Below are 255,096 nucleotides of genomic sequence, written 5' to 3'. Positions count from 1 at the left end.
ATGACTACTACCTCCCCTAAAAAGCAAAGCTTGTCCAAGGGGGAGATAGAGAAAACAAAACACATCATACAGTTCGTCGTGGTAACCCGGAGCGACCCGGCTCAATAGTAACCGAAACTCTAAAAAATTGAACTTTGATACCAATAGTTACATCAAAAGAATCGCATTTTAATGCTGATTTTAAATATATAAGTTTCATCAAGATCAGTTATACCCATCAAAAGTTACGATCCTGAGAAAATTTGCCTCATTTTAGAAAATAGGGAAAAACACCCCCTAAAACTCATACAATCTTAACGAAAATCCCACAATCAGATTCAGCGTATCAGAGAACCTCATTGTAGAAGTTTCAAGCTCCTATCTACAAAAATGTGGAATTTCGCATTTTTTGCCAGTAGACAGATCACGAATGCGTGCTTATTTATTTGTTTTTTTGTTTGTTTTTTGTTGTTTTTTTCCCAGGGATGATCGTATCGACTGAGTGGTCCTAGAATAATAAAAGAGGGCTAATTCTAACGGAAATTAAAAGTTCTAGTGCCCTTTTTAAGTGACCAAAAACTACATATAGTAATGGTTACTGGGAAGTGTACAGACGTTTTCACGGGATTTTTTGGTTTAGGGGGAGAGTTGAGGGGGGGGGGTTACGTGGGAGGATATATCCATGAAGAAACTTCCCATGGGAGAAGAGAATTTCAATGAAGGGGGTGCAGGATTTTCTAGCATTATTTGAAAAAACAATTGAAAAATAAATATGAAAAGTTTTTTCTACTGGAAGTAAGGAGCAGCATTAAAACAAAACGAACACAAATTTTTACGTATATGTGGGATTTACCTCCTCGTTATACCTCACTCTTTACGCTAAAGTATTTTTAGTAATTTCAACTATTTATTCTACGGCCTTTGTGATTCAGAGGTCATTCTTAAGGAATTGGGACAAAATCTAAGCTTTAGTGTAAAGAGCTAGGTATCGACGAGGGATGAACCCCCTCATATACGCAATAAAAACACACGAATATAGAAGTTCGTTACGTAAGTTAATTCGTAAGCTACGGATATTTTTTACCAATGAAAACGTTTGTAAAAAATTAAAAGTTCTAGTTGGTTTTTTAAGTAATCAAAAACTTGGAGGGCAACTAGGCCTCCTCCCTTGCTTCTTTTTTCTCAAAATCTTCCGATTAATTGCAATTAATTAATATGCAAATTTCGTTTTAATTATTTAGGTGCGGAGAGCCAAGATCAAAACATGCATAATTCAAAACATCCAGAAACTAAATAAAAAAATAAGTGTTTTAAATGAAAGTAAGGAGCAACATTAAAACTTAAAACGAAGAGAAATTACTCCGTATGTGAAAGGGGCTTTTCCTCCTCAACGCCCCACTCTTTACGCTAAAGTTTCTTAGTGTTTTAAAAATTAAAGTTAAGAGAAAGAGTCAAACTTTAGCGTAAATAGCGAGGCGTTGAGGAGGAAATCCCCTTTCATATACGGAGTACTTTCTGTTCGTTTTAAGTTTTAATGTTAATCCTTACTTTCATTGAAAAAAACTTGTTTTTATTATTTAATATAATAAAAGAACACAAGTCAACCGACACCACTAACACCACCACACTCAACTATAAATATAAAAAAAAACTTTATTACTTCACTTTTCCTTTGGGAACTACCATATCATCATAACCCCCATAATAAATAAAATAAATGAGTGAATCAAAGCTCTTAATCTACAACAAGCAGCTCTTTAATGGCTTTTCGAATACAAAGGATTCTCCAATACACCTTATATTACTCGTCAAACTATTCCATTTTCGTGTACCTCTATTTAAAACAGAAAAACATGGACGGGAAGAAATGCCTCTAGGTACACTTAAATCAACACTACCTCTTGTACCGCGTGAATGAACAAAAGACCTAACGCACAATAAATCACTAAAACAGCGTGGTTGAATATCCTGCAGCAATCCAAAAATAACCCACAATACATAAAAGCCACGGAGGCCCACAGCTGACGAAATTTTCAAGGTTGTATAATATTCCCAAACAGACTGACGAAGAGGAATCCCTGCTAAAAGCCTAATTACGTAATTTTGTAGAACTTTTATTGGTTTAAGGATAGATGGAAAAGTGGAAAGCCAAATACTTGAACAATTAAGTATATACGGGTGTCTAAGAGAAGAGTAAAGATGGCGGAGGACAGATATAAGAAAAAAATGTTGGAGTTTCTTCATTATACCTAAATCTCTTGCCAGAATTTTACTAGTTAAAGTTACATGCTGCTTAAAAGATAAGGTTTCATCAATTACAATCCCATATTAGTTAAAAGAAACAATCCGTCTTATAACTTCATTAACCGTATCTAGTTCCTTCATCCATCGGTAAAAATCCGGCGATCGTGAGAAAATGACAAAATCAGACTTGCTTATGAACCAAAATTGGATGAAGATTTATTAGCTTGAAAAGGAAAAGAATATATGGTGAAATCTTTGGTAAATTACAGACACAGGATGGACTGTGCCTTTCTTCAGCAGGGATTGTTATATCTGTAACTATCATATGTCCAAAGGAAGGACTTAGTATTGTTTAGTTCTGATGTAAATAACAAGACCAGCATCCTACGTCCAGTTTTTTGACGTTCTTACTTAATACATACAAAGTACATGAAAAGTTCTTCATTAATACATAGCCGCTAATTATAAGATAACTCTACAGTTAATTATTCCCCTGAGACCTCTATTGAATGTACTGGGAAAACAGTCTTAATAACTTTGAAAAGCTCTCTTCAAAAGTAGCAAATTTGGAAATAATACAGTTTCAATCGGTACCCTATTATGAAGAAAGTTACTTTAATAGTTTTGAGTGCCAAGCTCAAACTATAAATTGCCATAAATTGTTGTTTGATCAGTAATTTTTGTAGGGCTTGACCAACAAAAGATGAAAGCTGAGCAACATTTGGCTAGAATAAAACCTAGTGATAGGAATTCGAAGGCAATTCCTGTTTCATTAAAAGTAGTTACAGATTTTATAAGTTTTGAAGGAAATAGTTTACGGAAAATTTTTTGAGAATTCTTGGGGGTCTCTTGCTTAGGCTTTGATATTATTTTTGGTTGGGATATACTCCAAGTAATAGGCACGATTGATTTCCGGACCAACACATTGACTTTCCTGGGTTGTGAAAATGATATGTCGATTAGTCCATCTTTTTCTGGTAGCGTAGTGATGCATAAGAGAATAGTTTTTAGACCCATTCTCAATTAACGCAGCGGAAGTTCTTTTTAGGTAGAAGGAAAGGTTACCTTTACCTGATGGAATGACGGTCGTTACAAAACCTGCTGATAAAAGTTCAGGGTTTTGTTTGTTGTTGCTTTGCTTATGAAATATAAAAGCATTTTTTCAGTCAATGCATATGATATAGGTAACAATAGTTTTATGGAGTTTAAAGTAGATATTGACAAAAGTTTACCATCACATAAACCAAAGTCCTTTAATTTGCCACTGAAAATAAAGGAAGTTCTGCAGCAGTATATTTATGCGGTGACAAACGTAGGTATTATGAAAACTAGCAGAAGTGATTATTGTTGCCTTATATTCCTTATTGCAAAATCTCAGGAGAAAATACCTTCTAAGCATGAGTGGAGTTTGGAAAATCAAATGGTTATGTATGATAGTCGGGAGATTAATAGTCTAGCTAGGGACAGTGCCTGCCCTATTGGAAGGATCTAGGATGTACTGAACCACCTTAGCCCAAAGAGAAATTTTAGCATTATCGATTTAAAACAGGCCTTTTTCAATGTATCATTGGCAGAAGAAAGCCAACAATATTATTCGTTTAGCGGACCGCATAGTGTGTAATATGTGTATCAAAAGCTGCCTCAAGGCAGTAACGTGAGTCCTAAGGCGTTATGTCAATGGGTTTCAGTTTTATTTCAGTCGCTGGAAGTGAGTATCCTGGGGATTTAGAAAAGATTTTCCCAGATCGTTGGAGTGTGATGTGAAGAAAGTTATAAAGAAATGTGAGTTTTGAAGAGAATTGTGAGCTGCTTGGTTTTTCTGTTTCTTCTCGGGGTATTTCACAACTGGCTAATAAACTCGACAGTATCCAAAAGATAAACAGACCTCGTACTGTTAGTGAATTGCGTAGCTTCATTAGATTGGTCAAGAGGTACAAACTATTTTTATTGAATCTATTTGATTTAGTTTACCCTCTAAATAAGCTTTTGAGGAAAGTAATTTCGTTTGAATGGGGCCCTGATTAGGAAGAGAGTTTTTTTAAGTTAAAAAAAGAGTTGAGTAATCCTTTGACAATATTTTTGTCGTTCCCAGACTATTCAAAAGTGACTTATATTGCAGTTGAGACACATTTTGTCGCTTGTGGAGCATTGATCATGCAAAAGATTGACATGGGTCAAATTAGGAAACTTCAAAAGATTCGCCAGTCTTGGTACAAGAACTGTCGGGGATGTCTGTAAGAAGGACAATAAACGGCCCTCTCATAAAACCTACAAAGGATTCAAAAACTTTCTTACGGTTGAATCCTGTTTTTCAGAAGGTAATTGGTATGATTAAAAAAATAATATTTTCACTAATCTAACGACGAAGAACAAAGCAGCATTATAGCTTCCATAAACGTCTGGGTAAGAAACTTTTGGTAGGTAAAAATAGTTTAGAGTAACCAATAAAGACAAGTCAATTAACGAGAACAACTAGAAAATCAAACACCATAAAGGTAAAGCTTTATAATTCTAAAGCTTTTTGCCTTCCCTAGGTTTATTTACCCAAACACTGAAAGTTAAAATTTTGATGAAGTGGCTGAGTTAGAAAGTCTAGCTCTGGCAACAAAGGTATCTGTCCTAATGGTTTCTGAAATTTATCAACAAAACCCGGAACTCCTGAAAATAGGTAGTTTTGATGAACTTATAAAAAATGCGACCTGATGACCACCCACTGGGGAAAGAAAGGTGGTGGAGTTCTTATTTATGCCCATGAAATCATAAGAGCAGCTAGACTTGATCGAAATAATGTGGGTCATTCTAAGACCACGACGTCTCTCCCGGAAATTCACTGGTATTGCTCTCTGCGTGTATTATCACTCACCGGGTCAGACAAGTGAATATCGCCAAACATTCGTAGAAAAGCTGCAACTCGGTTCGGATTTTGTTTGGGGCAAATACCCATCATGCGGAATTTTCATGATGGGCAATGCCAATGAGTTAAAGCTTAATCATCTGGACGCATGAATCGGCCTGAAGCAGCTCGTCAATTTTCCCACAACCAAAAGCGGTACGTCTCTTGGCCGAATTTCCGCAAATATACGCGAATTTTAAAACAAACCTACGACCGGGGCTCCGATTAGAGGAAGTTATCACTTTTCTCTTTAACTTAACCCCGCCAATTCCATTAAGACGATTAGACCGATAGTTACAACTTGTAACTATCAGTCGACCAATCACAGATGAGGGACTTCTGACTTTTGGCCAGTGGTTAAGCTGCGAGAAATGGGAAAAATTTCAAGATACTAAAAGTAGTAATGACAAAACTACTATTTTGCAAGAAACTTTGCTTCAAAATTACACGGCCTGTTTTCCTGAGACGTCAGATCGACCATAAATTACACAAAAAGAAGTTATGAAAATGGTAATGGAAAAAAATGGATTTCCTGTCATGGTAATACCCAACAAGCCAACAGTTTGAAAAAAAAAAAACTAAGAAAAGTCACTCGAAAACACGCGAACAAATATTTAGAACGTGAAGTTAGTCATATGAACACGTCCAAACCAAACCAGTGGTAGAACCGAATCAAAAGGATGACAGGCAATTTTGAAAAAGGAGTCGATTTTGGCATTGATGAAGAAAACGTCGTAACAGCCAACTCCTTTAATAAACATCTGGGTAACATTGTGCAATCCCTCCTGCCTTTGCTGAGCGAGGAAGTACCCAACCCTTCTGCTAAGTCTTTTGATTTCCCTTTAATATCAGAGTCCCAGGTAGTTTTTTAAATTAAAAAGGCTTCAAAGAACAAGCATTACTCCAGTAAATATTCCCGTCCATCTCATCGAAGCATTTCCAGATTATCTTAGTGGCCCCTAATACTCCTTTTTAATCGGGTGACAAAACAGGTGAGCATCCATCAATTTGAAAAATGGGTTCATCACACCAATACCAAAAAAGATGCGCCCAATGATTTTCTGAGTGTCCGACCGATCACCATGACACCCATTTTTAGCAAATTGCATAAAAGTTTTTTTGCAGCATGGCTGAAAGACCGTATTCTGGAGAAAATTGATCGGAGGTAGTTGGAAAATATGGTGAACACGTCTACATCTCATTACTTAGTAAGTATAATTGACGGTATTTTACAAAAAATCAATGAACCAGATTCTTGAATTAATCTTATTGCAATAGACCTAAGAGAAACTTTTGATCTAATTTGCCACAATATTCTTGTAAAAAAAAACCTTCTTTGACTAGGTGTGCACTCATTCCTTGTGGGTTTAATTGCTACTTTTCTTTCTGGTAGATATCAACGGACAAAATGTAAGTCCACCTACTCCGACCCACTGCCCATTTTTTGTAGACTTCTCAAAGGTACCCTCTTCGGACCATTTTTTTTTTCTTGTCATGATAAATGATTTGGCAACAACACTGGATGACCTCTGTAAGTACATCGACGATCTGTCACTCATGAATATTGTCGAAAAAACCTCCCAAGCAGAGAAGGCTTACTAATGAATGATATATGTCAAGAGGCAAAGGTGGAAAAAATGACTGTCAACTTTGACAAATCTGTTATTTTAGTCATTTCTGTTTGAAAATCTACGCCAGTTCTTAACCCGCTTATTCCCAGCACCAGTCACGTGACCGAAATCAAACTGCTTGGTGTTCATATTACCTCGGATCTGAAGTTAAATAAACATGTTGATGGTATCTTAAAAAAGCCAATTTGGCCATCAGGTCTCTGAAGTTGTTGGCTCTTCATGGAATCCCTTCACCACACCTACTACGCATCTATTTCTCTTTTATTAATTCCACACGTTAGTACTGTTGCCCTGTATGGTATTTCGGACTGACTAAGGATCTGTCGGACCGGGTTGAGAGGGTGCAATACCGTGTCCTCCTAGTAATCTCAAAAGCCCCAAAAGTACCATACAATATCCCTTCTTAATCAGTTTCAACTTCAAACCCATAGCTCCTATCGTTTAAAACTCGCACTATACTTTGATAATAAAATCCTGTCCAACCCTAGACACCGAATTATCCTCCCGCCCCAACATCAATCGGCAAGGGTAAGGCCAATCAGGTCCGTTGCAGAGCCTGTACCTGAGCTTCAACCTGTGACCCACCATTTCACCCAGGAGCAAACCACTCCAATTCCCAAAAAAAAAGCACTCAATAATGGCTAAAATCTCTTATCTATTTAAATTCTTTATTTTACACCTAGTGTGCAAACCACTCGGCGAGGATGGCGTTAAAAAGAAAACTTAAGAGCTAAAACGTTGATCAGGCAAGAAGCATTCTATTATATATTTTAGAGATTCAGACAGGCCAGAAACCATTTCAAAACAAGATAATTTTTTTATTCTCTTTTTGAAAGAACCAAGGGAACTCCTACCTCTCATTTCAAGCGGTAGGTATTGTAAGCCTTAGTGCAGACAATGTCAGGCGAAAAACCCGAACTGACTGTTGGCGTATGTCGAATATGGATCTGTAAAAAAGTCTTGTACTTGGAACGTGCTCTTCGGCTACCACACTGAATAGATTCCTAAAAGGCAGTGAAAGTAAGCAGGAGAGGAATTTGAAAGTAAAAACCAAGCTCAGTTCTTCGCCATTTCTAATGGCAAGTTGAACAAGACAAGGAATGATACAATTTTATATGTTGTCTTTTTCAGCATTACCAGTAAGCTCAAGGACCTCAGCAGTGAAACAATCCATCACTGCTTGCAAGGTTAGATGAATCACTGCTTAAGATGAGCTTGAGATGCTTGAGATGAATCCATCACTGCTTAAGATGAGTTAAATGCGCTTTAAATAATTTCGTCTTAGTTCATTTTTAAACACCATAGATAACTCATAAATTCTTTAGATTACTTGTAAACACTTTTGACCGGTTATAAATGCTGTAGATTATTCATAAGCGCGTTTGGCCACTTGTAGAATCAATACATCACTTATTTGATCACTTGAAAACGGTTGATAGCTTATATAACACTTATAAATGCTTTAGACCGATTATAAGCACCATTGATCAGTTTTAAACGTATTAGATCACTTATCAACACTTTAGATAACTTATAAACGCTTAAAGGTAACTTATAAGTGCTTTTCATGACTTGCAAAACTTTAGACCCCTTATAGAGGCTTTTGATCCCTTAAAAAGGTTTTGTATAGCTTATAAACGCTCTAGTTTTCTTATAAAGGCTTTGAACACCTATACGTAGTCTACAGAATCTCTATGAACGCTCTATATCACTTACAAACTCTTTAAAACACACATAAATACTAAGGAACGTCTAAAGCATGATATCACTTATAAGCACTTTGGTTTACGCAACTGATCACAATTGATCTCTTATAAATATTTCAAGTCTCTTATAAATACTTCATATAATAAATAAAAAAAGTTTTTTTAAATGAAAGTAAGGAGCGACATTAAAACTTAAAACGAACAGAAGTTACTCCGTATATGAAAGGGGCTTTTCCTCCTCAACGCCCCGCTCTTTACGCTAAAGTTTGACTCTTTCTCTTAACTTTACTTTTTAAAACAGTAAAAAACTTTAGCGTAAAGAGCGGGGTGTTGAGGAGGAAAAGCCCCTTTCATATACGGAGTAACTTCTGTTCAATTTAAGTTTTAATGTCGCTCCTTACTTTCATTTAAAAAAACTTGTTTTTTTTTGTTTAATTTCTGGACGTTTTTGAATTAATGCATGTTTTGATCTTTTTTTATTAAACTTTTTTGATCTTTTTTTATTAAACTTTTTTTAATTAAAACAAAATTTACATATTATTATTTTTTGGTTAATGGCTTTTTCATATTTTTAATCGGAAGATTTTGAGAAAAAAGGAGCGAGGGAGGAGGTCTAGTTTCCCTCCAATTTTTTGATTACTTAAAAAGGCAACTATAACTTTTGATTTTTTACGAACGTTTTCATAAGTAAAAAATGTACGTAACTTACGAATTAGCTTACGTAAGGAACTTCTGTGTTCGTATGTTTTTATTGCGTATATGAGGGGGCTCACCCCTCGTCGATACCTCGCTCTTTACACTAAAGCTTAAATTTTGTCCCAATTCCTTAAGAATGACCCCTGAATCACAAAGGCCGTAGAATAAGTAGTTGTAATTAATAAAAATACTTCAGCGTAAAGAGCGAGGTATTACGAGGAGGTAAACCCCTCATATGCGTCATATTGTCTGTTCGTTTTCAGTTTTAATGCTGGTCCTCACTTTCAGTAGAAAAAAGCCTTTCATATTTATTTTTTCATTGTTTTTTTTAAATAAGGCTAGAAAATCCTGCGCCCCCTCCATTGAAAGTCTCTTCCCCCATGAGAAGCTCCTCCATGGAAAGATCCTCCCATTTAACCCCTCCCCTCAACTTCCCCCCAGAAACCACCCCCAAAAAAACCCTGAAAACGTTTGTACGCTTCCCAGTAACCATTACTATATGTAAACACAGGTCAAAGTTTGTAACTTGCAACCCCTCCCAAGGGGACTGCAGGCGAGTAAGTCGTCCATAAATACATAGTTATTAGGTTTTTCGACTATGGTGAATAAAATGGCTATCTCAGAATTTTGATCCGGTGACTTTGGGGAAAACATGAGCGTGGGAGGGGGCCTAGATGCCGTCCAATTTTTTGGGTCACTTAAAAAAGGCACTAGAACTTTTAATTTCCGTTAGAATGAGCCCTTTTGCGACATTCTAGGACCACTGAGTCGATACGATCACCCCTGGAAAAAAAACAAACAAATAAACAAGCATCCGTAATTTGTCTTCTGGCAAAAATGCGGAATTCCACATTTGTGTATATAGGGGCTTGAAACTTCTACAATAGGGTTCTCTGATACGTTGAATCTGATGGTGTGATTTTCGTTAAGATTATATGACTTTTAGGGGGTGTTTTCCCCTATTTTCTAAAATGAGGCAAAATTTCTCAGGCTCGTAACTTTTGATGGTTAAGACTAATCTTGATGAAACTTATATATTTAAAATAAGCATTAAAATACGGTTCTAATAGTATCAAAATTCCATTTTTAGAGTTTTGGTTACTATTGAGCCGGGTCGCTCCTTACTACAGTTCGTTACCACGAACTGCTTGACTTGTAAGCACTTTAGATCACTTTTAAACGCTACAGAACACTTTTTAATGCTTTTGATTAGTTATAAATTTTTAAATCACGAACTTTAAATCTTACTTGTACCATCTATTACATAGATCTTACTTTAGATCCTTTATAAACTATTTAAATCACTTACTAATGCTTTTGGTAGCGTAAAACGCATTAGATTGCGTTTAAACTCTTCAAACTATTTCAACGCTTTAAATCACTTATAATCGCTTTAGATCATTTATAAATGATTTAGGTCATTTATAAACGCCGAAAAATACTTTAAACACTTAGCTCTCTTGTAAACGCTTTTGAAGAATTTTAAATGCTTTAGAACGATTAAAAGCACTTTTGATCATTTTTTGATCACTTTTGAACGTTTTTGATCACTAATGGACACATTATATCATTCAAAATCACTCGCAAATGCTTTTGATCGCTTAAGAAGGCTTTGGATTATTTAAAAACATTCTAGTCAATTAAAAACGCTTTATAATTACTTCTAAACGCTTTAGATCGTATACAAGCACTTTAAATTTCGTATAAACTGCTTCACATCTCACTTTTTCCAAATACGTAGGTTATTCTAAAGCATTTGTAAATGATATAAAGCGTTAGATCTCTTATATACACTTCATATCACCTTTAAACACTTAGGATCGCTTATAAGCAATATAGAGCACACGTTAATGCTTTAGAATAGTTGTAAATTTTCTTTATTTTCTTTTTTTTTCACTTTTTTTCTTCTTCATTCTCCCCTTGGGAAATATTCACTGGGCATCTAGGAAATATTTTTGAAATGCAGTTTTTCTCAAAGCCCCTCCGATATTTTTACGTCTTGTATCTAATTATGTTTTTATTTTTCGCACGTTTGAGCGACAAGTAAATTGAACTGGACTTCTAATTTAGTGGCACTAAACCACTTTTTACTGCAACACTAATTCTAAGAAGCAATTTAGTTGCTATCAAGAGAAATTACTTTAGGGATCGTATTTGAGAACTATGGAGGAATTATTATAGTACACTTTGGTATTTCTATCAATTTTAATTAAACTTCTGTTTTAAAAATAAATACAGAATGTCACTTTCTCTCTCATTTTAGCATTGAGGAGGGAGACCCTCCCCCCTCATATGCGTAATAATTTCTTTTCGTCTTAAGTTTTAATGTTACTCCTTACGTTCAGTAGAAAAAACTTGGTTTTTTAAACACAATAGTATATTGCATATTGTCATTTGTGTTGTGTGACAATTATTTAATTCGTCACTGTGGATTAATTAATTAAACTATATAGCTATTTTTTTATGTTTGGTTGGAATTCTAAGGCCTTGAATTGAAGGAGATATTGCCAGTTTAGGGGGTCGTTTTCAGACTCAAATTGACCCTTTGGAAAATAAAGTAATACTTTTTATGCCCGCTGTTGGTTTTTTCCCTTACCCAATTAGGTGTAGGAAGAGAGTTTTTAGAAGAGTGGTTAAATGTATATTGAAGGCTCCGCTCCCTTCTCATCCTCCCTTCTCATCCCCAATAATGTCTTGTTCAAAATTTTGATCTCATGCCTTTTGGGAGAAGGCAGCTAAGCGAGAGGAGCTGTTGCCCTCCAATCAAATTTGACTATTAAAAGTTGCACTGGAACTTCCAATTTTAAATTGGACGAACCCCATCCAAAGTTTCTAAGATAATAATAAGCCATATTAAGGCGCTGCCAAAAATAACCCCTGTTCTCACTCACAGAAAGGTTTGAAATAGGATGTTTTCTTCATGAAAATTTGTTTGTCGTATCTTGACCACAGAAGAATATCTCCTTCTTATAATTAATTTAGAATAGCAAAGCTTTTTTGGAGGAAATAAAGAGCGAAGTTGAAACATAAACGAACTAAAATTATTGTTTCACAGCCTATCAAGCACACTTTTTACAGTATGAAAAAAAACATTTTAGGATTGTTGCTTTATTTTTTTTCGTTCAATTTGGTGTCACTTCTGCATAATGAGCTCAGTCTAATGACTGTCTATCGTTTTGGTTCTGGAAAGGACATTTCATGATTATTTTGTAGACATCGAAGCTGTCTTGATAGTAGTAGGATTATCGACTAGCTTATATTAATAACCAGCACTCTGGAGTTTGTATTATAGTTTTTTATTTGTTCCTTATTTCGAGTATTACTAAAGCGCGTTTTTTATAATTTAAAATTGCATGTTACTCACTATTGGTATTATAGCTGGTGAAACCAAGATGTTATCTGACAAATCATTCCATTATTGTGTTGCGGAGCAGTTGTGTTGCGGAGCAACACTACTGCTTTCGTAGTTTTTTGTTTTTTTTTCACCGTGATCAGCGACCTGTAGCTCCGAAGTGGTAAGAGTTAAAAATTTGAGATTTTTCAGAGGGAAGGGAAACGTGAAACAGAGTAAAAAAGTTCCAGAGAAGTTCCTAAAATTTCTAAGAGTTTTCCATAAAAAAAAAATACAACCGTTTTTTTCTTACAAACTCTGCGTTCGATGTTTGGCGTCAAGTTAAGACGACCCTAGCTTCGGAAATAAACTTGTTAGAAATACAGTTATGCTGAACTCATGTAGAACTTTCATTTGTCTCTTTGAGAACCGGAGCACAAAATTCCATAGCTCTTACAGATTTCCCGGAAATAATTCCAGAAAAGTCCATCTCGTTCCGATTTTTTTTTGAATTTTCTCAAATTTTCGATTTTGATGTTTCTTATATTTTTATCGAGTAGTGCTATGAAAAGTATGCAAGAAGAAGTGAAGTGTTCTATATACCAAGTTGCTTCGTTCTCTAAGAAATAATTTCCGAAGTTTCGACGTTCTAGAGGTAACTTCTGTTCTGGACCAGCTAGAATTTTTTTTTCCAACGCGGTTCGACAGGTCTCGATCTCCTAACAACTGGAGCTTACAATAGTTTCTCCGAAATAAAATTCCTTCTTTGGGTTTTTCTATTTGGAAGTTTTGTCATGCCCTCGGGGCAATTTAAATTTTTTGGTGAATTTGGTTTGTTTTATATTTTCCTAGCTTAGACCATCAAAAGTTAAGCAGAAAACTACAAGACGTTATTTCCGTATCTCTTTCAGATTTCCCAGAAATAATTCCCGAAATGTGCGTCTCAAAACATAATACTTCGAATTGGCGTCAAGTTAAGACGGCCCTAGTTTCGGAAGTAAACGTTTTAGAGATAAAATAATTATGAACTCATATAGAACTTTTATTGATGTTTTCGAGAACTGAAGCATGAAATTCCGTAGCTCTTACAGATTTCCCGAAAATAATTCCGGAAAAGTGAATCTCGTTCCGATTTTTTGAAATTTTCTTAAATTTTCGATTTTGATGTGTATTTTATTTTTATCGAGTAGTGCTATGAAAGTTATGCAAGAAGAAGTGAAGTGTTCTTTATACCAAGTTGCTTCGTTCTCTTAGAAATAATTTCCGAAGTTTCGACGTTCTAGAGGTAACTTCGGTTCTGGGCCAGCTAGAATTTTTTTCCCAACATGGTTCGACAGATCTCGATCCCATAAGACTGGAACTTGCAATAGTTTTCCGGATATAAAACTCCTTCTGTAGGTTTTCTATTTAGAAGTGTTGTCATGTCCTCGGAGCAATTTCCAATTTTTGCCAATTTTTGTTTGTTTTATATTTTCCTAGCTTAGTCCATCAGAAGTTAAGCAGAAAACTTTATTTTGTTTTTCCGTATCTCTTTCAGATTTCCCGGAAATAATTCCCGAAATGTGTGTCTCGAAACATAAAACTTCGAATTGGCGTCAAGTTAAGTCTGGTTTATCTTGAAATTGTAATTATCCATCCTATAAATATTCAGAATTGTCAACTTTGTTATTGTGTTATTCTCGTTTATTTCTGGACCAGCTAAACATTTTACCAAACTCAGTTTAGTAGGAGCTCGAAATAAAACCATATCAAAGATGCTTCAAGATAACAATCGAAGCCGTATTAGAAAAATGTCCTCTGAAGGACATAATGGAGACTGTTGCTCCGCAACTGTGTCCCGTAGGGCACAGTTGCACGTGTTGCTCCGCAACTGTGCCCTAAGGAACAGGGCACAGTTGCTGCAACACTTCCCGTTGCACAGGCAACGGAGGTCTAATTCTTGTATGCTTTTCAATGACTCACCTGTTATTAAATAAAATTATTTTTATTCTTAAGTTATCAAGATAAATTTAACTCTATATTGAAACTTACTGATGTCACAGTGAATCAGTGTTGAATGGCAATTTTTCCTCATTAGGTTTTTTACAAAACACGTTTTTCAACTTTTGGTTACTATGAGTCGTGATTCACTCTTTACTAGGTTGCAGCTACTGCTGTCATCATGATTATTTGATACTCAGTAACAGTCAAAATGGCTTGAACCGCATTTTTAGTTTTTTTGTTCTCGTCTAAAATTTACACGGAAGATACAATATTTTCGACTACTTCAACGCTATTGCGTTGTTCACGATCTTGACTGGTGTTTCGTTAGTAGAGCCTACATAGACACCAGTTGCGCAAACATTTTTCAAAAGGATCACATAGCTATTGTCGCGACATCGACGACAGAGCCAAGATCTTTCTGCGCTAATTGGCAGAATAGAGCCAACCCTGGAACAGAGCCAAGATCTTTCCGTGCTGATTGGCTGTGGGAGCGCCGGAGGTTAATGCCTAGTCTAAAGATGTGTGTTGAAATTCTTCTGTGAGCAAGATACGACCCCACGCAACTGGTGTCTATGTAGTCTGTGTTCGTCAGTATGAGTTGCAATTTGTCTGTCTCCACTTAAATACGTTCTGAGGCCATACTGGCTATCCATGATGTATGAAAACAAGAGAGGATATAATAAATGAAGAGAAAAAAATCATATAGGTGAAAAAACGAGGATTTTGTCAGCAAGTAGAAAAAAAGATGAAAATCAAGCAAATATTTTGACAAGGACCTCCGCCAAGTCATTCTCAGCGCTAAAAAAAAAAAAAAATATTAGAAAGAGGAAAAAATCAAAACAACAACAAGAACTAACCTTCTTAAGTGAACTCTACGAGAGAAGAAAAAACAATGAATCAAAAGACAAAACCAACTTGAGATCAATGAAAGAGAAGTTACCAATTGGATTGAATAAATATTCTTTACCTTGCAACAGATTTTGCCTGTCTACAATTTCGGTTTTCATTAGATATGCGGACAGGCTGTCTCAAATTAAACTGGGTGAAAATATTGATAGAGTCTTTTAATATTAAATTGTTATAAATTGGGCTTAAGGAAATATCTCCTGTGTCTCTATTTATAGCCAATTTCTATTTATACGTATTTTTTTTTATCTCAATTTTCTCTTCAAAATATTGCAATAGGCCAATTACGGTAGATATTAAAGTTGCCTCTTCGAAAAGAACTAAATGGCCAGGATTTTCGTATATATGCTCGGCCAGAGCTGAATCAAAGTTATTTCCAAATCTCAGGGACTTATCTATTGAAATTTTGTGTTCATGCAATCGTTCCCCTAGTTGTTAATGGGTCCTGCCAATGAAAAATTTTCCACATGAACACGGGACTCTGCAGACACCATTACCTAGCTTAGGGTACGTTTCATCCTTTCCTGAGTTGAAAAAGTGTTCAACTTTTTGTTTAGTTTCGAAAGAAACAGAGAGATTATGTTTTTCTTAAAGTTTTTAAAGAAATCGAATTATTTCTCCTTCTTTATGTTACAATTTACACTTAGGCATACAATTTGAAGGCCCTTTTAGCCAGATAATGGGTTTCAAAATTCCTAAACATATTTTAAAAGACCATAGACTCAAAAGATATGTCCCTAGTAATAAAATATCTAATTTAAAATCTTTATTACATCAGACTTTATCTGTTCCAGATTTTCTTCAAATTTTAAATATCTCACAAAGGTCTTTCCGACACGCTTTCAATTTAGCGAAAACTCGTTTATCAAAAAAATTTCGTAACTCGAATTTCAACATTTTCAATAAACACGGATTTTCCTTCCTAGATTTTGTCCTGGCCCTCCTTTGGAAAACCTATCCTCCAAGGTCTTCACGCCCAAGGATCTAATAATTCTATGAAAAGGACCTATATTTGCAATGGATCGAACACACGTAAATATATCAGAAATTATTACGAGTGTGGAGTCCGGTATTTTTAGCTCTTGTGGTGAAGTTGAAAATCCAGACCTACTAAGAAGAGAAATAGTAAAGAGTATTCTTGATAATAAGCAGTCATGTTCGCTTTCAGCTCAATCAAAGAAAGAAATCAAAATCCTCCGAAATTTGAAAAAAAGATAAAAATACAGTAATTACAAGAACAGACAAAGGAAACACAGTTGTGATTATGGATTCTGCAGAGTATCAAAATAAAATAAATACCCTTTTATTGGATAAAAATACTTACAAAGAAATAAAAACTGATCCCATAGTTAAATACACGCATCAGCTGAGGAAATAATTAGAAATTTCAAAAGACAATAGACTAATCACCCTTAAATGTACAGAAAATTTTGCCACAAAGGTTGTTCAGCCCCAAAATTTTATGATCTACCCAAAATCCATAGGAAGGATACTCCGTTACGTCCTATTGCAGCATGTTATAGTTCTCGAGCTACAGGTGTAGGAAGGCTCTTAGCTACAATTTTCAAGCCTCTTCTAACAACACAGAAATCTTATGTAAAGAATTCCATATATCATGTTGAGAAGCTGAAAAATCAAAGTATAACAGAAAAACTATCTTATCTAGTTTTGATGCAGTTTCCATGTACACTTCATGCGATGTCCATAAATGTAAACAGGCCTTACAAAGAAAATTAGAGGAAAATTCTGCTTGGTCAGATTATAAAACCTTGACACAATTGACACAATAATGACGCTTGTACATCTTTGCAACAAGTTCTCTATGTATTTTATGTATCGAGGAAAATCTTCCCTCAGGTCAAGGGCCTACCCGTGGGCACTGTTTTGTCTCCTTTTTTGGCAAATTTTTGCATGGATTTCATAGAACAATCTTTTTTGAGTAGTTTCCCCTTAAAACACTCTCTCTGGTTTCGCTTCGTTGATGACATTCTTGCTGTAATTTTTTTTGATTCAAATCTTCAATTCACAATAAAACTGGAAGATTAAGGAAAGCTCCCTTTCTTGGATGTTTTAATTCTAAAAAATACTCCTAGCCTTGAATTTTCTGTATACAGAAAGCCGACCCATAGTGATTGGTATTTACATTTCTCGCCAAATCACCATCCTCGTGTAAAAAGAGGGGTAGTAATTTATTTAGTCGACAGGGCTCTAAAAATATGTTCAGTTGATCATGTAAAATCCCAGTTAGATTATATTAAAGATATTCTGTTCTGCAATAGCTACCCAATCAATATCATTGAAAACATAATGGATAGACGATTAAAAAAGGTAAAACAGGAAAATAGGGAGCCCACCCCCTCTGATTCAGGTACACTGGCAATTGAGAACAAAACCTTCACTACATTACCATCTGTCTCGAAACTCAGCGAAAAACTAGGAAAAATTAAAAAAAAACATAATCTCTGTTTCTTTCAAAACTGAACAAAAAGTTGAACACTTTTTCAACTCGGGAAAGGATAAAACGGATCCTGTACTAGGTAAAGGTGTCTACAGAGCCCCGTGTTCATGTGGAAAGTTTTACAATAGCAGGGCCCATTAACAACTAGGGGAACGATTGCATGAACACAAAATTTCAATAGATAAGTCCCTGAGACTTGAAATATAAATGACAACTTTGATTCAGCTCTGGCCCAGCATATATACGAAAATCCTGACCATTTAGTTTGTTTTTTTTTGAAGAGGCAACTTTAATATATACCGTAAATGGCCTACCGCAATCTTTTAAAGAGGCAATTAAGATAAAAAAAAACATTTAAACAGAAATTTGGCTATAAATAGAGACACGGGAGATATTTTCTTAAGCCCAATTTATAACAATTTAATATTAAAAGACTAATATTAAATTAATATTAAATATCAATATTTTTGCCCAGTCTAATTTGAGAAAGCCTGTCCGCATATCTAATGAAAACCGAAATTGTAGACAGGCAAAATCTGTTGCAAGGCAAAGAATATTTATTCAATCCAATTGGTAACTTCTCTTTCATTGATCTCAAGTTGGTTTTTGTTGTTTGATTCATTGTCTCCTCCTCTCATAGAGTTCACTTAAGAAGGATATATTTTGTTGTTGTTTTTGATTTTTGTTTTTTCCTCTGTCTTAAATTTTTTTTTGAGCACTGAGGACGACTTGGCTGAGGTCCTTGTCGAAATATTTGCTTGATCTTGATTTTCAAATTTTGCTACTGGCTGACGAAATCCTCGTTTTTTCACCTATTTGATTTTTCTCTCTTCATTTATTATTTCCTCTCTTGTTTTCATCTATCTCCAGTAACTTCTAACATTAATAAGCCGTTATCTTCGACCCCCCAAATCCTAACAACTTCTGCTTCAACTGCTCATGAAGTAAATCAGGCCCCAGTGTTCTAGTGCAGGGGTCTCCAAACTTTTCAATGTAAGGGCCATATTATATATTTCCCATATTTATACGGGCCGAAGGGATAAAAAATAAGAAAAAAAAATCAGTGCCAATAATTTAATTTCCTCAAATATTAGAGTATAAACATAAAAAAACATTAAAACATATCATGTTGGAAAAAATCAGGGTAAACTAAATAGACTCCTGCCTTTAGTTTTATGCAATAAAATTAGTGTGACGAATGATATTGTCGTTTTGACTTTAAAATTTCATTAAAATCAGGTTATAGATTAGATGAACCAATTGTAAGAATAGACTTAAATGATCATCAGACAAATTTGCTCAATAGTTAGAATTCACATACTTCATTTTGGAAAATGTTTGTTCACGCATGTATGTTGTACCAAAAATGGACACAAAACTACAAGCAAACTTTATCAAATTTGGAAACTGATCTGGCTGCAGACATTTATAAAACTCAATCAGATTTCCTTCTCTACACTTATCTTTCAGCCTGTCATCTGCTAGGACATCAATAATTTCCATTTGAAATAGAGTTGGAAGATTTTCAGCATTACAGTCAAATGGAAAATGAAAGAGCCTGATTACTTCTTTTGGCATCAAGGTCAGCAAATCGCTCCTGAAACTGCTTTTTCAAATCTGAATTTATTTTATTTGCAAATAAAGAAGGAAATTCAACTTTATTTTTTGTATGAAATTTTTCACAACATGGAAAATGAGCAAAAATCTTAACTTTTACCTGGCTTTCAAGTAGCACAAGTTTTGCTCTGAATGCCTTGACATGAACAAAGTAGTCACTGATCAAATTTGTTTTGCTTTGCAGTTTCAGATTCAAGTGATTAATATGACCTGTCATATCTGTAAAAAATACCAATTTCCAAATCCATTCACAAACTGATAATAATTTCTGAAGTTTATTTTTCTCTGTGAGAAATAAATCAATTTGCGATCTGAGCTCCAAGAGATGCAGCAAAACCTTTCCACAACTAAGCCATCTAACTGCTGTATAATAAGGCAAGTCAACAAACTCCGAATCAATTTCTTTCCAGAAATCATGGAGCTGGCGATGGTTGAGTGCATGAGATCTAATGAAATTAACCAGAGAAACAACTGGTTTCATGACACAAGACATATCAACATATTTTAGGCACAATGCTTGTTGATGGATAAGGCAATGCAGAAAAATCGGTTTTGAGAATCCTCCAACCTCGCAAGCAGTTGTAATTTGCCCATCCAAACCCCGTTTTGTCCCAGACATATTCTTTTCTCCATCAATTGTCACACACTGCACTTGTTTCCATTCCAGGTTATATTCTGTTATAGTTTTACTTACTTCATTGAAAAAGTCTTTTCCAGTTGTTTTGCTGTACATGCTGTGAAGTGATGCTGATTCTTGGGTCACATTAAATTCACTATCAACACCACGAATGAATGCTAAAGGCTGAGAGGTATAACACACATCAGTTTATTCATCCAAAGCAAGAGAATACCAGCAAAAGTATTTTTGTTTTTTCCTTTACTTGCAGAATTATGTCGCCTCCTAAATCTTCAATTCTACGAGCAACAGTATTTGACTCAAGACTTATCATTTTGAAGAGGTTTACTTTTCCTGGACATACCTCTCTTGCTGCTTCCACTTTACACTGTTTTATGATATTACCATCAGTGAAAGGTTTTCCTTTTTTTGCCAATACACAGGCAACTTTGTAACTGGCTCTAGTTGAAGTTTCATTTTCAGATTTTTTCTTACTGAAAACAGCTTGTTGAGAATGCCGACTGTGCTGAAATGATTCAAACTTTTTAGTCCGTTCTGCTCATGTGATGTGAGAAAAACTTGAGCCACGTTTGGATTCATAGTGCCGACAAATATTGTATTCCTTCAGAACAGCAACACTGTCTCTACATATAAGGCATAAAGAGCCTTTATCATTTGCTTTCACAAAAAAGTGCTTTATTTTCCATTCGTCATTGAACTGACGACACTCACTGTTTTTTCACTTTTCTTTTCTTTGTATTTTCTCTATCTGAAAACATAAGGGAAAAATAAATAAAATATATTCTATAGGAAAAACAGCTTGTATGTGGTATTAAAAAGCAAACGAATCCTCCATGGCGAATGGTTCGTTGTGAAGACCGCCATTCTGATTACATGTGAATGCCCAACCGTGCCGCGGAGCTCCATTCCGCTCGGCTCTGCTTGTAGTGCGAAAGCGCCCTAACCACACACCACGCAGCCGATGACAACACTTCATCAGCGATCAAACCCTATCAACACCTCAGTTCACTCACCCCACGCTCTATCTCACATTACCGCACAGAATACAACGAAGCCCCACTCGCCCTCCGCCCCTTCAATATACAGTTATACACAACTGATTGGTTGTAATTCACAACACATACCTACCAGTACTAGTATCTATGATTCACACAATCGAGAGAGGGAAACTGACTCTGGCTAAGCCACCTGAGCGCCAGTCAACAGCCCCAGCTTTGAATAATTATGCGATGCCAGTCGTACGATAATTTTTTTTTTCAAGCCCAGCAAACGGGGATTTGTTTGGCGGACCGGATGAAATTATTGGGCGGGCTGAATGTGGCCTGAGGGCCATAGTTTGGAGACCCCTGTTCTAGTGGAATACTTTTTATGTTTCATTTTTGCTCATTTCGACATTTTTGTCCCAAAAGGTTCTAGAGCTTGGTAAAAAAAAAAGAAAAAAATCAGCGCTAGGCCAACGCAAAAATCCATTAAATCGTGGTCTAAAATTCTGAAAATTATCATAAGCTAACTATTCAGAAATAAAAAATTTGGAATGAAAAGGGACATGAAAAAAAATTGGTGAGAGAAAAAAAAGAGAGGAAAGTAGTTAGGTCCTAAAGTGTTAGAAGAATAACCTGTTGGAAGACAAAAGGGTCCTGTTTCAGATTTTGAGTGCTTTTTATGGCACTTGGTGTTTACCAAGTGATATATAGCGATGGTAATTTATGTCCGTCTGTCTGTCTGTCGGCGTGTCTGTCTGTCGGTTCTGGTTTTGCTAGTTCGGGCGCTTCTAGATAATCTAGGACGATGAAAGTTGGCTGGCGTATCGGGGACCAGACCAGATCAAATTAGAAATAGTCTCATCCTCGATTCGACCTTCTTGGGGGGGAGGGAGCGAGCAAACGAGATAAACGAGAATAATTTTATATGCTAATAAAGCAAATGATTGTTCTTCGTAGCTGTGGCTTGATGTTCTATGGGTATGATTCTCGCTTAGGGTGTGAGAGATCTCAGATTTGAATCCTGGAGCACCCCAATTTTTACATGAAGAAGATCCGAAACTAGATACGTGATCAGTATAGCGATCGCTGAAAGTTGGCAGGCGCATCAGGGACCGGACCAGATAAATTAGAAATAGTAGCTTCCCTGATTCTATGTAAGGGTGATCATCTGGGGTGGGTAGGAGTGGAAGGACGGTTAATTCGGAAAAAATAGTAAAAACTAATTATTTTTAACTTACGAACGGGTTATCAGATCTTAATGAAATGTGATATTTAGAAGGACCTCGTGTCTCAAAGCTCTAATTTAAATCCTGACCGGATCTGGTGACATTGGGTGGAGTTGGAGAAGGAAACCGGAAATCTTGGAAAACGCTTAGAGTTGAGAGATCGGGATGGAACCTGATGGGACAAACGTTACAATACCGAACAAGAAGAGACTACAGAAACACTGTATTTGCAAGTTTATCTTTGTAATAGTTTACAATAAACAAAGAACAGAAAAATCGATAACTCTAGTACCGAGTCTAATTTTAGGTTCCAACCTCATCACAAGTGCCATATGAGCTCTTGGCTCTTGTTTTAAGAAGTACTAGAAAAACAATGGATATTCAAGCTATGATCAAGCGTGAAAGGTTTTTTAGGAAAATTTTCCAGTTTAGTTTGTTTTGAAAGTTCGTTAATTGCTTTTCCATGAATTTTATTTTGTTGTTACTATGTAGAATTTTTCATAACGTAATAAGCTTATGCAACATATAGTTAATTGTAGAGCTTAAAGGTGCTTTCCACGTTGATATCGTAACTAACGATGAATGATTTTCTCCAGTGATATCTGTTTCGCGTCGAAAAATTCTTAGAATTATACCCCCCCCCCCCTTTAGAACATTTCCGTTCCGCCTTTATAATACTACTATTTTGTGATTTTTGTTGGCGGTTCAATTAAAAATGAGCCGAATAACAAGTCTTAGCCGAATAGAAAGTGGACATAATTCTGTGTAAAGAATATTGTAATCAATACACCTGGAACGTGTAAGAATATATTTTCTCATAGATTTTTCCAGAGTACTTTCTAGTTCAAAAGCTTTTATTTATTAAGTTTGATTAGCTTTTTGACCGCAAAAGTCCTTCAGTTGGACTTTTGTCATATTAGCACATTGTTAACAAAAGTTTCAGCTTTCAAACTACGTACCAAAATGGGACGTTCCACATCCATACTATAATCAGTTGTTCTTAAACGCAGTAAAACATTATGTAAAATTCTCATTTTGATTACACTGTTTCATTCCGCTTATGGACTAATGATTAAGCAAAAACGGAGTAAATCTCAACATAGAACTGAATCCTGAATTAAATTATGCTCCAGAATGTTTTATCAAGTTTCACACGAAAACTGACCTCCTTGCAGAAAACTCTACGTCTGCACAAAATGACTCATAGGAAAATTCTCCCCTACTTAGCCCCTCTCCCATGGAAAATGCCCTCGTTTCATAATAACGATCGTATTTTTGAATTTTAAAGTATTCGAAAATTCCCCCCTGTGGACGACTTTCCTCCTGAAAATTCCCTCTGGGGGAAATTTGCCCCTACCTGGACAATGTCTCTTCATAGGGGAATCAATTCCGTAAATTGAAAATCACGATCGTACACCGAATCGATAAACACAAACATCGGTGTTTGTCAAAAATCTTTTCCGCAAAAGAGGTAATCCAAGGCTGAGTAAATTTGTTTTTGACCGTAAATTTGTTCAATCTACCTTAATTTTTGTTAATTACATGTGCAAAAAGTCGAAAAGACGTGCAGATCAAATTCATTTTAACATGGAAAATCTCCACCATTTGAATTTCTCCCTCCCCCCGAAAAATTTGCCTCGACCCTCCAACAATTCATCCCACACAATTTTCCTTGGGAAAAATTCCCCCTTTGTAAAAAGAAAATGATGGTGTTTTTTAAATTTGACAAGTATTAGGTTGAATACCAAGTTGACGACACAGTGGAAGTGCGTTATATGACAAAGTTCATAATTAACCAACCTGTTAATTGAATATTCAGAAAATTTGAACAATATGACCGGAAGAGACCGCCAATTACTCCTGATGAGTTGGTTCTGATTTCAGCCAGTGCGAAACGTATTAAGAAGGCCTTCGGGGGGAGGGGGGTTACAGGGCCAGATTTTATGTCTAAAACCTTTGCAATGGTGTGCTCAACCTCTTGTCAAAAGATGTCAAAAGAATGTCAAAAGACATTAATTAGTTCTACTCACTGATTGTACATTAATTAGTTTTGTTTTGTGATTTATATTTTGCTTTTAGATTTTTGGGAATCCATACGACAAGGGATCTCTGAATAGTCTTTTCTTGGTCTTACGAAAAGCAGGCAAGTGTTCTTTTTCTCTCTTTCATACTAATTGTTTCTAAAAAGTGGCAAGGAGGAGGCAGCAGGCAAATATTTTTTCGCCTTCATTCTTTTACTATTTCTGTTTTTTCTAAAATTCCTATTTGTTTCCTCCCTTGATTTTATTCCATTTCGTGTATTTGCAATAAAACAACATAGTATTTCAATCTAGTCAAAATTAGAAAACAATTATAATAAAAACGGAAAAAAGAAGAAGAAAAGACAGTGAAAGAAAACAACACAAAAATAGCTTAGCCATCTTCAAAGGGCTCATGGATTGACGCTACTTAAATAAGTCTTTTGTGAGGGTGCAGAGAATCAAAAACATTGTGAAGCATAGCGGCAGGCATCTTAGCAAGCTAACTTACTAATGAAGTAGTTGAATTTTGTCTCAGAATTGCCGATTATTCCCCTCCCTCCCTCCATTGAAATTTTTGAAACTAAAATCGGTTATATCGTATATCTTCTACATGGAAAAAAACATTTGGCTACAGTCCTTGCAAAATAACAAAAGAATACACGGTGAAAACTTCTAATCTTCGGAAACGGACAAAAACAAATCAGAAAAGATATTACGCAACCATGGGTGGGAGATATCTGGCCAAAAAGAAAGAGAATCAGAGTTTGCCTAAAGGGGATCAAAATTACGGACCAAATTTCAACAAGCCTGATATGAATCCAGAGGAATTTGAAATCGCAAAGGCTGATTATGTTGCAAAAATATGAATCTGGATGGAGACAAACTGCAGGAGATCTACGTAAACACAAAGGGGCAAAATGATAACTGGATATTTGAGAGGAGCCAAAGGATTACTGCCACTTATTTTCATAGAATAGCTTCTCGCAAAAAAATACTCCAACCGCACCAATAGTCAAGAATATCCGAATTAATTCTAATTTCAAATCTATTCCAATGCTTAGGGGAATTCAACTGGAGGCTATTGCACTGACGGCGTACGAGCAGAGAGAGGGAGTATCATTAATAAAAGGAGATCAAATGAGACTACTCATTCATCCAAATATCCAGTTTCTTGGAGTTTCTCTTGATGGTCGCTTAGAAAACGGCACACCAGTTGAAGTGAAGACTGTCCATAATATTCCCAGAGGAATGACCATAAGGGAAGTGGCATCCCAAAAAGGATTGGTAAAGAACTTTTTCCTATGGTCACACAATTCAAAATTGGAGTTAAAGAAAAATCACAAATACTATGCTCAAATTCAAGGTCAGCTAGAAATCACCAATCAAGAAGAATGTCACTTGGTGGTATATCACCATGAGCATGATGTGAAAATTTTAACTATTCCGAGATCAAAAGAGTAGTGTTTGTCCATATTACCAAAGCTTCAGGAGTTTTGGAGCTATTGTTTACTTCCGGAGATACTAGACTCGCGATTGATTAGGAACATGCCACTTAGAGAGCCTGCCTTAGTCCGGGCTGCAGCAAATCGCGGAATGAAACGGACTTTGGAGCCAGAAGACAGTGGATGTGAGAAAATTACTTGGTCCGACACTGAAAGTGAATATTGAAAGTGGATTTTCCATTGACATGTGAAGAGCATTGACATGCGAATAGTATAGAGATTGTTTAGGGGTCATAATGTATTAGTAGCAGTATTGTTAACCTTAACCTATTAGGGTTGTTTGAATAGTAGACTATTATAGGTTAACTATTAGTGTTGGTGAATAGCATATAAATATTAGTAAGTAAATTCTATTTGAGAAATTTCAGCATTCTGTCGAAGTCCAAACCATGTTGATAAATAAACTCTAATTACGTTGAGATTTAGTTGCTACTTTAGGCACTTCCAGGTAAGCTAGGACAGCTAAATTTGGCAGGCGTATCATGGAGCGGACCAGATTAAATTGGAAATAGTCATTTTCCCGATTTGACCATCTGGGGGGTGATGGGGGCCAGCTAATTCGGAAAACTAATATTTTTTCAGGGGTCGGTAATATTTCAGAAAAATTTCGGTTAATAGAAAAATTAAATAATTTTAACTTACGAACGGGTGACGGGATCTTAACGAAATTCGATGCTTGAAATAATGTTGCGTCTCAGAGTTTTTATTTCAAATCCCAACTGGATCCGGTGACATTGGGGGAATTGAGGGGGTAACCTAAAATCTTGGAAAACGCTTAGAGTCGAGGGATCAGGATGAAACCTGATGGGAAAAGTAAGCACAAGTCCTAGATACGCGCTTGACATAACCAGAACGGATCTGCTCTCTTTGGGGGAGTTGGGGGGGGGGGGGGGTTAAATCTGAAAAAATAGAAAAAATGAGGCATTTTTAACTTAGGAAAGAGTCATCAGACACCAATGAAATTTGATGTTTGGAAGGATATCGTGTCTCATAGCTCTTATTTTAAATTCTGACCGGATCTGGTGACATTGGGGGGAAGATGGGAGGGGGAACCTAAAATCATAGAAAACGCTTAGAGTGGAAGGATCGGGATGAAACTTGGTGGTAAAAATAATCATAAATCCTAGATATGAGATTGACATAACTGGAACGGATCTAATCTCTTCGGGGGAGTTGGGAGAAGGATGGTTAATTCTGAAAAATTAAAAAATAAGGTATTTTCAACTGACGAAGGAGAGATTGGACCTTATAGAAATTTGATATTTGGAAGGATATCACGTCTCAGAGCTCTTATTTTAAATACCGACCGGATCCGGTGAAGAGGAAGTTGGGGGGGGGACCTAAAATCTTGGAAAATGCTTAGAGTACAGGGGTCGGAATAAAACTTGGTGGTAAAAATAAGTACAAGTCCAAGAAACGTGATTGACATAACCGGAACAGATTTGCTCTCTTTGGGGGAGTTGGGGAGGGAGGGTTAATTCTAAAAAATAGAAATTAGGTATTTTAACTTATGAAAGAGTGATCGTACCTTTATGAAATTTCATATTTAGAAGGACCTCGAAACTCAGACCTCTCATTTTAAATCCCTACCAGATTCAGTGTCATTAGCGGGGGGGGGCACCGGCATTACTGGTACGAATCCGTTCTCTTTGAGGGAGCTAGAAGTTGTTAATGTGGAAAATTTAGTAAAATTGAGGTGTTTTTAACTTAAGAATGGGTGCGCAGACCTTAATAAAATTATATAATCAGAAGAAACTCAGGTCTCAGAGCTCTTCTTTCAAATCCCGACCAGATCTTTTGACATTGGGACGGAATTGGAGGGAGAAACTGGAAATCTTGGCAAACGCTTATAAACGGCGTAGATACGTAATTGACGTAACCGGACTGGATCCGTTTTCTTTGGGGGAGTTAGGTGGTGTGGTTCAGTGCTTTGGTGAGTTTAGTGCTTCTGGACGTGCTAGGACGATAAAAATTGGTAGGCATGTCAGGGAGCTTCACTAATTGACTTGTTACAGTTTTTTTCCCCGATTTGACCATCTGGAGGGCTGAAGGGAGAGGAAAAATTTGAAAAATTGAGGTATTTTTAACTTACGAGTGGGTGATCGGATCTTAATGAATTTTGATATTTAGAAGTACCTTGTATCTCAAAGCTCTTATTTTAAATCCCGACCAGCATTAAGCCTCTGATTTTCCTTGTAAAGCAATCTATTGATTCTTAGAATTTTGCTAGAGCTCATATCATATGAGCTCTTGGCTCTTCTTGACCTTGTCACAAGTGCCATATGTATGAATAGTATATAAATATAAGTAGTTTCAAAAATTTATTAAATACCCCTAAGGGGTTTCCTTCCTCCCTTGCCTGTATTTATGACCCCAGGGCAAGGGTGCCTAATGTTTATTATGTACCTTCAGGAACATATCACTTTAAATTACATTAATTTAATAAGTATATGCATTACTCCGTAAAGCAAAGTATATGATTACCCCGGTTCCAAACCGGGGTAATCAGTCATTTTTGAACGAGCCTATAAATCATCAACTATATGAGATGATGGGGAAAAACCAAAATATTCTCAGATACGGCACTATTAGGAATAAAATGAGATCCCGTGGAACTAAAATGGACGAATATCCTACAACTTTAGATTTAAAAAAATATTGTTCGTATGTTATATAGGCCTACAATCAGCGTTTCTTTACTTTTAAGAGCCAATAATGTCTAAAATAATGTGTTTTAAAGAATAACGTTCTTTTTAAAAATAATATTCATACATTTTATAGGCCTACAATCGATGTTTCTTTACTTTTAAAGGCCAATAATGTTTAAAATAATGTGTTTTTAAGAATAATGTTCTTTTCAAAAATTATGTTCATACATTTTATAGGCCTACAATCAGTGTTTCTTTACTTTTAAAGGCCAATAATGTTTAAAATAATGTGTTTTTAAGAATAATGTTCATACATTTTATAGGTCTACAATCGGTGTTTCTTTACTTTGAAAGGCCAATAATGTTTAAAATGATGTGTTTTTAAGAATAATATTCTTTTTAAAAATAATGTTCATACTTTTTATAGGCCTACAATTGGTGTTTCTTTACTTTTAAAGCCAAACTGTTATCTGCTTTGTAACCTAACAAATTCCAATTCGTATGGTGTTAAAATGATATTGCCTCAAGGTGTTGTTGCCAATTATACATGTTTTCAACTTGTTTTTAAATCTGATCTTAATGCTAAGGAGATGTCAACATTCTTAATGATATTCTGGCAAACCCCTCAAGGAGTGCTTAAGCCAATGAGAAAGGAGGAAATCTTGAATACTAAGAATTATTGCTAAAAATCATCTGTTATAACTACAAACTTAAGAATCTTTGGGATTATTTGTTGGTATAAGATCTACAAAATGACACAAAAATCAAGGCTATATGATTAGTAAAACCCTTTTAAACAGTAAAGGAAGAATATCTTAAATGGCAAATTTTAAAGGAAACTGATGATAATAAAAAAAAAATTCACGGCTAAAAATTTTGAAATCTTGTGGCAAATCTAGAGGCTACTTTACAATTCTCCACGTCTTCTAAAAGTAATTTTATTGCTACTTTTAAAAATTAGAGGTGTCCCCACTAATTAATTTCTTATGAAGCTCTAAAGAAAAAAAATGCAAATTTGTTCGGCCTATTCATGTTAAAGCTTTCAATGAAGCCACAGTAATTTTTTCATCAAAGAATCTGCTCGTGTCTGTTGTTAATACGCATTTCACTGCTATAGGAAAATATCATTGGCTTCAAACCTCGGAGATCCACCTTAAGCATACTTTTTTTGATAGCATGGAAATTATCAGCATAGAAAAAATGTAGATGGAGGGGTTTTCCTTTTTGTAATAGTAATCGAAATGCGAATTTTGCTAATGGAGATTGATAATTGTCTGTCGTGAAGATAAAATTTTTCTAGTTGTTTTAGAAAATGGATTAAATTAAATGGATTAAATGGAGTCCTAAAACGGACACCCTCAACCTGAAAAAATTCTATCGGTGATTCTTCTATCTTATTCTATGTATTTTATTCTTTTTGTCATATTTTTCTATTCTTATTCTTTTCTTCTATCTTGTTGTCCAGACGTTTCGAAATTTCAGTTTTCTCTTAAGCTGTGTTATATTTATCTCTTTTTACTCACGGAATTCGCTGATAAATCCAGCTTTGGATGGGGAATGTAGCTTTGGCCGAATCTTAGACGCTGAAGAAAACTTCCCTTTTACTAATAACTGTTCCCAACGTTAGGCGGAAAAATCAGAGACGTTTTTTTCAATTTTTACGGTATCCTGTAAACTTATACTTTGGTCATAATATATTTTGAGCTGTCATTGCTAAATTAGTCTGCACATTTTTCTAAGAGGGGGTTGGGGGGCTCATTATTCCGGCAAATTCTGGTTTCTGGATAAATCTTTTGATCAGTGAAAATTTTGGCCATTAGCAATTACAAGGGCAATAGTTTATAATGCGCATTGCAAGGATCGAAGAAAATGAGGGAAAAAAGTATAAAAAGTATGCGAAAAACGGAAAAGTATTTTTAAGTTTTTCAGTTCTATTTTAAAACTTGTATTTTACAAAAAAAAAATCTTTTTACAATACACTTACATATATTTACAATTACCACTAACTTGTATTACAACAACTTTCAGTTGCCATATCAAAATGCATTTTTTTTATCTTGATTGAATTTTTACGGAGGAAGAGCGTTGTCAACTTTAACTGATTAGTTTTTCTAATTCATCTATACATTCCAACGTGGCAAAATTGACAAAAATGGGGTACTGTCCTAAAAACTTCATAATTTTGAAACAGCCAAAAGAAAAATCTTCAAAAATTGTATTTTTCAGGTATTCAATAAACCTTAAGAAATTTCCAAGGAGCAAAACTGTTTGCATTAGCCTACAATGTCCTTCGTACTTTGAAATTCCTAAATCCTGATCCTATTTCAGAAAGTGGTATTCTGTCCTATATCCATCTGTATTTCCTCCGTTTGGCAACGGAGTCAATTGGGAAATAAATTCAGTTCGACATTACTGCTAGTTATTTAGTTTTTTAGAGTCCTTCATTGAAAATCATTTACCTAGGTGAGTTTTTTTTTTTAATTGTCCTTTTTTTAATTGGACATTGCCACAAAATTGTGTCGATCAGGATATGGCGGTTCACTAGTATGTTTTTCCGATAATATATGCCTGGATTGCTTTATTGAAAGCTGGAGGTGAAAGCTCGAGATATATATTAGAACACCAGAATGATTATAATTCCTTTTCTGAAGCGTATAAAGTAACACAGCGTTTTGAAGCTATTGAAAACATATTTGTTAAAACATATCTAATATATATTTATATATATATATATATATTTATATATATATATATATATATATATATATATATATATATATATATATATATATATATACATATATATATATATAAATTAAGATCGCACAAAATAATTGAGCCACAAAATTGTATCGATCAGGATATGGCAGGTTAGTTTGACTCTTTGTCACAACTCTACTTTTTGAAACAATAAACAACTTTAGCGTAAAGAGTGAGTCGTTGAGTAGGGGACAATCCCTTTCGTATACGGAACAATTTCTGTTCTTTTTAAGTTTTAATATCACTCCTTACTTGCAGTTGAAGAAACTTGTTTTTAATATAATTTCTGAACATTTTTGAACTAATGCATGTTTTGATTTTGCCTCTCTACACATGAATAATCGAAACGAAGATTGTGAATTAATTTTTTTTTGCTAAATAGCTTCATCATAGTTTTCTTTGGACGATTTTGATCATGCAAAGGGGTGGAGGAGGAGGCCTAGTTGACCTCCAGTTTTTGGCTGCTTAAAAATACCACTAAAATTTTTATTTTTTCGCAAACTTTTTTGTTAGTAATAAATATGCGTAACTTACGAATTAAATTACGTAATGAACTTATATGTTTGTGCATTTTATTACGTATTTGAGAGTGTTTGCCTCCTTGTCAATACCTCGCTCTTTACACTCAAGGAATTTTGTCCCAATTCTTTAAGAATGACCCCTGAATCACAAAGACCGTAGAATAAATAGTTGAAATAACTAAAAAATACTTTAGCGTAAAGAGCAAAGAATTTTTGAGGAGACAAACCCCCCAATGTAGGTAATATTTTTTTGTTCGTTTTGAGTTTTAATGCTGCTCATTACTTCAAGTTAAAAAAAGATTATTTTTATTTTCTCATTGTTATATTTAATCATGCCAGAATATCCTGCGTCCCCTTCATGGAAATTCTCTTCCCTCATAATATATTCCGCCGTGGAAAGATCTTACTAAAAGCAAATACTTTTTCAATTTATTTGTAAATAACCCCAGGAGCTCAGCCGCCCGAATGCTCCCTGGAACAAATTTCAACACATTAGGCCCCGAAAATCTTGTAGGGAAGCCTGCCTTGGTTCCGCTTCTGTGCGGGACAACAAAATCGCGAGCGTGACACGTTTCATAATTATGCAAAGACCTTATGAGTTCCTGCTAAAAATAACTCCTATACTGCTTGATCTTTCAAATATTTAGCATTATCTAGATGAATGGATTACCTTGTTTAGCTACTTTATGTATTTTATTGTTAGGTATGGCTAACCTTGTTTAGCATAAATATGTTTCTTGGCTATTTATCACTAGGCTTTTTTCTAAAAAAGGTTCTTTTTTTCATCTTCATTTGTCTCCTGCCAACAAAAAGTTTTCTATTAATATTATGGGAAGTTTCTATAATTTCGTATAATCCATGTTCTCTGTCTATTTTTGTGCTTTTCTGTTTATTGCAATGGCTATACCATTATTCTAAAAACATTATAAGAAAAGATAGTCTCAAGGTTTTGTGGCTATTAAATGATTTCATATTCGTTATTCATAAAGTAACCAGTATATTAAAAAACGTTGAATGTTTTAGAAAGGGTGCGTATAAATTTTATGGCTTATGGTTTACCTTCCTTTTAAAAGTAACAAATTAACTTTGCAGATGAACTAAAACTTTACTAAGTCGTCCCCAAATATTCAGGCTCTTAGCGATTTCTTAAGAATTTTTATTTTTTATATTGTTTTAGAATTCCTTTAGAAAATGGATTCACTTCATAGAATCTTTCTGGCATTGTAAAAAAATAAAAAAATAAATGATTTTCATATTCTTGAAAGGTTTACTAATTTGTATGCTGATTGAAGGGTTTCGTTTGTTTTGCATCTTTCTGTCCTGAAAAGTAGCCTGCTGGCAAGGACTAGATTTTCTGAAAATCAGCAAAGACGAAAAACTTTATGCTGATCAGTGCATAATAGGTTGGTAAGAGTGGCAGATTTGATAAAAGACTCAAGAGAAAATTGCATTAAAAAATTTAAATAACCATGGGAAACCGAAAAACTTTTAAAGTCTTCGAACTCGAATGAATTAGACAGGTTGGGAGGTCAGATGTAATCAGATGGTTTAGTATTAAAATTAAACAGTATAACTATACCCTTATAGTGAATTCACTATACCCTTAGAGATGACATAACTCACATAGCTGCTAAGGCAAGGACTGTAAGCCATGCAATTTTTATCACTTTTACAAATAAGATTTGATATAGGGATCCTGGGTCTTCAAAAAGGGTAATGTTTTTTATGGAAAAACTTTTAAGGTTTCTGAGGGAGGTGTCAAATTAAATCACAATAGATTTGGTGATGAAGAATGTCAGAATGACTTCGGGCAACAAATTGAAACTTTCAGGGAATGTCTTAGAGCAGTTGCTGCATTTCTGCATCTCAGCATTACCAAGGCATCTTTAAATGGATTAAAATTGAACAGAATGACCATCGTAAGAAACCCAGCCATTACTGAAGCACTTTCAGTGAACAAAACCCTCAAAGACTATGATTACCGCCATCCTGAATCAGAGACAATATGTTGAGAAAGACTTTTTAATCAAGTTTCAATACAACCTTAACAATCAATTATGTGACCCTGGGAATGGAAAATAAACCTATCCATTGTCAATACGAAAAAATTACATTCGAACAGTTTTATATGGAAAATATGAACTATGAAATTATATACAAATTCCCAGAAACAATGTACCCAAGAATACACCCAAGAATATGCCAAACCTATAAACAATTAACCCGTCCAAACACAAACCCAGTGAATGTCTACGCATCGTAGAAAAGAACAGAATAAAGATATTAGCACAAACTTTAAAGCATTAATACAAACCTTATCCCTTAACAATAAATATCTTTGTTTTTTAAGTGAGATAGAATTAGAATAATAAACGCGGAGTCGACCTCCGCGAAAAGAAATTAAGAAAATCCCCAGAGAATTACCTGAATTGAAATTTACACTTTCTACTTTATTTATAAATACTATATGCTTAGCTATAAATGTGAGCTAGCTTCTTAAAAAGCTATTTTCCAGAAACAGTGTTTGGTGCTTCAATTTGTTTTTTGGTTGGTTTTATAAAGAGGTGGAAAGTTTTTAGTATCGTTTGTGGGTTATTTAAGATAGCTTGTCCTGAGCTTATTCTATTTATTTAAGTTTTTATTTTATTAGTTTATCATGTATATATTTAAATTATTGTTTGTTTTACTTATTGGACTTAGTCTGAGACTTAGTTTTTGACAGAATCTTTAGCAATTAGAAAAGTCTGAAACCTGGTCTAAGACGGAATCCAGGTTGTAATGTCTCTATCAGAGGCATCATATAAAATAGTGTGTGTGTGTGGGGGGGGGGTGTAATTTCTCAATATTTTCAGCCAACCAGTGAAACAAAGTTTAAGCGGTAAAATTTAGGCGCAAACCATCGCTATTTTACTGCCTCAATTTTTTAACAAATAAATGCAATGATAGCAAAAAATGACACAAAATAAACGAAAGAAGATTAGTTCCAACCGGTAAAATTATCAAGCAACCTGTATGACACAATTTTCAAATTCGTCAGCTTAAATTATCGCCCGAATAAAGTCCATTCCGCTTCCCTTTCCCAAAGATTTTGGCTTGTGATACCCCTGGTCTCCATTTAACAGATTGAAAAAAAAACTTTTTCAATCTTTAAATTTAATTTCATGAGAAACTCGTCCTCAAGTTCATTATCTGTAGTTTATAGATTGGAGACTAGACACTTTTGGAGAATCGACTAAGTGGTAGATTCGCAGACCCTGCCATCTGCCAATTAAAGACTTGCCACCGTATAGACTGTCGGCGAGATATTTGAAAATTAGACATCTTGTTAATTTTCCTAAATGGTGATTTCTGGGAAAATCATGGGTTTTGGTGACAGTTTTGCTGATCAAATTTTCAGAATTGTAGCTCCCTATTTTGGACCAGTGAGTATCTTAGCTCTGTACCAATAGTGATATTTTATTTGTAGGCATACAGAAAAAACTGAGAGGGAATAGTCAATCTGGACTTAACTCAGTTAAAGATAGGAACAGTCGCACAATTAGTGATGAAGAAAGTTCTAAAGAGGGCTTCAAGTGGTTTTATGCTGTAATGAATTGTCAGTATTAGTGGCATTATCCCAGGCCTAAATCCTGTTTAATAGGCCATTAGCTTAGTTAAGGTTTATCATGGCCTGAGGTAAAAACCAGATAGGCTGTTAAAATTAGGTAGTGAACATTTAGAACAGATGTTTGATAAGGAAGCATGTTAAGAAAACATAGCAATATATGGTAAAATTCTAGTTAATTGACTTCTTGCTATCTTGGAAAGGGCTTAGGTTTGGAAAATGAAACTTTGAGGAATGGGTCTACAGGCTAAAGTATGTCCCGGGAAGGTATTTTAAAGTACCCACCTCCACTCCTCCCTCTTGAGGGCCCTGAAATTTGCCTACATGACAGGTCTATAGGCCTAACATATGCTAATTAATCATGAGTAGGCCTACTCCATTGTAAGCATGGTTTCTTTAGAAACCCCTTAAGGTGTTTCACATTTCTCAATTACTTTCTCTTCTAGTGCAATTGTGCATTTTCTAGTGTTTGTAGATGTTAGGCTACTTTTCCAACAGTTAGGATTGTTAAATTATATAGCCAAATTATACAACCTCTATTAATTTATATAGCCTATGTGACTTTCTTTGAATTGATTCAGTAATTTTGTACGTTTTCATATAGGCTAGGCCTGATATAACTAACTAATAGTTTAAAACTACATTTCTAAATAGAACTAGGCCTATCTAGTAAGAAAAAAATTGCCATTTATAGCTGATTTAGGAATGGTCATTATTGTTTCCATAAGTCTTAACTGTAAAATATTATTTTAAAAACAAGTTTGTAGGATTTTTTAAAAAGAGCTCAAAACCCTTCAAAAAAGGCATCACAGCAAAGCAAAAATTAATCATTAAAACCATCTTTGCTGAAAATCCCAAGCAAGAAACTAACAGCCCCTCCCTCTCATTTGATTAACAAGGAAAATCATATTTTTTAATTGGTAGGCTCTATTACTAATGTTTCCTCCTTTGTGTTCTTTTTTTCCTATGTTGCTAGCCAGGCACTGAAACAATATGACTCATTTAAAAGCTAATCTGCAATGTCTAATAAGTATTAACTAATTTTGTTACTTTACATCATAGTTTAAAAATCATAGACAAGGTAGTAAGTTACCTTGTAAAGATTTTGCAGTTCATATAGGCTAATTGACTTACCAATAAAGTAAACATACCACTCAATGCCTTTTTTCATGCTCTTTACAGACATAGTAATTGCTTCTATTGCAAATTCAAATTTAAGCAACCTAACTATAATTAATTTTGGCACTTAAAAAACATAGTATTATTTATTGAAAACAACCAAAAATACATAATTTAATTGAAAATTTGGTGTCATAGAAGAATAATTTTAAGAGGTTGAATTTGCAGTTAAGTGATTATTATACTTGTAAAGATCATAAAAAAGGCATCAAGTGCTAGGCCTATGTTCAAAGTTTGAGACCAATGTTTTAAGCCTACAAAGTCTGTAAGCTTTTTTTTTATACTCCATATTTTGGTTATTTTTAAGAGCTCAAATAAAGCTTAAATTTGAATTTGTCATAGAAGCAATTATTATATTTGTAAAGAACATAAAAAAAAGGCATTGAGTGGTATGTTCACTTTATTGGTAAGTCAATTATATGAACTGGTGAAATATTTACCAGTTACCTTTTGTGGTCCCACTAAGTGCTTGAAATAGAATTTACCCGAGAAGTAATTATTATATTCAGAAAATTATAAATAAAGACATGAAGTGATGGCTGTAAATCATGCTGTCTTGCAATTAAGCTAAATCCTGTGATGGCAGTAGAGAGCTATGACAATGGCTCAAATCTGCTAGTCACAATCAGCTCTATATTTCAAGGCATTGGTGGTAAGGGCTGTTACCATTTCATATGCCAATAAATTCTAATAGGACACATTTCTACTAGAGAAGTGGTTGGTCAAATGTCTATGAACTCTTCTCAAACAGCTTCAATAAGTGACCTCTGATCTTCTGCTGGGTATATTTTTGGAGATAAGAGAGATATGTCACTGGTTAATAACTTCTTAGTCAAGATCATATCTCCCTTTTGTCTTCTGTAAACTAGTGAAGGTACTTAAGTTTTCCTAATCTTACAGGATAGTAAAGAGTTTCATGGCAGGCTAAACTAGGGCTTTCTACAGCTTAAGCATGTTCTGCAGAACTCTGGAGGAAGTTTTTTTTCATTAACCTCAGTCTTTGTGATCCTTTACCAGCAACTACTCTTGTGTAGATGTGAATCTCAGTTTGTTATCTAGCCTATAATAAGCCCAAGATCTCTTTCTTCAGTGGTTGTAGGAATAGGTTGTGTGTTATTTGATTCCATATTGCATACATGACCTAGGTTAGTTTTCCCAAAATGGATAACTCTAGAAAAAGAAGGTTGTTATCCAGCTGGTTACACCTTCATTAATCTGATTAATATGTAGCTTCATTTTCAGTCTTCTGTGATTTACTTTGTCAAAGGCTTTGGCAAAGTCAAGAAGTACAACATCTACATCCACTCCTTTGCTTTGCTGTGGTAACCTAGGTTTGCATAGGGTTATCAATTTAGTAGTTTGGCTCTTCTGGTAGAGTTGCATTATCTGGGGGTTGTAAACACTGACTTAAACTGTTCACTTAGTACATTTGCTATGTTTTGAGGGTTAGTAATCAACTGACCTTAGGATTATAATTGGGCCACTGAATGTCTGTCTTGTTTTTTCTGCTATACCCATTTCCAAAATGTTTTGGGATTATCTTATCTGTTGCCAAAAATCCTTCATATTCTCAAGTTGATTTTCTTTGCTGAGGTGGTTCCTACTTTTTTTGAGCTTTTTTAGATTTTCTGGGGATACAAAGATTTTGTCAGCAGTCATGTTTTTTTTTTATTTTTTATTATTATTTTTTTTTTATTATTATTAGTTTTATGTACCTCTTGGAGATGATTGGAAGTGTCCAGCGTCTTTTTACAGACGTCACTGTTTATGTTTTTCAACTGTATATAAGTTCTCATTTTACTCTATATACTTACAGGATCTTGATCTTCTAGTAAAGACCAATTATGCACACATGATCAATACACCCAATTGGTGGCAAATCATATATTGATAAAACATCATCTATACCATCCCCTATAAATAAATCTAGGAGGGTGGTTCCTGGTATACTTAGTATCTTGAATTAGACTTAACCACCTGATACAAGTCATTATCATGTAAATACCTCAGGAGAGAATTTTCTCCATAACTTTCTGTCTCAGATTTTGGGACCCCTCCCCCATTTAATTTTTCAATTTCCTAAAATATTGGCACTGACTGGAGAGGACATTCTAAGAAGCTCTTTAAGCCATGTGTCAAAACTCAACACTGACAATAGGCTTTCTCCCACCTTGTAGTAAAGCTCTGGAATAGTCTTTCAAGTGCAGCAGTTTCAGCACCCAATGATGAAGTTATTAGATAACAAATGGAATGGTGTTCCCTGGAAGTTGATGCATTTGATGTTTCATCATTCACGTTGTTAAGTATAGAGCAATTAACAGATCAAAATATATCTTAATTTGCTCTGAAGTGCAAAATAAGGTAATGTGTGGTAAATCAAAGTCTCCTGTAACTATCATATGCTTTGACTATTTGGGTTATTGATTTTGTAATAGAAAGCAAGAAGTCATCTAGGTGAACTGGGCTGCAATAAACACATCCAAAAGTCACCTGACATGTAGATTTTTAACCATATCAGCTTGACCTATGGTTTAACATTGCAAGCCACCTTAATTTGGTCCACTTGCAAATTGTCTTTCAAATACATTATTATACCTCTTATCTTTGTCAAGGTTACTTACCTTTGGCAAGGTTGTTGAAAGCCTTGTTCCAATTTTATACAATCTGATCATCAGTTAATTTTATGGATGAGCATTCAGATTTTACTTCACAAAGAGGGTTCAGGCTCTTGTTTAGTGGTTGGACTCCTCAGGAGGAAACACTGAAAAAATCAGAAAACTGCTTCAAAAAATTGTAAAACACTTAGAATATTTCTAAAAGCAATTCAACTGCAAAGCAATTTCTAAAAGCCCTCCACTCCCTAATGTGGCATTGCATAGGCCAAACTATAAACTCTGTGAGTTTTATTGGGTGACTCTTTTCTTTTCAAATTTATTTATGAGAAAACAAGTAGCCTAACAAGCAGCAGTGAAATTCATGTTTATGTAATTTGGGCTATAAATTTGCATGTTAAGGGGGGGGGGGGAGCAAATAAAGTGATGAACTTTTTGGAATCATATAAGTAAGAATATAACTTCTAGTTAAAGGTTTAAAATCTACAAGAAGTTTATTCCAATTTTTATTTTTGAAACTGTTTAGCACTGCCTCTTTCACCTGGCTTCTTCTGTGTGTTTTACTATTTTCAATGATGTTCTTTACATGTTGATTATCAACAACATGAATAGGAAAGGATAAGTTCAGGTAATAACATGCTAAAAAAAACAATTTGGGAGTGAAACATATTTTATACAGATGCTGATAAAATAGTTTTTTTTTTATTTATTTAGAAAGCTTGTATTGCTCTTCATTCTTAATTTTTTTCTAGCATTCTATCCAAGAGCTTTGAAAAGCTGATTGAAGATGTAAAAAAAGCTTTTCTTTGAAATACAGCAAAATAATTCCTTCTGAAGCTTTAATTGGAGAATAATACTGCAAGATTACTCTAATAAACTTAAAAAATGAATAGTTAGTAAAAAAGAAAACCATCTTGTTGCTTTGTAAATTAATGTTATAGGTGATTACATATATTTTATTAGCAGATTGGACTGCAAGAGTACATAAAATTGAAAGATTAAAAAAAAAAACGACAAAAAGGACTTTCATTTTCTTTTCAAAATTAACAAGGCAAGTTTTTCTGCAGCTTTAGCTGTTGGATAGGTCTTTCTAGCCAAGTGGCTGGTATAACAGACTTGAGACCCTTTGTCTGTTAGGACAGGGGCTTGAGTCCTTGTGTTGCTGGTTATTTGGTTTGAATGGGAGTCAGTGGTGTGACTCGGTAAGCTCAGCCAGAGTTTAACCAGCTCTAGATGAGTCCCTGGAGAAATCTGAGGGAGGTAAACATGAAAGGTATTTGAAAGCATAATGACTGGCCCCAACCCCCATTGTACTCATGGTGGAAGGGCCATGAAACAGAGATCAGCACCACCAGTCTTGTTGCTTTGTAAATTTATGTTATAGATGATCGTGTATGTTTTATTAGCGAATTGGACTGCAAAAGTACATAAGAAATGAAAGATTACAAACAAAAAACGACAAGATATACTTCCATTTTTTTTTAAATTAACAAAGCAAGTTTTTCTAAAGCTTTAGCTGTTGGATAGGCCATCCTAGCCAATTGGTTGGCTTACTAGACTTGAGACTCTGTGTTTGTGAGGACAGGGGTTTGAGTCCTGGCGTTGCTGATTATTTTGTTTGAAGGGCGGTCAGTGGCATGACTGTAAGTTCAGCCAGAATTGAACCAGCTCTAGATGGGTCCCTGGAGAAATCTGAGGAAGGTAAACCTGAAGGGTGTGTGAAAGCACAATAGCTGGCCCCAACCCCCATTGTTCTTCTTGGCTGAAGGGTCATGAAACAAAGCTCAGCATCACCAGTAGGTATTGCAAAATCCAATGCCATGTTATGTACCTTTTACTGTTTTAGTTGGAGAGTTAGAATGCAAGGCTATTAAGAAAAAAAGAACTAAAGAAAAAAGGGCGAGTGGACTTAAATAAAGGGAAGAAAAAATATCTTGTTGCTTTAAGGCTATTAGAATGCAAGGCTATTAAGTAAATTAAACTGCAAAATTACTTATATAATTACCTTTTCTGTTGCTTTGTATATTAATAAAACAGATAATTTTAAAGCTTCATACTGTATTTTGGGCTGCATAGTTTCAAAAGATTGGTATACTGTAATTCCAAGATAAGAATGCATGATTAAATGCCATTCAGAAAAAAGAGGTCTACTTCAAGATTTTAAATCTCAAGAAATCAAGAAATTATACTTCAGTCCCATACCCTTAATATAGTAATTTAAGTGAATTTCGTTAAAAAAAATTGCTATATGCATAAGCAGACATGTATTTTACAAACTTTTATCTCTCAATCTAACAATATTCCTTTGTAGATGTTAGGCAGTTGATTCCAAGTCAAAATATATCTAGAAATTATTCCTTTGGTTTTGAGACTTTGTCAGTTAGTATTACCGCAACTGCTTCCCAAAAATACTGATAAGTCTGCTTCAACTGTGAAACATCATCAGAAATGGAGGGGTAAGTAATTTATTAATTTTCTTATATTATCTCTAAAAATATGAAATTAGTATTAATTTATTGTTGCAGGATGTTGAGAGATATAATGCAACATGTTTAGAGTACATTCAATTTGTTATCCAACTGTTTTTTTTTCTGTTTAGTTTTTAATTTATGTGTCTAGTCACTTACTCTCTTTTAGCAAGCAAAATTACCAGTTACAAGAAGATTGATATGCAAATTTTTCCTGTTCTAGTGTACAAATTAGAATCTCACCTACTTTCTTTTAAATTTGGGTTTATTTGCTCAGGATATTAACTTGTAATGTTGCTCATTAAGTGACAAAAAAAATAATGACATGCATGTCATTATTGCTCTGCAAGATTCTTGTTTACACATGTCAATAGTGGGTTGAGAAGAAAAGGTGGCCAGTATTTTAACATACATATTTGATGGTTGAAAAAACGTCATCGAAATTTTAACCAACTGTGTAATAATTTTATTCAGCTTTTATAATGCTTTAACTTATTTTCCTTAACTCATCAGTTTTTTGGCGCTTTTTAACTGTTTTTCATGTAAATTTGTGAGCCACTTTTTGGCCATTCCTGAATGTTCAATTGCTTCAAAATTTCATCAGTATGTGAGCTTATGATGACAGTGCAATAACATCCTCTCTCTTGTTGTCTTATCAATTACCAACAGGTGACCTTTCCCTTTTTTCCCTCTGTTTCCCTGTCTTAGATAGAGAAGAATTGGGAAACTAAAAAAACAAATGTTTGTCCTTTGGATATCCCATTTCATCCTATTAGTTCTTTCAGTGACTTGCTTTCAAAACCCTTGTCTGTCCTTTTCAATGAGATTAGCATGACTGGGCGAACTCTAATAATGTGGAAACAGGGTTTCATAACCCCTTTGAAAAAGAAAAAGCAGAATGCGTGGTTTTGAAGAGCTTCCTCCTATTTCTCTCACTTCTATATTCTCAAAACTAGATGAAGGATTCCTTGCAGATTGAATTCTACCTCTTACTGACCTGAGGCAATTCAGGAGCTTCATATCCACTTCTACCTTCCACTGCCTTGTTTCTCTTATCGATCACACAAGGAAAATCCTCGAAAAACCGAATTCCTGGCTAAATCTAATTTCTGTTGATCTTCATAAAGTATATTAGTTGAGAAACTTGTCAGGTGAAATGGTTGCCCTCTTCTTATCTAATAGATTGCAGTAGTCAAATACCAGAATCATTGTTCTAATCCTGTCTCTGTCCACAAAGGAATTCCCCAACTATCCTAGGTCCCCTCCTCTTTTCAGTTATGATTAACAGCCATATTAAGGAATTTCCTGACCAACGGAAATCTGTTAATGACCTTCAGGTTGTTCAAACTTGCTTCAGAAATTTAATAAGCAACCTTTTGAGTATCCTCACTAAAATTGGAGATGATGCCTCGGGCTTAGACATAACAGTAAACCCCTCTAAGTCCAGGATAATGCTGATATGTTTTCTAAAATTCTCACCCTATTCTCTTATTCCTATCCCTCCTGAGATTTCTGTGTTCTCCTTTAAATCACCTGGTGCCATAATTTCTCCTAATTTAAAGTGGGATATTCGTGTTAAAGATATCATCCATAGAGCTAATGTGTCTTAAGCTCCTAAATAAATTTAGCCTTCCCCCCGTTACATTTTTGTATTTATTTTCACGGGTCAAACGTGGAAAGACTTTTCAAAAATGTGATGCCACCCTAAAAACTTCATGATTTGAACAACCAAATGAAAAATACTAGTAAATCATGGCTTTCAGGTATAAATAAACCTAAGATTGGCGAAGGGGCAAAATATTTTTTTTGTTTTTATGGTTGGGTCAATATGATTGTAGAAAAATATGTGAAGTTTTTGTGTTTTTCTGCTTAAGAACTATTTTATTAGATTACACTACTAAATGTCTGAATAGTTGAGTTCACATAGTTTTGCTGTTTGTTAATTTTAGATGTATTTATAAGGGGAATTATTGAAAACTTTTGTGGGCTGATTTGCCCTCTGTAGAACTGAACAATTTATAGGGGAATATTTATAAGGGGAATTATTGAAAACTTTTGTGGGCTGACTTGCCCTCTGTAGAACTGAACAATTTATAAGGGGAATTATTGGAAACTTTTGTGGGCTGATTTGCCCTCTGGAGAACTGAACAATTTATAAGGGGAATTATTGAAAACTTTTGTGGGCTGATTTGCCCTCTGTAGAACTGAACAATTTGAAGCTGAACAATAAGTATTTGTATTTCTAATTTTACAGGGAACAATTGACAAAATTATCTGAGGAAAGTTTGACTAAGGCTCCAGAAGAAGTATTTGATATAATTTGCAAGCTTGGAGAAGGGTAAGTAGTCGTTAACTTCTAATAAAGCATGATTGCGATTTTTCCGCACATCCTGAATTTTCTAAAGAAATGAGAATTTTTTTTGTTAAACACGAAATTTTGATTTCCTCTTTGAAAAATTATGAATTTTTAGACTTATAGTTGATTGAAATACTATGCATAAATCGTCAATATGAATTTTACTTTATATGTTTAAGATTAATCTTATCTTCGGCCAAGTTAAATATTGGAAAGCAACATTTTCTCTTAAGCTATAGCTTGGAAGAAACAAGAGTCTGCTAGATTTCAGGGCTGCTGAGTTACAAGTTATGTGGAGTTATAGGTTGTAAGTTATAACCGACTCTATCTGCGACTCTAGACATTTTCAGTATACCAAATTCAGCAAAAATTCACTAAACCTCCGACTCCAAAGCCCTGTTTAAAAGTTTCATTTAACTGGATTTAAAAGTAAGTAAGTTTTATTGCACTAAAAGCCCTAGGGATATGGCAATACAAAATAAAAAGGAAATTCTCTTTTGAGTTACTGTCATTAAATAAACATAACTTAACCATCACGTAGCACAAAAAATACAATTTGCAAAATCTACTTCTGTGCTCCATTGCGAACTTAAGAAATCGTCCTAAATCAAACTTTCCATATATCTCATCTAACTCAGATTTTCCATATACTTCATTTCTCAACTCTGGCTCCAACTCTGATAATCAACAATTTTAGTTTGCCAACTCCAGTTAAGACTCCGATTCCATTCAGCAAAAATTTACCAAAACTCCGACTCCACAGCGCTGCTAGATTTACATTGCCAGAATAACGTAAAGCCCTGCAGCAACCTTTGGCCATTTTCGCCGACAAAAGTATTGTGGGAGCAAAACATTGATTTTGTTTTTTCGCCATCGTTCGAATGCTTTAGCTGTTAATTTCTCAAGGCTTTAAAATGGTGTGTTTCAAGAAGAACTCTTTTCTTAAAAAACAAAAAAAAATTATGACATGTCCGTTCAAAAAGCACAAAACAAACCGGCAACGGCTTTATTATTTTGCCCCCAACCATGAAACCCAACATATTTCATGTTGTTCCTGCTTAAATTACGGTATGTTCAAGATGAGACTTCGTTACTTTGTGCCTCAAAATATAACATCTATTCATTATTTCATATTTATTTTATTGTAGTTTCTACAATAAACCTAACCACTCTACAATAAACCTAACCACTAACTCTTACTAATAAATGCCAAACTGCTATTTCGCTGCATTTCTGATTGTTGCGTAACCATTTGCATGAAGACACAGTATCATACCCTCATTTGTATTAGACATGAATCAAAAAGTAGACCAGTAAGTACAAATACGGAACCACTCTGTTCGCAACCCGCGAACAGGAACAAACTTTACGATTCTTGCCTACCAGTTACTCTTTGTGATAGAAGGGAAGTTCCTGAAAAGCTTAAATTTAAAGCCTACTAATGCCTGGGCTGCAAAGTAACAGTCTATAATTTCCTGATTAATGACTCCTTGCCTGTAAGTACTTTCTTACCATAATTAAAGTGAATGCAGACACTTTAGTGTGGAAGCTATGTGACATTTAGAAGTAATGAATGCCTTTGAAAATGTATTGGCTCTCTCCCTTGGTTCAAAATTGTTTTTCCTGTAAGTTTCACACAGGCCAGAGGCTGAAGAAGAAAAATACGACTCTGAAACTGATTATTTTGTGTCTCGTTGACCCAGGTCCTTCTGCCATAAATTTAAGCCGATTAGTAAAACAAAGCCTCTCTACCTCAAGGGTGTACAGGCATTTTTTAAGGTAGTTCATCTCTTCTGAGAGTTGCCAGTGGTAGTTGGTCTTGGGTAATCCAATGGTCTAATTTTTACCAACGATTTTACAGACACAAAATTCTTACGGTGAAGGGGTAGGTATCTTTGACAGCCAAGTGTGTATTTGTGCATGAAATCATTTGGATTGAAAACTATTAAACCTTGTCGATTCAAACACGATTGAACATGCCTAGCTTTCCACTTAAAATGCTGAAGGATTTAGGTGTGTTGAAAACCCAACTCTCCCACTTAGGTCCTCCGATCTTATTGGTTGAAACCTTTGCATGATCCTTTTTCGAAAAAAAAAAGATGCAGCGTGCCAACCGTTTTACTAAAAAGTTGGTTATTCAAGGGGTGGGGAGAGAGGTGCTCGAGGTTCCAAGGACCTCATTCCTGCCCTCGTCAATACAAATTGGAAATCAGTGTGTAATTTAGTGTCAAGTAATTTTAACTTGTTCATTTCTCTGCTAAAAAGCTGGTGAGAGGAAGGGGCTGTCTGACCGACCAGGAGCATACTTTTTGTCTCAGATCATACAGTTTGCATATTTTCGAGCGTTTTCGTTTTCATTCTAAACAAATTGTAACAGACCTATCTCTCTAAAACAAGGTGTAACACACCTATCTTTGTACTGAAAAGTTGGAGGGGGGGGCGTGGAGTGTTTGATGGGATAGTCCTACTTTAGTCCTATCTTAAGTACTTAAGCATTGAAACGTTGCACGTCTTAAGACTGTTGGATTTTAACCTAACTTCAATTTGCAGCTGTCCACTGGGTGTTTGAATGCAGTCACCAACTAAAAGGTAGGAACCTGGCAAGAAGAAACGAAAGCTTTGTGACCAGAGCTTTGTATTTCAGGTTTCAAAAAGGGATGCAAGACTGCTTTTCTACCTTTTCTTTGACCTTCATTATCAGGATTGACTACATTTCTTTCTTTCTTTCCTTTTGTTTATTCTCGCTGATACTGTACTTTCAGCGTTTTTTTTTTCAAAGCGTTTTCGGAGTTCCTAAGAAAATTTATTGAAGATAAAGTTTCTATGGGGATTAAGACAGTCAATGCTAGAGATGATTGTGTGAAATGAATAAAAGGTTCAAAAACTAATCTGAATTGCTTTTGATAACAAACGAACAAATTCAAATAGCCCATGGCACCTCTGTAAGCTACAGAATGTAATTAGAGGCGGAAAAGGTGGAGAAAGCAAAAGACGAGCATTAGGAACAATTATAAGAAAAAGAGAGGCTTGAGAAGTAGAAAAAAGAGAAGATGTTAGCTGGTGGAAAAATTAAACTAAAAGAGCCCAAAAAGAATTTTCTTGATAAAAAGAAGTAGTGTGAACATAAAGTTTTGGAAAAGCTTGGTAAGGAGGCTAATGGGAAGCTCTACAAAGCCATTACGAATAAAGACTTCACCAACACAGACTTAGTCCAAGCTATGATAACGGCTGCCTCAAACAACTTGAAGTTTAGCGAGCAAAGGTAAAAGAAATAGTTTCTTTGCAAAAGAACGTTGGCAAGAGAAAATCCCAACTCATGCATACACCATCAAAGAAAACAAAGAATGATTATTGATCTTCAGAAATCTTACTAGTGATCACTTTTTGCAATGTTACTTGAAATTGGTCGTTTTTAAGTTTACAAGTAAAGGAAGAAAAAAGAACAACATGAAATTTCGATTGGGGATTATGGTGAAGTTTGAAGTGAACGAATTAAGTAAACTTATTTAGAGTTTTGTCAAAGCACCTTCTCTGAAGCTAAGCTAGAAGCTAATGTTCAATGTCTTCTGACGTATTAAACTTACTTTTTTCATAAGTAGAAAATGCCTTATTAAGTTAGGCTCCTTTTGTATACTTTTCATGTCAGATTCTCCAATCATAAAAGTCATTTTTTTTTTTCAAATTTCTTTTGTTTGTAGTCTTGCAGTTGATAGAGGGGATAACCAAATGTAGATAGGAAAAGGGATTGTTTATATAAAAAAAAGGCAAACTGTATCACACTTTAAGGTCCATGCTGAACGTCTGTTGTTAACGAATACATATTACTATTATTTCCGATTGGACTGAAGATATGTTTCTAGTAACTGCGAGTGTTGACCTAATATATAGTGAATCACCACCAGAGAATTTGACTACTTTCGTGGGTAGATGGTATGCTTTCTGAGTTTCGAGTTCATATGCTGACTGTAATTTGTTTTCTCAGATACTGGGTTCCGTATTCTGGAGGATAAAGGGGTTTGAAAAAAAAGAAGAAAAATTTAAAGATGTTGAAAGATTTTTCGTATTGCCCCTACTTTACTCAAATAGGCTGGGAAGTACAAAATAAATAAACACTTAGATATAGTTGTCCATGCACAACTTTTTTTTTCAGCAGTCAGGTTCTGGAAGATTTTAGGAACTTCCTTTGCTCTACCTCATAAAAATAAAAGTAATGGCAGGGAATCGGAGCCTCTGTTTTTAGTTTTTGGCAAATCTGTTTGTTCTTTTTTTTTCATTTATAAAAATCCGCTTAGAATAAAGACCATTGGCTCACAAGAAGAGGGAAAGAAAATTGGACCCTCTCTAGACGGTCAGAGTGAGGCAAAATAATGTACAAGTTTGGATCGTCCATCCTTTTTGGCCGGAAGATATCGTCCACTATTCTCTCCCCTTGCACCAATCAGTGCAAACATCCGTAACAAAGTTGATTAGTGCCGACTTAATGCAAAAACATCGTTTGGATTCGTTCCCGCCTTTTATTATCACTGATTCTTTAGATTTACACATATGCTTTCTTACAACACTTTTTTTCTTCATTGAAATTCTTATCATTGTGCCATCTTTTTTGTTTCATAGTTTCAAATGCACATAGGTCAGATTAAGAGAGGCTATGGATATTTTTTCCATGACGGGGAATCTTGATTTTTTCTGTCATTTGGCGTTTCTGAAACCAATCTCAGAGCCATCTAACTTCTCTCTGGATTTGTCTGGATCCCTCCCCATAAAATTTATATTCTGATTTGAAAGTAACGGAACAGGTGTTAAGGGGAGGGGATGTAATTTTTACCGCTTGTTCCATCTTTAAATATACCTTTTGTTGTTATTTTTTTATAGGTCGTATGGATCTGTTTATAAAGGACTTCACAAAGAATCTGGTCAGATTTTGGCCATTAAACAAGTTCCAGTTGACAGATCTGCAGGAAATAATAAAAGAGATCTCTATTATGCAGCAGTGTGACAGTCCCTACGTTGTCAAGTACTATGCTAGCTACTTCAAAAACACAGATTTATGGGTACGCTACATTCTGTCTCAAATATTTAGTAGAGTTGCTGCTGTTGGGTCTTGATTCTTGCGATTAAAGAATAATGAGAATAAGTGTTTTCAAAGGAAAGTAAAGAGCGCCATTACTTAAAATCAACCGTTATTAATCCGGCTGTGAGGGAACTGTTAGCTCCTCAACTTTGCGATACAATTTTATAGTGTTTATGAAATACTTCCTGTTCTAATTGAACGGCCCTTGTTGTTTGAATAGTCAATGTTAAAATATTAAGACAAAAATTCAAAGTGAGGCGTAATGAATGGGGATGAGTCAGCATAAATTTCTGTTCGTTTTAGTAGTGTAAATTTCTTTTCGTTTTTATAGCATACCTAGGGTTACCCCAAATCTAGGCGGACCTACCAATTCCTTAAATCAAAATTCAGCTTTTGTGCAGCAATGCTTTGGGGAAAAGAGCTAATTTGATGTAATTGCATTTCAAAATAAATTGATTTTAAGTCATTGTTTTTCCATTAAATAAATACATATTTTGTTTCAGCCAAATAATTCGTGTTTTCTATTTTTTGTTGCTTTTAAAAATTGACTACTGCTGCAGCAAGGCTGAACCACTCTCATTGCCTTCCAAAAAGTGTGTTGAGGCACCCAACACCATTCAAGAGGTTGTAGGTGTTCTGAATGCTGCAGTGATACCTAAATATTTAATCATCTATTTTGAATTTGTAGCAAAAAGAAGATGTTTAAAAATTCATCAATTTGCGGCTCTTGACTGATTTTTTGGGTAATTATTGCGGCTTTTAAAGACTTCTTTTCTTGACAAGATCTTGTGGAACCAATAAGTTTGTGGAACACCTTTTTTCAAAAACGGTAAAATTCAAGATTTATTTTCTATTATGGTATTAACAATATGTATTTTGTTAAAGGTGAAATAGAGGGTCAAAGCACTTTGTAGAAATCTATTGCCCTTTCCACCTGGAAGTTTTCCGCCTTTGAGTTTTCCTTTCACAGTTAACAATAGACTGGTCCTTCTCGTCAGCTACTGCTACTACTACTACTACTAACTCATTTTAGAACCAAGTCGCAACACAGCTACGGCCGTTCCTCCTCCATCCCATTCTATTCGAAGCCTCCTTCTTTACACCCTCCCAAGCTGTTCAAGACACGAATTGATATCTGAAAACACATAATATTATTGAAATCAGAAATGTATATATATATATATATATATATATATATATATATATATATATATATATATATATATTCAGCATAAAGTGCAAACTGTGACCAAGCTCAGGGCTGTGAGTTTTTGCTGTTGAAATATCCTTCGTTTTCTTTAGTTTATTGGATTGTTTTTCATACACGTGGTCATGAGGAAGGCGTTTTTTCTTCTTTTTTTTAAACATATTAGTTTAGCTACATGTTCATTAATTAGGGTCTATATTTGACGATTCACATGCACAGTGACTATGGTAAATACTGCTGGCTAATAGTACAGTTGACAAGAAAATCGATGATATACCTGATGATCTGTTTGATCCATTAGTTTCTTAGATACGTACTTAAAAATATAGCTTAGAAGTAGTTGAAGCAATTAATGGTTTTAAAGATGCAAATTTAATTGTATGTGTTTGATATGTCAAAGAGAATTATATAAATGAAGACTTGTTTTACAAGCCCGTTACTGGCATAACCACATCCAGTGAAATTTTCAATATAATCGACATTTTTTTTTAATGACAATGGCATATTGTAGAATAACTGCGTTGGAATTTGTACAAACAGTGCAGTCAAAATCAGGACACGACACTAGCCTTCAATGACTAATTGAAAGGGAAACAGCTGATGTCCTCGGGACATGGTGCATGTTTCACGGGGTAGCCAAATATAAACATATAACCAAATTGTAAATATAAACCGTGTATAAATATAAATTGTGTATATAATTGGAAAATTGTGTCATATAAACCAAATTGTAATTTTTCTTGATGAAAATTCATAATGAGGACCGCAAATATGCTTTGGGATAATAATTTTATTATTAAAATTACCTATTCGGTAGATTTTTTGGGAAATCAAGTGTTTCGAATACATTGATGCAAGCACCACAAATGTCATCTACTGATTCAGAAAGATAAAGCGTTCGTTAAAAATTTGAGCATTGGAAAGCGAATTTGAAAAAAAAAAATGAATTTGATATGTTTCCACGTTTAAATGTATGTGCCCAAGATAAGATAGAAGCAAAAAAAATCTATTGGAACACTTAGTATAGTTTGCTAATTGATTTTTTCGAGTTATTTTGATAATCTTGAATATAAGAAATATGCTTGGATATCGAATCCATTTATCGATGAAGAAGATGATGAATTTGAATTTAAAAGTAATGATAAAGAAAACTTGATTGAATTATCTTGCGATGCTTCTTTAATACAAAAATTTCAGAATGTGTCTCTAATTTAAATCCGACTTGATATTAAGAGTGAGAAAAAAAATGTCAAATAATGCTCTAAAAGCATTGATGTCATTCGCAACACCTTATATATGCGAAGCAGGATTTTCTGCGTTTGCTGAAATGAAATCGGAATGTCAAGTTTGTTTAGCTTTATAAAGGAGCTTCTCCTGGCTACCTCATCACTGATGCGGATATTAGATAAATTTTAAAGCTAATATGCAAGCGAGGCCATCTCATTAAGAGAAATTACCATAAAACTGTTATTTGTTTTCTCTTATTAAAATAAGGTTGTCTTAAAAGATTCTTTAGTGCTAAAATTGTTATGTTTGTATAATTTTGTAAAACGGAAGGGAGGTTCCGTATGAATAAGCATCTTTATGGGAGCTATCTGTAAAATAAAGGTTTGATAAACAATTGATAAATGAATAAATTTTAAACTAACCTCTCGTTAGCTTTTCATTATCAAACTGTTGACACATTGAAGATACCCCTTCAATTTTTAGCAAAAATTGATATTAACGTATTTATAAAATATATTTTACTTGATATTTTACATACTGCTGAACAAGCAGACTTAATTATGTGTTTACAAAATATGAATATATACTCCGAATAATTGTAAGCCTTTCTCCTACTGATAAATGCTTTTCTCTAAAAGGTTCGAAAAGTTTTATGAAGTTTGTACAAACTTATGCGAGCGACTTGCTCAAAAACCAATGGAGGTCTTTGACAGAAGAATTAGAACGTTGATACAGGAGAGTCAGCACAACAGTTTCCTGATAGGTGACGGACCAGATTTGGGTGTTGTGGGAGACAGCCGAGAGAGTGTAACTTCACAAAAGCATGCTATAGATGTCGTTAATGTTTGTGCAGGGGCGGATCCAGCCTTTCGTTCTAGGGGGGGGATTCTTACCGAAAAGAGTGGGGGTAGTGTCCTTTTTGTCGGCCACACGGCTGACTTTATTTTTCACGTTTTAAGTTTCCCTGGCTGTCTCTTGTTTAACGAAAATGTGGTTTTCATATATTACAATAATGATTACAAAACTGTACTTGATCAACTGACAACTGTTTACAAGCAAAATTCAAGCTTCCTGGCTCCACTGTTCGCAAACCTGTCAATGCTGATATCGATGTCGTGGTGCACATTAAGGAGGGCCAAACCACTGAGTTTAGTTTGCCGCATCTGTGCTCTGAGCCAGGTTTTCAGTTTGCGTAAAGTTGAGAAGCTACGCTCGGCAGATGCCACACTCACCGGAAGAGATATAAAAATATCAAGGAGTGAGCTGACATAAGGATATAGGTGCCTGTCACATTCCTTGGCAGTTTCTTCCACTGAACTAGGAAAAATACCTCCTTCTCTCTTAACTCGAAGCCATCTACTTCTCCACACATGCACCTCTGCCAAAATAAGTGTTGCCCTGGTAGACGGCACGGTTAAGCCAAGAAGTTGACCGTACATGCTAGAGATCTCTTTGACGGAAGATTGCTGCAAATCATCTGTACAATTCACAATATTTGATGGCAGCAGTACGGTTAACCGGAAAGAGTTCAGCGTGTCTCTTGAGAATCGGCTCTTTAAGTCACTTATGACTGAGTCGAGTATAGGTATAAAAACAACATGTCGATAATATTCTTCAGGCGTAGTATGAGGAGGATTATTTCGATAAACCTGTCTATGTGTAATCCTCGGAACTTCAACAGCCAATTGGATTTTATCTGACAATTCTTTTACTTGCTCGAATACTAATGCGAACTCTTCGTCACACGTTTCCTGTCGCTTTTCTAGAACATCCAAAAGATCGGAAACGTGGCCATCGGCAGCGCCCAAGTCCAAAGTCTTCTTCTGGAATAGCCGACTAAGAGGCAAGGTCAGAGCGCAAATACTGTGTAGACACTGAAGGGAAACCACAAATTCCGCACTATGTAACGCTGTGACAAGCGTCTTTGCCTTCGAAGCGGTCACTGATTCACTCCAGTGACTAATGTGTTCCAAAGCCTGGATGATTTTTGGAAGTTCGGACACAAACTGCATAAGTGACTCGTGTCGCTCGATCCACCTCGTCTCGCCGATTCCCTTGAGCTGAGCTTTTAGAACCTTATTCAAGACGTAATTTCTCTTCGCAGATGCATTAAAAAAATGCAACAACTTCTTTTATATTGCCTATGGCATTTCTGATGGCATCTCTACGGCACTTCTTGACAAAGAAAGGTTCAGGGCGTGGTTAAAGCAGGGACAACGAGACGCATTTTTAGCTTTTTTCTGAATTTCGACTACAGCACCACAGTTAATTGATACCATCATTTCACACCCATCCGTCCCGATTCCAACACAGTCGAGTAAATTCAAACCCATTTCTTTTAAAAGGCTCTGAACTAGCTGGCCAACCACTTTTCCGTTGACAGTCGGCTCTTTGTCTGGAGTGGAAGGTTCAAAGGTGGCATGATGAACGTCAACAAAACCTATGAAGTCCTCGCGTCTATGGTTATCGAAGGCATAGCAGAGAGCTAAACTAAGTTGCGATGAATGTGACACATCTGTTGTCTCATCAAAAATAATGCTGTAATACCTTGCTGACTTCACTCTTTCTAGAATGACACCTATAACTTGTTTCGCACAACAGTCTATCAACTGGTTTTGAGTTGTTTAGCTGATGTAGGTAGCATTTTTTCCCTGATGTTTTCAGTTGTTCCTTGTATTTACTGTCGCCACTTTCAGCACGATAACATAGTAGTTCTCGGAAGTTTCCTTCATTGGAAAGTGGCATGTCATCCAAGTTTAGCCTGCCATCATCCCGATGGCCCCTCAGTGGAATATTCTGCCTTCCTAGAAATATTATTGATTCCAGAATCGGCTTAAGCCTCTCTTGGTTTTCTGTTACTTGCTTCATTAGCTTTTCGTTGACGCGATTATTTACAGATTCGTGCGGAGAATGGTAGACTCTTAGAAACGACTTTCCAGCCTCTACTGCGTCATGATGGTACTGGGAAGTATCATGTACTGTCAGGTCTCCATCTTTTCCCAGTAACTTAGCAAATTTTGTGACAGGCTTTGTGACCAGCTTTTGCAGGGGGAACCTGTCTGTTTGAACCCCCCCCCCTAGCCCCAGTTACCAAAAGAGGGCAGTATTTGCAAAAATGGCCTTTCTGGGCTGCATAATGTACAAACCCGTGGAAACTCTGCAATGAGAATCGTTCAAGTACCTTTTTTCGTCTTTCTCCCGCTTTAAATGAACAGAATATGGCATTTGGCATCCAATCGGGAGTTTCCATGGCCTCTCCAGAAGCTCGTACTTTATTCGATCGTCAATGGCATGTATTGTACCGATATGGATCCCGTTATCGTTTTCCGGAAACAGGGTAGGGGGCGTTGCTGGATGATCACTCTGAACGCTAACGGGGCTAACAGAAGATTGCAAAGTTTTAGGAATGTGCCCGTGTTCGCCACTTCCAACAGAACTAATTGAAGAGCTACTTGCAGTTACAGTTACACTATCCATTTTGCGAGACTTTAAAATGACAAAGCTGTCAAGCGTCTTTTGTCCGCGTTTTTCCGACATCAATATCGTTTAAACGAACGAAAATCCTCGTGACACATACACATTCAAATTTCATTATACACTGGAACGAAATGTTAGTTTTGACACTTCAGATCCGGTTGCGTTGCGCAACCCCACCCACTTCCAATGTTTACATCGAACAGGGAGGTGAGAACTAGCTAAAATTTACCGGGTGAATTGTTGCTGTGCTGAGGTGACAAAAAATACTCGAGGCTAGCTTGATAGTGGAAAAGCTGTGGAATGAACGTAATGTAAAAAGGTTTTATAGTCTAGTTACAGTAGTTAGAACATGCGTTAATGTAGACTTCCATAAGTGCAGTCAAAAAATTACAGCCCGTCTAGGGGGGGGCGATCGCCCCCCCCTGGATCCGCCCCTGTGTTTGTGACAGTAGCCTCATCTCCAGTGTCCAGCACGGTTTAAGAGTTCTTCTATATTAAGAAGATTCTAAATAATCAGAAGTATATTCTCAAAATCTAAATTTCATGGAGGTATTTCTTGTGATGCAGAACAAATGAGGAATTTGTGCAAATGAGTATTTGCAGTTTTGTCATCAGTCTGAGAAGTATTTGTAGCTTTGTCATCAGTCTGAGAAGCATTTGTAGCTTTGTCATCAGTCTCTGGAAAGTCCTGATACTTTGTATTTATTGAGTGCTCCAGTATGTTCAAGATAAAAATGGAATGACCCCAAATAATTATGAATAAAAAAAAACAAAAAAAACAGTAAACAGCTAATTTTGTGCCTTTTTGAAGCTATTCGTAGGGCTTTACCGTTATCTACTAACCACTATAAGTAAAGTCCTTTGGATTTTTTTCATATGGATTTTTTATGAATGTTTGAGGTTTTAGGTCAGAAGAAGTTTACATGAATATTCCACTTTTCAAGATTTGCATATGATTTTCCTTCTCCAAGCAGTTTAATAATGCTATTTAATAAAATTGTTCCAACCAGCATGAATACTTCTAACATAAGATGTTTGATAAATTTGTTTGCAAGACCATAAAATCTTATTTGGTTACTAACGGCACTATTCTGGCCACGCTGTACTATTCCGACCAAAGTTAAAGGCCATTTTTCCCTGAGATCAAGTGAAAAAACATGTCCCGCTGTTTGAAAGATTAGAGCTAGAGGTCGCCAACAAAATATTGTTCTCTTTAAGCATTTGGCTATGGATTTATGGTGAGAAAATGATCAAGCTAGTAGTACGTAACTTTGCACATAATCATTTTTTTTTTGCTATCCCCCCATCCCCCTGAGACCAAAATTATAGGTACGCCCCTTCATAAAGAGTTTATTTACGTAACGAAATAGGTATTCAAACTGGGAGAGGTCCGTTATTTAAATCGATGTATGTCACATGAATACGAAGATACTGTATTACGTAATACTTTGGCGGAGATAAAGTAGGATCACAGCCAAAATGTATAAGGGTGAATGAATACATAAGAGTGAAATCTATTTCCAGAATAGGCGTGAATATAGTCCAGAAAGGGAAAAGTATGTCGAATAAGTCTCAAAGATATAAAAATGTCATTAAATGGCACATGTACCTCACTACTTATTGGCTAGATCAAATATAGTTCCAAATCTATCTTTTTTTTGGTAAATGTCATAGTCTTTTTGTTTCTTGGCTAATTCTCTTTTTTTTTACCTTTTCGTATTCTATTTAGATTGTGATGGAATACTGTGGTGCTGGATCTGTATCGGACATTATGAGGCTAAGGAAAAAAAAACCTCACAGAAAGTGAAATATCTACAATTCTTGCAGACACCTTAAGAGGCTTGGAGTACTTACACGTCAGAAGAAAGATACACAGAGATATAAAAGCTTGTAATATATCGCTGAACAATCAGGGACAGGCCAAGCTGGCTGACTTTGGTGTGGCGGGACAGTTAACGGTTTGTAATGAATTTATAATTTTAACTAATGTTTTACCTAATTTTAACTAGCGTTTCATTTGCCATCCGTAGATGTGACCGGTCTCACACCTCGAAAAGGAACAACTTGAAAATTAACTTTCACTTCCAACCACGCTTGTTGTTATCCAGCAATCTCTTCGAGTTGATTACAAGAATTTAATTTAAATATTTTAAGAAAAGAAAGGGCTAAGCCATGAAAGGGATTGTTGCACCCAGATTACCTAGTCTAATTCCAAAAATTTTGCATATTACATTAAGAGAATTTCTATTTATTGTAGTTTCAGAGTTGCTTCCAGTTTAACTTAAACCTTTCACATTTATATATCACTAAACGAACATAATCACTTTATTGGTGAGTTTCCTATTTCAATAGGCTCATAACTAGTTGCTAGAAAGACTTCGTTTCGTTTTAAAATTCAACATAACAGGCAAGCACGTGCGCCGGACTTTGTTTCGGAGGGACAGGGCTTTGGAAAAAAAAAACACCTTAAAATTCATCGGATTATATAGAGAAAAGGAGGAATATAGGAGAATCAGAAAAAATTCACAATATTTGAGGGGAGAGTGTAGACATGACAGATATGTATCATTTCACAAGTAGCTTATTTCGAATGGAAAGTTTACTGAATTTTATAGTTAATTATTTTATCGATTTTATAGTCAGTTATTATAAACCTGTTATTTAGAAGTCACCTCTTCCAAGGTATTGATTTATTATGACACAATCCAATAAACTCAACAACTTATAAATCTTGTTCTAAAGTTTTAACTGTTTTCCTTTCTTCTGAGGTAAATTTTTGTGACAATTAATCTGTGCTGACTTAATACTAGCCACTTAATATTAGCCATCTCCCTTCTCAGACTTGATTAACGACCAACCATCTGTTTGTCTTGACATTCAAATCATGTTTGACGTTCTTGCTACAACCACCCGTTCTAAAATAAATATTTTTCAATTACTTTAAGTTAATTGATTAATTTGAAAATTTAATTTTGAATAATTAAAGTAAAATTAATCTTATAGTATTAGTTTTGTAATTAATAGTGATACTTAGGTTAGATTTTAGTTACCTTATATGCTTATCGCTATGCTAAGAGGGACCATCACCCCCCCCCCCCCCCCCCACCGCACATATTTTATTTATAAAGTAATATTATGCTTTTATAAAATCCTCAAAAAATAGAGACTGTTCGAAAAATAGTTTTTAACAGCAATGTCTGTACCTAAGCTGCACAATAAAGTTAGGAAAATAATGGCCTTTTTTGCAGACTTTGAAAGTAGCACCTCTTGAAATCAGAAAAAGTCGTGAAACCGTTTGGAAGCGAGTTTCAAAGTGCTACATATCTGCACCAAAGATGGAGCATAAAATGAGAAAATTAAAACCTTTTTTTACGAACTCTGAGAGAAGCATTACTTGAAATTAGAGAAAGTCGTGAAACCGTTTAGAAACAGTTTCTAACTGCTATATATCTGCTTCACAGGTGGGGCATAAAGTTAGAAAAATAATGACTGTATTACGAACTTTGAAAGTAGCACCTTTTGAAATTAGAGAAAGTTGTGAAAATGTTTGAAAACGAATTTCCTACTGCAATATTTATTAAACAAAGGTGGAGTAAAAAATTTGAAAAATAATGGCCTATACTTTACAAACTTTAAGAGTTGCTCTTTTTAAAATTAGAGAAAGTTGTGAAAATGTTTGAAAACGAATTTCTTACTTCAGTATATATGCATCAAAGACGGGGCATAAAATTAGAAAAATAATAGTCTTTTTTTTTCGAACTTTGAGAATATCACCTCTTGAAATTGAGAAAGTTGTGAAATCGTTTGAAAACAAATTTCCTACTGCAATATTTATTAACCAAAGGTGGAGTAAAAAATTTGAAAAATAATGGCCTATACTTTACAAACTTTAAGAGTTGCTCTTTTTAAAATTAGAGAAAGTTGTGAAAATGTTTGAAAACGAATTTCTTACTTCAGTATATATGCACCAAAGGCGGGGCATAAAATTAGAAAAATAATGGTCTTTTTTTTTCGAACTTTGAGAATATCACCTCTTGAAATTGAGAAAGTTGTGAAATCGTTTGAAAACAAATTTCCTACTGCAATATTTATTAACCAAAGGTGGAGTAAAAAATTGGAAAAATAATGGCCTATACTTTACAAACTTTAAGAGTTGCTCTTTTTAAAATTAGAGAAAGTTGTGAAAATGTTTGAAAACGAATTTCTTACTTCAGTATATATGCACCAAAGGCGGGGCATAAAATTAGAAAAATAATGGTCTTTTTTTTTCGAACTTTGAGAATATCACCTCTTGAAATTGAGAAAGTTGTGAAATCGTTTGAAAACAAATTTCCTACTGCAATATTTATTAACCAAAGGTGGAGTAAAAAATTGGAAAAATAATGGCCTATACTTTACAAACTTTAAGAGTTGCTCTTTTTAAAATTAGAGAAAGTTGTGAAAGTGTTTGAAAACGAATTTCTTACTTCAGTATATATGCACCAAAGGCGGGACATAAAATCAGAAAAATAATGGTCTTTTTTTTTCGAACTTTGAGAATATCACGTCTTGAAATTGAGAAAGTTGTGGAATCGTTTGAAAACAAATTTCCTATTGCAATATTTATTAACCAAAGGTGGAGTAAAAATTTGAAAAATAATGGCCTATACTTTACAAACTTTAAGAGTTGCTCTTTTTAAAATTAGAGAAAGTTGTGAAAATGTTTGAAAACGAATTTCTTACTTCAGTATATATGCACCAAAGGCGGGGCATAAAATTAGAAAAATAATGGTCTTTTTTTTTTCGAACTTTGAGAATATCACCTCTTGAAATTGAGAAAGTTGTGAAATCGTTTGAAAACAAATTTCCTACTGCAATATTTATTAACCAAAGGTGGAGTAAAAAATTTGAAAAATAATGGCCTATACTTTACAAACTTTAAGAGTTGCTCTTTTTAAAATTAGAGAAAGTTGTGAAAGTGTTTGAAAACGAATTTCTTACTTCAGTATATATGCACCAAAGGCGGGGCATAAAATTAGAAAAATAATGGTCTTTTTTTTCGAACTTTGAGAATATCACCTCTTGAAATTGAGAAAGTTGTGAAATCGTTTGAAAACAAATTTCCTACTGCAATATTTATTAACCAAAGGTGGAGTAAAAATTTGAAAAATAATGGCCTATACTTTACAAACTTTAAGAGTTGCTCTTTTTAAAATTAGAGAAAGTTGTGAAAGTGTTTGAAAACGAATTTCTTACTTCAGTATATATGCACCAAAGGCAGGGCATAAAATCAGATAAATAATGGTCTTTTTTTTTCGAACTTTGAGAATATCACCTCTTGAAATTGAGAAAGTTGTGAAATCGTTTGAAAACAAATTTCCTACTGCAATATTTATTAACCAAAGGTGGAGTAAAAAATTGGAAAAATAATGGCCTCTACTTTACAAACTTTAAGAGTTGCTCTTTTTAAAATTAGAGAAAGTTGTGAAAATGTTTGAAAACGAATTTCTTACTTCAGTATATATGCACCAAAGGCGGGGCATAAAATTAGAAAAATAATGGTCTTTTTTTCGAACTTTGAGAATATCACCTCTTGAAATTGAGAAAGTTGTGAAACCATTTGAAAACGAATTCCTTACTGCAATTCATCTGTATCAAAGGTGGAGTATAAAATTAGAAAAAGAATGGCCCTTTTTACGAACTTTGAAGTAGCACCTCTTCAAATTAGAGTTTTATTTTGAATACCTGGAACCAGAATCGCTGTTTAGTTTTCTTTGAATAGACACTGTAAGTCTGATATATTTTGCAAATTTCTTCTGTGTCTTCCACTTTGGACAAATAACCAGATTCTTGTTAAAAAATTTTCAGTTCCTGATTTACCTTTAAAGTTGGTGATTCATTACGGAAAACTCTTAAGTACAGCTTCTGCGCGCCTATCCCCTCACCACTGTCTTATCCTTTTTTTTCGTTGATTTTGTGTGTGTATTTGTTTTTATTTTCGTGTTTTTTATATATTTATTCTTACCCCACCATATTTACTTTATGTATCGTGTGGGTGAAAATAAAATAAATAATAAATAAATTTCATCAAGTGTTTAGTATCTAGTGATAAGTTCCCCGTATACCAGAGATTTGAACATTTATATTATTTATAATTAGTTTGTATTATCTATGTTTTTTAGCTATACAGCTCATTTTTAGCATTAGAAAATGAATGTCAAGGTCGGATCCCCCAAAAGTACATATGGTAAAAATTAAAAAATCTTAAATTAGTCTTAAACTTTAAAATTTTTAAAAATTTAAAATTTTTTAAATTTAAAATTAAAAAAAATTTTAATTTTTTTTTTATTTTCAATTAAAAATTTTAAATTTTAATAATAAAAACTTAAAATTTTTAATCTTAAAATAAAAAATTCTTAAATAATTTTAAGAGCCATACAGTCTTCATAGTGAAAAAAAAAAACAAAAAACTAAAACAGGAAAGAGCTGTCCACTTAGTTGGCATTACATTTGAAATGCAGCTGATGCCAGAGATGGCATGCAGACATGCATTTGAATGAGATGGTTTTTTGAATTAAGGAAAACCAGTTTGTTAAACCGGCACTTCAACTGTAGAATAGCTGAGGGTGTATCATAATTAATAAGCGCATGCATATATCAAACAAAACAAAATTAGAATAACTCCCGGTTCAAGAAACATTCCCTTGAATTGAAACATAAGATGAAAAAAACTCAATGACTATATCCTATCAATCATGGCTTATTAGAGATACCTCCAGTCAATATGAATTTCGGCACTTTGAGGTTCTTATCCAAACTGAGTCCACTGCCGTAATAATATTACCGGCCAAAAACAGTAAACATATACTTCCTATAAAAGAACCAAAAGGAATGAGAGAACAAATACAGGTATGTCCATTTAACTAAATTAAAATCAAATTTACAAGACTCGCAAAAGATTGCAACCGTTATGCCAGGAAACAGAAAACAGGGTAAATTGGCCGGACAAAGAAAATGGAACATACAATTGATTATATTACTATCTTACTTTTGCTTATACTTAAACCAGGACCAGACATTTTTCCGACTCATCTGGCATTCGAAATTCAGATGTTGCGCCGGCATTTTATAACTAGAATATTATTAATTGTTTTTGTTACTATTTTATATAATAACTACATTATTAATGATTTTATTATTATTAATATGTTAACTATATTATTTCTGATTATATTATTATAATAATAATTTTATCACTATATTTTGTTGTTATCCAATGCATATTACATATTAAATTGCATTCCAGGAAACAATGGCCAAGCGGAACACAGTGATTGGTACACCTTTTTGGATGGCACCGGAAGTCATACAAGAAATTGGTTATGATTGTGTTGCCGACATTTGGAGTTTGGGCATAACAGCTTTGGAAATGGCAGAAGGGAAGCCCCCATATGGTGATATTCATCCTATGCGAGCTATTTTTATGATCCCGACTAAGCCTCCTCCTTCTTTCCGAGAGCCTGATCGTTGGTCTCAAGACTTTATTGATTTTGTCTCAAGGTACTAACACTTTTAGCTAATTAATAGCTTTTAATTATATGGATATTGGAAACGTGACTTCATTCAACCTAAAGTTTGTTCGCACTGTTTCTTTGCAGAATATATAGCACTACCCTAAGAGCAAAAAACGTAATATATACTCTTTTGTGAGGAACGGGGAAAATATTTTGCATCTCCCCCCAACACAATCATGAGCTTCTTTAATTCCCCCTTTAAAAAAAAGGTTTACTGAAAGTTTCAGCTCGATCCCAGGCCATGAGACAAAACAGTGTGCACCCTCTCGGAAAGATCGGTAACCAACGGTAATTTGATTGTAAAAGTACTTCCGAAGAAATCTTGATTTCAGCTACCCGTTGGTTAGGCTCATGTGATGCTTATCAATTATCCAGGTTGGAGTGGTAGCTATAAACCTAGTAAGACATAATCACGTCCCTTAATAAAAATTATAATAGGCCAGACAAGATCAAGAGACAGATCAAAACAAGAAGTGCACTATTAGAACTGCTTTTTTTTTCTCTTTCTCCTCAGATAGCTTGTAACTGGAACATCGTGCAGAGGTGTTTAAAGGCTCATTTTAAAGGAAATTCATGTGGTTAAAAATCTTTTGTAATTAACAAGGTTAATTTTGAAAATATAATCGATTTTTTTTAAAGAAAAACTGCATTTTTCTATAACCCCTGTTGTAGCTCATGTTTTTAACATAAGGAATTTGTCACGTCTGCGTGCTTTTGTAATTAAAAAAATACTTTACGTAAAATCAATATTTTTACAAAAAAAACTTTTGCCATTATAAGAAGCTTGTAGACATAGTTATATAAAATGCAGTATTTATTTTTTCGGGGGGGGGGGGGGAGTTAACAAAAAATCTGATTTGTCAACTGAAACCTGAATAACTCCGGAAAATTTTAAATAAAATAATTTCATCTAACTGCAATATGGTATTTATGGTGTTTGAGCAATAGTTTAATTTTTATGGCACTTGGTATTAACCAACTGACATATAGGAATCGCAAATTCTGTCGGTCTGTCGGTCTGTCTGTCTGTCAGTCGGTCCCGGTTTTGCTACTTTAGGCACTTCCTAGTAAGCTAGGACGATGAAATTTGGCAAGCGTATCAAGGACCGGGCCAGATTAAATTAGGAATAGTCGTTTTCCCGATTTGACCATCTGGGGGGAGTGGGGGGCCGGTTAATTCGGAAAAAATAGAGAAAATGAAGTATTATTAACTTATGAGCGGGTGATGGGGTCTTAATGAAATTTGATGTTTGGAATGATATTGTGTCTCAGAGCTCTTATTTCAAATTCCGACCGGATCTGATGACATTGGGGGGAGTTGGAGGGGGGAAACCTAAAATCTTGGAAAACACTTAGAGTGGAGGGATCGGGATGAAACTTGATGGGAAAAATAAGCACAAGTCCCAGATACATGATTGAAATAACCGGAACGGATCCGCTCTCTTTGGGGTAGCCGGGGGGGGGGGATAATTCTGAAAAATTAGAAAAAATGAGGTATTTTTAACTTACGAACGGGTGATCGGATCTCAATGAAATTTGATGTTTAGAAGGATGTCGTGTCTTAGAGCTCTTATTTTAAATACCGACTGGATCTGGTGACATTGGGGGGGGGGGGGGGGAGTTGGGAGGGGAAACCCAAAACTTGGAAAACACTTAGAGTGGTGGGATCGGGATGAAACTTGGTGAGAAAAATAAACACAAGTCCTAGATACATGATTGACATAAACGGAACGGATCCGCTCTCTTTGGGGTAGTTGGGGGGGGGGGTTATTTCTGAAAAATTAGAAAAAATGAGGTATTTTTAACTTACGAAGGAGTGATCGGATCTTCATGAAACTTCATATTTAGAAGGACCTCGTAACTCAGATCTCTTATTTTAAATTTCAACCGGATCAAGGGTAATTGGGGGGGGGGGACTGGAAATCTTAGAAAATACTTAAAACGGTGAGATCAGGATGAAACTGGATGGGAAGAATAGAAACCTGTCCAAGATACGTGATGACATAACTGGACCGGATCTGCTCTCTTTGGTGGAATCGGGGGGGGGGGGGTAATTTTGAAAATTGAGGTATTTGTAACTTACGAAAGGGTACCAGATCTTAATGAAATTTCATATTTAGAAGGATCTTGAGCTTTAGAGTTCCAATTTTAAATTCCGACCATATCCTATGACATTTGAGGGAGTTGGAGGGGGAAACCGGAATTCTTGGAAAACGTGAAAATTGGGGTATTTTTATCTTACGAATAGATGATCGGATCTTAATGAAATTTGATTTTTAGAAGGAATTCATGTCTCAGAGTTTTTATTTCAAATCCCGACCAGATCTTTTGACATTGGGGGGAGTTGGAGGGGGAAATCTTGGAAAAACACTTGGAGTGGAGGAATCGGGATGAAGCTTGGTGGATAGAATAAACAAATGTCCTTGATACGTGATTGACAGAATCGTACTGGATTCGCTCTCTTTGGGGGAGTTGGGAGGAGGGATTCAGTGATTTGGCGAGTTTAGTGCTTCTGGACGTGCTAGGACTATGAAAATTGGTAGGCGTGTCAGGGAGCTGCGCAATTGGACTTGTTAAAGTCGTTTTTCCAGACTCGACCATCTGGGGGGCTAAAGGGAGAGGAAAAATTAGAAAAAATTAGGTATTTATAACTTACGAGTGGGTGATCGGATCTTAATGAATTCTCGCCTCGTGAGCTCTTAGCTCTTGTTGTAGGAGCTTGAAACTTCTACTGCAGGGTTCTCTAATATGCTTAATCTAATGGTGTGATTTTCCTTAAGATTGTATGACTTTTAGGGGGTGTTTCCTCCTATTTTCTAAAATCAGGCAAATTTTCTCAGGCTCGTAACTTTTACGAGTAAGACTGTTCTCGATGAAACTTATATATTTAAAATCAGCATTAAAATGCGATTCTTTTGATGTAACTATTGGTATCAAAATTCCATTTTGTAGAATTTTGGTTACTAATGAGCCGGGTCGCTCCTTACTACAGTTCCTTACCGCGAACTATTTGATAAAACAAAATCATAACGCTTTTGTTCTTTTGCGGTTAGTGTAGAAATATAGTATCTAGTAGCTCTGTTCAAAATTAAACTCAGGTTTGGGAATCCAAAATGTGTTACTTGACTTTTGTTTTACCTTGCCAAACTGAGGTTTAGTCTGATTGGTTGGTCTAGTTTATTTTTTGCATGATATGTGATTCTCAACCGCTTGGAGGGGTTCTTTCCCGAATGTATCTTTTGTACATTTATTAAATTAATTATGAGTATAGAAGCATTGTCATTATAATAATGTGACCTTTTCTTGCTTCAAGAAAAACTCGAAAAAAGTTTTCGGTAGCTATTTTTCTACATATTGGTGTTTTGAAAAGGCTTTGTAATTTAGATTCATTTCAAATTTGTTTTTGTAAATTTATATAAATTACCTTATTTTTGTTAATTACATATGCAAAAAGTCGAAAAGACATGCAGATCAAATTCATTTTAACATGGAAAATCTCCACCATTTGAATTTCTCCCTCCCCCCGAAAAATTTGCCCCGACCCTCCAACAATTCATCCCACACAATTTTCCTTGGGAAAAATTCCCCCTTTGTAAAAAGAAAATGATGGTGTTTTTTAAATTTGATAAGTATTAGGTTGAATACCAAGTTGACAACACAGTGGAAGTGTGTTATATGACAAAGTTCATAATTAACCAACCTGTTAATTGAATATTCAGAAAATATGAACAATATGACCGGAAGAGACGGTCAATTACTCCTGCTGAGTTGGCTCTGATTTCAGCCAGTGCGAAACGTATTAAGAAGGCCTTGGGGGGAAGGGGGGGTTACAGGGCCAGATTTTATGTCTAAAACCTTTGCAATTGTGTGCTCAACAACTTGTCAAAAGATATCAAAAGACATTAATTAGTTTTACTCACTGATTGTACATTAATTAGTTTTGTTTTGTGATTTATATTTTGCTTTTAGATTTTCCGGAATCCATACGACCTGGGATCTCTGAATAACTGAAGTCTTTTCTTGGTCTTACGAAAAGCAGGCAAGAGTTTTTTTTCTCTCTCTCTTTCATACTAATTGTTTCTAAAAGGAGGCAAGGAGGAGGCAGCAGGCCTGTAAACTGATTAATTAGTTTTGTTTTGTGATTTATATTTTGCTTTTAGATGTCAAAAGACATTAATTAGTTTTACTCACTGGTTGTACTTAATTAGTACTGATTTGTACTGATTAATTAGTTTTGTTTTGTGATTTATATTTTGCTTTTAGATTTTCCGGAATCCATACGACATGGGATCTCTAAATAACTAAAGTCTTTTCTTGGTCTTACGAAAAACAGGCAAGTGTTTTTATCTCTCTCTCTCTCTTTCATACTAATTGTTTCTAAAAGGAGGCAAAGAGGAGGCAGCAGGCAAATATTTTTTCGCCTTCATTTTTTTTACTATTTCTGTTTTTTCTAAAATTCCTATTTGTTTCCTCCCTTGATTTTATTCCATTTCGTGTATTTGCAATAAAACAACATAGCATTTCAATCTAGTCAAAATTAGAAAACAAATATAATAAAAAAGGAAAAAAAAGAAGAAAAGACAGTGAAAGAAAACAACACAAAAATAGCTTAGCCATCTTCAAAGGGCTCATGGATTGACACTACTTAAATGAGTCTTTTGTGAGTGTGCAGAGAATCAAAAACATTGTGGAGAATAGCGGCAGGCATCTTAAGCAAGCTAACTTACTCATGAAGTAGTTGAATTTTGTCTCAGAATTGCCGATTATTCCCCTCCCCTCCCTGCCTCCATTGAAATTTTTGAATTTAAAATCGGTTACATCGTATTGAAAATTAGTACTTACTTTTTTAAGCACACTTTTTTGATAGCATGTAAATTATCAGCATAGAAAAAAATGTAGGTGGCGGGGTTTTCCTTTTTGTAATAGTAACCGAAATGCAAATTTAGCTAATGGAGATTGAAAATTGTCTGTCGTGAAGATGAAATTTGTCTAGTTGTTTTAGAAAATGGCTTAAATTAAATGGAGTCCCAAAACGGACACCCTCAGCCTGAAAAAATTCTATCGGTGGTTCTTCTATCTTATTCTATGTATTTTATTCTTTTTGTCTTATTTTTCTAATCTTATTATTTTCTTCTATCTTGTTGTCCAGACGTTTCGAAATTTCACTTTTCCCTTAAGCTGTGTTATATTTGTCTCTTTTTACTCACGGAATCCGCTGATAAATCCAGCTTTGGATGGGGAATGTAACTTTGGCCAAATCTTAGACGCCGAAGAAAACTTTCCTTTTACTAAGAACTGTTCCCCAATGATAGGCGGAAAAATCAGAGACGTTTTTTTCAGTTTTTACGGTATCCTGTAAACTTATGCTGTGGTCATAGTACATTTTGAGCTGTCATTGCTAAATTAGTCTGCATATTTTTCTAAGAGGGGGGAGGGGGGCTCATTAATCCGGCAAATTCTGGTTTCTTGATAAATCTTTTGATCAGTGAAAATTTTGGCCATTAGCAATTATAAGGGCAATAGCTTATAATGCGCATTGCAAGGATCGAAGAAAATGAGGGAAAAAAGTATAAAAACTATACGAAAAAGGGAAAAGTATTTTTAAGTTTTTCCGTTCTATTTTAGAACTTGTATTTTACAAAAAATCTTTTTACAATACACTTACATATATTTACACTTACCACTAACTTGTATTACAACAACTTTCATTTGCCATAACAAAATGCATTTTTTTTTATCTTGATTGAATTTTTAGGGAGGGAGAGCGTTGTCAACTTTAACTGATTAGTTTTTATAATTCATCTATACATTCCAACGTGGCAACATTGACAAAAATGGGGTACTGTCCTAAAAACTTCATAATTTTGAAACAGCCAAAAGAAAAATCTTCAAAAATTGCATTTTTCAGGTATTCAATAAACCTTAAGAGATTTCCAGGGAGCAAAACTGTTTGCATTAGCCTACAATGTCCTTCGTACTTTGAAATTCCTAAATCCTGATCCTATTTCGGAAAGTGGTATTCTGTCTTATATCCATCTGTATTTCCTCCGTTTGGCAACGGAGTCAATTGGGAAATAAATTCAGTTCGACATTACTGCTAGTTATTTAGTTTTTAGAGTCCTTCATTGAAAATCATTTACCTAGGTGAGTTTTTTTTTTTAATTGTCCTTTTTTTATTTTCTAATAATATTAAAATTTTATGCTTAGACAAAATCAAAAGATACCAATAGATCAACTATTGATAACAAATCGACAAATAATTTGACATTGGGGTTTTACTTTAATTATCCTAAGAGAATAAAACTAATTTGTTTCCTAAAATCGGCTATAAGAAATATTAAATACTTGGAATATTTTTCAGTCACTTTAGCTAAACAAACTCTTATAAAATAGGACAACATGATGATTTTATCAAATGTGTTTTTCATAGAAGTTCCAGGAGAAGTTTCTTTTATTGTGCTCCATCGGTTTTTTTTTTTTTTTTTTTTTTTTTTCTTTCTTTTTTTTTTTTTTTTTTATAGATTGGAAATAAAGACCCATTCATTCATTTAGCTTATCGCTTGAAAGTTTAAAATTGCTCAACTCGACAAATTAAGATGGGTAGTTGCTATACTCTTGGGTAGATTTCATTTTCAAACAATTCGTGGTAACGAACTGATGCTAAAAGATACATAAAAAAAAATAGGATTTTCATGCTGATTTTAAATATATAAGTTTTATCAAATGTAGTCTTTGTTATCAAAAGTTACGAGCCTGAGAAAATTTGCCTTATTTTGGAAAATAGGGGGAAACACCCCCTAAAAGTCATAGAATCTTAACGAAAATTACACCATCCCATTCAGCGTATCAGAGAACCCTACAGCGAAAATTTCAAGCTCCTATCTACAAAAATGCGGAATTTCATTTTTTTTGCCAGAAGACAGATCACGGGTGCGTGTTTTTTTTTTTTTTTTTTTTTTCTCCAGGGTTCATTGTATCAACCAAGTGGTCCTAGAATGTCACAAGAGGGCTCATTCTAACGGAAATGAAAAGTTCTAGTGCCCTTTTTAAGTGACCAAAAATTGGAGGGCACCTACGCCCCCTCCCACGCTCATTTTTTTCCCAAAGTCAACGGATCAAAATTTTGAGATAGCCATTTTGTTCCGCATAGTCGAAAACCATAATAACTATGCCTTTGGGGATGACTTACTTCCCCACAGTCCCTGGGGGAGGGGCTGCAAGTTACAAAGTTTTTCCAGTTTCTATGGCACTTGGTATTAACCAAGTTTTTAAATCAATCTATTGATTCATAGAATTGTGTTAGAGCTCATACCATATGATCTCTTTGCTCTTAGCTCTTCTCGCCTCGTCACAAGTGCCATATGAGCTCTTAGCTCTTCTTACATACAGCAATGGTTATTGAGAAGTGTAGAGACGTTTTCAGGGGGATTTTTGTGGTCTGGGAGTGGGGTTGAGTGGAGGGGGCTATGTCGGAGGATCTTTTTTGGAGGAATATGACATGGGGGAAGAGAAATTCAATGAAAAGGGCGTGGGATTTTCTAGCATTACTATAAAAGAAGCAATGAAAAAATAAACATGAAAAAGTTTTTTCAATTTAAACTATGGAGTAGCATTAAAGCTTAAAACGAACAGAGATTATTACATATGAGGGGTTCTAAAAATTCTTTATTATAAAGAGCGAGGTATTTAGGAGGAGATAAATATCTCGTTCTTTATGCTAAAGAATTTTTAGTAATTTCAACTATTTATTCTACGGCCATTCTGATTCAGGGGTCATTCTTATAGAATTGGGACAAAACTTAAAATTTACTGTAAAGAGCGAGGTATTAACGAGGGACTAACCCCCTCATTTACATAATAAAAATATAAGAGAATAATAGTTTGCTACGTAAGTTAGTTCTTAAGTTACGTATATTTTTTACTAATAAAAACGTTCGTTAAAAATTAAAAGTTCTAGTTGCCTTTTTAAGTAACCGAAAAATGGAAGGCAACTAGGCCTTCTTCCCCACCCCTTAATTCTCAAAATCGTCTGATCAAAACTAAGAGAAAGCCATTTAGCCAAAATAAGAATTAATATGCAGATTTTATTTTAATAATTAATGTGCGGAGAGCCAAAATCAAACATGTATTAATTCAAAAACATTCAGAAATTAAATAAAAAAACTAGTTTTTTTTTTAACTGAAAGTAAGGAGCGACATTACAACTTAAAACGAACAGAAATTACTCAGTATGTGAAATGAGTCCCCTCCGCAATCCCTCGCTCTTTACGCTAAAGTTTGACTCTTTGCCACAATTCTACGTTTTAAAACAATTAAAACTTTAACGTAAAAAGCGAGGTGTTGAGAAGGGGACAAACCATTTCACATACGGAGTAATTTCTGTTCGTTTTAAGTTTTAATGTCGCTCCTTACTTTCAGTTAAGAAAAAAGGAGTTTTTTTTTTATTTCATATATATATATATATATAGCCTCCTAGTTTCAGAGGTCGGTCTTGTTTGTTCGTCAGAGAGACAGCTCTTGTTTTCATTTGTAAAAACTTAATCTTCTTATTGATATTATAAAAATAAACAGAACTCTCAATAATAAGGAAGAGCCTTGTCCAGAAAGTCGACAAGTCGCACGAGTAACAAAGAAGAATGGCGCTTTTGAAATTTTTCCTATGGACTAAAAAAAAAATCGATTTGAAATGATAAATTTTGTCTTGTTCTCCCTTTTGAATTTCGACTCTTGACATTTATAAAGAAAATATGACAACACTTAAGGGCCGAAAATGATTTGAGGGCAACTAGGTACCCTTTCTGTGCCATTTCCCCCACCCGCTTGATATTGAACCGAAGTAGTTATTTTTTTCAAAAGTTTCAGAAAGGCATAAAACGTCAGTAAGCTTTCGTCACGCGTATCTGAGTTTGTCTTATTATAAGTGGTTGCACATTCAATACTATTCAAAAAGATTGAAAATTGGACATTAATAAACGAAAAACTTGGGAATTTAGGATAAATTAGACATTATATGCTCAAATTACTACATATTAGAAGCTACAAGCTGGTACTGGCAAGATTCCGCTGAAAGCTGTTTTGATTCGTGCATAACTGTGTTATTGATATGTGCTAAGAAACTTCATCGTTTGACTTTGGAAGTAAAGAATTGTTGCTGTTCCCATCGTCAAAGATTCCAGGATTCAGTTCCAACATCAGTCCCAGGTTCCAGTTCCAGGTTCCTGCTACAGATTCCAGTTTTAGAAAAAAAGTGAAGAAGGTCGAAGGACAATTTACGATTGTAAAGCATGCATTTTAAGTTCGCACGCGAGTAGGAAATCAGTCAGTAGTGTTTAGTGACGATTTTGCCTTGTTTTCACAGCTTTGACTTAATTAATTTCTTTTAATTATTTTTTCTTTTTAAATGAGCGTAATTCCAATTTAAGATTCTTCAGATCCTGAATTTGATAGAGATATTACTTCATCCTTTTTGAACAAAATAAATAAGTAGAGGTTTAAAGGCCCCTTTGAATTTCGATTCTTCAAGTCGGGATAATAATCCTACTTCAGTCGTAAAATTTTTGACTTCTGTGGGTAATTAAATGACGAAAGAAAATGCCACTATCAGAAGTAGTGCAAATATAGGAGATTTTTTGGGGGATAATATAACTGATACACCTAATGAGGGTAAGAGCAACAAGGATAATATAATAATAATAATAATAATTTATTTTTGACCCTCTTGAAACAGCGGAGTATAAAACAAACAATTTGAAGCTATTGAAAACGCATTAGTTAAAACATATCTAATATATATATATATATATATATATATATATATCTATATATATATATATATATATATATATATATATATATATATATATATATATATATATATATATATATATATATATATATATATATATATATATATATATATATATATACATAAAAAAATTAAGATCGCACAAAATAATTGAGCCACAAAATGAAATTGTATCGGTATGTATTGAGCCACAAAATTGTATCGATCAGGATATGGCAGGTTAGTTCGACTCTTTGTCACAACTCTACTTTTTGAAACAATAAACAACTTTAGCGTAAAGAGTGAGGCGTTGAGTATGGGACAATCCCTTTCATATACGGAACAATTTCTGTTCGTTTTAAGTTTTAATGTCACTCCTTACTTGCAGTTAAAGAAACTTGTTTTTATTTAATTTCTGAACGTTTTTTAATTAATGCATGTTTTGATTTTGCCTCACTACACATGAATAATCAAAACGAAGATTGTGACTTAATTTTTGTTTTGCTAAATAGCTTTGTCATAGTTTTGTTTGGACGATTTTGATCATGCAAAGGGGTGGAGGAGGAGGCCTAGTTGACCTCGGGTTTTAGGTTACTTAAATATACAACTAAAAAATTTTTTTTGTTCGAAACTTTTTTGTTAGTAATAAATATGCGTAACTTACGAATTAAAGTACGTAATGAACTTCCATATTTTTGCATTTTATTACGTATTTGAGGGCGCTTTCCTCCTCGTCAATACCTCGCTCTTTACACTCAAGGAATTTTGTCCCAATTCTTTAAGAATGACCCCTGAATCACAAAGACCGTAGAATAAATAGTTGAAATTACTAAAAAATACTTTAGCGTAAAGAGCAAAGAATTTTTGAGGAGACAAACCCCCTAATGTAGGTAATATTTTTTTGTTCGTTTTGAGTTTTAATGCTGCTCATTACTTCAAGTTAAAAAAAGATTATTTTTATTTTCTTTATTTCTTTTTTTCTTATTCCAGGGAATGCTCCCTGGAACAAATTTCCACACATTAGGCCCCAAAAATCTTGTAGGGAAGCCTGCCTTGGCTTCTGTGCGGGACAACAAAATCGCGAGCGTGACACGTTTCATAATGATGCAAAGACCTTATGAGTTCCTGCTAAAAATAACTCCTATACTGCTTGATCTTTGAAATATTTAGCATTATCTAGATAAATGGATTACCTTGTCTAGCTACTTTTTGTATTTCATTGTTATGTATGGCTAACCTTGTTTAGCATAAATATGTTTCTTGGCTATTTATCACTAGGTTTATTTTTTCTAAAAAAGGTTCTTTTTTTCATATTCTTTTGTCTCCTGCCAACAAAAAGTTTTCTATTAATATTATGGGAAATTTCTATAATTTCGTATAATCCAAGTTCTCTGTCTATTTTTGTGCTTTTCTGTTTATTTCAATGGCTATACCATTATTCTAAAAACATTATAAGAAAAGATAGTCTCAAGGTTTTGTGGCTATTCAATGATTTCAAATTCGTTATTCATAAAGTAACCAGTATATTAAAAAACGTTAAATGTTTTAGAACGGGTGCGTATAAATTTTATGGCTTATGGTTTATCTTCCTTTTAAAAGTAACAAATTAACTTTGCAGATGAACTGAAACTTTACAAAGTTGTCGCCAAATATTCAGGCTCTTAGCGATTTTTTAAGAATTTTTTTTTTGATTTTTTTAGAATTTCTTTAGAAAATGGATTCACTTCATAGAATCTTTCTGGCATTGTAAAAAAATAAAAAAATAAATGATTTTCATATTCTTGAAAGGTTTGCTAATTTGTATGCTGATTGAAGGGTTTCGTTTGTTTTGCATCTTTCTGTCCTGAAAAGCAGCCTGCTGGCAAGGACTAGATTTTCTGAAAATCAGCAAAGACGAAAAACTTTATGCTGATCAGTGCATAATAGGATGGTAAGAGTGGCAGATTTGATAAAAGACTCAAGAGAAAATGACATTGAAAAATTTAAATAACCATGGGAAACCGAAAAACTTTTAAAGTCTTCGAACTCGAATGAATTAGACAGTTTGGGAGGTCAGATGTAATCAGATGGTTTAGAATTAAAATTAAACAGTATAACTATACCCTTATAGTGAATTCACTATACCCTTAGAGATGACATAACTCACATAGCTGCTAAGGCAAGGACTGTAAGCCATGCAATTTTTATCACTTTTACAAATAAGATTTGATATAGGGATCCTGGGTCTTCAAAAAGGGTAATGTAATTATGGAAAAACTTTCAAGGTTTCTGAGGGAGGTGTCAAATTAAATCACAATAGATTTGGGGATGAAGAATGTCAGAATGACTTCGGGCAACAAGTTGAAACTTGTTCCGTCCAGTCCCCATTTGCTGCGAGTTCGTGTCCCAAATACTTATATCTGAGGGGCTATCTTTATTGACTCACCTTTATAAGTAAATGACAAATCATGTTGTGTGTTGGGTTTCTCACTAGGAAAAATGACAATTTTAGTTTTGAATACGCTTAGCTTTGATTTATTTGTTTCTAGGTAAGCTTCAGATAAATTCAGGAGAGTTTGAAGCTCCTTGGCTGACTTTGCCACCAAAGCCGTGTCGTCATAAGTAAACAGTAAATATTTCGCTAGTGAGACGACCGGGGCTCATCTCTGTTCAAGGTACTCTGCCAAATCATTAATGTATAAAGTGAAGAACTTCGGTGACAGTGTGCTTCCTTGACGGACTCCTTTGAAAGCTCTGAATGGCTCATATGACAGTTTGTTTTTAAGTACCAGGGACAGTGAAAATAAGCCTGATTTTTCGAACATGATCAAATGCGGAAGTGTGGAAACTTTAACCCGAAATCTTGTAAAATAGAAAAATCACAACCATTTAGCATTTTTGTAAAATTCATACTATAATACAACTTTTTTTTTTAGAAATCATGAAACAGCTAGGATATACACGATAATTTGGTTAGTTTCGTCAAAACCATAAGTCGATTTTAAAATGGAGTATCTGCTTTGTTAATAAAATTATTTTTATGGTGTAATGGACAGAGATTAAAAAAATCTATATTTTACTTGTTGCCAACAGTTCTATGAAAATTATGGACATTAAAAATATTTACTTAGAATTACTTGAACCCAATTTCTTAAAGCAAACACACAAAAACAAATACTCCTAGTATTTTCTTTTAGATTTCTTTTCTGAGTGCTTTCTAAGTTCTAGGAGATATTCTTAATTTCATTGCGGCGAAAATGGGGAAGAGGGAAAGTGAGAGAGGTCAGGGAGAGAGATTACTCTCTCTCACCTCAAGAAAAACGAGACTTTTTTCTTTTATCTTTTATATTTGTAAGGATGTATTTTTCTACCTGTTATCATAAAAATCAAAAAGATCCATCGGTTCGATGTCGCTATCAATAGGTCTGGAAGGTTTGATCATTTATTTGTAAGTATATATTGTTAATAAGCAAACTTGAAAGTACTATAACAAGTTATGGGATCTGCATTTTGTTTTATGCATGAAGATACATTATTCACTATTAAAATTAGATATTGAATTCACCTAATATAACTTTTCCTTGTTAAGAAGACACAGAATTTTCCTTGTTGGACTTCTCTACTCTCTTGTCGACGTTATCGATTTCTGTTTCAGGATTACTGATATTCTTCTCATTTTCAAGTTATATTCTCTGTAGAGGTCTCTGACAATTTTTCAAGCATCTTTTCTGCTGCAGTTGTACCATTTGAAATTCCAAAAATGTTAGTAAAGAGAGAGTCATAAAACAGTGCTGGAAGAAAATGGAATGACTATAAAAAGATACAGAAATTTAATTATAATTTTTGAAACATAAGAAATCAATGATAAATATCAAAATTAATTTTTACTTGGAATTAATCTATAGATATAAATTAATTGATAGAAAATTATTTGAGACTAAATTCTTTACCTGCGTGGGCTAGGCTCAATAAGTTGGGTGCGGTTTTAGAATTTAAGTGATACATTTTAGCAGCAATTGTGGTATTAACTTTATTAGCAAAATTATGGAAACTGCGACCAAGAATCATGGAAAGCAAGATATTAAATACTAAACCTAACCAACCACCAAAATACCAACTCTATGTATTAAATATTTAATAAAAATATACCGACAACGTAGTTTTTCCACTAAGCCTAAACTAATTGTCTCCGAATGCAGGCAGTAAACCGATTTTTCTCAGATCTTACATATCAAAATTCTTAAGTGTGTTCAACAGAAGCACCAGCTAATGTTTGGCATTTCTTGTCGTGTTTCTTTTTTTTCAGAAATTGAGATGAGACACTTATTGATAGACTAATTTTGCCAATTAAACGACTCACACTATTATTATTACGCTAGAAAGTCATAAAATAGTGTTGGAAGAAAATGAAATGACTATAAAAAGATACAGAAATTTAATTATAATTTTTGAAACATAAGAAATCAATGATAAATATTAAAATTAATTTTTACTTGGAATACTAAAAGATTGATGGAAATGGAATTCTGGAGAATTTTTCCTCTTCTTCTTCTTTTCCTTCGAGCAATTTGCAAACTTCGTAAGGGACAACAAAACATATAAATACCCCGCCAAATATTGTTAAATATTTAAAAAAAGGGCGCGGCCGACCTGTCTCCCAGTCAAATCGTTTTGAAATATTATAAACAAATTCAAGCTATATTCCAGTTAGAATACTTGGCTAAAAACAGGCACTGAAAATTTGCTTAGATTGCTTAATCTTTGACCAGGAGCTGTGATTCTCGACGTCTGGTGCAGGCCTCTTCGGTGGGACATGGCAATATTCAGGTCATGGGCAGAACATGCAACCTTTGGCTGACTATGTTTTACTATTTTAACTTGGAAAAAGATCATGACGAAATTCAATGAAAAAATTGAATGACGTCACATTTATGTGCATTAAAAGAGCAAAGAAGATTCATGATGTATTGCAATAGCACCCTGTATCGTATAAAATATTATTTATACGCACAATATTTTTCATTAGCATAAAATAGGCCAAGAGGACGACCCGCAAAAAAAAGCCAAGTTAATGGGCTTTTAAGCTTCCTTCGGGTGAATAGGCCCACATGTAGAATTTTGAATAACAAAATTTAAATAATAGGAGGGGACATTAGGATTTTAGAATTCCCCAGGTGGGGCATGGCCTAAAGTTGGTTGGAACCTATTAATCTAGAGCCATAAGTAACGAAAAATAAAGTTTAAAATATAATATATTTTCGATACTTCTAAGAAAATCTAAGAAGCCAGTGTTTATAGCCGAATGAAGTTGTGCCACTACTATTCAATTTTACAATCATACCCTCCTCCTCCATGTCTCTCCTCGAAACACAAGGTTCCAATATTTAATGTAAGCGAGCTCGTTTTATCGTGGATAAAGCCTGAAAGACAATTACATCCATTTGAACACTTTTCAGATCCTCTAAAATGAAATAGGCCTACTCTTCTCCAAGGAACGTGTGCCCTCTCCCTCTTAAAAAAAGAGGTAGATCAGTCGGTCTTTGAAAGCACAAGGACCTGCCCATTTTCAAGAACAATTTATACCACATGACACACGCCTATGCGCGGTATAGAGTCTGTTCCGCATGGTGAAAAAGTTGCCCCATCCCCCACTATTCGCATTTAAGATTAACTTTTATCTTACTGAAAGGATATGTGAAACAAATGTAATCATCTGGTCCAGAAAGTGGAAACTGCAGCTCGTGTTCCACCTTTGTAGAAACAGCAGCTCGTGATTCCAATGCATCATTGGAATCACCATGATCAAAAGTCCTGAGCCAGTAACTGTTAGCCTCCCCCCACCCCATCTTTAAAAACAATGAAAATAAATAGGAAAGACCCTCTCATATAGAGGATAACTTCTGTTCATATTAATTTTAAATGTCACTCCTTACTTTCAGTTGAAAAAAAAAACTTGTTCTTTTTTAAAACACAGTTTTTGATCATTTTTCAAATATTGCCAGGAAATCCCCGTCCCTTCTTATCACCCAGAAATCCCCTGGAAGTCCTTCCCCGCGGATATTTCCCACAAAATACACTTCCATTTATTTTTCCATAAAAAAACTATATGTGAACAATCGGCAAAGTTCATAACTAACAGTCCTTTTCTCAGAGTAATTCGTAGTCTTCAAAGGCACAGTTATTGGACCTTTCAGCTATCCTGAATTAAATGACTATCTTGAAAATCTGAGCACATGACTTTGGGAAAAAAGGGACTTATGAGAGGGTTTAGTTGTCCTCCAATCTTTTTGGTCCCTTTAAAAGGCACTAGAACTTTGGTTTCAGTTCAAATAAGCTCACTCCCATTTGGACCAGGGCCAGATAAAGGATAAATGGACCGATTGGTCCCAAACAGGCACCGTATTTGAAAGGACCCTACGTAAACAGCAAAACACAAAACAAAATTCGAAACTTAAAATGAGTTGCTTATGACGATAGTGGATGAATTATTAGTTATTCTAATAATTAAAAAATAAATTTATTTTAAGTTTGCATTGCTGGATGTGGTCTATTAATGTGTATACTATCAGTGTAGAAAACTGACACCCGTAAAAGATAATGTCAATTAACTAGACATGCACATGGCTAAAAATCGATCACCTTGACATGAATATAGGCAAGTCAAACTTTGTTATTTTTTCTAGATCTCCACAATTTTATCCTTGGATTACTGATTTGATATCAGAACGAGGAATTATCAAACGTACACGGTCCACCAAGTACCTCGGAATTAATGTTGAAGAAACCCTATCATTTAAGGACCATGTGAAGTCGATTTCTAAAACTCTATCGCGTAACCTAGGTAGGATGAGTAAATTAAAACATATTTTCCCCCCAAATATTTTACGGTTGTTATATTTTTCCCTTACTCACCTCTATATTTTGTATTGTTCATCGATATGTCTTGGTACTTTCCCCTCGTTACTTCGTCCAATCCGTGTAATCCAGAATAACGCTATCCAAGTCTTTTATGGTGTGGGGAACCGGGACTCCATGAGGTCTGTCTATAGTGAAATAAACATAATGCCTGCTGTCGTATTGGGTGATTTTTAAATATAAGTATCATATTGAGGGCCTTCCAGATTGTTTTGCAGGTATATTTTGTGAAATGTCAGATGTTCACCAACACGATACTCGGATGCAAGAAAATATTGAGGTTCCTCGACTTGTTTCTAGTAAGTCTCCTTTTTCTCTTGTTTATAGAGCTTCCGAGCTTTGGAACAAACTTGGTAATGACATTAAGGATAATGGTAATTTTAATTTTGTTTTGCTATTATATAAAATGATCATTTTCAACAAAATTGTTCTACTACTACTATACTACCACTAATTGTATTATAACCATAGTGTACTATCTGGGTTTCTGGGAAAGTTTCAAAATATAGAAGAATAAGCCCTTCAAAAACATGCAGCTGAACTAAAAATTTCTCTAACAGGTTGTAAGGTAACAGAAACTGATTTCCCCAATGTGAAAAAAAGCTGATATAGATGGTAAGATGTTCATTGAAGAAATGGAAGATTTTGAATCTATATTTCCGTCAAAATTTTTGGGAATCCTTATAATTTATTCAAATTTCATCGGATAATGATAGAGCAACGGCACTTCCAAACTCGTTTATTGCTCACCGATTATTCTTAACAATTTCAGCAAGTGTTTATTTTGGAGAGGCATTTTCCAGTCCACAACTAATATAATAATAAAAAAAACTATCCGAGATCGACAAATCAGGATAGTTTAAATAGTTTAGCAATTATGTTGATTGAAAGTGAAGACTTCAGAACACTGGACTTTCAAATAAAAATAATTAATTAATTTGTTTATTTATTTTTACGGTTCAACGTTACAAAACTGACGAAAATACTGGCCTGAAAAACTAAATAATTTTGAAATAAAAAAAAGTCTTATAAAATCCCGTTTTCGCCTCTAAATAGGCCTATTTATAGCCGAAAATAAGGGGTGGGTGGATATATATATATATATATATATATATATATATATATATATATATATATATATATATATATATATATATATATATATATATATAAATGGCAATATATCAAACTAAGATTTCCTTCACTCCCGCTAAGCTTCTTGGAATATTTTTTAAGGGGGGCCTTTGGCTATATATATATATATATATATATATATATATATATATATATATATATATATATATATATATATATATATATATATATATAAATAAGTTGTTTGTTTGTGTGTCTGTCGACTGACGTTATGTTTGTGTGTCGACTGACGAAATTAAAGGCCGGGACATTAGGACACAAATGACGACCGGGACACCGGGACGTAGGGAACATTCACAGGTGGGACACAGAGACACAACTACAATGGCGCGTAATTAATATGGCATGTAACGGCTTACGCGCGTGGGGGGGGGGCTCGGGGGGCATGAAGTGGCCCCACCAACTAGGTGTTGGGGCGGCGCGAAGTGCCACCCATACAGCTAGTATATATATATATATATATATATATATATATATATATATATATATATATATATATATATATATATATATATATATATATATATAAAAGATTCCATTTCAAACTGACACAATTCCACGGTCAATCTAACCGATTTCTTAAAATTTGAATGGCAATATATCAAACTAAGAATTCCTTCACTACCGCTAAGCTTCTTGGAATATTTTTTAAGGGGGGCCTTTGGCTACAGCAATTGATCGACCATTCAGCTACATTACAATTATTTTTGGGCCTGATTACTGAATATTTATGTTATTTTCTGCGGATGTAGTTTTTTGAAAAGAAAAGTTTTTTTGAATGTAAGAGGTGGAATGCAGGATAAACATCTTGTAGAGAAAATTTTCGTCCCTTAATAATAGCCCCCGGTTTCCATATATGCTACATGGTAACAATGCAAGCTATGTTAAGACATTATTAAATTTGCTTCTAGTATGGACACGAAAGGTGACCCACCATTCATAGTGAAGACACCCAAACTCGTTTAACCAGTGTTATAATTTGTTCGTGTCATACCGGATGCAGGAAATTGTTTGGATTAGCCTGCTGTAAACCTAATTTGGATAATATCTGGCATCTTTTGAAGCTGGGGGTCGCTCCCCTTGCGCGTAAGTCTTTGTTTAATGTTAATTAGTTACTTTTAATTTTTAACAAACGATTTTATTAGTAAAAAAATATACGTAACTTAAGAATTAACTTACGTAAAAAACTTTTAAATTCTTATATTTTTATTATGTATATGAGGGGGTTTGTCCCCTCGTTAATATCTCGCTCTTTATACTAAATCTTAAGTTTTGTCCCAATTCTTTAAGAAAGACTCTGTACACTTCCCAATAACCATTACTGTATGTAAACACTGGTCAAAGTTTGTAACTTGCTGCCCCTCCCCCAGGGAATATTGAGGGAGTAAGTCATTTCTAAACACATAGTTATTATGGTTTTCGACTATGTGGAACAAAATGGCTATCTCAAAACTTTGATCCGTTGACTTTGGGAAAAAATGAGCGTGGGAGGGGGCCTAGGTGCCCTCCAGTTTTTTTGGTCACTCAAAAAGGGCACTAGAACTTTTCATTTCCATTAGAATGAGCCCTCTTGCAACATTCTAGGACCACTTGGTCGATATGATGACCCCTGGGGAAAAAAACGAAAAAAAAACAAAACAAACTAGACCTCCGTTGCCTGTGCAACGGGAAGTGTTGCAGCAACTGTGCCCTGTTCCTTAGGGCACAGTTGCGGAGCAACACGTGCAACTGTGCCCTACGGGACACAGTTGCTATTTCCGGGAAATCTGAAAGAGATACAGAAATAACGTCTTTTCTGCTTAAGTTTTGATGATCTAAACTAGGAAAATATAAAACAAACCAAATTCACCAAAAAATTTAAATTGCCCCGAGGGCATGACAAAACTTCCAAATAGAAAAACCCAAAGAACGAATTTTATTTCGGAGAAACTATTGTAAGCTCCAGTTGTTAGGAGATCGAGACCTGTCGAACCGCGTTGGAAAAAAAATTCTAGCTGGTCCAGAACAGAAGTTACCTCTAGAACGTCGAAACTTCGGAAATTATTTCTTAGAGAACGAAGCAACTTGGTATATAGAACACTTCACTTCTTCTTGCATACTTTTCATAGCACTACTCGATAAAAATATAAGAAACATCAAAATCGAAAATTTGAGAAAATTCCGAAAAAAATTAGAACGAGATGGACTTTTCAGGAATTATTTCCGGGAAATCTGTAAGAGCTACAGAATTTTGTGCTCCGGTTCTCGAAGAGACAAATGAAAGTTCTACATGAGTTCAGCATAACTGTATTTCTAACAAGTTTATTTCCGAAGCTAGGGTCGTCTTAACTTGACGCCAAACATCGAACGCACAGTTTCTAAGAAAAAAACCGTTTATTTTTTTTTATGGAAAACTGTTAGAAATTTTAGGAACTTCTCTGGAACTTTTTTACTCTGTTTCACGTTTCCCTTCCCTCTGAAAAATCTCAAATTTTTAACTCTTACCACTTCGGAGCTACAGGTCGCTGATCACGGTGAAAAAAAAAAAAAAAAAAAAAAAACTACGAAAGCAGTAGTGTTGCTCCGCAACACAATAAACACGCACCCGTGATCTGTCTTCTGGCAAAAAATACGAAATTCCACATTTTTGTAGATAGGAGCTTGAAATTTTTGCTACAGGGTTTTTTTATATGCTGAATGCGATCGTGTGATTTTTGTTAAGATTCTACGACTTTTAGGGGGTGTTTTCCCCTATTTTCCTAAATAAGGTAAATTCTCTCAGACTCGTAACTTTTGATGACAAAGATTAAATTTGATGAAACTAATATATTTAAAATCAGCGTGGAAATCCGATTCTTTTGATGTATCTTTTAGTATCGAAATCCGACTTTTAGAGTTTCGTTTACTATTGAGCCGGGTCACTCCTTACTACAGTTCGTTACCACGAATTGTTTGACTGTATGTGTCTTGAACAGTCTTGAAAAGTACGGGTAAAATCAAATTAAATAGTTGACATATAATAATATTAGTTGTTGAATGATCATCATTTCAAAATTTTTATTTCTCTATAATTTTATTTTCACTCTCAATGCTGTAATAACTGAAAAAGAAAATATTTGTGATATAATTCGTTTTCAGTGAAGCTTCAATGACGTAGTAGGCTTTAGGGTTTTACAGTTAAGGGAGGGAGCAGTACCCACATTTTTGTTTGTAGTGAAATTATATTTGTCTTGAACAGCCTAAGAAAGATCTAATAAAAATTAAAGTGAATATTTGAGTTATAAGGATATTAATTGCTGAAAGCTCATCAGTTCAAAATTTTAGTGTCATTTTGATGTTTGTTTTTAAGTACAAAAGAAAAAATATGTAACATAATTCGTTTTCAGTAAAGCGCCAATGACAATGTAGATGTCGGACTTTTACAGTGAGAGAAGGGGGTTATACCAAAACTTTTCCTTGTAGTGATTTTTTGTTTGCACTGATTGTTCACTTAATTTCTGTTCGTTGTTGGTTTAAATATACTTCAATAGCGAAATATTTTGTTTTTGTTTTAAGCTTTATTTGTATATTCAATTTAAGCATTAACCGTTTTGAAATTTATTTTCTTCATTAATGCTAAAACGTGCTGTATGCTCTTTTGCTGACTGTTTTTTAATTGCTGTTCGTTCTTGAGTTTCATTTGCTCTTTAATCAAACTTTCATCAAAGTTTCAAAACTAGTATCAAAGTCACAATACCAAAGTAAAAAAAAATAACAAGTAAAGAAAATATCAAAGTAAACAAGGTATCAAAATAACTATAAGCAAATTGCATAGCTTACAGTCCTTGCACCGTAAACCAATGTTGCTAAGTAACTTACGAAATCCAAGTATCAAAGCAATAATAGGCAAGCTCCGTAAATCAGAGCCTTTTCCCTGGGACTGGGGGAGGAGGAATAAGAGATCACCACTCACAATAAGTGTATAGTGTTATCTTCCCGTTTGTGCGGCAAATGGGAGGATATTCAGAGGTCGGGTTTGATGCTAGGGGGTGGACGGGGATGGCTGTGCACAATCTACTATCGGTAACCATGTTCCAGAATCAAACGTGCCTTCTTTTCTGAATAAACAACCCAAAAATAGTAAACTAGATCTTTCAATTTCTAGTCATTTAGGTCCCCTCTGAAATGTATTTGATCACCTCTTCCAAAAAAATATTTCCCCATGGGTATAAGTTAAAACCCTTCCCGTGGGCTGGGGGGGGAGGTATGTTGAACCCGAGTAGTTTGTCATCTGATCTTTGGACTATTTCAAACTTCATTGCTTTTTCAAAATTTCGATCGGATTCATTTTGATGGTTTGGAGGGGGGTATACCGCCCGATCATTTTTGATGACTCTTAAAAGCTAACTAGAGCTTCCAATTTCTAATCAAATGAGCTATCTCTAGAGTATGGCATCTCTGGAAGTATGAATATCTAAAATTGTGATCTAGTGCATTTGGGTAAAAATAGGCGTGGAAGAGGGGGTGGCGGTTCCCTTCGATCACTTTCGACTGTTAACAAAGGCACTAGAACTTCCGATTTCCAACTGAATGATCCCCCTTGGAAATTTACGCGACCATGCCTAACGTACAAAGTTCCTTAGCGACAAAAATAAAACATTGAAGCCTTATAGCTCTTTACTAGCCGTGCCTCTAAAAAGTGAAAAAAGAATTTTATTTTTACCAGTAATTATCCATTAGCTGTTTTACGGCTTACAAGTAAGCCGGAAAAAGATCACAAATAAGTACATTTTGGTAATGATTCATTTGAAAACTGAAAGGTACCTTTCCGACATTCTATAATTTCTTTTTGACCCAAAAAATCTGACTCTGCTGAAAAGTAGAAGAACATCCAACTAACAAAATGGTGTAAAATATAACCTTGCTTATGTCTATACCTGTCGTAATTCTTCTAGAAAATTTAAGAGTAAAACTTGAATTTTCAACCAATTCTCATTTTCAAAGAACAAAAGGGAAACTAATGTGTTTGAACTGATAAAAAAAATGAACTAAAAACTACATTTTATTATGTAAACTATTGGTTAATTACATTAGGAATATATCGCGATACATCCATCAGAAACCTATCCACAAGAGACGAAATGGGACTAAGTGCTTCAATAACCTAAACTTGCGCGCTTTTGTTATAAATTTCTCTAAACAATTGTTTGTGTCTGATGTTTAATCTAAGTAGACACAAATTTACAGGCTTTTGAGCTTTTCATCACCCTCACCAGTCTAATTTTCGATAGAATTTCACACTACTGTTAATTACATTAACGATCAATCAGCCTTTGTTGGCACCAAAGACAACCAAAAATACTTTAGATTTTGACACAATAACACAACCACTCAGATTTATCTACCTCTTCCCAGCTGACAATGATATTAACTGGAAACGAAAATGCTTCAATTGCCCAAATTTGCTTGCTACACAGCAAATGTTGGATTAATAGTAAAAGAAACTTTTACTGCAAAATGCGCATTCTCCGCTTAAGTTCATTTTTATTACTGTTTAGGTAATTTTTTTAATATAGGAGAATTTGGCCTGAATGGTGCTCGGGACAAACTACTTTTGTGATAAAGTTATCTAAACAATTTTTCTACCTAATTTTTAATCAGAATAAAGCTAAATATTTAAATGCTTTTGAACTTTTCATCCCCTTCTCCAGTTTAATTTTTGTTAGGATATCACACTACTTTAAAATACAATAACGAACATTTATAGCCTTTACTGCAAAGAAAGACAACCAAAAATACTTAGGTTTCAAAACACTACCACAACTACTCGGATTACATCTACATCTTCCCAGACGACAATAATATTAAGGTTGGATGGACTCGCAAAGAATCTTCCTATACCTCCCATGTTAAACATTTGGAGTTTGCCTGACGTTCCTGAATTAGTGATTTGGGCGGTTTTTATGTCAATAGAAGTAAAAAAAAAATCTGGTGAATATTTTGGCATAATCAAATCTTAAAGCCGACAATTATTTTTTTTATAATTCCAAAATAATTATAAAACCTGTTTTGGGTTTGCATTCTAGATTGCTATGCTTGACATTGTTGTGTGGGGTATCAAAAAATAGAGCGAAAAATTTTCTATTCATCAATAAGAAACTTTTTTCTATAATATATACCTCCTGGCTGCAGTCCCTTCAAATACTTTACATATTTGTGTTCCGAAATCAAAATTTCCCCTCAAAAGGTTAGATTGAGCTGTAATCGGAGCATCTAAGAATGCAAAAATTACACCAAGGGGCTAACCACTCGGATTGTTCAGGAGCGATTCAGTCAAGCATTATTTAGTTCTAACCTGTTTAAACAGAGTCTGGAGAAGAAGTAAGGTGCAGATACCAAACTGCCGGTTAATGAATATATAAGAAAATTGTATTGTATGAATAATTAAGGATAAGCTGCGTCTAATCCTAGAGATAAATTGAACTAAGCACAAGGGCCGAATAAGAAGCAATGGTTTTATTTTAAAAAGATTGATCTATCGTTTTGTTTAATTAAAATAAATTCAGGACCAATTTATGTATTGTAGTATAAGTACAATTTTGCATAATCTTCGTACTGAAATAAGAATTAAAAATATATAAAACAAGCTAATTAATAACTAATGAATGAAACAAAGTAACTAATGAACGAAACAAAATGTCCCCAGAATATTTAAATTTGTTATAGCAAGACCCGAGTCTTGCTGTAGAACTACCAAAGCAAACTACAAAAGCAGTCAATGACCAGTCTCAAGTCCAAGGCCTTTCCAAGAAACAATCCAACCCCTTGGTAAATAAACCCCAATAAAAATTACCCATACTAAAGCAGTCAAATGACCAGTCTCAAGTCCAATGCCTTTCCAAGAAACAATTCAACCCCTTAGTAAGTGAAACCCGATAAAAATGGTCAAAACCCTAATAAAGTTCTTATATAGTTCTTGTTATTGACCACAGTAACTTGGGAAAAAAAAAGAAATATGCGAGGGCTCCATTTGCCAAATGTGCGGGCCCATCGTAAAAAGTTGAAATTAAATTATCGGGCTAGAGGGAGACCGCGTTTACCAAAATATATGTTAGAAGACATGACGGATGCTTCGGTTCACGACGAATCAAGTTCCGAAGGAATTGGAACAAATTCCCCTTTTGTGTTGAAAGTTATCACTTCTGGAAGAAATTTGGGGTCAGACCTTCTAAAAGGCTCACGCTGGATTGTGGATCTGCCTTACCTTTTTGAGAATTATGAAAAGCTCGTGATTCGCCACATGTAAGTTTTTTCTTTGTCTTTCATTTTACGTCATTGATTTACTGCTATCAAAATTATTAGGATGGGGAATTATTCTGGGTTGCAATTAATACAACTTGTACCTTATTAATTCTTGATAATTGTCTTTTCTGCTATAGAGAAAGAATGTTCGATAACTTTTAAAGATATTTTCATCCCAAAACAACAGAACGCTCCGACGGTATCTACTTAGGTTGGTTTAATTTCACTATTGTTGGTTTTACCAACAATTTAAAGCTTATATAGAATAATCGGCAGTTGTTTCGCTATTTCTTTAGCAATCTCATCTTCGTATTCAAGTTCTGGCTCCTCTCTTGTCATATTTCACGGGTTATCTATCACATTATTTTCAAATTACGGTTTAGACAAGACAAGATTTATTTCTACAAAACGGCTATCACAAGCCCAAAAGGGCAAAATTCACATTTTAGTGTCAATAAAAAAATTTAAAAAAATGGTGAATGCCAATCAGTAATAAAAATCAAACCAGTTTAAACTCATAAAATTGCAATCAGTAAAAAAGTCAAACCATAAAAAGTCGTAAATTAAAACCGGGAAAACAAATTTAAACAAAATGACAATTTAGTTTACCTTGCAAGAATTGTAAAGTTTGCAGTTGTAAAATAAGCATTAAAACTACAAGTTAAAAGTGGAGCGATAAGAGCGAAGGGTTAGTAATTTAAAATTTCAAATATGTGAAGGATGGACGTTCTTCTATATCTTTCAGTGGAAACTCTTATTTGGGCAAGAAGGGGGGTTTTTGTTGAATTAGAACGTGGGGCAGTGGCGAATGCAGGGGGCACCCTCCCCCTGACATAGTAGTAGATTTGTGGTTGGGACTGCTTGCTCTGGTTCTTTTAGGGACGAATTTTTTTTTAGTTGGTTTTTAATAGTCGAGTTTTTAGTAAGTTTTTAGTTATTAAGGCTGTTTCTTTTTGCAAACAAGTTTGAAACAAGGTTTCAGTTACTTTTTGCAGTCTCTATTAGATTTTTATTAATGACACATGTCCCCAAAAAGTATTTAATTAAATTTAAGTTTATCAAGGGGATCTGTCCGTATTACCACAAATGCCAACTGGGAGGCGAAAATCTTCATTCGTAAGAAGGGGAGATTTAAAATTCTGACTTAATCCGCTGCTAATAGCAACAATAAGAAAGCATTATATTTCTATTTCTTTGTTCTATTTTTCCTGCTACACCATCAAACGAACTATTACTTAATGTTTAATCAACAATTAGTTCCAAAGAATGTATGATACCAAAATATGGTACTAATTTTTTTTTTTTGACAATACAAAGTTTAAGTAACTCGCTATAGTCGCCAGAAGTGCAAATGCTAAAAATTATGCAGAAAAGATTAAATATATTATTTTTTCGTAGAGGGTGAATAACCTTTTAATTGTGTTTTATGGCGAGGTGGTTCTTATAAACTTACTTTTTTTGTATCAATATTTCTAATTGACTTTAATTTCAATAGAACTCATCAGATTTTATATTAAATTAAAGTCCATGTCCACTACCTACCCACGACTTAGAATTTGTTGCAGTTCCCTTTAAATTGCTGGTATTTCTTTGTCCAAAAGTTTATCGGAGTAACCTTTCATGTACACCCCAAAAAAAAAAAATCCTAGATCCGCCCCTGACGTGGCGGGTGGGTAAATATTCACTAGGGAAAAGAGAAGTAGTACAAGGGTTATGCACGATATTGGTGGCAAAATAATAAGGAAATTTGTACTCTCATTTCCTTAAGGGTGACTAGATTTGCTCTCCGAAGAAGGGAAATGTAAGGCCCTTTACCCTGTTTGAAAATAATTCTTAGACATGTTTTTAGAACTGCCTCTATTCTGTCCCACAATTCATTGGACATGCCAGAATGGTAAATAGAGAAACAGAAAAAAAACACAAAAAAATGTATTAATCCAAAAACGTTCAGAAATAAAATGAAAAAAAAAAACAATTTTTTTAACTGAAAATAAGGAGCGACATTAAAACTTGAAACAAGCAGAAATTACTCTGGATATTAAAAGGTTTTCTCCCTTCTCAACGCTCTGCTCCTTACGCTAAAGTTTTTTACTGTTTTAAAAAGTAAACTTGAGAAAAAGAGTCAAATTTTAGCGTAAAGAGCAAGGTGTTGAGGGAGGAAAAGCCCCTTTGATATACGGAGTAATTGCTGTTCGTTAATTTTGCTCCTTACTTTCAGTTAAAAAACTTCTTTTTATCATTTTATTTCCAACATAAAGCGAACTTACCAGTAGAGGTAATTTCGAACAGTTCGTGGTAACGAACTTAAATATGTGAGTTTCATCATCAAGTTTAGTCTTACCCATCAAAAGTTACGAGCCTGAGAAAATTTACCTTATTTTTGAAAATGGTGGAACCACCTAAAAGTCATTTAATCTTAAAGAAAGTAACACCATCAGATTCAGCGTATCACAGAACCTTATTGTACAAGTTTCAAGCTCCTATCTACAAGAATGTAGAATTTTGTATATTTTGCCAAAACACAAATCCCAGATGCGTGTTTATTTATTTAATTCTTTTTTCCAAGGCTGATTGTACCGACCCAGAGGTCTTAAAATTTTGCGAGAGGGCTCATTCAAATGGAAATAAAAAGTTCTAGCGCCCTTTCTAAGTGACCAAACAAATTGGAGGGCACCTAGGCCCCCTCCCACGCTCATTTTTCCCAAACGTCGTCCGATCAAAATCCTGATATAGCCATTTTATTCAGCATAGTTGAAAAACCTTATAACTATGTCTTTCAGGACGACTTACTCCCCCAAAGTCCCCATGGGATAAGCTGCAAGTTAAAAACTTTGACCAGTGTTTGCACAAAGTAATGATTATTGGGAAGTGTACAGACGTTTTCAGTGGGATTTTTTGGTTGGAAGGAGGGGTTAAGAAGAGGAGGTTATGTTTGGGAAACTTTCCATGGAGGAATTTGTCATAGGGAGGAAAATTTTCCATGAATGGGAGGGGGCAGGATTTTCTTGCATGATTTAAAAAAACAATAAAAAAATAAATATGAAAAAGTGTTTTCAACTGAAAGTAAGGACCAGCGCTAAATCTTAAAACGAACAAAAAATATTACACATATAAGGGGTTTATTTCCTCCTAATCTCTCACTCTTTACGCTAAAGTATTTTTTAGAAATTTCAATTATTTATTCTACGGCCTTTGTGATTCAGGGGTCATTCTTAAGGATTTAGGACAAAATTTTAGCTTTAGTGTAATGAGCGAGGTATTGACAAGTGGGCGAGCCCCCCTTATATACGTAATAGATACCTGCGAATATAGAAGTTCGTTAGATAAGCTAATTCGTAAGTTACGTATATTTTTACTAATGAAAACCATCGTAAAAAACTAAAAGCTCTAGTTGCCTTTTTAAGTAGCAAAAAATTGGAGAGCAGCTGGGCCTCCTTCCCCGCTAATTTTTCTCAAAATCGTTCGATCAAAATTATGAGAAAGCCGTTTAGCCAAAAAAATAAAAATTCAAATTTCGTTTTAATTATTCATCTGCGCAAAGCCGAAATCAAAACATGGATTAACGAAAAACGTTCAGAAATTAAATAAAAAACGAATTTTTTTAAAAGAAAGGAAGGAGTAACATTAAAACTTAAAACGAACAGAAATTACCCAGTATATGAAAGGGGCTGTTCCCTTCTCAACGCCCCGCTCTTTACGCTAAAGTTTTTACAGTATTAAACAGTAGAGTTGAGAGAAAGAGTCAAACTTTAGGGTAAAGAGTGGGGCGTTGAGGAGGAAACAGCCTCTTTCATATACGGGATAATTTCTGTTCGTTCTAAGTTTTAATGTTGCTCCTTACTTTCATTTAAAATACTTGTTTTTTTATCTAATAATTAAAAAGTACGGATAAAGGTTCTGAAAGAATGTCTGCAAAGGCTTTAAAGGATTTGAGAAATAAACTAGCTAATTTGATCCTCCTAACTCATAAAAGCATATTGGTATTTTTAATCGTACTAATGAGAACTTTGTGAATTACTCGAACAAAAATTTAAATGATAGTTGAGATGCAACTGAATTTGGGGCACGGATTTTTACTTTGAATTTGATTTTAGGGAGTCAAGTGAGACTTAATTTTTCTTGGAATTTGGTTAGTAATTTCCGTTGAAATTTGGTAAATCGACACGAGTCTGTTTAGAGGGCATTTCCTGTCATGCCCCAAAGGATTTTGTAAAGTTTTGAAATACTTGGCTTTCCTGATTGGTAGGTCCAGGACAGTTTTTGGCTCGGTTACATACATAGATAAAATTGGGTGGTATAATCTGACAATGAAATACAACAAACTTTCGGTTAGATCGTATAATTTCCACTTCTCACCCATTTCTAGCTATATTTTATATTTTATTTCATATTTTAATTACCCTACATCGCTCACTACTCTACATACTAACTATCCTTTTTGAAGCTATAGCACTTTCCTTTCTACCAAAACAATAAAATCGCTACTTTACTATTTTACTTCCTCACAACCAATTAGCATTTTATTTACAGGTGCCAAGACATCAATTTGGTTTCAAATATGATGTTTTCTAAAGATCATAGAGCTGGATTGCGCTCAAGACTCATCTTCAAGTGCGAATCATGTCATGAGGAAGCCACAATTCACACAGAAAAACCCCTTGCTCCTAGAAGGCTTAAAAAAAAAGACTCAACGAAAACCGTAGTCAAAAAACGGAAAAGGACTGATTTTGATAGTATGAATACTATCAGAAAGAAACACAAAACAGAAACAGGAACAGTAAGTGTCAACAAAGAGGTAGTGGTTGGTGCAATAAATGATGGAATGACTCACGCCCAGGTTCAAGAACTTTTCTCTACCATTGGAATAAATACCCCGTCTCAAAAAGTCTTTACGAAATTTGAGAAAGAGATTTGCTTAGAATTGGAAAAAGTTCTCTATGACTATCTTATCAAAAATGGGAAAACCGAGCGAAGGATGGCACTGGAAGCAGGTGAAAAAATTCACCCAAATGGAGCTGCAGAGACATGTGTTATAGTTGATGGAAGCTGGTGTACACGAAGTTATGGGAATAGGTATCGTGCACTCTCAGGCTGTGGAGTGGTGATAAGTTTCTATTCGAAGAAACTCTTAAATCTAGGAATTAGGAACAAATATTGCTGTACTTGCGTAAAATACAGGCATCAAGTAAATAGATCTGTTCCTGAACATACATGTTTTATGAACTGGCAGGGGCCCAGTACAGGTATGGAGTTAGATATATTAGTTGACGCATTCCGAATAGCAACATCCATGCACAATCTAAGATATACTCGATTTGTTGCCGACGGCGATTCGAGTACCGATTCTGAAATTATAGCAAAACCATATACCATATGGCAGAAATGTAGAAAAAATTGAGTGTGCTAATCATGCGTGCAAATGCTTGAAAAACAGACTATATAAGAAGCAGCATGAAAATGCCGAATGCAGAAGATTTCTTAGTGCCGCAATAATAAAGAAAATGTGTGATTTTGCCAGAAATGCAATTGTATGTGCCACCACAGAGAAGAAAAGCGTGAAGGATCTCATCAGTGCGCTGAAGTCAATTCCTCTATATTTTTTCCGTGGCGACCATAAGTTTTGTCCTACACGCTGCTCGTTCTCCGGGAAAGTTCTACAGGTCAATCCTGAAGACCCCCCTAGCAACATCTTTCTCAGCCATGTGTATTCAGCCTTTGATACGCCGACCAGAAGGGCTCGTCTACTGATAGGAAAGCACACGAGCAACCTGGCAGAATATTTTATGAGCATAGTTGCAAGGCTTATAGGTGGCAAAAACATTATAGTTAGCCAAAGTGCGCGATATACCACCCGTGTTAAAGCAGCAGGAATCTGATTTATGAAAGGTCACTCAGCTCGCCTTGAAATATTTCGAAGAACTGCAGGATCTATACCAAGTAGGCAGTTGAAAAAACTTGCACAACAGCGGGCCATGACTACTGCTCGACGTAAAAAACTGTCTTCTAGAAAGCGCCTTTTCACTAATGCTTCCACAAAACTCCCTTCAAAAGAAATCAGAGAGCCTACCGGAGCAGACAAAAACTACGGCTCGAACACAACTGCTCCGGATCTTGATTGCAGTGCGCTCGAAATTGCAAAAACAATTTTTTGACTAGTCTCCAATGTACTGCAACAGAAATCCTCAGTATCGAAAAAGCCACTAGGCTTCAGAGAAATTCTATCGATAATAGCTGGATAGAATACAGAAAAAACAGAATTACAGCTTCCGTAGCTGGTGCTGTTTGTAAAAGGCGGTTGAAGACTGTGGGTTCATTAGTTCGGCAGCTGCTGTATCCCAGAAACCGCCAAACAAAGGCAATGGAGCATGGTCAGATGTATGAGCCTGTAGCTATTGCAGCTTTTGCAAAGAAAATGGGTTGCATTGTGAACTCTGCTGGGCTTTTCATTCACAAGGAATATGGGTTTCTAGGGGCCAGTCCGGACGGGATAGCAATTTTTCCTTCGGGTGAGAAGGCTCTTTTGGAGGTGAAGTGCCCTTTGACAGCAAAAGGGCTTACATTGGAAGAGTGGATAGCGCTTAAAAAAAATACATGTCTTGAAAAGAAAGTTAATAGTGAAATAAAGCTGAAAAGAACACATGACTTCTATTACCAAATTTAAATGCAATTGGAATGTTGTGACATTGATTTTGTATACTTTGTAATATTTTTAGGAGAAGAGGAATTATATTATGAAAAGATTGGTCGTGAACGTGAATTCTGGTCTAACAAAATCCTGCCAAATCTACAAAATTTTATTTTGAGGCACAGTTACCAGAAATTGTCGACGGAAGGTTGCCAAGAAGTATGGAGATACGAGAATCGTTTATATACATCCAACTGTGCTAGGTATGGGTAGTTATCATGTGTCATTACAGTCTTATCCGAATACAAATTCAGATATACAAATACTCAAGCAACAATCGAACTTTAGGATATTTTTTGATGAACCCGTATGGATACGCTAAATGAAAAAAAACAAGTTTTTTTTAACTGAAAGTAAGGAGCGACATTAAAACTTAAACGATCAGAAATCACTTCGTATATGAAAGGGGCTGCTCCCTCCTCAACGCCCCGTTCTTTACGCTTTTTTAACTGTTTTTAACTGTTTTAAAAAGTAGAATTGAGAGAAAGAGTAAAACTTTAGCGTAAAGAGCGGGGCGTTGAGGAGGGAGTAGCCCCTTTCACATACGAAGTAATTTATATTCGTTTTAAGTTTTAATGTTGCTCCTTGCTTTCAGTTAAAAACATGTCTTTTTTTATTTAATATCTGAACGTTTTTGAACTAATGCATATTTTGATTTTGGCTCTCTACAGATGAATAATTAAAACGAAATTTCATATTTATATGGCTTTCTCATAATTTTGATAGAATCACTTTGAGAAAAAAGGAGCAGGGGAGGAGGATTAGTTGCCCTCCAATGTTTTGGTCACTTAAAAAGGCAACTAGAACTTTTAATATTTTACGAACGTTTTTGCTAGTAGAAGATCTACGTAAATTACGAGTTAGCTTATGTAACGAACTTCTGTATTCTGTTAGTGTTAAATTTTAATGCTGCTCCTTACTTTCAGTTGAAAAAACTGTTTCATATTTATTTTTGTATTGTTCTATTTTGAAATAAGGCTAGAAAATCCTGCGCTCCCTTCTTGGAAATTTTCTTCCCCATGACAAATACCTCCATGGAAAGTTCCCCCAACATAACCCCCTATTCTCAACCCCCCGCCAACCAAAAATCCTCCTGAAAATGTCTGTAGATTTCCCAATAACCATTACTATATAAACACTGATCAAAGTTTGTAACTTGTAGCCCCTTCCACGGGGATTCTGGTGGAATAAGTCGTCCCCTAAGACACAGTTATAAGGTTTTTCGACTATGCTGAATAAAATGGCTATCTCACAATTTTAATCGGATGACTGTGGGAAAATAATTAGCGTGGGAGGAGGCCTAGGTGCCCTCCAATTTTTTAGATCACTTAAAAAGGGTACTATATACTTCATTTTTTATATATAATTCACTTGTATATAACTTTATTTCCGTTGGAATGAGCCCGCTCGCAACATTCTATGCCAACTGGTTCGATATAATCACCCCTGGAAAAAAAAATCCATATTTTTGCTGATAGAAGCTTAACACTTCCACGGTAGGGTTCCCTGATAGGCTGATTCGGATGGGTGTAATTTTGGTTTTATTACTTTTATCGGGTGTTTCCCTCTATTTTCTAAAATAAGGCAATTTTTATTAGACTCGTAATTGTAGATAGGTATCTCATATATTTAAAGTCAGCATTAAAATGCGATTTTGTTCATGTAGCTATTGGTATCAAAAATCCGTTTTTTAGAGTTTTGGTTACTATTGAGCCGGGTCGCTCCTTAGTACAGTTCGTTACCACGAACTTTTTGATAACATGAAATAAATTTGTCACTTCGCTGCGAGCAATTATTTAAATTATATTTTTCTAAATAGATCTGCATGAAGTAAAAACCCGAAAATATGTACTTTTTATTTGTAATTTCCACAATTTTATACCGCGTCTCCTGGCAAATAATGTTGACCAGACCACAGGCACACACGCAGGCGAGGGATTCACCCACCTTAAATTTGTATAATGCTTAATTTTCTCAGCAAAATGTTTAATTTTCCTGTGTTTTCCTGGTATTTCTTTCGTAAGAGTTGAACCCCCCCTCCTCCAAAAAAAAATCTCGAATAACAATTTCCCTAATTTTCTCCTAGAATAATAGTTCTTTTCCAAATAAATATTCCTATTTACTTGTCGAATTACGAAGAATGAATATACATTAATCGTAATTTTCAGTGAGAAACCCCTTGAATTTAATGACGGCAGTGAAATCTGATAACCTTGAGTATTTGTGTGATTTACCGCGATTGAAAAAGAACTGAACAGGCAGTATAAATTCTGGAGGAGCGTCCGGCCTTAACTGGCAACGAGGATGCTTCAATTGCTCATTTAGAACGTTCATTTATATTACTGATAAGGTCAATTTATTGTAATATGAATGAATTTGGCCCTAATGGTGCTCGGGATAGATTTCTTTTGTAGTAATTCATATAAACAATTTTAGTTCAGCTCATTTATATTACTGATTAGGTCAATTCATTGTAATATTAAATAAAAAAAAATAGTTTTTTTAACTGAAAGTAAGGAGCGACATTAAAACTTAAAACGAACAGAAATTACTTCGTATATGAAATGGGTTATCCCCTCCGCAGTCCCACGCTCTTTACGCTAAAGTTTGACTCTTTGCCACAATTCTACTTTTTAAAACAACTAAAAACTTTAGCGTAAAGAGCGTGGGACTGCGGAGGGGATAACCCATTTCATATACGGAGTAATTTCTGTTCGTTTTAAGTTTTAATGTCGCTCCTTACTTTCAGTTAAAAAAACTAGTTTTTTTTATTTAATTTCTGGACGTTTTTGAATTAATGCATGTTTGATTTTGGCTCTCCGCACATACATTATTGAAATGAAATTAGTATATTAATTTTTTTTTGGCTAAATGGCTTTCTCTTAGTTTTGATCAGACGATTTTGAGAAATAAGGGGTGGGGAAGGAGGCCTAGCTGCCCTCCAATTTTTCGGTTACTTAAAAAGGCTACTAGAACTTTTAATATTCAACGAACGTTTTTATTAGTAAAAAATATACGTAACTTAAGAATTAACTTACGTAACAAACTTTTATATTCTTATATTTTTATTATGTGTACGAGGGGGTTTGTACCCTCGTTAATACCTCGCTCTTTACACTAAATCGTAAGTTTTGTTCCAATTCTTTAAGAATGACCCCTGAATCAAATAGGTCGTAGAATAAGTAGTTGAAATCACTAAAAATATTTTAGCATAAAGAGCGAGGTATTTATCTCCTCCTAAATACCTCGCTTTTTATGCTAAAGTACTTTTAGAACCCTTCATATGCGTAATGATCTCTGTTTGTTTTAAATTTCAATGCTATTCCTTACTTTCATTTGAAAAAAACGTTTTCATGTTTATTTTTTCATTGTTTTTTTTATAGTAATGCTAGAAAATCCTGCGCCCTTTTCATTGGATTTTTTTCCCCCATGGCATATTTCTCCAAGGAAAGATCCTCCCACATAGCCCCCTCCCTCAACCCTACCCCCAAAACCAAAAAAATCCCCCTGAAAACGTCTGTACACTTCCCAATAACCATTATTATATGTAAACACTGGTTGAAGTTTGTAACTTGCAACCCCTCCCCCAGGGACTGTGGGGGAGTAAGTCATCCCCAAAAACATAGTTATTAAGATTTTCGACTATGCCAAACAAAATGGCTATCTCAAAATTTTGATCCGTTGACTTTGGGAAAAAAATGAGCGTGGGAGGGGGCCTAGATGCCCTCCAATTTTTTTGGTCACTTAAAAAGGGAACTAGAACTTTTCATTTCCGTTAGAATGAGCCTTCTTGCGACATTCTAGGACCACTTGGTCGATACGATGACCCCTGGGGAAGAAAAAACAAAACAAAAAAACAAACAAATAAACACGCACCCGTGATTTGTCTTCTGGCAAAAAATGCAAAATTCCACATTTTTGTAGATAGGAGCTTTAAACTTCTATAGTACGGTTCTCTGATACGCTGAATCTGATGGTGTCATTTTCGTTAAGATTCTACGACTTTTAGGGGGTGTTTCCCCCTATTTTCCTAAATAAGGCAAATTTTCTCAGGCTCGTAACTTTCGATGGCTAAGACTAAACTTGATGAAACTTATATATTTAAAATCAGCATTAAAATGCAATTCTTTTGATGTAGCTATTTATATCAAAATTCAATTTTTTAGAGTTTTGGTTACTATTGAGCCGGATCGCTCCTTACTACAGTTCGTTACCACGAACTGTTTGATAAGGAATTCGGCCCTAATGGTGCTCGGGATAGATTTCTTTTGTAGCAATTTATCTACCTTATTTATAATGAAAAAGAGAACAAATTTATATACTTTAAGATTTTCATCCGTTTTGACAGCAACAAATCCGATTTTTATCAAATCTAGACCTGACTTTATCAGAGTATCAGATTTGAATTTTACAGTGCTTTAGAATCAATCTTGATCACGTGTAATTTTTATTAGTTACAAGAGTAAGATAATATATTTTAGCTTTAAATACAATTCCACAACCACAGGGTTTGCTCCGTCCCTCCATGCGTTGGCCCGGTATAGCAGTACCTCCGGGATCGGCGCACCCCTTTCGAGGGGAAACCAAAGTCCATGAACCCTAATTAAACAATGTATATTATACGTTATTCAAAATGGAAAGAGACCCTGGTGTTAGTTACTTAGTCTCTGGAATATATTGGAAATCATTTTTTTTCCAAATTAAAAAAAGAAGAAACACTATATAAAATTTACAAAAATTATTGGTGAAAAAGCCAATGGGTGGACGCAATAATTAATTTAAAGTGCCCAAGCTGGACCAAAATCCCCATGCATCCTTATCGAAAATAGTTCGTAATTATAAACTGCTGAAATTTAAATTGAACCAATATTTGATTAAATGGCTGAAGCGATTATTTTTGGCCTCAGGCGGCTTGGTTCTGCGGTGAGTTGTTGATAGTAGTAATGACTAAAGCCCCCCTATGATTGTTAGAGAGAAAATAATTGGCAAAGTCAGTAGAACGGTCACTGGGTTCTCAGAAATTAAGTTTCGACTTTCCAGTCAAATTGATAAGAGAGTGAGAAACCCCTGATTTTCTTTTCTCAAAAAGGTAAACTTGCATCTAAACCACCTAGAGGCTTGCATATGAAAATGAAATGGGGTATTCCTATTTTCAAAAATAATTCAGAGACTTGATTCACTGCTGTGAAAAAAGTTTTGTAAGGCTGCATCTGTTTAAAAAATTAGAGTTTTTGAGTGGCATTCAAAGCAACGGGATTTATGTCGATAGACATTAGTAAAATGTTAAGATTTTCAACAATTCATACTTACCCGATTCAAAAGCTGCCCTGATCATGAAAGTGGCGCACTCTGGCTGAGGCCTTTCCAATTTACTTTGGATTGGACGATCCCCTGTGATTACCCCAAATGGGGGCAACTCAACATCGTAATTTTTGGTAGTGGGGAATTGCGTTCGCGCGAATCTCTGTCCACACATTGAACAGGTTTCTTCGTTTGAGCCCGCACTACGTTGCAATTTTGTGATTTGAAAGGAAAAAGTAAGCAAATTGATAATGTTTAAACCAAGTAAATTTGATTGTTTGGCCCTCTTAAAAAAATTAATTTCCAATCTTTCGCCTTTTACTAAAGATTAACGTGGGGAGGGGCACTTGATGAGTCTTAACAAATATTTGAATGCCGAACGGAAATATCCGGTAGGGATGCTAGCGGTGCAAGAGACGCTGCGAACCAATTATAATTCGAGTTTGCATAACTGCATATTATATTAAAAGCAAGGCCTTGTGTAATATTCTTGATGGCATTAGCCTAAACTGCCCTATCATTAAATATTAGCCAAGCTTCGCATAGAGTGATGGGAGATTTCCACCTCTCTTTGCTGCAAGCTTTTCAAAAATTTGAATAATTTTATGTTTGATAATGATAAATATGTAGAATTCTCTCATTGATTTATACGAAATCGCTAAAACTAATTACTATTTACTTATCAACATACAGTAGCTGTTTTGTAAGTAACGCCAGTCGGAAAAATTCTTATGATTATTTTTTGTTATTAATAAAATATTAATTATGTGCTTAAAATTGGTCTTGAATCGTAGTTTAATTTAAAGTAAGCTAAATATGATTTTTGTTTAAAAATTGATTCCTCCGCGAGGGACTAGAGACTCACCAGAATAGAATTACAGTATAGACGATCAGTTATTCTACTTGCTGACGCGTAAATATTGCAAATGAATGCAATTTGACTAGTGCTAGTAGCAGGATAGCTATGTAAAAACAGTCTTGATTGATGGATGTATATCTGTTAATTACGAACGCAAAGTTGGTTAAACTGTGGGTTAATAATGAAACTAGATTATAAAAACCGAAAAGAAAAAACGCACCAAATTTCAATTAATCTTTCATATATATGAAGTCCCGTCAGTGATTTTTGTTTAGGATGGGAGGAGGGGTTGGGGGAAGGTACAGTAGACGTCTTCAAAACGTATCAAATTTTGTCAATGTGCATTTTTTACGACTAAGGAACAAATTTTAGAGGAGAGAAAGGGGGGAAACCATGGAGCCTCCCTCCTCTGGATACAGGCTTGAAGGGTCTAAGTATCATAGAAAGTGATGATTAAGTATCAAAATGATGATTATACACAATTATAGTCTAAAACTCCTCAAGGATTGGCGACTATTGAGGTTTTTACAGCTGAAAAAGAATCTAAAATATCTAAAGAGTAAAAGAATAAATAAACTAAAATATAAAAGATAATATAAAATATAATATAAATATAAAAGATAATAACTAAAATATAAAAGAATCTAAAATAGATAATAAATTATTCTACCTACTGACATTCGATTACATTAGATAACCTAGTCAAGCCTAAAACGAGCAAAAATTAAAAGAAGTAAGGCTGACAACCCCCAAGTCTTTTAAAGACAAGAACAAATATTGCACTTTATTAAAAAAAAACAAATAACCACGGATTGTCAACGATAACCGTGGATTCGTTGAGAAGTACTAAGGAAAGGGAAAAAGAGGAATTTGCACACCATAAATATCTTAAAAACGTATAAAAAATCAAAAATACATTTTTGTCGAAAAGAATTCCGTATGAGCTTCTGAAATTTTTATATTAATTGATATTAATAGATATACTGAAGGATTTGACTTATTATGCTTATTCTGAATGCATAAAATTCAAATTTATTGTTACCCATCAAAAGCAACGAAGCTGAGAAAATTTGCCTGATTTTTCAAAAAAGGGAGAAAACACCCATTAAAAGTCCAGGAATCTTAATGAAAATCACACCGTCAAATTCAGCGTATACGAGAGTTATCTTATACAAGTTTAAAGGTCCCATCTACAAAAAATATGGAGTTTTGTATTTTTTTTTTTTTTTGCCAGAAAGATCAAGGATGCGTGTGTATTTTTTTTTCTTTTTCGAGTCAAATTTAAAACGAGCGAAAATTACCTTGACTAGGGGTGACAACCCTCACGCCTTCTCAAGATAAGAACATAATTTGCACTTTGCCGAAAGCAAAATACATTTTATATGTCGCAAAACCTATAAAAATTCATTCATTTTGCTCACACTTTCATGTAATAAGCTTAAATCATAAGCATAATCTAAGTCCAGGAGAGTTTTTCCTCACCGTTTGATTCCGTGGTCTCCAATTGCCTTTCCTGTGCTCCTTTAGACAAAGTCCATCAAAATAATTCATATAAAGGGAGACAGAACACAACCCTGCTTAAATCCTGATTTAATACAAAACCAGCTGCTAACCTCATTTCCCATTTTAACCGCAGCAGTATTGCTATCGTACATAGCAAAAATCACTTTAATGTATTTGTCTGGTATACCCTATAAGGATAAGACCTTTGCTAAAGCTCTTCTATCAACAGAATCGAACGGTCGCTCATAGTCTATAAAACTGAGGACCAAAGGTGTTTGACAACGAAGGCACTTCTCAAATTATTAACCCAAGACTGAAGATTTGGTCGACACATCCTTTTACCTACCTACCTCTACAGCATCTCTCAGTCTAAAAAGTGTCATAATACTAAATAATTTGGTACCAACAGCGACCACACCAATGCCTCGATAATTACTACATTCACTCTTGTTACCTTTCTTATAAAATGGTTTAATTAAGGTTTTCTTAAAATCATTAGGTACTTCCCCTCTTCAAAAATCATATTCATAATTTTACGTAGTTTATTTCTAAACTCATATTTAAGAAACACATTATCACACTATCAGCACCAGGAACCTTATTATTTTTTAATCCTTTTAGTACTGTCGCTAATTCTTCCTCACAAAACAAATCTTCCTTCACATCCAAGGTATCACAAACTTTTCCATTTTCATCTATATCTTTTCCTGCAACTGTATCTCGGTTTCGCTGATTCTCAAATTTTTCCACCCATCTCTCTTTAACTCTTCCTTTATCACTAATTTTTGTCCCATTCCTATCAAACAGTTCGCGGTAACGAACTGTAGTAAGGAGCGACCCGGCTCAATAGTAACCAAAACTCTAGAAAATGGAATTTTGATACAAATAGCTACATCAAAACTACATAAAAAAACCTACATCTTAAAGACTAACTTTAAAGTTATTTTTTGATTGGTCTATGACCAAAGTCCATTCAAATGTTTTCGGCCTCAGCTCCATTGTACAGTTCAACTATCTTTGTCTTTCAGTATTATCAATGATACCAATGTACTTGCTCCTTCAAGAGCGCAGCACAAACGACTGACTTTAATCAAAGACTAACCTTTAGACTATATTCAAGGAACCGCTCTACCCCTGGGCGAACAATTTCTGCTCAGAAGCTAGTGAGTCATTTCTACGTAATCTGTGTTTCTCCTTTTTTGTTTTTGCAAAGATTGTTGGCTAGTTTGGAGCAAAGGCTCCAAAACCAGCTAAGGTTGCAAAACCTAAAGGGGATAAAAAAGCCAAGGCACCAGCAAAATACACCGAAATGATCACCAAATCCATTGCTGACCTGAAAGAACGCGGGGGATCTAGCCGTCAGGCCATTCTCAAATACATAATCGCCAATTTCCAGGTTGGCAATGATGCCTAAGTTGTGAATATGCATCTTAAGCAAGCTTTGAAGCGCTGCCTTGCAACTTTTAGACTATATTCAAGGAACCGCCCTACCCCTGGGCGAACAATTTCTGCTCAGAAGCTAACCAGTCATTTCTAGGTAATATTTGTTTCTCCTTTTTTGCTTTTGCAAAGATTGCGATTGATGTGTTGTATTGTTAAAAAAGAAAATAATACAAACAAAAAGAGTCGGAACTTTTTCAAATCAAACTTTTCTTTATTATTGGAAGTTGAAAAAAGAAATTAAGCAGAAATATTTTTAATTGTGGTATTTCCCTATAAAATAGTACTATTATTTATGTGCCTAGTTGGAATGATTTACGTTTCCTTAATGAATCTGTTAAAAAAAAAAGTTATATTGTCCTAAGCAAAAACAGGATTTAATTATATCCTTTTCTGTTGTATAATTATTATTATATTTTCCTTATGTAAATTATATTAGTTACCATTGATCAGCCTTTTCGGGAATGGATCCTTCCCTCCAACGATTTGAAGGCACCGCTCTACCCATTCAGCTATGGCGATGTATTTGTATATTTATCAATGTGAGCACTTTATTATTGAGTTTGAACCTTATGATTCAGCCGTAAAATTTAGTCCAAGATGGTGTTTTTTAGACAGCAATAGCGCTAGAATGCAAAAGTAACTATTATAGAGCGTGTTTTGGGCTCAAACAACAGCTAAATTATACTTGAAAGGGAAAAGTAGACAGTCAAAATTTGAAATTTATAGCATTATAACCTTCTGAACAGAGTTTCGAGCATTTGCTTTGATAGCCTTGAAAAGGGCTGTTTGATACTGTAGAATAGACCTATTGCACACATCACTTTTTAGCTGGTTTCTTAGCTACTGACTTTTTAGATGCCACTTTCTTGGCGGTGGGAGATTTCTTGACTGATGGCCCCTTCTTAGGTGTCGACTTCTTTGCTGCTACTGCTTTTTTGGCAACAGTGGGTTTCTTGAAAGTCTTTACAGGTTTCTTGCTACCAGCCATTGGCTTGGTAGCCTTTTTGGCTGAAGTTGACCTTTTAACTGCAGTAGGTTTGGCTGTTTTCTTGACTGAGGTCCTCTTAGCTGTGGGCTTGGCAGGCTTTCCAGCCTTGGGGTTTTCGGCCTTAATAGGCTTTGCAAGCTTGAAAGAACCAGTTACGCCAGTACCTTTGGGATTTATAACAATTCCATTTGCAAGGCAGCGCTTCAAAGCTTGCTTAAGATGCATATTCACAACTTTGGCATCATTGCCAACCTGGAAATGGGCCATTATGTATTTGAGAATGGCCTGACGGCTAGATCCCCCACGTCCTTTCAGGTCAGCAATGGATTTGGTGATCATTTCGGTGGAATTTTAGTGGTTTGCTGGTGCCTTGGCCTTTTTATCCCCTTTAGGTTTTGCAACCTTAGCTGGTTTTGGAGCCTTCGCTTTCTTTTCCTTCTTGGCTGGTGAAGCCATGCTCTGGGATTCTACAGATGTTGGTGCCACTTGAGCCTCAACTTCAGACATTTCCAATTCTTTTCTAACTTCTCTCTATCACTAGCACGACCAGTGTTGCCACATTGTCAGCGTAAAGAAAACGCCCTGGGATTTTCAAAATAAGCCCGAACAAGCCCCAAAAAATGTTATCGAAATAATCCACTTTTGAGACTTCACTTTATTGTGAGTGTGTCTGAAAGCTTGTTCCACGGAGAGTGCTACAACTGGATGCAACATTAATGCTGAATTTTCAGTCTGAAAGCTATTCTCATCGTTTTTTCTTTAAACTTCAGGAAGAGTCGTAATTTTGTTTATCTCACCTTAACATTCGCAGGGAAGAAGGATAAACCAACCCAGCAGACGGGAATACTTGATTTTTTTGCCGCTTTTAAGTTTGAAATGTAAAAGAATTACCTTAAGCTGTGTGGCAGCTTAGTATTTTGAACTCAGGGCTTTTTCTTCTGAAGCTAAGCCTTTGCATTGAAAAACTTATGGTGCGAAAGTGAAACTGTCTACTTGGAAACAAATTCGTCCAAAGAATTCTCAAACTCGAGACTTCTGAAATCAAAGAACATGTGCTCAAACGTAGAATCAAAGTTGGACGATTTAATTGTCTCCGACGTGGCTGGCTGGACGCAAAATATCTGATAACTGAATGTGCAACCAAAATGAACAAGACCAAAGGTTTCTATGGAATCCCAGAATTTAATCTGTGATCCAAACAATTGGCTCTTGTAGGTGTCCGTTCTTCACCGGACTCCTTAAAGTTGAACTGAAAAGCAAATTTTTGTATGTGTATTTTAAGTGAATACAATGCAATATCGGATTGTGTTAAGAGGAGTTTTTGGCATTTTTATTGTTTTCTCTAGCATGATGTTCAGAATATTTAAGGCCATGCTCACAGCGCTAAGTTCTACTATGTCGCGGAAACTTTGAACCTCAATACAAACTCGGCTTTTCAGTGGTCCAATCAAATGAGCTTGGTTAACACTGCTAAGTGCTTGAACGCCTATTTGTCGTAAATCGTTTTCGTCAAGGATACAACACAGTTACTAGCTGTAGAGGTACCCCAAATCTGACAGGGAATATCACTGTATGGAATTTTATTAATCGCGAATATATTCAAGTAATGTATACAACGGATATTTCGGCCCTTCTTGGCAAGGGTCCTTCCTCGTCAGGCTGTCAAACTTCATGATCAACCTTAGGGAACGATATTTTCTCTGAATAGGATCGTAATTGACGTGTCCGTTTAATTCGTTGCTTGAATATGTGTGTCCAAGTCAGCATGGGCCCAAGTCATAGCAACGAAGTAACGCATTTTCAATTGGTCTTTCAGCCCTTTTCGGTAAACAAATTTTACTATTCAGATTTAGAAACAGGATTTTTCATTGAGCGGTTTTTGTTGTTGTGTGTGTTATTTTGTACTCTCTCTATTTCTTTCCTTTGATTACTCCACTATCTTAAACCTATAGAGTGGGTCATAAATATTATTATCATACGAAAATAGTTGTGTTTTTGCAGATACCATGGTATTCGGTATACGGTCTAAAGTCGTTTCTGCAGCTACGGTGGTATCCGATACCACGGTCAAAAGGCGTTTTTGCAGTTGTCGTGGTATCTGGCCAGCTACCGCGGTAACTGATATTCAGATATCACGGTCCGACCGTGGTATCTGCTCGTGGTATCTGAAAATTCATCTAATTTTCTTCAAATTTTGTCAAATTGGTGAGAAAGAACTTCAGCACTTAGTTATGTAATTGGATATCAGTTTTTCTTTTGGGATGACTTTTGAAAAGTGCAATTTCGGCAATATAATAGTCGTTTTTGCAGTGGACCGTATATCAGATATCACGGTAACTGCAAAACGACTAACTGTAGATCCGCAGTTACCGTGGTAACAGGGGTTTCAGCGAAAACGCAAAATATGTGTGTTTACGTCATATCTACTGTGATTCGACGTCATATCTGCTTTGACAAAACTGATCAAAACTTCGTGCCTTACTTCTGCCAAATTTCTGACTTCAGCCGGATTCCCGGCGAAGGATTTATCCGGAAAGAACAAAGGGTTCTCAGCAGGCTGGCACTGGAAGAAATTAAACTAATGCAGGTTAGTTTCTTTCACCAGCAAGTCAATCCATGAAAGAAATGGACATAATAGCTAAATATTTCTCTTTTTTATAGACCAAACGTGTTACAACATAATGGCAGAAGTGATAGATATCGATCAGGAATATGAGGACGATGATAAAGTCTCGGACGATAGTGAAACCTCCAACGAAAAACCGAGGATCACAAAGAAAGGGGCAGACCAAAGATACAAGACTGAGTGGGAAAGAGAATCTGACTTTAACGAATGGTTAAGAAAAGGAAAGGTGCAGACCGGTCAAAACAGTGGATATTTAGCTCACTGTCTTTACTGCAAAAAGGATTTCGTTTGTAAAAAACAGACAGACCAAAGCTCACGAAGAAAATAAAAAAGCGTGGATAACTTCGTCTTCTAAGACCATGCCATTGAGTCTTCATTTTTCTGGTGATTCAAAAATCAAAAGAGTTGCCACAGTTGAAGCGAAGCGAGTGACATTTTTTGTTGAGCACGATCTACCCTATTCGCTTTCTGGAGACTTGCTGAAACTTGTGAAAAGTATGCCAGGTCCAGATCTTCTAAGCCAGGCCACTCTTGGTAGAACTAAAGCAACTAATAATGCTCAACAGGCGTTGGCCCCTCATTTTCATGAAAAGCTTCTTGAAAACCTGAAAACGAATCTTTTCTCCGTAGTAATTGACGAGACCACAGATTCCTCTGTAGCCAAACAACTTGCTGTTTCTGTCAGCTTTTGTGTCGAAGCAATGAATGTGCAGGTAGATTTGATGGCTCTTGTCGAATGCAGCGACAGATCAGCGTCTGGTCTATTCAACCAGCTAGTGATGGTGATGGATGATGTCAAGAAGGCGGGTGTTCCTCTACAAAGCTGGGTCGGATTCTGCTCTGACACAACGAATGCTATGGTGGGGATAAACCACTTGGTCAAAACACTTGTTGAAGGAAAATATCCCAGGGTTAAAGTTGTGGAACAGCACAGATTCCTTGCTTTGGCTCCAACACACTGGTTGTCGTTTCAAAACTGTGCACGCCGTATTCTTGAACAGTTGGATACTCTTAGGTTGTACTGGGACTCGTTGGTAATTGATGATCCCTCGCATGCTAATGATGATGTAAGACTGACACTAAACAACCCATACTCGCGGGTTATGATGTTTTTTGTCGAGTACGTGTTTGGAGAGCTGAATGAGTTCGACACCATCTTTCAGTCTGAAAAGCCCCTATTTCACCTCATGAAAACCCAGGGGGAAACACTTCTTCGGACATTAGCCATGAACTTTACGAAGCCTTCATATGTTAGAACAGTCAACCCTTTTGATATCAACCCTCATGACGAAGTGAACTATCTTCCCGACGAAAATGTCTATATCAGCTACAAAGGGTACGATTTCCTTGTGGGGCTTGAAACGAGAGAAGTTACCATTGGCCGTTTTGTAGCGGAAAGTCTCCGAATTTGTCGCTCCGCGAGAGATTTCTACGTCGAAGCTGTTCAACAAATTCTTGACCGTTTTCCATTCTCTGAAAAGATCTACGACCTGGTACACTTGCTTACCCCAAGCTCTAGTTATGAACTGAAAGCTCCCAGTCTTCGTCAGTTCTTCGACTACTACGATTCTGCGCTTTGAATGTCGGGAAAATGGTTCAGTACTTTTTCTCACTCCCTTTCTCAAACGTTATTGCCGAGCGTCTCTTCAGTTTGCTCACGGAAGTGAAAACTTATAAGCGAAACCAACTGAGTGCAATGACTCTTTCGGCAACAGTGAAAACCAATGTGGCCTTAAGCGCAATTCTAAAGGAGGGCTTGACTTGGGCAAGTCAGTAGAGCTAGAACCCGGACTAGTCAAGCGTGTACTCAAAGTGAAGACTAGTGCCTCTTCTCGTGACTGTAACGTTTTGAACCAAAGCATTGTGTATGGTCTGGCCAAAGATATTGTTTGTGACACACGTGAACAGTCCGATTCCAATTAATCTCGTCTGTTTGTCTTGTATTATTTATCTGAAATTAATCTTGTCTGTTTGTCTTGTTTTATTTTTTCTGAATGTTCCTTCTTGAAGCTTTTGATATTGATTTTCATTAAACATTAATCAAAAAAGGTTGAGATACGAGAATCTAGTTACCCATCAATAATTCTATTGGATAGGCTTGAATATCCAAGGGAAATCGCTTTTAATTTCTTCGCTATTCACTTCACATTTATGCGGTTTTCCCACCGTGGACTTTCCCTGATGTGGTACCTCTGCACTTTTACTTCTGTTGCGTGCTTTACGAAAACGATAAACGAAAAATGTGTGTTCACGGACTGAGCTGATCATGCCTACCTTCGACCGCTGAAAAGAAGGATAGACAGCACGTATTTCTCAAATTTATGACAGATCTTCACCATACTTCACTTGACACTGAATCAACATTCATATTAAACGGAGATTTTTCATCCATTCTCTCTAAAAAATACAAAACACAGCTTTTCCGAGAATTTCGGGCATGCCGCGGTTTTTATCGCAATTTGGTTCAAGGATGCCGTAGAAATGCCGCTTTTTGACAAGGCCGGCGCCGCGGAGTGCTGCCAGTCGATTGGCAACACTGATCTGTTCCTTTGTTCATTCTTTTCAAGAGAGGCAATCTATCAACATGGCTAGGACAAAACAAATTTCGAGAAAGTCAACGGGTGGAAAGGCACCTAGAAAGCGGCTTGCGACCAATGCTGCACGTAAGTCGGCTCCTGCTACTGGTGGGGTAAAAAAACCACACAGATACAAGCCCGGAACCGTAGCCGAGAGAGATTCGTCGTTATCAAAAGAAAACCGAACTTTTAATAAGGAAATTGCCCTTCCAGAGCCTTTGCACTTGTGCGAGAGATTGCCCAAGATTTCAAAACTGACTTGAGGTTCCAGAGTTCGGCTATGATGGCCCTTACAAGAAGCCAGCGAGGCGTATCTAGTTGGACATTTTGAGGATAGCAACTTGTGTGCCATTCACGCCAAGAGGGTGACCATCATGCCAAAAGATATTCAACTTGCCCGTCGTATCCGTGGCGAAAGAGCTTAAGTACCCTAATCTCTATGCAACTGCATATTAACCAACGGCCCTTTTAAGGGCCACTAGATGGTTTAAACAAACACGCGAAATTAACGTTAAACAGCCTAGTGTTCCGTGACAAAAAAGGCATGATTCAATGGCCTGTTGATACGAAACATCTATTGAAAAGGAAACACGCCAAAATGCCAATTTAGGCCAGCCTAATAAATCCAAAAATACCCAAAAAATAAATAGCTCCCAATGGGACCCAATAAGCCTATGAAAAGGTTTTTGATGGGATGTCATGAGAAAGACCTTGGCCCTGTTTTCTATTCTCTTTGACTATTCGTCGATAGTATATTACTTTCTATACAACAAGGAAATTGAGCTTTGCCTTTGAAACAGGCGACTTTCGTTGTTTTCTTTTTTCGTATTAGGGTTTAGTATTGGGTTCTTGTTTACCTGAAATTTTGCAAATCAAAGCCAGTAAGAGTAAAAACAATTGGAGAGCAGTCAAAAATAAGGTGGTAGCCCATAAGAGGACTGTTTGGGAGGGTCCGGCTGATTGGTCACAAAAAGACAGGGAAAACCCCTCTTATTTGGAGCTTGTGTATTTTGTTACAGCTTTAGTGCCTTCACTAACAGCATGCTTGGCAAGTTCTTCGGGTAGGAGCAGCCTCACAGCAGTTTGAACCTCTCTGCTAGTGATGGTGGACCAATTGTTGTAGTGAGCTAGACGGGAGGCTTCCGCAGCAATCCTTTCAAAGATATCGTTGACAAAGCTATTCATGATGCTCATTGCCTTGCTAGAAACACCAGTGTCGGGATGCACTTACGTGATAACTTCGTAAATGTAAATGGCGTAGCTTTCCTTTCTCTTTCGTTTCCTTTTCTTGTCAGTTTTACTAATGTTTTTCTGTGCCTTACCAGCTTTCTTTGCTGCTTTTCCTGAAGTTTTTGGAGCCATTGTTGATAGATTCTTTAACAAAATCCAATAATCAAATGAATAGCGTTTCCAAAACTCGACCCGTTTATATACTAACTACAGTCATGGCTGCCAAATTGACACATTTTGTGTCAAAATGACACAATTTGATGTTGCGTGACACGATGACACATTCAGACGAAATGATGACACAATCAACGAAATTGACACATTTTCAATAAAAAATGACACAATCGACAAAAATGACACATTTAAAAAAAATGAGATATTTTTCAAAAAAATTAAATATTTTTGTCATCCTAGTCTTGATTTTCAAATGGTAATAAAAGAAAAGTAAAATTTCGATTTTCTACCTTCAGAAAAGCTACAAATTAATGGAAGGGAATAGCGCTGCCTAACGGTGGCAATAGTACACAAACAGTGCAGAATACAGGACAGATGCCATCACCGTATTTAAAACTTAAACCACGCGAAAAAAAAGTCATTGGCGGTCAAAAAAAAGTCAAATACTAAATCATCAAATACTTGATTTAGTATTTGATGTAGCCAACTGGTACGTACTTAGTAGTAAAAATTCAACAGCAAGCAGTTTACCAGAGCTTTGTGCATAAGCAGCAACTCCCATTTTTAGGAGTACAGGAGGGGTATCCAACCTCGGACAGAGATGTCTTTCCTTCAGAATAATCCATTTGGCCTATAAAGGCACCAAAAAATATGACAAAAATACTAGATTGAAGCTGGTTGAATAGCTTACATATCGAGTTAATAAAAAGCTTAGCCAATAAAGCCGATTACGTATAGAGCCGATTACGATTACGACGTCATACGAAAAGTCTATTTTCAATTTGCTGTCGGAATTGATTGTCCCTAAAACTTTTATAAATGCAAACTTTTCTCGTTGGCCGCCCAGACACAAATTCATAGTGTGTAACATTAATTTAATCGAATGTTTCTATTTCTTTCATAAGGTCATAAAAAGGTCATGATCCCAAGATAATAGGATAAGGTTAAGTTTACTCCTTTTTGAACTGATTTGGAAAAGATTACATATTCAAAACTCTAAATAAAGATTTGACAATTAAATATGATACCACTTGTAGCAAAAAAATATGACACATTTTGTGACACATTATGGAATCTGAGATGACACAAAAAGCACATTTTCCGAGAAAATATGACACACTCCTTGAAAAAAATTTGGCAGCCCTGACTACAGTTCGCGCGCAATTCTTTTCTCAGAGGAACTCACTTCGCTCGCTGGAGTATAAGTTGCTTGCGCATTCAAAAACAGACATCATTTTCAATTTGTTCGTGATTAAAGAGTCTAAAAGAATTTCGTAACATAGAAACCATGTCAGGAAGAGGAAAGGGTGGAAAAGTGAAGGGAAAGGCAAAGTCCCGTTCAAACAGGGCAGGTCTCCAATTCCCAGTGGGAAGGATCCACCGTCTTCTGAGAAAGGGCAACTATGCGGAGCGAATTGGTGAAGGTGCACCCGTTTACCTTGCAGTGGTGATGGAGTATTTGGCTGCCGAGGTCCTTGAGCTTGCTGGCAATGCTGCACGAGATAACAAAAAAAAACTCGTATCATTCCTCGTCACCTTCAGCTTGCCATTAGAAACGATGAAGAACTCAACAAGCTTCTGTCGGGGGTCACCATTGCCCTAGGAGACGTTTTGCCCAATATTCAAGCAGCCCTTCTACCAAAGAAGACTGAAAAACCGGCAAAGGCTGAAATGAATCTTAATGTTTAGCTCTAGGCCCAACCCCAAATTAACCAACAGCCCTTTTAAGGGCTACAAATTAATTCAAATGCTTTATAGCATGTGACCACCTGGAAAGGACAAAGCTATGAAATCTAGGATACTGAATGTGAAAAGGAAAACTTTCCACATTTACCTACCTAGTAACAACGCGTAAGAATTTACTGGAAGCGGGGGAAACATTTTCCTTGAAAATCGTTAAATTATACCCCAACAAAATATGAATAAATATTTCAAGCTTGCCCTTTTGTTACAAGCAATAAAGTCTGTTTCTACATTGATCTCGTTACAAAGCATAGGAATTCGAGAGGAAGCTCATTTTCACCTAAGAAACCAATAGATTATACGCAAAAATCGAGGAACTGCTTTTAAAAATAACCATGAGCCAATGCAAAGAACCTCTAATTTGACTAATCTAAACTAGCCTAGGAAGCGATAGGGTAGTCAACCAAAAACCAAAAAACAATTGATAATCATATTTTGATTCTTTCTTAATATTTGTCTACTAAAAACCTTGCTTTCATGACTAAAATTAAGGCATTTTGTTTCTTTTCAGTTTGTGGATCAGCAATCATTTTGTTACAAATTCTTTCAGCCAACGGCCATACCGTGTTGAAAGTACCCAGTCTCGTCAGATCCTAGAAGTCACACAAAGTTGGGCCCGGTCAGTACTTGGATGGGTGACCGCCTGGGAACACCGGGTGTTGTTGCCATTTTTTTTTTTTATGTTTTTATTATGATTTTTTTTTTTCAAAGTAAAATAATATTCTTTAACAAATTCGTTTCCTTATTCCAACAGCACCAAGCTGATTATATTTGATATAAGAGAAAAAAGAGAGACTAAATTGGACATTTCCCTGCTTCCATCTATCGGTAATAAATAAATGCGAGTCAACTGTTTTGGCTTAGATGATAAGCCACTAAATGAAGGCGAAAATTGAACAGCCACAAAAATTGACTCACATTTATTTAAGCCAATAAATAAAGTCATAAATTGTAACCAAAGTGACATTATAAGCTCCCAAAATATTTTAGTTGACAATTCCAGCAACTAAATCAAGTTGAAAGCCACCAAGAAACAGAGAGTTTTAAATGGTTAATTTTCCTCTGCTGGAATGGGCTCTTCAGCCCTTTGGGCATCTCCTTGATCGGTCAAATATATTGGGGACTTGGAATGTCACTTTGGTCACAGTTTTTGACTTTATTTATTGGCTTATTAGCTAAGCCAAAACAACAGTTGACTCACACTCATTCCTGATTTCCAAAAAGTTGGCGTGTAATTTAGTGTATTCCATTGGGGGCACTTCACCTGTAATTTCTGATAAAAGCTCACTCAACAGTGTATTTATGTCCAAATCGTCTTCATATATTTTTGGGCTCAACTCCATTGTACAGTTCAACTATCTTTGTCTTTCAATAGTATCAATGATACCAATGTACTTGCTCCTTCAACAGCCCAACACAAACGACTGACTTTAATCAAAGACTTTTATTGTCGGAATTTGAAAAAAGAAATTAAGCAAGAATATTTATAATTGTGGTATTTCCCTATAAAATAGTACTATTATTTATGTGCCTAGTTGGAATGATTTACGCTTCCTTAATGAATCTGTTTTTTAAAAAAAAGTTATATTGTCCTAAGCAAAAACAGGATTTAATTATATCCTTTTCCTTTGTATAATTATTATTATTTTTCCGTTATGTAAATTATATTAGTTATCATTGATCAGCCTTGTCGGGAATGGATCCTTCCCTCCAACGATTTGAAGGCGCCGCTCTACCCATTCAGCTATGGCGATGTATTTGTATATTTATCAATGTGAGTACTTTATTATTGAGTTTGAACCTTACGATTCAGCCGTAAAATTTAGTCCAAAATGGTGTTTTGTAGACAGCAATAGCGCTAGAATACAAAAGTTCGGTCTATTATAGTTCGGTCACGGTCTATTATAGACCGTGTTTTGGGCTCAAACAACAGCTAAATTATACTTGAAAGGGAAAAGTAGACAGTCAAAATTTGAAATTGATAGCATTATAACTTTCTGAACAGAGTTTCGAGCATTTGCTTTGATAGCCCTGAAAAGGGCTGTTTGATACTGTGGGATAGACCTATTGCACACATTACTTTTTAGCTGGTTTCTTAGCTACTGACTTTTTAGATGCCACTTTCTTGGCGCGAGAGATTTCTTGACTGATGGCCCCTTCTTAGGTGTCGACTTCTTTGCTGCTACTGCTTTTTTGGCAACAGCGGGTTTCTTGAAAGTCTTTACAGGTTTCTTGCTACCAGCAATTGGCTTGGTAGCCTTTTTGGCTGAAGTTGACTTTTTTTTCAGACTTTCAAAATACGATTGAAGTACCGAGGACAGTGAAAATTCCATTTGATTCTTTGAATTGGTTAAGTTCTTTGAGGTAGTGACATATGACAGTAGAACGCTACCATATATTTGATAAATGACTAGAAAAATTGGAGTTTAATGTCTAGTGTAAAAGAACCCATTCTGCAGATATGCAGTTTGTGCCAAAATAAAGTAAAAAAAAAAATTTGCAAAAAGTCAATAAAAAACAAGCGACTGGTCGAGTTCCTCGACGTAAAACATTTATGACAATTTATTTAGTGTTACTGTCTTAAATACAAAGCCATTTTTTGACGCAGTATTTTTCTTTATAAAGTCATTCTATTCAAACGTTGGAAAAAATAACAAAAGAATAACAAAGGAACTTCTGATTTATGCATTGGGCTTACGTACAATGTTTTTTTGGTAATTACTGTTCGTTACAAATTTAAATTCACTTTTTGATTTTATCTTAAAAAAACTTATTGGATTTTTTCTATGTAATCAGGATATAGCTTCAACATCAGTAGAAAGTAAACAAAAATATATGGGATATAACAGCTTATGAAGATGTAGCTTTCTCTTGAAGGTGTCTTTAGCAATCAGTAGATTTTCAAAATTTGATTTTGTATGGAAAAAAAAGCGTTACCAAATCTAACTAACCAGTTTTGCTTGCTGATGCTATGTGCTTTAACGTGGCAACACTGATGAAAATGTGATTTTGCCCTAGAAACTTCATGAGTTTAAAACAACCAAAATCTGAATTCTAGAATATTACATATAAGATGGGTAAAGTTCTGGTAGAAAAAACCTTTGTTTTTCGTCGTTGCTGAAAAACCTTAAGCTTATAAACCATTTGATTAAGTGAATTTGGCCGACAATAAACCGTCGGTTATCCAATTATGGCTGAGTAAAACTTGCATTTATACAACTTGGTATGAAAACTTGACATTGGTCCAGATATAAGAAAACCAGTCATTGATAGAGACATAATTGCTAACAGGATTCATTGGAGGTGCCAAGTCTATTATTTATTTATCAAGATAATTACTCCCTTGATAAATTCCTTATAATTAATACAGAAGAATAGTTGCACTTATCTCCAATGGTCCACTATCCCCGAATTTCCCAGTTTTTTTTTAAGTTTCCCAAAAAGCATTTTATGCCCTTTGAAATCTCCCCATAATTGACGCCAAAGGAAATTAGCAAATTTTATTTCGTATTGGCGTTTATATATTTACGAACATTAATTGTTGGGTATATTTTGAAGAGCACAATTTAATTTATAGGGAATTTGGGGAAACTCCAATAAGTCAGGGTTTTTACAGTAATTCTTCTTTTTTTCCTATGAAAAAAAAAAATGATTTTCAATGTATTCAAGGACTAAGTAACTAACGGCAGGGTCTCTCTTCACTTTGAATAACATATTGTCAGTGCTTCCACTTTTCAATTTCATTTTACCCTATTTTAATATCAATTTTCCCTAAAATTCCCTGTCTTAAGGTTTGATTTCTCCCTATTTTTCTCCTTAGAAAAACGGATTATTTTCCCTTACATTTCCATATAATCTACGCGAAAAAAAAATTGCACAGCATCAAATTGTTATTTTTTTTACTTTAAATAATGATATGTGAAACATCTTTCACACTACCTAGAACACATAAAAAAGTCTAATTTAAGTCTTGAAGCCAGCAACAGCTTTCGGTATGCTGACAGTTGATGAAGTTTTATGTTCAGTTTTCAACCAGTAATTGATTCGAATGAGTGAGACTAGTGTGACATACTTGATACTATTTCGGATGTCTGTTTTGACTAACTTCAGGAGATTAAACAAATGCTCAGCTGCCACATTGCTGAAAGGTGAAGAGAACATCAGTGGTATGCACTTCCGCAATTCCGGGTACTGGATTTCGCCACTGCGAGTGTTCAGACTATATATCTTCATCCAGTACTGTTAAACTGACAGGTCTTGAACTTGGGCTGCTTCCAGGTGAAGCTCAGTGACATCAGTCATTGCCTGTGACCTCTGTTCTAAGTTTGTTTTCTAGAGGCAACACTTTTCTCTTAGGATAGGAAATCTCGCAAATAGTGGCCTCAGAGATTTTGGCTTCAAATGTCTTGCATTCCTTGGTTCAATCAAAGCCAAAAAATACATTGAATTGGTTGCAGCTATTCCCACATATGTTTGGTCTAAAGGCAGGTACTCACTTGAAAGGTAAAGATCCATTTTGGTAAACAAACCAACGCTGCGAATACAGTCCAGTTTCATGACATTAGACTCAATATCATTCACATGTTTGCTGACAGTTGCTTTTAGGGAGGGAAGAAGTGGAAGCTCAGATTGGAAAACTTCTAAATTCGTTGGAAAGGCCAAGAGAGTAGTCCATGAATTCAAGGTATGGCTTTGTCAACTTGCTTTGTAATGTTGACAAGACAAGTTCATTGGTTGCAGTTGTGTCGCCAAACCTGGTTTCTGTAAAATACTGAGTTAGAACAGCCTGGCGCTCAATAAGCCTCTTTATGCAGGCCAGAAGGGACAACCAACGGATCTGTCCGGGTATAAAAATTGAGAGCGCTTTGCATTGAAAAAACTTCTGAAATTCAGCATACTGCATCCTCTCGCCTTGAAGCGCCTCTGGAAAAGTGGGCAGATATTTGGTGCCAAGCCTTCTAGTGTCTTAGGAAGTGACAAGCATGCATATGATGAACATAAGTGAATAAGATGGCATGAGCATTTCACATTCATAACATGGGGTTCCATGTTTTCAATAGCGTTGAAGCAGATCTATTGGCTCCAAACATGTTGTAAGTAATATCCGCACAAAATCCAACCAAAATTTTGTGAGAGAATCGAGTTCTTTCTCAATGACTTGTTTGAAGCTGGCAGTCAGACCCTCAGCTGATCTATCACTTCACTTAACCATGTCCAATACTTTGACATGAAGTTTTAGATCTTTCTCACTAAAAGATAACACTCTGATAGCTAGTCGCTTGTCAACAGTACAATCAGTGGTCGTATCAATTATCACAGAGAAGAAGTAGCTTTGAGGAACTCAACTAACTGGTTGTATTACCAAAAGAAAAATCTGTCGCAAAATCTTTGCAGCTTTCTGATTACCGAGAGTGACTCGTGCTAGAACCTGGTCTTTAGGAAATAATTTTCTTAAGAGGGACCAAGCTGTCTGCAAGACCTAATGGCAGATTATGTTTTGCCAAAAAATATACAGTTTCAATTCAATAGCTGTTCAATTTCTTTGGAATTATTGCATAGTCAAAAGTTTTTCAATGCTGCCACTACCAACCTTCGTCTCAATTTCATTGCTTGGTTTTATATGCTTGGTCAGAGCATGCCTGGTCATCTCTGATTTCCCACAATATTCATATTTCAAACAGAACCCACAGTATGGTACATAAGTATTTTATTTGACTTATTTGACACTCTTTTATATATCCAGTTTTTAAACATTGGGAACTGAAGCCACTTGTCAGCTAACTTTGGTCGAATTCTTTCTTTTGGGAATTCCTAAAATCCTTATTTTACCCCAGATTTCCCTGAAAATCCTTACTTTACCCCAGATTTTCCTTTGTACCTAAATTCAAAATAAGTTTAGCTAAAAGAAATGATTTCTCCCTAAAATAGGGAAATCTCCCTAGAAGTGGCAGCCCTGCATATTGTACCCACTATTAACTAGGGTTCATGGAGTTTGGTTTCCCCTCGAAAGGGGTGCGCAAATCCCGGAAGTGCTGCAATACCGGGCCAAGGCTAAAGGTCTGCGCGAAGCTGGAAAATGGGAGTCCTCCAGGATCAAACAAAAGGGAGCGGATCTATGGTTAGAAGTAAGTCACCTGAACTCTGATAAGTGGATAAAATACGATGACCAACATGAAGCTTAATAGTTATTATTGAACTCCAGTGAAGATTATAATGATTATTTAAAATGTCTATTATTCCTTTTAAGTGACAACAGTTGAAAGTTCTTCTTTTTTCTTTTCTTTTTTTTTTTTGATGGGGTTTTGTCAAGATAAGTGATGATTTTTGCTGTTAGTATGGGTTATATTTTAATTTGTAGGGAGATATGTATGTGTATGTGTATATGTGGGTATATATATATATATATGTTTATGTATATGTATATGTATATATATATATATTTGTTTCTTTTTTTTCTTGTCGTCATCATGGTTTGTTTAAAATTTAAATACGATCTAGCCGTAATAATCATGGTCCTTTTTTTTGTCTTTTGTTGTCTTCTTTTTCTTTTTCTTTCATTATTTTCGAGTTCTCACTGGTTCAGTTGTTTTTGCTACTTTAAGACTCAGACGGTATGCATTTTGCGAAAGTTTCTGCTAGTTCGGATCATAATTCTGATTTTGCACATTGGATGATAGTTGCATTGGGGATAGACTGAGATACCTTGAATCTAACCCTTTTGATTTTTCCATATTCCAGAGCCATGATAAATTTTCAGGAAATAAGATAAATGACGGTGGGCTAATTAACTTTCCAAATTGTAAATATAAATTACCTTCCGAAGTTTCTGATCTTCCCAGTACCGGTGTTGTGAGAACAGGATTTTTAAATTGTAGGGGTTTTTTTAGTTCACAGGATGATCTTATTGATGTAGTTCATAAATTATCTTATCATGTCGTTGGATTCTGTGAGACTTTTCTTACAGACCTGACTCCTCAGGTTGTTTTTCCTGGATATCAATTTATTTTTAAAAACCGATTGACTAGGCGCCAAGGTGGTTTAGCAGTAATAGTTAAAGAAGGTATCTCTTTTCGACGCATTGCAAATCTGGAAGGTTCTCATGAGGAAATGCTTTTTGAAGTAATGGTGACTGAAATTAGTCTTGGAAAAAAAGATGTTTTTTTTTGCGTAGTATACCGACCGCCTTCTTCTCCAGTCAAATCTTTCCTCTCTAAACTCCATGATTTTTTGCATCAACCCCATTTTCAAAATAAAGATGTAATCCTTTCCGGAGATTTCAATATTGACCTTCTAGAAACTTCAAATGAATCTTCTGTTGAGTTATTGTCTTCTTGCTTTTCTGCGTGTCTGCTTCCTACTTGCCTGATACCTACAAGAATTTCACCTAGTTCTGCTTCTCTCATTGATAATATTTTTACATCTTTACCTATTCAAGCAAATTTTGCAGTTTTAAGTGATATATCGGATCATTTCCTGCTGGTTTCAGATTTAGCTTTTACTTATAAAATACCACAGGTAAGTAAGGAACGTCAAGGACGGTTAATAAATAAAATAACATTAAAGCACCTGAATGAAAGCCTTGGACTATTGGATTGGCAGGAGGTAATATCCACGGAGGATACAGATATGGCAACTGATAATTTTCTAAGAAATTTCAATTGCTGCCTTGATTCTAGTTGCCCATTTGTTACAATTAAAAGTTGCAGAGAAAAATTTCCTATAAGGCCATGGATAACGTCTGGAATTTTGATATCAGTTAAGAGAAAAAAATCAGTTATTTAAAAAGCAGTTAAAGAATCCAACTGATTATAATATTAAAAATTTTAGAATTTTCAAAAATAAATTAACCACAATGATACGTTTGTCGAAACAATTGTATTATAAAAAGTCTTTCGAAGAAGCTCAAAATTCTCCTCGCAAAACGTGGTCTTTAATTAATTATTTTATAAAAAAAGAAAGTAAGTCTAATTTTCCTGAAGTTATTAGTTTAGAAGATGGTTCGACTACTAATAAATCGGAGAAAGTGGCTGATATTTTGAATACTCATTTTGCTAAAATAGGAGAGAAAATTGTTTCATCAGTAATGAACCAGTTTGATTCACGTAGTAATAAACATTTTTCTTCATACCTTCCGTCTCCTCAAAGTAATTCAATTTTTCTCGGGCCTATTTCTCATTCTGAAATAACAAAAATAGTGTGTGATCTAAATCCAGGTAATTCAGCGGGAATTGACGGGTCTAGTTCTAAAATTGTTAAAGAAATACTGTCTGCAATAATATTACCATTACAGCATATAATTAATCTTTCATTTAAAACTGGAGTTTTTCCATCTGCTTTTAAAGAAGTGCGGATAGTTCCGCTTCACAAAGGTGACTCTCCTGAAAATCCATCAAATTACCGCCCTATTTCTATTTTGTCAGCATTTTCTAAAATACTTGAGAAGGCAATTTATAAGAGGTTTTATGACTTTCTTAAATCGTCTAATTTCTTCACAAATTTCCAGTTTGGTTTCCGGTCTGGACACAACACTGAACATGCTACCGTTGCTCTCATCCAATATATTCATGAATGCTTAGATAGAGGTGAAATTCCAGCAACAATATATTTAGATTTTAAAAAAGCATTCGATACAATATCCCATTGTATTCTTTTTAGTAAATTGGATAATTGTGGTGTGCGTGGACCGGCGTTGGATCTAGTTAAATCTTATCTTGATATGAGAAAGCAACGATTAGATGGAGGCAATTTTCTCTCTTCACCTGTACATCAGTCTTCGAAGGTTGGGGTACCTCAGGGCTCTGTCCTAGGTCCTCTACTTTTTTTAATTTATATAAATGATTTTCACCGCGCTTTTACATCCCCGTGTCTCAACACACATTTTGCTGATGATACGGCAGTTTCAATTTCTGAAAAGAATGACGAGGAGTTGGAGACAAAACTGAATACTGCATTTTCTAATGTTCTTGATTGGTGTTCTTCAAATTTTATTGCTTTGAATGTATCAAAAACAAATTTCATAATTTACGGCAGAAAGTCAAATATCTGCCCTCGTATTACCCGAGTTACTTCTTCAAAGTATCTATTATCAATATCTCGGGTGAAAATGACAAAGTACCTTGGACTTGTGATTGACGAAAGCTTATCTTTTAAAACACACATTCAAAATTTACGATTAAAGATTTCAAGGTATGTTGGCTTAATGCGAAGGTTAAAGCTTAGTTTGCCCTACTCTGCTTTACGAAGTATTTATTTTGCTCTAATTCAGACTAATATTAATTATTGTTCTCTAGTATTTTTATCTACATTCAAAAGCCATATTAAACCAATACAGATTTTACAAAATAAAGCCCTAAGAATCCTTAAACTTTTTATTCCATCACCTATTGAACTTCCAAATAAGTCTTCTACTGCATCTTTATATACTTATCTAGATATACTTCCAGTCACTCAACAATTTGCTTTTGGAGCAATTCTTTTCAAAATCAATTATGACATTAAGAAATTACCGCCATATTACCTCCATCAAAGTTTGTTCTCCCAATCACAAGATTTACATAATTATAACACTCGACAAAAAAAGGATATCTACATTGACAAATATAATACTGAGAGATCTAAATTCGCTCCGTTTTTGTCAATAGCTCGGTGCTGGGATGCTCACAAGGCTCTTATTGATAATTTTTCCTCTATCCATTTAATAAAAAGGAAACTTAAATTTCATTTAGTTCAGGATTATTTTTAATTAATTAAGTATCTTTTTAGTAAGGCAAAGTTTTTGTATGGTTCGTTGCTCTGGGTGATTATGGGCCTCTCAGCTATCTTCCAGTATTAATTTATATTTAATAATATTACTTTCTTAATTTTTTCAACAGTATTGAATGATCCTGAGCTAGCTGCTACTTTCATACTATTGTTGTGTTATTGTATCTTTGCCGTCATGTTTATCTTTGTATTGTAGTGTGTTATTATTTTATTCTTTGTCTAGGCCTAGTTTTTCGAGCTTGTCTCCCCATGGGCCTATGTCATATATATATATATATATACATGTATGTGCGATTATTAAATAAATGAACTTGAACACGTGAAGGGAGCGGAGCAACCCCGACATCCCTCTTATTTCCAAAAATCAGTTTAATATTCTAAGCCCTATATATGAGCCGCATCAGATATTAAGCTGAAAAGAACAGATACTACACTTTGATCTTAGCCAAAAGGCCGAGAAGCGATAATTTAACAAGGATTGTTAAAAGACTTATAAGAATACGAGTAACAAAGTTTGTCACAAAATTTATTTCGGATCCAATTCTCAAATAACATTCAATTACCTTATCACTTTGTTTTTAGATTTTTGTAAACAGTACGAAACATTTCCCATCATATCAAAGTTTATCTCCAAATTTTAATGGTAAACGGAAAATTTTCCAATCAAGACTTGGACAAAATTGTCGCTCAAAAAGCCAAAATCAGAAAAGTTAACACCTTAAATCAGAGATAATATTCTCTTGGCCCTTTAGCTGACAATGATCGAAACCAGCATTGATGAATAACGTTAATTCACGGCAATTAAGGGGGTGGGGGACAGAGAAGAGTTTTTTTCGAGATTCAGAGAGAACAATTCTCTTGTTTTTTTTTTTACTTTCTTTTACAAAAATACCCCAACAAACACCCTCATTTGCAATAAAAATTGTCAATCCACCAGTCAACACCACTGGTATTGATCTAAAGCGCCAATTCATGGAAACTAGGGGACAAGGCTGGACCCATTGAGCTAATTCCCGATATTTTTGTCCGACTCGTTAAAACGTAGCGCAATGCATTTAAACAAGTTTCCGATGGTTTTTTTTTTGTATTCCTTGCTCAAAATACATTTGTAAACACACAGCCCAAGGGGAAGGGGAGAGGGGGCAAAATCCAGGATTCTCCAGATTCCAGGCAGGGGAATCTCGTTGTCTTTTCATTTTTTTTAAACAAAAATACAAAGAAAAAAACAAGCCCTTTTTCAATGATAATACCACGAAGAGATTTTTTTGAATCTAAGAGGAAGAATGCAGGAAAAACATCTTGTAGAGAAAATTTCTTTCCCTGAATTAAAACAACTGGTTTTCCATATATACTACATGGTAACAATGCAAGTTTTATTAAGACATTATTAAATTTGCTTCAAATATGGAAACAAAAGCTGAATTTTCAATCACCTAAGAAAGATACACAGACACGAAACAGTGAGACTTTATCAAATAAATGATTGCTTACTTTATTGTATAAGTATTTGTCCTTTTCATTTGTCATTTACTTGAGTAATTATATAATTCCATCTTCTTACTAACCATGTAGCCCAGAAGACTGTCTTGAAGAATAGATGGCCTTCAAGTAGAATTCCAGTTTTATAGGAAAATTTGATCAAAGCTTATTAAACAACTCTAAGGTTCGAAACCATAGAAAAGTAGGGTCGTAATTTGTTATGGAGCTGGAAGGTGCAACTGCCCCTCCCAAACCTCATTCTCCTACCCCCTTCTGAAATTTAGTTTCTTCCAAAATTGAGTCTAAACTAATATAAACCTATAAATTTAAGGATCTACAGAGACACATCTCTTTTTTTTCTTTTTTTTTTTAAAGTAAATTTATAGCTTTTTTAGAGTACTAAATAGTGCCTCTGTGGTACCAAATGGCTTTTTTTTAGTTTTTACTGCTATTTTCACTTTATTTTGGACAAAGGGTTCCATCTTTGCTCCTCCATCCCCTTCAAGTTTGGATTTTGACGAAATTATGCCACTGTAGAAAAGCAAAAGAAATGAAAAAAAAGTCCTATAAGATGAAGTCGAGCTAGAAGGACTTAGTAGAAAGAGTTAATTTTGTTCACATTTCTTGAGCAATGCTTTGCCTTTTACTTTTTAGCCTAAGTAAATTACGTGGCTAAGGATAATAAATCCAGAAATAGTTACTTTTTAAGACGAAACAAAAGAGGACTAAATGTAGCTGGGATTTGAATCGCTTTTACACCATCTAAGGACTTAACAAATAAATACAAGAATCATTTCCCTTCCAATTTCGTACAGGCCCATTGGCCCATCACAAAGTCTTCTCCCTCTGGAGCCAAAATAGACTTGTGTAAAATTTAGGAGGGTTCTGGAGGAAGGCCTACAAAAGAAAAATGGGCCAGTCCTGACCGCACCAATTGATTGTGCCAAAATATGTTGTAGAATGTATTTCAGTCATTTCAGACCGAGAAAATCATTAGTTTAGCTGTTAGAATGCCATACTTCAGACTCCCCGAATGTATCAACGAAGATAAAACTTTGAGGTGGTAAATCACATGGATTTTGTGTTATATTTGCATTTAGGCTCTAGGCTTCTCCTTCCTCACAGACCCGTTTCTTGGTCTCCCTTCACATGGAGAATCGCCTGTTGATTCTCTTTTCCCTTCACACAGAGAATTGTCTCTTGGATCGTGTTCTCCCGCCAGACTGAGTATTGTGTCTAGAAACCAATGGAGTCCCCAAATGAAAGGATTTGCCCCTGTAAGATCTCCAAACTCCTCATTTTAGAGGAATCCCCTAAACTGGAATGGAAATACGGTTCCTAGACGAGGGAGGAATGAGGGCCCTAAGAGATTTGGGAGTCAAGAGCGCCTAGGACTTGGTACACTATTGCACCAAACCAAGAGTGCCTTCGAGCATCCCTTACCCGCTGAAAAGTAGCTTCCCTGGATGTAATCTGCAAAAGATAACAACAAACATCTAGCCAGCCACTTGTCAACTGAAGGGCTGTAGGCAACTAGGCGACTAACAACACTAATCACGTCTACTTCCCTATAAACATAGCTTATTTAGACACCCCTGAAAGTTGTGCCATATTTCACAATTACTGTCCCTTTTTACTATTTGCCCATAAGTTCACAATTTGTTTTATACTTTTGAAAAGATTGGATTTTTGTTCATAAATTACTTCAATTATCTTGCATTTTCCAGGGTTACTTGTCTGACAACCCTAATATCTTGATAGCTGTAGCCAAAGGCCCCCTATTAAAATATTCCAAGAAGCTTAGCGGTAGTGAAGGAATTCTTAGTCTGATATGTTGCCAATACAATAGACTTGATGAAATGTGTGGTGACCAAGGGCATTTCACTTTTTAAGACTAGCCTTTGTGACTTAATTTAAATTTCAGCAATTGGATTCGATTCTTAGTTCAATTTAAAAATCGGTATTTGATAACTACGGAGTATTTTCAAAAACAAAATGCATCAGGAATTCAATCAGTTTAGGCAATTTAATTTAATTATGGCGCCTGGTCATTGATACCCCATCATTTGCTTTAATACAAGACTAAGAAAAACAAAATGTGTTTATTTAAGAGATGTTCTAAATTATTTGGTTTAAACATTATCAATTTGCATGCTTTTTCATTTCAATTCACAAAATTACAATATAGTACGAGCTCAAAGGAAGAAACCTATTCAACGTGTGGACAGGGGTCCGCGCGAACGCAGTCCCCCACTACCAAAAATTATGTTGTTAACCCCATTTGGGGTAATCACAGGGGTCAGCCAATCCGAAGTGCAATGGAAAGGCCTCAGCCTGGGAGCGCCTCCTTTATGATTAAGGCAGCTTCCCAGCTAGGTAATTATGAAATCTTCAAATAGATAACATTTTACTAATGTCTTTTGACATAAATCCAGTTGCTTTGAATGCCACTCAGAAACTCTAATTAATTAAACAGATGCAGCTTTATAAAACTTTTCACAGCAGTGAATCAAGTCTCTGAATTGTTTTTGAAAATAGGAATGCCCCATTTCATTTTCATATGCAAGCCTCTAGATTGTTTAAATGCAAGTTTACCATTTTGAGAAAAGAAAATCAGGAGTTTCTCACTCTCTTATCAATTTGACTGAAAAGTTGAAACTCTAATTTCTGAGAACCCAGTGACCGTTCTACTGACTTTGCCAATTATTTTCTCTCTAACCATCATAGAGGGGGGAGGGGCTTTAGTCATTACTACAATCAACAACTCACCGCAGAACCAAGCCGCCTGAGGCCAAAAACAATCGCTTCAGCCATTTTATCGAATATTGGCTCAATTTAAATTTCAGCAGTTTATAATTACGAACTATTTTCGATAAAGATACATGGGGACTTGGATCCAGCTTGGGCACTTTAAATTAATTATGGCGTCCACCCATTGGCTTTTTACCATTAATTTTTGTAAATTTATTTATAGTGTTTCTTATGTTTTTCATATGAAAAAAAAAAAAGATTTTCAGTGTATTCAAGGACTAAGTAACTAACGGCAGGGTCCCTCTTCACTTTGAATAACCTATTATACCCACTATTGACTAGGGTTCATAGACTTTGGTTTCCCCTCGAAAGGGATACGCCAATCCTGGAAGTACTGCAATACCGGACCAACCCGTAAAGGGAGCGGAGTAAGCCCCGAAATCCCTCCGGCTTCCAAAAATCAGTTTAATATTCTGGGCCAAATGTAGGGGCCGTATCAGATATTAAGCTAATAAGAACAGATACTACACTTAGATCTTAGCCAAAAGGCCTAGAAGCAGGGCTTCCACTTCTATGGAGATTACCCTATTTTAGGGGAAAATCACTTCTTTTAGGGCCACTTATTTTGAATCTAGGGACTCAGGGAAATCTGGGGTAAAGTAAGGGTTTTTAGGGATCTTCAGGGAAAATTCGAATTTTTCAAACGAAGGCTGACAAATTCTTATAGATTGCAGATTATGATCAGTCTTCTTGAAAATACTTATGCAGCAGCACTGGCTTATACTGCAAAGATCAGCGCGAAATTTCAAAAAAAAGCTAAAGCGTGAAATGACATTCATTAGGAAGGGACGACTTTAATCCCTTGGATTTTCATTCATTAGGTATTTAGTAATTTAGTTTAGGTAGCCTAGTATTTAGTTTATTTTTAAGCAATGCCTTTGATTGGGTGTAAACTGCCCAACACAAAGAGTATTGGTTAGGCAGCAATTATAGAATAGGAGCATGCGACCTATGCACTTAGCATTAGGGATTCTTTCAATCTGCTGGTGACCTCTTTTTCCCGTGGTAATCTATCTGCAAATCAACAGGGAACTATCCAAATAAAGCACCAGCTGCCTTAGCCGGGAGCCTGGGCAGCACCAAATTTGTGCCTCTGTGGTACCAAATGGTTTTTTTTTTAGTTTTTACTGCTATTTTCACTTTATTTTGGACAAAGGGTTCCATCTTTGCTCCTCCATCCCCTTCAAGTTTGGATTTTGACGAAATTATGCCACTGTAGAAAAGCAAAAGAAATGAAAAAAAAAAAAAATGAAGTCGAGCTGGAGAGACTTAGTAAAAAGAGTTAATTTTGTTCACATTTCTTGAGCAATGCTTTGCCTTTTACTTTTTAGCCTAAGTAAATTACGTGGCTAAGGATAATAAATCCAGAAATAGTTACTTTTTAAGACGAAACAAAAGAGGACTAAATGTAGCTGGGACTTGAATCGCTTTTACACCATCTAAGGGCTGAACAAATAAATACAAGAATCATTTCCCTTCAAATTTCGTACAAGCCCATTGGCCCATCACAAAGTCTTCTCCCTCTGGAGGCAAAATAGACTTGTGTAAAATTTAGGATGGTTCTGGAGGAAGGCCTACAAAAGAAAAATGGGCCAGTCCTGACCACACCAATTCCTTGTGCCAAAATATGTTGTAGAATGTATTTCAGTCATTTCAGACCGAGAAAAACATTAGTTTAGCTGTTAGAATGCCATACTTCAGACTCCCCGAATGTATCAACGAAGATAAAACTTTGAGGTGGTAAATCACAGGGATTTTGTGTTATATTTGCATTTAGGCTCCAGGCTTCTCCTTCCTCACAGACCCGTTTCTTGGTCTCCCTTCACATGGAGAATCGCCTGTTGATTCTCTTTTCCCTTCACACAGAGAATTGTCTCTTGGATCGTGTTCTCCCGCCAGACTGAGTATTGTGTCTAGAAACCAATGGAGTCCCCAAATGAAAGGATTTGCCCCTGTAAGATCTCCAAACTCCTCATTTTAGAGGAATCCCCTAAACTGGAATGGAAATACGGTTCCTAGACGAGGGAGGAATGAGGGCCCTAAGAGATTTGGGAGTCAAGAGCGCCTAGGACTTGGTACACTATTGCACCAAACCAAGAGAGCCTTCGAGCATCCCTTACCCGCTGAAAAGTAGCTTCCCTAGATGTAATCTGCAAAAGATAACAACAAACATCTAGCCAGCCACTTGTCAACTGAAGGGCTGTAGGCAACTAGGCGACTAACAACACTAATCGCGTCTACTTCCCTATAAGCATAGCTTATTTAGACACCCCTGAAAGTTGTGCCATATTTCACAATTACTGTCCCTTTTTACTATTTGCCCCCATAAGTTCACAATTTGTTTTATACTTTTGAAAAGATTGGATTTTTGTTCATAAATTACTTCAATTATCTTGCATTTTCCAGGGGTTACTTGTCTGACAACCCTAATATCTTGATAAGTAAGATAGTATCTAAATAATATTAATATCTAGATAAGTAATCTTGAAATGCCTTTCGGCATTCAAAAATTTGTTAAGACTCATCAAGTGCCCCTCCCCACGGTAATCTTTAGTAAAACGCGAAAGATTAACTCGATATGAGGAGAGGCCAGAGCTATGAAAATTGCTAAGGTTGCCTCAGGTATATACAAATAAATCCTCGTGTTTTTTTTTTTTTTAACAAGGTTCGAAAGCAATAAGAAATTCAATGTTCAATCAAGTAAATACGGGCCAAAAAACCTATGATGCAAAAACATATTCAATGAACAGCAATTCATGGGTAACTTTATTGTTCTAAAGAATGTTATGGAACTTGTGATTCTGCAATTTATTATTTAAATACTGATGGTTAGCGCACTTTGTGGTTTGCGCCAAGCACACCTGATCACGGATACTATGATTTCCTGCAAATTTGCTGCACTTGATTGGGCCGGTACAGTCGCGTACTAAGTGACCAAAACCATGGCAGTTATGGCACTGTTTAGGCTTTTCAATGGGCATGTCAACTCGAAACAAACAGTACTCTATTTTGACACCGTGATTAATTGCGAGGTCCGAAGTTTCTTTTGATCTGAATTTCAACTGAGCCACTCGAGAGTTTTCGAAACGTCTAGCACTTATAACACTATCGACAAGGCCTGGGATTTGAAAAACGTCGAATCCATTTTAACGATGCCAAAATGTTCTGATTTAATGACTTTAGTGCAAATTTTCAGTGAAATAGGTATCGCTGTGACAGCTGCTACAGCGGACTCTTCATCTGACATATGTACGACAAGCCTATCCCTGCGAGCCGTAATGTGTTTTACCTTGTCCGCACACCCAAGCTTTTGAATAAATTCACGTTGTTTCGTAGGATTCTGCACGTTTAATCCTTCGGGAATGTTCATCAATACTAGAGGGATAGTTTCGAGCTGACGAGTTGGTGCTGAGGGCCAGGCTACTCGGTTTGGAGTTCGGGATGTAGTCTCCTGTTTTTCCACCAGAAAGTTCAACATTTTTACGCAATTATTAAGGCGCGAAGGTACGATCGTGCTTGGGTCGCTAGAAATAGAAGGTACATCAGATGGGTCTACAATCACGAAAAGCGGCAACTCAATACCACGCTCTACCCGGCTACTGATCAACTCGAAAAAATCGCTATAAAAAGTAGCAACAGGATGCGTACCTTTGCGTTTATCAGGGACCTCAAGGTCCAAAGCAGTTTTGCACACTTCTATCGCCTGTTTGATGGCCTCTTTCCCAAAAAACTTTGCAGCTATTTTTATCACTGTGTGTTTGTCCTTCGCTATTTGCCGCTGTAAAAGGTTCAGTACAGACACACGTAAATAGAATCCATCATTACGTAACTGAATAATCATATATCACCGAATAACATCAAGTCAAAATGTGTCCATAATATTTTCTCAAAAATTAACGCAATGCACAATACTGTTGTGACGTCACTTTCTCCCTGGGATGTACCCCAATAAACAAGGAAAGCGTCAGTCCCCGTTCACCTGATCCCCGCAGTTCAAGGGAAACTCTCCCGGAAGTACAACGGTGCTTGCGACGGGGAACTGCCCCTCTTCTGCTTGCCAATTAGGGTTACTTTGCAAAAATTTAATAGATCACTATGCCAAGCCAATTGTCGAGAAAAGTCACTGAATTAAATTATGAAATATAGGTCAGGATTATAAGTAAACTATAATCCCAAGCCAATTATTGCGAAATGTCAAATTAATTCGCTTCAAAAAAGAACTTTCTCATTTAATAATGTTCGTAATGTATCCGATTTTAGTTGTTCTCACTTTGAACTCTGAAATAATACTCAATATATATATATATATATATATATATATATATATATATATATGGTTGGTTGATTGTGTGTGGCTATGCTGTTTGACCTACGTGATTGTATGGATGAGTAGGGTTAAGGCCTCATTCAAGTGCTGGTCTATATTAACCACTAATTTAGGAAAACAGTCTTCCTTTTCTCCTTCTGTCTCTTTTTTTTTGTGTTTGTTCTGTTGCATTGGTGATTTCTCTTTTCATGATATATATATATATGTTGTTTTATATTTGCTTTTTTTTCATAGACATGTATTTTGGGGGTGATACCTGACGTGGGGATGCCATGGATATTCTGTGGTAGCCACAACACTGTGTTGGGTAGAGAATTTAGAGTGGCGAAACCCTATATAGGCCAGTGTATTCTCTTGATGAGCCCTTATGTTGGGTGTTGCCTCTGAATTATTTGTCTATATTATTTTTTCTATTGTTTGGTAAATGACGACTTATACTTATTGACGACATGACTGCCTGTCCATGGATTATTCTTTATGGTTGATTGTGTGTGGCTATGCTGTTTGACCTATGTGATTGTATGGATGAGTAGGGTTAAGGCCTCATTCAAGTGCTGGTCTAAATTAATCACTAATTTAGGAAAACAGTCTTCCTTTTCTCCTTCTGTCTCTTTTTTTTTTTTTTTTGTTTTTTTTTTGTGTTTGTGCTATAGCATTGGTGATTTCTCTTTTCATGATAGTTCCAGAAGCACGGTGGCGGGCCCTCGGTATGCGGCAGGCTTCTATGTATAGATTCCCCTGTCGCTAGTCTTCTAAACGCAGACAATTTGAGGTTTTTCTTGCTGTCACGACGTCCAAATGGACCTTAAATGAGAAGCCGTGCCTTTGTGAAATTACAATCTTTTTTATTGGACCTTTAAATTTTGATTCGGCTTGTCTTTTGCCATCATCAAAGACATATCGCCGAACCTTTGTTTCTTTTAATTGCTCAGGTGGTTTTAATTTCCATGTATATTTCTAAAATTTTTATGAATGTCTACTTGTGACTTTTGGAGCGGTAAGGACTGTATTCACTAGGTGATTCTTAGTTATTTAAGTGATATTCCTTTCATTTCGCTAACTTTCATGTAATTCTTATTCCCTTTTTTTTGCTGCCACTTTATCTCTAATTTGTCTGTGCATTCTTTTTTGATTTTTTCCTTTTTTTGCATTGAATAGGTGGTTGATTTGGGGGCCAGAGGATAGGAGGTAATTCCAACTAGGAGGTAATTACCATCCATTTAATTAATTTAATGTTTAATTAGCAAATTTAAAAAGAGAACCCTAACCCTTAATAGCATCACCTCAGTGCAACAGAAAGAAAACTGTTGGACAAACATATTGTTTAAAAATTACTTTAAAAAAGAATAAAATGGGTGCAAACTTGAAAACTAAAATGGAAGCAAACTTGAAAACCTGATTAACTGACAAATTATGCATATGTTAAAATGAGAATGTTATGAAATTGCTCTTTTTTTGTATACATCCTGGATAAAAATGTTTCTTAGTCATTTGTAACTTGTTACGGGGGAAAATTTCCGAAAATTCTTATTCTAGTTTAACGGCCCCTTCTGTTTCAAAATAATCTTCAGATAAATACAGAATTAGCTCGAAGGGAGTTTCGATGGAAAGGTAGAGGTAGAAACTGATATATAATCCTCAAGGCCGCATCCTGTTGAGGGTGGCTTCTGTTTAGGATGGGGGGACTGCTTCGAAAAAGGCACGGTCACTTGAATCTGAAGGAGAGGAGCTAGATTTGCAAGCAAATTCTGTTGAAGACAGTCTTAATGACTCTGAAAGCGATTGAATGTTCGGCTCTTATAATCCAGTGTTTAGTTAATCAAAGTTATCCAAGTGTTACAAACTCTTTTTTAATTGTATTTGGTACTTTTATAAATAAATGAAAAATAACATGTACATGACACGAGGAAAGTCTGTAACTTCAAAATGTAAAATCAAAGTTACTTTTCTGCCGTACCAGCAGTTACCAAAACGTTATTTGCTGGAGCAAATAAGTGAGTTTGCAGTAACCATTTCCAAACCTGGAATGCACCGAAAGACTCAAAACTGATTCTCAGTGGGAAAACCACGTAAATTTTGTCCAATGGATAATAGATCTCCAAAACGCTGTATGGTCACATCTGTAGACAAAAATAAATAAAAAGAAAACTAGTTATTTTAACTGAAAGTAAGGAGCGACATTAAAGCTTAAAACGAACAGAAATTACTCCGTATATGAAATGGGTTGTCCCCTCCGCAATCCCTTGCTCTTTACGCTAAAGTTTTTAATTGTTTTAAAAAGTAGAACTGTGGCAAAGAGTCAACCTTTAGCGTAAAGAACGAGGGATTGCGGAGGGGACAACCCATTTCATATACGGAGTAATTTCTGTTCGTTTCAAGTTTTAATGTCGCTCCTAACTTTCAGTTAAAAAAAACTAGTTTTTTATTTAGTTTCTGAACGTTTTTGAATTAATGCATGTTTGTTTTTGGCTCTCCGCACATAAATTATTAAAATGAAATTTGCGTATTAATTTTTTTTTTTGGCTAAATGGCTTTCTCTTAGTTTTGATCAGACGATTTTGAGAAATAAGGGGTGGGGAAGGAGCCCTGTAGCTCTCCAGTTTTTCGGTTACTTAAAAAAGCAACTAGAACTTGTAATTTTTAAAGAACGTTTTTATTAGTAAAAAATATCCGTAACTTAAGAATTAACTTACTTAACAAACTTTTATATTCTTATATTTTTATTATGTATATGAGGGGGTTTGTCCCCTCGTTAATACCTCCCTCATTACATTAAATCTTAAGTTTTGTCCCAATTCTTTAAGAATAACCCTGAATCAGAATGGCCGTAGAATAAATAGTTTAAATTACTAAATGCTTTAGCATAAAGAGCGAGGTATTTATCTTGTCCTAGATACCTCGCTCTTTATGTTAAAGTATTTTTAGAACCCCCTCATATGCGTAATAATCTCTGTTCGTTTTAAGTTTTAATTTACTCCTTACTTTCAATTGAAAAAACTTTTTCGTGTTTATTTTTTCATTGTTTTTTTTATAGTAATGCTAGAAAATCCCGCACCCTTTTCATTGAATTTTTCTTCCCCCAAGACATATTATTCCAAGGGAAGATCCTCCCACATAGCCCCCTCCCCTCAACCCCACCCCAAACGAAAAAAATCCCACTGAAAACGTCTGTATGCTTCCCAATAACCATTACTGTATGTAAACACTGGTCAAAGTTTGTAACTTGCAGCCCCTCCTCCAGGGACTGTGGGGGAGTAAGTCATCCCCTAAGATATATTTATTAAGGTTTTCGACTATCTGGAACAAAATGGCTATCTCAAAATTTTGATCAGTTGACTTTGGGAAAACATTGAGCGTGGGAGGGGACCTAGGTGCCCTCCAAATTTTTTGGTCACTTAAAAAGGACACTAGAACTTTTCATTTCCGTTAGAATGAGCCCTCTTGTGACATTCTAGGACCACGTGGTCGATACGATGACCCCTGGGGAAAAAAAGAAAACAAAAAAAGCAAATAAACACGTACCCGTGATCTGTCTTCTGGCAAAAAATACGAAATTCCACATTTTTGTAGATAGGAGCTTGAAATTTTTGCTATAGGGTTCTCTGATACGCTGAATGCGATGGTGTGATTTTAAGATTCTATGACTTTTAGGGGATGTCCTATTTTCCAAAATGAGGCAAATTTTCTTAGGCTCGTAACTTTTGATGACAGAGACTAAATTTGATGAAACTTATATATTTAAGATCCGCATGAAAATAAAATTCTTTTGATGTATCTTTTAGCATCAAAATTTCCTTTTTTTAGAGTTTCGTTTGCTATTGAGCTGGGTCGCTCCTTACTACAGTTCGTTACCACGAACTGTTTGATAAAATCTAGTTGAAAAAACCATATGTTAAAGGGAGAATGTTATTAAATTGTTTTTTTCTGTAGTTTTGTATACCTCCTAGAGATAAATATTTCCTAGCCATTTGCAACGTTATATTACAGCCAATGCAATGTAAATTGCTAAATAGTGTATCTTTAGGCATTGTAAGTACTTTTTAAAGATGGGAATTTTTGTGTGGAACTTCTAATGTTTCTGCTTCAGATAAAAAGACATATTAATGTATGTATTTTATGGTATTGATTTTAAGGCTAATGCTAAACCCCAAAACTAATCTTGTTAGAATGTTCTAATAAGGTTTTTTTTCTTTTTTTTTAACGAATCGCGTAATTAACAATATCGATATCAATTTAACAGTATCGCGAGCTCAATTATGCTATCGGCCTTGCGGAATAATTCCCACCGAATTAAAATTTGTGTTCTATTTTCAATTGGGGAAGCATTTGCCAAGTAATGACATAACTATGGTATGGACTTTAAGGCTCAATGTAAAGCTCAATTATGCTATCGGCCTTGCGGAATAATTCCCACCGAATTAAAATTTGTGTTCTATTCTTAGTTGGGGAAACATTTGCCAGGTAATGACATAACTATGCTTTTGGTTATGCCAATGGACTATCAAACCGGGTAATGCAATACAGATATGCTGGAATTAATTCTGCTAGCTTTTGCAAGCCTTCACGTAATTCTTATTCATTTTTTGCTGCTACTGAGAAAACGTTCTAGCGTTGCCTGTAGCTTTCACGACAGCCTTTACGCTTTAACTAGAGCCAAGTTTATGTAAACATCTTTTTTTTTTATTATGACATTGAAAGTAAAAAAAAGTGTGTGAAATAAAGTCTTGAATTCTTGACATTCGATGAATTATTATAATTGTATGTTAATATTCAACGTATTTTTATTAGTCATGTGCAGTCACCTTAATAATTTTGAATTTATCTTTTACTTTTTATAAAATTTAAAGCGCACTACTCAAAATATGTACAGTATTTGATAAAATGCAAATGCCGCATTAAACTTTAGAAGGTATACGGTACTGGGGGGTAGTAAAACTCCAATTTGTAGCAATGTATGCTGTTGGATTTATTTATTCATCTATAGCAGTATTATCTAACCAAATTAATAATGCAACCTCACGTAACGTTTTCCTCGAATTAACTGTGAAAGTTCAGTTGGATATTGGTGAATGGGATCTGATTTGGATTGCAGAATAGTGTAAACTATAAAACAACACGTTACGATTTGACATCACAATGTTAATCTATCTTTGATACGTGGATTGTTCCCAAAAAAGTGTCCTATACAAGAGGCTGCAATATATACTTAATCCACCTTTGATATGAAAGATTACTCCTATAAAAGGATCCTATACATTAGGTTCCAGTGTGTACTTAATCCTTGGTATTTGGTAGTTTTTTCTGTAAATACTGGGCAGTGCCAGGGTACTTGATATGGCACTTGCTATTATGTTAATAAAGCTTTACACATCTCTAAAGTAGGTAAGTATGACGGCACTAGACCCTCAAAATCTAAACTGGCGGTGCTGAACTCTCTTTTGTGTCCCTTCAGCCAGGAAGTGTAATGGGGGGTTTGGGACGACCCAACCTGTGGTTTTACACACCTTTTCTTCTTATCTTTTCCCAGATTTCTCCAAGTACCCATTCAGAGCTGCGCCGACTTTGGCTGAGCTTAGAGAGTCAGGCCACTGACCCTGTCCCAAACCAAATAACCAGCCTGGTCGTGAATCGAACCCTTACCTCTGAGACAAAGGATTCCCCAACCCAGCGGACCAAACATCTCTACACGGCTAGCCATCACTTTTACACCTCTAGGTGAGCATGTCGCGTTTTTGCAGCTGTAAAAACCTCAATAGTCGCCAATCCTTGAGGAGCTTTAGACTATAATTGTGTATAATCATCATTTTGATACTTAATCATCACTTTCTATGATACTTAGACCCTTCAAGCCTGTGTCCAGAGGAGGGAGGCTCCATAGTTTCCCCCCTTTCCCTCCTCTAAAATTTGTTCCTGAGTCGTAAAAAATGCACATTGACAAAATTTGATACGTTTTGAAGACGTCTACTGTACCTTCCCCCAACCCCTCCTCCCATCCTAAACAAAAATCACTGACGGGACTTCATATATATGAAAGATTAATTGAAATTTGGTGCGTTTTTTCTTTTCGTTTTTTTATCTTTTCTAATATAGTTTCATTATTAACCCACAGTTTAACCAACTTTGCGTTCGTAATTAACAGATATACATCCATCAATCAAGACTGTTTTTACTTAGCTATCCTGCTACTAGCACTAGTCAAATTGCATTCATTTGCAATATTTACGCGTCAGCAAGTAGAATAACTGATCGTCTATACTGTAATTCTATTCTGGTGAGTCTCTAGTCCCTCGCGGAGGAATCAATTTTTAAACAAAAATCATATTTAGCTTACTTTTAATTAAACTACGATTCAAGACCAATTTTAAGCTTATAATTAATATTTTATTAATAACAAAAAATAATCATAAGAATTTTTCCGACTGGCATTACTTACAAAACTGCTACTGTATGTTGATAAGTAAATAGTAATTAGTTTTAGCAATTTCGTATAAATAAATGAGAGAATTCTACAAATTTATTATTATAAATCATAAAAATTATTTATATTAATTTTTGAAAAGCTTGCTGCAAAGAGAGGTGGAAATCTCCCATCACTCTATGCGAAGCTTGGCTACTATTTAATGATACGGCGGTTAGGGCTAATGTTTGGTTATTAGGTTATCAAGAATGTTATATAAGGCTTTGCTTTTTAATATAAGGCTTTGCTTTTCAATATAATATGCAGTTATGCAAACTCGAATTATAATTAGATCGCAGCGTCTCTTGCACCGCTAGCCAGGGCTTCCACTTCTAGGGAGATTACCCTATTTTAGGGGAAAATCACTTCTTTTAGGGACACTTATTTTGAATCTAGGGATTCGGGGAAATCTGGGGTAAAGTAAGGGTTTTTAGGGACCTTCAGGGAAAATCCGAATTTTTCAAACGAAGGCCGACAAATTCTTATAGATTGCTGATTATGCTCAGTCTTCTTGAAAATACCTATGCCGCAGCACTGGCTTATACTGCAAAGATCAGCGCGAAATTTCAAAAAAAAGCTAAAGCGTGAAATGACATTCATTAGGAAGGGACGACTTTAATCCCTTGGATTTTCATTCATTAGGTATTTAGTAATTTAGTTTAGGTAGCCTAGTATTTAGTTTATTTTTAAGCAATGCCTTTGATTGGGTATAAACTGCCCAACATAAAGAGTATTGGTTAGGCAGCAATTGTAGAATAGGAGCATGCGACCTATGCACTTAGCATTAGGGATTCTTTCAATCTGCTGGTGACCTCTTTTTCCCGTGGTAATCTATCTGCAAATCAACAGGGAACTATCCAAATAAAGCACCAGCTGCCTTAGCCGGGAGCCTGGGCAGCACCAGCTGCCCATGGAGATGACCTTAGGTCGATGGGTGTAAGGTCAGAAACTGTAATTTTTCAATTCTAAAATTTTCTTTCAGTTTTATACATTCCCTTCTATGATTGTAAAGTCCAGTTAAAGCACATCTGACCTCTTTAGGAGTAAAAAAGAAAAATCAATTCTGCTACTTAAAAAATTAATATTTTAATTGATTTTGTGACTACATCAATTTTAAACAGGTCAGAAGGGCTTAAATTTAATTATGAAGTAAGAAAATATGATTTAAACCATGAAAGAACAGTTTTTGACTTGATAATTGGCAGGCGTTGATGTTTCATCCTGACACAAAATGTCACTCTCCATTGCTTAGCTAAAAAAAACAAGGCTCCAGCTACAATCTGATCATAGAAGATAGTATACAAGACATTTACGGAAGTTGAAAGACTTATTTCTACCAAGTACGGTCCTGAAAGACACTGACCTAAGGTCACCCTCCTATACAACATGTGCAGACTGTGTCAAAATTTAGGGACAGATGCTGGTGTTGGTGCAAACTGTGGCTTTTTTGCAGAAAAGTTGCAATTTATACTGTCTATAAAGGACCCTGCATTCTGTTAAAACTAGCTGTGAGTACCCTTATTTTTAATCTGATGATTCAAATAATAATATTTAGTCTAGTCTTTTGTTCATGTCCACTTGCCTGCCACTTGCCATTTGGAATCATGTAAAATTTACTGTTTTACCTTGGACTGCAGCAATGTGAAGGTAGCAAATTAAAGTATTTTGTTAAGCTAGGTTTACACAGAAACTTCTTTTGTGTTGTTTTTGCTTGGGTTAGTCCCTCCTAGGTTAGAAGACATCAAAACAAAGCTCTTCTAGTGAAGAAGTGGGTCACAAATTTCTTTCCATTTAAAGTGGTGTTCCAAATCTGAAGATACTTTACTTTGATACTTACTTTATTAATAAAGGCAATTTAACTCTTTACTATTTACATCTACTGCACTAATGGAAAAACCTACGTTTTTGCTGGCGTGCAGTAGTAAAGGTTAACCATTTTCTAAACCAACCAACAAACAACATAATAAATAATTAATTATCATTTATCAAGCTGGGCATACTTCGTTTTGATTTTTGCAAACTAGTGCAATGCAACCATTGCAAATTTTCGGTCCATCCGTACTCCATACTGCAACTTAAATTATACATGAGGTAATTTAACTTAATTGAGGATATGCACCTTAATGCCCATGAGCATAGTTTAGCATGATCTAGTTATTGTGTACCCTTGTACAAGTAATTATAGAAATAGACTAGTTTTGATCACTAATCTAACACCTTTTCTAGAGATCATTGACATGCAAAGTTCGTCTGAAAGCAAGTGTACTGACTCAGAGGAAGATAATCTTCAAATTGCATCTAGTCCCGAAAGACGACTGGATGACGAAGATGATGATGTTCCTGAAGTTCACCTCCTGGTGACTCCTCCAAAAAAAAGCAGGTTTCAGGGCAGAATTCCCAAAAGAAAACATTCGAGCAAAAGTTTGTTGACAAGTGGCTTCAGTTACCAATGTGTAAAAATTGGATGGAAAATGTGTCAAACAAGTCAAAGAAAAAGACTTATGTACCATACTGTAAGTTCTGTTTGAAGTATGTGTATTGTGGGAAATCAGAGTTGACGAAGCATGCCCTGACCAAGCAGCATATAAAAGCAAGCAGTGAAATCGAGATGAAGTCTGGCAGCATTGAAAAACTTCTGACTGTAGGCAGTCATTCCAAAGAAATTGAACAGCGCATCTGCATATTTTTGGCAGAACATAATCTGCCATTACGTCTTGCAGACAGCTTGATTACTTTCCTCAGAAAATTATTTCCCAAAGACCAGGCCCTGGCAGAGGTCACATTGGGTAAACAGAAAGCTACAAATATTTTGCGACAGAATTTTTCGTTGGTTCTTCAGAACCAGTTAGTCGAGTTGCTCAAAACCACTTTTTTCTGTGATAATTGACGAAACCACTGATCGTACTATTGATAAACAGCTAGCTATCATGGTTGTATTGTTTAGCGAGAAAGATCTAAAACTTCATGTCGAAGTATTGGATATGGTTAAGTGTAGTGATGGATCGGCTGAGGGCCTGACTAACCGCATCAAGCAAGTCATTGAAGAAAACTCGATTCCCTGGCAAAATATTGTTGGATTTTGTGCAGATACAAGTAACGTCATGTTTGGAGCCAAAAGATCTGCTTCAACCCTTATGAAAGCCATGGTGCCATACATCTTGAATGTGAAATGCTCATGCCATCTTATTCACTTATGCTCGTCATATGCATGCTTGCCACTTCCCAAGATACTCGAAGACTTGGCGTGAAATATCTATGCCCACTTTTCCAGAAGCGCTTCCAGGCGAGAGAAGTTCGACGAATTTCAGGAGTTCTTCCGATGCGAAGCACACCGAATTCTTGCTCCGGGACACACCCGTTGGTTATCCCTTCAGGCCTGTGTGAAGAGGCTTATTGAGCAACGGGTTGCACTTATTCAGTATTTCGTAGAAACCACATTTGAAGACCCAACTGCAACAAATGACCTTATCTTGTCGACATTACAAAGCAAGTTGACAAAGCCATACCTTGAATTCATGGACTACTCTCTTGGCCTTTCCAACGAATTCAATACAGTTGTTCAATCCGAACTCCCACTTCTTCACTCCCTGAAGCTTAGTGTCAGCAAAGTTGTGAATGATGTTGCGTCTAACTTCATGAAATTGGACTATATTCGCAATGTTGGTTCGTTTACTGAACTGGATCCTTACCTTTCAAGTGATTACCTGCCTTTAAACCAGACATATGTGGGAATAGCTGCAACCGATTCCATGCAAGAACTGGAGGATGCTCAAGAGCCAAGTGATAACATTGATCTCTTTTACCAGTCGTGTCGAAACTACTATATAGTCCTGATCAAGCAGGTCAAAGACCGGTTTAAGTTTGAAGACGAAATTTATGACATTTTGGCTTTAGTTGAACCAAGGAATGCAAGAAATTTGAACCCAAGATCTCTAAGGCCACTATTTGTGAGATTTCCTATTCTAACAGAAAAGTGTTCCCTCCAGAAAACGGAGGTAGAATGGAGGTCACAGGCAATGACTGATGTCACTGAGCTTCATTTGGGAGATGCCCAAGTTGAAGACCTGTCAGTTGAACAATACTGGAAGAAAATACTTGGTCTGAAGACTCGCAGTGGCGATATCAAGTACCCGGAACTGCGGAAGTGCATTTCGCTGATATTCTCGTTACCTTTTAGCAAAGATCCAGCTGAACGTTTGTTCAGCCTCCTGAAATTGATCAAAACAGACATGAGAAATAGTCTCGAAAATGTCAACCTAGATTCACTGATCCGAGTCAATTACTGGTTGAAAAACGAAGATAAAACTTCATCAACTGTCAGTATACCGAAAGCTGTCGCTGGCTTCAAGACGAAGGCAAATGCTACGTGCGATGAAGTGCTGGCATGACACTTGTTTGAACTTTTTTATGTATTCTCGTTAGTGTAAAGATGTTATCATTATCTGAAGTAAAAAGATCTCAGTTTGAACTTTTGTATGTATTCTCGTTAGTGTAAGAGATGTTATATGTTATCATTATCTGAAGTAAAAAGATCTCATGTAAATTCTGTGGAAATCTAGGGCAAAATATCCTTTTTTCTAGGGAGAAAAATAGGGAGAAATCAGACCTAAACACGAGGACTTCTAGGGAAAATTAGTATGAAAATAGGGAAAATTGAAATCGAAAAGTCGAGGCACTGATCACAGAGGATCGTCCAATCCAAAGTAAAATGGAAACGCCTCAGCCAGAGTGCGCCACTTTCATGATCAGGGCAGCTTTTGAATCGGGTAAGTATGGATTGTTGAAAAAATTAACATTTCACTAATATCTATCGACATAAATCCCGTTGCTTTGAATGCCACTCAAAAACTCTAATTTTTTAAACAGATGCAGCCTTACAAAACTTTTTTCACAGCAGTGAATCAAGTCTCTGAATTATTTTTGAAAATAGGAATACCCCATTTCATTTTCATATGCAAGCCTCTAGATGGTTTAGATGCAGGTTTACCTTTTTGAGAAAAGAAAATCAGGGGTTTCTCACTCTCTTATCAATTTGACTGGAAAGTCGAAACTTAATTTCTGAGAACCCAGTGACCGTTCTACTGACTTTGCCAATTATTTTCTCTCTAACAATCATAGGGGAGCTTTAGTCATTACTACTATCAACAAATAACCGCAGAACCAAGCCGCCTGACGCCAAAAATAATCGCTTCAGCCATTTAATCAAATATTGGTTCAATTTAAATTTCAGCAGTTTATAATTACGAACTATTTTCGATAAGGATGCATGGGGATTTTGGTCCAGCTTGGGCACTTTAAATTAATTATTGCGTCCACCCATTGGCTTTTTCACCAATAATTTTTGTAAATTTTATATAGTGTTTCTTCTTTTTTTAATATGGGAAAAAAAATGATTTCCAATATATTCCAGAGACTAAGTAACTAACACCAGGGTCTCTTTTCATTTTGAATAACGTATAATATACATTGTTTAATTAGGGTTCATGGACTTTGGTTTCCCTCGAAAGGGGTGCGCCGATCCCGGAGGTACTGCTATACCGGGCCAACGCATGAAGGGACGGAGCAATCCCTGTGGTTGTGGACTTGTATTTAAAGCTAAAATATATTAACTTACTCTTGTAACTAATAAAAATTACACGTGATCAAGATTGATTCTAAAGCACTGTAAAATTCAAATCTGATACTCTGATAAAGTCAGGTCTAGATTTGATAAAAATCGGATTTGTTGCTGTCAAAATGGATGAAAATCTTTAAGTATATAAATTTGTTCTCTTTTTCATTATAAATAAGGTAGATAAATTGCTACAAAAGAAATCTATCCCGAGCACCATTAGGGCCAAATTCTTTCATATTACAATAAATTGACCTAATCAGTAATATAAATAAACGTTCTAAATGAGCAATTGAAGCATCCTCGTTGCCAGTTAATATTATTGTCGTCTGGGAAGATTTAGATGTAATCCGAGTAGTTGTGGTAGTGTTTTGAAACCTAAGTATTTTTGGTTGTCTTTCTTTGCAGTAAAGGCTATAAATGTTCGTTATTATATTTTAAAGTAGTGTGATATCCTAACAAAAATTAAACTGGAGAAGGGGATGAAAATTTCAAAAGCATTTAAATATTTAGTTTTATTCTGATTAAAAATTAGGTAGAAAAATTGTTTAGATAACTTTATCACAAAAGTAGTTTGTCCCGAGCACCATTCAGGCCAAATTCTCCTATATTAAAAAAATTACCTAAACAGTAATAAAAATGAACTTAAGCGGAGAATGCGCATTTTGCAGTAAAAGTTTCTTTTACTATTAATCCAACATTTGCTGTGTAGCAAGCAAATTTGGGCAATTGAAGCATTTTCGTTTCCAGTTAATATCATTGTCAGCTGGGAAGAGGTAGATAAATCTGAGTGGTTGTGTTATTGTGTCAAAATCTAAAGTATTTTTGGTTGTCTTTGGTGCCAACAAAGGCTGATTGATCGTTAATGTAATTAACAGTAGTGTGAAATTCTATCGAAAATTAGACTGGTGAGGGTGATGAAAAGCTCAAAAGCCTGTAAATTTGTGTCTACTTAGATTAAACATCAGACACAAACAATTGTTTAGAGAAATTTATAACAAAAGCGCGCAAGTTTAGGTTATTGAAGCACTTAGTCCCATTTCGTCTCTTGTGGATAGGTTTCTGATGGATGTATCGCGATATATTCCTAATGTAATTAACCAATAGTTTACATAATAAAATGTAGTTTTTAGTTCATTTTTTTTATCAGTTCAAACACATTAGTTTCCCTTTTGTTCTTTGAAAATGAGAATTGGTTGAAAATTCAAGTTTTACTCTTAAATTTTCTAGAAGAATTACGACAGGTATAGACATAAGCAAGGTTATATTTTACACCATTTTGTTAGTTGGATGTTCTTCTACTTTTCAGCAGAGTCAGATTTTTTGGGTCAAAAAGAAATTATAGAATGTCGGAAAGGTACCTTTCAGTTTTCAAATGAATCATTACCAAAATGTACTTATTTGTGATCTTTTTCCGGCTTACTTGTAAGCCGTAAAACAGCTAATGGATAATTACTGGTAAAAATAAAATTCTTTTTTCACTTTTTAGAGGCACGGCTAGTAAAGAGCTATAAGGCTTCAATGTTTTATTTTTGTCGCTAAGGAACTTTGTACGTTAGGCATGGTCGCGTAAATTTCCAAGGGGGATCATTCAGTTGGAAATCGGAAGTTCTAGTGCCTTTGTTAACAGTCGAAAGTGATCGAAGGGAACCGCCACCCCCTCTTCCACGCCTATTTTTACCCAAATGCACTAGATCACAATTTTAGATATTCATACTTCCAGAGATGCCCTGTCCCCTAGCCTTGAGCCAAGGATTGTAATTTATACAATTTGCTCATTGTTTATATGAAGGATTTATCATTAGGAAAAGGGGAAATGTTTGATTCATGATGTATCCGAAAAGGCATTAAGGATAAACTTTGGAGAATGTTGAGGGATATGTTATGCTAAATCAAAATGCAGTACGGGCATCCAGTTTAGCAAAAAAGAGGATCTGCAATATTTAAAAACGGCGGTAGGCGTTGATTTGAAACTTTCATGACATGTTGAGAGGATGTTGAAAAGTTGTCAGAAAACAACCAGCCCCTTCCCATGCCCTTTTTAGCTCCCATTTCTCCAAAATAAGTGATCTAAATTGTGAAATAGACAAAACCTCTAATAGCTATAACTATGGAGATGACATTACCAATCACAGCTAGGAAGGGGGATGCGGAACAAATAGTAACACACTGTTTGTGCTGATTATCAAAACTCCATATAACCAATATCTAAAGAATAGCTGAGGATATTAAGTTAAAGTTTCAGGGGATGTTGGCAACTCCAATAGTTTGTTATTACTGCTACTGCTGCTGCTATTTTGGCTGCAAATAAGACTCTTTGTGACTGTAACTGACTACTGACAACTTGAAGCCGCGACCTCTTGCAACTGCGTCTACATCTTTTTGTGACTACTTTTATGGAATATTGAGGGGGACGTTGAAATTTAATTTAAAAAACATCACTTTCCTAAAACATCACCTTTCAGAATGTACCTCCCTCATCCACTGAAAATATTCCCCCTCCTGCGGAAAATAAATCCTGTGGAATACCACCGCGGAAAATACCCCTTGCGGAAACATCCCCAGGAAAATTCTTCGCGGAAAATAGGGTTTTCCCAATTTTAGAATTTTATTTGAGTTGTGTGGTTTTTTTTTTTAGTTTCGTCGTGAAATGATAAGGGGAAAAAAATGGAATTTGCACACCTTAAGTATCTTAAACAATTAAAAAAAAACCGCAAATGGTTTTCGTTGAAAAATTTTCGTTTGAACTTCTGCAATTTTTGACATTAGTGGGCGCCAAATTAAAAAAAAAGGAGTTTAAAAGAAATTAAAAAGAAATTTTAAGAAATTAAAAGAAATTTAATACAAATTAAAAAGAAATTTTCATTTCCGTTAGAATGAGCCCTCTCGCAACATTCTAGGACCACTGGGTCAATACGATCACCCCTGAAAAAAAAAACAAATAAATAAACAGGCATTCGTGATCTGCCCTCTGGCAAAAAATAAAAAATTCCACATTTTTGTAGATATGAGCTTGAAACTTCTATCATGGGGTTTTCAAATACGTTGAATCTGATGGAGTGATTTTCATTAAGACTCTATGACTCTTAGGGGTTTCCCCCCTATTTTCTAAAATAAGGCAAATTTTCTCAGGCTCGTAACTTTTGATGGATAAGACTAAACTTGATGAAACGTATATGTTTAAAATCAGCATTAAAATGCAATTCTTTTGATGTAGCTATTGGTATGAAAATTCCATTTTTTAGAGTTATGGTTACAATTGAGCCGGGTCGCTCCTTACTACAGTTCGTTACCACGAAATGTTTGATACGAATGGGACAAAAATTAGTGGTAAGGAAAGAATTAAAGAGAGATGGGTGGAAAATTTTGAGAATCAGTGAAACCGAGATATAGTTGCAGGAAAAGGTATAGATGAAAATGGAAAAGTTTGTGATACCTTGGATGAGAAGGAAGATTTCTTTTCTGAGGAAGAATTATCGACAGTACTAAAAGGATTAAAAAATAATAAGGCTCCAGGTGCTGATAGTGTGATAAATGAGTTTCTTAAATATGATGGCACTGAGTTTAGAAATAAACTACTGAAGATTATGAATATGAAATTTGAAAAGGGGAAGTACCTAATGATTTTAAGAAAACCTTAATTAAACCATTGTATAAGAAAGGTAACAAGAGTGAATGTCGCAATTATCGAGGCATTGGTGGTGTCTCTGTAGGTAGCAAATTGTTTAGTAATATGATACTTTTTAGACTGAGAGATGCTGTAGAGGTAGGTATGTAAGAGGTAGAGGATGTGTCGACCAAATCTTCAGTCTTGGGTTAATAATTTGAGAAGTGCCTTCGTTGTCAAACACCTTTGGTCCTCAGTTTTATAGACTATGAGCGACCATTCGATTCTGTTGATAGAAGAGCTTTAGCAAAGGTCTTATCCTTATAGGGTATACCAGACAAATACATTAAAGTGATTTGTGCTATGCACGAGAGCAATACTGCTGCGATTAAGATAGGAAATGAGGTTAGCAGCTGGTTTTGTATTAAATCAGGAGTTAAGCAGTGTTGTGTTCTGTCCCCCTTTATATGGATCATTTTGATGGACTTTGTCTAAAGGACCACAGGAAAGGCAATTAGAGACCATGGAATCAAACGGGGAGGAAAAACTCTCCTGGACTTAGATTATACTTATGATTTAAGCTTATTACATGACAGTTAGAGCAAAATGAATGAATTTTTATAGGTTTGCGACATTTAAAATGTATTTTGCTTTCGGCAAAGTGCAAATTATGTTCTGATCTTGAGAATGCGTGAGGGCTGTCACCCCTAGTGAAGGTAAATTTCGCTCTGTGTATTTATTTTTCAAAAAAACAAATACACACACATCCTTGATCTTTCTTCTGGCAAAAAATACAAAATTCCATACTTTTTGCAGATGGGACCTTGAAACTTTTATAAGATAACTCTCGTGTACGCTGAATTTGAGGGTGTGATTTTCTTTAAGATTCCTGGACTTTTAAGGGGTGTTTTCTCCCTTTTTTGAAAATCGGACAAATTTTCTCAGCTTCGTTTTTTTTGATAGGTAATAATAAAGTTAATGAATTTTATATATTTAGAATCAGCGTAATAAGTCAAGTCTTTTAGTATATCTATTAATATCAATTAATTTAAAAATTTTAGAAGCTCATAAGGAAGTCTTTTCGACAAAAATGGATTTTCGGTTTTTTTTACGTTTTTAAGATATTTATGGTGTGCAAATTCCTCTTTTTCCCTTTCCTTAGTACTTCTCAGGGAATCCACGGTTATCGTTGACAATCCGTGGGCATTTGTTTTTTAATAAAGTGCAAATTTTGTTCTTGTATTTAGAAGACTTGGGGGTTGTCAGCCCTACTTCTTTTAATTTTTGCTTGTTTTATGTTTGACTAGGTTATTGTAATCTATTATAATCGCATGTCAGTAGGTAGAATAATTTATTATCTATTTTGCGATTCTATTCTGGTGAGTCTCTAGTCCCTCATAAAAGAATCAATTTTTGTAACAAAAATCATATTTAGAACCATTTTCATTAAATTTTAGTAGAAAATCTATTTTTAGCTTAGAACTAATATTTTGGAACAATGGAGAAATATTGTTTAGATTTTTTTGCTTTCGTTTTGTTTACAGAATTCTTACAATATATCAGTAAGAGAGGAACAATCGTTTGACTCATTCTTGTATCAGTTCAACATACTTAATTAATTCAAGATTATACTTCACAGGATCATTTCTGTAGTATGATTGCTTAGGTTTCGCTGGGAAACCGACGCTTCCACAAACCACGATGATGAGTGAAAACGTCAAACCCTGGGCATGAAAAGGATCGGCTTTGGCTAATGTCGAGGCCTGGTCATTGAGGAATGTTCCTGGCTGATTATATTGTCAGCTGGCATGAGGAAGATGTAAGCTGAGTGGTTACGGAATTATAATTAAACCTAAAATATATTTGGTTGCTTTTGTTACCAATAATAATGTTTGTTGAGTATGTCTGAAAAATACACAATTAACAAAAAAATGCTCAAACAGTAATATAAATGAAACTAAAATGAAAATGTGTATTTTGCGGTAAAAGTTTTTTTTAATATGTAAATCCTGAGCACCATCAGGGCCAAAACCTGAATATATTAAACATGAGGAATGTGTTTAAGCGTTTATTTTCCCATTCAGCGAAAGCACAATTTTATCCTTTTATATAAAAAAAAAATTGACCTAAAAAGTAATATAAATGAACTTAAACGGAGAATGCGCATGTGTTGATATTTTTTTTTACCGTAACTCCAAAAATTCCTGTTTAGCGTAATTCTTAGTTCATTTTTTTGTCAGTTCAAACATCATAGTTTCCCTTTTTTCCTTTGAATTCGAGAAGAGGTTGAAAATTCAAATTTTGGGGTGGTCGTATAGATTTCTGAGGGAGATCATCCAATTGGAAATCGGAAGTTCTAGTTCCCTTGTTAACAGTCAAAAGTGATCGAAGGGTAACCAGCCCCCCTTCCACGTCCATTTTTACCCAAATACACTAGATCAAAATTTTGAGATAGCTATACTTCAAGGGATGCCCTGTCCCCTAGCCTTGGGCCAAGAATTGTAAAGTATACAATTTGCCCATTATTTATATGAAGGATTTATCATTAGGAAAAGGGAGATGTTTGATTCAGGGTGTATCCGAAAAGGCATTAAGTAGAAACTTTGGAGAATGTTGAGGGATGTGCTATACTAAATCAAAATGCAGTTCCTTGCATCCAGTTTATCAAAAAAGAGGGTCTGCAATATTTTAAAAACGGCGGTAGGCGTTAATTTGAAACTTTCATGACATGCTGAGGGGATGTTGAAAAGTGGTCGGAAAACACCCAACCCCTTCCCATGCCCTTTTTAGCTCCTCTTCCTCCAAATCAAAGATTTAAATTGTGAAATAGACAAAATCTTTAATAGCTATAACTATGGAGATGACATTACCCATCACAGCTAGGAAGGGGGATGCGGAACAAAAAGTAACACACTGTTTGTGCTGATTATCAAGTTTACGTATCACCAATATCTAAGGAATAGCTAATGGTATTAAGTTAAAATTTCAGGGGATGTTGGCAGCTCAAATAGTTGATTACTTCTATTACTACTGCTGAAAGCGTTACCAAATTCTACGAGTTAATTTTTCTTATCTTCCAAGTTTAAAACTAGCAGTAATCACCAGTAATAAATAAATGAGACCCAAAACTGACAAAAATTACAATAGATAACCTAGTCAAACCCAAAACGAGCAAAAATTAAAAGGAGTGGGGCTGACAACCCCCATGTCTTCACAAGACCAGAGCATAATTTGCACTTTACTTAAAAAGCAAATAACCATGGATTGTCAGTTTAAAATACATATTCTGATATTTATTCCTTAAGATATTACTACTTGTATATTTACTAGAGTCAAAAAAGTAAAAACACTTAAAATGTATTTTGCTTCCACTAAAATGCAAATTATGTTCTGGTCTTGAGAAGGCGTGAGGGTTGTCAGCCCTACTCAGGCTAATTTTTGCTCGTCTTGAGTTTGGCTCGGTTTTCTATTGTAATTTCTGTTGGTTTTGCGTTAAATTTATTAATTGAAGATGATTTGCGGTAGTTTTACGCTTGGAGAATTATTTGAATTTGTTTTCATTTATTTTTGGCTTAATGGAGCTCTTTAATTTTCTTTGACATATCCTAGGACTAATGGTTCGATGGAATCACCCTTGGGAAAAGGAAACAAAAACAATTAATCTACACCTATCCTAGACCTTTCTTCTGGCATAAAATACAAAATTCTACATTTTTGAAGATGGGAGCTTGAAACTTCTATTCTCTGCACGCTCACAAAAGACTCATTTAAGTAGCGTCAATCCATGAGCCCTTTGAAGATGGCTAAGCTATTTTTGTGTTGTTTTCTTTCACTGTGTTTTCTTCTTCTTTTTTCCTTTTTTATTATATTTGTTTTCTAATTTTGACTAGATTGAAATACTATGTTGTTTTATTGCAAATACACGAAATGGAATAAAATCAAGGGAGGAAACAAATAGGAATTTTAGAAAAAACAAAAATAGTAAAAGAATGAAGGCGAAAAAATAGTTGCCTGCTGCCTCCTCTTAAAAACAATTAGTATGAAAGAGAGAGAAAAAAAAAACACTTGCCTGTTTTTCGTAAGACCAAGAAAAGACTTTAGTTATACATAGATCCCATGTCGTATGGATTCCGGAAAATCTAAAAGCAAAATATAAATCACAAAACAAAACTAATTAATGTACAATCAGTGAGTAAAACTAATTAATGTCTTTTGACATTCTTTTGACATCTTTTGACAAGTTGTTGATCACACCATTGCAAAGGTTTTAGACATAAAATCTGGCCCTGTAACCCCTCCCCAATACCTTCTTAATACGTTTCGCACTGGCTGAAATCAGAGCCAACTCAGCAGGAGTAATTGACGGTCTCTTCCGGTCATATTGTTCAAATTTTCTGAATATTCAATTAACAGGTTGGCTAATTATAAACTTTGTCATACAACGCACTTCCACTGTGTTTTCAAGTTGGTATTCAACCTAATACTTGTCAGATTAAAAAAAAACAAAAAAAACACCATCATTTTCTTTTTACAAAGGGGGAATTTTTTCTAAGGAAAATGGTGTGGAATGAATTGTTGGAGGGTCGAGGCAAATTTTTCGGGGGGAGGGAGAAATTCAAATGGTGGAGGTTTTCCATGTTAAAATGAATTTGATCTGCATGTCTTTTCGACTTTTTGCGTATGTAATTAACCAAAATTAAGGTAATTTATACAATTTACGGTCAAAAACAAATTTACTCAGCCTGGGATTACCTCTTTTGCGGAAAAGATTTTTGACAAACACCGAAGTTTGTGTTTATCGATTTGGTGTACGATCGTGATTTTCAATTTACGGAATTAATTCCTCTATGAAGAGAAATTGTCCAGGTAGGGGCAAATTTCCCCCAGGGGGAATTTTCAGGAGGAAAGTCGTCCACAGGGGGGTATTTTCAAATATTTAAAAATTCAAAAATACGATCGTTATTATTAAGCGAGGGCGATTTCCATGGGAGAGGGGTTAAGTAGGGGATAATTTTCCTATGAGTCATTTTATGCAGACGTAGAGTTTCCTGCAAGGAGGTCAGTTTTCGTGTGAAACTTGATAAAACATTCTCGAGCATAATTTATTTAAGGATTCAGTTCTATATTGAGATTTACTTGGTTTTTCCTTTATCATTAGTCCATAAGCGGAACAAAACAGTGTAATCAAAATGAGAATTTTACATAATATTTTACTGCGTTTAAGAACAACTGATTAAAGTATGGACGTGGAACGTCCCATTTTGGTACGTAGTTTGAAAGCTGAAACTTTTGTTAACAATATGCTAATATGACAAAAGTCCAACTGAAGGACTTTTGCAGTCAAAAAGCTAATCAAACTTAATAAATAAAAGCTTTTGAACTAGAAAGTACTCTGGAAAAATCTATGAGAAAATACATTTTTACACGTTCCAAGTGTATTGATTACAATATTCTTTACACAGAATTATGTCCATTTTCTATTCGGCTAAGACTTGTTATTCGGCTCATTTTTAATTGAACCGCCGACAAAAATCACAAAATAGTAGTATTATAAAGGCGGAACGGAAATGTTCTAAAGGGGGGGGGGTATAATTCTAAGAATTTTTCGACGCGAAACAGATATCACTGGAGAAAATCATTCATCGTTAATTACGATATCAACGTGGAAAGCACCCTTAAGCTCTACAATTAACTATATGTTGCATAAACTTATTACGTTATGAAAAATTCTACATAGTAACAACAAAATAAAATTCATGGAAAAGCAATTAACGAACTTCCAAAACAAACTAAACTGGAAAATTTTCCTAAAAAACCTTTCACGCTTGATCATAGCTTGAATATCCATTGTTTTTCTAGTACTTCTTAAAACAAGAGCCAAGAGCTCATATGGCACATATGATGAGGTCGGGACCTAAAATTACACTCGGTACTAGAGTTATCGATTTTGCTGTTCTTTGTTTATTGGAAACTATTACAAAGATAAACTTGCAAATACAGTGTTTCTGTAGTCTATTCTTGTTCGGTATTGTAACGTTTGTCCCACCAGGTTTCATCCCGATCTCTCAACTCTAAGCGTTTTCCAAGATTTCCAGTTTCCTTCTCCAACTCCCCCCAATGTCACCAGATCTGGTCAGGATTTAAATTAGAGCTTTGAGACACGATGTCCTTCTAAATATCACATTTCATTAAGATCCGATAACCCGTTCGTAAGTTAAAAATAATTTGTTTTTTCTAATTTTTCCGAATTAACCGTCCTTCACTCCTCCCCCCCCCCAGATGGTAGAATCAGGGAATCTATTATTTCTAATTTATCTGGTTCGGTCCCTGATACGCCTGCCAACTTTCAGCGATCGTTATACTGATCACGTATCTAGTTTCGGATCTTCTTCATGTAAAAATTGGGGTGGTCCGGGATTCAAATCTGAGATCTCTCACACCCTAAGTGAGAATCATACCCCTAGACCATCAAGCCACAGCTAAGAAGAACAATCATTTGCTTTATTAGCATATAAAATTATTCTTGACTATCTCGTTCCTCGCTCCCCCCCCCCCAAAGATGGTCGAATTGAGGATGATACTATTTCTAATTTGATCCGGTCTGGTCCCTGATACGCCTGCCAGCTTTCATTGTCCTTGCTTATCTAGAAGCGCCCGGACTAGCAAAACCAGAACCGACAGACAGACACGCCGACAGACAGACAGATGGACATAAATTACCATCGCTATATGTCACTTGGTAAATACCAAGTGCCATAAAAAGCACTCAAAATCCAAAGCGGAACCCTTTTGTCTTCCAACATGTTATTCTTCTAACACTTTAGGACCCAACTATTTTCCTCTCTTTTTTTTCTCTCACCAATTTTTTTTCATGTCCCTTTTCATTCCAAACTTTTTATTTCTGAACAGTTAGCTTATGATAATTGTTAGAATTTTAGACCACAATTTAATGGATTTTTGCGTTGGCCTAGCGCTGATTTTTTTTTTTTTTTTTTTTTTTTTTTTACCAAGGTCTAGAACTTTTTGGGACAAAAATGTTGAAATGAGCAAAAATGGAACATAAAAATTATTCCACTAGAACACTGGGGCCTTGACTCAAACTCAAGCTCAAAGCCTCTAGTTCTAACTGTTTGCTTATAACCTTTTCTGCAGTCCAGCCACATGTTTCATCAAGTTCTTATTTTTGTACAAGTTTGTCCTTTGAGAGAAACCAGAATAAAGTAAACACGCCAGCAAAATGGGAAAAATTCCCTAGGTACCAAGAAAACACAAACTGAAAAAGTGTAAGCACTATTTTTCACAAGAAAAGAGCAGGAATGAAAAATTAGCTAGGGTTTAATTGGAAATAAAATGAATAAAGTATCTTTTTTTCAAAAAGACCTCTTTCTAGACCTAAAAATGTTCAAGTATAACCCAAGAAAAAGAGTTTTATTCAAAAAACTTTGAAAGTATCTGATCAATTGTCTTACGTTAACTTATTAAATAAAATAAAAAATCATCCGAAGGTAAGGAACATCATTAAAACTTTAAAAAACATAAATAATATAATATGTGAGGATAGCTGCCCCCTCCTCAATCCCCTGCTCTTCATTCTGAAGCTGTTTAGTAATTTTTAGTTCATGTGAAGTTTTTATAAGGTTCTTATTCCATTTAATGGGGTATCATCTTTCAGAACTGTTTGATAGAAGTGTTGATTATTTTTTACTTATAGTTTTCTCCCTCTATTTTATTTCTTTTTTACTGTTAATTTTATTTTTGCCAAAATTTTGACATTATTCTAGATTAAAATTTATCTTATCCCTTGTTTACTGTTAATTTTATTTTCAACAAATTTTGACTATTTCTTGCTAATATTACCTTTCCAGATTCTTTCATTTTATTCCTCACATCTAAGTTTTCCAATGCTTCAATGCTTGTTTCATTTCTAGTTATTAATCTCGTGTGCCACAGAGTCAGAGCACCAAAAGCTAAGAAAACTGCCACTGTTATCAACGCTTCAAATATGATTGCTGACCGCCGCCAATTTCCGCCTGACTGCCGTTGAAAACCTTAATAACTATATCTCTGGGGATGACTTACTTCCCCACAGTCCCTGGGGGAGGGGCTGCAAGTTACAAAGTTTGACCTGTTTTTACATACAGCAATGGTTATTGAGAAGTGTACAGACGTTTTAGGGGAAGATTTCGGTTTGGGGATGGGGCTGAAGGGAGAGGGCTATGCTGGATTATCTTTTCTTGGAGGAATCTGTCATGGAGGAGAAAAATTCAAGGAAAAGGGCGTATGATTTTCTAGCATTGCTATAAGAAAACAATGAAAAATAAACATGAAAACTTTTTTCAAATGAAAGGAAGGAGTAGCATTGAAACTTAGAACGAATAGAGATTATTAATTTAGTATTTTTAGTAATTTCAACTATTTATTCTACGGCCTTTCTGATTCAGGGGTCATTCTTAAAGAATTGGGACAAAACTTAAGATTTAGTGTAAAGAGCGAGGTATTAACGAGGATACAAACCCCCTTGTATACATAATAAAAATATAAGATTATGAAAGTTTGGTACGTAAGTTGCTAATTTATAAGTTACGTATATTTTTTACTGATAAAAACGTTCGTTAAAAATTAAAAGTTCTAGTTGCCTTTTTAAGCAGCCGAAAAATTGGAGGGAAACTGGTCCTCCAGTTGCCCTCCAATTTTTTAAATTATTAAAATTTCATTTTAATAATTTATGTGCGGAGAGCCAAAACCAAACATGCATTAATTCGAAAACTTTCAGAAATTAAATAGAAAAACTATTTTTTTAGCTGAAAGTAAGGTGCGACATTAAAACTTAAAACGAACAGAAATTACTCCGTATATAAAATGGGTTATCCCCTCCACAATCCCTCGCTCTTTACGCTAAAGTTTGACTCTTTGCCACAATTCTACTTTTTAAAACAATTAAAAGCTTTAGCATAAAGAGCGAGGGGTTGTGGAGGGGACAACACATTTTATATACGGAGTAATTTCTGTTCGTTTTAAGTTTAAATGTCGCTCCTTACTTTCAGCTAAAAAAAATTAGGTTTTTTTTATTTAATTTATTAAAGATGGAAAAGCAAGAACGGCAATGAAAGCTTCAAATATCATTACTGACGAAGAAAAGCAATTTTTAGGTCAAACCCTTCATTGTTACGGCCTCTTGTTTGGGCCAACATTTTGAAATAGTATGGGCCAATGTCAGGAAAATACTGATCGATAGTTTTACGGTACTTTTGAAGTTGTAAGAGTCTCAAATCATTGTGACTCAGAATCTATCACTATCAAACCTTGAAGTAAAAAAGTTGACTGGCCACACTGACTAAATCCTAGGAAAAAGAAAGGTATTTTGGAAATATACCGAATATATATATATATATTCAAGCAAGAAGTTGGCCTTCGTCATTAACAATTTTATGCTTGCGTTATCTTTCAACACTAACTCCTCTGGTGATGTTACTCTCGCATATATATATATATATATATATATATATATATATATATATATATATATATATATATATATATATATATATATATATATATATATATATATATATATATATATATATATATATATATATATATATATATATATATATATATATATATATATATATATATATATATATATATATATATATATATATATATATATATATATATATATATATATATATAGATCAGTTTTTTTTTTCAAAAGCACAAGGTCCATATACAAAAAATGCATACAAAACAGGGAAATCGCTGACAAAGCAAAAAATACTTAATCCAGAAACAAAACAACTTAATAGCTTAAACTATTCCTTCTTTCTAAGTCAATGTAAACATATCTAAGTAATTGTACACTCTAACCCGAGTTATTGCTGTTGAGTTTCTATTTGAAATACAATCAATGGACAAATAAACAATTTTTTGAACCATACCAGCTATATATCATGCTTCTGAGCCATATGCTGTAAAAGTAAGAAGAGAAACTACTAATTTTTAGATTATAGAATCCAGATGTAGATTGTAGGCCTAATTTGTTTTTCTTTGGAGCGAAGCGTAACAATTGGGCTGGTCGTTATAAATGCCATTATCTGTTGGCCTAATTTGTACATTGTAAAGGCATACTGTAGGTCTAATTCGGTTTTCTTTGCGGCAATGCTTAACAACTGTGTTGGCTACTTGAACCATCATTATTTGCTGACTAAATTCATAGATTGTAGATTTTAGATGTAGTCTGAGGCCTAATCTCTTTTACTTTGCAGCGTGGCTTAACAATTGTGCTGTTTAACAGAATCATCATTATTTTTAGGCCTAATTCGTAGACAGTGGATATTGATTGCAGGCCTAATTCGTTTTTCTTTGTAGCATGGCTTAACAACTGTGTTGGCCACCAGAATCATCGTTACTTCTACTTATTTATGGTATATATCTGTATTGCCTGTGCTTTTATTGCTTTCTTTGGGTACGAGATCGGAATGGAAGATGTGTTCGGCGTGAAGACCCAAAAGTCCGAAGTTGAAGGTTTTGCAGCATCAAATAACGGTACTTATTATATATCAGTAATTCGTCTTTTGTTTACAGGCGTAAGGCTACTTATTTATCAAAAAGAATTGCAGGAATCTTTGTGTATTTGTCTTGCTTTTGTGCATATTAATCCCTTATGGTAGTTTGTAGCACGGTTGCCAAAGGGAAAATTATTGCTTTTACTGACAGTGTTTTATCTTTGGTAACACCAGGACAGATTATGGTCTAAAAAGATTACTTCTTTATAAGAGGGATATTATCAAAGCATGCCACCATTAATTTTAAATATTTAAATTCCCCTGAAGGAGACTGCATTTGTGCTTTACTGACTTGTATTTTACTATTAGTTAGGGTTTTATTACTGTTTCAATGGCAGGCTCACTTACGTTGCTTTCGTTAAAATGGAAATTATGTCAAACAATTGTAATGTTGACAATCCCCTCGGATGGATTGCAAAAAAGCACAATCTTTGAGAGAGAGAGAGAGAGAGAGAGAGAGAGAGAGAGAGAGAGAGAGAGAGAGAGAGAGAGAGAGAGAGAGAGAGAGAGAGAGGGAGAGAGAGAGAGAGAGAGAGATAGACACACATATATATCTATATATATATATATATATATATATATATATATATATATATATATATATATATATATATATATATATATATATATATATATATATATATATATATATATATATATATATATATATATATATATATAATACAATCTTCACGAAAATCACACCATCAGATTCAGCATATCAGAGAACCCTTTTGTACAAGTTCAAGCTCCTATCTACGAAAAAGTAGAATTTTGAATTTTTCGCCAGAAGACATATCACGGATGCGTGCTTATTTGTTTTTTTTTGTTGTTTTGTTGGTTTTTTTCCCAGGGGTGACCGTAATCGACTCAGTGTTCCTAGAATGTTGCAAGAGGGCTCATTCTAGTGGAAATCAAAAGTTCTAGTGCCCTTTTTAAGTGACCAAAAAAATTGGAGGGCACCTAGGCCCCCTTCCGCGCTCATTTTTTCCCCAAAGTCACCAGATGAAAACTCTGAGATGGCCAATTTATTCACCATAGTTGAAAATCTAATAGATATGTCTTTGGGGAAGACTTACTCCCCCAAAGTCCTCGCGGGAGGGGCTGCAAGTTACAAACTTTGACCTGTTTTTACATATAATAATGGCTATTGGGAAGTGTACAGGCGTTTTCAGGGGGATTTTTTGGTTGGGGGTGGAGAAGTTGATGGGGGGATACGTAGGAGAATTTTTCCCCAAACGTCCTACATAGCATCATACAAACAAAAACAATAGGGATAAAGCATCCCCCCAAAACCCGGGGTTATATAAGATTTTATTGAAGAGATTGTCACATAAACTTTGGAGGGGACTCATTCGAAAGTAAATTTGAATTCTAGTGCCCTTATTAAGAGCCAAATGTAATCCGATGGCAGCTAACCACCTCCCTCAAAGCCCTTTCTTCCAAATGCATCCATTCACAATTTTGTTATAGCCATTTTGTTTAAAATAGTTTGAAGATCAGACAACGAAAACTCTGGGGTCGACAAACGCCCCCTCCCCAGTGTCTGGGGGCAATTGTTGTTAGTTATTCCGCGGGGGCATCAAAGGTTTAAAGTAAGGAGTGGCTGTATAAATTTTAGAGATAGCTGATTTGATTAGATATTGGAAGTTCTAGGTAGCTTTTAAGAGTGATCAAAAGTGATCGGAGGATATATCCCCCCAAACCATTTTTCAAAATGAACCTGATCAAAATTTTGAAATAACCTGAAGGCTTTTCCCCCAATTCTTATAGAACCCTTAAAGAATAAATTGAATAAAATCTTCTGTTTTCAAAATTGTATTCGTTGGGTTTATTATAAATATATTGTGATCGTAGACGGAATTTACTTCTTGAAATGACGCAGATTAACAATAGCCTTTTGTCATTCCCTGTAATGTTATTAAGTTATGGATCTCATTATATATTCATTTGTTTTGCTGGCTAGCAACCGGAAACAATCTTCTTTAATTTTAGTTTTGTGTGATAGTGTGAGTAACTAAATAAATTTTAGCATTGGTAATTTAAACTTAAAATTTGAAAGAGAAGACGGACAAAAATGTTTTCAAAAGAAAGTCAGGACTAACATTAGAATTTAAAGCGAACATAAATTAGCGTATTACCTGAGGGGGTTGCTTTACATTGCTCCCTTATTATATATAGGCTAATAGGTCTAAGCGTTTCTGAAAGTGTTTAAACAATGATTTTATTTCCCGTTCCATTGGTGGGGGATTTAGCCCCGTAAAATACCCCAATGGCTGATTGATCTCCAATCACTTTTGACTTATAAAAAAAATATTAGGCCTATTTTTTTCGGCGAAAAAGTTTTTCTGTTTCTCGTAAGTGTGAAAAAATAAAGAAGTTTGGGCGCTAGTTAAATATAAAAAAAAGTTATATGTGACAATTTGAAAAAGAACCACCCAATCATTCAAGTTCTCCACAAAATTCTCAATAGAGAAATTTTCCGTGGGAGAGATTTGTTATTTGGGGGGAGGGGGTTCCAAAAATGTTTACCGCACGCTTTGGTCCCTCGTGATCTGAAAAAAAGGATCAAAATTTAAGAAAAAAAACAGATCATTTTTCAAATATAGATGTGCTAAAGGAGTAAGCTATTTTCGAGGTGGAATCGTAGCCTATGCAAAAAAATTCTGGAAGGAATACACAACTATAATTTTTTTTTCAAAATCGTCCAATCAAAATTTTTAGATAGCATCCCGCGCTTTGCAAAGGAAGGACGACAGATTACCAAAGATTGTCGTTTTTGTCCAGGCGTCTAGGGCTAAACAGAAAGCTGGTTATCAGTGGTTGGGGTGGGAGGATGTCATAGAGAAAGCTTTAAATGCAATGGAAATTTTCTGGGAGAGTGTAAAGAGGGAAGCTTTGAATAGATTGGGATGGAAGAGGACTGTGCTTAGCCTGTTGGCCTCAGGCGGCTTGTTGCTGAGGTAATGTGTTAGTAGTAAAAGCATTATTTTGTTCAGAATAGTTGAAAGGCCGAACAACTATGCCTTTGGTGATACACGATCCTCGTGGGAATAGGTCTAAGTTATAAATTTGCTCATTGCTTACGTAGCCTATTATTGGGAATTATACATGCATTAAAAATATTTGAAATAGCCATTTCGTTAAAAATAGTTCAAAAATCAGAAGAAAAACTTTACAGTTGACTCAACCTCCCAGGGCCCGGAGGCAGCTGTTTTAAGTTAAACCCTTGGGGTATATATGGTTCTTATGGAGGGGGTGCCCATATAAACTTCAGAGTGGGCTTGTATGACTGGAAATGACAAATTCTAGTTTACTTTTAAAGAAAAAAAAGATAGGAGGGAAACTACCCATACGGCGCCTTTTTCCCAAACCTATCCGAAAATATTTAACATAGTCATTTTGTTAAAATAGTTAAAAAGTCAGATAACAAAAACTTTGGTATCGACAAAGCCCCAGAGAGTCTTTGGGGCAAGTCTTTTAAGTTATGCCCTAGGGTATATAAGTTTTTATGTAAGGGCCGGTCGTAAAAACTTCAGAAATGGCTCATTTGATTGGAAATTGAATGTTTTAGTTATCTTCTTATGAATCAAATTGATCAGAGGACATCTATCCCTCACACACACACCCTCTTTGCCCAAAATGCATCCGATCGAAATTTTGAGATAGCCAGTTTGTTTGAAATTGTCAAACTATAAGATAACAAAACTTTTGGGTCAGGATACCATACCCCTCCTTCCCCGATTCCGGGAAAAGGGTTGTAATTTATGCCCTCGGGACATATAGGCCTTTCTTATGGAAGAGGTGGTTGTTTAAAATTCGGAGAAGACTCAAACAATTAAAAACTGGAAGTTTTAATTTCGTTTTTAAGAGTCAAAAGTGATCCGAAGGCAACTAGCCCCCCCCCCTCAAACCTCTTTTCCCGAAATACGTTCGATAAAAATTTGTTTTATAGCCGTTTTGTTCAAAATAGATCAAAGATCATAAAAAAAATAAGGGTAAGGCATCCCCCCAAAACCTTGGGGCATATAAGATTTTATTGAAGGGACGGTCGCATAAACTTTGGAGGGGAATCATTCGATTGTAAATTGGAATTCTAGTGCGCTTATTAAGAGTCAAATGTGATCGGATGGCAACTAACCCCCTCCCTTAAAGCCCTTTCTCCCAAATATGTCCAATAAAAATTTTGTTATAGCCATTTGGTCCAAAATATTTTTAAGATCAGACAACGAAAACTATGATTCGACAAACTCCCCCCTCCCCGGAGTCTGGGGGTAATTGCTGTAAGTTATTCCGTGGCAGCATCTAAGGTTTAAAGTAAGGATTGGCTGTATAAATTTTAGAGATAGCTCATTTGATTAGAAATTAGAAGCTCTAGTTAGCTTTTAAGAGTCATCAAAAATGATCGGGCGGTATACCCCCCTCCAAACCATCAAAATGAATCCGATCGAAATTTTGAAAAAGCCATGAAGTTTGAAATAGTCCAAAGATCAGATGACAAACTACTCGGGTTCAACATACCTCCCCCCCCCAGCCCACGGGAAGGGTTTTAACTTATACCCATGGGGAAATATTTTTTTGGAAGAGGTGATCAAATACATTTCAGAGGGGACCTAAATGACTAGAAATTGAAAGATCTAGTTTACTATTTTTGGGTTCTTTATTCGGAAAAGAGGGCAAGTTTGATTCTGGATCTCCTGGATGCGCTCCTAGCTGTGCAATAAGATTATTGAAAACATGGTTACCGATAGTAGATTGTGCACAGCCATCCCCGTCCACCCCATAGCATCAAACCCGACCTCTGAATATCCTCCCATTTGCCGCACAAACGGGAAGATAACACTATACACTGATTGTAAGTGGTGATCTCTTATTCCTCCTCCACCAGTCCCAGGGAAAAGACTCTGATTTACGGAGCTTGCCTATTATTGCTTTGATACTTGGATTTCGTAAGTTACTTAGCAACATTGGTTTACGGTGCAAGGACTGTAAGCTATGCAATTTGCTTATAGTTATTTTGATACCTTGTTTACTTTGATATTTTCTTTACTTGTTATTTTTTTTTACTTTGGTATTGTTACTTTGATACTAGTTTTGAAACTTTTATGAAAGTTTGATGATGAAAAAAAATTATTTTAAAATAAAGAATTCTTTAAAAACTTGAAACTTTTGTAATAAAAATGAACAAAAATTAATTAAAGAAAAACTTTCCGAAAAAGAAGTCTTCAAAAAAAATTAAAGGCCCTATCAAACTTAAAATCATCAGATACATATTCCTATTAAAACTCAAAGTAAAAAAGACCGGAAATTGCTATTAAAGAGCAAATGAAACTCAAGAACGAACAGCAATTAAAAAACAGTCATAGCAAAAGAGCATACAGTACGTTTTAGCATTAATGAAGAAAATAAATTTCAAAACGGTTAATGCTTAAATTGAATATACAAATAAAGCTTAAAACGAAAACAAAATATTTTGTTGTTGAAGTATATTTAAACCAACAACGAACAGAAATTAAGTGAACAATCAGTGCAAACAAAAAATCACTACAAGGAAAAGTTTTGGTATTACCCCCTTCTCTCACTGTAAAAGTCTGACATCTACATTGTCATTGGCGCTTTACTGAAAACGAATTATGTTACATATTTTTTCTTTTGTACTTAAAACAAACATCAAAATGACACTAAAATTTTGAACTGATGAGCTTTCAGCAATTAATATCCTTATAACTCAAATATTCACTTTAATTTTTATTAGATCTTTCTTAGGCTGTTCAAGACAGATATAATTTCACTACAAACAAAAATGTGGGTACTGCTCCCTCCCTTAACTGTAAAACCCTAAAGCCTACTACGTCATTGAAGCTTCACTGAAAACGAGTTATATCACAAATATTTTCTTATTCAGTTATTACAGCATTGAGAGTGAAACTAAAATTATAGAGAAATAAAAATTTTGAAATGATGATCATTCAACAACTAATATTATTATATGTCAACTATTCAATTTGATTTTAACCGTACTTTTCAAGACTGTTCAAGACACATACAGTCAAACAGTTCGTGGTAACGAACTGTAGTAAGGAGTGACCCGGCTCAATAGCAAACGAAACTCTAAAAATCGGAATTTCGATACTAAAAGATACATCAAAAGAATTGGATTTTCACGCTGATTTTAAATATATTAGTTTCATCAAATTTAATCTTTGTCATCAAAAGTTACGAGTCTGAGAGAATTTACCTTATTTAGGAAAATAGGGGAAAACACCCCCTAAAAGTCTTAGAATCTTAACAAAAATCACACCATCGCATTCAGCATATAAAAAAACCCTATAGCCAAAATTTCAAGCTCCTATCTACAAAAATGTGGAATTTCGTATTTTTTGCCAGAAGACAGATCACGGGTGTGTGTTTATTTATTTTTTTTTTTTTTTTCGTTTTTTTCCCCAGGGGTCATCATATCGACCAAGTAGTCCTAGAATGTCGCAAGAGGGCTCATTCTAATGGAAATGAAAAGTTCTAGTGCCCTTTTTGAGTGACCAAAAAAATTGGAGGGCACCTAGGCGCCCTCCCATGCTCATTTTTTCCCCAAAGTCAACGGATCAAAGTTTTGAGATAGCCAAGTTTTGTTCCACATAGTCGAAAACCATAATAACTATGTCTTTAGAAATGACTTACTCCCTCAATATTCCCTGGGGGAGGGGCAGCAAGTTACAAACTTTGACCAGTGTTTACATACAGTAATGGTTATTGGGAAGTGTACAGAGTCTTTCTTAAAGAATTGGGACAAAACTTAAGATTTAGTATAAAGAGCGAGATATTAACGAGGGGACAAACCCCCTCATACACATAATAAAAATATAAGAATATAAAAGTTTTTTGCGTAAGTTAATTCTTAAGTTACGTATATTTTTTTACTAATAAAAGCGTTCGTTAAAAATTAAAAGCAACTAATTAACATTAAACAAAGACTTACGCGCAAGGGGAGCGACCCCCAGCTTCAAAAAGGGCCAGATATTATCCAAATTAGGTTTACAGCAGGCTAATCCAAACAATTTCCTTCATCCGGTATGACACGAACAAATTATAACACTGGTTAAACAAGTTTGGGTGTCTTCACTATGAATGGTGGAAGTCACCTTTCGTGTCCATACTAGAAGCAAATTTAATAATGTCTTAACATAGCTTGCATTGTTACCATGTAGCATATATGGAAACCGGGGGCTATTATTAAGGGACGAAAATTTTCTCTACAAGATGTTTATCCTGCATTCCACCTCTTACATTCAAAAAAACTTTTCTTTTCAAGAAACTACATCCGCAGAAAATAACATAAATATTCAGTAATCAGGCCCAAAAATAATTGTAATGTAGCTGAATGGTCGATCAATTGCTGTAGCCAAAGGCCCCCTATTAAAATATTCCAAGAAGCTTAGCGGTAGTGAAGGAATTCTTAGTTTGATATATTGCCATTCAAATTTTAAAAAATCGGTTAGATTGACCATGGAATTGTGTCAGTTTGAAATGGAATCTTTTATATATATATATATATATATATATATATATATATATATATATATATATATATATATATATATATATATATATATATATATATATATATATATATATGTATATATATATATCTATACTAGCTGTATGGGTGGCACTTCGTGCCGCCCCAACACCTAGTTGGTGGGGCCGCTTCATGCCCTCAAGCCCCCCCCACGCGCGTAAGCCGTTACGTGCCATATTCGTTACGTGCCATTGTAGTTGTGTCTCTGTGTCCCACCTGTGAATATTCCCTATGTTCCGGTGTCCCGGTCGTCACTTATATATATTAAATAAAAAAAACAAGTTTTTTCAACTGAAAGTAAGGAGTGACATCAAAACTTAAAACGCACAGAAATTACTTCGTATATGAAAGAGGCTGCTTCCTCATCAACGCCCCGCTCTTTACGCTAAAGTTTGACTCTTTCTCTCAATTCTTCTTTCTAAAACAGTAAAAAACTTTAGCGTAAAGAGCGGGGCGTTGATGAGGAAGCAGCCTCTTTCATATACGAAGTAATTTCTGTGCGTTTTAAGTTTTGATGTCACTCCTTACTTTCAGTTGAAAAAACTTGTTTTTTAATTTAATTTCTGAACGTTTTTGAATCAATGCATGTTTTGATTTTGGCTCTCCGCAGAGGAATAATCAAAACGAAATTTGCATATTTTTTTTTTTGGCTCAATGGCTTTCTCATAATTTTGATCGAATCATTTTGAGAAAAAAGAGCGGGGGACGAAGCCTAGTTGCCCCCCGATTTTTTGGTTAATTAAAAAGGCAACTAGAACTTTTAATTTTTTACGAATCTTTTTATTGGTAAAAGATTTACGTAACTTATAAATTAGCTTACGTAAAGAACTTTTGTATTCTCATGTTTTTATTACATATATGAGGGGATTCGCCCCATCGTCAGTACCTCGCTCTTTACACTAAAGCTTAAATTTTATCCCAATTCATTAAGAATGACCCCCTGAATCACAAAAGCCGTAGAATAAGTAGTTGAAATTACCGAAAATACTTTAGCGTAAAGAGCGAGGTATTAGAAGGAGGTGAGCCCCTCATATGGGTAATAATTTCTGTTTGTTTTAAGTTTTATTGCTGTTCCTTACTTCCAGCTGAAAAAGCTTTTTCACTTTTATTTTTTAATTGTTTTTTTTTTAAATAATGCGAGTAAATCCTGCTCTCCCTTCATGGAAATTTTCTTCTCCCATTACAAATTCTCGAAGGAAAGTTCCCCCAGCATATCCCCCTCTTCTCAACCCCTCCCAAAAACCTAAAAAATCCTCCTGAAAACGCCTGTATACTTCCCAATAACCATTACTATATGTAAGCACAGGTCAAAGTTTGTAACTTGTTACCCCTCCCACGGGGACTGTGGGGGAGTAAGTCGTCCCCAAAGACATAGTTATAAGGTTTTTCGACTACGCTGAATAAAATGGCTATCTCAGAATTTTGATCCGTTGACTTTGGGAAAATAATTAACGTGGGAGGGGGCCTAGGTGCCCTCCAATTTTTTTGGTCACTTAAAAAGGGCACTAGAACTTTTCATTTCCGTTAGAATGAGCCCTCTTGCAACATTCTAGGACAACTGGGTCGATACGATCACCCCTGGGGAAAAAAAAACAAAAAAAAAACAAATAAGACTTTTTTTTTATTTCAAAATTATGTAGTTTTTCAGGCCAGTATTTTCGTCAGTTTTGTAACGTTGAACCGTAAAAATAAATAAACAAATTAAGTAATTAAATTTTTTTGAAAGTCCAGTGTTCTGAAGTCTTCACTTTCAATCCACATAATTGCTAAACTATTTAAACTATCCTGATTTGTCGATCTTGGATAGTTTTTTTTTATTATTATATTAGTTATAGACTGGAAAATGCCTCTCCAAAATAAACACTTGCTGAAATTATTAAGAATAATCGGCGAGCAATAAACGAGTTTGGAAGTGCCGTTGCTCTATCATTATCCGATGAAATTTGAATAATTTATAAGGATTCCCAAAAATTTTGACGGAAATATAGATTTCAAATCTTCCATTTCTTCAATGAACATCTTACCATCAATATCAGCTTTTTTTCACATTGGGTGAATCAGTTTCTGTTACCTTAGAACCTGTTAGAGAAATTTTTAGTTCAGCTGCATGTTTTTGAAGGGCTTATTCTTCTATATTTTGAAACTTTCCCAGAAACCCAGATAGTACACTATGGTTATAATACAATTAGTGGTAGTATAGGAGTAGCAGAACAATTTTGTTGAAAATGATCATTTTATATAATAGCAGAACAAAAGCGGAGCTTGCGAGGAGGTGCTAGAATAATAAACAAAAGAAGAAAGAGTATGGAGCATGAGACCATTTATCAAAACCAACATAAAAATAAACAACGAACCACTACAATATAAAACCCCAAAACAACACATAAAAAATACAAGAAAATAACCCACTGAAAATATAGTTAATCTATTTCGAAAGCATAACTACCGAGCAACTCCACACGTAAATCAGATTTAAACTGGTTAAAATTACCATTATCCTTAATATCATTACTAAGTTTGTTCCAAAGCTCGGAAGCTCTATAAACAAGAGAAAAAGGAGACTTACTAGAAACAAGTCGAGGAACCTCAATATTTTCTTGCATCCGAGTATCCTGTTGGTGAACATCTGACATTTCACAAAATATACCTGCAAAACAATCTGGAAGGCCCTCAATATGATACTTATATTTAAAAATCACCCAATACGACAGCAGGCATTATGTTTATTTCACTATAGACAGACCTCATGGAGTCCCGGTTCCCCACACCATAAAAGACTTGGATAGCGTTATTCTGGATTACACGGATTGGGCGAAGTAACGAGGGGAAAGTACCAAGACATATCAATGAACAATACAAAATATAGAGGTGAATAAGGGAAAAATATAACAACCGTAAAATATTTGGGGGGAAAATATGTTTTAATTTACTCATCCTACCTAGGTTACGCGATAGAGTTTTAGAAATCGACTTCACATGGTCCTTAAATGATAGGGTTTCTTCAACATTAATTCCGAGGTACTTGGTGGACCGTGTACGTTTGATACTTCCTCGCTCTGATATCAATTCAGTGATCCAAGGATAAAATTGTAGAGATCTAGAAAAAATAACAAAGTTTGACTTGCCTATATTCATGTCAAGGTGATCGATTTTTAGCCATGTGCATGTCTAGTTAATTGACATTATCTTTTACGGGTGTCAGTTTTCTACAATGATAGTATACACATTAATAGATCACATCCAGCAATGCAAACTTAAAATAAATTTATTTTTTAATTATTAGAATAACTAATAATTCATCCACTATCGTCATAAGCAACTCATTTTAAGTTTCGAATTTTGTTTTGTGTGTTTTGCTGTTTACGTAGGGTCCTTTCAAATGCGGTACCTGTTTGGGACCAATCGGTCCATTTATCCTTTATCTGGCACTGGTCCAAATGGGGAGGGAGCTTATTTGAACTGAAACCAAAGTTCTAGTGCCTTTTAAAGGGACCAAAAAGATTGGAGGACAACTAAACCCTCTCATAAGTCCCTTTTTTCCCAAAGTCATGTGCTCAGATTTTCAAGATAGTCATTTAATTCAGGATAGCTGAAAAGGTCCAATAAAGTTTGACTAGGTTATGTAATGTAATCGAATGTCAGTAGGTAGAATAATTTATTATCTATTTTAGATTCTATTCTGGTGAGTCTCTAGTCCCTCATAAAAGAATCAATTTTTGTAACAAAAATCATATTTAGCACCATTTTCATTAAATTTTAGTAGAAAATCTATTTTTAGCTTAAAACTAATATTTTGGAACAATGGAGAAATATTGTTTAGACTTTTTTGCACTCGTTTTGTTTACAGAATTCTTACAGTATATCAATAAAAGAGGAACAATCGTTTCAGTCATTTTTGTGTAAGACCAGCGTAAGAACTTGTAACTAATATCATACTTAACAGGATCATTTCTGTAGTACGCTCGACTTAAACCTGACAAACAACACACAACCATTTGATACCGTTGTTTTTGTTGTTAGAGCATTCATTCTTCAACCATTGGGGGGAAAAGTACAACTTAAATGTTGTATATGATAATTATTGGATGTTGGAAGTTGGAAGTATTGATGTCATTGTATTTTCAGCTGAAAAAAAGGTAACATTCTAAACGAGGGGCATTTCACTATCTTTGGGCTTTGGTAGCTAGGACACAACAAATTCAAAAGTGAATGAAGCGTCTGATCACGCTCCGGTGCATTTAAAATCAAATATAATGACAACGAAAAAAATACGCATATAACCTCGTAATCCAATGCGTAAGTACGTAAGTCAATACGCATGACTTGGTGTTAAAGAATGAAACTCGTATAAACATCTAAATCGCCTAATTTGGAGAAAATCCTTTACTTACGACATTTCTGGCAAAGTTTGGATGCTCCAAAAAAAAGAAGAAGAAACGAGGAATGCACTATTTTGAGGAAGAGAAAAAATTTGTAACCAAAATGTATGTCCAATTCGAAAAGGTTTCGTTTTAAGTAATAAATTTACAGAATTTGTCTTTTTTGTGTCCCAAATTTCTAAAAAATGTCACTTGTCTACCCTTTAGTTCCATTGTGTCCCCACGTATTGCAATGTGTCCGAGAAGGGAATCAAGCGTCTCATTACGCTCCGGGTGCATCTTTCAAAATATTAACTTCCATCCCCTCCAGACACCACAGGTCTATCCTGAATTTTAAAAAACTTTGTGTTACAGGAGCATAGCTTTCGAAAATATAGGACCAGCTCAAATAAAACCCAGAGAAAGTGTTTTGAGCTCCTGCCTCTTGTAAATCCTTTTTTATAAGATTTTACAGAAATATAGTTTTAAATTGAAAACTGACGTAGAATAGTTTAAAATAGTCACATATTCATCAGAATTTTATAAATTCGTTAAGGTACTTTTAGTAATTTCAACTATTTATTTTACGGCCTTTGTGAACCTGGGGTCATTCTTAAAGATATGGGACAAAATTTAAGCTTTAGTGTAAAGAGCGAGGTATTAACAAGGTGGCAAACCCCCTCATATACGTAATAAAAATATACAAATATAAAAGTTCGTTACGTAAGTTAGTTCGTAAGGCACGTATATTTTTTACTATTAAAACCTTTCTAGTTGCCTTTATTCATGTGCGGTGAGCCAAAATCAAAACATACATTAATTCAAAAACGTTCAGAAATTCAAGAAAAAATTTCAACTGAAAGTAAGGAGCGACATCAAAACTTAAAAGGAACAGAAATTATTCCATATATGAAAGGGCCTGTCCCCTCCGCAACGTCCCGTTCTTTACTCTAAAGTTTTTTATTGTTTAAGAATTAGAACTGTGATAAAGAGTCAAACTTTAGTGTAAATAGTGGGGCGTTGAAGGGACAGCCCCTTTCATATACGAAATAATTTCCGTTGGTTTTAGTTTTAATATTACTGCTTACTTTCAGTTGAAAAACTTGTTTTATTGTCTAATCTATTTTAGGGGCTCAATTTTGGCAAGATATTCGGAAGGCGCAAAGTTGGAGCTGATTTGATATTTGCATGTTAATGCGACCACATGAAAGAAGTGAAGTTGGGTTAACCCTAATGAAATATATCAAAACATTATGAAAATATAATACTTTAGCAACATAATCATGAAAAATACAAATGAAAACTATGGAGAGCAGGCTGCCCAGAACGCATTATATTAAATATTTAGACTAAACTAACCCAACCTCTATATATTAAGTATTTAATTAAAATATACCTGCAAAGTAGTTTCTCTCGCTCAAGCTAAACGTATTATCTCCGATTGGAAACAGAAAACTGGTTTAATTACAGATCAAGAGCAAACTGTGGTCACTATAACACGTAAAATTTTTCGGAAGCCACTTTTTTCGTAAGCCACACGTAAGCCGATTTTCCCAAGTCAAGTGAAAATGACCAAGTGAAGAATAAAAAAGGGCCATACAGTACCATAAAGGCAAAGGTATACTAAAGAAAACTGATCCGTTTATTTAGCTGCTTGAATTATGCAGGCCAATTTTAGTTTTAACAAAATGTCTGATGACGCTAAATTTCAGCTAGGGGGGGGGGCAAACCATCGTTTAGAGGATTTGCAACTGTCCTCCTGGGGCAAAAATAACCTTTCTCCTTAATTTATAACCCAGGCCCTTAACAGAAAATTTGAAGTTGCCATGCGTCCTCCCCTCCCCCAAAACAAAATTGTCTGTTAAATTTTTAGCTCGGTCCTACATGCGGGAGAAAAAAAAGGTACATTCACAAAAAGTAAAGCTTCGGAAATATAGTCAGATTATATCCATTTGACCGCTTAAAATAGCGTAACATTAGTTTTTTCTTCTCCTAATCAGAGGTGGTTTAGAGGGTGGGGACAGAGGGGCATGTTCCCCAGGCGCAAAGATTTTAGGGGCGAGAAGTTTCAAACAAGTAATCCAGCGGTTACAATCATTTTGTAATTTTGATATTTCATCTTTATTAGAATAAAGCAGAGGGCGCAGTTGCCTGTAAATACAACAGAATGAATTCGAAACTTTTATTTTTCTTATCTTATTTTTCTTATTATCTGTTTTTATTATCTATTTTTCTTTATTATCTATTTTTCTTATTTTTTTATCTTCATCACCATTCCTTGAAAATAAAAGTAAGTAGACGGAATTTAATTCATTTTAGAACACGAAGAATTAGAAGCAATCATTAGTGGCGAGATAATGAATAATTTAACATTGGTTTAAGTTAAAAAAGTCATATTTAAATGAACAGAATTTTATTAAAGTTTGGTCAAAAATTTTTGGAGGTCAGGAATGGGAGCGCTTATTAAGAATTTGTGCTGACCCCAAGAGTGACCAGAACCAACCCTGCTCCTAAGACAGTTTTTATCCAAAAAAGAATGAGCTCATTCCAAAATTTTGCTTGACAATCTTACAATTGCTTACTGACAAACTGCTTACTTACTGCTTACAGATCTTCTGCGCTCGGACCTAGTCAGATCTATGCTTGACTTGACTTCAGAGTAAAAATTACTGATTTTTCTGAAGCTTACATAATGATAATATGTGTTCTTTTCGCTAATGTTTGAATCATGTTCCAATTCCTTAAGAATGACCCCTGAATCACAAAGGCCGTTTGATTAGAATAAATAGCTCTTTTAAATTACTAAAGAAACTTTAGCATCAAGAGCGAGGTATTGTCAAGGGGTTGAACTCCCTCATATAAATAATAATTCCTGTTCATTTTAAGTTTTAATGTTGCTCTTTACTTTAAATAAAAATAACTTATTTTTTTATTTAATTTTTGATCTTTTTTTTAAATTTTGTCAGATAGTCCGGCGTCCGCTTCATGGAAATTTCTTTTCCCCCATGAAAAATTTTTCCATGGAAATACCTCCCAATAACCTCCCAATACCTCCCAATAACCAATACTATATGCAAACGATGTGCAAAGTTCATAACTTGCAGCCCTTCCCCCCGGGGAATGCTGGGGTTTAATTCGTCTTTAAAGACATGGTTATTAGATTTTTCGACTATACTGAACAAAATGGTTATCTCAAAATTTTGATCCGGTGACTTTGGGAAGAAATGAGTGTTAGAGGGGGCCTAGATGCCCTCCAGTTTTTTCGGCCAGTCAAAAAGGACACTAGAACTTTTAATTTATGTCCTTTTAATGAGCACTCTTGCAATATTCTAGGACCACTGGGTTGATACCATCACACCTGGGGAAAAAACAAATAAGCACGCATCCGTGATCTTCCTTCTGGCAAAAATATGTATATTCCACATTTTTGCAGATAGGAGCTATAAAGCTCTACAAAAGGGTTCTCCGATACGCTGAATCTAATCGTATGATTTTCATCAAGATTTTATGACTTTTAGGAGGTGTTTCTCCCTTTTTTCGAAAATACGGCAAATTTTCTTAGACTTGTAACTTCTTGATGGATAAGACTAAACTTAATGGAACTGATATATTGTATTCAGTATAAGATTCTTTTGATGTATCTATTAATATCAAATTTCGGTTTTTATGGTTTCGGTTACTATTGAGCCGGCTCGGCTCTTACTTACAGCTTGTTACCACGAACTGTTTGATAAGAGCTGGCAGCTGCATTAATTTACTATCAAAGTTCGAAGTTTGCTGTTTTCCTACACTATTGTTCTTATGATTTTCCATTGTTTCCGTCGTTGTCTTCGTGTACTAACTGCGACATTTTTTTATTTTTTTTTTACAAATCCGGCGAGAATTGTTTTTTTTTTTTTTTAGTAAATGAGAATAAGTTCAAATAAGTAAATGAGAATAAGTAAGATCATGCTTGGTTAAGCGTGATAAAAAAAAGAAAAAAAAAAAAAAAAAAAAAAAAAACGGCTGTAACCAGAAAAATTCAAGATTTCAGTGAGACCAAGAAAAAGCGAAAAAATTGAGCCGGGACTTCTGGTCAGCCGTCCTTTCGCAGATTTTTGTATTCTTAAAGAATATAAATATTTTACTTTTACTCTTTGTGCACTGAGGACGATAAAGCAATCCTTATACTTGTTCCTTAAACTCACTGGCTGTGAATTATTCCTATTATGTTCCTTGTTTCCGTTTACTTAGACTTTGTCACTACGCCTGGAGACATATAGGGCAGCAACCTAAACTAACCTGACTTCCACGTCAGATGATCTATGGTCAATGTCTACAGCCCATTGCAAGACAACTGCAAGACTCTCGCTTCATAAAAAAAAACGACAAGCGCAATTCTACGCCTTTTCTTATCCAACTCTTTCTTCTGTAGCTTATTTTGGTATTTGTTTAGGCTTTCATTAGATATGATGGATGGTATCCCCTAAATTTTTATTTTAAAATACAATAGTGTTTTGATTGGTAGTGTTTCTTCTTTTCTTTATTGACATTAACAGCCATCCCCGGTTTTAACAAGTTAATTAAATATGTAATTGAAAAGAGCAGTGCCATCCATCTTATTAAATACTTTTTTTTACACGCTTCTACGTCATCACTGGGAACTGATAATTTTCTGTGCGTTCGAGAAAAGTAATGATCAGGGTTGCCAATACTAATTTTTGAGAATGTTTTTTTCGTTCATGAAAAGACAAATAATACATTTAAAGAATTTGCACGAATCTTGAAGAAGTGGCACTAATATAAGTGTATTAGATAAAATTGCTCAGTTTAAGAAATGTTGGCACTCAGTGTGAAAACTTAATATCACCGGTTATTTAGAGAAAGTATTCCATCAAAAATGTATTTCATGCTTTATCCCTTTTTACCTTCCTTCAAGTTTTTGGTGATTTTTCTTTTCGCTTATATTTTATTTTCGGGCAATTTTTGCTTCTCCTGATCTTTTTTTTTCTTTCATTTCTGTGATTTGATCGTTATTAGCTAGCTATTTATTTGACAGTGTGTCAGAGCTTTTGTTTGCCTTTTGTATGTATGTGTACTTATTATCATAGTTATATATCATCATCATCATCATCATTTTATTTTTAACCCATGACAAAAAAACTGGGCAGAAAGCCTAGAAAAAAAAACAGATCAAAAATCAAGAAAAAATAAAAGAGAGACAACAGAAATAAAAACACACTTTGATAACAACAAACAAGGGACAAGCAGAAATGACCAAAGATGGAAAGACTTCTGGGTTTCGGTAGAGAAATCACAAATACGCTTCTCAATAACCCCATCTGGGTTTACCAATTGATACTTTCTTTGTAGAAAAGAGTTACTTGTCCAAGTTGGAAGTTCCATTAAATAATTTACAAATTCAAAGTAAAGAAGAAGAACTTGCTTTTACTTGCCACAATTAAGGAAAGGCCAAAAAGCCGCAAGGGCGAGTAAGTGAGGAACTGTTAGGCTATTAATATAACTGAGAACGTTAAACTCTACTTAGATACGAATCGTTTGAAGCAAGGGAGGCAAACGCAGCCCAGATCTTACTGGCATGATTTTTAATTGCCAGGTTTAAAGTTTCTTTCAGATTTGCTCCATTAGGCATGCCCAGGTAAATAAAGCTGCTAGCAAAAGGAACCTCAGAGCCGGATAGACTTATTGAGTTCAACTATTTTTGAGCAATCTTCTAGCTGAGACTTTTCACGAACACATCGAAGAGGAACGGTGCTTATTTCAGCACATTTCAGCGCGTGACTTATTTGTGCCAAGAAGGAAGTGAGCACAACTAAGATGTTCTTTTCACTTTGTGGTAGCACAACGCAATCACATAAAAGATTGAAAGGCACTTTGATTTTGCTCAGCATCTCGTCACAGACTTTACTGAAAGACTCACTTGACACATTTTTCCAATCTCGGTAGAAAAACCAATTCGATTCTGTATTTTGAGCCATAGGAGAAGATAAGCAAAAGCAAGTAGAGATAGGAAGGTGGTCAGAGTAGAATCATTTTCCTAAAACTTTGACTTCGTGACTACCAAACAAAGCGACACCATGGTCTAAGTTAAAAGTTGAGGAAATTGGCGCAATATATGAAAAGTTATCACTCTTAGGCCATACACAATAGTTGGGAGGAACGCAGCCCCGAAAGATTTGTGATCAGGGAGACATTGTGTTTGTTATATCTACATTAAAATCTCCGCTGATGGTAACAGGTTTAGAGGCAACTTTTTTAAGAAACCTACCTAAAAGCTTGCACGCAGGCGCAAATTGTGTATCAGATTGTTTGTTGTTATAATTTGTTGGCAGATAAATGTTAATTACTACATGATTTTCAAGTTTAGCGGCAATAAAGTAATCAGTGTCTGCTAATAGCTTGCAAGGGAATCGGAATAGGATAGCGAGATTACCAAGGATAGCGAGATGGTCTTTCTCACTGACTCACAACTGCACTACGAAAGAGGAAGAAAAAATTAGAAACTAGTGGTAACATGCTTTGGCGGTTTTCTGATAGGAAATAGTCTTGAATGCGAACTAGGTCATGGGACTACGAAAACTGCGATAGAATTTGGATTCAATCGGTAACTTTTCCATTAATATTCCACGACAAAATTCGGCATCTGAATCTCATTTTGAACTAGATTTATTTTTCAGCAGAGTCTCCACAGACGGAACAATAAATTTCGTTTACACATGTACTTGAAATATGTCCGTATGATTGGCACTTATAGCATCGAAGGGATAGAAACAAAAACATTTGAATGGGGAATCGTTCGAAACCAATCACTAATGAGAACTTCATTGCTCGTAGTAAATCCTCTTTTGTTTCAAATTCCAGCCTGAAAGATCTAATAGAGCCACTTTGCTTTGCTTCACTACAATTTCGCACAAGGTGTTTGACGTCATCAGAAGTCAGATCATTTGGGACACGTTTAACTACTCCAAAGTGATGAGGATTTTTAACTTTAGCGCCAATAGGGCTGGTAGAGCTACGAAGTGCATTCTTTATTGCGTGATTATCACATTTGGAAACATTGATAACTTTCCAGTCACCTCGGGTGCACTTTAGTTCAACAGTTTTTGAGATAACGTCATCACATGATTGTTCTAGGATGTCCTTCCTTGGTTGCATTTTGGCTACTTGGTAGCTTGGTTACTACTTTGGTTACTTGGTAGATTTTTGACAATCACGGCATAAGGTGGTTTGGAAATATATTCATCAGAGACTTCAGCAGCTACTGGTTTACTTTTTGAGAAAATTTTGTTCCATCACAATATCTAATTTGTTACACGTTTCCGTAATCTTGCCTGTAATAATCACTGTACTTTCACCTGGGATCGAGGGGACTTCTTCTGGCTAAAAAATAAGCAAAGAAGGCAAAGCAACCTTATCGTCATAACAAGTCTGTAACAATTCGAACATTTCCAAAACATTGTCACTCATAGCAACCTTTACGGATATTTGAGCAAGACGATTCGCTTCATTCCATAAGATCCCTTTTACTTTCATAACGTCTTTTTTAGAAAAACTGGGCTGCTCTCCTTGCAACTTCATCATGGCTTTTTACAATTTTTACTGCACGTGACAAAAAATTTAATATGGGATTCAAAATGAGCTTATCGGCCATCGCAAATATGCAACAACATTGACACAGCAAGTCCAAAATCACAGACCTTATATCACAGCATAGGTTTTTATCGATTGGAAATATGTCAAGGTCACTTATTTAAATATTAAGTCCGTCCAGCAACAAGGAAAGTGTAGGGACCCACTCACCTATTCCCTACAATTTAAGGGTAACTAAATACCAGCAGGTACGTACGGCCCTTACGGTGGATTCCTCCAATCTTCTACTTGTTGCCTAAGACGCTTGTTACGCAACAAATCACGCAAATAAATCCGAAATCACGAAAGAACAAGGGATGTGTAAGGACCCCCTCACCTATTCCCCGCAATTTGCGGGTAACTTAATACCGACGGAAACAGTGCGGCGTTTGCGGGGGGTTCCTTCCCCTCTTCTGCTTGTTCTCAGGAAAATCAGATACAGCTTAATGATAGCTGCTATATGAAATTGAAAAAAATAGATACCGCGCCAATCTACATGAGAAAAAAAGATACCGCTGGTAAAAATACCCAGAGAGAAAGACCTATGCTAGAAATTGGAGGAGTTCTCTCAGATACTACTTAACTAAAAATCTGTCCTTAGCGTGCAGACATCAGTATGGAAATAACTTCAAAGTAATACGGAAGCTTTATCCCATTAATGGCAAAGAAACAAGCTCTCGATATAACAATAACTCTCGATATAACATAGATGGCCTTTTTCAGCGGATTAAATATTTTCTGATCTTGTCCGTGTCTTGTTACTTATGTCTTTTTCTTGGTTTTAGTGTTATGACTTTTGCATATTTTGATCATCGCATCTAATCATTATCTATGGCATTTTTTATATATATATATATAACTTCTTTTTTTTCATAGAACAGAGGTTTAACATTTCTGCTAAGCCAAGTAAGACAACAAGATAATGCATAGGTATACCAACAAAAAAGCGAAATTACAGGCCAGTGAAACCGAAAGAAAATGCCAATCTTTAAGCTGAGACACAAATTATTGTAAATCATTATGTAAAGAACACAAAAATAACTTTTCTGCCCATTTTACCCTGAGCAATCCCAATGTTTTTTTTTTCTTATTTCACTGTTTGTGAATTTCCCTTGTTACTTCCATTGTTTTGCGCTTTCTCTTACTGTTGAATTACTACTGCTACTGCTACTACTATTACTACTAACAACTCACCGCAGCACCAAGCTGCCTGAGGCAAACACAGCTACGCACGCTCTTTTTCCATTAACAATCTATTCAAAGCCTCCCTCTTTATACCTTCTCAAGAAGTTCATTTTTCCTTTAGACTTTTCTTTATGAAATCCTCCCACACCAAAAATATATATTATTTCGCAAAACTCTTGTCTATTTCTCAAATCAAAATAAAATGTTTATTTTGGCTATTGGATATTTCGTGATATTTTTGGTGGGTGATGTTTCTTCTTTTCTTTCTGGGTCTTGACGGCTCTTTCTGGTGAATAAATTAATCTACTACCTATGTGAAAAGAACAGACTCATCTAATTCCAAAAATATTTTTCGTCTATTGTTTTGTAGTATCATGTCATGTGCTTTTAGAAATTCGTAATCTTTGATGTTATTTTGAAAATCAATGGTGTTTCTCTGGTTTGTTTTATAAAGAGCCTTATTAATTTAGCAATAATAGTATATATTCTTAAGTTTTTCTCCACAACCTTATATATTCGTAAGTTTTCTCTAAGACTTTACAGCATTTCTTATCAAAGGGCTGAAGATACTGGACCTAGGCCAGTTGAAGATTCCAGCTACGATAACTCTAGATTCTAGGCTGAATAGACTAGCTTATTCTAGTACCACTGAAACTAGAAGTAGATACTTTTAAAAGTCAAATATCGGCTTATTTTTCTCTCTCTTTGCTTTTTTGCACTAAAATAGGTCTAGTTATATTTTTTAACTTATCGTTCCTTGTTTTTAACCTTCGTTTTATAAAAGCTCAGGAAAATTTCGTAATGCTTTCCGCCCTAAATCTGTGAAAAAAACCGGAATCGATATTTCTCCAAAAACATTTTGGATGTGTTAGTTTTCCAGAAATTCGTCATATAGAACTGCTAGTCGTAAAGCATCAAAAAGGAAAAGTTGAATCCCTAACTCATTCACAAAACTAAAACCATAAGATCGGATTTTAATCAATTTTTATGTTATACCTTCATATGGAATTCCCTACCTGTTAAAATTTGGCTATGTCATCCTTGTGGACAATATAAAAAACAGTTAGCTGACCACCTCCTATGCCTATAGAGTTAGTTCTCTCCTCCCTTTTTTCTCCTCTATCTTTCCTTTTCAATTTGTTTAATTCATCTATTTTGATTGCCACGTTATTTTGTTGTTGTTGTTTTTTTTGTCATTCTGTTTGATTTTATTGCTATTATTTAATATAATGTTTCGTCTCTCACTGGCACAGGCCAAAGAGCCTTTGTAATTTTTTACCGTTTTCTTTAAATACGTTGTTTAATTGGTTGATTGATGCTCTAGTGAAAACATATTACGTTGACAATTACATGCTAACAATTTAAGCTAAATATTGTGAAACTATACTAAGAAAAATTTTGAGGGATTTTATTTTGCTAGCTTTCATTTCGGAATCAATAAATTCTTTAGGTATTGTTTCTTCTTTTCTTTTTGTGCATAAAATTTTTTTCTACTTTATATATACGTGTAAGCGACTATATAAGTGGAATGTCAATAATATATCAGTAGTTATTTCATGACGCCATATTCTTTTTGTAAATTCGAAAAAGCGATAAAGAGAACGTCTTTTTTGCTTAAAACTTAGTTTTACCTTAAAACCCAGCTTCACTTTTGTTTTTTGTGTTGCCTAACATGACAGAAATAATCCCCTTTTTCTGAAATAACTAAAAATTTATCTTTATGTGGATTTAAGTTTTGTTTTTCTTTTCCTTTGTAAAGTGTCGAAGATGCAAGGTTGACTTTTGCCAAAATAAAAGCATATTTCTATTTTCAAGTATTCTTAATTTCTTCTCGTTATATTAAATCCTGAAATTTGTCTTGGTAAGCCTCTTAGGCTTGATAAGCCTTGGTAAGTCAAACAGAAACAGACTCTGACTCGATTCTTTTTTTAAAATTAAAAAACATTTGCCCTCACGAAATCCTTAAATGTCTATAAGTAGGAAAAGACTGAAAATTCAAGTTTTAAAACAGCCCTCCAAGCCTGAATTTGGGTATTGACCCATTCTAGAAAGTTTCCTGCTTATAGTGCAACAGATTTCGAAGCTAGCAGAAGCCCCTCTTCTGCGCTTTTAACCTTGTTGCATCTGGAATGCCCTACCCGGGGTTGACTTAACATTGGGTTTATTCTTAGTCTTATTTATATACCTTGAATTTTTTCATAAGTCAAAACATTTCAAGCTACCCATGTATGTAAAATTAATAAAATCCTTCTTATATATTTATAAAATTATTAGAAATTCAGCTCACGTTTCTTAATTTCGCCTTCGACAAAAATTGGTCTCAATTAGCGGGAAATTTTGGCATCATATTGCAAGCAAAAAACTGGCATTTACAAGTAGGGGGCGTTCCAAGTTTTTTTTTGTGTTACACCTCAAAGTAAGCCATTAGAATAGAAGGCTTGACCGAGTCAATAATCTACCCCTTCGTGTTGCAAATAAACTTGAACGTTTAAAGGTTATAAGTGCAAACCAAAAATGAGACATATAAACAAAATTGTACAGCTGACCGTATAATCAAGGGGCACCAATTCACAAAAGTAGAAGGGGGGTGTATTCTTTCTTTGGTGTTTCTAATGAAGATGCGAAAAATTAGTTTTTTTTTATAATCTAGGAAGGGATAGCCCTCGTCCAAAAAAGTGAAGCCCCTGGAATCGATACTGATTTACTTCATGAGCAGTTGAAGCAGAAGTTGTTAGGATTTGGGGGTCGAAGATAACGGCTTATTAATGTTAGAAGTTACTGGAGATAGATGAAAACAAGAGAGGAAATAATAAAAGAAGAGAGTAAAATCAAATAGGTGAAAAAACGAGGATATCGTCAGCCAGTTGCAAAATTTGAAAATGAAGATCAAGCAAATATTTCGACAAGGACCTCAGCCAAGTCGTCCTCAGTGCTCAAAAAAAAATTTAAGACTGAGGAAAAAACAAAAATCAAAAACAACAACAAAATATATCCTTCTTAAGTGAACTCTATGAGAGGAGGAGACAATGAATCAAACAACAAAAACCAACTTGAAATCAATGAAAGAGAAGTTACCAATTGGATTGAATAAATATTCTGTGCCTTGCAACAGATTTTGCCTGTCTACAATTTCGGTTTTCATTAGATATGCGGACAGGCTGTCTCAAATTAGACTGGGCAAAAATATTGATATTTAATATTAATTTGATATTAGTCTTTTAATATTAAATTGTTATAAATTGGGCTTAAGAAATTATCTCCCGTGTCTCTATTTATAGCCAAACTTCTGTTTAAATGTTTTTTTTTATCTCAATTGCCTCTTTAAAAGATTGCGGTAGGCCATTTACGGTAGATATTAAAGTTGCCTCTTCAAAAAAAAACAAACTAAATGGTCAGGATTTTCTTATATATGCTGGGCCAGAGCTGAATCAAAGTTGTCATTTTTATTTCAAGTCTCAGGGACTTATCTATTGAAATTTTGTGTTCATGCAATTGTTCCCCTAGTTGTTAATGGGCCCTTCTAATGTAAAATTTTCCACATGAACACGGGACTCTGTAGACACCTTTACCTAGTACATGATCCGTTTACCCTTTCCCGAGTTGAAAAAGTGTTCAACTTTTTGTTCAGTTTTGAAAGAAACAGAGATTATGTTTTTTTTTTAATTTTTCCTAGTTTTTCGCTGAGTTTCGAGACAGATGGTAATGTAGTGAAGGTTTTGTTCTCAATTGCCAGTGTACCTGAATCAGAGGGACTGGGCTCCCTATTTTCCTGTTTTACCTTTTTTAATCGTCTATCCATTATGTTTTCAATGATATTGATTGGGTAGCTATTGCAGAACAGAATATCTTTAATGTAATCTAACTCGGATTTTACATGCTCAACTGAACATATTTTTAGAACCCTGTCGACTTAAGAAATTACTACCCCTCTTTTTACACGAGGATGGTGATTTGGCGAGAAATGTAAATACCAATCACTATGGGTCGGCTTTCTGTATACAGAAAATTCAAGGCTAGGAGTATTTTTTAGAATTAAAACATCCAAGAAAGGGAGCTTTCCTTAATCTTCCAGTTTTATTGTGAATTGAACATTTGAATCAAAAGAGTTCAAACAGCAAGAATGTCATCAACGAAGCGAAACCAGAGAGAGTGTTTTAAGGGGAAACTACTTAAAGAAGATTGTTCTATGAAATCCATGCAAAAATTTGCCAAAAAAGGAGACAAAACAGTGCCCACGGGTAGGCCCTTCACCTGAAGGAAGATTTTCCTCGATATATAAAATACAAAGAGAACTTGTTGCAAAGACGTACAAGCGTAATTATTGTGTCAATTGTGTCAAGGTTTTATAATCTGACCAAGCAGAATTTTCCTCTAATTTTCTTTGTAAGGCCTGTTCACATTTATGGACATCGCATGAAGTGTACATGGAAACTGCATCAAAACTAGATAAGATAGTTTTACTGTTATACTTTGATTTTTCAGCTTCTCAACATGATATATGGAATTCTTTACATAAGATTTTTGTGTTGTTAGAAGAGGCTTGAAAATTGTAGCTAAGAGCCTTCCTACACCTGTAGCTCGAGAACTATAACATGCTGCAATAGGACGTAACGGAGTATCCTTCCTATGGATTTTGGGTAGATCATAAAATTTTGGGGCTGAACAACCTTTGTGGCAAAATTTTCTGTACATTTAAGGGTGATTAGTCTATTGTCTTTTGAAATTTCTAATTATTTCTTCAGCTGATGCGTGTATTTAACTATGGGATCAGTTTTTATTTCTTTGTAAGTATTTTTATCCAATAAAAGGGTATTTATTTTATTTTGATACTCTGCAGAATCCATAATCACAACTGTGTTTCCTTTGTCTGTTCTTGTAATTACTGTATTTTTATCTTTTTTTCAAATTTCGGAGGATTTTGATTTCTTTCTTTGATTGAGCTGAAAGCGAACATGACTGCTTATTATCAAGAATACTCTTTACTATTTCTCTTCTTAGTAGGTCTGGATTTTCAACTTCACCACGAGAGCTAAAAATACCGGACTCTACACTAGTAATAATTTCTGATATATTTACGTGTGTTTGATCCATTGCAAATATAGGTCCTTTTCATAGAATGCTTAGATCCTTGGGCGTGAAGACTTTGGAGGATAGGTTTTCCAAAGAAGGGCCAGGACAAAATCTAGGAAGGAAAATCCGTGTTAATTGAAAATGTTGAAATTCGAGTTACGAAATTTTTTTGATAAACGAGTTTTCGCCAAATTGAAAGCGTGTTGGAAAGACCTTTGTGAGATATTTAAAATTTGAAGAAAATCTGGAACGGATAGAGTCTGATGTAATAAAGATTTTAAATTAGATATTTTATTACTAGGGACATATTTTTTGAGTCTATGGTCTTTTAAAATATGTTTTGGAATTTTGAAACCCATTATCTGGCTAAAAGGGCCTTCAAATTGTATGCCTAAGTGTAAATTGTAACATAAAGAAGGAGAAATAATTCGATTTCTTTAAAAACTTTAAAAAAACATAATCTCTCTGTTTCTTTCGAAACTAAACAAAAAGTTGAACACTTTTTCAACTCAGGAAAGGATGAAACGTACCCTAAGCTAGGTAATGGTGTCTACAGAGTCCCGTGTTCATGTGGAAAATTTTTCATTGGCAGGACCCATTAACAACTAGGGGAACGATTGCATGAACACAAAATTTCAATAGATAAGTCCCTGAGATTTGGAAATAACTTTGATTCAGCTCTGGCCGAGCATATATACGAATATCCTGGCCATTTAGTTCTTTTCGAAGAGGCAACTTCAATATCTACTGTAAATGGCCTATTGCAATATTTTGAAGAGGCAATTGAGATAAAAAAAAATACGTATAAATAGAAATTGGCTATAAATAGAGACACAGGAGATATTTCCTTAAGCCCAATTTATAACAATTTAATATTAAAAGACTCTATCAATATTTTCACCCAGTTTAATTTGAGACAGCCTGTCCGCATATCTAATGAAAACCGAAATTGTAGACAGGCAAAATCTGTTGCAAGGCAAAGAATATTTATTCAATCCATTTGGTAACTTCTCTTTCATTGATCTCAGGTTTGTTTTGTCTTTTGATTCAGTGTTTTTTCTTCTCTCGTAGAGTTCACTTAAGAAGGTTAGTTCTTGTTGTTGTTTTGATTTTTTCCTCTTTCTAATATTTTTTTTTAGTGCTGAGAATGACTTGGCGGAGGTCCTTGTCAAAATATTTGCTTGATTTTCATCTTTTTTTTCTACTTGCTGACAAAATCCTCGTTTTTTCACCTATTTGATTTTTTTCTCTTCATTTATTATTTCCTCTCTTGTTTTCATACATTATGGATAGCCAGTATGGCCTCAGAACGTATTTAAGTGGAGACAGACAAATTGCAACTCATACTAACGAACACAGCCTACATAGACACCAGTTGCGTGGGGTCGTATCTTGCTCACAGAAGAATTTCAACACACATCTTTAGACTAGGCGTTAACCTCCGGCGCTCCCACAGCCAATCAGCACGGAAAGATCTTGGCTCTGTTCCAGGGTTGGCTCTATTCTGCCAATTAGCGCAGAAAGATCTTGGCTCTGTCGTCGATGTCGCGACAATAGCTATGTGCTCCTTTTGAAAAATGTTTGCGCAACTGGTGTCTATGTAGGCTGTACTAACGAAACACCAGTCAAGATCGTGAACAACGCAATAGCGTTGAAGTAGTCGAAAATATTGTATCTTCCGTGCAAATTTTAGACGAGAACAAAAAAACTAAAAATGCGGTTCTAGCCATTTTGACATTTACTGAGTATCAAATGATCATGATGACAGCAGTAGCTGCAACCTAGTAAAGAGTGAATCACGACTCATAGTAACCAAAAGTTGAAAAACGTGTTTTGTAAAAAACCTAATGAGGAAAAATTGCCATTCAACAGTGATTCACTGTGACATCAGTAAGTTTCAATATAGAGTTAAAATTATCTTGATAACTTGAGAATAAAAATGATTTTATTTAATAACAGGCGAGTCATTGAAAAGCATACAAGAATTAGACCTCCGTTGCCTGTGCAACGGGAAGTGTTTCAGCAACTGTGCCCTACGGGACACAGTTGCGGAGCAACAGTCTTCATTATGTCCTTCAGAGGACATTTTTCTAATGCGGCTTCGATTGTTATCTTGAAGCATCTTTGATATGGTTTTATTTCGAGCTCCTACTAAACTGAGTTTGGTAAAATGTTTAGCTGGTCCAGAAATAAACGAGAATAACACAGTTGACAATTCTGAATATTTATAGGATGGATAATTACAATTTCAAGATAAACCAGACTTAACTTGACGCCAATTCGAAGTTCTATGTTTCGAGACACACATTTCGGGAATTATTTCTGGGAAATCTGAAAGAGATACGGAAAAAAAACAAAATAAAGTTTTCTGTTTAACTTCTGATGGACTATGCTACGAAAATATAAAACAAACAAAAATTGGCAAAAATTGGAAATTGCTCCGAGGACATGACAACACTTCTAAATAGAAAACCTACAGAAGGAATTTATATCCGGAAAAATATTGCAAGTTTCAGTCTTATGGGATCGAGATCTGTTGAACCGCGTTGGGAAAAAAATTCTAGCTGGCCCAGAACCAAAGTTACCTCTAGAATGTCGAAACTTCGGAAATTATTTCTAAGAGAACGAAGCATTTTGGTATAAAGAACACTTCACTTCTTCTTGCATAACTTTCATAGCACTACTCGACAAAAATAAAATAGACATCAAAATCGAAAATTTAAGAAAATTTCAAAAAATCGGAACGAGATTCACTTTTCCGGAATTATTTCCGGGAAATCTGTAGGAGCTACGGAATTTCATGCTTCAGTTCTCGAAAACATCAATAAAAGTTCTATATGAGTTCATAATTTTTTTTATCTCTAAAACGTTTACTTCCGAAACTAGGGCCGTCTTAACTTGACGCCAATTCGAAGTATTATGTTTCGAGACGCACATTTCGGGAATTATTTCCGGGAAATCTGCAAGAGATACGGAAATAACGTCATATAGTTTTCTTCTTAACTTTTGATGGTCTAAGCTAGTAAAATATAAAACAAACCAAATTCACCAAAAAATTTAAATTGCCCCGAGGGCATGACAAAACTTCCAAATAGAAAAACCCAAAGAAGGAATTTTATTTCGGAGAAACTATTGTAAGCTTCAGTTGTTAGGAGATCGAGACCTGTCGAACCGCGTTGGAAAAAAAAATTCTAGCTGGTCCAGAACAGAAGTTACCTCTAGAACGTCATAACTTCGGAAATTATTTCTTAGAGAACGAAGCAACTTGGTATATAGAACACTTCACTTCTTCTTGCATACTTTTCATAGCACTACTCGATAAAAATATAAGAAACATCAAAATCGAAAATTTGAGAAAATTCCAAAAAAAATCGGAACGAGATGGACTTTTCCGGAATTATTTCCGGGAAATCTGTAAGAGCTACGAAATTTTGTGCTCCGGTTCTCAAAGAGACAAATGAAAGTTCTACATGAGTTCAGCATAACTGTATTTCTAACAAGTTTATTTCCGAAGCTAGGGTCGTCTTAACTTGACGCCAAACATCGAACGGAGTTTCTAAGAAAAAAACAGTTTTATTTTTTTTTATGGAAAACTGTTAGAAATTATAGCAACTTCTCTGGGACTTTTTTACTCTATTTTACGTTTCCCTTCCCTCTGAAAAATCTCAAATTTTTAACTCTTACCACTTCGGAGCTACAGGTCGCTGATCACGGTGAAAAAGAACAAAACAAAAAAAAACTACGAAAGCAGTAGTGTTGCTCCGCAACAAAACTGCTCCGCAACACAATAATGGAATGATTTGTCAGATAACATCTTGGTTTCACCAGCTATTATACCAATAGTGAGGAACATGCAATTTTAAATTGTAAAAAACGCGCTTTAGTAATACTCGAAATAAGGAACAAATAAACTATAATACAAACTCCAGAGTGCTGGTTATTAATATAAGCTAGTCGATAATCCTAATACTATCAAGACAGCTTCAATGTCTACAAAATAATCATGAAATGTCCTTTCCAGAACCAAAACGATAGACAGTCATCAGACTGAGCTCATTATGCAGAAGTGACACCAAATTATCCGAAAAAAAATAAAGCAACAATCCTAAAATGTTTTTTTTTCATACTGTAAAAAGTGTGCTTGATAGGCTGTGAAACAATAATTTTAGTTCGTTTATGTTTCAACTTCGCTCTTTATTTCCTCCAAAAAAGCTTTGCTATTCTAAATTAATTATAAGAAGGAGATATTCTTCTGTGGTCAAGATACGACAAACAAATTTTCATGAAGAAAACATCCTATTTCAAACCTTTCTGTGAGTGAGAACAGGTGTTATTTTTGGCAGCGCCTTAATATGGCTTATTATTATCTTAGAAACTTCGGATGGGGTTCGTCCAATTTAAAATTGGAAGTTCTAGTGCAACTTTTAATAGTCAAATTTGATTGGAGGGTAACAGCTCCTCTCGCTTAGCTGCCTTCTCCCAAAAGGCATGAGATCAAAATTTTGAATAAGACATTATTGGGGATGAGAAGGGAGGATGAGAAGGGAGCGGAGCCTTCAATATACATTTAACCACTCTTCTAAAAACTCTCTTCCTACACCTAATTGGGTAAGGGAAAAAACCAACAGCGGGCATAAAAAGTATTACTTTATTGACCAAAGGGTCAATTTGAGTCTGAAAACGACCCCCTAAACTGGCAATATCTCCTTCAATTCAAAGCCTTAGAATTCCAACCAAACATAAAAAAATTGCTATATAGTTTAATTAATTAATCCACAGTGACGAATTAAATAATTGTCACACAACACAAATGACAATATGCAATATACTATTGTGTTTAAAAAACCAAGTTTTTTCTACTGAACGTAAGGAGTAACATTAAAACTTAAGACAAAAAGAAATTATTACGCATATGAGGGGGGAGGGTCTCCCTCCTCAATGCTAAAATGAGAGAGAAAGTGACATTCTGTATTTATTTTTAAAACAGAAGTTTAATTAAAATTGATAGAAATACCAAAGTGTACTATAATTATTTCTCCATAGTTCTCAAATACGATCCCTAAAGTAATTTCTCTTGATAGCAACTAAATTGCTTCTTAGAATTAGTGTTGCAGTAAAAAGTGGTTTAGTGCCACTAAATTAGAATTCCAGTTCAATTTACTTGTCGCTCAAACGTGCGAAAAATAAAAACATAATTAGATACAAGACGTAAAAATATCGGAGGGGCTTTGAGAAAAACTGCATTTCAAAAATATTTCAAAGATGCCCAGTGAATATTTCCCAAGGGGAGAATGAAGAAAAAAAAAGTGAAAAAAAAGAAAATAAAGAAAATTTACAACTATTCTAAAGCATTAACGTGTGCTCTATATTGCTTATAAGCGATCCTAAGTGTTTATAGGTGATATGAAGTGTATATAAGAGATCTAACGCTTTATATCATTTACAAATGCTTTAGAATAACCTACGTATTTGGAAAAAGTGAGATTTGAAGCAGTTTATACGAAATTTAAAGTGCTTGTATACGATCTAAAGCGTTTAGAAGTAATTATAAAGCGTTTTTAATTGACTAGAATGTTTTTAAATAATCCAAATCCTTCTTAAGCGATCAAAAGCATTTGCGAGTGATTTTGAATGATATAATGTGTCCATTAGTGATCAAAAACGTTCAAAAGTGATCAAAAAATGATCATAGGTGCTTTTAATCGTTCTAAAGCATTTATAATTCTTCAAAAGCGTTTACAAGAGAGCTAAGTGTTTGAAGTATTTTTCGGCGTTTATAAAACACCTAAATCATTTATAAATGATCTAAAGCGATTATAAGTGATTTAAAGCGTTTAAATAGTTTGAAGAGGTTAAACGCAATCTAATGCGTTTTACGCTACCAAAAGCATTAGTAAGTGATTTAAATAGTTTATAAAGGATCTAAAGTAAGATCTATGTAATAGATGGTACAAGTAAGATTTAAAGTTCGTGATTTAAAAATTTATAACTAATCAAAAGCATTAAAAAGTGTTCTGTAGCGTTTAAAAGTGATCTAAAGTGCTTACAAGTCAAGCAGTTCGTGGTAGCGAACTGTAGTAAGGAGCGACCCGGCTCAATAGTAACTAAAACTCTAAAAATGGAATTTTGATACTAATAGAACCGTTGTTTAATGCTGATTTTAAATATATAGGTTTCATCAAGATTAGTCTTACCCATCAAAAGTTACGAGCCTGAGAAATTTTGCCTCATTTTAGAAAATAGGGGGAAACACCCCCTAAAAGTCATATAATCTTAACGAAAATCACACCATCAGATTCCACGTATCAGAGAACCCTATTGTAGAAGTTTCATGCCCCAATATACACAAATGTGGAATTTCGAATTTTTTGCCAGAAGACAAATTACGGATGCTTGTTTATTTGTTTTTTTTTTTGTTTTTTTTTTCCAGGGGTGATCGTATCGACTCTGTGGTCCTAGAATGTCGCAAAAAGGCTCATTCTAACGGAAATTAAAAGTTCTAGTGCCCTTTTTAAGTGACCCAAAAAATTGGACGGCATTTAGGCCCCCTCCCACGCTCATTTTTTCCCCAAAGTCACCGGATCAAAATTCTGAGATAGCCATTTTATTCACCATAGTCAAAAAACCTAATAACTATGTATTTATGGACGACTTACTTGCCTGCAGTCCCCTTAGGAGGGGCTGCAAGTTACAAACTTTGACCTGTCTTTACATATAGTAATGGTTACTGGGAAGCGTACAAACGTTTTCAGGGTTTTTTTGGGGGGGGTTTTCAGGGGGGAAGTTGAGGGGAGGGGTTAAATGGGAGGATCTTTCCATGGAGGAGCTTCTCATGGGGGAAGAGACTTTCAATGGAGGGGGTGCAGGATTTTCTAGCCTTATTTAAAAAAAAACAATGAAAAAATAAATATGAAAAGCTTTTTTCTACTGAAAGTGAGGACCAGTATTAAAACTGAAAACGAACAGACATTATGACGCATATGAGGGGTTTACCTCCTCGTAATACCTCGCTCTTTACGCTGAAGTATTTTTATTAATTACAACTACTTATTCTACGGCCTTTGTGATTCAGGGGTCATTCTTAAGGAATTGGGACAAAATTTAAGCTTTAGTGTAAAGAGCGAGGTATCGACGAGGGGTGAGCCCCCTCATATACGCAATAAAAACATACGAATACAGAAGTTCGCTGCGTAAGCTAATTCGTAAGTTACGTACATTTTTTACTTATGAAAACGTTCGTAAAAAATCAAAAGTTATAGTTGCCTTTTTAAGTAATCAAAAAATTGGAGGGAAACTAGGCCTCCTCCCTCGCTCCTTTTTCTCAAAATCTTCCGATTAAAAATATGAAAAAGCCATTTAGCCAAAAAATAATAATATGCAAATTTTGTTTTAATTAAAAAAAGTTTAATAAAAAAAAGATCAAAAAAGTTTAATAAAAAAAGATCAAAACATGCATTAATTCAAAAACGTCCAGAAATTAAACAAAAAAAAACAAGTTTTTTTAAATGAAAGTAAGGAGCGACATTAAAACTTAAAACGAACAGAAGTTACTCCGTATATGAAAGGGGCTTTTCCTCCTCAACACCCCGCTCTTTACGCTAAAGTTTTTTACTGTTTTAAAAAGTAAAGTTAAGAGAAAGAGTCAAACTTTAGCGTAAAGAGCGGGGCGTTGAGGAGGAAAAGCCCCTTTCATATGCGGGGTAATTTCTCTTCGTTTTAAGTTTTAAAGTCGCTCCTTACTTTCGTTTAAAATTTTTTTATTTATTTATTATATGAAGTATTTATAAGAGACTTGAAGTATTTATAAGAGATCAATTGTGATCAGTTGCGTAAACCAAAGTGTTTATAAGTGATATCATGCTTTAGACGTTCCTTAGTATTTATGTGTGTTTTAAAGAGTTTGTAAGTGATATAGAGCGTTCATAGAGATTCTGTAGGCTACGTATAGGTGTTCAAAGCCTTTATAAGAAAACTAGAGCGTTTATAAGCTATACAAAACCTTTTTAAGGGATCAAAAGCCTTTATAAGGGGTCTAAAGTTTTTGCAAGTCATCAAAAGCACTTATAAGTTACCTTTGAGCGTTTATAAGTTATCTAAAGTGTTGATAAGTGATCTAATACGTTTAAAACTGATCAATGGTGCTTATAATCGGTCTAAATCATTTATAAGTGTTCATGAGTGTTTACAAGCAACCAAAAGCAATCATTTTTAGCCTTTGTAAGTAATCATAAAAAGTGTTCATAAGTAATCTCGAGCTTTGAATGCTTCTCAATATTATAGGTGTTTTAAAGCGCTTATAAGCGAACTAAAGTGTTTATAAAGATTTTAAAGCATGTATAATAATTCCTGGCTTTTATAAGTATTCAAGAGCTATTATGAGCTATCAACCGTTTTCAAGTGATCAAATAAGTGATGTATTGATTTTACAAGTGGCCAAACGCGCTTATGAATAATCTACAGCATTTATAACCGGTCAAAAGTGTTTACAAGTAATCTAAAGAATTTATGAGTTATCTATGGTGTTTAAAAATGAACTAAGACGAAATTATTTAAAGCGCATTTAACTCATCTTAAGCAGTGATGGATTCATCTCAAGCATCTCAAGCTCATCTTAAGCAGTGATTCATCTAACCTTGCAAGCAGTGATGGATTGTTTCACTGCTGAGGTCCTTGAGCTTACTGGTAATGCTGAAAAAGACAACATATAAAATTGTATCATTCCTTGTCTTGTTCAACTTGCCATTAGAAATGGCGAAGAACTGAGCTTGGTTTTTACTTTCAAATTCCTCTCCTGTTTGCTTTCACTGCCTTTTAGGAATCTATTCAGTATGGTAGCCGAAGAGCACGTTCCAAGTACAAGACTTTTTTACAGATCCATATTCGACATACGCCAACAGTCAGTTCGGGTTTTTCGCCTGACATTGTCTGCACTAAGGCTTACAATACCTACCGCTTGAAATGAGAGGTAGGAGTTCCCTTGGTTCTTTCAAAAAGAGAATAAAAAATTATCTTGTTTTGAAATGGTTTCTGGCCTGTCTGAATCTCTAAAATATATAATAGAATGCTTCTTGCCTGATCAACGTTTTAGCTCTTAAGTTTTCTTTTTAACGCCATCCTTGCCGAGTGGTTTGCACACTAGGTGTAAAATAAAGAATTTAAACAGATAAGTGATTTTAGCCATTATTGAGTGTTTTTTTTTGGGAATTGGAGTGGTTTGCTCCTGGGTGAAATGGTGGGTCACAGGTTGAAGTTCAGGTGCAGGCTCTGCAACGGACCTGATTGGCCTTACCCTTGCCAATTGATGTTGGGGCGGGAGGATAATTCGGTGTCTAGGGTTGGACAGGATTTTATTATCAAAGTATAGTGCGAGTTTTAAACGATAGGAGCTATGGGTTTGAAGTTGAAACTGATTAAGAAGGGATATTGTACGGTACTTTTGGGGCTTTTGAGATTACTAGGAGGACACGGTATTGCACCCTCTCAACCCGGTCCGACTGTTCCTTAGTCAGCCCGAAATACCATACAGGGCGACAGTACTAAGGTGTGGAATTAATAAAAGAGAAATAGATGCTTAGGAGGTGTGGCGAAGGGATTCCATGAAGAGCCAACAACTTCAGAGACCTGATGGCCAAATTGGCTTTTTTAAGATACCATCAACATGTTTATTTAACTTCAGATCCGAGGTGATATGAACACCAAGCAGTTTGATTTCGGTCACGTGACTAGTGCTGGGAATAAGTGGGTTAAGAACTGGCATAGATATTCAAACAGAAATGGCTAAAATAACAGATTTGTCAAAGTTGACAGTCATTTTTTCCACCTTTGCCTCTTGACATATATCATTCATTAGTAAGCCTTCTCTGCTTGGGAGGTTTTTTCGACAACATTCATGAGTGACATATCGTCGATGTACATACAGAGGTCATCCAGTGTTGTTGCCAAATCATTTATCATGACAAAAAAAAAATGGTCCCAAGAGGGTACCTTTGAGAAGTCTACAAAAATGGGCAGTGGGTCGGAGTAGGTGGACTTATATTTTGTCCGTTGACATCTACCAGAAAGAAAAGTAGCAATTAAGCCCACAAGGAATGAGTGCACACCTAGTCAAAGAAGGTTTTTTTTTACAAAAATATTGTGGCAAATTAGATCAAAAGCTTTTCTTAGGTCTATTGCAATAAGATTAATCCATGAATCTGGTTCATCGATTTTTTGTAAAATACCGTCAATTATACTTACTAAGTAATGAGATGTAGACGTGTTCATCATATTTCCAAACTACCTCCGATCAATTTTCTCCAGAATACGGTCTTTCAGCCATGCTGCAACAAAACTTTTATACAATTTGCTAAAATTGGTTGTCATGGTGATCGGTCGGACACTCAGAAAATCATTGGGCGCATCTTGTTTGGTATTGGTGTGATGAAACCATTTTCCAAATTGATGGATACTCACCTGTTTTTGTCACCCGATTAAAAAGGAGTATTAGGGGCCACTAAGATAATCTGGAAATGCTTTGATGAGATGGACGGGAATATCTACAGGAGTAATGATTGTTCTTTGAAGCCTTTTTAATTTAAAAAACCACCTGGGACTCTGATATTAAAGGGAAATCAAAAGACTTAGCAAAAGGGTTGGGTACTTCCTCGCTCAGCAAAGGCAGGAGGGATTGCACAATGTTACCCAGATGTTTATTAAAGGAGTTGGCTGTTACGACGTTTTCTTCATCAATGCCAAAATCGACTCCTTTTTCAAAATTGCCTGTCATCCTTTTGATTCGGTTATACCACTGGTTTGGTTTGGACTTGTTCAGATGACTAACTTCACGTTCTACATATTTGTTCGCGTGTTTTCGAGTGACTTTTCTTAGGTTTTTTTTTTTCAAACTGTTCGCTTGTTGGGTATTACCATGACAGAAAATCCGTTTTTTTTCTCCATTACCATTTGCATAACTTCTTTTTGTGCAATTTATGGTCGATCTGACGTCTCAGGAAAACAGGCCGTGTAATTTTGAAGCAAAGTTTCTTACAAAATAGTAGTTTTTTCATTACTACTTTTAGTATCTTGAAATTTTTCCCATTTCTCGCAGCTTAACCACTGGCCAAAAGTCAGAAGTCCCTCATCTGTGATTGGTCGACTGATAGCTACAGTTGTAACTATCAGTCTAATCGTCTTAATGGAATTGGTGGGGTTAAGTTAAAGAGAAAAGTGATAACTTCCTCTAATCGGAGCCCCGGTCGTAGGTATGTTTTAAAATTCGCGCATATTTGCGGAAATTCGGTCAAGAGACGTACCGCCTTTCGTTGTGGGAAAATTGACGACCTGCTTAAGGCCGATTCATGCGTCCAGGTGATTAAGCTTTAACTCATTGGCATTGCCCATCATGAAAATTCTGCATGATGGGTATTTACCCCAAACAAAATCCGAACCGAGTTGCAGCTTTTCTACGAATGTTTGGCGATATTCACTCGTCTGACCCGGTGAGTAATAAGACACGCAGAGAGCAATACCAGTGAATTTCCGGGGGAGACGTCGTGGTCTTAGAATGACCCACATTATTTCGATCAAGTCTAGCTGCTCTTATGATTTCATGGGCATAAATGAAAACTTTCCCACCTTTCTTTCCCCAGTGGGTGGTCATCAGGTCGCATTTTTTATAAGTTCATCAAAACTACCTATTTTCAGGAGTTCCGGGTTTTGTTGATAAATTTCAGAAGCCATTAGGACAGATACCTTTGGTGCCAAAGCTAGACTTTCTAACTCAGCCACTTCATCAAAATTTAAACTTTCAGCGTTTGGGTAAATAAACCTAGGGAAGGCAAAAAGCTTCAGAATTATAAAGCTTTACCTTTATGGTGTTTGATTTTCTCGTTGTTCTCGTTAATTGACTTGTCTTTACTGGTTACTCTAAACAATTTTTTACCTACCAAAAGTTTCTTACCCAGACGTTTATGGAAGCTATAATGCTGCCTTGTTCTTCGTCTTTAGATTAGTGAAAATATTGTTTTTGTAATCATACCAATTATCTTCTGAAAAACAGGATTCAACCGTAAGACAGTTTTTGAATCCTTTGTAGGTTTTATGAGAGGGCCGTTTATTGTCCTTCTTACAGACATCCCCGACAGTTCTTGTACCAAGAATGGCGAATCTTTTAAAGTTTCTTGATTTGACCCATGTCAATCTTTTGCATGAGCAATGCTCCACAAGCGACAAAATGTGTCTCAACTGCAATATAAGTCACTTTTGAATAGTCTAGGAACGACAAAAATATTGTCAAAGGATTACTCAACTCTTTTTTTAACTTAAAGAAACTTTTTTCCTAATCAGGGCCCCATTCAAACGAAATTACTTTCCTCAAAAGCTTATTTAGAGGGTAAACTAAATCAAATAGATTCAATAAAAATAGTTTGTACCTCTTGACCAATCTAATGAAGCTACGCAATTCCCTAACAGTACGAGGTCTGCTTATCTTTTGGATACTGTCGAGTTTATTAGCCAGTTGTGAAATACCCCGAGAAGAAACAGAAAAACCAAGCAGCTCACAATTCTCTTCAAAACTCACATTTCTTTATAACTTTCTTCACATCACACTCCAACGATCTGGGAAAATCTTTTCTAAATCCCCAGGATACTCACTTCCGGCGACTGAAATAAAACTGAAACCCATTGAAATAACGCCTTAGGACTCACGTTACTACCTTGAGGCAGCTTACGATACACATATTACACACTATGCGGTCCGCTAAACGAATAATATTGTTGGCTTTCTTCTGCCAATGATACATTGAAAAAGGCCTGTTTTAAATCGATAATGCTAAAATTTCTCTTTGGGCTAAGGTGGTTCAGTACATCCTAGATCCTTCCAATAGGGCAGGCACTGTCCCTAGCTAGACTATTAATCTCCCAACTATCATACATAACCATTTGAGTTTCCAAACTCCACTCATGCTTAGAAGGTATTTTCTCCTGAGATTTTGCAATAAGGAATATAAGGCAACAATAATCACTTCTGCTAGTTTTCATAATACCTACGTTTGTCACCGCATAAATATACTGCTGCGGAACCTCCTTTATTTTCAGTGGCAAATTAAAGGACTTTGGTTTATGTGGTGGTAAACTTTTGTCAATATTTACTTTAAACTCCATAAAACTATTGTTACCTATATCATATGCATTGACTGGAAAAATGCTTTTATATTCCATAAGCAAAGCAACAAACAAAACCCTGAACTTTTATCAGCAGGTTTTGTAACGACCGTCATTCCATCAGGTAAAGGTAACCTTTCCTTCTACCTAAAAAGAACTTCCGCTGCGTTAATTGAGAATGGGTCTAAAAACTATTCTCTTATGCATCACTACGCTACCAGAAAAAGATGGACTAATCGACATATCATTTTCACAACTCAGGAAAGTCAATGTGTTGGTCCGGAAATCAATCGTGCCTATTACTTGGAGTATATCCCAACCAAGAATAATATCAAAGCCTAAGCAAGAGACCCCCAAGAATTCTCAAAAAATTTCCGTAAGCTATTTCCTTCAAAACTTATAAAATCTGTAACTACTTTTAATGAAACAGGAATTGCCTTCGAATTCCTATCAATAGGTTTTATTCTAGCCAAATGTTGCTCAGCTTTCATCTTTTGTTGGTCAAGCCCTACAAAAATTACTTATCAAACAACAATTTATGGCAACCAGGGTTTAAAAAAGCTTGGCAATCAAAACTATTAAAGTAACTTTCTTCATAATAGGGTACCGATTGAAATTGTATTATTTCCAAATTTGCTACTTTTGAGGAGAGCTTTTCAAAGTTATTAAGATTGTTTTCCCAGTATATTCAATAGAGGTCTCAGGGGAATAATTAACTGTAGAGTTATCTTATAATTAGAGTTATCTTATAACGTCAAAAAACTGGACGTAGGATGCTGGTCTTGTTATTTACATCAGAACTAAACAACACTAAGTCCTACCTTTGGACATATGATAGTTACAGATATAACAATCCCTGCTGAAGAAAGGCACAGTCCATCCTGTGTCTGTAATTTACCAAAGATTTCACCATATATTCTTTTCCTTTTCGAGCTAATAAATCTTCATCCAATTTTGGTTCATAAGTAAGTCTGATTTTGTCATTTTCTCACGATCGCCGGATTTTTACCTATGGATGAAGGAATTAGATACGGTTAATGAAGTTATAAAACGGATTGTTTCTTTTAACTAATATGGGATTGTAATTGATGAAACCTTATCTTTTAAGCAGCATGTAACTTTAACTAGTAAAATTCTGGCAAGAGATTTAAGTATAATGAAGAAACTCCAACATTTTTTTCTTATATCTGTCCTCTGCCATCTTTACTCTTCTCTTAGACACCCGTATATACTTATTTGTTCAAGGATTTTGCTCTCCACTTTTCCATCTATCCTTAAACCAATAAAAGTTCTACAAAATTACATAGTTAGGCTTTTAGCAGGGATTCCTCTTCGTCAGTCTGTTCGGGAATATTATCCAGCCTTGAAAATTTCGTCAGCTGCGGGCCTCCGTGAATTTTATGTATTGTGGGTTATTTTTGGATTGCTGCAGGATATTCAACCACGCTGTTTTAGTGGTTTATTGTGCGTTAGGTCTTTTGTTCATTCACGCGGTACAAGAGGTAGTGTTGATTTAAGTGTACCTAGAGGCATTTTTTCCCGTCCATGTTTTTCTGTTTTAAATAGAGGTACACGAAAATGGAATAGATTGATGAGTAATATAAGGTGTATTGGAGACTCCTTTATATTCGAAAAGCCATTAAAAAACTGCTTTTGCAGATTAAGAGCTTTGATTCACTCATTTATTTTAGTTATTGTGGGGGTTGTGATGATATGGTAGTTCCCAGAGGAAAAGTGGAGTAATGAAGTTTTTTTTTATATTTATAGTTGAGTGTGGTGGCGTTAGTGGTGTCGGTGGACTAGTGTTCTTTTATTATATTAAATAAAAAAAACAAGTTTTTTTTTTAAATGAAAGTAAGGAGCAACATTAAAGCTTAAAACGAACAGAAATTACTCCGTATATGAAAGGGGATTTCCTCCTCAACGCCTCGCTCTTTACGCTGAAGGTTGACTCTTTTTCTTAACTTTAATTTTTAAAACAGTAAGAAACTTTAGCGTAAAGAGCGGGGCGTTGAGGAGGAAAATCCCCTTTCATATACGGAGTAATTTCTGTTCGTTTTAAGTTTTAATGTTGCTCCTTACTTTCATTTAAAAAAACTTGTTTTTTTATTTAATTTCTGGATGTTTTTGAATTAATGCATGTTTTGATCTTGGCTCTCCGCACATAAATAATTAAAACGAAATTTGCATATTAATTAATTGCAATTAATCGGAAGATTTTGAGAAAAAAGAAGCAAGGGAGGAAGCCTAGTTGCCCTCCAAGTTTTTGATTACTTAAAAAAGCAACTAGAACTTTTAACTTTTTACAAACATTTTCATTGGTTAAAGTATATACGTAGCTTACGAATTAACTTACGAAACGAACTTCTATATTCGTATGTTTTTATTGTGTATATGAGGGGGTTCAACCCTTGTCCATACCTAGCTCTTTACACTAAAGCTTAGATTGTGTCCCAATTCCTTAAGAATGACCTCTGAATCACAAAGGCCGTAGAATAAATAGTTGAAATTACTAAAAATACTTTAGCGTAAAGAGTGAGGTATAACGAGGAGGTAAACCCCACATATGCGTAATAATTTTTGTTCGTTTTGTTTTAATGCTGCTCCTTACTTTCAGTAGAAAAAAATTTTCATATTTATTTTTCCATTGTTTTTTCAAATAATGCTAGAAAATCATGCGCCCCTTTCATTGAAATTCTCTTCCCCCATGGGAAGTTTCTTCATGGAAATATCCTCCCGCGTAACCCCCAACCTCAACTCTCCCCCCTAAACCAAAAAATCCCGTGAAAACGTCTGTACACTTCCCAGTAACCATTACTATATGTAAACACAGGTCAGAGTTTGTAACTTGCAACCCCTCCCACAGGGACTGTGGGGGAGTAAGTTATCTCCAAATACATAGTTAATAAGTATTTCGACTATGGTGAATAAAATGGCTATCTCATAATTTTGATCCGGTTACTTTGGGGAAAAAATGAGCGTGGGAGGGGCCTAGGTGCCCTCCAATTTTTTGGTCACTTAAAAAGGGAACTAGAACTTTTAATTTCCTTTAGAATGAGCCCTCTTGCATTATTCTAGGACCACTCAGTCGATATGATCATCCCTGAAAAAACAAAAACAAAAAAACAAACAAAAAACAAATAAATAAACACGCATCCGTGATCTGTCTACTGGCAAAAAATGCGAAATTCCACATTTTGTAGATATGAGCTTGAAACTTCTACAATGAGGTTCTCTGATACGCTGAATCTGATGGTGTGATTTTCGTTAAGGTTGTATGACTTTAGGGGGTGTTTCCCCCTATTTTCTAAAATGAGGCAAATTTTCTCAGGATCGTAACTTTCGATGGGTATAAATGATCTCGATGAAACTTATATATTTAAAATCAGCATTAGAATGCAATTCTTTTGATGTAACTATTGGTATCAAAATTCAATTTTTTAGAGTTTCGGTTATTATTGATCCGGGTCGCTCCGGGTTACCACGACGAACTGTTTGATGTGTTTTGTTTTCTCTATCTCCCCCTTGGACAAGCTTTACTTTTTAGGGGAGGTGGTAGTCATTTTTTTATTATCTGTTTAATGAATAAATCCTTCTCTCTCTCTCTCTCTCTCTCTCTCTCTCTCTCTCTTTTCCTCTCTCTCTCTCTCTCTCGAAATGGTCACGGAGTGACCATTTCACAAGCTGTGTGAAAAATGATAGAACTGAACCAGCTGATAATTCCATTGCTGGAAAAGTGACAGTTTGGTATGAAACTTGCGTGGACTCGCCAGTTATATCGAGGAAGAAATTGAGTAAATCACAAAGCATAGACCAACCGAGAAGCAATAATGTATACCCTATGAACAACCTTAACACCCAGTGTGCAAATGTAAATTTAATTGATCGTGCAGCTGAACGAAGACTTACTGAATCTGTTGTGCCTTTTGAATCGCCTAAAAATCAAACAGTGATACAACCTGCAACTATACAGCCTTATAGAGAAATATCAAAACCGTTTGAAATGTCAGATTTTTATAAATTTAGTACAAAGTTTAAAAAGCAAGTAAGTAACGTTAAAATTCAATTAAATTTGATGGGTTGGTTTGCACGCTGGAATTATGGGGAATCAAGGGATATTTTGAAAGGCTGGCAAAATGATTGGTGCTTACAAAAGGAGTTAATTTTTATAATTACGGGTTTGTGTCATTTTAACCGTTTTTTTTTATATATATAAAATCCACAAAGCAAGAAGATTAGGTATGAGCGTATAGGCCTCCAAAACCAATATTAAATGTTTAACTTATTCTTCGACTTTGGTAATGGATGCTGAGTAATATACTTCATGGTATCTTATGTTCAAGAAATGTGGTATTTTCTTGAATTTTAAGTTGAAATTGTGACATTTATTCTGATTCAAAGAAGGACTACAATTGAAAACATGGTAATTTTCAGCATCGCGGAGAGGTCAAATGGTTTACTAATGGGCCAAATTTCTGGGTTTTACGAAACCTCTGTTTGGTTCAAAGTTCTGGAAATATATCAAATGCTAATAAATAGAAAGAAGTAACTAAATATTTTTCGTCTCATGAGACTACTCATTTCGTTTTTGGCTTAGAATCTTGATTTTGTTATGTTCTTTTTCTCTACTTTTTTTCTCATTTATCCTTTGGCCAGTTTTTAGTTCTTTGGTTGATTTTGTATCTATATTTTGATAATTTGCTTTAAGCTTAAACTTTTCCGGCAGCGGAAAACTGTTACTTTTTATATCCAAAGACTTTGAGGTATTATTTGTATGTTTATGCCAAAAATGGCAATTTGTCATTTTGATAAAAAGCGATTTTAATTGTCTCTGTTGCTTTTAGCCCTGGATTTTTTTATTCATTTATTGTCTAAGACTTACTGAATGCATTTTCTACATGCCGGGAAGCTAATAAGGGTTTTCATGTGCATATTTTATGTTCTTACTTCATCTCTTAAGCAGCGTTCACATGCATGTCTAGTTAGAATCCCACGTCTAGATGTTTCTCCTGCCAGAGATCAATCTCCCGACAGCTACTGTTCATAAGTAAAATTCGGTGCTTGGCTAGATAAGTTACAGCTAAGTATCCAGTTCCAGAACCAAGAACTCAAAGTCTAGGATTTTTGATTACAGCGAATCAAAATGTGTCAAGTTTCACTGTTTTCATCATTTATGTTTACATTTTTAAACAGAAATTTAGTTTTTGTTTTCTCATTAATCTTTTTTCATTTCAGGTAAATATCCTACACCATACATTATAGTGAAGCGCACTAAGGCAATTGTTTTGGCTTGTCTCATCCGTTATCTTGTAACAATAAAAACAGGGACTACAATTTTTAACGTTTTACCCGCATAAGCTCTCTTGATCGGCTTTGAATGACAACTGTAATCTATTTGAAAGTAAATTTGTAGTTTTAGCTAAGCACTTGATTCTTCATGGAAACGGTAGTTTCCTATTATACAGACTTAATACTATTATTAAGTCACCATATTATAGAGACTGATTGAAGAGAAATAACTTTACCAGCCTCCATGTAAATATAGTCAAAGACTATTTTACCTCAGGTTTATTCGAAATTTTTCAGTTAATCTATTTTTTTTCGTCAGCGGCAGCATTATTTAATAATGACATTCAACATTCGATCAAATTAGTCTTAAAAAAAAAAGGTCTATAGAAATAAAACCCGTTAACCTTTAGTAGAAGATGATCAAACATGAACACAATTTTATGGACAATGATATACAACATTTTGAATATAAAGCAATTATAATAATTCATTTTGAATATAAAATCTATAATATGTTAACATAAGCAATAAACATTCTTGGCTGAAATGAAAAACAGGGACTACAATTTTTAACGTTTTACCCGCATAAGCTCTCTTGATCGGCTTTAAATGACAACTGTAATCTATTTGAAAGCAAATTTGTAGTTTTAGCTAAGCATTTAATTCTTCATGGAAACGGTAGTTTCCTAGACATTGATTTCTGGCTGGACACGTGTCTAGACATAAGATTCCAGCTAAACACGCATGTGAACGCCGCTTTAGAAATTCTGCGTAAGGCATTTTCTGTGAGGTCAACAGTGGCTCATTGATGTGCAGTTTGGTATTGTGTACTAATATGTATGGAGAGGGAATAAGATTATTATAGAGACTTACTGAAGAGTAAGGGTACATTAATAACTAAGAATAATGGTTTATATTTGTGTATAAAGATTGAATATTATATTTGGTCTTCCCCTTCAAATCCTATTGCCCCAAGGGATCAAGTTTAAATATGTCCTAAGACCACATTGTTTATACATGACGTTTGACAAAAAGAAAAGGAAATTGTAAATAAACATAATTTAAAAAGTAAAGAAGAGAATGAAGGTCAGCTCAGCCAATGGACAGAAAGAAGCATAAAGAAAAAAGCAGATATTTATGCTAGAACTTCCAAAAAGCCGTCCTCAGTTCTAAAAAAAAAAAAAATCGTTTTCTTGGCTATTATACTTTCTTTTAATTTTTTTTTCTTTTGTCAAATGTTCTTTAGATTTCCTTACGACTTTTTGCTTTATTTTTGGCACGCTGGACTTGCAGTTCTGTGTTCGTAAGGGTAGAGTTCCTGGCGTTGCTAATTGTTTGATTTGGAAAGGCGGATCAGCCGTGTGACACTGTAAGCTCAGCCAAACCCGACCCAGTTGCTAATGAGTGCCTCAATAAAGTTTGGGGGGGCACACGGAAATTGTTCACGACACGCAGATCATAATCTGTATGCAAAAAAGTTTTAAGAAAAAAGTCTCACATAATTGGTTGATGTCCAATATCTGTAGTCAAGGGCGTATTCAGGATTTTTGGTCAGGGGGCTTATTTTTGGGGAGGAGAAGGTACAAACGCATCAAAAGTTCATTTACATTCATTTTGCTTCTTTTTTATGAGTTGGACAAAATATTTTGTATGGTTCAAACCGATAACATCCCCTCCCCCCTTGGGATACGGCCTTGACTGCAGTATATTCAGGATTTGTCAAAAACTTTTGTCTCTATTTCTTTTGGCAGAAATAAGTAGGTTATATGAATGAGAGCCAAGTAGGTTGATAGAGCCATGTCATTCTTCTTTGAATCTTCTCTTAAGATATTCACCCAAACCTAACATGTTACAGAGTTTCTTCTATAGTGTGACATAGTCGATAACTAAATGAAGGTGTTGGGCCCATTTTGAATTGCACATTTGGTGTGAAAATTACTTCACGTTGAATTCTGCAATGCAAGAAGTAATTTTGTATTTCGTGCAACAGAAACTGGAATAACTGGTTTTGAAAGTCTTCCCCTCACACAGTCTCTAAGTATGGTAGTATGGCAAGGACTTGCCATTATGATCATTTTCAAACTGTTTATAGTTTCAAATTAAACTGGTGAATGTAGTCACTTTAAGGTAGCACTGGGCGTGGAGATAAACTCACTCAAAAAATTCTTAACCTGGTTATTTGGTAGCTTGCCAGAAGAGAATTATCACTAATCAAAATAAATTATTTTATTGTCTGCATTCTAGAACACAAGATGATTAAACAGTTTGATCAGTTCTTTCTATTGCTAATAAAGAAGATCAAAGTGTTAACATCCATTTCTTATTATGAGCACATAGTTAGTTTTAATCAGCCAGTTCAGGATTAAGATAATGACAAGTAATTAATTTTACTTAATGTTAATCGGCTTCTATAACCCACCCTTGTTAGTTGCCTATACTTTTAAAAGATATAGACGTAAATACAACATGGAATTAGAGTTTGCTGAGTCAAGAGCCAATGTGTCTCTAGTGATTCTAATGCCAAGGTCTAGTGATAATGTCAAATTCAGACACACGCCACGAGCCTCCGGGTACTGTTTGAGGTTAGTATAGTAGTGGGTACTGATTGAGGTAAGTACAGCTATCAAAATGGCACGACTAGAAGGCTCAGACGGTTTCGCGCTGCTATGAGTCGTCGTAGTATATATAGTATAGTTGAAACGATTCCAGACTGTAAAATAAATGAAAATAGGTAAAGATCTTTCAGAGTCATTGCTGGAATTTTCATCTTTTTTCATGTCTTAAATATAATACATTTATAATGTTTCTTGTGTCATAGAAGGACCTCGTAACTCAGATTTCTTATTTTAAATCTTAACCGGATCCAGCGTCATTAGGGGGGGGGGGAGATCTTAGAAAATACTTAAATCGGAGAGATCAGGATGAAACTGGGTGGGAAGAATAAAAACAAGTCCAAGATACGTCACTGACATAACCGGACCAGATCTGCTTTCTTTGGGGGAGTTGCGGGGGGGGGGGGGGCTATGTAAAATAAAAACTAGTTTAGTCAATTCTTCATAGACGTAAAATCGTCCCATAGGCGTTATTTATCCATACAATAAAAAATATTAAAACAAAAGAACCGTCTCGAAGCTAAATCTATAGTCAAAATCCACATTTTATAAATTAAAGCTGTCCGTTTTAAATATTTCTAATTCTGCTGGGCGAAGGGGTAGGCGAGGAGGCCTAGATGCCCTCCAATTTTTAGCTACTTAAAAAGACAACTAAAACTTTAATTTTTTTTACGAAAGTTTTTATTAGTAATAAATATGCGTAACTTATGAATTAACTCACGTAACTAACTTCTATATTTATATATTTTTACTATGTAAATGAAGGGGTTCGCTTGAATTTTCACTAAAACTTGGGTTCACTAAAACTTGAATTTTGTTACAATTCTTTAAGAATGACCCCAAAATCACAATGAGCGTGGGAGGGGGCCTAGATGTACTTCAGTTTTTAATCACTAAAAAAAGGCACTCAAAATTTTAATTTCCGTTAGGATGAGCCCTCTCGCGACATTCTAGGACCACTGGGTCGATGCGATCACCCCTTGGGAAAAAACATGCTTCCGTGATCTGTCTTCTCCACAAAAATACAAAATTCCACATTTTTGTAGATTTTTTGACCATGCTGAACAAAATGGCTATCTTGAAATTTTCATCCGATGACTTTGGGAAAAATGAGCGTGGGAGGGGACCTAGTTTTCCTCCAGTTTTTTGATCACTTAAAAAGGACACTAGAACTTTACGAAAGTTTTAATTTCCGTTAGGATGAGCCCTCTTGCGACATTCTAGGACCACTGGGTCGATGCGATCACCCCTTGGGAAAAAACATGCTTCCGTGATCTGTCTTCTCCACAGAAATACAAAATAAAAAAAACAACAACAAAAAAACATGCTTCCGTGATCTGTCTTCTCCACAAAAATACAAAATTCCACATTTTTGTAGATTTTTTGGCCATGCTGAACAAAATGGCTATCTTGAAATTTTCATCCGATGACTTAGGGAAAAATGAGCGTCGGAGGGGACCTAGTTTTCCTCCAGTTTTTTGATCACTTAAAAAGGACACTAGAACTTTTAATTTCGGTTAGAACGAGCCTTCTCACGACATTCTAGAACATCTAGATCGATGCGATCACCCCTTAGAAAAAATAAATAAACATGCATCCTTGACCTGCCTCCTGGCAAAAAATACAAAATTCCACATTTTTTTGGGACTCGATATTAACGAAGTGACATATAGCGATCGCAAATTCCGTCGGTCTGTCCCGGTTTTGCTACTTTAGGCACTTCCATGTAAGCTAGGACGATGAAATTTGGCAGGCGTATCAGAGACCGGATAAGATTACATTAGAAATAGTCATTTTTCCGATTTGACCATCTTCGGGGAGTGGGAGGCCGGTTAATTTGGAAAAAATGAAGTATTTTTAACTTACGAATGGGTGATGGGATCTTAATGAAATTTGATTTTTGGAAGGATATCATGTCTCAGAGCTCTTATTTTAAATCCGATCAGATCCGCTGACATTGGGGGAGTTGGAGGGGGGAACCTAAAATCTTGGAAAACGCTCAGAGCGGAGGGATCGGGATGAAACATGATGGTAAAAATAAGCAGAAGTCCTAGATACGTGACTGACATAACCGGAACGGATCTGCTCTGTTTGGGGGAGTTGGAGGGGAGGGGGTTAATTCTGAAAAATTAAAAAAATGAGGTATTTTTAACTTACGAAGAAGTGATCGGATCCTAATGAAACTAAAAGTTTGGAAGGATATCGTGTCTTAGAGCTCTTATTTTAAATCCCGACCGGACCTGGTGACATTGCGGGGGGGACGGAGTTGGGGGGAACCTAAAATCTTGGAAAACGCTTAGAGTGGAGGGATCGAGATAAAACTTGGTGGGAAAAATAAGCAGAACTCCTAGACATGTGATTGGTGTAATCGGAACGGATCTGCTCTATTTGGGGGAGTTGGGGGGAGGGTTAATTCTGAAAAAAAGAAAAAATGGCGTATTTTAACTTACGAAGGAGTGATCGGATCTTCATGAAACTTCATATTTAGAATGACCTCCTAACTCAGATCTCTTATTTTAAATCCCAACCGGATCCAGCGTCATTGGGGGGGGACAGGAAATCTTAGAAAATACTTAAATCGGAGAGATCAGGATGAAACTGGGTGAGAAGAATAAAAACAAGTCCAAGATACGTGACTGACATAACCGGACCAGATCCACTTTCTTTGGTGGAGTTGTGGGGGGGGGGGGTAACTTATGAACGGGTGACCAGATCTTAAAGAAATTTGAAGTTTAGAAGGATCTTGTGCTTTAGAGCTCTTATTTTAAATTTCGACCAGATCCTGTGACATTGGGGGAGCTGGAGGGGGAAACTGAATTCTTGGAAAACGTTAAAATTGGATTATCTTTATCTTATAAATCCCGACCGGCATTAAGCCTGTAATTTTCATTTTAAATCAATCTATTGATTCTTAGAATTTTGTTAGAGCTCATAGCATATGAGCTCTTGGCTCTTCTGGCCTTGTCACAAGTGCCATATGAGCTCTTAGCTCTTGTTGTAGATAGGAGCTTGAAATTTCTACAATAGGGTTCTCTGATACGTTGAATCTGGTGGTGTGATTTTCATTACGTGACTTTTTTCATTCTGTGACTCTTAGGGGGCGTTTCCCTCTTTTTTTGAAAATAAAACAAATTTTCGCTGGCTCGTAACTTTTGATGAGTAAGACTGAACTTGATGAAAGTCATATATTTAAAATCATCGTAAAAATTTGATTCATTTGAAAAAAAATCGAATCAAAATAAAAAAAATGGTTCAATAATATACGGTTGAACATGAATATATATTTTTCTAATAGAGTAAACCAGTATATTTTGCTTCAAAGTTATCATTGGAATGTTTAACAAAAACCGTTTCATGTTAATTTTCTTTTTTTGTGCCAAATGCAACTGTACTGTCTATACTTAAAAAAATGTGTCGATTTAACATGTTATTAAATAAAAAAAACACGTTTTTTGAACTGAAAGTAAGGAGCGACATTAAAACTTAAAACGAACAGAAATTGCTTCGTATATGAAAGGGGCTGCTTCCTTACCAACGCCCCACTCTTTACGCTAAAGTTTGACTCTTTCTCCCAACTCTTCTTTTTAAACCTTTAGCGTAAAGAGCGGGGCGTTGGTGAGGAAGCAGCCCCTTTCATATACAAAGTAATTTCTGTTCGTTTTAAGTTTTAATGTCGCTCCTTACTTTCAGTTAAAAAAACTTGTTTTTTTTATTTAATTTCTGAACGTTTTTGAATTAATGCATGTTTTGATTTTGGCTCTCCACAGAGGAATAATTAAAGCGAAATTTGCATTTTTTTTTATTTTTTTTTTTTGGCTAAATGGCCTTCTCATAATTTTGATCGAATGATTTTGAGAAAAAAGAGCGGAGGAGGAAGCCTAGCTGCCCTCCGATTTTTTGGTTAATTAAAAGGGCAACTAGAACTTTAAATTTTTTACGAATCTTTTTATTAGTAAAAGATATACGTAAGTTATAAATTAGCTAACGTAAAGAAGTTTTGTTCTCATGTTTTTACTACATATATGAGGGGCTTCGCCCCCTCGTCAGTACCTCGCTCTTTACATTAAAGCTTAAATTTTGTCCCAATTCATTAAAAATGACCCCTGAATCACAAAAGCCGTAGAATAAATAGTTGAAATTACTAAAAATACTTTAGCTTAAAGAGCGGGGTATTAGGAGGAGGTGAGCCCCTCATGTGGGTAATAATTTATGTTCGTTTTAAGTTTTAATGCTACTCCTTACTTCCAGCTGAAAAAAAACTTTTTCATATTTATTTTTTCATTGTTTTTTTTTTAAATAATGCTAATAAATCCTGCGCTCACTTCATGGAAATTTTCTTCCACCATGACAAATTCCTCAATGGAAAGTTCTTCCAGCCTATCCCCCTCTTCTCAACCTCTCTCCTCAACCAAAATATCATCCTTAAAACGCCTGTACACTGGTACAGGTACACGCCTGTAAACCCGATAACCAGTACTACATGTAAGCTCTGGTCGAAGTTTGTAACTTGTAGCCCCTCCCACTGGGACTGTGGGGGAGTAAGTTGTCCCCAAAGACATAGTTATAAGGCTTTTCGACTACCCTGAATAAAATAGCTATCTCAGAATTTTGATCCGTTGACTTTGGGAAAATAATTAGCGTGGGAGGGGGCCCTCCCACGCTATTTTTCTGGGAAAGATACAAAATTCCACATTTTTGTAGATAGGAGCTTGGAACTTCTACATTAGGGTTCTCTGACACGCTGAATCTGATGGTGTGATTTTCGTTAAGATTCTATGGCTTTTAGGGGGTGTTTTCCCCTATTTTCTAAAATAATGCAAATTTTCTCAGGCCCGTAACTTTCGATGGGTAAGACCAAACTTGATGAAACTTATATATTTAAAATCAGCATTAAAACGCGATTTTTTTAATGTACCTATCGGTATCAAAATTCAATTTTTTAGAGTTTTGGTTACAATTGAGCCGGGTCGCTCCTTACTACAGTTCGTTACCAAGAACTGTTTGATATTGGTTTTGTTATGTATAGTGTTATTAATGATAATCTACATATGAGTTAGGAATAAAACTTTTTAAATAAGTATTTTAAGCTTTTTAAGCCAATTTCTTGACTTCTGAATTACGAGCTTGACGCTAAAATCATGTAAAAACCATATAATGTTCATAAAACTTCGTTTTTTGTTGGCAAATTTGACTTTGATGTGGCTCAGAAATTAAATGTCGTAATATCGCCTTTGTTTGTCACCTAACGAATAGCTCGTAGTTGTCCTTAACTTACCTTTTGTCGTCTTTTATTACTTGTTTTCATTCACAATTACTACCCGTAAACGAATACCCCACCCCTCCACCTTTTTCTTCTGGTATGAATATGAAAAATATCTTTTGATGTTTTCAAAGAAAGATTTGGCACATCTATTCCCGCATTGCGTCTCTCGTGTTTCAACCCGTGTAGGCTACCTGTTCATTGAATCAACTTTGACGAAGCAAAAACTGAAAAAAAGTTACGGGGGGCAGAGCGCATGGGAAACATATAACTTGGGTTATTTTATTTCAGTATGCAAAACACAATAATAATTAAGTCAAATAATGAAGCCACTGTTATTGGACTTTTCAAATACTCTAAACAAAATGAATACAATTTTAACCAGATGAATTTGGAAAAAAGAGGACTTGGGAGGGAGCTGATTGCCCTCCAGTCAATTTTGATTCTTAGAAAGGTCCCTAGGAGCTTTAATTTCCAATCAAATAAAGCTCTTCCGAAGCTTCTACATGTCTTTCTGTACGAAGTGCCTTGATGGAAGCAAAAGATACATAAAGCCCACCTAGCCCCTTTTAGGGGAAGATATTGCACTATTGCGCAATATCTTCATAGGGGAAGATATTGCGAAAAACTAGTTTGTGTATACGTGTGCTTTAACCTGATCTGATTTCTGAACGGACTCGTCCTCTTATAACAATGAAAACAATCAAAAAAAGATCATTACGAAGAGACATTTTGGAAATGATGTTGTTTGAGCAATACCTGTTTATTATGATATCTATATATATAAAAATAAGTTGTCTGTGAATGTGTGGGTCTGTCAGTCGGGTGACGTCATGTTTGTGTGTTGACTGACGTCATGTTTTCGACTGACGAAATTACAGACCGGGACATCGGGACACAAATGACGACCGGGACACCGGCACATCTATATATATAAAAATAAGTTGTCTGTCTTTGGATCAGGTGACGTTATGTTTCTGTGTCGACTGACGTCATGAAGTTAGTTGTCGTCATTTTTGCTATGACGGTGACGTCATTAAAGATATTTAAGACATATATGTTCACGTAGAAATCTATTAATGTTTAAGTTTAAAATGACTGATGAACTTACAATGGCAAAAGCCGATGAAGATGCTCAAAGAGTCTATGCCAAAAAACTCGCTGCTGATAGAGAAAGTCAGAAAAGAAAGCGTGCCGAGGAACTACCAGAGCAACGCGAAAGCAGACTTGCTGCTAAAAGAGAAAGTGAAAAAAAAAGGTGTGCCGAGGAATCACAAGAACAGCAAGAAATCAGGCTTGCTGCTGATAGAGAAAGTAAGAAAAGAAAGCGTGCCGAGGAATCACAAGAACAGCAAGAAATCAGGCTTGCTGCTGATAGAGAAAGTAAGAAAAGAAAGCGTGCCTAGGAATCAGAGCAACCTGAAAGTTATCGCCTGGCATTCAGGTACAGCCCAGTCGATGATTATAGCTTGAGTAGATGTGTTCAAATCGGGACAATGTCTAAAATTTCTCCCTATTGCAAGGCCTTGAAATTCAATGGTGAAACAATGGGAATGTGTTGCGCCTCAGGAAAAGTTAAACTTCCTCTATTGGCTGCATCACCAGAGCCATTGAAGACTTTCCTTACTGGAACTACGTCAGAATCTAAGTGTTTTTTGTCAAAAATCAGAAAATACAACTCATGTTTCCAAATGACGTCGTTTGCAGCCCAAATCGAAAATCCAGGTCAATTTATGTCTACTTTCAAAGTAAAAGGGCAAATTTATCATAGAGCAGGGTCCCTTCTACCATTCTCAGGCAAAAATCATAAATTTTTACAATTGTACTTCATCAGTGATAGAAATTCTGAATTGAATGCACGTTGCGAAATTTCTCCCAAGGTTGAAAGGACAATCGTTTCCCAATTGCAACATCTTTTCCACGAAAATAATAAAGTAGTGCGTCTGTTCAAAACAGCCATCGATTTGATGCCTACTGATACGCATAAAATTGTTATTTCCGCTGACAAAACGCATCCTGGCCAACATGTGCGTAGATACAATGCTCCAACTATCGACGAAGTGGCAATCGTTATGGTCGGTGATCAGTTTTTACCTCGAGATATTATTCTTCATAAGCGAAACGCTCAGTTGTTAAGAATTGCTGAAACTCATCGATGCTACGATGCCCTACAATATCCTATCATTTTTTGGGATGGAGCCGACGGCTATCACTTTAATATTAAATTGATGAATCCAGCCACTAACAAAGAAATGAATAAGAAATGCAATGCAATGCATTATTATTCCTATAGACTAATGATTCGGCAGGATGAACAAAATTACATTTTAAAATGCCGTGAATTGTTTCACCAATTTGTCGTTGATATGTATGCTAAAATTGAATCAGAACGTTTGCTATATATCCGCCTGAATCAGACCAAGCTCCGCTCTGAACAATACATTCATTTGCGAGATGCAGTTATAAATGACGGTAATACCACAAACGTTGGAAGATTAACAATTTTACCTTCGTCATATGCTGGCAGTCCCCGTCATATGCATGAATATGCTCAAGATGCTATTGCGTATGTTCGTCTCTATGGTCGTCCAGATTTATTTATTACATTTACATGTAATCAATCTTGGGACGAGATACTGCAGCTTTTACTTCAAGGCCAATCGGCGGTTCATAGGCATGACATTACTGCCCGTGTCTTCCGGCAAAAGTTGAAATCACTGATAAACTACATAGTAAAACTTGAAGTGTTTGGGTCAGTGCGATGCTGGATGTACTCAGTGGAATGGCAAAAACGAAGTTTGCCACACGCACATATACTAATCTGGCTACATAAAAAAATTACTTCGAACGAAATTGATGATGTGATTTCCGCTGAAATACCTGATAAAAAAAGTCGATAAGGGGTTACATGATATTATTGTAAAAAATATGATCAGTGCACCTTGCGGTGCACTGAACGAAAATTCACCATGCATGGCCAAAGGAAGGTGCACAAATCAATATCCTCGACTTTTAGTATCAAAGACAATTACTGGCAATGATGGTTACCCACAATATAGAAGAAGATCTACTGAAGATGGCGGTAAAACAGCAATAATAAAGAAGCGTAACGGTACCACCATTGAAGTAGATAACCAGTGGGTTGTTCCATATTCCCCATTATTATCAAAAACATTTAATGCACACATAAACGTTGAATACTGTAACTCCGTAAAGGCAATCAAATACATATGTAAATACGTCAACAAAGGCTGTGACATGGCAGTTTTTGGCTTGCAGCCCGAAATCAAAGATTTCGACGAAATTGTACAATATCAGGCTGGAAGATACATAAGCAGTAATGAAGCTGTTTGGCGAATTCTTTCATTTCCGATACATGAACGTAGTCCAGCTGTTGTTCACTTAGCGGTACATTTACAGAATGGTCAACGTGTTTATATCACGGAAACCAACGTGCAACAAAGAGCCCTGAATCCACCGGATACAACATTAACAGCTTTTTTTTCACTTTGCAAAAATGATTGTTTTGCAAAAAAACTGCTGTATACTGAAGTGCCTTCGTATTACACGTCGAATACTAAAAATAAAGTATTTGAACGTCGAAAACAGGGTAAGTCAGTCGACGGCCAACCTACCATCTTCAAAGATACCACGATAGGAAGACTCTACACCGTTCACCCCAATCAACATGAATGCTTCTTTCTACGCCTGCTTTTGGTGAATGTACCCGGTCCGACATCCTTTGAGTATTTGAGAACTGTAAACGGTACTATACATGACACTTACCGTAGTGCATGCCAAGCTCTGAATTTATTGGAGAATGACCAACACTGAAATAACTGCATCAATGACGCGTGCGAAACGTAAACCCCAAGTCAAATTCGTGCATTGTTTGGCATCATTTTAACAACTTGCTCTCCATCAGCTCCTACAGAGTTAAGGGGAAAAATATAAGTCAAAAATTTCCGAAGATATACTCCATCGAAAACAGTTAGAGACGTCAGATATAACTTTTTATTTTACATCAGAAATTTATAACTACACTTTAGTTATTATAGAAGATTTGTGTGTACGTATGGCAAACAAACCTCTTCAGGATTTGGGAATGCCTTCACCTAACCGTATCGCTGCTGTTTCGACATGTGTAGAATTGGATCGTGAACAAAGTTACAGTACGAGTGATCTATTGTCGTATGTACAAAATAACATTTCCAAGTTAACGTCGGAACAAAAAGACATTTATGATACGATAATGCATTGTGTCGATAACAACGTTGGAGAAATTTTCTTTTTGGATGCGCCAGGAGGTACTGGTAAAACGTTTGTAATAAAACTGACTCTGGCATCAATTCGATCAAAAAATGATATAGCGTTGGCAATTGCGTCGTCCGGAATAGCCGCAACATTGCTGCCTGGTGGAAGAACTGCTCATTCCGCTTTGAAATTGCCTCTGAATTTGCATTCTACAGAAACTCCCACGTGCAATATTTCCAAATCATCTGGGATGGGTAAAGTATTGCAGCAATGCAAACTCATTATTTGGGATGAGTGCACAATGGCACACAAAAAATCGCTCGAGGCTCTGGATCAATACTTGAAAGATTTGCGAGGGAAGTCGAAACCCTTTGGCAGCACATTAATATTGCTTGCGGGAGATTTCAGGCAAACATTACCTATAATACCTAGATCAACTCCTGCAGACGAAATGAATGCTTGCCTGAAAAATTCTAATTTATGGGCACACGTAAAAACATTAAAATTAACTACAAATATGCGTGTCCGATTGCAAAACGATGACTCTGTTCAAACATTTTCAGATCAATTGCTGGCAATTGGAAACGGAAAGCTCCCAGTAGACTCAATTTCAGGACGTATACAACTACCTGCTGATTTCTGTAATTTAGTGACGTCCAAAAATGAATTGATTGAAAAAGTATTTCCGAATATTCTAAGAAATTATAAAAATAATAAATGGCTAAGTGAAAGAGCGATTCTCGCACCCAAAAATATAGACGTCCACGAAATCAATAATATTGTTTTGACCAAGATTCGAGACCAGGCAGTCCTTTACAAGTCAGTCGACACAGTTTTGGAACCAAATGAAGCGGTTAATTATCCATCTGAATTTTTAAATTCCATAGATCTTTCAGGGTTTCCACCACACGTGCTACAACTAAAAATAAGCGTACCAATAATACTTTTAATAAATATCAACCCACCAGAGCTTTGCAATGGCACGCGACTTGCCGTAAAAAAAAACAATGGAAAACCTAATAGAGGCCACAATCTTGACAGGGCCTTTTGAGGGTGAGGCTGTTCTTATTCCTCGCATTCCCATGATTCCAAGGGATCTGCCTTTTCAATTTAAAAGATTGCAATTCCCAATTCGATTAGCATTTGCAATCACCATTAACAAAGCTCAAGGTCAATCATTAGAAAATTGTGGTATAGATTTTAATACTGATTGTTTTTCCCATGGACAATTGTACGTTGCATGTTCGAGGGTCGGTAAACCTGACAATCTATTTATATGCAGCGACAATTGGACAGCGAAGAATGTTGTATATTCGCAAGTTTTACGCAGTTAATTTGTATTGTATCTATCTATCTATCTATCTATATAAAAACGAGTTGTGTGTATGCATGTTTGTTTGTTTGTAAAAAGAGCGTTTGCATATGACGTCATTATTAGTACATACGGCTTTGTATATGCACAGACAATGGGAAAGCCAAGAATGTTGTATATTCGCAAGTTTTGCGTAGTTTGAAACACATATATAAATCTATCTATATTCACAGGTGGGACACAGGGACACAACTACAATGGCGCGTAACTAATATGGCGCGTAACGATTTACACGCGCGGGGGGGCTTGGGGGGCGTGAAGCGCCACCCCAACAGCTAGTAGGGAATATAAATGATGACCGGGACACTCAAAGAGAAAGCAACCGGGACACAAGGAATGTTCGATTAGCAATCACCATCAACAAAGCACCGGGACACAAATGACGACCGGGACACTGGGAGTATAAATGACGACCAGGACATAAGTAAAAAAAAAACTAAAAAAACTAAAAAAAAGGTAAAAACTACAAAAAAAAATAAAAAGAAAAAAAACCTAAAAACTAATAAAAAAACTAAAAAAGCTAAAAAACTAAAAAAAAACTAAAAAATAAAAAAAATAAAAAAAGGAAACAAAATGAAAAATAAAGGAGAAAAACAAAACTAAAAAAAAATGAAAAAAACTAAAAAGAAAAAAGAAAAAAAAACAAAAACTAAAAAAAAGTAAGAACCAAAAAAAAACTAAAAAGAAAAAACGGGGGAGAAATACAAAAATTTATTTCATCATATACCATTTCGAAAACGAATGTATATACAGACCGGGACACCGGGATACAAATGTTGACCGGGACACAGGGAATATAAATGACGTCCGGGACACAGGGACACAACTACAACGGGGACGCCGGGGGGCATAGGGGGATATATAAATGACGACGGGGACACAGGGAATGTTCGATTAGCAATCACCATCAACAAAGCTCAAGGGCAATCATTAGAATCATGAGGTATAACTAAAAAAACTAAAAAAAAGGTAGAAAACTAAAACCTAAAAAAGGACCAATTCAAAAACGAATGTATATACAGACCGGGACACCGGGACACAAATGACGACCGGGACACCGGGACACAAGGAATATAAATGACGCCCGGGACCCTCAAAGAGAAATCACAGACTGGGACACCGGGACACAAATGACGACCGGGACACAGGGAATATAAATGACGACCGGGACACAGGGACACAACTACAACGGGGAAGTCGGGGGGCACAGGGGGATATATAAATGACGACGGCGACACAGGGAATCGTCGATTAGCAATCACCATCAACAAAGCAAAAAGGGCAATCATTAGAATCATGAGGTATAGATCTGAATACGGATTGTTTTCCCATGGACCATTATATGTTGCATGTTCAAGAGTCGGTAAACCTGACAATCTATTTATATGCACAGACAATGGGACAGCAAAGAATGTTGTATATTCGCAAGTTTTACGTAGTTAAAAACACACATATATATATATATATATATATATATATATATATATATATATATATATATATCACAGGGGGAGCATAGGGACACAACTACAATGGCGCGTAACTAATATGGCACGTAACGACTTACGCGCGCGGGGGGCTTGGGGGGGCGCGAAGCGCCCCCACCAACTAGGTGTTGGGGTGGCGCAAAGCGCCACCCCAACAGCTAGTTATGATATAAATATATAAAATTTTAGCCCAAATGTACCTAAGCCACTCTGCGCATGGGTGTGGCGATTTTAATAGACAACAAGCAACATTTGAATGACAAAATAGGTTTGGCACTAAAACCTCTTTTACTAGCAATTGAGTTCAGCTAATCTACTTGTAAATACTTGCAGCGAATACTGAGGGTGTGAATACAGAATCAAAACACACTATGTGTCTGCTGGTTGTCAAAAACGCACCAGCGATATCTCGGGAATGGCTAGCTTTTTGGATATGTTTATCATAATTATGATGGTAAAGGCCATAGGATGGCCTCCCCCTTTCTCTGAGCCACCCGAAACACTGATCAAAATATGAAATAGCCACACTGTTCAAAACAGTCTGTAGCCATGCCTCTGAAGATATCATATTCCAATATGCATTGAGGAGGGAACTGCCCTTTTCATATACGGTGTAATTTCTGTTCGTTTTTAAGTTTAATGTGCCATTTCTTTCAAAGTAGAAATCATTGTAAAAATGGGGAGGGGGTGTGTTTAATTTTGAGTGTCTCATAAAAGACTAAGTAAGAGTATAAAGATGAACCTTTTGGGAAATGCTGAGGGGGATATTAAACTAGATCGAAAGACGCTTAGTGCATCCTGGTTATCAAATAGGTATTATAGTAATATTTTCGGAGTGGCAGGGCATTGACTTTATACTTTCATGACCAATATTATTACTACCAGAGGTGAATAAACAGCATTTCTTATTGGGGGACAAGAGGCGTCTGTATCTGGATTGTCAAGGGGCAGGGGGTATATAATATTTTTTCTCCTCATTATTGGAGCAAGTGTCCCCTAGCCCTCCATCCATAAAAAATCCCCTGTTTACTACTACTATGGCTGCTGCTATGACTACTTGAGACAACAACTATTTGCAACTTCAAACACGTATACCTGAGACGGGTAGTGAGACTACTTGTGGCTGCAAGAACTTTTGGGCCACGGTTCTCACAGAATGCCATTTGTTGCATTTTTTAGTGACTTTGTTGTATGTCGATTTGACACTTATTCATGATGCGAGAAATTCCTGTTTACTTAATAAAAACAGGTATTTGATTGATATTTAGGTATCCCTAAATATCAATAATCCCCTTAGTAATCCCTAAATAATTTCGTTTTAAAATTTGCTTAAAACGCTAACAGAAATACAACATAAATTGCATGCCCCTTAGGTATACGAGTTTTCCAAGTCTTAAAAAAATTCCAACTGGTTGGTAGATTGAATTGATTAAGTTAAATCAACAAAATATTCCATGAAACTCAAATAAATAATCTCAACATATTCTTCTAATTGCTCAAAATTTCTTAAAACCCAAAGATAACTTTGGTTTCGTTTTATCCTTTGAGCAAATTATTAAAATTATCAAATTGTGATTCCTATGTAGAATTCCATATCTAGAAGTCAGAGATTTCTAGAATCCTAGCATTTCCAGTTGTAGAAGTAAGATAGTGCAAAATTAAGGACAGTCTTAAATAATCAACTATCTTTTTAGGTTACTACTATTTTCTAAGAAATAAATCCAGAAATCAAGTTCTTGTTGTATTCGTATTACAATATATATCCACTTGCCACACCCTTTACCCCATACCTTGGGCTCTACATGAATTCAGACATTTAGGGAAAAGGAAAGAAAGTGGTACTCAATAAATTGTGCTTCATAGAGAGCCGATAAGTAAAATAATTGCTGCCGAAGAAAAATAATAAATTGCGGAAAAGAATCGTTATAACAAGAAGAATCATTACGTTTGTAGGGTGTTATGGTTTTGAAATTTGTTTTGTCTCTCCTAAGTATTGCAACCTAGTAAAGGAATACACAGTTACTCCATGCATCTTAAATCGATTTCCTTGCACGTCCGTGTCTCCATTCAAAAATAGACTATGCAAAAACGTTAACGAGGCTTTAGCGTCACGTCACACGTCACACCCATGGGTTATGTGTTAGACGTAATCAGTAACTTTAAAACGACCATAATTTCAATATGCTTTCCAAGACTAAATTAAAATGGATCTTTGTGTGAGGAGAAAGAGTTCGGGAGCAATCAAAGAGCTGTTGTTCTGCAGTTGCAACATCTGTAAAGTTCTATCCCTGTTTCTTATCTTCCTTCAGAGCAGCTTAACAATTTTTCCAAAATATTTCTCCTTTCGAAACTTAAAAATTCCAAGACATTGGTTCTGGCCATAGCACAACCTAAACTGCAGACAACTTTGTAAACAACTTTTACAAGTTATCAACTTTTCTACCACAGAAAAGAAAAATCTACCCCTTGAAAAAAATTTATATCGCTTAAACCAGTCTCTAATCGCTAGACAAGAGACTAAACATACCCGAATTAAACCGAAGTAAACCAAATTTCCATTTGAAATTCCTGATAGCTAAGTGCTCATTCAATCTGGACCTATAGAAGTCTATATCTGAAATAAAAAAAACTAGATTAAAAGGACAAATAAAAGTATAATCAATTTATTTTTGCAGCAAAAAATACTAATTCAAAAAAAAAAATACTGCTGTGTTTTGTTTGTGAGTTTCTTCTCCTTTTTGTGAAGCAAGCATCTCCTTCTCATGTGTACTGGTCTCAGCTTCGCGAGTAGTAATCTTGTAGTAGTCTTCTAAGTGTAGCAAGTCTCAGCTTCTTAACAAGTCGTCGAAAGCCGCCAGGAAGTAAACTGTCTCAGCCGAAAGGGAAAAATGGGAAAGGAAAAACATTCCCAACTAGCAAGGTATCTTGGAGTGCATATTAACAAATAATTTAGTATCATCATTGAAAACTGAAAAGAAACTGCCCCTCCCCTGTGGTTTTGAAAAATATATTTAAATTAAACTAAATTTCTATTAAGCTGCCTTTAGATTATGTCCTGTAGTTGTGTTTAAATACTTATCTATAAACTCAACTTACTTGACATAACCTGAAGTAAGGCGACATGGACTGAACTTGCTTGAATGATAAGCTGGAACCCTGGAAATAAAAGTCACAATTAAAAGGGTAAGTTTAAATTTTAATTTCATTCAACTTATTTATGCAGGCCTATTTGCTTTTCTCAATGTGCTTTTCAATGTGTTTGACGTATTATATTCTGATGAAACTCTGCTAAGCAAAGTAACAAGTCTTATGAACTTGAACTAACTGGAATAAGCTAAGGAGATCATATGCATTTTTTTTTTTGAAAACTTATCTATATCCAAATAAATTCTAAGCTAGGGGTTGGCAGCTCAAGAACCGTGGGACACAGAGACCCATTTACTGATTTCAGGTGACTCCCCTTAGTTCCTAAGAAAGTAGAATGAATAAAAATAACTTTGTCAAGAGAGCACGACAGGTATAATTACAAGGCCTACGTAAAAGAAAAACCAGTTAAGTCTATTCTTCATAGACGTATAATCCTAATAGCAAAAAAAAAATAAAAAAACAAAAGAACCATTCTGAAGTCAAAATCCACATTTTATAAGTTAATGCTGTCCGTTTTAAATGTTTTTAATGCTGATGGGAGATGCTGCGCTCCTAAAGGCACTGCTTCCCATTAAATCAAACAGTTCGTGGTAACGAACTGTAGTAAGGAGCGACCCGGCTCAATAGTAAACGAAACTCTAAAAACAGAATTTCGATGCTAAAATATACATCAAAAGAATCAGATTTTTACGCTGATTTTAAATATATAAGTTTCATCTAATTTAGTTTCTGTCATCAAAAGTTACGAGCCTGAAAAAATTTGCCTTATTTTAGAAAATAGGGGAAAACACCCCTTAAAAGTCACAGAATCTTAATGAAAATTACATCATCGCATTCTGCGTATCAGAGAACCCTATTGCAACATTTTCAAGGTCCTATCTACAAAAATGTGGAATTTCGTATTTTTTGCAAGAAGACAAATCACGGGTGCGTGTTTTTTTTTTTTTTTTTTTTTTTTTTTTTTTCCAGGGGTCATCGTATCGACTAAGTAGTCCTAGAATGTCGCAAGAGGGCTCATTCTAACGGAAATGAAAAGTTCTAGTGCCCTTTTTAAGTGACCAAAAAAATTGGACGGCACCTAGGCCTCCTCCCACGCTTATTTTTCTCCAAAGTCAACAGATCAAAATTTTGAGATAGCCATTTTGTTCCACATAGTCAAAAACCATAATAACTGTGTCTTTAGGAATGAATTACTCCCCCACAGTCCCTGTGGGAGGGGCTGCAAGTTACAAACTTCGACCAGTGTTTACATGTAATAATGGTTATTGGGAAGTGTACTATCGTTTTCAGTGGATTTTTTTTTGGTTTTGGGGGTGGGGTTGAGGGAAGGGGGCTATGTGGGAGGATATTTCCTTGGAGAAATATGTAATGGGGGAACAGAAATTCAATGAAAAGGGCGCAGGATTTTCTAAAATTACTATAAAAAAAAAATGAAAAAATAAACATGGAATAGCTTTTTTTTTCAATTGAAAGTAAAGAGTAGCATTGAAACTTAAAACGAACAGAGATTATTACGTATATGAGGGGTTCTAAAAATACTTTAGCATAAAGAGCGAGGTATTTTGGAGGAGATAAATACCTCGCTCTTTATGCTATAGTATTTTTAGTAATTTCAACTATTTATTCTACGGCCTTTCTGATTCAGGGGTCATTCTTAAAGAATTGGGACAAAATTTACAATTTAGTGTAAAGAACGAGGCATTAATGAGGGTACAAACCCCCTCATATACATAATAAAAATTAAAGAATATAAAAGTTTGTTATGTAAGTTAATTCTTAAGTTACGTTTATTTTTTACTAATAAAAAAATTCGTTAAAAATTAAAATTTATAGTTGCCTTTTTATGTAAACGGAAAATTGCATGGCAACTAGGCCTCCTTCTCCATCCCTTATTTCTCAAAATCGTCTGATCAAAACAAAGAGAAAACCATTTAGCGAAAAAAGGAATTAATATACAAATATCATTTTAATAATTTACGTGTGGAATGCCAATATCAAATATGCATTAACTCAAAAACGTTGAGAAATTACACAAAAAAACTAGTTTTTTTAACTGAAAGTAAGGTGCGACATTAAAACTTAAAACGAACAGAAATTACTCCGTATATGAAATGTGTTGTCCCCTCCGCAATCCCTCGCTCTTTACGCTAAAGTTTCACTTTAGTCACAAAGATCGCCTAAACTTTCCATTCTTAAATAGGGATCTCCCTTTTTTTAATTATGTACGATTTGATAATTTGTTAGTCGATAAAGTTAAAATTTGTGAATTTAGTATATTATGTCAGCATAAAAAGCCGATTCTATCATTACTTTATATTCCTGAATTATTATGTCAGCACAAAAACAGATTATAATTTTCATCATGAAAATATAATTAAAATTGGCTTTTTAAACTTTCAGGTTTCTCTTTGCAAGGATCACTTTTTACTTTAGACCATTGCTACAAACTGCCAGTCAAACCCCATTTTACTTACCATATTCAAGAGTGCAGATCCTCCTTTCATTTTGCAAGGTTATTAACACTTTTGGAATAGACTGCATCTCACTCAATTCTATTGTAGCTTTTTCAAGAGCATTTGCAACTTCCTTTTCTAAAGACTCATATTCTACGAGTCGGGCTTCCCACTCACAACGACTTCTAAGAAACAAATGACACAAAATAAAAATCTTTTCTTCTACACATGCAATCTCAGTAGCCACAAAAGGCACTAAAGCGGATTACTTTGGTTTTAAAATCTAATAACAATAATGACAATAAATAATAATAATAATATCATTAATAATCTCAGTGGCCAAAATAAGTCACAAAATTATAATTAACTAAACCTTAGACCGAGTTAAAAAAAATTCAAGCCTCCTCCCATTGAGAAGTTTTTACAGGAAATCTTAAGCAAATAATAATACCAAGATTTTAGGGTTCAAATAACTAAAGATGTCAATAATGATACTTCGTCGCTGTGCAAAGCTGCCTAAGGCAAATACCGCTCCGTAGTTTATTAGTAGTAGTTGTTGTACTAGTAGTAGAATCATATGCTAATCACAGTAAAATAGTCCTAAAAATAATGGAATTTAGGGAAAATGTACACCCCTGATCCTCATATGACCTAATTAAATATAAAACGGACCTTAAATATAAGAAAAACATTATTTTAAAGGACGACACACCTTTCATCGGCATATGTAGATAAAATTATCAATAGATACAATTCTTGTTGTTCTAGTCAGCAGCAAAAACAAATCAATATTGATTTAAACGTTGATGGATATGCTAGTCTCTGCGTCTTAAACTATCCTTTTTTTTTTTTTTTAACCCCACCGAGACTCAAATCCTCAAGGCTGAACTGTAAAACACACTTTTTCACGTAAAGCCTATGGCATGAAAAAATCATTTCAGCTTGTAACAGATTACTGTAATTGACAAGAAATCAAACAGTTCGTGGTAACGAACTGTAGTAAGGAGCGACCAGGCTCAATAGCAACCAAAACTCTAAAAAATGGGGTTTTGATATCAATAGCTACATCAAAAGAATCGCATTTTAATTCTGATTTTAAATATATAAGTTTATTTAAGTTTAGTCTTACCCATTAAATGTTAGGAGCTTGAGAAAATTCGCTTTATTTTTAAAAATAGGGAAAAACAACCCCTAAGAGCCATAGAACCTTAACAAAAATCACACCATCAAATTCAGCGTACTATAGAACCTTATTGTAGAAGTTCCAAGCTCCTATCTACAAAAATGTTGAATTTTGTATTTTTTGCCAGAAGACAAATCACGGGTGAGTGTTTTTTTTTCCAGGGGTCATCGTATCGACCAAGTGGTCGTAGAATGCCGCGAGAGGGCTCATTCTAACGGAAATGAAAAGTTCTAGTGACCTTTTTAAGTGACCAAGAAAATTGGAGGGTACCTAGGCCCCCTCCCACGCTCATTTTTTCTCAGAGTCAACGGATCAAAATTTTGAGATAGTCATTTTGTTCCGCATAGTCAAAAACCATAATAACTATGTCTTTGGGAATGACTTGCTCCCCCACAGTTCCTGGGGGAGGGGCTGCAAGTTACAAACTTCGGCCAGTGTTTACATATAATAATGATTATTGGGAAGTGTACAGCGTTTTCAGGGGATTTATTTTTGGTTTTGGGGGTAGGGTTGAGGGGAGGGAGCTATGTGGGAGGATCTTTCCTTGGAGAAATATGTCATGGGGGAACAGATATTCAATGAAAAGGGCGCAGGATTTTCTAAAATTACTATAAAAAAAATGAAAAAATAAACATGGAAAAGTTTTTTCAATTGAAAGTAAGGAGTAGCATTGAAACTTAAAACGAACAGAGATTATTACGCATATGAGGGGTTCTAAAAATACTTTAGCATAAAGAGCGAGGTATTTAGGAGGAGATAAATAACTCGCTCTTTATGCTATAGTATTTTAGTAATTTCAACTATTTATTCTACGGCCTTTCGGATTCAGTGGTCATTCTTAAAGAATTGGGACAAAACTTAAGATTTAGTGTAAAGAGCAAGATATTAACGAGGGGACAAACCCCCTCACAAACATAATAAAAAATTAAGAATATATAAGTTTGTTACGTAAGCTAATTCTTAAGTTACGTATATTTTTTACTAATAAAAACATTCATTAAAAATTAAAATTTATAGTTGCCTTTTTATGTAACCGAAAAATTGCAGGGCAACTAGGCTTTCCCCACCCCTTATTTCTCAAAATCGTCTGATCAAAACTAAGAGAAAGCCATTTAGCCAAAAAAGGAATTAATATGCAAATTTCTTTTTAATAATTTATGTGTGGAGAGCCAGAATCAAACATGCATTAATTAAAAAACGTTCAGAAATTGCATTAAAAAACTAGTTTTTTTAACTGAAAGTAAGGACCGACATTAAAACTTAAAACGAACAGAAATGGCTCCGTATATGAAATGGGTTGTCCCCTCTGCAATCCCTCGCTCTTTCCGCTAAAGTTTGACTCTTTGCCACAATTCTGATTTTTAAAACAATTAAAAGCTTTACCGTAAAATGCGAACAAAGTGTATTTTATAGCTAGTATATCTATATATATATCTACAGCTAGTATATCTATATATATGTTTTTAACTACGTAAAACATGAGAATATACAATATTCTTCGCTGTCCCATTGTCTCTGTATATAAATAGATTGTCAGGTTTACTGATTCTTGAACATGCAACATATAATTGTCCATAGGAAAAACAATCCGTATTCAGATCTATACCTCATTATTCTAATGATGTGTCCCTGTGTCCCAGTCGTCATTTATATTCCCTGTGTCCCGGTCTTCATTTGTGTCCCGTGTCCCAGTTTGTAATTTCTCTTTGAGTGCCCCGGTATCCCGGTCGTCATTTGTGTCCCGGTGTCCCGGTCTGTAATTTCTATTCGAACACTCCCTGTGTCCCGGTCTTCATTTATATATCCCGCCTGTGCCCCCGGCGTCCCCGTTGTAGTTGTGTCCCTGTGTCCCGGTCGTCATTTATATTCCCTGTGTCTCGGTCGTCATTTGTGTCCCGGTGTCCCGGTATGTAATTTCATCAGTTGACAAACATGACGTCAGTCGACACACAAACATGACGTCACTCGACACACACACACAGACAACTTATTTATATATATATATATATAGATTATTTATATTATTTACAATATATTTGTATTACTATTATATATTTATTGTATCATTTTGTTAGAATTTCACTACATAATATATTTATTTTATTATTTAATTGCAAATAAATTATTGTTTATTAATAAATCATTTATATATGATTTTTAATTATACATTTTGAAATATAATTTTTAATTGCTGCGAATTAAAAAAGTTTTTTTGCAATGTTGCATCTTCATCTGGATATGGATGACTTCGGGTTCGTATGTAACCTCATTCTCTTCTATACCGACGATGTTAACGCTATGATGTTGCTAGGGCAGAATATGAGTATCACCCGCGGAGTCTCTGTGGGATCTAGCGGTAAAGTTTTTATAGTTCCATAAAATCATTCCAGTGTCATGAGCAACATTTTTTTTTTGACAATCCCAGTATTCATGTCTGTACACAGAGTAGAGATTGGGGTAATCACCAACCCCCTGTCCTTACCCCTTAGTCTGGTCAAAAGGAAATATAATTTTGTAGTTTTGAGAAAGCTTTTTTGCAATGTTGCATCTTCATCTGGATATGGATGACTTCGGGTTCGTATGTAACCTCATTCTCTTCTATACCGACGATGTTAACGCTATGATATTGCTAGGGCAGAATATGAGTATCACCCGCGGAGTCTCTGTGGGATCTAGCGGTAAAGTTTTTATAGTTCCATAAAATCATTCCAGTGTCATGAGCAACATTTTTTTTTTGACAATCCCAGTATTCATGTCTGTACACAGAGTAGAGATTGGGGTAATCACCAACCCCCTGTCCTTACCCCTTAGTCTGGTCAAAAGGAAATATAATTTTGTAGTTTTGAGCACTCAACGGAAGAAACAACCGGAGGTAGAATTACCTTCGAAAACTTCCATTGACTTATAAGTATGTTTATAATATAAAGAAGAACAGGGAGGAGGAATTCATAAGACTTATAAAATATAAATGACAGTGAAAGTGGAATATAATTGAGTCATAGGATAAGTGGAAATTTAGACGATTTGAGAATTTGATAAAATTGGTAATTCTGTTTTTAATGAAAAGTATGCCCATCTGTAGTCATGCAGTGTATGCCAGTAGCCTAACGGGTGTCAAATTAAAAAAAGAAATAATAATAATAAAAAAAATAAACGGGGGTGAAAAATCAGTTAAGAGTAAGCTAAAAATATATGATACCAAACAGCTTAGGAGGGCGCAGCTTTCCTTTGCAGTTATCTTTAGGAATCAACTAGTTGATGATGTTTGAATATGGACGAAAACCATGGTCAAATTTACAAATAACAGTTCAATAGGGACAAATCAGGGGCGTAATTTACTATGCAATGGGGGCACAAATGCCCCTCCCAGACCTCATTTTGTCACCCAGACCCCAGTTTGCCCACCCTATCCCCCAGCTGAAATTTAGTTTCTTCAAAAATATTATAAAAACTAAGGTAAGCCTGCATAATTTAAGTATCAACAGAAATGGATCAGTTTTCTTTCGTTTATATTTACCTTTATGGTATTATAAAGCACCCTTATAGTAATATATAGTACCTTTAATGTACCAAATCGCTCATTTTTCAGTTTTTACGGTCATTTTCACTTGGTTTGGGAAAATTCCCTCCAAAATTGCCCCCCCCCCCTAGTATATTAGCGAAATTACGCCACTGGGAAAAATCATTTTATTAGACACTGAAAAAAAATCTTGATATTTCGGTCACATACGCAGTGGCCGTCTTTAGCAGATAAGCAGTTTGTCTGCAGAGGACGGCTACTGAATATACGCCATGAAGAAAATCGTTGTTTTAGTGTTTTTCGTGAAGTACGCCAAAAATCTGAACCATACCCGGAAATTTAATTACCAATGAGGGAAGAAAAAAGGGGGGCGGTGAGAGTTGGTAATTCAGCCAAAACAGCCTCCAATGCGATCAGACGCGATTAACGGCTTAAGTCACTGACACTTCTTTTAGAAATACAGGAAGTCGTCGTCTTTAGCAGATAAGCAGTTTATCAGTTTGCCTGCAGAGGACGGCCACTGAATGTGCGCCATGAAGAAAATCGTTGTTCTAGTATTTTTCGTGAAGTACACCAAAAACCTGAACCACACCCGGAAATTTAATTACCAATGAGGGCCGGAAGTTGGTAATTCAGCCAAAATAGCCTCCGATTAACCGCTTAAGTAAAATCGCTTACTTAAGTAAGCGATTAACCGCTTAAGTGAAAGATTAAAATATACGTTAATAGGCTGCTTTGTCTTAAAATTGATCGGTCACTCTCGCTCACTCTCACACACACTTCTTTTAGAAATACAGGAAGTCGTCGTGGGTTCCAACCTGGACTAATAAGTGTGATGGTGTGGTTCTGCGCAAGTCAAACTCCGACGAAGGCATTGTGGCATATGGCTATATGTCAACATCAATTCTATCTCGACACAAAACATTAGAAGGTAAACAGTTCCTATTTAATTTACTTTTTTCTGTTTCCTACTCTTTTTCTTAGGTTATCATGCTCGATTTGTTTTACTTTATTGCAATTTTTTTGTTGTGACTTTTATTTTTCTAATTCGTTTCATTAAAAAAACATGTGTTTGAGAGTGGGAGGGGCGTTTGAGCCCCTAAGGATTCTCCTTTAAATCCCATATCAAATTTACCCCCTTCCTTTTTCCCTTATGTTAGGTTCCCAGAAATGAATCAAGCGCGTATAACCTATTGTATGTTAAACATTTCAAGGGACATTAATTTCTTGGAAGTGCTGTTCTACTCTTAAACATTGTGTTAACTTCTTTTCGTCTAAAAAAAATAAGGCGATTTTATCTCTGAATGAGGAAATTATACCTCAACTAGAAACATCACGATAAGAACAAAATAAAAAATATAAGTAGATAGTTCAGGTACTTGCAGGGTCGAGCTAGGTAGCCATACTTTATACCCATATAGTACCCATACTTTCGATACCCAGTGATTTATATCATGCTTAGCGAAATTTTAGACTCAAATACGAAAAGAATGTATATTAACGAACATTTGCTGAGATCGTCAGTGTCATGAAAACACGACTGAAATTAAAAAAAAAGACCTATTCATATTTGAATGTATTTAATATCCGTTGGCTACAGCCTTTGTCTTCATGTTTTTTTTACGTACTACAACAGGAGTGGGCAACCCTTTTTCCGAATATGAAGTAAATTTTTTCAGGCTTGAAGCCCTTAATAAATACTACAACAGGAGTGGGCAAACATAGTGTAGATACTTGTTTGTTGTATCATCTATAACACAGGCACCAATACCTTTCGGAAGTATCGTACGCTATCGAGTATTTCTACTCGATTCCTAATGAATGTCGCCCTACTCTTTTGGTAGTTATGTATTGCAAGTAGAGAGTATCAGCATTTTAATGAATTTATTAAGGTTCTTTTAGCCTGATGTTCGTGTTTGAAAAACGAATTTTTATCGTAGGATCGCAGGGTATCCGTGATCGGTTGTTCGGATGTCACAAAATCTTAATCAGGTGCCATAAGACCAATGGGCTTGTTTCTAAACTTGGAGAACTCCTTATTTAGACCAATCCATCAGTTTTTATTGGAAAACTTGTGAGATTAGACTTATTTGGTTTCAACTTTCCAGAAGTCCCAATATAAAATTAAGATCAATAGTGACCCTTACGAAGAAACTTGAAGTGATGAGGCTATTTTTGGTTTAATTCAAAAATTCAAAAAAAAAAGTTGAAAAGCGCTTGTTTAATGTGTAAAGAGGTTAAAATGTAAAAAGTACTTGTTTGGTATGTTTAATATGTAACAGATACATATGTATTAACTAATGAGCTAACCTCATTTTTAGACAATCCTAATAAGGGGTGATTAATGCCAGAATTGCCTCTCACTAATTGGACTATTTGTCTTGGCTTTTTCTACAATTAGCCATGACTTGATGCCCACAACTATTCCATTTTAATTCAAAAATCAAACGAACTCTAAAAAATCAAAGAGACTATTATAAACGGGATAACAAAGAATTATGTGGCTTATTCTGATTCCGAATATTTAAAATCCATCCAGTTCAAAACGACCAGCTATTCAAACATATTAGCGTGGAAAAATGTGCACAGTTTTTAGTAAAGATCAACCTTTCTCCTCCCCGAAATGGGGTTATCTTGATAAAATTTTTCCTAAAAAATCTGAATATTTACAGCGAACCTAAGAGCAAAGGTTTTCTGGATTTAGTTATTAGATAGTGTGACATGTTATGAAATTCTTTAGTAACATAAATGACTAATTTTGATACAACTCATATGACAGTAATCGCTTAGCAAAAATTCTTTCTAACTTTCCCCTCAATTCAAAAAATCTCTTCAACACCTGTTCTCTCAAGAGACACCTAACCACAGTATAAATATTTATATATACGAACGGTAGTAAAAAGTTTCTCCAAGAATGACACATATTTCATTGCGTGCAATCTGGGAAATTCCGAGACCGTCAGAGCATTCTTTCCCATAAGCTCGTCGTGCCACCCTAAACGTTTGTCATTGCGCGTGTGCGAAGGCGGAGTCGTGAAGAGTGTTTTAGCTTCTGTGGTTTTAGATGTGTTTCAATAACCTTTAATGGAAAGCATGGGACTTTTCGCTTCTGTTCGTATAAGAACACTTCTAATAGCGGGCTTACAAGTGGCCTTGATTCGACGACATTTACAGCTTTAGTCACTCGGTTAGAGACTTCTTAGAGTGACTCAGGCAGAGTTTTAGCAAGTAATGCTTGTCGGTGAATCATCTCAGTCCAAATTACTTCTGGGGTCATTTCAACTGATGATTGGAGGCCAGCTTTGGAGCCGAGCATTAAAGGCGCCTCGTCAGTACATACTTCACACAATTTCTCTCACTCGGTCGAGTTTTTTTTGAAGAAGAAGACATCAATTAAGTTGCTGCTGATGATAAAAACTGTTGCTAGTGTGTTGCTCACTTTGTAAAGAATTTAAATAGCTGTTCAAAAAGTTTATATATATTTATATATTAGTCCTGTGGTGGCGCAGTGGATTTGACCTTAGCTTGGTAATACGGGACCCAGAGATTGAATCACGCTGCAGGAATGCACTGCAGGGCCGACGCAGGGACCTTAGTAGTCAAGAAGCGTCGTTAATTCTTAAATAATAAAAATAATATATATTTATATTGTAAAGCTTGTATTCATGGAAACTCAGATTTAAAGCTAAGACTAAGCAGCTAAAATTTCCCAAAAACAGTATTTTGCCCTAGGTTAAAATACCAGGTTTAATTTGAGCAAAAAATTTTAATTCTGGTAGATCTAAGGTTCAGCTTGTGTCAAAATCTAAATTTAAAACTAAATTATCTGACGATATCTTGTGCATGGTAAAAGGGATTGAATCACGGAAATTAGGGCTGGGGGGAGGGGGTAAATTCGTTTTTCAAAATTTGGATGGGGGCAAATTTCACGTTTTGCGGTAACAAAATTTGCGTTTTGTGGTGAGTTAGAGATGGTAAGAACTGTTACTAGTGTGTTACTCTCTTTGTAAACAATTTACATATCTGTTTACTACGTTTTTCATTCCAGTATTGACATTCAGCTCAAAATCGACTGGTGACCTTGTGGCATTAGTACCGAAACCCCATTCGGGGTTTCGACCCACAGACTGGGAACCAGTGACTTAGATCCATTATTTTGAAAAATCGTCCATTATTTTAAAAACTTGTTTATTAATGCTTTCTTATAGGACGAAGCTATAACTTCTCTGGAGCTTCAAGTTGAGCTACAGAAGAAAATTACAGCTGCTGCTTTACGAGTCTCGGAAGAATCATCAACACGTCGAGGAGTCAGACGACAAAGGAAACAGACTTACCTTCAAGCCGTCACTAAACTGAACAGCCTTGAGGGTCAATTGAGAGATCTGAAAATGGGTGGATGTGTTATCATTCGAGAGGATGGTGGGAGAAAAAGGTGAGACCAATGAGTGATGATGAAGGGGGTTTCTGAGGCAAGGTAAGGGACTGTTCAATTAATTTCAACTAAAAAAATTGTTTGAGAATTAACTGTCACGGTTGTCACTTCTACATTTCATTATCAAGTACTTACTTAGCTAGAAATACTGATAAAATTACATAGATGATGCTTCATTTATGCTTTAGATTTCTTGTGAACGTAATGCACATAACTAGGTATTTTGACAGCCAAAGAAATGGTTGTGACTGGGGGGTTGGTGTTTAGGGGCCTGGAAATGGGTGAATAATTTTTTTCCAGATTAGTTGTATTTTAAGCGAGCTCTTATGAATCGATAGTTATGCCAAAAAGCTCCCCAAGAGTGTACTCTAGAAACGAAATTGAAAGACACTATGAGCACCTGATACCTCAAATTATTTACAGTATTTACATGATGGCTGAAGGGATGGAGTTAAAACTCTTAGGGAGTATCGGAAAAGGAGACAAGGTCGAGTGTACATCAAATCTTGTCTTAGAAAGGGGACCAGAGGAAAATTGAAAGACACTACTATATCCAGTTTATCGAAATACCCGATCTGCAATATATTAGGAACACATTTGGAGATCCAGTTGAAACTTTCGAGTTCCTTGGGGCAAAGAAAGGGGGGAGTGAGGCATGGGAAATTCAATTTAGTATTGGGGGTAGTATGAGGGATGAATAATTTTTGTCTACAATCTTGACAACAGTAACGTTTCGTACTTTAAGCTACTATGAGATTTATAAATTATGTACGATTAAGTAACGAGATAAATCAAAAGATTTAATGTGATGCATGGTTGTCAAAATAGCTTATATGCAGTGTCTTAGGCACAGCTGAGGGTATGAATTTAAAACTTTTTGAGAATGTTATGGTGAGAGGGAATGAATTAAATTAAAAAAATCCGTGTCCATCCAGGCTATTAAAGTGGCGCATCTGCAATATCTCAAGAACAGATAACTGTATTAAGTTGAAACTTTCGGAGTATGTTGAGAAGGGTATTTGTCTCAGTCAAAAGACAGTAAGTGCATCCACGTTGTCAAAATTGTATATCTGAAATGTGTCAGGAATGGCTTCGGACTCAGTCAAGACTTTCAGGGAATATTGAAGGTTTTTTTTTAACTAAATCAAAAGACACTGTTTATATTCTGGGGTTCTTAAAGGCATATCTGCAAAATCTCAGGAGCGGCTAAGGATATCAAATTTAAACTTTAAAAATAAGAACTTAAACAGTTTTTGACTCTAATTCAAGCAAAGCCACCGTTTTTTTTACAATTGTGGCCTATGGGACTTATTACTCATGCACGATAAATTAGTTAGATTAATGAGAAGACGCTATATATACTCAAGTTTTCCAAATTATGCATCTGTAGTATCTCAAGGCCGGCTTAGGATAAGTTGAAACTTTCAGGAAACTTTCAGGGAGAGGTAAATAGACATAAATATGTGGAAATGGCAGAGCTAAGTCAAAACACACTGTGTCCACCCAATTTATCAAAACTATTTATATGCAATATCCCAAGAACGAAAAATGCCATCTAAGTAGGAAATTCAAAGTTTTGGTACCCTTTTTTAGAGTCCAGAGGGATTTTAGGACAACCAGACTACCTTCCGTTTTCTCGTTTCTGTTTCCCTGTACAGGTATAGCTATGGTACAGTACAGGTATAATAAAATACAACATAGTACAGGTATAATATGATCGTTGAAAGTATTTTTAACAATTTGTTGTTGTTGTTGTTTGTCAAAACATGAACAACCTCAACAAAAAAAGAAAATAGCTATAATAACTTTGGTTACTGAAAAGTACTTTTGAAAGTAGATTGATTGTTTAATATATAATGATAATGATTATATTACACCTGTACTATACCTGTACTATGGATATTATACCTGTACCACTGTTAGATAAACATTAGATGACCTGTGAATATTGCCAGCTACTGATTTTCTGTTGTTCTGTTGAAATAGGTGTTTACTCAAAATTTCCAGAAACGTATTAATTGGCCAAGAAATACAAAATTTAACTTTATACACAGCTTTTGAACAGTCTGCATTTAGTTGGCTATCTTAGAATTTTCACTTGCGGTATTTCGGCAATATTTCGCCAAAGTTTTTCTTGTCAGTCTCGTTTCCTTATAGACGAACAGAATCTAGTCAAATAGCTCAAAAAAAAGTTTGACAGTTCAAAAAAAAAAAAAAGTTTGATAGTTCAAAAAAAGAAAACTAAATAGCTGTATTGAGCCAAGCTTGAAACAAGCAGAAATAAACTCGTATGATATTTCAAGCTTAAAAGGAACATAAATTACTGTTCAGTGGATAAGTGAGATTGAAAGCGAATAAAAATTATAGTGAACGATAAGGCAAACCTAAAAAAAAGAACAACTAGACCGACGTTGCCTGGGCAACGTGAAGTGTTGCGGCAACCTTTGTCCGGCTTTGCCGATTAAAGTGTTGCGAGAGCAACACTTTGGTTTTGTTTCTTCGCTATCGGTTAAATGCTGAAGTTGTCAGCCTATCGAAGCTTTTAAAACAGTATGTTCAAAGAAGAACGCAATCAGTAATCACATGATCACACCCCAGCGTTGAAAAAACAACAACAAAAGAATATTGAAAGAAAGGACTAAATTGACATTGCAGCCAGTTGAACATTATCTTTTTCAATCGTAGACATCGTAACGGATGAAAACTAGGAACAATATCTTGTATAATCTAGTTGGTATTAATTATAAAACTATCCGGAGCTTTTCAGGATCAAAATACCATAGATGACATTCTATTAATTACTACGAAACTACATCATTGTTTTGTATTATCGTTTGTACCCGTTGCGTAACATCTTAATTCTAGGTTACAGTGATTGATAGACCATCGATATGAACTTTCTTACCGACAGATTTACAGGGATCGAATACAATGTGCACCAATTTGGACAAATTTCTAGCCTAAAGTGAACCGATTTTTACTTACAAGTCCCTCTCCCGAGATAGACATCAAGTTCAACCGGAAACAAATAATGGGTACACCAACAAGCAAAAGTTGCAAACTCCTCATCTCTGAAAATGATTGTAACCTAACAGCCGATTATTACTTACTAGGCCCCTAAATGTCACTTTGCAGCCGGTTGAACTTTATCCTTTTCAATCGTAGACATCGTGACGGATGGAAACTTGGAACATTATCTTATGTAATCTAGTTGGTATTATAAAGCTATCTGTAACTTTTCAGGATCAAAATACCATCAGGGACCCATAAATTTCCTGTAATGACTCGCCATCCAGGATCGCTTATTATTGGATGGCGAGTCATTACAGGAAATTTATGGGTCCCTGATTCCATAGATGTGTACCAATTTGCACAAATTTGTAGCCCCTCGTGAGCCTCCTCTAGCAACCGATTCTTACTTACAAGTCCCTCTCCCGGGATATACATCCAAGTTCACCGGAAACAAATAATGGGTACACCAACTAGCAAAAGCTCCAAACCCCTTGTCGCTGAAGTCATTGTAGCCTAACAGCCGATTATTACTTACAACTCCCCTACATGTCTTACAATCGGGAACCAAGTTGTTCTTACCATCAATTACACCAGAAACAGATAATAGGTACACCAATCAGCAAAAGTTGCAAACCCCTCATTGCCAAAGATGATTATAAGCTAATAATCGACTGTTGCTTGGAAGTCCCCTACATATCTCACAATTGGTATCGGCCTATTTTTGGTTCAAGTGTGTACCTTACCACTAAAGTTGTCAACCCCTTGAAACTTTCAAACTGGTGTATGTCATGAAGGAATTTCTGTAACAAAAAATGGATGACATATACTTTGATCAGCTCATCAAGGTCTATCGATTGTCATTGAAAAAAAAATTCTATCTGTCTTAGTTCAAAAGTTGACTTTTTTGCCGGAGGCCAACTTTCTAACACCACCACTTAGAAAGGAGCAAAGGATAAGCTCTAATTTCTCTAGCAATGAGAGAACTTTTAAAGTTTAAGAGGTATATCTGATACCATTTCTCTATTGCAATCCCAAGTAGAAAAAAAAAGAATGGTAAAGTCAGCTGAAATCACGAACAGAAATGGCTAGAAACAATAGATGGCAGCACTTTCGGACCCGTGGGAAAATCGCACTTTTTTGTTTCTGTAAATTTTTCTATTTATCACTCAAAGAAGATATATTGGCTGTGGGGCCGGGGAACTACCGCATATATTTAACACTTATAGATTTTAGTCCATCTTCAATTTGAAACTGGTGCCTGCCTGCTTGCCTGCTAGAACGGAGCTTTCCACTCGAAAGCAGAAACATGGTTTGATGAAACAAAAGCTTGGCTGCACAACTTCAGATACTCCTCTCTGACATAGGCTATATAACTCCACTTCACTTCGCACACCATAGGCTCTGGCTCGAGGACAAGCAAAAACCATCCTTTTTGGCCCCAGGCAAGAGTTCTACGGAGCTTTCCAAAATGTAATGTCATATTCATCAATCCGGCCTGAGGTCCACACTTTCCGTAAAAACCGCACAGGTTAGACCCTTACCAGTTTCCAGGAATAAGCTGAGATCGGCGGCATAGGAAAAAAAAAAAAAAAAAAAAAAAACGGGACAAAACCAAAGTGTTGCTCTCGCAACACAATAGAATCAAACAGAACTAATTCTAACATACCCTAAGTCTTCTGAAGGCCTGAGAGCTATCTGTGCTCCACTAGCAAAGTCAATTTTAAACACTTTCTCTTATACAACATTGATAAATCAAAAATTACTTATATTTCCATAAATGATTATCATTATGTGTTAAACAATCAATCTACATTCAAAAGTACTTTTCAGTAACCAAAGTTATTATAGCTATTTCCTTTTTGTTGAGGTTGTTCATGTTTTGACAAACAAGACAACACATTGTAAAAAATACTTTCAACGAAATCCAAATGACATTCAAGTCTTTTAAAGGTTTTGAGGAGGAGGGTAGGAAACAAGGAGCACCATTTATTTTCAAACTTCGATTGGCCTGAGATATTATTTTTGCTGTTGTGTTGTTTATCCAGTGAAAATGGGGGGGGTTTAGCCCTACTTCTATCTATATATATAAAAATAAGTTGTGTGTGTGTGTGTGTGTGTGTGTGTGTCTGTCGAGTGACGTCATGTTTGTGTGTCGACTGACGTCATGTTTCCGACAGACGAAATTACAGACCGGGACATCGGGACACAAATGATGACCGGGACACCGGCACATAGGGAATATAAATGACGACACTGAAAGAGAAAGCGACCGGGACACAAGTAATGTTCGATTAGCAATCACCATCAACAAAGCACCGGGACACAAATGACGACCGGGACACAGGGAGTATAAATGACGACCAGGACATAAGTAAAAAAACTAAAAAAAAACTAAAAAAAAGGTAAAAAGTACAAAAAACTAAAAAGAAAAAAAAAACTAATAAAAAAACTAAAAAATAAAAAAAATAAAAAAGGAAAAAATGATAAATAAAGGAGAAAAACAAAACTAAAAAAACGAATGTATATAAAGACCGGGACACCGGGATACAAATGACGACCGGGACACAGGGAATATAAATGACGACCGGGACACAGGGACACAACTACAACGGGGACGCCGGGGGGCACAGGGGGATATATAAATGACGACGGGGACACAGGGAATGTTCGATTAGCAATCACCATCAACAAAGCTCAAGGGCAATCATTAGAATCATGAGGTATAACTAAAAAAGCTAAAAAAAAGGTAAAAAACTAAAAATTAAAAAAAAAGACCAATTCAAAAACGAATGTATATACAGACCGGGACACCGGGACACAAATGATGACCGGGACACCGCGACACAAGGAATATAAATGACGCCCGGGACACTCAAAGAGAAGTCACAGACTGGGACACCGGGACACAAATGACGACCGAGACACAGGGAATATAAACGACGACCGGGACACAGGGACACAACTACAAAGGGGACGCCGGAGGCACAGGGGGATATATAAATGACGACGGCGATACAGGGAATGGTCGATTAGCAATCACCATCAACAAAGCTCAAGGGCAATCATTAGAATCATGAGGTATAGATCTGAATACGGATTGTTTTCCCATGGACCATTATATGTTGCATGTTCAAGAGTCGGTAAACCTGACAATCTATTTATATGAACAGACAATGGGACAGCAAAGAATGTTGTATATTCGCAAGTTTTACGTAGTTAAAAATAAATATATATATATATATATATATATATATATATATATATATATATATATATATATATATATATATATATATATATATATATATACATATATATATATATATATATATATATATATATATATATATATATTTATATATATATATATATATATATATATATATATATATATATATATATATATATATATATATATATATATTTATATATATATATATATATATATATATATATATATATATATATATATATATATATATTCACAGGTGGGACATAGGGACACAACTACAATGGGGCGTAACGACTTACGCGCGCGGGGGGCTTGGGGGGCGCGAAGAGCCCCCACCAACTAGGTGTTGGGGTGGCGCGAAGCGCCACCCCAACAGCTAGTTTGTGATAATTTCTGGTTTTCATGCTTGACTTAACTTTTCATCGTAATTTTTGCTCAGTTCTAGTTTGAAATGTTAAACATGTTTTTTTCTACTCTTCTTTGACTTAATATAGCCCTTTACTTTTCTTTTCAAAAATCCTTTTTTTTAAGTTTTTATTTAAGTAATCAAAATATATATCCCGTTTGTATAAAACATTTTCCCGTTTGTATAAATCAGTGAAATCAGTGATTGACTGAAGCATGGTTTCGAATTCTACCCTACGGGGAGCTTCTTTCCTCAGCATATTTATCATTCCCACATTATAGTCGTGCTCAAATGTATTTCCGATTGAATTTCTTCACCTGAGCAAGTGTATAACCAGAACATGTTTGGCAAGGTAGCCTTGTTAGAACGCTGCATTATTGTACTGACTGAGACCAGCAACTAGTGGCACCAATTGGAGGATGGGCAGGGGGGTCGTTTGCCTTCCCCCCTCCTTTTTCGAAAAGTCCTTTTTTGGTATTTTCATTGAGAAATACATTTTTCTGGTATTTTCATTGAAAATTATCCGTTATTGGTTCTTTTAGTGCTCCCCCCTCCCGGGTTTTGAAATATAATTTCTAATTCTCAACATTTTCAGTGATTAGTTTTCAGGTGCTACTCTCGGGAATACAAATAGTGCTTAAATTACTGTTTGCTGTGCCTAGTTTACTTAATTTCCAAGTTAAATAAATAAATTTAACTTTACAATTTTATATAAATTTTAATTAAGTTAGATAAATAATTTTTTTAAATAAATTAATAAAATTTAAATAAATAAATAAGCTTTAAATAAATAAATAAACAAATTAAGTGTTCCGAGCTAAATAAAATCCCAAGTAACATCTGACTTTCAGATACCATGTATGGCGGAAAAACGCCTGTTTGCGCTGCAAGTTTTAATTTGTAAGTAATGGCCCTATCGCTAAGAACAGAAATCGTTCTAATACTTTTGGTTCGTTTATTAATCAAATAAAGCCAGACATAAACTGAAACTGAACTACACAGTCAGAGTGATGAGTCACTATACTATTAGTCGTATAGAGTTCTATACGACTAACCAATCTAAGTGATTACGCAAGCGAGAAACGTCACACAAATAAACACATTACTAATTATATATTAAGTATCTTTCCTGGATATGTTTGGGACGGGTCTCAAAAGGGTGAACCCTGCAGATCTTCCTTCGTATTTTAGATTATTCCCTACCAGAAACCGCCCACCTATCCCTCCCTTTTAAATTGTTAGAGACAGCCTTGTATGAGCTAACTATGCCAGAGGAGCATTCATTGGCTTTTATCCCCAAAGATATATTCGTCTAAAAAATCAATTCTTGCTACGATTTTTCCTTTTTATTGTTTATAAATTATTGCAGTATCAAGCAATTTACGAAAAATTAAGCGAGAAAAACGGGTTTTAATTTCAACAAAGCAGTGAACAAAAAACAAAAACAAAACAAAACTGTAGTTAAAAAAAAATCGAATATTTTAGCCCCAGGTCTGGGACCCTTTCTCAACGGAAAAAAAAGCGAAAAAAAGAAAAAAAAATTAAATAAGAAAAAAAACAGCTGATTTTAAAAATAACAAAAAAAACGATAACTAACGCAATAAAAGAAATAAATAGGTAAGAACATTTATAAACTAACTTCCAGCACTTATGTACTTAAGAATAAAACCAAACCGAATGTGTATAGCGAAAACAATTGGTCTCTCTACATTGAATATTGAGAGGAGAGAGACACATTGTTTTTATTATAGACAATCGCTTTGGTTTTATTCTTTTGCAGTAGCATCAGTTCTGGATGTTTGTTTATAATGTGAGTTGCTTTTGGCTATTTTTTTTTATTGTGTTTAGTTGTCTTTTTTTGTTATCTTTAAAAACAACTGTTATTTCTCTTATTTAATTTTTTTTTTTTTGCTTTTTCGCTTCTTTTCGTTGAAAAAGGCTCCTGGACATGGGGCCAAAATATTTGATTTTCTTAAAATTAAAACTTTGTTTTGTTTTCATTTTTTGTTCGCTGCTTTGTTGAAATTAAAACTCGTTTTTCCTGCTTATTTTTTCGTGAATGGAAAAGCAGTTTAGTCTAAGAAATTAGTCCAGCCATCTGTCGTCAAGACAGTTATGCATGCTCCTCCTCCATCTCTAATTTTTCTTAAAAGAATAAGCTTAAATAGATATAGTATGGGGCGTCCAGGGGGTTATCCGTGACTAATGTACCCCTGTTTTACCAAACTTATATTTTATTTTCTATTAAATTTGTAATTTTACATAAATTATGTCTCATGCACAACTTTTAAAGACTAGCCAAAGATACTAGTACTACTAAAAACTCACTGCAGCACCACGCTGCCTGAGGCCAACACAGCCACGCACGCTCCTCCTCTCTCCTAGTCTATTTAATGCCTCCTTCTTTACACCCTTCGAAGAAGTTCCCATTTCCATTAAATCTTTCTTTGCGACATCCTCCCAACGCATTTGAGGATGATCTGCTTTTCGTTTAGGCCTAGATGGTAGGCCGACAAGGATTATCTTTGGCAATCTGTCGGGCTTCGTTCACAGAACTTGTCCCATGCATCTCATCCTTTCTCTCAATACATCCCTAGAAAATGGGATTAAGCCTCATTTTTCGCAGCGTTTACTGTTTGAGATGCGGTCAGTCAGTCGGGTACCCAAAACAATCAGAAGGCAGTTTCTATGGAAACCATCTAGCAGATCTTCATCCGTTCTTCGGAGAACTCATGCTTCTGAGCCATACCATACTAGATAAATAAATTAGATATATAACCAAAAACAATAACTGGACTAGCCCAACAAGCCAATTTTACAATCTTTACAATAGACGCTTACAATACAATCAATACAATAGACTAGTAAAACCGTCAAAAATGTCTGCTCTCTTTAATGCTCTCGTTTTAATAGTATGGACTCTTACAATATAATCAATATAGTAGACTGGGAAAACCGTCAAAAACCTCTGCTCTCCTTAAAGCTCTCTTTAATGCCCTCCTTTTAATAATATGCTCTCTTACAATATAATCAATACAGTAGACTATCGAAACCAAGAAAAAAAATTGTGCGCTCATTTAAGCTATAAGTCTCATTCTGTATTATGGGGGGATGCACGATTCGGTTAGGGTATGCCTTGTATGATTTTGTCTTTGTTTTCAGAGTGGTAATTGGCTGAGAATTACGGACACTTACCAATCATATAAAGTAAGTTCATCTTTTTAAATAGCAAAAGAAATTGCAATTCTGTACTTTGGTGTGTTGTGCGATTCTTTGTCAAAACTTTTGTTTATTCTTTTTGCACAAGCTGACATTGGGTCGAAATTTTTAGACAGTTGATTAGTTGATAGGTTTTGTAAACATTTAAATGATTTTTAGGAATATCAGGAACACGATGTCAGTCGGAACACGTCTGATATACACATCGTGTCGGAACACGACTGACACGATGTCAGTCGGAACAACCTGATATAGGAATATCAGGAACACGTTTCGTATTGTCGGAGTGCTTTACTTTAGTTGCAGGAAACTGGTTTAAAGTAGTGTATTATCGTACCTGTAGGGAGTAGAAAAAATTAAATAAATTAATAGTCAATATTCTTTGTCTTCTTATTCTGTTACGCCAAAAAATTTACCCCCCCCTCCAAAAAAAGCTAAGTCTTGGATGTGTTGTTGTTACACGGGATGTCAAACAATCCTGCATACCCATATGTTTGGACTTAACTGTGGTTACTCATTTTACCGTTTTTCTTTTTAATGACCTTATTTGGTTCTCCTCTTTCTAGAGCCATGCTTGGTATTCATGCAGTACCAATCATCAATGGCCATACACACTTTAGACAATCGCAGCGAGGGCCTCAGCAGTTTACCCACCTTGTAGGTGCCCCGATTTATGGGCCAACTTTAGTTAAACCCAGTGTTCCGGCTTACACTCTTCACTCCCCGCTTGTGGGTGTTGACCCAGCTGCAGCAGTTGGTGCTTATAATGTTCCACAACAGAGGGCATCTCACGATTTCTCTCCTTCACACATGTCAGACGATGTATTGAATTGGCAGGAATGAAACGCCTTGTCTCGCAAAGAGACCATGTAATTTTGTATTTTTGCTTACTTTTTAATTATTTTAGTTTTAAATTCTATTTCTTTTCGGTTTTTAACTTCAAGAGCTCTCCCTTTCTTTCCACAAACACTTCAGTGTTTTTTGCTACCAAGTAAAACAATTTTACAGTACGTTTGAAGATATAAGCTTTTTTAAATTTACTTTTCATTATTATATTTTATTTTTTTGAGTCACTTGTAATTCTTGTAGCTCTCTTTTATCTCTTGTAAGTCTCTTGTTCTGTAAGTCTTTAGTCTCTTGTAATCCATGTAAGTCTCCTGTTACTCTCTTCAAACTCTCTTGTTGTCTTTTTAGTTTCTTCTAATTCTTTCCTCTGATTGTTCTAATCAAATATTTTTACAACATTGATAAATCTGATAAAAATTTTTCCTATTTCATACTAATGCTGAATAACGATTCAGTTTTGCTAAATTAAAAAGTGGTATAACTTGTTAAAAGCGTCGAAAGTGAAAATTTGTGTGTTTTAAGGGATATTGAAGACCATAAAACTGAGGATTGTGGAAGTCTTCGTTTTTACCTTTTACAGTGTGATGCTCTTTTTTTATTATTATTCGGCGAGGAACATTTTAGCCAGATTTTTGGCCATGACATGAATTACTCTAAGAAAATAATTTGGACGTGTACGCACAATAGTATATTGCAAACATCTTGCCTTGTCCTTTATTGTTTTGTTATGTGAAATGCCTTTTATTTAAATATGAGTTTCCTTTGGCTTTTCTTTTTGTAGAGAGTTTGGGTGCATTTCTTTCTTCTTTCTTCTGCTTTTCAAGCTATTTTTTTTCCTTTAATAAAGGCTTCTGAATATGAAGCCAAAATATTCAAAATTTTATTACTTTTTTGAATAAATAACTTAATATCTTTACTGTCTTATTGAAAAAAAAATAGCCATTTTTAAATATTGTCGTTTCGGCTTTAAGGACGTATTCTTGACACGTTAAAGGAGTGGTATATAGTTGGTATACCACTTGGTATACGACTATATCACGATATAGTTGGTATATAGAGTGGTATATAGTGGTAAATAGTTCCTATTAAAGGAGTGGATGAATAGCTTTTGGAAAATTCTTCTAATTTTAGATTTTGTCTCTTCGAAATGTCTGCCTATTTTTATCTCGTTTTAAGAAGAAAAGAGTAGTTTCAACACATTAATTTTTGCAGTCAATTTTTTTTTTACAACTAATTATGATAATTTTTAGCCTTGGCTATTTAGCAATTGTATTTAGAAGGTTTGTTTAAAGTCCTAAAAAATAGAAATATAGGAACGAAATGACCCTTTAGGAAAATGACCTGTGGCTCTTACGCCTAAAGGTCATATTTGCTACTATCACATTGCTGAGATAATTGCCATGAAACTATTTGACCAATATTGCCCTACTGATCCTCCGTTTGAGAATAGGCTAGCGGATAATTTTTTGTTATTTATCTCAAAAATTTTAAGATGTCACTATTAGGTGCAATAGTGACGAAATTATTGAATAAGTCACCATCTAAGAAAGTAACTGTGTAGAAAGCTATACACTTACTAGTATAGAAAGCAGTGTATAGAAAGTAATAGAATTGGTATACAAAGCTGATTTCCAGGAACAAATTTTTTTATAATCTAAAATGACTGGATTACAAAAGAACTCCACAACTATATGTTCATACCCTGGGTCCCCCTGATTTTAAAATATAAATATTGGAAAAAAATGTGGAGAATATTTACGATTATGGGTAATACACTTTTTTGTGTTAGAAATTTTTTTTTTAGTATTTGCCACCCTAGAATTCTATCCATTTGCAACATATATGTAGATAGATAGATTTATGTAGCACAATAGTTCCATGGGCGATAGCTACAAAAAATAAATATCAAACTCTAAATAACCTTAGATTATATCTTTATTCTTGATGATATACAAATTGCTTTTTAATACCATCATCACATCACACTTAAACGCCAAGTAACAATAATATCAGTGCATATTGCAAATCAGGATAGATACTGGTTTCCTATAAAGCGATTAATGCTTGCATACACTTTTTGCTTGAATACGCAAGCCCAGTTTGGGAACCACAAGTACATAATATTGACCACCTCAACAATGAAATTGTTGAGGTTTTCAACAATTAAAGAGCGACCCATTAAAGAGCGCAAGTAGCATCTGATGCACTGTAGTAGTATATATGAACAATAGCAAAAAATTTCTTCAGAAATAATACATATTAAAGCGCTCATAGGAATCCGTCTGCGTCTCAGCAATAGTGTCCCATAAGTCCGTCGTATTGTGCTATACATTTTTCATTGCGTGTGCGTGAAGGTGGAGTCATGAGAAGAGGTCTAGATTGATGTATGTCAAAAATCTTTAATGGAGGGTATAGGATTTCGCTACTGTTCATGTATTCTTATACTGTGTTGTGATCTGAGTTTGGTCACTCCATACTTTTGAGTGATAAACGCCATTCTGTAGTCAACTGGCACACACGCTACAAGAACAAGCTTGAACCAGTGCACTAGAAAACTAATCGTTTCAGCAATTCATTCGTTTCATTTTTTACTAACATGATAAATCGTGCTTAGTGCTTAGTATGCTGTAAAAGATAGAGTAAATTAGTTGCGGCACTAGCCGTAACTGTGATAGCTATATTTTACCAAAAGATTCTTGAAATAACTCTACAAACTTACGTATTATAGGAATAACTCCCTATATTCTATGGCTGTTTCATCAAATCCAACCGCCTGTCTTAAAAATTCTAAATCCCTCTTTAATAAGTTCTTTGCGAACCTAGTATCCCCATTTTTTAGGCGAAAGAGTTGAAACCCCCTGCTCCTTCAGTTCTTCACCAAAACCCAAGAGGATGACAAGATTAATAAATTTTTAGACATTGAAATTTAACTTTGGACATTTCAAGCTAATTTTGATTTAAAAAAAAGTGGAAATCATAATGGGAAATAAAGTCAAAATAAGAACGAAGAAGAAAGGCCAGCAATAAAGCGTGGCGTTGTTACCCTTCTTCAGACCCCAAAAAGCCTATGTCGCTGTATTTTACTTAAAAAGAAATATATTTTGAATAACTTATCTTTTTAATTCCACATTTTATTCATTTAGGTTTATTCAACTAATTAACTCAATTTAATTAGTTTAATCTAAAAAAATTGATTTAATTTCACAAAAAAAGAAATCAAAATACTGTTTAAGCTCGATTTGTCAAAGATTATGGTTATGGAGTTAAAATTGAGGAGTCACTTCTCGTCATATTGTTGTAATATCGTTTTTCTTCAGTTTTCTTGCCTATTTCACATGCACGAGAATTTTATTTTTTGGGAGGGAGGGTGAATTTTTTAAACAATACGGGAAATTTATTAATAAAAGGAGAAAATATATGAGAAATCATAACGATTTTAAGTTTTTACGGCGGTCTGAGCCTGAACTCCCTCTCCTCTTCTATCATTGTACTTGCTTGTGTTAACCCCAGTGTCATGGAGTTAGTTGTACTTAACAATTAATTTTTCCTAAAATCTGTTCAGTAATAAATTCAATTCAATTTATTTATTACCAGTCAAAACAAAAAGGGTTGGAGATCTCATAAATGGCAGATTGCAATATAAGGGATAAAAAGAGAAAAAAGAAGAAAATTTGTAGACTGAACAAAAATAAGTAGTTTTTACAATCCTAAGAACATAATCAAAAGACCCATATCGTAATACAATCATGATAGAGAACACATAAAACATAAATCAAAAGAATCATATCCCAATCATAAGATCATAAAAATAGAGAATACCAATCGTGATTAAGTTTATTGGCGGAAGACTTAAAATCTTTTACTCTGTTATCAATAATTGTAGATGGAAAGATGAATTTAAATTTTTTAGACAATAAAGAGTTACTAGTCCAGAGGAAATATGCAAAAGGAATTTAACAAATTTAAAATAAATCCGGTAAACTGGTTTTTTTTTGGAGCAGGAAATAGTTGCCAAATAGGAGACAGAGCAAATAGATGAGGCACAGTTACACTATTGTAAAGTTTTGAAATTTTGATACCTTGGTTTAATGTTACAGAAATTGAGTGTTTATTTTTAATAAATACTTTTACCGCTGAAAGTTCACACTTGACCCTATTAGGTCATAATCGGTTCGACAAAAAGCCAAGAAAAGGAATAAGAAAATAAAGAAACCAAACAAGGATGGTTTTCAGGCAGTGGGAAAAAAAGCAACGAAAAGACAAACCTGATATCTTGGCCAACACCTGGGCTAATTCTTCGTTGGTACTGAAAAACAGGAAAGTAAAAAAGGCATATATAAAAGAAAAGAAAAACTAGCCTTTCTAAGTAAGCTGACTCGAAACAGAGGAGGGATTCCAATCCACTCTGTTTACCTTTTTTCCTTCTTTTTTAAGCACTAAGGATGGATTAGCAGAGGTCGTTTTAGCCGAATATCTCCTTTTTTGTACTGACTGAAGCAGCTTCATTTGCTTTGTTTATTTTTTATTGTTTTCTTCGTTTTTTATTTGTAGAACGCCATGTATAGTTATTGTGGTCTCAGAACGTTTTAGGATTATCGATTCTTCTTTCTTGAGCAAGATAAATGAATGGTTTGACTGGGTTACGAAAACACGTGACATACACAGGGGTCGGCCGCAGTCACTAAAATCACTTTTTGTCACTTTTATTTTAGCCCGCTACTTTTCGTCACTAGTTCTATGAAATTGTCACTTAAACCACTTTCTTTGCCGTTTCAAAATTCGGTTTCATTAGTACTTATTTCAGTGAGCTAGAAAGGTAGTGTAAACATGTATTTTTACGGAATAGAGTATTTTTCCTTTTACCATTCAAACATATATCTAAAGAATTTGTTTTAAGGGCATTCCTGTAAAAGACCAAATGAAGAGCATGTAATCCCCGAATGGATTGGGAAAGGACCCAAAGGAAAAATCCATATGTACTTATAACCTCGTTTTTCATTTTATTACTTATAAATTTTTTTTTAAGATTTAGTGCGTAGTTAATAAAAACTTGCCCTACCAGCGAAACTTACTCTACCCTTTACTCTTATCAGTTGGACTGGTGAATCCCGAGGACAAGGGGATGATCACTGTCCCTCCTGCTAGGCCTTGCACCTTTCAAATCAATCATAACAAACCCTTATAGTTAAATCTCAACTTATAGATTCTCCGTCACCCACTATAAGTTTGTTTTTTTTGATATGCCCCAAATCTTATGCCCTTTGCCAAATCATAAGTCCTATTTGTTTCGCCCCAGTTAAGCCGCCTGAAGCTTGAAGTCATCGCAAAGAAGGAGAGAAAGGGCCCTCTACTAAATCTTGAAATAATTCTGTAAATCTGGACCACCCAATAAGAGAGTAAAAAGAAGGAAATGCAGACCTTAATGATAAGCTCACAAAGTTTGCCTCTTCGAGGCATAATAAAATGTTCATTTTCTTTCTTAAGTTTATTTGCTTTTCTGAAATGTGCATCGAAGAAGTGAATATAATGAAAAATATACTTGCGACATACAACAAATAAAAATATGTTTTTAAAACTTTTATTCACGCCAAAATTCTTCAGTCGTTAAAATGGACGAAAGATACACTACTTTTTCAATTTTTTTAATCCCCCCCCCCTCTGTAGTTTTGCCATCCAGATCTGTCGGTGTTCAGTTGCTGAATATTGGGGAACTGGCCTTTACGAAAAAGTTTTATGGACAGAGAAAACTTTTATATTGTCGAATGAATTGAATACTTATTTTAAAGGTGCCTTTTGCGAGGGGGGAGGGGGCTACAAACCAAGGTTTTCTGGTTTTTAGCCATGGAAGATCAGTTGTACTATTTTTGAATCAGACCCATTTTTGGGGTAGTTCAGGCTCTTTTTCTAAAACCCTGAAGGCTTATTTTCGTAATTCCTAAACACTGTTTGGTTGGATGTGGTTAAAAGTTACCGCTCTTAAAACAGATTCTGTTCTGAATAATACTGGATGTACTTTCTGTCATTATGGGCCAGGATTTGCCCTTTATTAGGTAACCATGATGTGTGAGGTTTTACTGCAGTACTACAACCTTGTTATTTTTGTTACTTTCATTTATGCTTTTATAATGAATGATAAGAAAGATAAAATGAATGAAATATTAAGACTTTACCCTCCTTATCTACAGCCAAACTAAAGGACTCTCCTGGAGACAAATTTTAAGAAAAAAGTTGTGACTTGGACCTGTGCCTCTGCTCTGACTGCCTTTGAATAGTCACTTATTGTCACTTTTTCTGAATTGAAAAGGCATTAAAGTCACTGTTCTTACGCATCCCGTTGCGGCCGACCCCTGTATACGTAAATCGTTCTAGTTAAAGGATGGATTTTACTGATTTTAGTAACAGGAAAGTGTAGTCTCTTCTTCTCTTTGGTTCAGCCTGTTGTAACTTAGTATTTGAAATTTACTTGTCAATGCAAAATCGAAGTGGTGATTTAAATGATTTTCTATTTTCTTCTTCTTTAGCATACAGTACCATATACAGTACATTCTCCAGCGGTAACATCATCGTTGGATGCAAGCTGGGACTTTGGAAATAATACAAAAAAACAAATTGAACACTTGCCACAGCCTAATGGAGCCATCCTAAGACAACAAAGCGCTGTGGAATATAGGTGATTTTTGTAAATTTTAGACAAAAAATGATATACGGATTTTTTGTGGATGTTTACTAAATCGGGGAGGGGGGCTCTAAAACGTGTGTTGCTTGTCCGAAATAACTAATTTTTGCTATAATATCACTTATGCTACTTTTTCTTTTTTTTTAAATTTGTGACTCCCATTCACATTTTTCTAAGTTTGATCCGTTCAAAATATCCTTCCTCCAAACAGTAATCCACCTTGCGTGTCAGTTCATGGGTTTTGCCCAATTAAATGTTTTAATCTCTTATGGAGTTTTGACGGCTTAGGAGTTTTTCTCTCTTTGAATCAGAAATTTTGATTAAAGATAACATTTCATTTAGTTTTCTCTCTCTCTCTCTCTCTCTCCTTTCTCTCTCTCTCTCTTTTCTCTTTCCTTATCTCTTCTCTCTTTTCTCTCTCTCTTCTCTGTCTCAGTGGGCAACTCCCCCTGATATTAGCGACCCAGGCGTAGTGGATTGAATTGATTTCTTATTCATAATCTTGATCAGACATTGAACTTGTTTTCATATAATTAAAATTTTACCAGTGACCACAAGGGATGTATACAAGATTTTGTCCTAAATGGGGCAAGGAATTAGGAGCAAGGGCAAAATTATAAAACGGGCTTTTGTAAGAAAAACAGTAACGATTGGAGGAAAAATTGCAGAAACCTTAACATCTTTTTGGGGAGGGGGTATAATCTTGAACTTTTTTTTATTGGCTTGACTGGGAGCTGGTGCTCCCCCTCCCTCGGAAAATCTCTTAAGTTTCTCTGACCATTAGGGGGAGGTTGGCAACGAGGCGTGGGCAACCCCTTTACTATAAAGAATAAATTCTGCTCGTTTTGGGGTCTAATGTTACTCAATACGTTCTTAATAACGGCGTAGAACAGAAATATTACCGGGGTTTAAAGTTTCCACCTAACCAACACAAACAATCACATTCTATTTTCAATGTCCATGGTACTCCGGGAAAGAGGAGGTCAATTCCATTGCACATAATAAAAATATAACCTATTTTCAGGGTGGCATATATGCGAACTGGATCTTCTGTTTGTGATGAACATTGGTTGGATGTAAGTAGGTCATCTCTCCCTCATTTACCACCTACCCCAAGCTACACAATTCCTATTGTTGACATAGTTGATAGTGCCTCAATTGGTCCACGTTATCGCTCTTGGGAGAACGTCACCAAAAGTGCCCAAGAAGGACTAAATCAACTTCACAGCATGGGTTTCATATCAAATAGTGGAAGTTTTGAAAATTCAGTGTCCCACTCCCGAAGCTACAGTACAATGAGTGATTCACGGAGTGACCATGTCACAAGTTGTGTGAAAAATGGTAGAACTGAACCTGCTGATAATTCCATTGCTGGAAAAGAGAAAGTTTGGTATGAAACCTGCGTGTACTCGCCAGTTATATCAAGGAAGAAATTGAGTAAAATACAAAGCATAGACCAACCGAGCAGCAATAATGTGTACCCTATGAACAACCTTAACACCCAGTGTGCAAATGTAAATTTAATTGATCGTGCAGCTGAACGAAGACTTACTGAATCTGTTGTGCCTTTTGAATCGCCTAAAAATCAAACAGTGATACAACCTGCAACTATAGAGCCTAATAGAGAAATCTCAAAGCCGTTTGAAATGTCAGATTTTTATAAATATAGTACAAAGTTTAAAAAGCAAGTAACTAACGTTAAAATGGATGATAATAGAGTCTATCAATCATCATTAAGTCTTCATTCAAATCCACCAATCATTAAGTCAGACACGCCTATCCCTTATTGATATACATGCTTTCCTTGCCATTCACAGTTTACATGATTTCGAGTCACTCTGATTTTCAAATGGTCATTTATTTGTAATGTATTTTTTTAATAATTGATTTATGTAGAAAGAGCGAGGATATTGGGAAAATCTCTCTGATGTTATGTATATATCTTTTTGTGAAGAATACAATCAAATGGACAGAATTATGGATATTAAGGTCATTAAAACTCACTTTTTAAAAAGTGTTTAACTCCCACTTATGAAATATCCTCACGTCCCTTAAATTTCGGCTTCGTGCCAACATTTAATGATATCAAATTTGATCGGTTGGTTTGCACGCTAGAATTATGGGGAATCAAGGGATATTTTGAAAGGCTGGCAAAATGATTGGTGCTTACAAAAGGAGTTAATTTTCATTATTACGGTTTTTGTGTCATTTTAACCGTTTTTTTTTATATATATATAAAATCCACAAAGCAAGAAGATTAGGTATGAGCGTATAGGCCTCCAAAACCAATATAAAATGTTTAACTTATTCTTCGACTTTGGTAATGGATGCTGAGTAATATACTTCATGGTATCTTATGTTCAAGAAATGTGGTATTTTCTTGAATTTTAAGTTGAAATTGTTACATTTATTCTGATTCAAAGAAAGCATACAATTGAAAACATGGTAATTTTCAGCATCGCGGAGAGGTCAAACGGTTTACTAATGTGCCAAATTTTTGGGTTTTACGAAACCTTTTTTTGGTTCAAAGTTCTGGAAATATATCAAATGCTAATAAATAGAAAGAAGTAACTAAATATTTTTTCGTCTCATGAGACTACTCATTTTGTTTTTGGCTTAGAATCTTGATTTTGTTATGTTCTTTTTCTCTACTTTTTTTTCATTTATCCTTTGGCCAGTTTTGAGTTCTTTGGTTGATTTTGTATCTATATTTTGATAATATGCTTTAAGCTTAAACTTTTCCGGCAGCGGAAAACTGTTACTTTTTATCTCCAAAGACTTTGAGGTATTATTTGTATGTTTATGCCAATAATGGCAATTTGTCATTTTAATAAAAAGCGATTTTAATTGTCTCTGTTGCTTTTAGCCCTGGATTTTTTTATTCATTTATTGTCTAAGACTTACTGAATGCATTTTCTACATGCCGGGAAGCTAATGAGGGTTTTCATTTGCATATTTTATGTTCTTACTCTATCTCTTAAGCAGCGTTCACATGCATGTCTAGCTAGAATCCCACGTCTAGACATTTGTCTGGCCAGAGATCAATCTCCCGACAACTACTGTTCATAAGTAAAATTCGGTGCTTGGCTAGATAAGTTACAGCTAAGTATCAAGTTCCAGAGCCTAGAACTCAAAATCTATGATTTTTGATTACAGAGAATCAAAATGTGTCAAGTTTCACTGTTTTCATCATTTATGTTTACATTTTTAAACTGAAATCTAATTTTTGTTTTCTCATTAATCTTTTTTCATTTTAGGTAAATATGCTACACCATACATTATAGTGAAGCACACTAAGGCAATTGTTTTGGCTTGTCTCATCCGTTATCTTGTAACAATAGAACAGGGACTACAATTTTTAACGTTTTACCCGCATAAGCTCTCTTGATCGGCTTTAAATGACAACTGTAATCTATTTGAAAGTAAATTTGTAGTTTTAGCTAAGCACTTAATTCTTCATGGAAACGGTAGTTTCCTATTATACAGACTTAATATTATTATCAAGTCACCATATTATAGAGACTGATTGAAGAGAAATAACTAAGAATAATGGTTTATATTTGTTTATAAAGATTGAATATTATATTTGGTCTTCTCCTTCAAATCCTATTGCCACACTTTCTGATGAGCACCACACTGCCTTTCCATCTTACAAAACAAGAGAAGATAACGAGAAAACTTGTGATGACAGTGAATATAACATAAGCGGATATTTTCGCTATATATGCAGCAGTCATCATCATCGAAATACAAAACAAATAAAAAAGAAATAAATTTCCTTAAATTTCAACGATGAATTCAGTTTTAAAACCAGGATTATAAAATAGTTTTTAAAAGTAGCTTTGAGTTTGACAAAACTCAATTTTTTGTACTGTTTTCATCTTCAAACAGAGGAGACTCGAGTTCCCCCACCATCTTGCTGTTGCCATTGGTATCTGTGGTAATTTTAATTTCCTCCCGTAGGAATCCTGCCTAAGTTCAAAAAGAGATGAGTTCTAGCCATACCCACTTTCCTTTGCTGGCTATTGAGAATAATAGGCTATTGTCTCCCTTTGTTTGAAAGCTTCTTCTCGTATTGCTCATGAAAATTTTTGGTACTTAAGTAGTCGGTGGCAATAATATCTCCTATAACATATTTTAGCAATTCTACAAATTCTTTATTTGACTGTCATACTGAAAAAGAATCGGTCTAAAACTCAACAAGAAACTACTTGTAAAATTCCAACTGATAATGGCTTTTGCTTAAGGTGAATGTTACTGAATGAAATTACTCATTTAAAAGAAAATTAGTAACGCTATTGAATTACAATGGATAATGACAGCCTGTTGTTTTCCAGAGCAGATGGACTTGCGATTATTCTTAAAAATATATAATAAATTTCAATGGAGTTTGCAGAAAGTAAAAAATGTAGCACAAGACTCTAAAGTCCAAATCCATGGTGCCGATCTCGGTTTCAAGGCCCTTCAGCTATCAAGTGCATTGGGGGTCAGCTGTCCTGTGCTTTCGCAAACAGATCCTGTTTACATTCCCAGTATTTCTACAGATCAAACAGTTCGTGGTGACAAACTTAAGTAAGGAGCTACCTGGCTCAATAGCAACCGAAACTCTAAAAAACGGAATTTCGATACCAATATATCTGCAAATCATAGATAACGACGATCAACTTCTTGAAATCTACTCCTCTTTCTGAGACCCGATCCCTCTCGAAATGCTAGTGAAACATGTTAAGCTTTTTGGTTTCACAATTTCCAATGATCTTAAGTGGGACACACATGTTTTCAACATTGTTAAACAAGCAAATGTTTCACTATCCATGTTTAAGCTTCTAAACAAATTTAATTGTCCTAAGATACATTCCCTCCGTGTTTACTTATCCCTTATCAGACCGTTACTGGAATCTGCATGTCCGGTCTGGCATTCGCAACTTTCAAATGAACTTAGTGACAAAATCGAGTCGGTCCAAAAGCGTTCGCTCAGGATCATTTACAAAGAAGTCAATATTCCATACTCCTTCCTCCTTAAAGCTGCACGCATTACCACCTTAAAAGAAAGGAGGGAAAAAATTTACTTGCTTTTCGCTAGATCAGTCATTTCCAATCCCCGTACTGAGGACTTACTCCCTGATTTTCACAATCCCATTAGACTCCAACTCCCCCAGTCAGCCTCTTTAGTAATCCCAACTTACTCTCCGATCCATGCTGTTACAGAGAGGTTTCGTAAAAGTTTTATCCCCTTTATTCTGGAAGACCTTAATAATAATTCGTGATTATGTGCTTGCCAAATTCCCCTTTTCCTCTATTGCTGTTTTTATTTTTGATTTACTGTAATGTTTTTGTAATTTAATTGTCAAGTTTACTGATTTGCCCTTTATCTTTGATGATTATGCCTTTTTAATTTCTTTTTAATTTTAAGTGTTTGACTTAATGTACTGATTTGATTTTTTTTTTTCTCTTAGCCTTTACTCACATATAAAGCAAATTCGGCTCTATAGAACTTGTGATAGTCTTTTGAAAATAAATGTTATCTTATCTTACCAATAGTTACATCAAAAGAATCGCATTTTAATAATGATTTTAAATATATGTGTTTCATCAAGTTTAGTCTTATTCATCTTACTCATGGTTACATGAAGGGATCTTTCCATGGAGAAATTTGTCATGGGGGAAGAAAATTTCCATGAATGGGGGGCAGGATTTTCTAGAATTACTTAAAAGAATAAAGAAAAAATAAATATGAAAAAGTTTTTACAACTGAAAGTAAGAAGCGATATGAAAACTTTAAACGAACAGAAATTATTACACATAATGGGTTCACCTCCTCCGATTACCTTGCTCTTAGCGCTAAAGTATTTTTAGTAATTTCAAGAATTTATTCTACGACCTTTGTGCTTCAGGGGTCATTCTTAAGGAATTGGGACAAAGTTTAAGCTTTAATGCGAATAGCGAGGTATTGACGAGGAGGCAAACCACCTTATATACGTAATAAAACATACGAATATAGAAGTTCGCTACGCAAGTCAATTCGTAAGTTATGTATATTTTTTACTAATGAAAACGTTCGTAAAAGATTAAAAGTTCTAGTTTCCTTTTTAAGTAGCCAAAAAATTGGAGAGCGACTAAGCTTCCTCCCCCACTCTTTTTTTTCAAAATCGTTCGATCAAAAATATGAGAAAACCATAAAGCCAAAAAAAACTAATAAGCGAATTTCGTTTTAATTATTCATGTGCTGAGAGCCAAAATCAAAACACGCAGTAATTCAAAAATGTTCAGAAATTAAATAATAAACAAGTTTTTTTTTAGCAGAAAGTAGGGAGCAGCATTAAATCTTGAAACGAACAGAAATTACTCCGTAGATGAAAGGGGCAGTTCCCTCCTCAGTGCCCCGCTCTTTACGTTAAAGTT

General features: G+C 35.2%; 3 protein-coding genes, 2 long non-coding RNA genes, 6 other non-coding genes and 2 pseudogenes across 13 annotated transcripts in view; 7 read left to right on the top strand and 6 right to left on the bottom strand.

Moving 5' to 3' along the window:
* The window catches only part of LOC136029608 (general transcription factor II-I repeat domain-containing protein 2A-like), a 47,646-nt gene extending 24,373 nt beyond the window's left edge, over positions 1 to 23,273 (bottom strand). The window contains exons 1-2 of the mRNA XM_065708111.1: positions 23,250 to 23,273; positions 19,545 to 20,246 (exon numbers count right to left, since the gene is read on the bottom strand). Coding sequence (XP_065564183.1) covers positions 19,545 to 20,246; positions 23,250 to 23,273 — 726 coding nt within the window. The remainder of the gene's footprint in view (positions 1 to 19,544; positions 20,247 to 23,249) is intronic.
* Positions 23,274 to 35,043: 11,770 nt separating this feature from the next.
* LOC136028868 (serine/threonine-protein kinase 3-like) lies at positions 35,044 to 75,193 on the top strand. Its single transcript, XM_065706811.1, is given in 10 exon segments — positions 35,044 to 35,164; positions 41,449 to 41,593; positions 43,860 to 43,943; positions 48,834 to 48,908; positions 48,910 to 49,012; positions 56,673 to 56,726; positions 56,728 to 56,901; positions 62,229 to 62,482; positions 66,760 to 66,829; positions 74,809 to 75,193. Coding segments are annotated over 8 exon segments (786 nt in total). The 5' UTR covers positions 35,044 to 35,164; positions 41,449 to 41,585; the 3' UTR covers positions 66,794 to 66,829; positions 74,809 to 75,193.
* Positions 57,734 to 167,929, bottom strand: LOC136028869 (uncharacterized). Of its 2 annotated transcripts, XR_010617897.1 has the most exons (5): positions 167,849 to 167,929; positions 164,310 to 164,486; positions 150,841 to 150,910; positions 75,825 to 76,050; positions 57,734 to 57,858 (listed from the first exon to the last, which is right to left on the bottom strand). It is a non-coding gene; the product is annotated as an uncharacterized LOC136028869 (long non-coding RNA). The 2 variants fall into 2 exon arrangements; XR_010617896.1 differs by lacking the exon at positions 57,734 to 57,858 and having other exon boundaries at positions 75,693 to 76,050.
* On the top strand, positions 99,577 to 99,741 carry LOC136029772 (U1 spliceosomal RNA). The gene has a single exon (XR_010618100.1). It is a non-coding gene; the product is annotated as a U1 spliceosomal RNA (small nuclear RNA).
* LOC136029785 (U5 spliceosomal RNA) lies at positions 99,851 to 99,970 on the top strand. The gene has a single exon (XR_010618111.1). It is a non-coding gene; the product is annotated as a U5 spliceosomal RNA (small nuclear RNA).
* Positions 113,267 to 113,385, top strand: LOC136029765 (5S ribosomal RNA; annotated as a pseudogene).
* LOC136029775 (U2 spliceosomal RNA) lies at positions 122,759 to 122,944 on the bottom strand. Its single transcript, XR_010618103.1, has one exon. It is a non-coding gene; the product is annotated as a U2 spliceosomal RNA (small nuclear RNA).
* LOC136029771 (U1 spliceosomal RNA) lies at positions 126,184 to 126,342 on the bottom strand. The gene has a single exon (XR_010618099.1). It is a non-coding gene; the product is annotated as a U1 spliceosomal RNA (small nuclear RNA).
* Positions 127,079 to 127,270, bottom strand: LOC136029773 (U2 spliceosomal RNA). The gene has a single exon (XR_010618101.1). It is a non-coding gene; the product is annotated as a U2 spliceosomal RNA (small nuclear RNA).
* LOC136029783 (U5 spliceosomal RNA) lies at positions 129,257 to 129,366 on the bottom strand (annotated as a pseudogene).
* On the top strand, positions 148,394 to 148,604 carry LOC136029779 (small nucleolar RNA U3). Its single transcript, XR_010618106.1, has one exon. It is a non-coding gene; the product is annotated as a small nucleolar RNA U3 (small nucleolar RNA).
* Positions 167,930 to 202,200: 34,271 nt separating the features above from the next.
* On the top strand, positions 202,201 to 231,435 carry LOC136028605 (uncharacterized). The gene is made up of 3 exons (XR_010617846.1): positions 202,201 to 202,462; positions 227,661 to 227,802; positions 231,080 to 231,435. It is a non-coding gene; the product is annotated as an uncharacterized LOC136028605 (long non-coding RNA).
* Positions 231,436 to 248,504: 17,069 nt separating this feature from the next.
* LOC136028867 (uncharacterized) lies at positions 248,505 to 254,183 on the top strand. 2 transcript variants are annotated; one of them, XM_065706809.1, is made up of 3 exons: positions 248,505 to 248,688; positions 249,719 to 250,382; positions 251,952 to 254,183. In XM_065706809.1, the coding sequence occupies exons 2-3, from the start codon at positions 249,729 to 249,731 to the stop codon at positions 251,976 to 251,978; spliced, it is 681 nt and encodes a 226-aa protein (XP_065562881.1). In that variant the 5' UTR covers positions 248,505 to 248,688; positions 249,719 to 249,728; the 3' UTR covers positions 251,979 to 254,183. The 2 variants fall into 2 exon arrangements, with proteins under 2 accessions (XP_065562881.1, XP_065562880.1); XM_065706808.1 differs by lacking the exon at positions 251,952 to 254,183 and having other exon boundaries at positions 248,511 to 248,688; positions 249,719 to 251,546.
* Positions 254,184 to 255,096: the final 913 nt, after the last annotated feature.

The sequence above is a fragment of the Artemia franciscana genome, chromosome 7 (assembly GCF_032884065.1).
Source record: "Artemia franciscana chromosome 7, ASM3288406v1, whole genome shotgun sequence".
Taxonomy (NCBI): Eukaryota; Metazoa; Arthropoda; class Branchiopoda; order Anostraca; family Artemiidae; genus Artemia; species Artemia franciscana.
This window is presented reverse-complemented; position numbering and strand designations above follow the sequence as displayed.

Excerpts from the sequence above, each read along its gene's own strand:
- LOC136028867 (XM_065706808.1), top strand. The coding sequence starts at position 249,729 with ATGCGAACTGGATCTTCTGTTTGTGATGAACATTGGTTGGATGTAAGT.